We start from the raw sequence: 219,773 nt of genomic DNA, 5'->3' as shown, positions 1-219,773 counted from the left end.
AAGAATGTTTGGGGCAGAACCTGAAAGAATATAGCTTTTTAACCATCTTTGCCACAATTGAACCTCAGTTATCCTCTGCTGAAAATAATTTAGAACTAGATACGGTAGGCATTTGTAATTATCTTGTTTGATATATAAGATAATTTTAAAATATTTTTTCCAATTATAAAGTACAATACATGGATAGTCCTCAATTTATGACCAAAGTTAAAACCAAAGTTATGGTCATAAGGCATTGTGGTTGTAAGTTGAAGCAATATGTGACTGGGCCTGATTTATTTTACATTTTTATGGCAGTCATTTAGCAAAAACTGGTTGTTAAACAAATCTATTTTACCCAATGAGCATTTTTTTTGCTGGAAACTGGAAGTTAATGCCAGAAAGCTCACAAAAAATATTGAGCTGCTTCAAATGGCTGTAAAGTTAGCCAAGCACCCAAAATTTAATCATGTGACTGTGAGGGTACGTATGGCCATTGTAACTTTGAAATGAGGTTGTAGGGAGGGTTCATCATAACTTCAAATGGTTGTTAAGTGGTTGTAAATTGAGACTTAATTCTGAATATGTCTTTAGTTTGCAGATCATGAAGCAGAAACACTATTGCAAAGAGCATATATTTTTAAGCAAACATGGAAAGCAGTGTTTCCAAGGAGAAGAATAATGACCTCAGTTTTTAACAATCAGGGAAGGAATATTTTAGTAACGAAGTACATTAGCCCTTTGAATCCACCACAACTATTGCTAGATATGTATCCAAAAGATCCCAATTCAACTTCTGTGAGTATGATTTATTATTAAATAAAAACTTTCTGATTTCATTAAATATGACTTTGAGGCATTTCAAATTATTATTTCTCTCTAGATTTTTCTGGTGTGCCAATTAGAACTTTTTTTATATATTTCTTAACAAATGTAAAAAGTATAATACAATGAATAAATAAATAATTGATGGATATTGTAATTCCAAATAAAACAAATCAGTTGGATTTGCTGATTTGATTTCCTGCTGACTAGATTTCATCTTATTTATTTTCTAGGACCTTATATCACGATTTGTATCTTTAATTCCTTGTATAGCAGATGCAGTGGATGAAAATAATGATGTTGATGTGTGGATGACATCAGAGGTACTGCCAAATTTTGTAGTAATACTGCTCTGCTGATTTTTAAAAATTGGTTTTATTTTTATGTAATTTGCATTGATAGCCTCTGAAGTAGTTATATGGAAGTGAGATATAAATGCGTGGTTCTTATACTTTTTCCCCTTAGGACCTCTTCCCACTTTTAAAAATTGTGGAGGACCCCAAAAGAGTTTTTCTTTATATAGATTATATTTATAAATATTTATCATATTAAAAATTAAAACTGATGCATTTGCTGCCACTACCTCATCTCATAATTGTTTGATGAGATTTTAATAATGTGTTATTTTTTATATAGACTGGCAAATAATTTTGATTTTGTTGATTGTTAATTTTGTTAATTGTAGCATTGTTTGTTCTATTCTGAATTTAACTCTAAATTTGAGTAATCTGCTGAATTATTTAAAAAAACAGTTTGAGCCTAGAGTGGACCTAGGAAAAGAAAAAAATTATTTAGTGATGTGGTACTTGTGATCTAGTGAAAGCCTTAAATGTCATGCTGCTTTATCAGTTTACAAAAAATAGTTGAATTATAAAATACTGGGAATGTGTTTTCCTGCAGAGGGGAGGATATTCTTATAAATTGTTCTCACTTACTCTGATACACAATAATATAAAAAGTAGTAGAAACTGACTCCCTAATAGAGAGCATTCTGTTTCCAGATTTGTTTCTGTCTTACTCTGAGATAGGATATATTACCCATAGCTCACTAGCTTTTCCTCTTATGTTTCATACAGTTACCACCTACCTCTATCTTGTTAGTCTGCTTTTTATCCTTAAACCCATTTTTCTTGTTTGATAAAGAACAAGTTCTTTAAAGCTTTGTGTGCACTATATCTAGTGCTGAGGAGCAAGAAAGCCCAGAAGGTTCTCAGATGAGGAAGAATCCATCCAAACCCAGAAGAGCGGAAAAAAATAATTGGCTATGGAATCAAGTTCTCCCAGCGTCAGGGTATTTTTCCCATCTGACATTAAAATATTATTTCTTTCTTTTCTCTGCTTAATAGCAGAGAGCCGACATCCCTCCCCAGAGAGGGTAGAAGTTTCTGGAAATTTAGCAAAGATAACCATCTGGACTTCACACCTCATTATAGGAAGCATATTAAAGTTCCTCTATGCCAAACCTTATTTGATTAGAAAAATTATAATTAAAAACAAGGCTTCAAATTACTTCCTCACAGATCACAAAATACTATATTTCTAGTAATTGCTTTGTCATTCTCTGCATAGCTTTCTTCCCAGCACAAAATTCCTATCAAGTATTTATTTTAGAAAGGAGATGGAATTTTAATCAATTGCTTGAAGTAATTCTTCCATCCATCTATTCCTGTTTTTTCTTGTTTTTCAGTAAATACATCCAAATATTTCAATATGTCCAACGTGGTTTTAACATTATCTTTCAACTGTCTTCTAGGTAAAAACTCACATTGATCCTCATAAATAAAATCTTGCAAAATTATTTTCAATCCTCAACTTAAATCATCCTAAAAAAACATAGTCATTATTCAATAAAGATCGATTTGTAATTTCTTACTGAAGTCAAATCTTGTCCCTTTTTAGGTATAACTGTTATATTAGCTCTTTCCAAGTCTCTGGCATCTTTCTTCTCTTCCCTTCCTGTAGAGTGGTTCTCCTCCTATCTCTCCGACCGGTCGCAGTCTGTGTTGGCTGGAGGGCAGAGGTCGACCTCAAGGCACTTGGTTTGTGGGGTGCCACAAGGGTCGGTCCTCTCGCCTCTCCTGCTCAACATTTATGTGAAGCCGCTGGGCGAGATCATCCGTGGTTTTGGGGTGCAGTGCCATCTGTACGCTGATGACACCCAGCTGTACATCTCCACCCCAGACCACCCCAACGATGCCCTTGAAGTGATGTCCTGGTGACTGGAGGCCATACGGGTCTGGATGGGGAGGAACAGGCTCCGACTCAATCCCTCCAAGACTGAGTGGCTGTGGCTGCCGGCATCCCGATATAGTCAGCTGGTGCCATCGCTGACTATTGGGGGTGAGACATTGGCCCCCACGGAGAGGGCGCGTAACTTGGGTGTCCTCCTGGACGCATGGCTGTCTTTAGAAGAGCATATGACGGCCGTGGCAAGGGGGGCTTTCTATCAGGTTCGCCTGATACGCCAGTTGTGCCCCTTTCTGGATCGGGACTCCCTATGCACGGTCACTCATGCCCTCGTCACTTCCCGCCTCAACTACTGCAACGCTCTCTACATGGGGCTCCCCTTGAGGAGCACTCGGAGGCTCCAACTGGTGCAGAATGCGACTGCGCGGGTACTTATGGGGGCGATATGGCGCTCCCACGTGACACCTCTCCTGCGCGAGCTGCATTGGCTTCCGGTGGTCTTCCGAGTGCGCTTCAAGGTGTTGGTTCTCATCTTCAAAGCGCTCCATGGCTTAGGACCCGGTTACTTATGAGACCACCTTCTGCCTCCGATAACCTCCCACCGGCCAACACGCTCCCACAGAGAGGGCCTCCTCAGGGTGCCGTCTGTCAGGCAATGTTGGCTGGTGACCCCCCGGGGAAGAGCCTTCTCTGTGGGGGCACCCGCCCTCTGGAACGAGCTACCCCCAGGGATACGACTAATCCCGGTCCTCCAGACCTTCCGCCGGGCCCTGAAGACTTTTTTATTTCAGCAAGCCGGGCTGGGTTAAAATTTTTTTTTAATTGGGGAATTTTATGGGTAAGGGGTTTTAAATTGGAGAAGCCAAAGATAATTTAATTTCGTTTTAATGTATTTTAATATTTGTATTGTGTGTTTTTAATTCTGGCTGTTCACCGCCCCGAGTCCTTCGGGAGAGGGGGCGGTATAAAAAATTTAATAAATAAATAAATAAATAAAATAAATAGAATAAAAATTATCATATTTTGTAAACGTCGTAAAAATTCATTCTCAAAGAACTTATAATACAAACTTGATAGACCATCTGATCCAAGCAGCTTTCAAGGTTTACTCTTTTTAATTGCTTTTGAAAAATTCGTTATCATTATAATGGATTCATCATTTGCCTTTGTTCTTCAGGGATCCAGGGTAAATTTTATTTTCAAAGATATTCATATATTTTCTCCATTGGAATATCATGTCCTGAATAACAGTTAGAATAATATTATTATATAATATCTGTAAAAAAACAAATATTTATAGAATATTATTATAAATATTTGTATTTATACAGATATTATATAATAATATTATTCTATAAATATTTGTATGGAAACATTATCTGTTAATATGGTATCTCTCTCTTGTAGTTTCAATATTCTTTTCGCTTTTTCTTCACGATTTATAAACCAGCCGACTCCCTGGTTTATTTTGTGTAAACTACTTTGTGTAGTTTAATTCTATTTCCATTTCTCTTATTGTTAACATCAACAATCCTTAATTATTATTTTCTTTTTCTGTCATACAAAATATTTTGCACTCTTGCCTCTTCTTAAATTCAGAATTATATTTATCAAATAAGCTCTAATAAAGATTTTACTTGCATCCCAAGTGAATTCTCAAATCCGTACCTTTATTTAATTTTTTTAAAATTAATTTGTTTTTGCAGTCCTCAGCAATCTTTCTGCAAAAACATTTAATTTTTGTATATTCATTTATATTTCACATTTCTGTACTGTCCATCTCCTTCTATATGAAAGAAAAAGAATTTTCTTTTATAAATCAGAGTTATGATCTGAAAAACTCTTTGATAAGATCTATTAAGGTTTATGAAATTTTAACAGTCAAATCACCTGAGGGGTAAATCATATCTGTTCTTGAAAAACATTTGTGTCTTTCTAAAAAATAACTGTACTTTGTAAAACTATGTTTCTTTCTTCTCCATACATCAACCAACCACAATTGTCCATCAAATTCTTAAAAATATGGTAATTTATCCTCAATAATTTAATATTTTTTTAGAAGTCTTATCCTGTTGGAGGAAAACCACTCCATTAATCTATGAATGAAGATAAGTTATATATCTTTATTTGGGGCATAAATCCCAGTATTATTATTTTAATGTTATATAAGTTCTACTTCAACAAACCTGCCATGTTAATCAGTTAATACAAATTGTTTGTTTAGTTGAGGATTAATGGACAAAGCAACTCCATTTCTCTTTTTAATATCTGCTGAAATAAATTCTTCATCCAAAGTTTTATAGGTCAAATATTTTATATCCTTTTTATTGTTACGATTCTCTTCTGGGCAAATTGCTTTAATTTTTCCAAGTAATATTTTTTTTCTTTTCTGAGGAGCATTTGCTTCATTTATATTCCGTGTAAAACAATTGTAATCCATAATTAGTTAAAAAAGTTAGAAAACTCCAAATCTGTAGTACCTATTTCAGTATCATCTTTTTCCAATTCCCATTGTTTGTTTGTTTTTGTTTTGTTTGTTTTTATTAAATTTATATACCGCCCTACTCCCGAAGGACTCAGGGCGGTGAACAGGCACAAAATAAAATACATAGATACATTGCATCTGTTGTGACTGAAATTCTATGATTTCTATTTCTGTTTCCTCAAATTCTTCTTTATATCTTTCTGAAAACATCCCTTGCCTTTTGAACAGCCAAATCTGATTCTTTGCTGTTTGAAAGTAAAAATTTATCCCATTGAAAGGGAGTTTTTTTCTGTTTTAATTTTTCAACCAAAAGGGAATATTATTTCTTCTTACACAAAATTCAGTTGGGAATCTCTTTCCCATAATTGTTGGGAAACAATTATATCAGTATTACCCATTTTCAATATTGTATCCAAAAATAAGGTTGTCATAAAAGAATTTGGGGATCTTGAAAGAGAGGCAGTTATTAGAATGGTATATGAGGCTTCTGTTGTGGTTATAAGGATTTTCTCAATATCCCAAAGGTGCTTTTTCAAAAGGCAAGTTTTTCCTTGAAGACTTTTCACTTCTCATCCAAGGTTTTCTCAATAGTGCTTTGTTAATCTTGACCCTAGATCTAAGCAAAGAAAAGGCCTTTGATCACCCTTAGTTTTGACAATGGATAATAAATGAGCCAAGATTCAGCTTTTGTGGCTGATGCTAGTTCAAATATATCCAGTTTATTCTGAATATGACTTTTAGTTCAAAATCTTCATTTCTTTCTTTGTTAGAATTTTTAAAGACATCCTTTGTAAATGGCCAGGATATAGAACTTTCAAAAATAAAGCATTTGCAGTTTTGCAAAGGAGACAATTTAAGCAGCAGTAAAATGGAAGTTTTCAATAAAGACACAGTGCCTTACTCACTAAAAATATTGTGTAATATGAAAAACAATAGGCATAATGCCAGCCACCTACCAATATAGATTTATAAATAATTGATGCATCAGTGAGGGTGCTCAGTAATAGATCAGGAAGTGCTTTGCAACCAAAAGGATAGTTATACTCTAGATTTGTTCTCTCCAAAGTGTTTCCAACGTTTCTTCAAGATATCTCTGGAAAGTCGCACAAACATTGTATACTTGTTGCAGGCCACCAACGAGTTCTTTTGTATCAAGTATATGTAGGATCCTGTTCAATATTTTTCATTATTCCTAAGAATAGAGATTGGAGATCAGTACTGCATTTGGGGAAAAAAATGGAATCAATTTATCAGCTAAAGATAGTTTAGGATTAAGGACTCCATATCTTCCTGGCAGCCTACAGACCAAAGATTTCTTTACTTTTGACAGTCCTCCAGATGAATTCACACATGCCAATCTAACTACTTCATTATCATGTTTTTTTTTTTTTTTGCATATTAGATGCAATTCAAAGCTTTCTCCCTTGAGTTCTTTCCTCCGTGCTTAAATTATTCACCAGCGTTTTAGTAATGTTCATAAATAATGAATTTGGGTAAATATTGGAAAGAGTAATCTCCATCTAATACCAGATTGGGGGAAGTACTCAATATGCAATTTGTTGAACAACAAGATAAAGTCAGATCCAATTCTAGAAAAAGCCTAGAATTTAAACATGAAGTGTTCACATATATTGATATTTTATATCAGTATTTCGCAGTAGTCCTGTCTTCTGTGCATATATTATTTATTGTTTGTCTGCAAGCAAGCAAGCAACAGAGGCAAGCTGCTCAGTCACTCACTTCATGAATTGAACTGCATAAACAGCGTAAATTTAACAAATGATTTTGTAAATTCTGTTTTAGTAACTTCCAGGTAAATGCCTGAATTTTGATCACGTGACCGCAAGAACATTGTTTGTTATAGTCATGGTCATAAGTGTGAAGACCAGTTGTAAATAATTATTTTCACACTTTAACACCAAGGTCGATACCTGTATGATATCATTGCTTGACCTTATTTTATAGCAACTTCTTTACCAGATTGCTAAGAAGGTGCTAGAATAATTAATGGAGGGAGATTCATTCATTACCGATACTTGATTAAACAACTTCAGCTCCTCCTGATGTGATCTCAACAAATGCTTATTATATACCTATTTTAAACTCCTTTCAGCTTCTGAATCTCGAAATATAGAAGAAACAATTAACTTACGGAACTGAGGCGGTATAATTTTTTAAAACTTTTTCAATAATGTATGGCTACCTGAAATATCTTGCTGCTTCTAAACTTTTTCATAATAATAACACTCTGCTATTCATAGTGACATTATATTGTTATTATGTATTAAGATGAACTTACCTTTTTAAAGAAAAGTAACATCTGTTTTTTTTTCTAGCATTGCATCGAATTGGGTGTTGGCAATAAAGAAGAACATGCAGTGCTTCTGTGTAATTATCTTCTGTACCTTGGGAAAAAAGCCTGGGTGTTGTTAGGAACATCTGTGTTAGAAGTAAGAGCAAAATAATTTTTGAATTAGCAAAATAATTAAAACTATGCTTCCCGGATATTCTAAACTACACAATGAGTGAAATTGTAAAGCAGATTGAGATTCTTATATGAAGAAAAGCATTAGCACATATGTTAAATCAAGCAACTTAAGCCATGGATGGTTTTAAAGATGCTTTCATGAGTTTCTTTTCAAACAAAACGATCTGATCTGAAAACTGAATTGGTCTTGATGTCACAGTATTTATTAGTATTCACTAGCGTATGTGACTATGCAGTGCTTCTTGCTCAGGGGTAGTGCACAAAGCCAAAATGGAAATTAATTAATTAATTAACTTCCACAATGGAAGAATGATTAGAGAAACTGATGGAACTAGTGGAGTTCGCCAAATTAACCGCTTTAATCAAAGAGAAGAATACATCCAACTTTGTTTCTATCTGGAAATCGCTTAAGGATTTTATGCTTGAGATGCAGGAAAATGAAACTTTGACTTTGGGATTTACTTTTTACTTTATTTGTGTCAGAAGTATCTTCAAATTATAGATATAGTGCTGCACGATGGGGTGAGCCTCCGTCACTTGCCCCAGCTCCTGCCCACCTAACAGTTCAAAAGAAGGCAAATGCAACAGTGGTGGGTTTCAAATTTTTTTACTACCGGTTCTGTGGGTGTGGCTGTATGGCCATGGCATGGCTTGGTGGGCGTGGCTTGGTAGGCATGGCAGGGAAAGGATACTGTAAAATCCATTCCCTCCCCACTCCAGGGAAAGGTTACTGCAAAATCCCCATTTCATCCCAATCAGCTGGGACTCGGGAGGAAGAGAATAGATGGGGGCAGAGCCAGTCAGAATTTTTACTACTGGTTCTCCAAAATACTCAAAATTTCTGCTACCGGTTCTCCAGAACTGGTCAGAACCTGCTGAAACCCACCTCTGAAATGCAAGTAGATTAATAGGTAACACTTTGGTGGGAAAGTAACAGCGTTCTGTATGCCTCGGCATATAGTCGTGTTGGCCATATATACACGGAAATATAGTCAGACAATGCTGTCTCCCTTGGCTAAGAAATGGAGATGAGCACTGTCTCCTAGAGTCAAACATGGCTGGACAGGGGAAACCTCTACCTTTCTTTAACATTCAACACTGAGCAAGTAAAATGGGTATAAAATAACTCAAAGAAATATAGCACCTGTAAAAAGTATGTATAATGAATAGAATTAAAACTAAATGACATTCATCCAGTATTGGGCCATGTCAACATCATTTTCTGTCACTAGCACGATTGGGATTTACTGATTAGACAAATTTTCTTCCTTATAGAAATGGCTAGTAGTATATACTGAGTATGCAAAGTAAAAAATTGAGATGAATGTTACTATGTTCATTCTACTGTGCTGAAAAGTTAATGCTTTTTTCTTTTTGCCTATTTATCCTACACCTCTTTATTTCTCTTTTTCGTCCTTCCCATTTTCCCATTATTTTCATTTGTATTTTATACTCTAATGTTTAATAATATTACACTATAATAAAAAGAAATAGTGCACAGAAGTGTTGTACTGGAAACAGTTGCATAGAAAAAAAGAATACATTTGGGAAGTTGAATAACAATTATATATTTGCTGCAGTTTTAAAAAATAATTTGCCCAAAATAGTTGATGGAACAATTACTTGCATGCATATTGTACCAACACGATTTCAGTTTACACTGATTTACACATTCAGTTGATTCTTTTTATTTAATTTCAGATTTAAGAAAAGTCCATCATAGATATTAAGGCTTATTTCAGATCACGTTATTTCATATGCCTCCTGTTTCAATAGCAAAGAGAAATAATTTCATACAATAATCTTGAACTAGAATGGCCAAAGATGGGAAACCAGAAATGAAACTGCACCATAATAGTTTGTTGTGTGTTGGAATTAATATTTGGAGAGCTATAAGTGTTTCTCTTTCTACCTTACATATGTCAGTGTTCTCATTCTAAAACTTAAATCAAATATTTATATTAATGTATGTAAGGATTTTTTGTCAGAATAATGCTACATGAATAATTTATTAATTAGAAAATATAATTAAGTATAAAATTATTTATTTTGGATTTGGAATGAATAAACATTTTGCTAATAGGGGAAAGTAGCTTATGCTGCAACACAAGAAAATGGAGAATATTTTCTGTGGAATCCTCTGAGCGGTCACTGCTATAAGCAGTTTGATGCATTTTGCCCCCTACAGAGTGTTGATTGCTTAATCAGTTGGGAAAATGTAAGTATAATAAAATGGGTTGATAATGTATATATAATCCTAATGTATCCAAGTAGTTGGACATTCCATGATTATAGTATTATAATTAATGTGATGGGGGGGGATAGATGAGTTATATTGAACATTTCTGATACCTTTGTAATTTTAAAAAATCTAATGTAAGCAGACTGCTATCCCATTGTTTCTAATTAAAAATTTCTTGGATAGCTCTCTCCATTCAACCTCCAAACATGTTCAGCTGTTTCTATGCTCTCTTGCTTTAGCTGGAAGAGTTTCATTTCTCTAAGCTTTTGTCAAGTGTGAAGATTTGTAGCTCAAGTACTTGTTTGTTGTCACCAAAAATAATTAAATTTAGAAAATGGCAGATATAAGATAAAAGCTTTCTGTATTTTGCAATCTTAAAAACTTTGTTATTGCTCTATGATGGAATGTGTATATAAAGTACAACATGGAATGTACAGTACATAATGAAAATCTGAGAATCAGAAAACCATTTTTGCATCACACCATTGGCTAAGGAGATCTAGCCTTCTATTGTTAGAAGTCAGTCTTGGTTACATTGAACAAATATTATAAAGTAAATTCTTCCAAAACATGACAAACTTGTACATTTTCTTTTAGAAGGTCCCAGTTGGAAGAATTTTCCCCCAGCATTATTCTCTAATGCCAAACCTCTTGAATTGATATTACTACAAACAAAAATTTCTGAAACAAATTTTAAATGAGAAAATAGGGAGAAAAGGATTAATCACTTTCTTGTATGTCGTATAAAATTAGGGTTTTATAGTTACTTTTATTCAGAAGAAAGATTGAACAAGAAGCACACATTTTAATTATCTATTTTATACGACATGTGTTTTAATGTCTCAACATAAGAAACTCACAGAGGACTCAAAAATAAACAATACTTGTGTACATGGGAAGAATTAGCAATACTCTTGAGCAAATAAAAACTATTTTCTAATATAGCTAAAATTTGAAAGTTACTATTCTTTTTTTAAAATATGTAAGTTACTCTTTCTGAATATGATGCCGTTAAACTGAAATAATTTTTTCCTATTTTATTTCTATATATATTGCTGATATTAGTAAAATGTATAGATTTAAATTATAAATTACAACTGCATTTATGTGCAAGGAAAACTATTGAATGAGATAACACCAAGAGGTTTGTACCTTGTGAAGGAATAAATTCACTCTATAAGTGAAACAGAGTATAATGAATATAAATTAATATAGGAAGAATAAGAAATCTATGTTTTTAGACCTCTTATAAAGATATGAACTCAAATTACAACTTTCTTGATAATTTCTTACAAATTAAAAATGTGGCAAATCAAAAATGTTCTATTATTTTAAAATCATGATTTAACATATTAAGCTTATGTTTTTAGACAGAGTTAGTTTTATAAAAATATAAAAATAAATATATTTTGTAAGTCATTTTTAAAATAACATTTTATAGGTCTGGTTTAACATCCAACAAAACAATTCACCAATGTGCACCAGTTTTGACATTTCAAAGGAAAGTTTTTGGAAACAATTACTTCCATACAATTTCCAGAATTCAAAAACACAAACTGTGCAAGTAAGAAACATTTCAGTATCTACAAATTATAATTCACAATTGAATTTTTACATTTGAGGTATGTGTGGGGGAATACTTTCCTTAAAAAAAAGAATGTCTGTGGAAAGAGATAGATGTAAGGAATGTAGACTAAGAAATTAGTATTATGATATTGCTAGCCACTCCAATTCAGGGTAAGAGAGATAAATTTGTTTACCATTTAATGAAATATTCCATCTTTATCTATCCTAATGGTAATGTTCTCTCTATAACTTTGTGCATCATACTGCTGCTTCTAGAAATGCAAATGACAGGTATGGCCAGCTACAGTATGTCATTTTTTAGCACCTTTAGAAACACATTTAGCACAGATTTTGGACAATATGCATTTTTGACAAGAAGAACTTAGCTATAGTAAAACAAGTGCTGGCCACCTAAAGTCTGGGACAAGAACAGATTTTCTGATTTGGGAAAGCACATAGTATATCTAATCACATCCAAGGTTTTCTTATCAGTTTTACTGCCTTTGTTGCTTATTTATCTATATTTTAGCCAAATGTGGAACAGTTCTGCTGTTTATCTTCTTGAATACAGTAAAACCAGAATACAGTAAAACAAGAGCATGAAGTTTGGAGAAAGCCTGTGAGATGCCTATACCTACACAGTGCTCTAATATTAAAATAGGGTTTATTTATTTGTTAGTGAAAGGTGTAAGATTACAGGCTGAAAATGGGAAAATGTCAAGTTACCTAGGAACAAAATACAAAATCAATACAGTGTGAAATAAACTCTTATTATTTCTTACCAGTTCCATTGGAGAAAAAGTATACGACTGAGATAAGTTAAGGGGCATTTCCATTAGATGCTATTTATGTGAGCTGCAAACAAGCTTGGGAAACCATCTTGCTCTCCAACTCATGCTAATTCTCAGCATGAGAACGGGAGACCTGTTTCTACCCTCCTTCTTTCATTCTGCTTGAGGAGAGGCCTTGCTCCTAGCAGCAGCAACTCCTCAAACTGCAACTGCAAGAGTATTATGTTACATTATTAACTCAAATAACCTCAGGCTGATAGGAGGGTTTAATAGCAGCAGCCTAGAAAATCTATTTTTCTTTTTTTTTTTTTTTTTTTATTTTTTTTATAAATTTTTATTATAATCCAACATACACAGACAAACACAGACATTTAAACAAACTATACATAAACTAACTATACAATAAAATCAAGTCCTGGGACTTGAGCTTTGAAGTAGAGTTACCTCGGTAATTATATATCAATATATCTGTACATATTATACTTCATCATATATCAGTATTTATATAATGATATTTCATTTTATTTCTGTATTTGGATATAGTTGGATGGTATTTCCTTAATTCGTGTCCTTTTTTCCTAACCAGTTATACCATTTTTGCCAAATTAGGTAATAGTCTGAGTCTTCTTTTCCCTGAATTTCTTTGGTCAGTTTATCCATTTCCGCACATTCCATTGTTTTTTGTATTACTTTTTCCTCTGTTGGCGTATTTTCCAATTTCCACATCTGTGCAAAGGCGATTCTGGCAGCGGTTAGGATGTGTATGATTAGGTATTGTATCTCTTTTTTATAATCTTTTGTGAGTATTCCTAATAAGTATGTTTCCGGTCTGAGGGGTACTTTTTGGGTGGTGATTTCTTCCAACTGACTTTGAATTGTTTTCCAAAATTTTTTAACTTTTGGACATGACCACCACATGTGGTAGTAAGTCCCCTTCTGTGTTTTGCATTTCCAGCAGTTCTGATTAGTGTTGGGGAACATCTTTGCCAGCCGTGCAGGGGGGAGATGCCATCTGTAAAACATCTTATATGTATTTTCCTTATAGGGCACGGACATTGTCAGTTTAGTATTGACTTTCCACATTTTTTCCCATTTTTCTAGATTAATATTATATCCAAAATTTTTAGCCCAAATAATCATATTTTCCTTCACCACCTCTTCTTCCAGTTTGTATTTAAGCAAATAATTGTATATTTTAGTTATTAGTTTATCATCTGATTGCATTATGATTTTGTCTAATTCATTTCTTTCTTTTTGGATTCCAAATTTTTTCATATCGCTTTTATATCTTGATTTTATCTGTAAATACGTCCACCAATCAATGTCCGTGCCCTGTTGTCTCAATTCCTCTGTTGTTTTTATATCTCCCTCTGTGTTCAGCAATTCGTCGTAGGTCTTCATTTTATTCATATCCATTGTGTTCGGGTAGATTTGTGCTTCCATGGTTGATATCCATCTTGGAATTTTATCATAATGTTTCCTTCTTATTTCAATCCAGATTTTTGCCAGTGCTCCTCTAATGTAGTGTCTCCTAAAGTGCTCATGCTGTCTGGGCTTTTCCTCCCATAGGAATGCGTGCCAACCTTTGAACAGATCGAATCCTTCTAGAGCTAATATTCGTTTGTCTTTGAGTGTCATCCAATCCTTGATCCAAGTTAGGGCTGTTGCAATGTAATAGGTTTGCCAATCTGGCAATCCCAGGCCGCCTCTTTCTTTGGTATCTTGCAGGTGTTTCAATTTAATCCTGGCTCTCTTCCCCTGCCATATATATTTGGATATCATTTTATCGAGATCTTTAAAATATGTTTTCCCCGGATTTATCGGTATTGTTCTGAATAAATATAACATTTTTGGTAAAATAGTCATTTTAATTGAAGCAATTTTGCCTAATAATGATAATTTTAATTTACTCCATGTCTCTAAGTCCTTCTGTATCTGTTTAAGCAATTTAATGTAGTTATCTTCTTTTAATGATGATACTTTATTGGTGAGCCAAATTCCTAAATATTTTATTTTGGTTGTTGTTTGTATTCCTAACGCCTCTTCCAGCTCTTCCTCCTGGGGTTTTGTCAAATTTTTAGTTAGTAATTTAGTTTTTTGTCTATTAATTTTCAAACCTGCCACTTCGCCATATTGTTCTATCTTCCTTAATAAATTCAATCCTGAATGTATCGGTTGCTCTAATATAAATACTACGTCATCCGCGAATGCTTGTAGTTTATATTCCTGGTTTTTGGTTCTTAATCCTTTTATTTCATTGTCATTCCTAATTTCGTTCAATAGGGGCTCTAGTGCTAATATGTATAGTATAGGAGAGAGGGGGCATCCTTGTCTCACTCCTTTGGATATTTTAAATTGGTCTGTTGTCTCTCCATTTATCCATATTCTTGCAATTTGATCTGAATATATTGTTTTGATCATATTAAGAAATTTCTCGCCAGTTCCCATTTTTTCTAGTTGCAATATTAAGAACCCCCAGTTAAGATTGTCGAAGGCTTTCTGTGCGTCGAGGAAGAGTAAGGCCATCTTTTCATCTGATTTTTGCTCATAATATTCCAGTATATTAATTATTGTTCTTGTGTTCTTGTTAATTTGCCTATTTGGAATAAAACCATTTTGGTCTGGATGGATATAGTTCACAATAATTCTCTTCATTCTCTGAGCCATGATCGATGTAAATAATTTATAGTCTGCGTTTAGAAGTGATATGGGTCTGTAATTTTTAGTTTGAGTTAGGTCTGAGTCTTCTTTAGGTATCAGTGTAATGATTGTCTCTATCCATGATTTAGGAATTTTAGCTTCTAAAATCGCTTCGTTCAGGACTTGTAATAGAATGTCATCCATTGGCTGATTCTCGATTTTGTAGAATTCTGCCGGGATACCATCTGGGCCTGGTGTTTTATTGTTGTTCTGCTTCTTCTTCGCTTCGATTAATTCTAACATCGATATTGGTCTGTTCAAGAGTTCTCTTTGAGTTTCTTTTATTTCTTGGATATTGGCTTTGTTTATATATTCTTTTACTTTCTCCAATTGGATTTCTTCCTGCGTATATAGTTCCTGATAGAAATTCCTTACAATTCGCTTTTTTGCCTCATTCATATGCTGTAGTTGCCCTTGTTCGTCTTGTAGTTGGTGTATTAGTCTTTTCTCCTTTTCTTTCTTTAATTTATATGCCAACCAACGTCCTGTTTTATTAGCGAATTCAAATTGGTTTTGCTTTGCCATTCTGATCTTCCTAGCTATTTCTGTTGTTGTTATTAAATTTATTTCATGTTTGATATGGTTTATTTTTTCCTTAATCTCTTTCCCATCTGGTCTATTCTGTAATTCTGCTTCTTGTTTCCCGAGCTCAGTCATTAGGTTATTCCTTCTTTGCTGTTTCTCTCTGTTTTTCTTCACCTTGAATGAAATTGTTAATCCTCTTATATATGCTTTTGTGGCATCCCATAGAATTTGTAATGATGTATGTTCCTTTTTGTTTATTTGGAAAAATATCTCCATCTCTTTCTTTATCATCTCTATGTATTCTTTGTCTTGGATAATTTCTCTATCCATCATCCATCTTCCTCTCTTTAGCCGGCCTTTCCAGACTATTGTTATAGGACTGTGGTCCGCCCATATGTTCGGTGTGATTTCAATTTCTTTTATGCTTTCTCTTAGTTCTGCCGTCATCCAGGCCATGTCTAGTCTGGACCAAGACTGATGGGGATTTGAATAATATGTATACTGTTTTTTGGTTTTATTCAATTCTCTCCAGGCATCTTTCAATTGTAACTCTTGAGTCATGTCCCTAAAAGTGTCCGGTAGTGTCTTTTTCTTAGATTTGTTATTTTTGTTACTTTGGTAGTCATAGTCCATATCTACAATTGCGTTATAGTCCCCTATTATACATATGTGTTCGTAGTCTAATTCTTTAATTTTGTCGTGTAGCCTTTTGAAGTATTCTTTTTGGTTCCCGTTTGGAGCGTATATTGATACTAGTAGCATATTTCGGGCCTCCGTCTTGATGTTGACCATTAATATCCTACCATCTCCGTCTGTGTAAATTTGTTTTGCCTGAATATGGTTTTTAATGTATATTGCAATGCCTCTTTTTTTTTGGTCTGATAGTGAGGTAAATAATGATCCAAGTTTTCTGTTTTCTAATAATTGTTTGTGTTGTTTTTTAATATGTACTTCTTGTAAATTGATAATGTCTGTATCTAATTTTTGAAGTTTTTTAAAGGTATGTGTTCTTTTGGTTGGTAAATTAAGGCCATTTATGTTAATTGAAATTAATTTCAACTCTTGTCCCATTTCCTTTAGTTTCCCTTTGTTAGTTTGAGTTTACTTGTGTTTCTTGTTACCATTTGTGTTTTCCCCCTAGCCCCTTCTCTTTCAATCTTCTCCCTTTCCCTAGACTCCTTTTCTTCCTTTCCTTTTTTTGTTTCCCCCGTGGGGTGGTCCTGATTTGTATTATCTGAGTCACACCTAGTTTCCTGTTCTTCTTCTATTATGAAATGTGTGTCCAAAAATTCTTGTGCCTTCTCTATCGTATCAATTTTATATTTTTTGTCATCCCAGGATATTAGAATTCCCTCTGGCACTAGCCAGCGGAACATTATTTTATGTTGGTTCAGTAGGGTTGTCAAAAAATTGTAGTTTTTCCTATATTCTCTTATTCTTCTTGGAACTTGTTTTAAAGTTATTATTTCTTTCCCTTTGTAGCATGGTTTCTCCTCTCTCATTAGTGTATAAATCTCTTCTTTTACAGTTTTACGTGCAAATCTGACATGTATTTCTCCAGGTAGTTTGTGCCTACGGGCATAATTCGTATGCACTCTATAAATTTCGTCGATTTCCCTACTAATATCGTTTTTTTCCTTTCGGGAAGCCTCAACTAATATCTCTGTCATCAGGTCTCTTAGATCTTCTCCCTTTGTTTCTGCAATATTTTGAAACCGTAAAAAGAAAGATGCCTTTTCTAATTCTAAATGGGTAATTGATTCTTCAAGTTCTCTGTTTACCTCCATTTGATTTTGTTCGATGTTATCCATCTTCTTCTCCGATTGGACCATTTTGGCTTCCATATTTTGAATTCGTTCTTCGTTTTTAACTATGTTTTGTTGTATTCTTTCAATCTTATCGTCCATTTTTTTTATATTGTCGTTTATTTGTCCTACTTCTAATTTCAGTTCCTCATGATTCTTTTTTGTTTCTTCATGGTTATTCGCAATTGTTTCTTGGGTCTTATTCATCCCCTCCTGAATCATAGCCAATATAGATTGTATATTCTGTATGTTGTGTGCAGTAGCAGCTTTATCCTTGTCTGTAGTTAACATCGTGTCTATGGTTTTTTGTTGTGCAGGTGAAGATTGTGTGGGTGCTGGTTTTTTCCCTTGTTTAGTTATTGTTATTGAGGATGTTGCCATCGTTTTTTGTATTATTTTTTTCCAAATTTTCATACACTGATTGGGGGTATTTGAAATATCGTTATATAGAAGTCAAATTGATTAATTCAGTGGGGTTAAGGGGAAATACAATGTTTTAGCAATTCATTTTCCTATTCTTATTCCTAAGCAGTATAATATCGTCAATATTTAAATGCCAATTTATATTAATACTGAATCACATTAATGATCATACTTATTCCCAATACTTAAATTCACTTCAAGCCTAAACAATTCATATATACCTTTATGTAATAAGCCTATGTAGTCTAAGATTCCCTATAAATCATATAAAATATTCTATTAGATTCTATATATATTTAAGTTATATCACAGTTGCCAATATGTAGTACTTATATTAATCATCACAGTTATTATTCCTTATTATTCCTTAATATTATCTATAACAGTCTCTTTACAATGTCTATGTTAATATCTAAATTTCCAATCAATACCCAATATAATTCTCTTAACCAATGTATTACTATAAAATCTATTATCTTATTTCAGTGGGGTGGGGAACCATAGAATAATAAAGAAGGGAAAGAAAAAAAAAAAAAGATTAATCTTAAATCAATTGATATATATTATATTAACTTCAAAGTTGGTGTTAGTATTCTTTAGACAAAGTTAATTAAACTATAGTTGGATTTTATGATATAAATAAAATAACTATCTTTGATAATTAATGATAAAAGTTCTCCATTAAATCACTTTCAGACCAATTAGAATTACTTCCTTTCCTTCTTCCCTTGTTCTTCAGTTCGCCTTCAGTTCGCCCAGCTTTCACAGTTCTGTTACAATAACTTCCGTTGAAACAGTAAGGTAATTGTTCCGATTTGTAGCAAGTTATAACTCCTCTGCCAACAGCATCAATGTGTCCAATGTCTTATTACAAGTCCTTTATCTGTGGTTTGGATTTATTATTACTGCTGGATACCAAGTAAAAAAAAAAAAAAGAAGAAAAGAAAACCTCCTTCACCAAGTCCTCGATCCTCAGTCCACCTTCCACTCCGTTCAACTGATTTCCTTTTGCCCGCAACAGTCTTAAAGAGTCTTAATTCTTAAGATTCACTTTCTACTATCACTTTCTCAAATAGTCTTTGTTCTTGTTGAATCAAAACAAGTTATTAATAAAATTATAATCCACCGCTTGCTTGTAGTCCTTTCCTTCCGTCTCTCGTCCTTTCGCCAGTCAAATCTGCGCTGTCACTGTGAGTGTTAGTTCCGCTCCGATCACTGTCTCTCGCCGCTTGCCTGGCGATCTTACCGCCGCTTTTAGGAGTCCTCTTTTCGCCAATGTTTTAAGTCTTTAAATCTTTATAAATATACCTTCACTTTTCAGATGATTTAGTCCAATTACCGATGTTTCTCTCTGCAATCTTCGCTTCCACGCTTATCGGTTGACAGCGCTCCGGCCAGCCAAAATGGCTGGTTTTTTCCCGGTTGGAATTAGGAGGTTTTTCTCTGAACCTTCGGGGTGATTGCTGTCACTCCGAGGTCCTAGAGAGTCCTCCTTTTTCTATCGACCTCTCCGTGGTCGATAGTGCCAAAAACGGCTTCCAATTCAAGAAATTTGGAACTTCGGGGACGGAGCCTCGTTCCCCTCGTTCCTTGCACGCTGACGTCACCGCCGGAAGTCAGAAAATCTATTTTTCATATCCCTCAAATACTGTCTAATCAGTGGAGAAGATACAACTGATTATAACTTCTGAGAGAGAGACTGGAATGAAATGAATGGAATGTTAGGATTTAACATGTTTGTGCCTAAATCACAGCATCAGAATATTTTAATAGTCATTTTTTTTAATATTTTAATGTTTAAATACTTTATATTACTTTGACATTGTAAGCAGCCCAGAGTTACTTGACTGTGAGTTGGGCAACAGTTAAATTTAACAAATATATCCTGCACATAAATTGTTTCAACTCCTAACCTCAAAATGATGCTATAGAGCACTGCACACCAAGACAACAAGACACAACCAATGGTGGGTTGCTCCCAGTTTGGACCGGTTCGCAAGAACCGGTAGTAAAACTGGTGAGAGGCTCTGCCCACCACCCTGGATGTTGTCAATGGCGATCTGCGCATGCACGCGTGTGATCCCGTTGCGAACCAGTAGTAAAGGCAAGTAGAACCCCCCCCCGGACACAGTTTTTTCCTGAACACCATCACTCTGCTAAACAAATAATTCTCTCAACACTGTCAATTTAGTGAAATGTTCACTAAGGCTGCATTACTAGTACTATTAGTCTTCTCATCGTTCCTATCACCCATCTCCTCCCACTTATGATTGCATGACTGTAACTTTGTTGCTTGTATCCTTACGATTTATATTGATTGTTTCCTGATTGCTTATTTGTACCCTATGACTATCATTAAGTGCTGTACCTTATGATTCTTGACAAATGTATCTTGTCTTTTTATGTACACTGAGAGCATATGCACCAAAGACAAATTCCTTATGTGTCTAATCACACTTGGCCAATAAAGAATTCTATTCTATTCTATTCTATTCTATTCTATTCTATTCTATTCTATTCTATTCTATTCTATTCTATTCTATTCTATTCTATTCTATTCTATTCTATAAATAAATCAGCCTGTTGGGAACCTAAACCTTGGCAGCGAAGAACTGAATTAAATTAGAATTTCCTTTGTATATGTGAGGGAAGAGATATTAAGGTAAAAGGAATATGAAGACTTAGCAGTATTCAGTTGTGAAAGTTTTAGGTAATGGGACAAGTGTGTATCTGTGATGTTACCAAATACTAAGTAAGAAAAGAATCTTCGAAACATACATTTTTCAGAATTGAGAAGTCACGTCTTTAGTATATCTGTCAAAATCCTGGTTATCTTGCATTTGAATATTCCATGGTTGTGCAATTGCTTTTTTGTTCTGTTTCAGCCAGAAAAAATATTTTACGTTGCAACAGATGGAAGTTTGGTAGATGAATTACAAAATAGGTAATTACTTTAATTAATAACATTTTATAAAGTTGAGGGACTCTGCCAAACTACATATTATTTTGATCATTTTAAAAAATGTTTTGGAACCAATTGCTACTGGGGTTGGATATCTGTTATTATACTTTAGGAAAAGTGTCAAATTATGTATTTATTCTTGCAAATAATGTCAACCATAGTGACACTCTTTCATTATTTACATAAAAAATTAATCTTAGAATCATCCAAAACAGCCTCTAATATAATAATGATCTGGGAGTTTTTTATGCTGCTAATGCACCAAATTATGTGATATATGTTTTAATCAAACGTTAAAAATAATCAAATTTAAAAATGTAAAAACTTGGTTGGCAATAAGTTGATTTAATACTTTAATAAACTCCTTGATTTCCTCTCTAAATGTCTACCTGAAATTTTAAAGCTGACATTATCCCAATGGTGTTTTTAAAATAATTGTGCCATTTTCAGATGAGGTAATATATATACATACTTCAATTAATTGAATAACCTCATAAATTATCAAATTGTGTAAAATCAATATATTTTATATAAAAATATATAATCATTCAGATACAAAAATATAAAAACCATTTGTAATTAGTTTCACCCTACTTTGTTTAAATGTCTTATTTTAACTCAGACCTTCTCCACGGTTACATAAGAAATACTTGCACCTGTTCTTTTGTCATTGGTTCTAACATCACATCTATCAATGGACTTTTTTTGCAAATGTCTTTCCTGTTGATAAAGTGAAGAATCCTTTTGTGACTTTGCATGTTTCAGTCCACTAGAGTCAGGCAGCCAATAAATTTATAGATAAATAAATATTTTAAAATCCATTATACTCTGACTCTCACATTTTCAATTCATTTGCCAATTCTGCTCAGGTGTGTGTGAGCTAAAGAATTCTGGGAATTGAAGTCCACAAGTCTTAAAGTTGCCAAGGTTGGACATTCTTGCAGGGTTTTCTGGATCTGTTTGTCATGTGGGAACATTTATGCTTGCCACAGAATTAGAGGAAGATGGACAGCCATCATGCTGCTACAAAAGTTTTTAAAAAGTTAGGTGACCTTCCATTGCAAATTCCAAAAGGAATCCATACTCTTTCTTAGATTGCACTTTCCATCCCCAACATTCCTCAAGCTTCATGAACAAGATTGTTAACAAAAAAAGTGAAGGCACTTAAAAATAATAATCAGTTTTTAAAGGCACTTCCCATAGCATTATATCTACTTCTCTGAAATCGTGAAGAAATGAGTGAAGACTCATCAAGCAGAACATTTTATTGCATTACAGTTGCTTACCATCTTCCAATACTTATTTCTTTCTGCTTTCTATCTGCTGATCATAAAAAACGTAGAATAAGTTGAATTTTCATCATGTTATCTTTATTCATTGCAGCAGCAACAGTGCTATTTTAGAAACAAAGATACAGTATTAGCCACATTTCCTTTTCAGTATTTTTTCCCATTCAGTGTGTTTCACTATCCCAGTTTGTTCTCTAGCTGTTTTAGCTCTGTAATTTTTCTTAACAAAATTAACATCCTTCCCAAGTTGTATACTGTGTTCAAAACATGATTACATCAGGAAATGGACATAGAATAGTTTAAAAATTTCATGAACAAAAGAGTCTTCACACAAAACAATATTTAAGGTTTTTTTAACTAATGGGTAAATTAACAGTATAGTAACTATACTGATAATAAACATCCTCTTGGTTTGTTTTTGGGTTTTTTTTTTTGAAAAACAGAATTGAAAGAACATTAAAAAATAAAATAATGGAGTGGCGATCTCATCTTCCAACTCGATGGCATCGACAGTGTACTAGCGTTTTAAGACAAATTCTTCCTAAGCTTGAGCTTAGAAATGGACATATAACCAAAGAAAAAGAAGAAAGTTATTTGGACGCTTTTCAAGAGCATTACTGGGTTAGTGTTTTGTTACTGTTATTGAACTACTCATTTGGGGAGAGGGCATCTGCCAAACAACCTTTCACAAGATATGAAGGGCTACCCTTGGAAAAAAAATATTATTTGCTTTATACACATGGAAGTATATTTTGCTTGCACAATACAAGTAAAATTTGGATCCTGGTTGTTAGTGGTGAGTCATTAACAAAAATTGATTATTAACTGAGCTCAGAGATTCTAAGTTGGGAGAATGAAGCCGAAGAAACAGAAGATGTAAGAGGTAAAGCCAAATTACTGCATAAGGTAAACCAGAACAGTAAGACAAGGATAAGACAGAGCCATAAAAATTATAATTATCCATATAAAATCCTTGGGTAGATGCCTTCATAACTTTTTTTTTTATTGAGAAAGCCAAGGATAAGCTTCAGGCTATTCCTTAGAGAATTTTGTTACCCAAAGAGTAGCAATATGAACACTGGTTAATCACTTTTCTTTTTTTAATTTGATTTATATGCCGCCCTTCTCCGGAGACTCAGGGCGGCTTACAATGCGTTAAGCAATAGCCTTCATACTTTTGTATATTTATACAAAGTCAGCTTATTGCCCCCACAAACTGGGTCCTCATTTAACCTACCTTAGAAAGGATGGACGGCTGAGTCAACCTTGAGCCTGGTAAGATTCGAACCTGCAGAAATTGCAGGCAGCTGTGTTAATTACAGGGTGCATTAAACCACTGTACTACCAAGGCTTCAAGACATGGCACAAGTTAACATAAAAGTATGGTTCCTGTGTTTGACAGTATTCTCTATCTATCCTTGTATGAATAGTAGTGATAGAAAGCATGGACTTACAGACTTAAAATAGATATGCTGGTTTAATTCTAAGCAATTTTCGAATTCACCCCCTTCCAGGCCATTAGAAGAACAACTTAATGTAGATGATTGTCACTATCTGTTCTTTTCTTCTATCATCAATTCCCTCACTATTTTCTTTGACCCTGGAGAATTTGCCCTGGGTACGATATCAATCCTTTTAGAAAAAATGTGGCATAAAATTACTCTTCTCTAATGGTTTCATTTATATGAAAGAGGTAGATTTCCACTTAGGTGGAAATTTGCCTATGCTGCTAGTGTTTGATAAAAGAATCATGAAAAAATAATTTGTTCCACTCTAGTTTTGTAAGAAGCTACTTTCTTTTCAACTATGTCTTAGTTATTTAATATTATTTCAGGTGATTCCAGTTGTCTCAAGTTCAGCTGCTTGAAAACAACTGTTACTTTCCACAGTCTTTAAATCATAAGAGGTTGGTATGGCAGCATTCTTATTAAGCCATCCCACTCTCTTCCAGATACTCCCAGTAACATAAAGGAAATCAATTATCATTTCTTTGAAACACTCATAAAGGAAGACGTTTCCCCAAAAGAGAGAACAATATCATTTTGCATTAATAACTAGATTCCTCTTACTCCATAGGAAGTAGGATCCCTTTTCATTCTATTGGCATCATAATCAATTCTTGAATCCAATGAACTGATATCTCCTTCACCCAACTAGTTATACTATACCTGTGATGACGAACCTATGGCACGCGTGCCAGAGATGGCACGTAAAGCCCTCTCTGCTGGCACGTACACTGTTGCCCCAGGTCAGATCTCCGTGGCATTTCTTTCATGAGCTTCTGCTTCCCTGCAAACGATGAAACAGAAGCCAGCCTTCTACTGCATCCAACTACCCTATTGGGGGAGACAGGTGCTATGATGATTAGTCTCAGAGGCCTTCTTGCTCCATGGGTATAACATTTTATTACTCCTTGCAAAAAAGTATTACACTGTGAAATGACATTATATATATGATCAGTATCATACCATTTTTTTCCCATGAGGCTTAACTACATTAAACATTCTACTTTCACATATCTGCTGTGATAATAAGCAGTCTCTGCCATAATACCAAGAATTTCAGATTCATCTGCAGTTTCAGAGTGTGAGCTGGTACAATGAATGCTATTATTTAGTTCTAGTAGCAAAGTGTCCATTTAAAAATTGTGAGTTCCTCAATTACTCTGTTCAGCACAAAGTACTATTTGCAAATAGTCATCTCAAAGCTGCTTTTTCAAAAGGCAACTGGACTGTTTTTTTCCTTGAGGAAAAAGAAAATGTTTTGCTTCTCATCCAAGAATCTTCATCAGTTCTGATAGGGAAGGGGCATCAGAACTGATGAAGCTTCTTGGATGAGAAGCGAAATGTTTTCTTTTTCTTCCTCAAAGAAAAAAACAATCCAGTTGCCTTTTGAAAAAAACATCTGAGACCATAATGACCTGGATGACTGAAAATCTCCACAGATAATTTGCAAATAGCTTCTGAGTATTTTTTTAATATATTGATCAAATGATAGCACATCCCACACATCTTATTATCTAGTTCTAGAATTAGTGCATGCATCCACCATCCCTAAATGGCTATGGGCATTTGTTTCTCAGACACAGGTGAGGTAATTGCTCTCAGCAATTCAATCATGAATGGTAAACCCCATAATTGCTCATAATCTTTACAAAATGGAATAATACTATCAACCTATTTGATGCAAAAATGTAAACATTGCAAATTAAGCTGAATTTGGGAAGCCTAAGAGGATCTATTTCTTCTACTCTGGATCACTTGCTTCTCAGGAATTTTCTGCTCACCTAGTGATTCCTCAATTCCTCAAGGCCCTCAATATTTTTTCATGCATTCTAATCATCCCATATGCAGACAACTCTGGTTCTTGGCCATTGTTTGGGTTTCCAACTCTTGTACCAGGAAACATTCTTGTCCAACATCATCTTCTATTTCATTGACCGATTCCTGTCTTTGGAATCAGGAATTAAAAGATATCCTGAAACCAGCAAAAAAACAATTGACTTGGCAACTCTTGCAAAGCCAAACGGTCTACTTACTCCAGATTTATTTCCAGTTGGGACTGCACTTGGTTATTTGAACCCTTCCAACAATCTTTTGTGCGTGATAATATTCTTTCTTTTAATATACTGTTCTTTTACAACTTTTGAACAAGACAGACAAATTAACAGATTTTAAACAAGATATACAAGTTAAACACTCATGGTATTTCATTGTTCCAAAGAAAGACAGTGAATAATGTTCTGTCCTCAGTCTCTAGGACTTTGATGCCTTTACACCTTTCTGTCATTTTTGGACCAGTTTGCTATATCTTTCATCCCTTTCTAATTCTTACATGATTTATAGCCAAAGTTCATTAAGACCTGTCAGAGCTCATTCTTATAACCCTCTGCTATCCAGGATAAATATGATTCTCAGCTTCTATAGCTTACTTTCAAGCATTATTGGAGGGTTCTGACTTTACCAGGCCTCATCACAAAGAGACGATGCTTTCACCAGTTCTTTGATTTCTTTCAAATATGGAGTTAAAAAGGATCCCAAACAGCTGGTGACAGGTGTGGCAGAGGGTTCTGTGAACCCTCTTTTTTGCTCTTCATCCTGCATTCATCGAGTGTTGTTTGAGCTTTTTAACAGCTGGCAGGCATTTCATGCAGTGGGAAAGACGACTCTCTCAAAAACTCCAGGTCTCTGATCCTACAAAGTAGCTGATCTCTAAGATTAGAGCTTCCTTCCTTCCTCCCTTCACCTGATCCTTCACACAGCCCATGTGATTGATCTACAGCTTGGAAGCGGTAGAAAGTGAAAGGGGCTTAAAAAGTTATAAGAAACATTTGCAAAATACTGCAAATGCTGTATTAGAATACTTACTGCAAAAGTGTCCAAATTTGCATCTCCTATATTAGCTATTATTTTGAACCTGAAACAAATGTTTACTGGCTTGACTGTGTTTCAAATTATACTTTATTGCAACAAGATTATTTTTAAACTCAATTAGTATATTGAAAATGGTAATCTGTCATTTAAAAATTATATCTAGAATAATTGTTTTATATGTCATTTTGGTTTGTACTATTTGGATTTAAAGTACAGTTTTATGCAGATGTGTAATATTTAGATTTGATGCTATGTTTATTTTAAACATGTATTTAAAATTCTTTTTTTTTTTTTTTTTTTTGGTAGGTTACAGGATTTCCTTTACAGATGCCATACCTAGATATCCCGTCAATAACTGAGGCGGTTTATCAGACAGGAATTCATTCTTCAGAAATTCCCTACACAGAATTTGCTCTTGCTGTGTATATTCATCCTTATCCAAATAAGATTTTATCTGTTTGGATCTACTTAGTATCTTTGGTTTGTCATCAGTAAGTAGCAGTAATTGACAAACCTCTTCAGGAATTACTCAGTGCATCTGTGAAATTGGTATTTGTGGTTTCTGAATTGTTGTTGTAGATAAGAAACTTGTCAAAAATCTTGTTTTTTAAAAACCCTATTTGCTGTTTGATTCTTTCATTCTTCTAAAGTAATAGATTTATTTTATTTTTGCTTTGTGAATAAAAAAAATTCTAACAAAATTTATTTGGAATTTAAACATCTAAAGGTTTTGTGTGTTTTTGTAAATTCTTTTTGTAAAATATCCATGTAGTGATTTGGGCAACAGTCTATAAAAATTTGCCGTTACTGTATTCTAGGATAATTCTTTAATTCCCATTCTATAGCCTTGAATTTCCTCCTGGCCTGTCACCCAACTATTGACTGGGCCCAACAATGCTTAACTTCTGGATCCAAACAAACTCAGAATTTTTTCATTATAGGAGATTACAAATGCCTTCACAAACTTTCATTCATTGATTTAAACTGGCTGCTCACTTGTTATACAATTCTGGGCAACAAAGAACAATTCAAAAACAGTAATACAGACTATAAAACTATAAAAACTGAAAAACACAACATGTGTGGCATCACACGTATCCACATAAATAATCTCCTATATATGGGCTCAGCCAGCCGTAGGGGCCATTGCTTGGAATAAAAGCCTTTTTAAAAAATGCTTTATGAAAGGTCACCAGGGTTGGGATCATCAGAACCTTGGCTACGAAATATGATGTAACCTAAGGTTTATCTTTGTAAGAATAAAATGAAATCTGCTATACCTTCATATTTAATTTTGTAAGGTAAACATTCATATACATATTGCCTTCTTATAATAGGCTGTACAAAAAAATGGTTAAAGGATACCTCAGGAATGTCCCAACATTTGATATTATCTTTTGTTTGTGGCTCTTTAATCACCATTTGAGGCTTACCATGCAGTGGTGGGATTCTACTGGTTCTCCCCAGTTCGGGTGAACCGGTAATGGCGGTGGCGGGAGGCTCTGCCCACCTGGACATTATCACGGACGCTCTGCGCATGCGCAGAAGGCTGCACATGCGCAGAGGTGATGCGCGCACTTCCATTGGTGAACCAGTAGCAAAGGTAAGTGAATACCACTACTGTTACCATGCCATCTGGATGCTAAATGGCAATTTTAGATTTCTGAAAGCCAAACATTTTTAATCAATGACAAAATTTCTTTACAAGTCCGAGTTTCAGGAATGTGATTTTAGGTTTGATTGACACAGTAAGTCATAAAGTATAGAGCATACTATATTGGCTCTGGGAACACAGTATGGCTCTGTAAAATGCTCGATAACATTTTTTTCAGCGTAAGCTTTATAATATTAAAATAGATACATCGTATAAAAGGGATATCACATTCATGAAGTATGCATAACACAGACAATTGATAGTGTATGTCAAGGTGTTCTTATTTTATTAGTGGAGATCAGAGCGCAAATGGAAGGAGTTGCTAGCTGGATGTATTTTCATTAAATATTTCCCCTAGCATTGTAGTATAGTTCATGTAACAGTAATTTCAGCACCCATAATCTTATTCAAATGCAGTGCTAAGCGCGTTTCATATTTAATAAATAACATATTAAATTATAAATGATCACTAAGTTCATGAGCATGCCTTTTCCTTATTTATTTTTAATCTATTTATTAAATTTATTTGTTGCCCATCTCATATTGAAAGAGATCTGGACAGTTTATGTTTAAATTTAAAGTCAATTTATTGGATACATTCACACCATGGGCAAGCTATGGGTAATCTAAACTTAGTTTTATAATGAAATTTGGTTCATTTTCCCAAATTATAGTATTATTACAGTTAAGGTCAAAGACATAACATTAAATCCTTTCAACTAAAAATGGAAAAAGTTTTTGAACACTTCCTCTGAGTAGCACTAAGGAAGTGAAAGCTCAGAATTTACACACAATGTATCCAAACTAGATTAATACCATGAATGCTGAACATTGCTGATACAAGCAAGAGCCACTTGCTTGAGATAGGTGGTTTAGAAATTAGAAAGATATTTCTGTTTAGATGCATGTTTTTATAATACTGCAGACTTATTTAATGCCAAGGAATTTTGAAATATAAAAATTAGTTAACTAATAATTGTTCGTTGATCATTTTTCATTCTAGAAAAAAGCAGCTAACTATCACTTTCAAGATGATTCAAAAATTTCTGAATCCTTCCCAAAGTTTATAAATGATATAAAATTTATAAGTCACTATAATTTTTGCATCAACCAACAATATTTTGATTATGGTTTCTTAAGAATTTCAAGAATGCTTCATGATAGTGCTTGGACCATCCATTCAAAGCATGATTTATTTCTTAGTGTTAAATGTGTCAGGATTGATTTTTCTGTCTGATGACAATCCAGAAAATTCTCTTAGATCCAATACTGGATATGTCATTGGCCACTGCAAAAAAGTGTCTTTTTTGGTAAAGGGCATATTGGTACTTCTAAGAAGCATAATTATAATTATTGTAATGAATTGTAATTCATAAAAAAAAAAAATCAGATATGGCCATCTAGTAGCATATAGAACCAAGAAGTTCAGTTCACATAAATGGAGCATTTAATATAGGGCTAGAAGGTACCTTGAGGGTCTTCCAGTCAATCCCCTGCCCAATTGAGATATTTTAAAAATACAAGTTATGTAGTTTTTAAACGGAGTGGTGCAGTGCCCTAGAGGTGGAGCTCTCGCCTCACAATCAGGAGGCTGAGAGTTCAATTCTAGATAGAGGCAGGTATTTCTCTCTCTCGGCACAATGAGAATATATCTGCTGAACAAAACTCCGCATTGGCGACAAGGGCATCCGGCCATTATACACTCTGCTAGCTCCATTCAGTTGCCCAGACTCCACTCTTGCAAGGGATTATCGGGTCATTAAAAGATGATTTATGTAGTTTTTAAACCAACCAAACTAAATGGAAGTTGCCAAATTAACTGTAAAATGTTAGTAGCACTCTCCTTTGATTGGCTGGCCAATAATAGTTGGTGGTTAACATATCTTCCTTGTATCTATATTTTTAATCTCAAATGATCCAATGCCAACATTACTGAACATACTTCTCAGAGCTATGCAAATCCTTTGAAAGTGGTGCCTTGAATATTGCTGGAGCAAAGATGAAGCACATAATTTTCATACCGGAATGATACCTTTTCAGATACGTACTATTCTGTGCTTGCATTTATCTATAGTAGATTTAATCTAGAATTAAATTAAATTTTAAGGCAGAATGCACCAACTAGGGAACTGATACTTGAAGACGAGGAGTCATACTGTTTTCTGTTGTGTAATGTTATCTGTGCACAACGCGATATGGACTTTGCTCAAAAAGAGGGATGGGTTTTCTGCGATTTCTTGCATGTTACTGTGCAAATAGTATTGCCTGATATAATTAAAACAAAACATTTTCCCATATTCTAGCAGAATAATATATATATATATATATATATATATATATATATATATATATATATATATATATATATATATATATATATATATATATACACACACACACACACACACACACACACACACACACATATATATATATATACAGAGAGAGAGAGAGAGAGAGAGAGAGAGAGAGAGAGAGAGAGAGAGAGAGAGAGATTGATTCAATATTGTTCACAATTGTAATTGTTTTCCATTCTTTCTTTCTGTTATCTTTTCCAGAAAAGGTTAGTAATGAAGTGAGAGAGTCCAGATTTTTAATAAATAATTAAAAAAAAATACTTTTCCTGTTTTCTTTCATGTCTGTTCTATTACAGTCAAAAATAAACTTGGAATGCATTGCAATATCACTATCATTATGAATGTAACTTTATTCAAAGCACACACACAAGTTACGCAAAACTAACTTTATTTTTTAAAAGAGTGCATGGCACTCGTTTTTCCCCCAATGTGTAGTTCTTTCTTGATGACACACATTTTAATTCCTGCAGTAGCAATTTCAGCAGTGTGTCGATTCAGTGGAGGTTGACCAAATATGTATAAGAAAATAGGAAATGTCGCACAGTGCATATTCTATTGCCAATATTAATCTATAACAACAAACTCAAAAGGCTAAATAATAAATTAAAAAAGTAGTGAGCCACAAATCTAGGAACTTGTAGAGGATCCATTTTTAGCAAGAAGTCTAATTACTTAAATATCTTAAATAAGATCATTTGTTTTAGGTGAGTTTTGCTGGCTTGACTAGAAAAATTAACTCTCCCACTGCAATTCCAGTGTTAATTATTAACTAACGTTTTGAGTGTAAAGGGCCTGAAAGATAATTTTCAGATGTATTAGATGTCTGCTCTGCTGTCTCATTTATGGAGGACTGACACTGAAGGATACGTAAGAATTTTAGGAACAATATGCTTGTTATTTCAAGTCATGGATCTCCACAAAATTGTACATTCAACATAGTATTGAGGTAGTTAAAAGTATGGAGAGTTGTATGAGCAGTATTGCAATTTGAGATAAGTCAATCATTCCTTTTCTGATGTATTTTGCAGTCCTTCATCCCCACATAAAGTGAAATTGTGAGAAATGACATCATGTAAGAAGATACCTCAGACACTCAATTCTGTTACCTAATCAAATTTTCCCCGCTCAGAGATGCAAACACAGTAATAATAAAATATGCTTAGGAAAGAAGTAGTATTTCCCCAGAATCTAAAATGTTTTCAGAAAGCTTTACTTCTTTCCCTCAAAATTCCCCATTTTTATAAGTTGACACACACACACAAAACACATTATGGCATAAAATAATTATTACTATGGAGGATAGCTTCTCCTCCAAATTAAAGAATATTTTCTCATAGCACGGTCAGCTCACAGAGAACAATTAAGGCCATTTTTCCTTTAAATGAGAACTATTTAGGATGATCTCTTTTTCACTAGGGAAGGTCTGTCTATCTTCAGGTTCTCCACCCATTTGTCACCTCCATTCTCAGTCATCTCTAAATACTTGGATCGCACATCACTGGAGACAAGTATATCAAATTAAGTCACTGCTTAATCTTGAATGCTGGCAAGAAGATTCTTAAAATTCTTTACTGCCTATTAATTCAAATAATTCTGGTTTGGGTAAGGATAGAATCTAAGGACTTAAAGACACTTCTGATGATCGTATGTAGCACCCTTATTACGACTGCTTAGCTCACATTATAAAAATACCTGAATTGCAGCTGATGTGGCCAAAGAAATAGAAATATGGAAATACAGTTGTGCTGTAAGAGTCTGAGAACTTCCATTTCTCATTCTGCTCTCTGGCCAACATAAATAAGGCTTTATTTCTTGTAAGCATTTCAATTGTACCTGGAAGCCAGAAATCAATACAATGAAGAAAAAAAAAAAACACCAAAACTTTTTGGACACAAATAGTTGGTTGCATAAAGTAGGGTAAATTGCAAACAAAACTCCATTTTTTTTATGGTATAGTACTGGCTTCATTTAAATACAACCTGCCTATTTTTCTCTGTCTCATTGCAAAGCACATTTAGGTGAAGGGAGTACTTGAATGAACATCTCAACTCCCTTTGGTATTTACTAATACAATTACCCTGAGGAACAGAACCCGAGGTAACCATTTAAATGATGTATATGTCCTGTATCACAGTAACTTTTGATTATTCCCTGAGATGGTATGATAATTTATCTCTACATAGCTTCAGTGAAGACAAGAATACTTGAAGTAGAAGACTGAAGAACATTAATCCAAGGCCACTGAAATACAAGTTCTCATCCACGGGCAAATCAAAGAATTGAGCTGCTCACTAGATGAAGAAGGCCTCTTCTCTCACTGGCCTCTCCATCTTCTGGAAAGCAATGGCACTTAGTGGTTCAGTATCTTACTCAATACTGCACAGAGCTAAGTAGAAGCAGCAGTGTCGTCAACGTCACATATAATCTTTCATCTTTTCAGGAAGACAAGACCTGCAGACAGGGCAGGTGTCTCTCAACACGCTTTTAAGGATGTGTTTTAAGTTCAGCCTGTAGAACTACAGTGTGGCAGAAATATTTTTTTTCATCTTTCTCCATTATTCTGCAAGTAGGCACATTCTTGTACTTACACCTTCTGCAACCGAGCTACCTTTGGGAGAAAAATATGTTCTCTTCCAGCCTTTTCCCAGGTTTCAGAAGGACCCCAAATTGTCCTCTTATTATTTATTGAACACTGGTCACACAGAGAGTTCTGCTGTAGTCGTCACCTCTCAAAGCATGGAGTAATACAAGGGTAACGTCCAGCAATCTGATAGGTTCGATTGTAGGAGACGTTTAAACATGGCTTCACCTCTATAGGGACGGCTAGTGACATTCCAGAAGTCTGCATATGACTTTGAGCCTGAATAGCACCTTGTAAACCAGCTGGGCAAGTCTGCATCGGGTAGGCTGAGGTATGACTGCTTGACATAATCGGCTGACAGTTTTGTTGCGGTGCTGTTTGAAGATACGGTAGAGGAGTCTGATGCGCTTGAATATAATGGGGTATCTGCTGCTGGGTGGGTTGAATGGTTGTTTGAAATAAAGTGTTATGGGGTGGTTGAGAGCTATGTTGTCCTTTTTGCTTGTTGGCTTCTTTTACGTCATTATCGTGGGCCCTAGAATATTAAAATGAAAAGGATTATTTTCTGTTTGACTACATTGGATAAAATCTACAGTTCATCCAAACCCATGTACAAGGAGAGGATTATTTTTTCATTCATGCTTGATGGGAATGGGCCAATAGTTCTTCTTGATTCAATGTCAGCATTTCTGCTACAAGAAATAAAACCTCATCCATCCATCCATCCATCCATCCATCCATCCATCCATCCATCCATCCATCCATCGAAATAAAACCTATATAAAACCTTAGTAAGACCACACCTAGAATACCGCATCCAGTTTTGGTCACCACATTACAAAAATATGTTGAGACTTTGGAAAAACTGCAGAGAAGAGCAACTAAGATGATTAAAGGCCTGGAGACTATAACATATGAAGAATTGTTGCAATATTTGGGTATGGCTATTCTAAAGAAAAGAAGGACTGGGGTGACATGATAGCAATATTCCAGTATTTGAGCGGCTGCTGCAAAAAGAGGGGGTCAACTAATTCTCCAAAGCACCAGAAGGCAAGACAAGAAACAATAGATGGAAACTAATCGAAGAGAGAAGCAACCTGGAATTAAGGAAAAACTTCCTAACAATGAGAACAATTAACCAATGGAACAGCTTGCCTTCAGCTGTGGGTGTTGCATCACTGGAGGCTTTTAAGAAGAGGCTGGACAACCATTTGTCTGAAATGGGTATGGGGTCTCCTGCTTGAGCAGGCAGTTGGACTAGAAGATCTCCAAAGTTCTATGCTGTTCTGTTCTACTCTACTCATCTAGGGAAAACATACACAACACTATTTGCTGATTGGAGTATTGTGGGAATTGAACTTCATACATCTTAAAATGGGTATGGCTAGGAAACACTGAAACAAGGAAAAAAAATAACACAACCCCAAAGGAAAAAGAAGGAAGGTCTCTTTAGATCCTACAAATCTATTAAATCTATTAGGTAAACAGTTCTTCCTAAGTAAGAGCTGATCTTCAAAGGTTTCCATACTTGGCAGTTATCAGCTCAGGCAGGCCTCTGAACTTTTTGCCCACTCCTTTGTTTTCAACAGCATCTTTTATTTTCGTCCCCATACGTAAGAGGAACTTCATCACAGGTAATTGTGATGTGTTAAAAAACCTATAACTTTCTTATGGATTTAAATATTACGTTATGCAAGCATTTGATTTTATTTGGGACTAAAGCAGTAGTGTCTTCAGGGTATGCTTTTTTAAAAAAAATAAAGCCAAAATGGCAGACCCAACACTGATTGTAGCTCTGCCCATTTTTTAATGGGCAATTATCCAGTTGGGCCTGCTCTCTTGGCTTTCTTTTTGCATACCTGCAGAATTCCCTGGATAAAAGAGAGGGGCAGTTGGAGAAATGTGTCTTAACTGGTAGATATAGGCATTAAGAATGCATTCAAGCTTGAAACGCAACAGTGTCGAGAGCTTGTCATCAGCTTTCCAACTTGAAAGCTTAACAGCAATTTCTGCACACAAAACCTTACTCGCAGCCATCAGACTGCACTTCATTAAAATAATAGTCGTCAACGTACGACTACAATTGAGCCCCAAATTTCCATTGCTAAAGCCAGACAATTATGCCTCATTTTACACCTTCCTTGCCATGGTTCTTAAGTGGATCGTTGTTAAATTCGTAACACGAATTTAATAAATTCGGTATTAAGTAAATCTAGCTTCCCCATTGACTTTGTTGGTCAGAAGGTCACACAAAGAGGATATCACGATCCCGGGACACTGCAACTATCATAACTACATGCCAGTGGCCAAGCATCTAATTTAGACCATGTGACCCATGGGGATGCTGCAACGGTTGTAAGGGGGAAAAACGGGTGCAAGTCACTTTCAGTGCTGTTTTAACTTTCAATAGCTGTGGCAGATTAACAAAGTTGGAGACCTTGTAGGTCATATAGTCCAACCCTCTGCTCAAGCAGGAGACCCTACACCAGTGATGGCGAACCTTTTCGGCACCAAGTGCCAAAAAAGGAGCACGCATACATGCTCGCCTGCCCCACAACTCGGAAGAGGAGCTTCCCAGGGGGCTTGCGCGTGCTGGAAAATGAACTTCCGGTTTATTGTTTAGTCTTCCAGTTACTGGCGCACATGCACGCACGACAATCAGCATGCTCATGCTGCAAAACAGAAGACCAGCTCTTCCAGTTTCCAGCACTGCTGCATGCACAAAGCCCAACTGATCATTGCGTGCACATGCGCGCCAGAAACCCAGAAGAGGAACAGGCAACGCTGTGCGTCCCAGGCAACATGGCTCCACGTGCCACTTTGGGCACACGTGCCATAGGTTCGCCATCGCGACCCTACACCATTTCTGACAAATGGCAGTCCAGTCTCTTCTTGAAAGCTTCCAAAGATGAAGCTCCCACAAACTTCTGAAAGCAATAGCACTTAGACTTATATACCGCTTCATAGTGCTTTTACAGACCCTCTCTTAAGTGGTTTACAGAGTCAGCATATTGCTGCCAACAATCTGGGTCCTCATTTTACCCACCTCAGAAGGATGGAAGATTGAGTCAACTTTGAGCCGGTGAGACTCAAATTGTTGAATTGCTGGCAGTCAGCAGGAGCATCCTGCAGTACTGCATTCTAATCACTGCTCCACCACGGCTCTTTAATGGTCATTAACCGTAGCTTCCCCATTGTAAACCGAGGACTGTCTGTACTACCCTATTAAGTGAGGAAAAATCATTCCAAACACTTACACCAATAGTCGCTCAATACACGGCAACAGAAAATCCCAGGAATATGCTGTCAGGCGATGGAGTCGCACTGGCCACGTTGGAGAAAGACGCAAGATAATCCTTGAGGAAGCAACACACGCAGCAGCCACTAGCGAAGGGGCATAATTTAAAAAGGCATGATCTGGAGAGACAGAGGATAATGGTTAAATCACGCAAAGGCACCCCCCCCTCGCAGCTAAGTAACCATGGGGAGTTTGAACAAAGCCAAAAAAAATGCACCTTGTAGGGATACTTCCAGAAAGTAGTCGGCATATTTGGCCATGTACAATTTGGTTTTTTCCAAGCAAACCATCGGCCATCCGTCATGGAGGTCTGATTCGTGAACGGCGATCGAGAGATAGTAGTCTATGAAGTGAGCAGCAGTGGGCAGGCAGAGGTTCCACTGGAAAGTTTCTAGCAAGAGCAGCTCCATGTGCAGCAAATTCTGTTTGGTTAGGACCAGGCTCATGTTGGTCATACACCCCAAGCTGTTCAGCTGTTCAAGCTTAGGCACGCTGTCTTCCTTGTCTTCAAATTTACCTGAGGGACATGAAAGGGGTGAAATACCATTAAGAACACAAGAAAGGATTTTTAAAAATTCTGTGTTGTCAAAGGAGATTTGTCTCCCCAAAGAAGGTTCAGTTACTATAGTCAGTCCCAACTTACCACCATTTGTTTAGGGACCGGTAAAATTTACAATGGCCCTGAAAAAAGTGATTTATGACTGTTCCTCATACTTATGACCACTGCAATATCCCCCATGTCACAGGATCAAAATTCGGGTATCTGGTACCTGGCATGTATTTACAACGGTTTGCTGCATCTCGGGGCATATGACCTCCCCAGCCAGCTTCAAAGAAGAAAAGTTAAGGGGAAAAGCCAGAGCTGCTTAACCAAAAAAAGGCTCATAAAATTGGACACGACTCCCTTAACAGCCCTTGGCTAAGCAATGGAAATCTTCGTCCTCGTTGTGGTAGGACGTTGACAACTAACTCTAATTAGTTGTTAAACCCAACATTGCTTTTGGTTAAAAAGTACACTATGATTGCACAGATGGTTAGTAAGCACAGCTGGGCTCATTTCGCTCTAATGCACTGTTATCATCTCTAATGACAGATCTAGAATGCCAGATTGGCAGCAACCTTTCAAATTATTTTCTCATTCAAGGCTTGGCAACAGGAATCTTTAAAGGATCAGATCTGGTTTGTCAGAGCTCCTCATTAAGGGGAAGCAATCCCTTTTTTTAAAAAAAAACTTAGGCTAAATTGATATATTTTTTTAAAATGGGTTTGATCTCCATATTTTCAAGCCTAAAGCAAGAGTTCTCAGATTTATTCTGTTATTTGGGACAGGCGTGAATTTTGGAAAACGTCAACTGTTTACAAGGGCGACTGGACTTATTGTGAAATCAATTCGCCCAATGTTTGATCCAGGCAGTTTGGTCTATAGTTGGTGGTTCAGAAACAGCTGCAGAACGTAAGAACCACACTGTCATGGTGCTAATCGATTGGATCCACTTAACAAGCCAAGATATGGCTTAATTAATCTTAGGTTTGTTGATTGCCCACAATTGGCTGAGTTCATACGTAAAGCTAAGCTGTAGGGCATGCTCTTTAAAGAACAATAAACTAAGTTAAGTAAAAAAAAGTACACACCAGTCAAAGTGGCTGCAATTTCCATCACTTTCCAAGTCAATCCACTTTTCTGTGATATCTAAAACTGCATTCCAAAAGTGGGTGATGGCTGGGCCCATTATTTTGAGGGATGTGTGTCAGGAGTTTTAAGAGCTAAAATGGGCACCTGAACAGTCCTTAAGCCTCTGGGACTCAAAAATACAAAGAGTGCCCTTTATTTTTGATGGCAATGATTTTGAGGGACACAAAAGAAATGCTGGAGTGAGAGCCGTCTGCAACCCATGAGTTGCAAGATTTGCTCCCTTAGCTTAGCTTCCCCCCCCACCCCCTTCTCTCCAATCCTTCAATATCCTGAACCTTTCTGTGGATTTCAGAAACGAAACCCTTTAAATTGATCATATCAAGGGATATAATAGCCGTTACAAAATATCATAAAGTTGTTGTAATGGATTGGAAGAGTAGAAGATACCATTCATGTGTGAAAAAAAAGAACTTCCCAATTCGGGCAATTTGTGCTCTTCCCAAAAGCACAAATATAGAGTTTGTTGTGACATAACCTTATGATTCTTGACGAAGGTATCTTTTCTTTTATGTACACTGAGAGCATATGCACCAAGACAAATTCCTTGTGTGTCCAATCACACTTGGCCAATAAAAAATTCTATTCTATTCTATTCTATTCTATTCTATTCTATTCTATTCTATTCTATTCTATTCTATTCTATTCTATTCTATTCTATTCTATTCTATTCTATTCCTATTCCTATTCCTATTCCATTTGCCATGCAAATGTTGCCCCTAAAATGACACAATCCATTTCTTTTTTCCCCCCAGAAACTGCTGCAGCTTAGCAAATAAAAAAACTCAGATTTCTGCGATCCGTGATGGGTCTCAGGACGGCTGGTTTAGTATTAAATTGCCAACCATTTTTGAAATTCAACGATTTGGTTTCTAGTCTGGGTAAAGCAATTTCTACCTGTTGAGCTTCTTGCTTTGAACTTACTTGCTAAAAGCAAGCAGGAAAGAGCAACCACGTGTAGCTGTTGAATGGAGATGTCATAACGGTCCATAAAGAGGTCCAACAGGTAAACGGCAAGGTGTCGGGCAGCAGGACAGAGACGAAACCGGTTGCTCACAATGGCAATCAGGTCTGCAAAATACCTTCTCAGATTTAACTGGGGAGACTGGCCTTTGTAAGAGGGCAGCTTCAGCTCCTAAGGAGAGAGTAACAACGTTTAAAACAGCCGCTGCTGTAGAGAAATTGGCACCGAGAATAATTACATCCAAATTGCATTTCTTCATTCTTCATTCAGTTTGCATAGTTGCCCGTCTTACATAAGTGACACTGGGAGTCTCGCGTCCATTAAAAACTTCAAAAGAAACAGCGCAATACAAAAACAGAGAAACAAAACATATACAACCATGTCGAAAACCATAAAATATATTCCGCAACTACGCTATAAAAACAGACACAGTGTTCAGGATAACCGACAAACAGGCTCTACACCACAACAGATCCCCAAGCAGATTTAAGATCATTTTGGAATTTGGGTTCCTAAGAATGGTTGTTTAATCTCCCTTATATTTTAAAAAGGGACACAAAGAGTTTTATAGCTCTCATTCCCAGAATTTGCACTGCAGTCCCTCCTTCAATCTTATGAATAATAGGTGAAGTCCAGACATTAAATCCACAAAACATTTGAAAAAAAAGTTGCAGGAAGATAAGGATTTTGGCATTCATCTTTGAGCATAGTTGTTATTATTGCTTACGGTTGAGTTTCCCTTAACTATTGTTATTATCACACAGGCAATAACCATGTGTGATAGGCAACTGAAATGGTTGTTGTTGGCATCAGCACTTCCATCTTGGGGCAGAGAAGGGGATGGAGACACTAAGTACAAGGTAAATGTCAGGGTTCCAAGTAACACCCCTAACCAAGCACTGAAGATCCAAAGAAAAAGATGGCCTCCAGGGCTGAGAGTAATCATATCAACATATCTCAGTTACCCACTGAGCTACAGCAAAATGGTGAAATGTAAAATGGCACTGAATCATTCTATATGATCTGAATCAAGACATTCTAACCCAGGGGTGTCAAACTCAAGGCCCATGGGCCGCATTCAGCCTGCGGGGTGCTTAGATCTGGCCGCAGGGCCGCCCTGGAAACAGCGAAGGACCATCCCACTGCCTCTGCCAGTGAAGACAGAGCTTGGGAGGGCCGCATGTGGCCCTCCCGGGCTCCATTTTCACTGGCAGAGGGCTGCAAGATGCCAAGCTGGCCATGCCCACCCCAGCCATGCCCACTCGGCCCCCCTGAGGTCAAATATAACCCTGATATGGCCCTCAATGAAATCAAGTTTGACACCCCTGTTGTAACCCAAGGGGAAAATTCCTTGAATAAAGCATACAATTAAATAGAAGACACTGCTAGCCTTTACTAAATCTGAAATATTGTCTGAGCAATAAATGGCCAATAGTTGTATTGAGGATAAGAGAGGCAATCTTGACAGTTTTGCTTTTTGGCATTTTACATTTTTCTGAAATTTAATAAAGTTTTGGAAGTTCCAGTCCTTGTGGAAAAAAAATTACAAAAAATGTATTATCCTGGGAATGAGAACTAAAACATTCGTTGAGTCCCGGGAAGCAAGATAATATTCAAAGAGAGCCAAACAAACATGCTGATTAACTGGGATACAAGGAGGAAGGGAGTTGTAGGACAATCAGTTTTGCAAGATGTCATTGTTATAGTGTATCTCAATAAACTATAGTTTCAGTCTTGCTGTGGAGTTGATATTCTGGTTTGGTCTACCTAGTGGGGCTGACAATCATCAGTTGTCTTTGATGTCTCTCGTTTGCTGTATAAATTTGGTTTTACTTGCATAAAGGACATTCATTTCTTTTTCTATCAATGCTAAACCTGTGAGCTTGGATGATACAACCTCATTGCTAATACTGATGGTGAATATACTAAGAAACACATTTTCCAACATTTTTAAAAAAAAATTCTCAAAAGAAAAAAACACGAGCAAATTCTTTAAAATATCTTCCTGTGCCCGGCTATTTATCCAACTGGGGAAGATAATATCAATTACCAGCCCTTCCCCTCCCGAAAGCCAATCAGAGTTAACAGGAAATGGAAGAAGTCTGCTATGACAACTTTAAGATGTGTGGACTTTAAAATATGTGACATGGCTGGCTGGGGAATTATGGGAGCTGAAGTCCGCACATCTTAAAGTTGCCACAGTTGGGAAACATTGCTACAGAAAAAAAAGACAGAAGGCAGATTAATCTTCTGATACCTGATTTTCCATTCCATAATCCTAAATTCACCCATTGCACCAAGTCATACTATTACAACGGTCAGATTCACAAAGAATGCTAGCAAGAAATCTATTGAAAAATCACAGTAGCTGAACTCACCCATCTCACTAACTCAAAATGAAAGAAACCGCAGTTTAATACAACACATCAATTTTAATTTAATCATTTTAATGTATGCCGATTAGTGTATAATCAAAGTGACAATAAAGTTATTCTAAGTCTAAATCTAATATTCGTAAAATTGGTCATAGTAAACATTTCCAGCTTTCTCCGTCACGATCATCACAAATGACCTTAAAGTTCAGTTTTATTCTTTACTGTAGTACTTGGGTATATGACAACTTACATCTTCTGTTAATGATTCTAGAACATAAGCAATTTATTAGATATAGAAATGAGTAGATGGATCTAGTTTATTCTACGTTGTTAGACAGTCTATCAAGGGCCTTTCTATTATATTTATTCACACTATTTCTCTGCAATGAAAGAAGTCACATACTTAAATTCCACTTTACAGTTGGTAAAACAGGATGGAGCAGTTTAACATGAATCACAGTAGCAGTAATTGAAACAGTGAACCTTCTCTGAGTTTTGCTTGACTTGAAAGCAATTCATACTTCAGAGGCATCTACTTCTGTTAGACGGAAAGTATATTGGAACTATTAATAACCAATGCCATCAGGTATCACATATCAGTGGATAATTAATCCAGAAAAGACCCAAGGTGGACACTTTGGGTATAGCTACAATTGCAATAAGCCAAAGGAAAATTCTGGGTGCTTCAGTATATTTAGCTGCCGATGACATTAATAATAAGATATTTTGGACTATTTTGTGTCTTATTTTTGTTGTTCTTCTATGACAGACAGAAAAAATGTTGAGCAAAGAAGATATAGTTGGAAAAGGAGAATAACATTGTGGTGTCCTTGGTGCTTTCTGACTTTGATTTTTTGCAAATATTTCATTACCAAACTAGGTAATATCATCAATGTACTAAGGACCCCACAGTTCAATCCTGAGGTACAAATATTCTCTTCTGACATTTTCTGAACTCCTGGTACAATTCCATGAAAGAAGCTTAATGAAAACCCCTTGTAACTCCACTTCATTGGGAATCACCTGATATGCACATCAATGGTGGGTTCCTCCTGGTTCGGCCGAGCCGGTAGCGATGACGATATGACGTCACCGAACGGTTCTCTTTGTTCGGGAGCTGGGCTCCCTCGCCTCCCCTGCGTTATTCTTACCTTTTATTTGGCCCCACCCCCAATCTATTGCTGCCTCCCAAGTCCCAGCTGATTGGCTAGAAGGAAAAAAACTGTTTAAACTCTTGCCGCGGGGCTTCAAAGGGCCGCCCTACAGTTGATCAGTGTTAAAAGGCAGTGTGGTGGTAGACCAGTGCCTCCAAAAACAAATGAGTAGACCGGTGGCTCCAAAAACAAATGGGTAGACCGGTGCCTCTGCAAGCAGTTAAAAGGCTAGTAGACCAGTACCTCTGCTAAAACCTAAATAATTGTCACATGACCATCAAGCCATGCCCACAAAATAAGCCATGCCCACAGAACTGGTAGTAAAATATTTTAGAACCCACCCCTGATGCACATCAAGCTGAAAGCATTCATGGTTCAGGCAACATTCATTTGAAAACCAAGGACAGCTTTTGGATTTGTTAGGCATGTTTGTACCAAAACCCATCCATTATAGTTTGCAAATCATATGGCTTAATATTTTATATGAACCTCAGCAACAGCCACAGTTTATTCAACCAACTGAAATAAAAGCTGCTCCGGTGACTGATTCAAAATGGTCAACTAGTGTCATGGATCCAAAGGAAAAAATAATAATAAGAGATAAGAAAATGAACAAAAGATAACTCTACAAATAAAGAAATCAGGACATTCTACCTGATCAAATAATCCTATCAATTTAACAAACAACAATATACAATGATGGAACTAAATTTCTCAGGTCAGAGTTGTACATTATGTTACTTAGAGGCATCTTGTTTGAGGTATGTCGAGATCAATCAAACCATCCAATTGATGGAATAGCAGAAAAGTGTAATACTTATGGACAGGTCACAAACAACTTTTGCTAAACATTTCAGGAATATACATTGACATTTACATTGTCTATTTCTGTACCATGATTTAATTGGTAAAGGAATTAACTTGTTTTTCTGGATTCAATAACCTACTGAACTTTAAAGCCACTACATGTTTGAACATGGGGGGGTAATTAGATTTGTGATTCAAACACAGCCAAGGAGGTGGAGTGGTCTAAAAGCAAAAACTTGGTTTTTTTTTTTATTAACTACTGCCTTCATACAGTAAATTAAATCATGATTTGTTAAGTCATGGTTCTTGGGGTTAACTAATGTCTCTGCCTGTTAAGCCACAAATCATGCTTTACAAGCCACGCAATCTCCAAGCTAACATATTAAACATCACCGAATAAAAACCATGTTATAGCTAAGCACTAACTCACGGATTCTGAAAATATGATCTTAAATAAAAAGATTATAAAGAGGTTAAAAGTTACAGGTTTAAGTTTACTGACAACTTTCTTCCACTGAGTTTGGGAAGATTTCATTCTGAGTTATAATCAAGATAAAACCTGAGTATGTTCCCTTCCTTGATGGGAACTAAAATCACATGAATGAAAAGTCTTTTTATACTAGAGAGATAATTACTGCAGCATATTAATGATCAGAGACAACCACATTTCAAAGAATTATCAAAGTCTCGAGCATTTACATGAGTAACAGAACTGAATCAGTACATTATACCCAGTGGCTCTATCATGCTTCCTCTAAAAAAAGTTATGTTAAAAGAAGGAACCTAACTAATGCACCTTTATTATTACAGTATAATGACAAGAAGCTGCACCTGGTGAATATCCACTAGGAGCCTTTTAAAAAATCCCAAAGTCTCTTCAGAAACTGATAATCAAACATTTATAACAGGGATCCACAGCATGCCAGAAACTGGGCCACACAAAACAAGCAAAGCCCCATCCGTGGGATGCAAACAGCCCACGTAACCACATCCCACTCCAGCTTGCAGAAAAACCTCTTCAGGGAACTGGTCATTGGTGCCCAAAAGGTTGGGGGCCACTGATTTATAAGGCAAGACATGGCTGCCTGGTAAACACATTGCTGTAAATCACTTGATCATGATTCATTGAATAGACCCTAATAAATTGGATCAATCCAATACAGAAAGACACAAGCTATGGTAACTTGATACAGTGTTTGCTCCCGAGCCTAGTATTTCCTAAAGGAAAAAAAAACCCTATGTATAACTTCCATAGATTCTTCAGGGCTGGGTAAACCTGAGCATTCTTACAGACATCTGCAAAGTAATAAATGTTATTTCAGCTGATCTTTTGAATCTAACTCCGCACGTTCACTGCAGTCTGCCTGCAGGGAGAGAGACCTAAATAAGAGCAGCAATTTCCAACTAAGATGCAAAGCAGCAATCAGCTGCCGAGGTCCCTTCAACTGTTCTCCGACAGTTGTTCCTGTAACCCAACATCTCTGACATTGTCATCATTTTTTTAGGTTGCTAAGCCATGGCCCCAGGAAACTATGTTCAGCAACCCAATCTGGGGCTGTCAGTCAACCTAGAAAACTTCAGGGATACTGACCAGAAATTTTTCCAGCCTGACCAAATGTTTCAAATAAAGAAGAAATGGGTTTAGGTTAGGTTGTGGTTTTATGGTGTTGGTATTATTATAAGTATCTTGAACTTGCATTGGCAGTATTATGACAGCTTCTGATAAATGTTGATTTATTGTAATGCATTCTGCATTATGCTGTAAGCCATTTAAGAGTCAGGTGACTGAAGTGGCAGAGAAGCATTTGCAATAGACAAACGGGAGACACAGCAGGATTTGGAAATAAGCTACCTTCTCTCACAAACACCTAGATGGGTTACTCGGTGATTAAGGTTACTTGTTGACTGCCCTTAGATTAGAAAAAAAAAATCAGATGAGAGCAGAATGAACTTTTAAAATCTGACATATCCCCTTTCTTTTTCTTCTACAGGTTTTGGAAAAGCCGTTTCAGTAATAATTTATTAAATTTACATGCCATCCGACTCCCAGCCACAAACACCCTGCACTTTGGGAGGACCATTTCATTTTATTATGCTGCCCTGAACAAACCCCAGAGCAGAAGGGGATCTTTATTTCAGTTCCCACTGAAAATTAAAACTTTAGTAGGCCCAAAGCAGAATCTGCTAACTGTTCTTCTCATAAAGGAACAATGCTGTCACACCAATCTCCGTATCTGCACTTTAAGGCAGGGAGCAGGACTGGATTAGAGGAAAGAAAGGAAATTGGCACCAACAAAACTACACATCTCCGCGGTTGAAATCAGTGGGTTTGGCTGCTGACTGAGAAGATCTATTAACTTCAGGGCACTGTCTGGCCAGATCCTACACAAACGCTACAGGATCACAGCCAGTTTTCTTCTCCTGACTGAAACCCACAAGCAATCTCAATGCCCTGAAGTCCTGGGAAGTTTCAGTAGCATCACTTCCAGGGCCTGGAAAAAGCTCCCGAAGCAAATCCTACTGAAGAATAATGACTTGGAATCTAGAGCTTCTGCCTCAGTTTCCCCACTTGTGAGTGCAAAGACTGATTATATGACTCAGAAGGGGGGGGGCTGAAGAAATTCAAGAGGTGGGGGTGTTTAAAGGCCAGAGAATTGGGGGGGGGCTTTCTTTCCACAGCTGATCAAGACCCCAGACCTTCTTGGCTTCGAAGTGGGAGGGCAGAGAAAGCAAAACTTGAACCCGGAGCCCTCGATCTGCCTCTTCCGTCCGTCCGCGGACTCCAAAGATCGGGCGGGGCGGTCCGTCCGACTTACCTTGTAGCGAAGAGCTTGGTGGATGTCGGCAGCCAGCTGTCCTTTCCACCACTGCCCCTCCAGCTCCATGGGACGGGATGGGGCGGCCGGGGATCAGAGCGGGGAGCCTGCGGGGCAAAAAAAAAAAAAAAATAGGGAAGCCGCAGCCGGTTGTGAACTCATCGATGGGCCGCAACTCTCGGGCAAAGCCGCTCAGTTATGCCGCCGGCAGGAACTCCTCCCCGCCCCAGCCGGAGTCTCAGACCTTCCCCTCGAAGGAGGAGGAGGAGGAGGCCGGCCGGGGTTGCGCCCCAGCTGATTCCACTCCTTGCTTCTCTCCAAGAAGCGGCATCGGGAAGCAGAGCGATCCCCCGAAGGTCTCCCCGGGGACAGCAGGAGCCCGGCTGACTCGGGATCTTCCCAAGCCTGGGAAGCCGGGCCACTGGAGTGGAAGGAGCGGTTCTCGTCCAGGGCTCCCCGATCGAGCAGTCGAGCCTGTCCCGCAACAACTTCCAACTTCTCCCGGCGGAGAAGGGAACCCGGGCTAGAAGCGGCGGCGGCGGCGACGCCAAGACAACAAAGGGCTAGACACGCTTTCCCTCCCCTCCCGGCCCGGCCTCGGCTACCCCGGACGGACGCTTCTCTCTCTTCCCCTTACGCCGTTCCGGCCGTCGTCGGGCTTACCGGAGAGGTCGCAGCTCCGCTTCTGCTCTTTACAGCGGCCGGGACGGGAGAACCGCCTCCAGCATCTCCCCGGACATGTCGGTTAAAGGCAGCAGAGCCGCGGCATCCTCCCCCACCCCGGGAGGGGAGCTTTCGCCTTACCAGCCCCGTCCGGTGGAGCGGCCCCTTCGGCCCATTGTTAAAAGAGCTCGGCGAGCGAGTCTGTATATACAAAGACGGGGAGCCAGGCACATGCGGCAGCGCCTCCGCCAATCCCCATTCGCCTTACAACTCCGCTCCAGCCACCCTGTCCAATCAGCGCGCGGCTGATCCACAGGGCCCGCCCCGCCGCTTTCGTCTTTACACCCCCCACCACCACCACCTTTCTTGCTACACGCGAGGAAGTTTTGGACCCGTTGAATTGCCGTAGCCGCTCCGACTTCTGAAAAAAAAGAGACACACAGGGACGGCCGAGGTGGCGTCACGTGGTCGGGTTTTGTGCAAGGGGGGCTTTGGTGGGGGAGTTGTGTGTGTCGCGAAAGGCGGCTGCCTTAAAAAACAACAACAACGCGGTGTAACTTTGGCGGCCCCTGAGTGGGCAGGGTAGACGGGCGAATGAGTTTTGAGGAAGTTATCTTTCGCCTTAAAAAGTTTTAGGAAAGTTTCCAAAGTAACTTTCTCTTGCACCCTGCTCGTGGAAAGAGGCGGGGAACGGGAATCCGAGAGACACGGGGATCGTGTGGCTCGTTAAAAATAGCCGGGAGAGATCGCTCGCCTGGTTCTTTCAACGCCAAAAACATCGTGATAATGTTTCTTTCCCCCCCCCCCTTAAACCCCCCCCCTCCAAAGATGGGCTTCATTGTGGAGCATTTAATCTTTCACTTGGGTACTCCATGGTTTGACCGAGTTGCTCTCTAGACTAGACATAAACTCTGCAAGACGTATTTATTTTGCGGTATTTAATTACAGACGGAAAACAGGGTGCATTGCCCAATAAAAACTGCTTTTAAAGATTGCGCGGTGCAATAAGGATAATTGGGTTTCCATTTGATGCATATCTATTGAGAGTGAATCCGGTGGAATGGAATGGAACTTTCTCCTGTAGATAAGCATCTGTCTGTTTTCCCTATAGCATAATTCTGGGCCTATATATAGCATCGTTTTCTGAAGGTTACAAAATCTGTCTTAATGGGCTTTACTCTAAAGGTAACTGTCCATGCTACTAGGATAAGCCTTATTTACTCCAGTGGGATTTCTCAGTTAAAATGTGACTTGGGCACATCGTCTCTTAATACAGTCTTTGGCAATTCAGGCCATAAGCAAGCGATGAATAAAATGGGAATTAGGGTGGAAATAATTGGTTTGCACATTTTTTTTTCAGATGAGGCAAGCAGATGGATCTTTCATGTTTGTTTGTTTGTTTGTTTATTATTTATTTATTTATTTATTTATTTATTTATTTATTTAGTTTGTTCAACTTGTATGCCGCCTTTCTCCGAAGACTCAAGGCGGCTTACAATGCATTTAAAAACCATATATAAAACATTAAAAGTTAAATCATTAAAAACCATTAAAACCCATTCACACCATTCATGGCCGGATCTTGCCAGATCGCAACAGTGAGATCAACGGCCCCCAGGCCTGCTGGAAGAGCCAGGTCTTCACCGCTTTTCAGAAGGCCAATAGGGTGGGGATGGTCCAGACTCAGGAGGTAACTGGTTCCAGAGAGCTGGGACAGCCATAGAGAAGACCCTCCCCCATGGGCCCGCCAGCCGGCATTGTTTAGCTGATGGGACCCTGAGGAGACCAACTCTGTGGGATCTTACCGGTTGCTGGAAGCTATGCAGTAGAAGGTGGTCTTGAAGATACCCTGGTCCTGAGCCATGTAGGGCTTTAAAGGTAATAACCAACACCTTGAATTGTGACCGGAGACCAATAGGGAGCCAATGCAGCTCGCAGAGAATTGGTGTAATGTGAGTGTACCTAGGTGCACCCATGACAGCTCTCGCGGCTGCGTTCTGGACCAACTGTAGTCTCCGAACACTTTTCAAGGGTAGCCCCATGTTTTGCTTATAGGGATGGGCGAGGAGACTTTTAGCATAGGTTAGTAGGTACAGGGTCATGATTCTTCCCATCCTGGCCTGTTCAAATAGACGTATGTGGTAGTCTGATCCATTCATTCAGTTTTGTAAAGTTGAAGTTTTGTATATACATATTTTCTTATATAGCATATAAATTCCAATGAATAAGATCTGTGTATGCAGGATGAGCCTTTTCTGATGTTTTTCCATGGGAGTCCAAGAATCTTCAGGAACGTGTCACATCATTGGAAAATTCTAGGGCTACTTTATCTGGGCTGCAAAAATATACATAACCAACAAATGGCAGCAGGCAGATATAATAAATCCTATCTCTTTGCTACCAGCTAATGCTTATATAGAGTGCTGTAGCTCATATGTGGTAGCTCTGTCTTTCAGATTTCAGAAAACAAAGCTAAGAAATAAGTCATGTTATTTTAAGCAAGTTGTTTAAGGTTTTGTATTTGTTTAAAACAGCCAACAGCTGTGGTTGGGAGGGGCTGATTTTCAGTGGAATGGAGGTGCCTAGGAAAGGAATATACTACAGCACTTATCAAAATTATTCATCCTGCTTTTAGCCCTGAAATTAATGTTCCTGTCAGCAATTATTTTGACAGTATGATCCAATTTCTCTGAGTTTCTTGCAGGTCAGTCTTCATTTTGCAAATCAAACTAGCCATGTAACTGCATTGATTTAGCCTTAGTCTTTTAACAAGGCCAAACTGCTTGAGAATAATTTTCTTTAATGCTAGAAGTTTGAAACTAAAGGCAGCTGAGGCCACTTAAGCTATCTTTAAAAATGTTGTCAAACCCTGCTTATTTTACGATCCTCCAAATTAATAGAATGTATTTTAAGAAGAAGAGACAGCTAATAAAGTTCTTAAAGCTAAATTGGACCAAGGATGAGAGATCTGAGTAGCTGCAATACTATCTGTGCTACAGCTTTTAAAAATCTCGGTATATTTTCACATTACAGAAAAAGGGATATCTTGTCAGCATGCTGTCTCAAAGTTTGTGTATTCACAGAGGATATAAAAACATCTATGGGTGTGAATGGGCGGAACATATTTTCTTTAAAGTGATGTCTGTGGAAGCATTGCTTATAGCAGTTGCTTACATGCTGGCTGGGGAATTTTTGGAGTTGAAATCCACATGTCTTACGGTTGCCAAGGTTGAGAAACACTAACTTACAGAAACGGGAGGTTTTCTTAAGGCCGTCCTAGCAAATGGTCTAAGGAAGTCACAGATGGGAAGGAATGCCTATCTTGCAAAAATTCACTCAGGGCTCAATCAAAGGCAGGTGACAACTGAGAATTAGAGGAAATTGATAGGGTGATGTAGCTTTTTTACATTTACTTTTTAGACATTGTTGAAGTATACTTCTTTTTTGGGAAAACTATTAGTTTTGTATTTGCATGAATCTAAGGCTAATTCCATGTCATATTCAGTTTGAGTTGGGATGCCTGCATATTCTGCTCATGCTGGTTAGACATCTTATTCTCACTATGTGCACCAAGGGAGGAAAATTAAAATTCATTCAGCTTTGGATTCTGTGAAATAAACCTTTCTACCCTTGCTAAAGCTACTGATTCTTACTTTCCTGGAGTAGGCTTTAATAAAAATTGCATTGGGGAGATTAATTTAAAACGGGAGTGCCCTGAACCATGTGGGATTCTAAAGTAGGCGATCTAACATTGTTTTTATCTCTTTTCACTTTTCAGGTTTGAGACTGACAAAGGAAATGTCTTGGGGGATTCTTTGCTGTGTTGTGAATCACATTATACAGTATTTTATTCTCTGCAATGACTGCTAACCTTTTGTAGGCCCAGTTCAGAGTGTGAAGTTTAATTTTCAAAATGCTAAATAACTAGGACCCAGGTTTCCTGAAGAAACATCTATTCCAGGGCTGTCAAACTAGCGGCCCATGGGCCAGATGTGTCTCGTGCTGGCCACGCCCACCCGTTTTAGCGAAGGGGAGAAAAGTCGTGATATGTCATGTGATGACATCTATTCCTTTATTTATCTACATCACAGATGTCAAATTCGCCATGTCACGTTGCCATCACATGATATTTTGCAACTTTCTCCCATTTGCGGAGTTGGGGTGTGTGTGGCCTGCGCGTGACACATCCGGCCTGTGGGCCGCAGGTTTGACACGTCTGATCTACATGAATCCTAAGATTTTCCTCTTGAGTTTTTTTCCCTTCAAATGAAAGAGGATGAACATCCAAATAGAGGGAATCTTTTCAGTGGTGTCAACTCATAACTGAATTTTTTCCCCATTAGCATCTACATTATGGACCTGAAAAGTAGGAATAGGCATTTAAAATATATTTCAGTGTTTCTATACATTTCCTGATTTTGTAAAATTTATGTATTACAATTATTGCTGATGAACTTATATAAAACCACAGAAAATACAAAATATGTTATTTTTCACATCTTCAATTTGATTTTCACCTAGGCAAAAGAATTGGAATTACTGTGCAGTCCAGAAATATAGTAGCTTTATTATGATCCAAATATATAGTAACAGGATAGTAACAGTTTTTTGGTCTTTTGCCATAAATATGTTCCCCATGCCAAAGAAATTTGTTTATTGGCTAGGTTTAACTATATCTGTTGGGATTCTTTTTGAGTACAAAAAATGCTAGTGGCCTGATGCTTCGTTCTTGAAAATTATATCTTTTCTTGTACAGGTTTGCCACATAAGATTTGATCCTGAAAGGACCATTTCAACAGATTCTGTAGAGCTTGCAAAAGGAAAAACTGAACATTTGATTGTACCTTAATATTAATATTGCAAAATATGATGTTTTTGTTAACTCTATATTGCTATTTTGAATGCAAGAAATCCTATTTATTAACAATTGACAACCTCAGATAATTACTTTTTAGTAAATCATTATTATAGAGATGATTTCTTTCCCAGCCTATCATATCTTGAGGTTGGGATATTCCCCTGGATATAGGTATAAGTCATCACATCCAAAATGATGGGTATGTCTATTTGTCCCACTTAAACACAATAGGAGCAAGATGTAATTTACTGATCCAGTTTTCTCAATTTTCATGACACACTGAGCCATAATCTAACCATGTCGTTTGGAGCTCATCACATATTACACTAAGATAATTGGCTAGTGTGTCGTTCCATGTGTCATATGAATCTAGCCAATGAATTGCTATGTAATGTGGAATGGTTCACATCTGACCTAGAGATTGGTATAAGGCAGATTTTGGATGAAATGAACTCTTTAATAGTTCTTTGAGTATGCATGCTATCAAGGTCCTTCTGAGCTCCCCCTTTCAGTACAACTCAATCTGGTTCTGCAGGTTTATTTAAATGATCTGGGTACCCTTTGCACAAGAAGATTGTGCTGTGTCTCTGTCTAGTAGTTGAACAGTTTTTGACCTACATTGGAAGAGAAGGGTGGAGATTAAGCCTAATGATGCAGAAAGTCACTAGAAAACAAGGCAGTAGCAATTGCCTTTTCTATTCAAGCTGTTTTGCAGAAATAGACTTCTCTTCACTAAGCCTCCAATGTGTAGATTCAGATGGCAAATTAGTAGAGGTATCTGTAATGTCTTTTTTTTTTCATGACTTCATGGATCTCTTGACTCCAGATCTTCCACAAGAACCTAGCAGAGTTGCTGCTTGGTGAAGAAGTTAGAGATCTTGGTGAAAACTGCTGCTAGCTATAGACCTATCAAAAGCATCATCTGAAGTAATCTTCTCATTGTTGCCATGAGAATATGAACACTGTTACCACACTTAGGCACTGGCAGAGGCCCATGAACTTTAAGAAGAGTACCCAGGGGCATTGGAAGAGCATCACAACATTTTTTAGGAGCTGGCGCCCATCTGAAAACAAAGACAAACATGCCATAGAATCAAATTATTCTTAAGTTCTCTCTCTCATAGCTTTATAGTCTTCCTCCTCAAATTTTTCAGATGGAGGCTTCTTATGCTAAACATGGGACTCTTTTTCCAGTAGAGTGATGTTTCAAAAGAAATAAGACAGTTTTGTCCCCCCAATACATTCTGAAAATTATTATACCATGTTTGTAGAAGAAGTCAAACAATTCATAAGTCACGAATCCCTGTGTATCTGCAAGAGATCTAAATTCACTCACTTCTTATTCCTGCTCATTTCCCTTGACCGTTAGTAGCTCAGATTTTTGTAGATAGCTTAAGATTGCAATAAATCTTTATGCTGATTTAAACTGCCTGAATCTCCTGATTTCCCTGGTGCTTGACATGTTTTGGTCATGAATTATGACTTAAAGCAATTAAGAAAAATGAACAAATATATAGTGATGAATACTACAAATACACACTTAGCACTGCAGCATTATCCCCAAACTTGTTTTTAAAAATTTTTGTAGACATTCAGCTTGTCATGTTAATCTGTTTCTGGACAACCATTTGCTGTGTGGCACATTAAAGAGCTTAAAAATGCATACCCTTCTGTGGGTGCAGAGAATTTGCAGAAGTGGGGTATTTCATTTCAATGCTTACAGCTTATTTCTCATTCTTTCAATAAGAGTAGAAAAGAGTAGAAAAACATCCCGTACTATCAAATTTGGTAGCAAAATGGCTAATGTTTTACAATATAATTTCCCCCTGATTTGGGGTTTGTTCTTTGAGGGGTGAGTAGATGGTGGGGGTGGAATGTTTTAAGGTTGAATGAGAGCACTGCTTCCATGAAGCAAAATATACCAAACCCCCAAATTAACAAGCTTTCAAAATTGTGTCATGGGATCAATTAAGACATATTTTTATTTGTATTCTGTTCTTTGCTTATGGGATAATAAGTTGTTGAATGTTTCTTGAAGACTCTATTTCTGATAACTGAAAGAATGCCACTATTCTCTTATCCAAAGGAAATGCAGCAAGAGAGAAGGAGAAAAAATATGACTTTGTTAACTGGATCTAAGGAGGTGTTTCACAGAATTGTAATTAAAAGTTTACTATTCAGTAATCTTTTAATTTGTGGTGTCTCTTTGGTTGTTTAATATATTGTGGATAAATATATCAGGAATGTTTATGGTGGTGCTGGTTGGAGATCTGAATGTGCGTGCACTTTGTATGTGGCAATGCCATGTTGTTGATGGAAAACACAAATGATTTGCAGTTATTATAAAATAGATTGTATGATGCAACAAGAAGTACAGATCGGAAAATTCATGCATCAAAACCCAAGACAGTTGTACATGACAGGAAAAATTGAGTGAATGATTGTAAATTATACATAAATGACGGGGGAAAAAAACCAAGACCAAATGAGATGAATTTATATATTATGGTAGAATATTTACTGTACTGAGTGGATAATATTTAAAATGTCCAAGTGCTGGAAAGAAGGCAGCATGTAGTAAACGTGCTTTTGTGAAGAATTAACATTTGTTGAAAGACTTAAAACTGGCTATGTATAGGCCTGCTTCTGTCCATTATGTTATTGGGAAATAACTTGTGGATATGTTAGAAAAATATAAAAATAAGTTGAATGTAAGGGCTACATAAGAAATATATCTGGCAAAACAAGTAGATGGCTCAAGTTTGAATGAGTGCTGAATGAATGAACGAAAGAACGAATTGACCAGCATAAAAGTAGTACATTGAGGTAAGTTAGTACCAGGGGTGAAATCCAGCAGATTCTGACAGGTCCTGGAGAACCAGTAGTGTAAATTTTGAGTAGTTCGGAGAACTGGTAGCGGAAATTTTGAGTAGTTCGGAGAATCAGCAAATGCCACCTCTAGCTGGCCCAAGAGTGGGGTGGGAATGAAGATTTTGCAATATCCTTCCCCCAGGAGTGGGGAGGAAATGGGGATTTTGCAGTATCCTTCCCCTGGAGTGGGGAGGTAATAGGGATTTTGCAATATCCTTCCCCTGCCACACACACCAAGCCACACCATGCCCACCAAGCCACACCAACAGAACCTATGGAATGAATGAATAACAATTCAGTTACATGAAGAAAGAGTGAATGGTTAGAAAGAAAAAGAAGAAAGTTATGATTGGATGGACTTGAGATCCTGGAAGAAAGCAAGGAGAACCTTAAAGAATAAAGGACAATGTAGGAAGTGGCATATGGGTATAGTGGAAGCAAAGATGGTTTGCAAACATAGAAAGGCATGGAGAAATGTAGTGAACGGTGTTGCATAAAGCTGTATCTCTTTTATTATCTCACCATCAATCCCTTTGGTTTGCTCTTTCTTACTCCTTTTCTGTGCTTTGGCTCACACAGGTCCCCTCAAGAGGATCTGTATCTGTTATTTTTATTTTATTTTATTACTGTTAGCTGTCTGGAAACCTTTGTGGAGGGAAAAACAGAATATGAATCTGGTGGACATTTTCTCCTGGCTTTCTTCAGTATTTCAGTATTTTCATTCAGCTGGCAGCATAACCTGAGGCACTGCTTTCTAAGAAGCATTCAAGGGACCGTCTCCTCAGCAGAGCTCTTCAGCACTACAGTACAGATAAAAATTGCTCTCTGAACAAGCACACGCCGTATTATCTCAACTGATTCTATTGTACATGCCACAAACTCCTCTAGCAATTAATACATTACATTGTTCGTACAATCAACTTCAACTCTCCCCTTTGGATACATTTCTCACTGAATTCACTTTTCATTTGCTAGTTGAAGACACAAAAGAGCAGGAGGGGCTTCTACTTACCTTTACCACCAGTTTGCAGGATCGTGCGCACAGATCACCGATGATGACATCCGGGGCAGGGGGGGGCCTCCCGCCGGTTTTACTACCGGATCTTGCGAACTGGTCTGAACCAGGGGCAACCCACCACTGGGGTGGGGGAAATCCCTAGAAAAGAAGTGGACAAATATTCTCTTCAGCTTCTAGAGGTATCAGACACTTGCTTTCAAAATGAAAGCCAGGATTCCTAGAGATCTGGCTCATCTGAAGGATGTCTCTCTTGTAGACATCCTTAGTAACTTTCTAAAAGCCAGAACAATTTCCTATCTTTTTGAATGCCATGTAGAAATGAGCAGTGTAATGGCTTACCCAGGAGCTTCTGAATTTTAACTCCATGGCTCTTCAATGAATGGAGGGAAGGGATTCAATCTAATATCTTGTGTTAGGTGCTAGTCCCTCTGCTATTCAGAATGGGGCAACCGAGATGACCTTGTGCTGTTGCTTTACAGGTCACTGTTGCCCAAAACGTCTTAAGGATACCAATGGGGCAGTCAGTTAAATTACAATGCATCTTATTTGTCAAATTTATAACTAACTTATCCCAACTCTAGGTGGCATATAAGTTAAAGACAACATTCAATTCAATAAAAAAGAAATTCCTAGGAGTTAAACATTAAAGACATGATAAAATCCCCCCCCCACGGGCATAAACTATCTACCCCTAAATGAGACTTCAGGCCTCATTTAAAAGATGGATACTGTTGTAAGAAAGGTGCCTAGGTCCACCAGAAACTATGCTGGACAGTTTTTCAAATGGGCAGGCCCTGTGCCAGTTATCCAAGGCAAAGTGAAGATGGTTACAGTACTTAAAACATTAGAAGTATTTTTATTTATTTATTTATTGTAATTTATATAACTACCTACTCACAATGACTCTAGGGGTTTACAGATAATAAAAACACAATGTAGAAAAAAACCCAGAGAATCAAGTAACTTTCTTAGTATTACACTGTGGAAGTTTATCTAGAATTTACTGAGCTACTCAAGCTGGCATTTTGATTGTGGTAAACACAGCCAGCGATTCACTACAGAATCTGTGCTGTAAAGGAGGCCCCTTTAATGAAAGTTGGCAATTTGGGACAGTAGTGGGTTGCCCCTGGTTCAGACCGGTTCGCAAGAACCGCTAGTAAAAACCAGCGGGAGGCTCCACCCACTGATCTAGACGTCATCAAAGTTGATCTGCGCATGTGCACAAAAGTGCGCGCGTGGGCGCGATGCGAATCGGTAGTAAAGGTAAGTAGAACTCACCCCTTATTTGGAGGTAGTGGAGAGATCCCAAGGACAGCAACAAACAGGGTCATGTCACAAACTGGACAGAACTGGGCTATTCTGTTTTCTCAGGAGTTTCTGAGAGAGTTGGTTTATTGTTCTTTAATGAGGGGTCCTTGCTGCTCTCTGAGCTTGGTTGTTTCCTTGCAGACTTTTCATTACCCAAACTAGGTAACATCATTATTCAAATATTCATTTAGCATTCATTCATTTATTATTCAAATAACAAATATTTTCTTTTATTGTTTTTTTGATTTTTAAAATTGTGTTAAGGTTATTAGAGAGGGGATGCCAAGTTTCATATCCTTCCCACCCAAAATGGCAGGGCATCACATGGACAATTTTTCTGCAACTGTAGTACTTACAAGCACTCTTACAAACACAATTGGAGAAGACTGCAGGGGCCTTTAAATTGCAGCAAACAGCCCTGGGGTTGTGTGTGTGTGTGTGTGTGTGTGTGTGTGTGTGAGAGAGAGAGAGAGAGAGAGAGACTGGTAGTGTAACAGGAGGATTGGAATTCCTTGACTTCTCCATGGATATACTTGTGTAAATCCTATGAGTGGAATAAGTGCATGCCTTGTTAGCCTTAATAGCTGCCATTTTGGTTTGTCTCAGTAGAGTGTTTGCAGCAGTTATCAAGCAGGATGAACTATTTCGAGCTGATATATTTTTTTTCCAGAGAATCTGCATCCTGCTTTTTAAAAGTTATATATATAGATTGAAAAGCTGAAACCTTTTCCCACCTCTAGAGGGACCACCAGGATCAATGATTAGATAGCTTGGTTGGCTTTGGGAAAGTCATGCGGTTTTGTTAAAGTTTCATTAGCAATTTTGTTGGGCAACAAAATACTTCCTGTATTCCCCAGAACAATGATGAAAGACTTTAAAAATTAGATGTGCAAACACAGCCAAGATTGTTTAGCCCCCTTAAATTTTGTTTTTGGCAGGTTCTTAGAGGGTGTTGTGGAAAAGGAAAAATAAATGCATGAGGGCAAAATATCTGTTTACATGCATGAAATAAATCAGAAAATACTGTTTCCTTTACCCAATAAGATTATAGCATATTTTAAGCCATCATGTATTATATTGCATTTTGCAATCATTATAGGATAAATCATAGTGGCAGAGTTCATGTTGAACTATAAACCATGATTTATAAACTGTGGAGGTTAAAATCAGGCATTAAGTAATAAGGAAGCAAACATTTTGACTTAATATGCTATGCAAATCCTGCCTTAAATGTGTTACTTGAATCAAGTGAAGGATGTTCACTTGAAGCCAGCACTGGAAGTGGAGGAATATTACATTGATAATAATGGCTTACAATCAGCTCTCTTGTGTTTGGAGGGCTGCAGAATATTGACGCTGAAAGAAAATATTAGCTTATTGCCTCTATTCATTCATTGAATTATTTGGGGCAAATATGTCTCTCTCCTGTGTGGATATGCTAGAGCTGTGATGGCGAACCTATGGCACGCGTGCCAAAGGTGGCAAGCAGAGCCATATCTGTGGGCATGCGAGCATTGTCCTAGCTCAGCTCCAGCATGCATGTGCGTGCTGGTCAGCTGATTTTCGGGCCTTCTGGGTCCACTGGAAGTTGGGAAATGGGCCATTTCCAGCCTCCGGAGGGCCTCTGGGGGGGTGGGGAAGGCCGTTTTTTGCCCTCCCCAGGCTCCAAGAAAGCCTCTGGAGCCTGGGGAGGGCAAAAAAAACAGACCTACTGGGCCCACTGGTAACCTTTATGCCATCACATGCCAAAAGCAGGGGGAGTGCGGAGGGGGGGTTGCGCGTGCATGCGTGGGGGGGCAGGGCACAGGGGGGGCATTGAATTACAGGTGTGGGCACGCACTCCCCCCAGTTTTGGCACATGATGGCAAAAAGGTTAGCCATCACTGTGCTAGAGTTTCAATTTAGTGTAAATGAACAGAAATTAATTGTAATTGCAACAGTGCTAGTTGTTCTAGTCATCACACTACATATGACAAATTCGCAAGTAGAATCACTGAAATTTGTAATTCTCTGTATCTCTCAAAATACCATTTTATTGTAATTTTGGGGCATAGAACTTTCACATGGATGTAACCTTTTACCCCTCTCCAATTCTTGGAGATTTCCTGGACTACAAGTGTCAAGCTCTATTGCGTCACATGACGTATTGGGACATATCACAATGTTTTTTGCCTTTGTGGAGTCAGAGTGGGTGTGGCCTACATGTGACGCATCTGGCCTGCGGGCCGCCAGTTTGACAGGCCTGGCACCAGAAGTTTTCTTGGCAAGGTTTTTCACAAGTGGTTTGCCACTGTCTCCTTCCTAAAACTGAAAGTGACTGGCCCAAGTCACTCAGATGGCTTTGTACCTAAGAATTGTAAAACCTAAAGGAGGATGTAAACTTAATCCTAGTTAAATGCTATTATTTACATAGCATTTAACTAGGATTAAGTTTATATTCTGCTTTAGGTTTTATACAGTTCTGTCTTAGGTACAAAGCCAGCTGAGTGACATGGGCCAGTCACCTTGGGCATTTGTATTTCCTCTAGGGAAAGTGTACACAATCTATGGCCTCCAAATAATACTCACCCATTACTTAAAAGTCTGCAAAAATTCTTGCCAGATGCAATTTTTAATATAACAGAGTTAAAAAAAATAGACACCCTCTAGATAAACTTGAGGGACTGCATTCAGTCAGGTTTTTTTGTGGGATTTGTGCAACAATACCGAAGTGGTTTACCACTGCTGCCTTCTAGGATGTTTAATCAAGCTTCCCAATCCACCTAACAATCATGGTCAATCATTGTAAGTCAAAACTAGGATTGATCCTCAGCTTCTAAGATCAGACCTGCTGAAGTCAGATGTACAGAGAAACATATAAATTGGAATGTTCCCAAACATCATGGAATTTAATTTTAGATACTTTTACAATCAAATCAAATGTCATTTTTGTCCTGACTCACATTGCAATAGGCTAAGGAAAGCCAAATACAATTCTCAACTGTGCTGCAAATTAAGCCTGAAGCCCAATGGAGAGAGTGTCTTTAGGGTGTGGTCATGGCTGACATCTTGACCTTTTAAACTACACTCTGCCTAATGGGATGCAAATTTTAATTTTTCTTTAATTGAGAAAGGGGCTAAGTTTTGTCTGCGGCTTATGTTGAGCCTGCAAAAAAACTGGCTTGCTATTTAAAATGATTTGGTTAAATACTGCAACATCTCATAGGATACATTCATTGCAGAGGTGGGTTCTACTTACCTTTACTACCGGTTCGCAGTGGGGCTGCACGCGTGCGCTTGCTTCGCTCACATGCACACTCTTCTGCGCATGCGCAGAAGCGTTTTGATGACGTCGGGGTCGGTGGGCGCAACCTCCGTTGGTTTTACTACCAGTTCTATAGAACCGGTACGAACTGGGGCAACTCACCACTAACTCATTGGCTTAATTAAAGTCAGAATCCAGAAATAAACTCTATTTGGGAAATAGTATATTGTTTGAACAATATGAAAACTTGCTATAACATGGAAACTATGTACACATGTGTAACATGACATATTACAGATATTAGACAAAGTTATAGTCTGATGAATCGTATCTATACAGAGAGACAATGTTTGCAAATTGAGAAGAATTAGGAATATATCGTATTCATTTATAAGATTTATAAGGCCACCCAAGTCATCCATTGTATCTGGAATAAAAATTATTCTGTGAGCCCAAAACTGTGGCAGGAAAAAAGGAAGCTTCAAGATTATGCTAAGATGGGCAACTTAGGTATAGGAATCAAACATTCCAGGGAATAGGTGTGAATACAAATATTGATAGAACCAAATCTAAGGCTTGTTTGGAAGCAATGTATATGAGCCCTGCAACGCTGCTCAAAATAACAATTTTATAAAAATAGTGCTTGCTTCATGTTAAAATGTTGTCATTTAAATTGGAAATGAACTAACTATGTATGCTGAGCTATCTAGCTCACTGGGAATTTCTTTATTGTAGGGGTTAATTAATCAGTCAATCATTAAATAATTTAACTGTATGACTCCCATCTCTCTCCCCTCCCTTCCTATATACATAGCTGCAAGGGAACCAACTGCTTTGTATTTTTCCACAAATGTGAACAACCTATGATTAGCATAAATGCTGGCTTGCCAAGGCAACTAAGTTTTTTAAAAATCAAAAGCTTTAACAGATCTAAGCATAGCAGATCTCTTTATAGCAAAAAAATAAATAAATAAATCTTACCAATTCTTGCTGATAGTCATTTGATTTGGGGTGACGGGAGCTTCTACTTCAACTGTCTGGAGCCACCAGTGAATTGCTTTGTGGTAAAAATTTTGCCATTAAGCTTTTGTTTTTTCTGGTTACATTGCTTCAGCAGATAGAGAGAAACAGATTTTGGAAATAAATGCCTTCTTCTCCATGTGTAATAATATATACATAATACATACCGTGTTTCCCTGAAAATAAGACCCTGTCTTATATTTTTTTGAACCCTGAAATAAATGCTTGGTCTTATTATTTTGGGGCACGTGGAGCAAGATGGGGCTCCTCTTGCCATCTTACCTGATTTCCAGGTCTGCGTTTAAATATTTTCGGGGAGGGCTTATTTTCAGGGGGAGGCTTATTTTAACGCATGCGCTCAAAAGCCCAATTGGGTTTATTATCAGGGGATGTCTTATTTTCGGGGAAACAGGGTACTAATCAGTGGTGGATTTCAAATTTTTTTACTACTGGTTCTGTGGGTGTGGCTTGATGGGCATGGCATGGCTTGATGGGCGTGGCAGGGGAAGGATACTGTAAAATCTCCATTCCATCCCCACTTCAGGGGAAGGGTACTGCAAAATCCCCATTTCCTCCTGATCAGCTGGGATTTGGGAGGCAGAGAATAGATGGGGATGAGGCCAGTCAAAATTTTTACTACCGGTTCTCTGAACTACTCAAAATTTCCTCTATCGGTTCTCCAGAACTGGTCAGAACCTGCTGAAACCCACCTCTGATACTAATCTATGACTACCAATGCATGTGCCTTGGTTTCTTTAGCAACAGAAATGCATGATAGTCTGAATTTTCTGCTACTGCTTAATTTATCTGGTTTAGGAGTTCTTAGGCTTAGATCTAAGGATTTCAGTCTTTGACTGAACTCTAGAAAAGAGAGGAACCTCCTATCCAAAGTTGAAAAACCTTTAAACATCCTGAAAATCTAAAAGGGGTAACTGTGTAACCATGTCATCAAATCTCTAAATATACAAAGGAGTTTATGGTGGAAAGTAGGATAAAGGAAAATTAAGGGGAAGCAATATGAACATGCACAGAATCACAAGCAAAATCTGTAAAGCTTGATAAAGTAAGTTAACGAGTAGATGTTTGAGTAAGAACTTGGATTTCAAAGCATGCTTAGAGTTCATGGCAAAGAGGATGACTTGAGAAAGATCATTTGGGAATTTTGCTTCTTTTAACACCACTCTGTCTTCTTTTCTTCATGCTCTCTATGAAGTTACTTTGTTTAAAATTTGTTTAAACTATTGTATTCTCCTGATTGGAAAGTTGCTTCTTTTAGGGAAATTTAATCATAAAGACAAGATGAAACATTTGGTTTAAATTAATAGATACCTTAATATTTAAATCTCCTAAACTTAATAGGGACATTTATAGTACATAATTTGGGTCTTTGGGTTAATATGCTGCTGAGTGGGGATATTTCAGATTTATGTATTATATGTCCCTTATTTTTATGTGCTATTTAAAAGTAAGTCAGTTATCAAAAATTTACTATGAAAGTATTCCATCAGCTTCAGCATATTCTCAATTTTTAAGATCACAATGCAATTGTTTTTCTGTGTTCCTAATAATAGGTTCTAGTCCTTCTAGTCTAGACCATGAGTTCTAGATCAGCTGGTGACCTTGGGGAGTCACTCTTTTAGACCCCTAGGAAGGAGGCAAGGAGGAACGCTTTTTGAAACCAAAACTATAGGACAATCCCCAGGAGTCAATACCAACTCAAAGATGCTCTTTTGTCTGTCTGACTGTCTCTTGGGTCATACAAACTATTTACAGAAAAAGCTGCTGTGCTAAGGATGCAAGGTTTAAACTTCATTGCTGCCATGCTTATGGTTGAAACAAATTTAGTCCTTGATCTCCAACTTGATAGATTATGGTTGTCAAGATAGGACTTCTTACGAATCAGGAGCTAGGTTCCAGCAGTTTCCACAACCACATCTAGAAAAAATAGGGGGCACCTACATGCATCTGCAGGGAATTGACCAAGAGAAGAAATACGATGAAAACATGTAGAAAAGGGATGAGGTTTGTATCATTTTGAAAATCATCAGATCCTGTGGAGGACTCTGCACATTGTACAGGATTATATCAGAGTTTCTTGCAAAAATAAAATCCAGAAGCACACACAGATAACTGATTCAGCTGGATTCATTTACTTCTTTATATACATAATAACAAATGAAGTATTTACAATACCAATAGTTGATTCTTCCAGTGTGGTAGAAGTTACAGAGAGAACACAAGGCAAGAAAGTTAGTTTCATTTCAGCAGAGCAGACAAGTTCTAGTCAAGTTTCATTTTAGATCTGAGCACACAGCAGGCAAGCACGCCCAGACTTCTTCCTTAAATTTCTATTTCCAAAACAAACCCCATTGGCTGACCTTGTTACTATGTCTCCATTCAGTCCCCATTGGCTGATCTATTCCAGTCTATGAATATTCATACTCTGACAGATTAGTAACCCCATCCTGGTATATTTCAGAAATGGAAAGTTATGATTTGTCCAGGCTAGTTCTGAGACCACCAGTTTGGAGATGAATTATTTGCCTAACTGGATGTAAGATTTTTTAAAAAATACATGTGTGCATGAGATCCTCCCAAAAGCTAACAGGACATTTAAACTGTCTCTCCCCAACGCTGGAAAATTTGTAAAATGGAATTGTAAAATGAATCTAAATACTGCTAAATCAGGTTTCTAACCAAGACTGGCAAAGGGAGGGTTGAAGGAGAGAAGAATGAAATTGGTTTTTGAACACAAGCACACTCATAGAAAAAAGAAATGCTTACAGGCACACAAAGTGCGGCGAGATTTATGTTGTCTTTGCCTCTGGATGAACTATGGCAATAGAATTAATAAAATACCACCTTTTTCAAGTAGTTGCAAATAGGCGAGACAGAAATTAATGTGGCTTTTGTTTTCTTTTTTAATCATCAGAAAGATTTTGCCCACCAGGGATTCTATGTACCAATCAATTACATTGGCTTATTCAAGTGTCTTGTGATTTTCCAAAAAAGGGTTAAATTTTGGGTTATTAACAATAGTTCAAAGCTGCCTCTACAATTTATACACCTATGTCATAATCATTATAAGGATATTGCATATAAATGATTATGCCCATGGCAGGGGAAAAGTTTTTGGGTCTGAGATTTTTAACACCAGGAGCAGGCAAAAAAAAAAGGAACATTTTTTTAACCTGATGATTTCCAGGCATGTTAGAACTACAAATTTTGCAAAGGTTAACTCATACCCTGAAATTTGGAAGTTGAAAACCCAGCATGGATGGAGGGCACATAGTTGGGGAAGATGATTCTACGAAGAAGCATATTAATGCTTTTTTCTAATTATCCTTAAAAAATGTCTCCAGAATGGTAATGACTTTGAAGTAAACTTTTGGAAAGTGTACAAAGAACATATATTACTAAAAAGATTCAGGAGTAAATTGGATGATTACGTAGGATATTTTTTAAAGGTCGATTTTTTTCCCATTCTGATAGGTAAAAGGAGTTACTTTTACAGTAATTAAATAATTAAATGATAAACATTGTTTATTATTTAATTACCAGCACTTCATGTTCATACCTGTGTATCCTTTTAATGTACATTAATGAGTGCTTTATCTCTGCTTACATTCAAAATACCTTGTTCTTTCTTAAATTATAAGAGAGTTTTTTACTGTTAAATTAACTGGAATATGGCAAAGCAATCTGCACAGGGCTGAGCAAGAATGTAATGTATGGTGTACTGCCAGTATAATTTATATCTGTACCAATGATATTTTATCACATTTCTACCACATTATTTTATTTAGAATGGCAACATTTACTTAGTTTTCTGAGGATCAGTCAAAAGCAGGCATATTTTTAAAAGAGAGATGTTTTTGTCACACATGTATAACTGTTACTAAAGATGAGGAACTGCAGCCGTAGTTGAAATGAAGTTTTAGTAGTGAAGGATTTAAATTCTGCAGGGATCAAATTTTTATGGTATCGAAGATTTGCTTTTTGCTTTTAATTTTTATGAGAGCTGGCAGTAGGACAAACATCAGAGTTGATCTTTTGTGTTAGAAAGATTCTTTTCAATGTTTCATGTCTGAGGTTAAGTAGTTTTGGAGGCAATATCTTTAAATGTCCTGATTTCCCATTTCCGATTGCAGCCAAAAATGGTTATTATAAAGTGTTTTCTTTCCTTTCGTAACTTGAAGAATATAAGATTTATGCCTTAAGATAGTACAGGTAGTCCTCGACTTACGACAGTTTATTTAGTGATCATTCAAAGTTACAATGGCATTGAAAAAAGTGACTTATGACCGTTTTTCATACTTATAACCATTGCAGCATCCCCACGGTCACATGATAAAAAACCCAACCCTTGACAACTGACTTATATTTATGACGGTTGCAAGGACTGTGGGGTTTGCTTTCTGACAAGCAAAGTCAATGGGGAAGTCAGATTCATTCACCAACTGTGTTACTAACTTACCAATTGCAGTGATTCACTTAACAACTGCGGCAAAAAAAATCGTAAAATGGGGCAAAACTCACATAACAACTGTCTTGCTTAGCAACAGAAATTTTGGAGTCAATTGTGGTTGTAAGTTGAGGACTACCTGTAGTTTGGAAAACTTGTGAAGTTGGTGTTTTATATTCCAATATTTTTTTAAAAAAAACTACCACTACTATTCCTCACATGAATAAATGAATGAATAAATGAATAAATGGATGGATGGATGGATGCTAAGAGAAGAGCACTCTTTAGGCATCACTAATAGATTTAGATTCTGCTCATTGGTAATCTGTTTTTCCTTCTTCTGAAAAGCTACTATATCTGGGCTGCAAAAATCCAGGCGGCCACTAAATAGTAGCAAGGAGATACAGGCAATTCTAAATTTTGGATGGCATCTGGAGGTAATCTAGATTCTGCAGCCCAATCTCCTCCAATTTTCTTCTCGGCCATTGTTGTTCAGTCATTCAGTTGCATCTAATTCTTTGACCTGATGGCCATAATTTTGCCAGGATTGTCTGTCAGTAATTGTTTTTTTCATTTCTTGTAAGAGCAAGCTTTTCTCATTATTGACGGTATCCAACCAATTTGTCTTCTGTAGGCCACTTTTTCAATAGCCTTTTTTCCAATATTCTCCTCTGCCTCTGCATGATGTGTTCTCTTTTTACTCTTACCTGCAAGGAAAAAAATTACAAAAGCTTGGAACTGGCCCAATATCATAGTGCATATCCACATGTCTTCATTGCAATGTTAGTTCAGAGGGCATCCTTTGTATTATCAGTGACCTATCCAATTTTCATTACTGTAGGTTCACTGAACAACAATGGCAAAGTTAGTTCTACATGAGTTTTAGTGCTCTTTGGTTTGGAATTCAAATTCTCAGCATTCCTGATCCATTAACTCACTTAATAGTAGCTTACTTCTTATGAACAATTTCCTAAAACACGATTACTTCATTTCTGAGAGATGTTAAGTAGAATTTTGCACAAATGTTCTTTTCCCTTCCTATCCCCAAAGCTGTAAAAAAGGAAGAAGGATATCTTTTGTATTGTATGTCACCTTAATTCCAATATCACAATTTATCTTATCACATTTGCATGAATCCAAACTATAATTCTTGACCAATGGCTGAGTAGCCTTTAGCTGATCATACACAGCAAAAGGGAGCATCTCCTATATATATAGAGAGAAGTGAGTCAGATGATTTTTGCATGGATACATTTTAATTGCACAAGGAAATATAGTAAATCCTCAGTTCATTATTCCTATATCATCACCCAGAGTAGCTAGCCCAAAGTAAGAGTAATAAACGTTGGAGAAAATAGGTCAGAATTTTTTCTGCCTTGGTTAGCAGCTTCTGATATATAGGTCTTTATTAACTTATTATCTGGAAAAATAGTATTATTTTATGGAAAAGCCTAAAATGCTTGAAATGGTGGAAGGGAAGAGAAGAAGAGAATTGCCAGAAGGAAGGTGGATGGACTCGGTTACAGTGTCCTTGTCTGTTCCAGATAATTCCAGCTTCTCATAACAGTTTGGGAATCCATTTAGCTCAAGTTTCATTCACATATCTTTCTCAGCCCTGGCGTTTACTTGGCTTCTGCATAGACTAGGAGTTGGTTTTGGCATTTATAGTGGCTTTTCAAGGTCTTCATGATAAGATACTCTTGTCCTTGTTTCAGCTATTTCAAAAATTCCACTCATCTTTTTATTTACATATATTAGTCTCATTGTTTGGTATATACAACAAATGTCTGTTAGTCTAGGGAGCCTGAATTCGCAGCAAATCCTTTTGAAGAGATGGCTTTTTTCATAAGAAACTAGGAGGTATAGCTGTTAACTTTCCTTATGTTGACTAGGCTTGCACAGAGTCTTTTACATGTGCTACATTGTCAGCCCCAAAAGGAAGTGAGGAGAGCATTTAAATTTGTGATTGTATTCCTGTACACAATTATATATAATCATTGAAAAAACTGCTGCTCGTACAACTCCATGCAGCTTGACACCTAGTATGAATGTCAAGATGTCTAATTTTGTCCTCAGAAAATTCTATATCCAAAATTTTCCAACAAACCTAACAATTGCCAAGAGTGGCGAATATCTGTAAACCTGTAAACCTAACAATCCTGATGCACACACATGTACACAGATACACACTTGCCTGAGACACATTGAATGCAGAAGCTGTGGAATAGCACCTTAAAAAGCCACGCAAGAAAAAGATCTAACATAACAGCCCCCTCCCCCCCACCCAGCCTGATTAATATGTTTGGCAGAATAACCCAGAAAATAACTTTATTTAGCCTGTTTTGAAATTACAGCTGCATAGAAGTAATTGATCTACTGTCATTAGGCAGGAAAATCTGAAAGCCTGGGGGCACAATTAACCAGCACACAACCACCTGCCCCCTCAGCGCTATCTTTTGTAATCGAGAAGAGGGGCTGTGGTGTTTTTTGACAAAGGAGCAACAATGGGATTCTAAAGTTTCGTTCCTGTAGGATCTTACTTTAAATTAGCAAAGAGGTTGAGGAGTGATGTCACTTCTGCTCTACCTTGGCCAAAACAAGTATTCAATGGGGCAGTTGCTTGTTTTAGTCATGGTTCCTGTTGGTGAGGATTATTTGCATCAGGATCCTTCGAAAGGAAGATAAACACTTGATTTAATGGTTGTGCACAAGCATAGGAAGATCCACCTACGTAAAACTGAGGAAGCTAGGCCTTATTTTTATTTATTTATCAGATTTTGGAATGGTCCATCTCCCTTAGAGAGGTATACAAATCAGGGGTGGGTTCTACTTACCTTTACTACCGGTTCGCAACGGGATCGCACGCATGCACAGATTGCCGATGATGACATCTGGGCAGTGGGGCCCCCTGCCGGTTTTACTACTGGTTCTTGCAAACCGGTCCAAACTGGGGGCAACCCACCACTGATGCAAATACAGAATTAAAGCATCAAAAACAGTATATGAAATTTATCGCATCACAATCTTTATTACTCACATAACTATTTTTAGAATTGCTGCTCCAAATCTTACAAAAATCAAAGGATTTCATAGGTTCTTGGAATCCAAGGGATGGAAGGGAGGCCTGCTTTCTTGTTGTAACTCTTCAGTGTTTCATTCCTGAGTTGTAACTGCTTTTTAAATTTTTTATTTATATTCTGTTTTTATTATACAAATAACTCAAGGCCGCAAACATACTTAATACTTCTTTCCCTTCCTATTTTCCCTACAGCAATCCTGTGAGTTGATTTGAGCTGAGAAAATAACTAGTCCAAAAGTCACCCAGCCATCTTCTGTGCCTAAGGAAAGACTAGAACTCACATCTCCTGGTTTCTAGCCTGGTACCATGACTGTTAGCCAAACTGGCTCTATTTGATAATGTATCACCTAAATCAGGGGTGTCAAACTCGCATTGTCACGTTGTCGTCAACTGACGTATCATGACTTTTTCCCTTTTGCTAAAATGGAGGTGGGCATGGCCAGCACGTGATGCATCCAGCCTGCAGGCCGTGAGTTTGATACCCCTGATCATGTTCTTTTTAGAAGTAGGATTTAAAAGTAAGAATTCATCAAAAACTTTTGCTTCCAGAATTTAAAAAAACCATACCACCCCCTGTACTCTCAATTCACAATTCAAGAAGAATAATTCAAATGTTCCAATTATTTATCAACTCCGCTTCCATATGAAAAGGTTTCCCCTGTCCAGTCGTGTCCGACTCTAGGGGGTATTGCTCATCTTCGTTTCTTAGCTGAGGGTGTCTTAAAACACCTCTGTGGTCATGAGACCAGCAGGATTATATGCCTAGGAGCACAGAATGCTGCTAGCTTTCCACTCTAGTGGTACCTATTTATCTATTTGCATTTGCATGCTTTCAGGAACTGGGGCAAGTAATGGGAGTTCACCCCATCGCACAGGTCTTGAACCCAGACTGTCAGCTTTCCAACTGATAAGTTCAGTGTCTTTAACCACTGAGCCATTGTGCCTCCTTTCCATATGAATCTATTTATAATGATTGAATTTGATATATTAGAGCTGAATTTTTTAAAAAGTCATTTTAAGCTTGGCAACTTAAGTGATTGAGGATTTAAGCTTAATATGGAGGTACCAGGGATAGTATTGGGTATCAAATAAAACAATTTGTTAGCATGAAAATTAAGGAACAGCATACATTTTCCTTTCTAGTTAAGTCTCACTTGTTTATGCTAAATGCTGACATTTAACATCTTTGCATTTGGATTAAATTTACCTTTCTCTAATTTATAATTTGATTTGTTGAATAATCCATTGGAAATTGGGTTTACACAGCATGCTAAGCCATAAAACAGGGTCCTCCCGGCTATATTTAGCTTCAATTCCCCTAACCCCCAACCAGTGTTAGGGAAGGCTGTTGTGAACCCTGAAAGATTCTCCCTTAGGAGCAGCTTAATATTTTCCTCCTATTTTGATGTAAGCTATGTTTTACCATTGCACTCAAACATAGTCAGCCTTAGCTAGAGGAAGGCATAATCAACCTGCAAACGATGTTATATTCTGCCCCAAACTCAGGACTGAATGAATTTTCCAGATGGATTGGAGGATTATACAAATGCAACAATTTTTATCAATTTCTTCCTGTTTTTAAAATAACTACAAAATGGAAACGCAAATCTCACTTTTTAAACAAAGACTGAATCTGTTTACCAGAGTTTCTTTAACCATAGTTTTTGAATAAACCATAATTGGCTAGCCACACAGACTCTAGACTATTTCCTAGAGAATCTATCCTCAAACTTTTTGGCCACCAGGGACTGGTTTCGTGGAAAATTATAAATAATAATAATATGCAACTTAGATCCCTCGCATGCACAGTTTTCAGTAGGGTTCATGCTCCTATGAGAATCAAATGCTTGATGATCTGAGGTGGAGCTGAGGTGGTGACACTAGCGCTGGGGAGCGGCTCTAAATGATGCCCTCGAGGTGATGTCCCGGTGCCTGCAGGCCGTACGGATCTGGATGGGGAGGAACAAACTCAGACTCAACCCATCCAAGACCGAGTGGCTGTGGCTTCCGTCGTCCCGATATAGTCAGTTGGCGCCATCTCTGACTATTGGGGGCGAGTCGTTGGCCCCCACAGATTTGGTTCGCAACTTAGGCATCCTCCTGGACTCACGGCTGTCTTTTGAAGAGCATATGACGGCCGTAGCCAGGAGGACTTTTTATCAGGTTCGCCTGATTCGCCAGTTGCATCCCTTTCTGGATCGGGACTCGTTACGCACGGTCACTCACGCCCTTGTCACCTCACGCCTGGATTATTGTAATGCTCTCTACATGGGGCTCCCCTTGAGAAGCACCCGAAGGCTCCAACTGGTCCAGAATGCGGCCGCGCGGGTGGTAATGGGAGCAATGTGGCGCTCTCATGTAACTCCCCTCCTGTGCGAGCTGCACTGGCTCCCAGTGGTCTTCCGGGTGCGCTTCAAGGTTTTGGTTACTATCTTTAGAGCGCTCCATGGCTCAGGACCAGGGTACTTACGAGACCGCCTCCTGCCACCAATAGCCTCTCACCGACCAGTTCGCTCCCATAGAGAGGGACTCCTCAGGGTGCCGTCGGCCAAACAATGTCGACTGACGGCCCCCAGGGGGAGAGCCTTTTCTGTGGGGGCACCTACCATCTGGAACGGGCTTCCCCCAGAGTTACGAAACATCCAAGACTTACGCATATTCCGCCGAGCCCTGAAAACATTTCTATTCCAACAAGCTGGTCTGGCCTAACTCTCCCTTTTTAATTGGCTTTTAAACTGTCTTTTAAATTGGGTTTTAAACCTCTTTAGATAAATTTGGATGTTTTTTAATCTTTGAGCCTAAATTACTTAATCTGTTTCTTAATAGTTTTTAACTTCTATATGTATTTGTATTTATTATGGCTGTTCACCGCCCTGAGTCCTTCGGGAGTAGGGCGGTATACAAATATGAAAAATAAATAAAATAAATAAATAAATACAGAAGAAGCTTCACTCTCTTCCAGTTGTGTGGTCTGGTTCCTAACATGAAGTTAGGAGCTTAGTGTGAATCCAGCCAAACATTATTACTATTATTTATTAGGTTTTTACCCTGCCTTCATTACTTTATAAGTAACTCATATGTTACTCAAACATATGTTATTCAATTAATCACGGTTAGGAAATGTTTGATTAAATAAATAACAATTGTGGGAACCTCATAACCAGAGGTGCCTTAGATCAGGACTAAAGTGCCAAATTTACTATCACGTATTAAATCCAAAGTGATTTTCAGAGGCATTGATAAATAATGGATGTCCATCATGTCTCTAGTTTGGCACTAATATAAAACAGCTTCTAGAATAAAGTATTCTTAATATTATTCTTTTTTTTTTGAGAAATTCTCAAATATATATTAATTTTTCCTCTGCTTTAACTCCCCACAATAACAACAAGCCCAGTTTGGTAAATTGGGCTGAGAGAGAGTGCTTTGCTCCCAAATTTGTCCCCAAATTATCCATGGTTAATACAGTTAATGGGTGGACTTGAACCAGCATTATTTCTGTCATAGTCCAACATGTTAACTGATTTGTTAATGTGGTATTTTGCCCTGGTGTTCATTGTCATAGGTAGAATATAATACATGCATCTTAAACAATGCATATTTTATTTTGCAATAAATTGTATATTATTAATTGAGGCTTACAAAAAAGCATTTAGAATTAGATTAACCATGTTTGGAGTTTGCTGTTTTTAAAACCAGGTACCTTCATGGGCTTAACTTACTATTAGGGAAAAAATGGTAAGTTCCACCTCCTGAAATCACTTTGATAATAACACAAATAATGTACTGTGGGTAGACTAAAACAGAAATGTTTTTCTGTATGTAATTTTGAATTGCACTGAATTTAAAAGAATGGCAAAACACTGAAGACTCTTGTACAAGACATAGTGTTTTTCTCCCCATCATTGATTCTAAATTTGCTCTTTGTATTGTCATCCAGTGCAAAAAAATAAATAAATAACTGCATAGGAAAAAAGAAGAGCAAGAGCCTAATCCAGATTAGAAACCGAATGGCTATAAAACGGGGGTGTCAAACTCTATTTCGTTGAGGGCCACATCAGGGTTGTGTTTGACTTGGGGGGGCCAGGGGGGGCGTGGCATCATTTGTGTCAGGGGTGTCTATAGGTGGGCAAGATGGAAGTGATGTTAACTGTTCATCACAATGACATCATGGTGCACATGACATTATCATGCCTTGTTCTGGATGTTTATGATCGGGAAACATTTTATGTTTAATCAAAAACAGAATGAGGAACCTGCAATTCTTTTATTAGTTGTCGGATTCTAGTCCTAGCAACCTCAGACATCATGGTCATTAGGTAATTGAAGCTGTAGTGCAAGATCACAAGTCTCTGAATTAAACTCCCACTATATTTTGGTAAAAATGCTTTCTTTGAGAGCTCTAATATCAGCAAACACAATCTATCAGACAACACTATCTAACACCAACTGTTCTTAAAAATAAAGAATAATTAATAGTATGGAACCCAACCTTTCCCAATGTGATGTGCTCCCTACAAGTTAGGATAATTCACAGAATATCCAAGATGACAGAGAGATAGTAGAACTGCAACAATTGAAGAACAATACAGGTGATATAACCTCCACAAAGGCTATAGCAAGCTAATGCACTCATCTAAATACTCACTAAAATTCTATACTGAAATTACATTTAACTAAGACATAGAAAAATAATGTAAAAGCATGAAGTTTTAAGCTATGTATCTTTCCAATGACTGGGCATAACTCCTGAATATCTGTATATCTATGTTCAGTAGCCTCTCACTGACCAGTATGCTCCCATAGAGAGGGACTCCTCAGGGTGCCGTTGGCCAAACAGTGTCGACTGGCCAACAGTCGGGGGGAGAACTTTCTCTGTGGGGGCACCTGCCATCTGGAATGAGCTCCCCCGGAGATACGGAGGATCCTAGATTTACGCAGGTTCCGCCGCGCCCTCAAAACATTTTTATTCCAGCAGGGTGGTCTGGCTTGACTCTCCCTTTTAATTTGCTTTTAAATTTTAGACAGATTGGGTGTTTTTAAATTCGTTTTTTGGGCCAAAATTATTTAATATACTTTTAAATGGTTTTTAACTTTTGTATGATGTACTTTTATCTTGTGCCCTGAGTCCTTCGGGAGTAGGGCGGTATATAAATTTTATCTATCTATCTATCTATCTATCTATCTATCTATCTATCTATCTATCTTTCTATCTATCTATCTTTTAATTTTTTGCATATACATACATACATACATACATACATACATACATACATACATATATATATATATAAGAATTATTTATACTTATTGTACAAGCAAAACAATCAATTACTAGTATAGTAACAGTTCTAAAACATCAAGGATAACATAAGTCCTTAAGTTAACCTGAACAAGATAGGAATTGCATTATCTGTCTGAACATAAGCAAAATTCTTCAATACAAGTCACCTTGAAGCCTAATGGGTGGCATATAACTTTGCTAAATAAATACTGAAGTTGACATCTACCCGTGTTTTCACGAAAATAAGACCGAGTCTTATTTCCTTTTGGGCCCCAAAATAAGCATGGGTTTATTTTTGGGGCTGTCTTATTTTTTTCCATGTACAGGAGGCCCACTTTTTCTGCTTGCTTGGGGGAGGCGCAGGAAGCCGCATGGCACGCTAGTGCCGACGCCACCAGGCAGGGGGTGGAGCTGCCTCACCCACCCCGCACCAGCTTACCTCAGGGACCCTGCAGCCAGGCCAACCAGGCCCCATCACCTGCCTTGTCTTGCAGAAGCGGCTCCAGAAGCCCCATCCAGCTAGGCCCTGAGTGGTCATTGGCCCACTTCTTCTGTTTGCTCGTGGCCAGAACGGAGGAGGCCAAGCAACACACTGTTGGCATGACCACAGGAGGGTGGAGCTGCTCCACACGCCATGCACTGGCTTACTCAGGGCCCCTGCAGCCAGGCCATCCGTGCCCTGACACATGCCTCACCTTGTGGCCACGGCACCAACACCAGCACACCACTCTGTCTCCTGCTCCATTGAGGCTGTGAGCAAGCAGAAGGGGCCTGTGGCCAAGTGGGTCCCTGCTGCACATGGCTGTTGGTGGTGCCACTGTGCAGCAGGTGTTGAAGCATGGATGGTCTGGCTGCGGAGGCCCTGAGGTAAGCCGGTACAAGGTGTGTGAGGTGGCTCCACCCCTACCCCCCGCCTTGTGGTTACAGCACTGCGAGCAACCAGATGGAATGGGTGGCCGGCTGGCCGCATAGGCTCTTAAGTAGGGCTTATTTTGGGGGTAGGGCTTATATTATGTGCACACGTTAAAACATACTAGGTCTTGTTTTTGAGATACATCTTATTTTCAGGGAAACAGAGTATATGACAATATCATTTGTTTAAAAAGTCAGTAGGAATATTTAATTGAATATTGCTATGTTACAGTTGGGGTAACCATGGTATATTGTTATTTATTATGGTTTGATGTCAGTCAGATGTCAGTCTGATGTTCAGACTGTATTTGGTATTTTGTCTACCTATAAGTCCTTTCCAAGGACCTGGGATAGAAAGATGTAGATGTTTAGTAGTGTTACAGTGTTGCAGAGTGTAAGCTGTTCTGAGTCAACCACCTTTTGCAATTAACTGATGAAGAATTTGTGTTCAAGTAATCTTCAGTTGTTTTGGGATTGTACCCCCTATTACTCTCGGCACTACCTTTCTTTTCTTTTGCCACAGTCCAGGAGTGAAATCTAAATTTTTTGCTACCAGTTCTGTGGGCGTGGCTTAATTTGTGGGCAGGGCTTGGTGGTAAGTTGACTGGGTGGGCGTGGCTTGTTGGTCAGGTGGGTGTGGCCAAGTCAATGTCACTTCTTTGCCCTTTTTTAACCTACAAAACACAACACAACACAACTGGCTCACCCACAATGTAAAAGCAGCTGTGCTAGACCCAAAATGGCCCCTGCAACAAGCAGGAACCTCACACAGCCACAAAAAACCCAAAAAAACAACTTTCACACTTTACACACACACAACACAACACAACACAACACAACTGGCTTACCCATAATGTAAAAGCAGCTGTGCTAAACCCAAAATGGCCCTTGCAACAAGCAGGAACCTCACACAACTACAAAAAGCCCCAAAACCCAACTTTCACACTTTACACACACAAAATTCCACATACAGCTTTGTGAGATTTTGTGTGTTTGTGTAGTTAGAGTGAAACACTACAGAAACACACTAAATGTCAGAAAGCTGCACAAATATTATTTTATTTTATTTTTACATAAAAGCAGCTAAATTTAAAACTTCCTAAACTTTAAATGGCTAGGTCTAAAAAAAAGAACAACTAAAAAAAACCCCAATTAACTATTTTTTTAAAGCTCCCAAAGGGGGGGAAAACTTATCCAATAGAACAGGGGTCTCCAACCTTGGCAACTTTAAGACTTGTGGACTTCAACTCCCAGAATTCTTCAGCCAGCCATGCTCACCAATGAGCTTGATTGCAGGCAGGGAAATTCAGTTGCTTGCTGATGCAATGGATTGCAGGGATTACAGCAAGGCGTTGCGACCAGCAACTAAGGTAAGCAAGATGGAGGCTGGAGGCTGGAAGCGGGAAGCGGGAGGGAGGGATTTTTGCTACCGGTTAGCAGGCAACTCAGCTGGGATCGTCAGAGCTCGTCAGAGCCATTTAAAAGAAAAAAAAGACTCTGATGATCTGTTCATCTTATCAAGTTGTATCAAAAAAGCTTCTTAGATGTGCTATAGAACCATGAGACTAGGAAGCAACAATGATCTTCACTTACTGATATAAGCTACTGATACTAGCAGTGGTATTTTGACATGGTGTTTTGTTAGGAATACCCCATTTTTAAGTAAAGAAAACATTTATAAAGCACAATAAAATTAGTAACGTGAGAATAATGTAGCAACACTACAGAACCCTATAAAATGTTTTCAGTGAATTTGAAATTTCTGAACTGACTTGTGATAAATAATGCTTAATAAACAGTTGTTGTAAAATATTTTTTTCCTTTTCTCATATATTACTGTGTTAACAAAAATTAATCTGTTTTATTCTCTGTTTTATCAGGTTTAGAAAACTGACATAAGGAATTTTCAGTTTAAATTCCCCACAGTATTTTTTTTAAAAAAATCTACATACATCTTCATTTATCTCTGTTGACAATACCTTTTATTTAATAGTTTGCTTTCCTTCACTTGAAGTACAGAGTATCGTGATCAGTACAGAAATTCACACATGCTGCTATTTATATTTCATGGACATTATAATCTACATCATCTTTAATCAAGCCTTTAATCAAATATTTCACGTAAATTGTAGTAAATTCCTTGTGAATTTTAAATATAAATGCTGAGTTCACTACAATGTGGCTTGTTTGGGTTTGTCTACACAGACCTTGGTTTATTCAATAAACCATTTTAATCATAGTTTAGAGAGATGGCTGTCTTCTTGATGGCATTAAGAAACTGCTATAGTATTACTGAGGCATGCTGATTTAAATTGGAGTATTACAGCTACTATTGATTATGGAAGGAAGACTATAGACCAGAGCAAAGAATTACTTCCACAGGAAGATTAAAACTGCACTTTAGTGAAACAGATTATGCTCTAATAACAGAATCTTGTAAACCTTACTATGCTCTACTCCCTTCCTTATACCTCAGTGTATATTATCTTGCTCCCCAAGACTTAAAAAATGTTTCAGTCCTGTTTGCCTGGGTAACTATTCCATATTTCTATCAAAGGCATTTTCTTTATTGTCTACATAAAAGGAAGGATTTAACTCATTTGAGCTTTACCTCTTCAAACTCCTATCAAAGTAGAAAAGGCAATGTAATGTAGCGCTTAAGATAATGGACTAAGAATGGAAAGACCTACGTCAGCCATAGAAGCTCCCTGGATGACTTTGGGTTAGTCAATTCTTCCCAGTCTAACCTACCTGGCAGGGTTGCTGTTCTGGGGAAAAAAATAGCTGGAGGGAGCAATATGTAATTGCCCTGAGCTTCTGTACAAAAGGCAGGATATAAATAGCCAATAGACAAAATAAGTTCATAAATGCAGTAGATCACTTTACAGTACACTGTACAGATACAATTACATATATACATTTTATGCTCTATCAAATTACGTAGTACAGATGTTTAGCTGACAGACCTGTCATTCCTGTTCTTTTGGGAAGGCAGACTATGGAATGAAAACAATTTTCAATTTGTATTGCACAATTTTACTATTTTAAATATTGTGGCAGATTTTGAACAGGTTTCAATTCACTTTAACCTTATCTGTCGTTACATATTGTATTTTTGCATTGTATATTATGTTGACTTACATCCTTTTCCCCAGCCCAAGGCAGTTTACATGGGAATCTCAGTTTATTCATAGACATTTGATGAAACAGAATGGCTGGCCCAAAGTCACATATGAGTTTCAGAGGCTGAAAGAATTCAAACTGGGTTTCTCTGATCCTACTTTTACACTTTAACCAAATCTGGTGGTTTTTTAAAAATCCTACACTGGACATTTCCAGATAAGAATTCTGTATTAGTTCAAACCAGTCTGGTTCTGAGCCCATTATACTATTCAATAATGGAATAGTATTATTCCCAGGGATTTGAAGCCACATCAAAACTAGCATATCAAAATTAGCATTCTCCTTGGAAATACTGAGCTTGGAGACACCTTTCTCAACTCTTGTCTCGTCCAACCTTTCTATCCTGACGCAGTTGGCCCTTTCCAGTGAATGGGGGAAATAAACAGAACTCTTTGTGAATTTCAGCCCTGTTTCAGTTGTCTCTGTTGCAATAATGCTGACATTTTAGCCATTCAGTTTCAGAGTTCACGCTGACTTTTAAAACAGAAACGAAAGGAATGGCCTATTTGCAGCTGTGTAGTTCCCTTTGTAGCTATTTTGTAATTAGGACTGTAATTCCTGATGCTGTTGAAGTAGTCAAATATCATACAGGTGAAGATGATTGACAATCGGCTTCAAAGATTTTGAGGGACTATAGATTGAAATGGTTGTGATGCAGAGTAAGGCTATGCAATTTTGAAAATAATTTGGAAGGAATGCTTCAAAACATGCATGAACCTTATTTGTTATAATTTAGGCTTAGAACATTTTTCCAGTTTCCATGTGGTTTAATGAACTGACTCATAGTAGATTTTTTTCAAGCTCAGCCTTTTTCTAGCCTGGATTAAGATGTCACTGCTTTAATGAATAGTAGAGTTGTACTTGTGTGAGATCCAAACTTTCTTCTTAATCATTTCCCTAAATTTCTCATCTGGAATGTTCTTTGCCAGTATAATGTAGTAGCAGATATAGAAGACTATGTGATGTACTGATTATAACATAAGCATCTTCTGTTATTTGTAACAGCAGTACCTCTTAAGTTTATTTCTGATTGTTGGTGTCTTCTAGAAAATGATTACTTGGTAGAGTCTGTTGTATTGAGACTTTATTAATGGAACTTACTTTTTTAAAAAAAATCACATTTCAGTGGACTTTTAAAAAATTATTTCTTTGATTAAACTTATCATGCAGTTAAGCGCTAAGATATCGGCCCATATATGAAAACTCAGAAGATGTGTGATACATTCATTCATCCATCCATTCATTCATTCATTCATTCATTCATTCATTTATTTATTTTAGCAAATTTATATGCCGCCCTTCTCCCATAGGACTCGGGGCGGCTCACAGAATAAAAACAGCACAATAAAATAATGCTAAAAAACAAGCCAAATTAAAATCCCCAAACAATTAAAACCCTCACGGCAGATCAGGGAATTTGCTGAAAAAGCCATGTCTTCAGGTCGGCGCGGAAAGTGCGGAGGTCGGGGGCTGTCCAGAGCCCAGTGGGTAACCCATTCCAGAGGGTCGGTACGGCCACAGAGAACGCTCTCATCCTGGGGGCCGCCAGCCGACATTGTCTGGCCGACAGCACCCGGAGGAGCGCAGTCCTATGTGAGTGCACTGGGTGGTGGGAGGCTGGTAGGAGGTGGTCCATGAAGGACTTTATAGGTAAGGACTTTATAGGTAAGTACCAGCACCTTGAAGCGGATCCGAAGGGCTACCGGCAGCCAGTGCAGCTCGCGCAGGAGAGGTGTTACACGGGAGTAACGGGAAGCTCCCATAACAACCCGCGTGGCCGCATTCTGGACCAGCTGGAGCCTCCGGGTGCACCCCAAGGGCCGCCCCATGTAGAGGGCATTGCAGTAATCCAACCGAGAAATAATGAGAACATGAGTGACTGTACGGAGGGCATCCTTGTCTAGGAAAGGGCGCAACTGGTGCACCAGACGAACCTGTGCAAAAGCCCCTCTTGTCACGGCCGCCAGATGATCCACCAAGGACAGCCGTGAGTCAAGGAGGATGCCAAGATTACAAACCCTTTCAGAGGGAGTAAGCAACTCCCTCCCCATCCGAAGTGATGGGGATACTAGATCATGAGATGCCGGTATCCACAGCCAGTCTTGGAGGGGTTGAGTCTGAGCCTGTTCCTACCCATCCAGACCCGTACCTCCTCCAGGCACTTAGACATCATGGAAAGGTCATCCCTGGGTTGATCCGGGGTGGAGATGTACAGTTGGGTATCATCAGCATACTGATGAAACTGCGAATAATCTCACCCAGAGGCTTCATGTAGATGTTAAAGAGCAGGGGGGAGAGAATTGACCTCTGCGGCACACCACAAGTGATGGGTCTTGGGGAGGATCTCTGACCCCCTGCCCAAACAAACTGCGTACAGCCCGAGAGGTAGGAGAACCACTGTAAAACAGTGCCCCCCACCCCCAACCCCCGGAGCCTTCACAGTAGGATACCATGGTCGATGGTATCCTACTGAGAGATGAAGTAGCACCAGAATGGAGGAATAACCCCCATCCCGGGCCCGCCAGAGATCATTCACCAGGGCGACCAATGCCGTTTCTGTGCTGTGTCTGCACCTGAAACCCGATTGGTACGGGTCTAGCTAATCCGTTTCCTCCAGGAATTGTGGAAGTTGATATGCCACCACAAACTCAACAACCTTCGCTGTAAAGCGGAGGTTGGAGACGGGACGAAAGTTGTTCAGGGAGTCTGGATCCAGAGCAGGCTTCTTGAGAAGAGGACGGACCACCGCCTCCTTAAGTACAGCGGGGAAGACCCCATCCCTCAATGAAGCATTGATAATCGCCTGGTTCCATTCTCCAGTCACCTCTCTGGTTGCCGCAACAAGCCAGGAAGAACATAGGTCCAACAAACATGTGGAGGCCCCCAATCTACCCACAATCCTGTCCACTTCATCTATGGAAACAGGGTCAAAGTCAACCCAGATGTTACCATCAAGACTTGCTCCCACCTCCTTGTCAGATCCTGCCCAGTCAGAGTCTAAGCCCGTCCGGATCTGAGTGACTTTGTCTTGTAGAAATTGTGCAAAGTCCTCAGCACTTCCTTGTACGGGGTCCTCCCTCGCTCCCTGATTGAGAAGGGAGTGGGTCACACAGAACAAGGCCGCTGGGCGATTTTCTGCAGATGCAACGAGAGCAGTGAAATAGTCATGTTTCACCACTTCCATCGCCACAAGGTAAGACCTAATATGGGTTCTTAACTGTGTTCGGTCAGATTCGGAATGGGAAGATCTCCAAGAGCCCTCTAGGCATCTCTTCCGACGCTTCATCTCCCGCAGCTCCACGGAAAACCATGGAGCTACTCAGGATCCCCGTCGGAGAAGAGGCTGCAATGGGGCGATTCGATTCAGAGCCCTGGTGGCAGCCTGTTCCCAGGCATCCACCAGGGCCTCTGGCGAATCGCGGGATAGGTCAGTGGGAAATGTCCCAAGCTCCGTCAGGAACCTGTCAGGGTCCATCAGGCGCCTGGGGCGGAACCAACGAGTCGGTTCTGCCTCCCAGCGGTGGGGGTTGAAGGATGGAAAGTCTAGCTTAAGGAGGGAATGGTCGGTCCATTACAGGGGCTGAATGGAAAGTTCACCCCTACCCTGAGCCCAGATCCACTGCCCAGAGATAAAAATCAGGTCGAGTGTGTGCCCACCACTGTGAGTTGGGCCCTGTACAACTTGAGTCAGGTCCATGGCTGTCATGGAGGCCATGAACTCCCGAACCAACTCAGATGTCTCACCGGCTGACGGGAGATTAAAATCTCCCACAACCATCAGGTTGGGGAGCTCAACCATCAGTTTGGCTAAGACTTCGAGCAGTGCGGGCAGGACTGAAGACACGCAGCTGGGAGACAAGTACGTAATCAACAAAGCCCACTGCACTCCAGGGTCCCACTTCAACAGAAGTGATTCATACCCGCCTATCTGAGGGACAGTGACCTCCCTAGGTCTAAGACCTTCCCTAATAATAACCGCCACCCCTCCCGTGTAGTCGCGGCTGATGTAGTACATGGAAACCTGGTGGACATTCTTTGTCTTTTAGTGTCATTATTTCATCCCTGCTGCTAGTAATATTAGGCCTATATGCCATAGTTGCTTCTTTTCACACATTGAGCACAGCTAAGTTTTGATTAACCATTTTTTTTTTAAAAAACCAACTGCTATAGCTTGAATTGACACAACTTGCTAAGCATAAACTGGGGTTTGCAAACCATAAATATTGGATTCACACAAATCATAAACATTTAGTTGTCAGAACTGTCAAGTAACAATATGTCTTCTTGTTATATATGAATCTTGTGTATTCCTCAAAGCAAACTAAATGACTACAAATATTGTATGTTGCTTGCCAGGTTATGCATAAGAGGTAATGAAAACAGTTGGCTGCTCGGAAGTATAGTAAGCCTGAGTTTAACTGAGATTACTCCAAAGTAAAGATGTACCCTAGAATCTATGGAACAGGGGTTCTCAACCGGGGGTGCGAGACGATATTCCAGGGAGTGCAAAAACTTGGGTTTAGAAGTTTCCAAAGTATAGTGTATATGCATAATTATATGCATATAATTATTTACTTTTGTAAGGGGTGTGAGAATATATCAGAAGCATTCTAGGGGTGTGGGGTATATAAAAGGTTGGGAACCCCTGACCTAGAAATGCTTACATCGATGGAGGTCCCTGTGCAGTTAATGAGTCTTAATGCAGAGCAAACATCCATAGAAGTCATGGGGAATTCTGAGAGTTGAAGTCCACACATCTTAAAGTTGCCAAGTCTGAGAAACATTGATCCATACGCTGATAAGAACTACCTTCCACCCGCCATGCTGTAAGAAGTGAAAATTTGTGTTTTGTTTTTTAATGTTGAAAAGAATCATTAAAAATTTATTAAAAAAAAAAAAAGAACTACCTTTTTTACATCAGAATCCTGAGCCCAGCAAGTTGAAGGAGTAGGAAAACTGTCATGAACAAGGTTATTGAAGAATTACCAACTGCATACAAATACTTTTCTCCCTGATCTGCAAATCCAAATTTGCAGGAAAATGTAATAGTAAGAACATAGTGACAAAGATGAAGGTTACAGTACTCTGTCTGAACATCATTGGAGTTGAAATGATAAATACAACCTCAGGGAAAAAATAAAATGTTGAAATTATGTAACAGTTTCTGCAATAAAATCATGAATACTTTGTGCTGTGGTTATATCTAACAAATTAGTATGGCATTCGGGTTTTTTTGGACTGTATTCTACTTTATCAGATTTGTAAAATCAGATTAGTTATTCCACAAATTTTCTTAATTTGATCAACTTAATTAAAGAAATATATTACCTGCTTTAATACACTTAACTTCTAAATGTATTCTGATTCAATGCATGATCATTTGTGGACATCTTTCTATCTTATACTAGCTTGGCCTATAACCAGGTTACAGCATGATGCTGTCATATTAATCGTTACGTCCATAATTTTATTTTTGTTATTATGTATAAAACTAGAAATGAAATAGATATGTTGATACATTTTAGAAAGTATCAATTCAATGAAGGTACAAGCAAATTAAATATTTTAAATTTCTGTATCCTGCTTTATTCTGTTTTTTGTTTTATATGATTTATAGAAAAACAAGACTAGTGATCATAAATCATGCAGGACAAGTCAATAATCCCATTCTATATAAATGTTCAGTAAAATGATTGAATGTGGAAGCAGAGAAAACAATTGATTTCATAATTACCAAACTATAACATTTGGAGGTATGTGGTACAATGAATATTTTAGTGTTACATAGATTATAAACCATTTTCAAAGAGGTTTCAAAAGTTATGGTGGTACAAATGTAGCATTGGTGTGCAACTCTGTAGAACCACCAGGGTGTGGATGTGTGTTAGCTTAGTGATTAAAGACACTGAGCTTGTCAGCTGGAAAGCTGACAGTTCAGGTTTAAGACCTGAGTGCTGTACAATGAAGTGAACTCATGTTATTTGCCCTAGCTCTTGTCCACCTAGCAGTTCGAAAACATGCAAATGCGAGTAGATAAATAGGTACCACTTCAGTGGGAAGGTAACAGCATTGTTTGCCTTGGTGTATAGTCATGCTGGCCACATGACCATGGAAATGTCTTTAGACAATGCTAGCTAAGAAATGGAAATGAGCTCCACCCTCTAGAGTTGGAAACAACTGGACTGGGGAAACCTTTACCTTTATCTTTAGAACCACTGCAGTTTTTAAAGATAATAATTACTATATATCCCAGGGGAAGAAACAGTTGCTTTAAAAAACTGCAGATGTGTGTTGCATTTGTGCTTGAAGCATAGGTTGAAACATCTTGGAAATAAATAAAATGCTGTAGAGCTCCATTGGGAAAAGCAGGGAAAAATACTCTTCTTTCACATTATTTCTTTCATATAGTAAACTGTGAAATCTGCTACCACAAAATGGAGTGGACTACCAGCTTGGAAATAAAAGGGGATTAGACAGATGCATGGAGAATAGGGTTATGAATAATTACTAATTACACTTTCTCTATTTCATTTCTAGTATCTGAGTAAGTCTGCTTTGGAATACTAAACAAGTCTTTGGTCTGATTCAGCACCGCTCTTCTTAAGTTTTTATTCCTCCTACAAGGATGAATAAGCAAGGTGTTGAAAACTGTTGATGGATGATGTGGAAGGTTTAATCAACTATTCCACTAATTCTTACAAAGTCAAAAAGATTAGATGGTAGTTATTCAGAATTAATATGGAATAAAAAAGTTTTGTGTATGCAACATTAGCATATTTTTTAATAAGCATGCAGTTTAAAAAAAACGAAGAGGAAGGAAGGCATAAATAAGCATAAAGATACATTCAACTCTGGTTGACATATAGACTTTGGTTCTGTGTTTTTGCAGCAGTTTCCTCTCTTATGGGGGTCTGACAAAAGGCTTGCAAATGGGCAAATTGCAAAATTGGTTTATGATATATATCAAAGTCTTTTGCTTCTACAAAAGAAAGGATTAAACAGTTTTATTATTTGTGCACAAGACTTTGGACTAGAGTTTGAAATCTAGTCATGAAATAGCAATAAAACTTATGATTTTAAACTAACATAAACCATGAAAGAAAAACAAACTGGGGCTGAATTACTGAAATTTTGGTAAGCACTCAAAATCTGAATTGCAAGGAAGATGCCCTTTCTAGTGCAATACAAACTAATATATTTCCTTTTATGTTTGAAAGCTAGTAATTCAATATTAGAGATGGGACAAAATCCCTCACTCCCGAGTGAAGAAGAAAAAGTAGGTGATGTAGCACATGTGTTCTAGGTTCTAAAGGATGAATCTATGGGACACAGGAAAGGAAGTCAAGTATGGTTTAAAAGATGTAATAGAGACTAAGTGGATTGATTCCAATGACTAGAATACTGCAACAGAGTGATACAATTTGTTTACAGAAAAAAGTGAAAAATATTCACTCATCCAGGATAAAATACGCAGAGGCATGGACAGAGGTAATACTTCCATTGGTATCTCTAATGCTAGGGAGAACTTGAGAATTATAGTTTTCAAAACAATCCTTCAAAGAAGTTACTAAGTTGCAGTGATTTAATGGCCTTGGCATCTTGTAAGCACTGTTCTTCTAGGAAATTTCTAAAATGTCCTGTTCAGAACTTTCTCTGTCATAAAATGGTGGGAAGTCCAATAGTATTAGCTATGCTTGATGTGATACTAATCTATAAAGAAAAAAAAAAGGGGGGATGCGGTGGCTCAGTGGCTAAGACGCTGAGCTTTTCGATCAGAAAGTCGGCAGTTCAGCGGTTCGAATCTCTAGCGCCGCATAATGGAGTGAGCTCATTACTTGTCCCAGCTTCTGCCAACCTAGCAGTTCGAAAGCACATAAAAATGCAAGTAGAAAAATAGGGACAACTTTGGTGGGAAGGTAACAGTGCTCTGTGCGCTTTCAACGTTTAGTCATGCTGGACATATGACCACGGAGACGTCTTTAGACAGCGCTGGCTCCTCGGTTTATAAACAGAGATGAGCACCATCCCTAGAGTCGGAAACGACTAGCATGCATGTGCGGGGAAACCTTTACTATAAAGAAAAATTAGTTGAGAAAGAATATATTGAGTGAAAATGACCACCCAACTCCAGACCTCTTAACTGAAGGTAAAGTTGAGAATTAAATGAGTATCTGAGATATAAAAATGGATTTTATTAAATCCCTAAGGAATAATATGTAGGAGAATGGCAAGAAAATTGAAAAGGAGCTTCAGATGGGAATTTCTAAAAATGGAATACCAAATTACATTCCCATAAGGAAATAAAATGGAAGATAGATGAAGATTTGCAGAGGAAATATCTGAAAACAATAAAGTTTAGGTTCAAATTCAAGTTTATTATTATCACAACCAACGTTTTATATAAATCTAATATTATAAAATATAAACAAATGAGAAGCAAAGGAAGAGTATCAAAAGTGTTTTAAGTGCAGTCTTTAACATACTAAAAAGAGAATGAAATATCAGGAAATGTTAACAGTAGCATATTAATAACATAATGTATTGAGTATTAAGAGGTAAATTAAGAACCTTCTCAAATAAAAGTCTATAAAACATAACATCCCAGAATCTGACGTAACAGTGAACTCCTATAAAACAAAAATATTTTTTTAAAAAATCAGTTTTTGATAGGGGGAACTTAAGTATGTATTAATTAAAATTTGAAAGGAATTGGTCTCTATTTCCTTTAATCAAGAAAACAAAATGGCAACAGTAAAAAAGAAAAAAGCGAGGTAGCCCACTGTTGTTTTTTCTAAAAAGAATATGTTTTCCCTCAGAAAATGGTGAGAATGAATGCAAAGACAGAATTGACATAAATTTGATAGAAACTTGGTCAGGGAATGTTTACTTCAAATATACTTACATTTTTTGGATGAAATGAATAGCATTGCAGGATTCTGAAGGAATTGATTGCTTGGCTATACTCTTGTGTTTTATTTGTAAGAAATTCTAAAGCACTTGTGTAGTATCTTGTCATTGGGGATAACAAATGTCTCTATTAAAAAAATAAAGAAAGAGGGATCTAAGGAACTACTCTACAAATGGATCAATCTCACACTGAACCTGGTAAAATTCTGGAGCAGAGCATAAAAAAATCAGTATGGAAGCACATTGAAAACATTATTACCAGAAATCAGGAAAGGTTATTGTTAATGTCCCTTCATAGATCAAGGGAACGTTGGAAATATAACTTGACTTCAGCAAAATATCTGATATTCTCCTTGACATTTTGATTAATAAGCCACGAGATGGTTGACGTGATAATTAAGTGGCTACATAGCTGGGTCAAAAATTGTATTGAAAGAGCACTCAATAATTATTCCTCATTTACCAGGATGAATTATTGAATAGAGTGTTTCAAGGTTCTGTCCCGAGGCCTTTGTTCTTCAATACTTATATTAAAATGATTTGGACAAATGTGTGAGGGGAATTCTTGTTAAGCCTGCAGAAGATACAAAACTGAGCTGATGTGTCTGCAAAGGAAAATAAAATTTCAAGTTGTATCAATAGATGTTTGATCAATGGAATACACTGGGCTGGTCAGATCCTAACTCAAGGATTATATCCAATTCTGGACACCACCAGATAAATTGAAACAGGTTCGGAGAAAAGTAAAAAGGATAATAGGAGAGTAGAGAATAATTCCTATGAATAGAGTTGGAGGAACGAGGTATGCTTAGCCTGGAAAAAGAATACAGGGTAGGTAGATATAATTTAAAGTATTTCAAAGGGTGTCACCCAGAAAATTAAACTCTGTTCTCTAGGGCTCCTGAGTTTGGCCATGAAACAGTGGATTTAAGTTACAGGAAATTTTAACTGGACAACCAATTACAGAGAGAAAGTAATGGTCTCCCCTTTGCAAGGACCTTCATGTAGAAGGCACAGAGTCAGGGATATTTAATTTGGGTTCCTGCTTTGAGCAGGGGATTGGACCTAATGGCCAGACTTTACAGCTGTATGAATTTCTAACTCCTCATTCTCAGAGATGTGTTACCCCTGATTTGTCTACCCAGCTTTCCTAATGATAGGGCTGGTCATGAAAGACATTTTATTGGGTTAAATTCAGAGTTGCTTCATACATGGTGATTTTATATATCTTGATGACACACATAAAGGATCAAGAATTTCTTTAATCTGTTCAGATAGTGAAATAAAAACTAATGCAAAATTTGTATCCAATGCCAATCTAGATAAAAAAAAAAAGCATATTGGTAGATCACTTCTTGCCAATCAATACTAGCAAAACAATGCAAGGTGAAAATGTTTCAAAGACTTTATTGCATTTACTGTTTCTTTTGCTAGTTCCAAATGTACTTAAAATATATTTTCTTTGTACTGTATTTTCTTAAATACTTGGAATGATGGAAATTAAGGAGAAAGTTCAAATATATATATAATTTTTTAAAAAATAATCAACTCATCAAATAAAATATATATGGTATGCCAATTCAAAACAATCTTCCTGAAAGGTTATATTTAATATATTGACATACTATGCTTTAGCATATTTAGCTATATTTTAAATGTTAGAAAACCTTAAAATAATTTACTTTCTAAATTTATTAAACATGTATAGCAATATTTAAGGCAAATACTAATATTCTACTTTATATTCGTAAAAGATCTTTATGATCCGAATTGTTGGAAGAAACATCCTTCTGGGTTCTGCTCCAAGTGGGGAAACAGACACTGGAAACATGGAGACTGCTTGGAAAGATGGTTTAATGGTGGACAGGATCACATAGCTTGAGTTCCTGAACAGAAAAGGGCAGATACAGTAAATCCTCGGGTTTTTATGCTCTCTGGCTCTGCATTTCTTGGGGCCCCGAAAGAGTATCCTGATTGGTTGTCAGACTCCCAGGGGGTGGGGGCCTTGCTGGCTGATGGTCACATGTGCTTCCCAGGTCACATGTGGTGAGTTTCTGCTGCTATTGTGTAGAGGGCTAATCCTATCTTTGGCAATTCCTACTATGGCTCTGCCTGAAGGAGGCAGATCTTTGTTATGTAGAATAGACTGGCCCAGGCCTTAATGGCCCATTGACAAAGGGTGGGGGGCAGGAAGGTGGGAGCTGCTTTGTCTGTAAAACATGCTTCTCATATTTCTCATCCAGGGAAATATAATATTCTGCCTTTTTCATATTTCCTAAAATATTTCACTCTTCCAGGAAAGGGGTGGGTGCTAAGTTCCTACAGAATCTAAAGCAGACGATTAGCATTTGCATTAAATGTTACTTCATGGCCAATTCCAAGCCATATATTTAAATTTGTAGGTGTCATTAAATCTAACAGAATTCCTGTAAAAATCATATACCATAAGCATTATTTATATATACCATGAAGAGATTACAGATTTTATAATGCATATTATAAAATTTTTAAAAATGCGGTTCCTGAAAGGAATTTGGTAAACATGATTGTAGATTATTGAACTTTCAAATGAGTTCTAATAGTCTTCTTCCTTGACTATTAAGGTAAGACATGGTTTAAAAAATTAGAACACAGAACCAGGATGAAAAAGAAAGTGGAATAGCTGAATGTTGATGTCAGCCCTAATTAATTGGAAAATCTGTTCTTGCAGTGAACTAGAACAGCATTTTCCAACTTTTAAGATGGCTGGAGAATTGAAGCTCAGACATCTTAAAATTGCCAAGGTTGGGAAACAATGAGCTAGAATAGGAAGTTGATTTCACCATTTTGTCTGAAACTCCTGACTTTGCTTTGTTTTTTAAGCTACCACATGTACCCCTAAGACTTCCTCTCATAGTTTCCTTCCTTCTAATTCTCCCCAGCTTTATGGATTTGTCTTCCAATGAAGATATTGAAGGCTACACTGATGTTAAGGTGGACTACAAAACTCTGAACTTTCAACATCCTTTTGCACTTCCTAATGTTGATCCCCGACAACTTCTCTCCTTCCTATTTGAATCCCCCCCCCCGCGCTTTGTAATCAGCATTGAAACAAAAGCGCTCTACCTGCGATGCATTCTGCCATTGTTTCAAGCCCTCCTTCCTCTCCCCAAGACTAGACACCGAGTCATAAACGGAGGCCCCGGCCATTTTCTTCCCTCCTTTGCTTTGCAGGTAAAAAAAAAAAAAAAGGCTGCGGACTATGAAATTTCCCAGCAAGGAAAAAACTTGCAGATTTGACCTGTCTCCCGATCAGAGGAGAGGGGGCTTTGGAAGAGCCCAACAGGGCCTACTTTCTTCGCACGAAAAGACGACGCTGCTCTTCGCAGGAAGAAGGAAGGACCAGTCTATACGGCCGGCGCTCAGGAAAGAGCAGCTTTGAGACAATGGCCACGGGTTGCTGAGCCAAAGGAAAGATGGCGTTGTTCCTTGATGGAGGGGAAAGACAAGGCGAAGGGCGCCTTGTTTGCTTCCTCTTGGAGGGTCTTGTCTTTTGTGTGTCGGCCTCCTAGGGGACATAGAGAGCCTCAGGCCGTTTCCCCGAGAGGGAAAGGCTTGTCAGGGCGAAAGGTACTTTTGTGCTTTAGTTACACCGTGCATTGTGCTCCGGCCATCCCCGGAGCTTGGCGCGCCCGCTCTCCCTCACGCAAACCAACACCAGCTGGGGGGAGGGGAGAGGGAGGAGGGACTCGGTGGGGAAGGCAATGAGCGCCAACTGCCTTCTTGACTTTCGTAGAAACTCTCCGCGCAGTGGCCGCGCGACACCATTCCCCACCCCTCCAAGCGGCTTTCCCGACGCGGGAAAACAGCAGAAGGCCCCGCCGCCGCCGCCGCCGCGCCACGGAGGAAAAAAAAAAGAGAAAGGCGAAAGGGCGGCAGGCCGCGGCCCCGCACACTCGTCGGGGCCTCGGTTCCTTCCGTGCCATGCGCGGCGCAGATCCCTCCGCCGCTCTCACCCCACCCCTTCCCTCCATTGCTGAGCTCGGCAATTCCCGCAGTGCCCGGATGGAAAGTGTAATGGCCGCCAATAGTGACTCGTCGGAGTATGGAGACGGGCGAGGTAATCGAGGCGCCCAGCGAGCGGAGCGGTTGGCGGGCGCGGGGGTGGCGGGTGTCCCTGGGCGCCCCCACGGGGAGGGGGTCCACCCAACCACCCGCCGCCGCCGCCGCCGGTTGGAGCGAGAGAAGGGGCTCTTCGCAAAGACGGGCGACCCCGGTACCCGCCCTCTCGCTGTGGGCTGAGGCATCAAATAGTCCCCAACGCTCCGCCATCCCCTCCCGCGGCCGCCGTTGGGAAAGTTGGTGGCGCGCCCCCGTTTCTCACCCCGGGAAGCGGGGACGGCTCGGGAAGGGCTTTGGCGGCGCGTGGTGGGAGTTTTAGGAAGGCGGCGGGGCTCTGTGACAGCCATGGCCGCGCGGAAGACCCGGCATCAACAACGGCCGATGAACTTTAGTGTGCGCGAGGGCGGCCACCCCTCAGTTGGAGGGCGAAACCCCAGGACTAGGTTGTCCTCCAGAGAGAGAAAGAGAGAGATAGATGTGGGCATCCAACTCATGCCTAGGCTCACCTGCCTCTTGGCGTGTGGCATGGAAATGCTTTGAAATGCCCTCCTTTCTTCACATGGGTATCATCCGGACATCTTTGTAGCAACTTGGGGTAGGGTTTTGCTTGGCGTCCTTGTGCTCACCCCATTATCCTGAAAGGTGCGCTTTACCTGCTGCATCTTTGACCCCCACCTCTACTTTTAAAGTATCTTGAGTGGGAACTAAACACTTCAATTGCAAGACACATTCATACAGTTGTTTCACAGTAGTTCAAAAGGAACCTCCCCAGCAGGTGAAGTGGTTGACTATGTACAATATGGCACTTTTAAGGTGCAGGGATGCACCTTAAATTTTTTAAAATTTAAAATGCCCCTTTTCCCAATTCTTAAAGGACCAAGTTGGAACTAACTTGACCACTGTTCTTGCAATTGGCCATTCAGAAATAGAAGCGCTATTCACTGGCAAGTAAAAGTAAACTTTTCTATTAAATACATACACCCATCATTTCTCTCCTCCATCTTTCAGGCTAGTGAAAGGAACAAGATGTAGAGGCAGTCTTACTGATGTCTAATTAGAAGTGTATCCCTTGGTGTGGGGTTGTACTTTATTGCAGAATAATGTCGTCCTCTTATTCTCACTCACCTAAGGAACAAAGAAAGAGGTGTGGAGAGAAAAATGAGCAAGGACAAATAGGCATCTGCTTTTGTCCAGTAATCAGAGCAGAGAGAGAAAGGAGCAAAGAGATGGAGAGGGGGAATGTGCAGGTGACAAAACCACAGGAAAATTGAAAAGACCTCCCAAAAAATCCCTTAAAACTTTGCCACCTGGTGAGTTTTGCATTATGGTGGAGATTATTGTTGACCCTCTGTCAAAAGGAATAATGCTGTTCTTCTGACGAGAAGGAAAATTTAAAAAATCAATGGTGCTGGTATGAAGCTGTTGGATGAATGTTCCTGGATTCCTGATCACTGAGAATTGCTAGGGATGAAAGAAGCAAATAAAAGCTATTTGATGATGAATTTTCACTAGAAGTTTAATTTATCTAGAAAATTAAATTTGAAATACATTATCCAAGCCTTCGTTAATTGCTCTTTTGTCTTCACCATGTAAACTTACAATGGTAGATGGCTTGAGACTGAATACCAGACTTTTGTTTCAGTGATTGATATGTTCCTGTAAAACCACTGGGTTTGCAGAGTAGTATAAATGTAATAAATAAATAGCATGTGTTTTCTGAATCAAAGGATCTTCAATTTATATTGGAGCTTTTCAGCATTGCTCTTAATTGTTTGTTTAAAAAAAACAAGTCAAAAATATTGAAAAGACATTAATATTGTCTTATTTTGTTTGGATTAGTTTTTTACACAAACTCCATAATTATTTGTTGCTCAGAAATAGTAATGGCTATTAGCGTCATTTCAAAAGCAAGCAGGATGATGTTAATGACTACATCATTACAGGGTAGAATGATGTATAGTAGTGCATCTTGAAAGACATCATTGAATAAATAGACCAATGAAGTGATGCTTATGATTGATTTAATGCTTTTATAGCAAAATAGAGTGATGATGATTTCTGATGGCATTGGGCCATTTTATTAAATAACTGAGGTTCCAGATGTTCAGTCTTGATAATTTATAAGATGTAAGTTTTATAGATTACTTGTATTATACTGTAACTCTGCCATTTCAAGCTAGTGTTATAGGCTTAACCTAATACATAGGCTGTTGTTTAAAATAATAATAAAAACATCCAAAATGGCATTATTATAAGTAAACTCATTATAGGGAAGATGTAGATGGCACAAATAATATTTTGCTATGTTTCAAAGTTGTAAACTGTTTCTCCTTGCTGAATTTTGAATAGTATCAAAATACAGGATATTTCACACTGATAATTCATTGTTGCCATTGTTGTCTTGAGCACTTCTTTTTCACAATGTTACATATAACATTGAAGTCTTGGGTTTTTCTTGCAAAATTAAATATTTTCTTTCTATTAATTAGCATTTAGATTCTACTTTCTAAAAGGATGTCAAGATCATTCTATTTTTGAAAATTGTTTTAAAGGATACTTTAAAAGTTATTCTTGCAGGGTGATCCAGTCTTTGCAGTTAATTCTTTGGTTCAGATAATATTTTTTGTTGTTCATTCTGACACATGTGTTCATTGTGACACACCTTGTTATGTACCTAAATGCACCATTTAAAATATTCTGATTTTAAATAAAATGTTAATTGTACTAAAAGTTTTGACTTTTTAAAGAATCAATATTGTTAGTCATATGCAGACCAAAAAGACTAATTAATGTAACTATTTTATTCAGCACTAAAAAGACTAGTTAGCGTAACTATTTTCAGCATTATTGTATCTGTTTTTTTCACCATAGAGAATGATAACTTTTATCATTGATATCAAAATTTATTCCAATTTATTGAGGAGAGGCACATCTGAAATATCAATGACTGAAATTCTAGCTTTTGGTACTTTTGTGTCTTAAAAATAATGTTTTCTTTATTTTAGGATGTGTTATACATTGAATGCAACGTCTTTTGAATCTTGATTTCCAAATTCACCTTGAGCAAGCTATTGGAAATGGCATCATAGTTTTTCTTAAAGAGTAAGTTTTATAACTTGGTTACACTTTAAAAGGTTAAAATGGGATTTGAGAAATTTAGCTTAAAACGTTGGATGTCCAACCTTCTGGCTTCAGTGGGCCACATTGAGTAAAGAGGAATTGTCTTTGGCCACATGTAAAACATATAGATTATGTATAGAAATCACATCATCATGTTAAAAATTTAAAATCTTGTGGGCCTGCATTACTAACTGTCCAGGGCCACATGTGGCTCGTGGACCACAGATTGACCACCCCTAGCTTTTAAGTGTTATGTTTTAATTTTTTATATATGAATTCTGACTTATAAATCATAACTTGTGTGCCTGCTCATAGTAGGTGACAATACTAGGCAATAAAGCTGTAGCATATGCTACCTTTTCAGTTCATAAATATTTTTATTAATTTACTAGACCTACTGGCATTATTGTTATTTACCACATTAAAAAAGGTGATATTTAATAGCTCCTGCCACAAATTATTTACAGAATAAAACTAAAGAAGATATGAGGCTCTAAGGGTACATGAGGCTCCTAGAGGCTCCAATAGTTGCTACTAAATTGTGTTTTTGAATGTGATAGAGGAAGTTATTAAAATAACTAAAGATAATATATGTATACTTCTGTTCTAAGATTTCCACAATACAAGTTTTGAGAGAGCAGTTCTTGAATTTGGCAGCATTGATGAAAAGCAACACTAGACACAATGAATGGCAAGAGAGCAAGAGAGGAATAGAATAGGAATAGAATAGTTTATTTGTCCAGGATGTGAGGGGTCTGTAGCTATTTTCTCAGCCCTCCTTCTGACCCACACAATCTACAGGTCTTCTATGGAAGGCAGGCTGTTTGCAGTTGTTTTTTCTGCAGTGCTAACTATCATTTGGAGTCTTTACCTGTCCTGTTTAGTTGCTGTACCAAACCAGATAATTATAGAAGTAGAAATGTAAACTCCTCCTTCAGCAGTCTGAACTTCTGAGTTGACTTAGGAAGAAAATTCTTTGTTGTGCTTTTTTAATGATGGTTCTAATGTTAGGTGTCTATTTCAAATCCTGGGAGATTATAGAACCCCAAAACTTGAAGGACTCTACTATTGATACTGTGCTATCAAATTTAGTAAGAGGTGGTGCTATAGGAGGGTTCATCCTAAAATCCACTATCATCTCTAAAGTTTTAAGCATGTTTAAGCATGTTTGGCTCCAGATTGTTCTGGCTGCATAGGGCCAGTTGTTCAACTGCCTGCCTATATGCCGACTCCTGACCATCATGAATGAGACCAATGATAGTTGTATCATCTGAAAACTTTAATACTTTAACAGAAAGATCCTTAGAGATGCAGTCATTGGTATAGAGAGAAGTGTAATGGAGATAGCACACAGCCCTGAGAAATGTCTGTGTAATTGTCTTATTATTGACCATTAAATAATGGTTTTAATAAGCAAAAAATTTGGTAAAGGTAGTGAAGTCAGTGAATGAAAGTTAGAGGATGGAAGCCAGAACAGTAAGAGGAACAAAATACGGATTACTTTTCTGTATCTTCGAACAATGTAACAAACCATATCGTGTATTTGTTACATTACATTATGAAATAAAGTGACATTGTGATTATCTGGTTATCTGGTTAATCAGTTATTTGATTTTAGGTTTTTTTTTAAAAATTAAAATTAAAGGGAAAAGGTCAGGACATTAGATGAAAAAGATTGTCAGACTTGAACTAGTTTGGAAAGTATGAGAGTAGTGATTGGACAATGACTTTTTGATGTAATTTATCAAAAGAAGATATACAATGAAAATAGCTGATAAGCATGAAGAACAGTAATCTAAAAAAGAATCAATGAATGACTCAGCAAGTGTAGGATGATGACCAAGTAGATCATCAGTAAAATTATTTTTGGTGTCCTGAAACATAGCAATAAAGAATGAAGCCAGAGAATTTGGAACATATTAATAACAACACAAGTCTGGTTTTTTTAAAAAAAAAGAAACAAGTTTTATAGCCATATCCTTTTGGCACCTGTATTGTACTGTACTGCCAGTACTATATGCTGTTTAAAATGGGACTCTGGACATCTGCTTTCCTTTTGAAGTTTTACAAATTAACTTGATATTTTTATTTCAGATATGCCAAGTTAAGAAAATTGTGGAACTCTGGTGATAATTCAGCTCAGAGTCTTTTAAAAGAAGATTGCAATAATAGTACATTACAAAAAATGCCATCTGAGCAAGAACAATTTTTTTGCATTCAGAAGACCAACTTGTTACAAGATGATGAGTCAGATAGACTGTGTGTTTCTACATCTGATATTACTGTTGAAAAGTCTACATTTGAACCTACAATTTCAGATATTGTTGCCTATGGCCTAAAAAAGGTGAAAATAGAATTGCCCAGGGTAAACATACCAAATGAAATAATTTTTAAACATGAAATCGACAAATATATGAAATTATTTCACTGTAAAGAAAAAGCATCTTTCATTCAAATGGATGTGAATGGGAACAGTGTAAATTATTCTGAGATTTATATTCCACATAACAAATCAGGATTACATTATGAGGAAGGCTTGAAAACAGCAAAAATACTGAATTTCAGTTGTACAAAATGCCAAAACAACATCAGATATAGCCCAAATGATCTACAGAAGCATTTTCAGTTGTTGCACCAGGGAGAATTGCCATCGTACCCCTGTGAAATGTGTAATTTTTCAGCTAATGACTTTCAGTCATTCAACCAACATCGCCGAACGCATCGTAGCACCTTAGTAAAATGTGAAATCTGTAATGATGATCACCGATATACTCTATTGGACTTAACAAAACATTTCACATCTCAACATTGTGTAAATGGTAATTTTCACTGTGAAAGATGTAGATTTTCAACTCAAGATGTAGGCACCTTTGTTCAACATATACATAGGCATAATGAAATGCAGTATAATTGTGAGAAATGCCATCATGTAAGCTTTTCAGAAGAAGAGTTTCAAAAGCATGTTGTTTCACACACTGGCATGTTTCCTTTCAGTTGTCAGTATTGCAACTACATGGCATCACGGAAAAACTATCTTTTAAAACATATTATTACCTTACACAAAGACCATCTCTATGCAAAAGATAAAATGAATACAGATGATAAAGAAAAAAGGGTGAAGAATTCAGCAGGACTAAAACTTATCTTGAAAAGGTATAAAACTGGTGCATCAAGGAAAGCGTTGTGGAGACGTAAAAAAATTACCACTGATGGCTGTAGAACTGAAGAAGAGGATGGACATGTTTTCAAAGTCTTAAAAGAGAGTCTGCCTAAATCTGAAGAAGTAGGTCAGTCTGTAAAAGAACTACATGACATTCTTTTAAATGAAAAGCTTGTTTATAGTGGAACAAAATCATCTCCTGCAGTTCAGTACAACAGAGCAGAAGGTGGACTAGGTTCCACAAGAGGATTGATGAAAAAAGCAGTTCATGGTCCTACAGTGTTGGTGGTTAAAAATAATAAAATATCTGTTCCTGCAAACTACAGTGCTAAATTTTTGGGATTCAAAACGGTGGATGGAAAACAACATATAGTAATAAAATTGCTACCTACAGAAAAACAGAATTTGCCAGGAGGAAATAAATTTGATGGGATTAAAGATGGTGCAATTGAATGCCAAGAAGAGACAGCTGACAACTGTAATTTACCTTTAGTTGCTAGATCTCATGAAATTAATAATCAGATGCCTAGGAATAATTCTGTTCACTTGTCAACATCTTCATCATCTAACCAGTTTCCAGGAAAAATAAAGCAAGAAGGTAAGAATACATTATGCTGCAGTGCATCACAGAACATTGCACCATCTATTGTAATGGTAGGAAAGTGTGCAACCCGTTTGCCGGTGAAATCTGAAGCATCTTCATTTCCTTGTGATTTGATGGTCAAGACTAGAAGTCCAGTTTCATGGAAAAATTGTATACCTCAGGACCATTCCCAGGTTTTATCCCCTTCTGGTTCACGCATGCTTCATTATGATCCCATGAAAAAACCTTTTCATCCAGAATTCAGAGTAGCAAATGGTGAAGTAAACAACAATAATAAACACCATAATCTCTATTGTTCATCGCCAGATTTTTCCAGTCAGGCACCATTGCCTTTCCATAATTATTCTAAAATAGGCATTTTGGAAAAATCAAAAGAATTTACTTCCAACAAAATGTATCCTCTGCAAAGCAAGTCTACGAATGAATCTATGCCTTGTTTTTCACAATCGGTAACAGAATTAAATTTAGACAAAAAATCACTGCTGCCTCTTTATGGTTTTGTAAATGGTAACAATGCTCAAGTATTTTCAGCCAGCCCACCCACTCACAGTATTGACAAACAGTGTTGGTTAGAAAACTATGATGGACAATTGTATTTGAATTCTAAGGTAAATCAAGTGTTGGAACATGTATCTGAAAAATCCAAGCAAGAAAATGATTCTAATTCTGTACGTTCATCTCTTATGCCCAAAATAACATCAGTTTTTTCCCTTCAAAGTAAGCAGGCATCCACCTATTTGTCACCTGAAATAAACCAGTCATTACAAGATGTCTTAAAAAGACCAACCATCGCTCAGTCAAATAACTATGTTAAAACTAATTATGACAGATCTTTTTCAAACAAATATACAAATTGTAGGACATTTACACGTAATGATTCATCATCTTGTTGCAATTTAACTGGTTCCCCTGATAAATTTAAGAGAGAACTGAATACGAACAACACGGCAACAAATGAAAGTGTATACCTGAATGGAAGACAGATCCCTTTGCCTCTTAAAACAGAAGCAATAAATTCAGTGTCAGGGAAAACCAGTGTTGGTGCACTGCTTAAGACTCAGACAGATTCAATCATAACACAACAATTGGCGAAAGACAAGGTGCGCTATAATATCCACGGCCCTAGTAAAATTTGTCCATTTTTTCCTGAACAGAAAAAAACAGTACTACAGTCAACTCCATCAAGATTTTTTGTACCTTTGCAGCTTGCTCACAAGCAAGGATTACAAGTTATTTCAGGAAGGCCTTCTCCAAAAGTGAGTTCATCAGATGCTCAGGCAACCAGAACTGCATCTTTGCTTTTAAATAAAGGACCTGGAATGATTTTGACATTTGGTAGGGGGTCCCTTGGAACAGTTACAAATGCCACTGAAAATAATTCTCAGGTTTTAGAGAAAATTGCATCTATGAAGGCAGTCTCCTCAGACAAGGACCTACAAACAAATGATTCTAGAAGTGTAAGAAATTCTAGTATTAATACTTGTAGTGATGTTTCGTCCATTGCCATTCCACAAAATGATCAGCACAACATTACAAATCCAGAGAGCAGACTTTCTTCCATGAAAATACTTGCTGGATTTCAAGGCAGTAAGGCTGCTTGTGCAAAGTCAGTAAAACAGCCAGAGGTTGGACAGGAACAACCTGTGTATGCACTTTTGCCCAATGGCAGACAAGCAGTTTTTCTTAAGTGTATGTCATCGAACAAATCTCTTGTACAAAACCATAATATTTTTCAAAGTCCTACTTATAGTCAAAGTTCCGAACCAAAGAAACATGGAGCAATGCAACAAAAACTTTTTTTGAAAATTAAGACTTTTCCTGCTGCAGACAAATGCCAACCAGCTAGCAACATTTTCTCACCTTCGCAATTGAAAAATATGAAGTGTTGCAATAGTCCTGCACTAAATCAGAAAAATACAGCTCAACCTTCTAGCAATGCCTTATCCTTATCAGGTAGATTGATGCCAGCAAATGCTTGTTCAGCAAGTGAGAAATCAAAAGATTCTTGCTCCTCTGTAGAACTAGTACATTCCTCTAGAGTTGGAAAGACATGGTCACAAAAGATCCCATCTGATTTAACTCAAAAAGAAACTACTAACAAAGGAAGCGGGTTTGAAAATCAAAGAGCAACACAGAATATGTCAACACAAATGTCAAAGATTAAGCGTCATTCAAAGCAAAATGATGCTAAAGTTTCTAATGCTACAGTTTCACAGAAGAATAAGAACTTGAAACGGAAAGCTAACGATGACTTTCAGGGACCTCCTAGAAAGAAAACATTGCATCGAAAGTGCAAAGAAAAAAATCAAGTAGACGTGAATGAATTTGAATCCTTGTTTCAAACCCCATATAGACCAAGAGCATCAAAAGATACTATAAGGATTTTAAATTTACTTCCTTTTCATTCTAAGCAACTTGTCAAATGCCCTCGGAGAAATCAGCCTGTCGTTGTACTAAACCACCCTGATGCCGATGTTCCTGAAGTTGTAAATGTTATGAAAACGATTGCAAAGTTTAAAGGACATGTTCTAAAGGTCGCTTTATCGAAGAGAACAATAGATGCTCTTTTGGAGCCAGCATATAGCAACAGTTTGTACTTAATTACTAATGAACTGACTCAAAGAAAACACAAAATGCTAAAACCTGTAAGTCCTGTAAAAGAAAGATTTGTTTTAAAATTAACACTGAAGAAGACTAGCAAAAATAATTATCAGATTGTGAAAACTACCTCTGATAATACGCTGAAAACTAAATTTAGCTGCTGGTTTTGTGGGAGGATATTTGACAATCAGGACAATTGGGTAGGGCATGGACAGCGCCATCTAATGGAAGCCACTAGAGACTGGAATTCATTAGAATAACTTATTAAAGAATACAAAATCATGTTCCTCTGACTGCAAATTATTTTGGTTTATAGCATCCAGGAACACATTCAAATTATGTTTTTTAAATCAAGTTTCATGTTAGCACCTAAAATGGATCTGTATAAATTTTAATTAAGTAGTTGCTATTGCAGTTTAATTTGTGTTTGTTACTACTATCATGGCATATATTTGTAATTGGAGAATGAAATTCAGGGCTTTTCTGTCTTGTATATATTTAAACATGAAAGCGTGTACATATTTTTATACTTTGGTTATTTGCTACAAAATCTTGCACAGGAATTGTATTTTCCAGCTCTGTGCATGCACTACTAAAAGGGTTTTCAGCTATCCACAGCTATTGCCGTATTTTTCCTTGATCTTTTGAAGATTTTTTTTTCCAGGGATTGATCACTGTTGTTAGCAAGTGCCTAAAAGATGTGAAGCAGTTTACTTTCTGTCAACTGTATAACCATAGGTCTGTATAGGACCAGGTTTCCTAACAGTTTCTTTTAAAACAAAGCCATATGTGAATGCTTTAAGCTATATTGCTATGCACATGACACTTGTACTATTTCTGTGCAGTTTGTCTACTTTCTTAGTGAAGTATTTTTTCATACAAATCAATAAACTTATTACTGTGTTTATGCCTGATGAAGATAACTGTTGAAAAAAATGTATTCCCTGTTTGTATAACAGTACTGCTGAATTCCAAGTGAACAAATTTGTCATCCCTACAATATTGGTATTAAATTTTATTAAGAATCTGATTTCATAATTTAGCAACCAAATACATGTAAAAGACAGTCTTATAATTGTGATCATGGTCATTCTAGAAAGCAGAATGTGATTTTCTCTGTTATTATATTTTGGAAAGAGTTCCTTTTAACAGAACACCATCAGTTAGGATATGAAACATTGATGTTTCGTAAACTTCTGTTAAAGAGTATTTGAATTTCATTGAAAAATCTCTTGCTTGGACCATAGTTTATTATTTAGACAAAATATTTGTCTCAGGTTGATTGAAGATTTTGTTAGGCAGTTTTTTCCCCTTTGTACTGAAAGTATACATAGATGATTTCATAAATCATCTTAGGTTTCTCCTGACCCTTTACCTCTACTTAATCTACTGGCTTTTGGAAGGCCTACAGATGGCAAACATTTTTGTGGGGTGGGGGATGCCATTGCATAATTCTGGTCTGTTTAGGTACTTTTACCTAGAAACATAATCTTTTTCTCACTAAGGAATAACAAAAAATATCTGCTGTAGTGCAGATCTGCCAAATTAAAAATTTTCAACTTTGTATTATATACACACAGTTTTCAAGTGAGAAGAATACACTGAACAATAATGTAGATGGTTCCTTCTTTCTCATGTAAAATGGATAAGGGAATAGATATTTCTTAAAATTTTCTACTAACTTGAGATTTAAGTCAGGTCCAAACAGGTGCTGGGTACTGTTAACCTGTATGTTGATAGAAATAATATATTAACCCCTCTTAAGAAAGTGAATAATTTGATATTAAAGTGATGTGTTTTGAAATGAATTACAATTCAGGATTACCTCTTAAAATTTTCCCTGCACATATTTCTTGTTAATAAATTTGTTATATAGATATATTACCCTATAATTGTATTGAATAATTTAAACATTAAATAAAGCACAGGTGTTTATTAATGTCAAGGAATTAACTTGCTGGTAAAAAGTCTTGGTTGTTTTGTTACTTGAGCTGACTTTCCTGGTACTAAACAACTTAAATATTATTTTAAATAGGAGCAATTGTATCAAGATAATTAAACACCTGCATATCTAGACATTTCACTTATATTCTCTATTTATAAAAAGAAAACATTAAGACAGAAGGTTCAGCCATGTATTTAGATCAAGTTTCAACTTGTTTGCAAAATTAAATTTTCAGACTGCTGCCAAGCATGTAAACGTGCACATATGTATGCTTCTAACATGGCTTAAGTACTTATGCGGGGCCTAGCCTTTGCTACAGTACTGCTGCATGTCATACTGCTTGAATATGTAAGATCAGAGTAATTTTGCCCCTCATTTTCTTGTAATACTGATATTTTTAATCCTGCTATATGGCACAAAAATAAATTTTATTTTTTTCTTAACATTTTGGGTAAAATAGATTCTTCCAAGTGTTGGTGCAATTAAGTAGCATTCTTTTTTAAGATTATGTTGTGTTCAGATGGAATAATCTAAAAATGTGTACTGAGACTGGAAACAAACCCATTTCTTTACTAATTCTTTAAACAAGGTGACAAATGAGTGCTGGATAAATATGTATGGCTAATTTAAATATATTTGGATGTTAGCTGCAAACCTATGACAAAAATCAGACAAAGTTAAGTGGGTGATATTGTTGAAATGATGATATCCTTTCAATCATGTCCAGCTCTTGGCAATTGTATGGGCCAGGTCTCTCCACCTCTTCTGATCTTGTGCTACTTTGAGTTGTTCTGTCCTCTGGCTGGTGTCAGCTTTCATAGTGTCCAGTTGTTCTATGGCTGCCTAGTTTCCTTTTACCGCTAAATTTACCACTAAATTATTGAAGCATATCAAACTAATTGGAGGGACACCCATCTTCGCCATCTTTAAAAAGAAATTGGGTTTATTTATCATTTTACTGTGTTCTAATTAAATCAGAATCCCAATGCAACATTTTGTAATGTATTATTTGGAAAGAAAAAAAATTGTAAAACATAATGAAAACTTAAGTGAAACTGGATGTAGATTTCCCACGAGTGAACAGTAAAACATTGCTTATTTGGGAACAAAAATGTAAAATTCTATCTTAATGTTTACACGTAGTATGCCCAGTACTAGTATTGTTATTAAATAAGTATTCAATGCAAGTAGTCCTCAACTTACAATTGTTTAACTACAGTTTGAAGTTATGATGGCCTTGGAAAAAGTTATTTATGAGCATCCTTGAAGTTATAAACTTTGCACCATCTCCCATGGTCATGTGATTGTAATTTGGGCACTTGGCCATTGATTTGCATTAGTTACATCGTCCTGTGATCACATGATTGTGATTGCAACCTTCCCAGGTGGCTTCCAGACAAACTAAGTAAATTGGGGTAGTCAGATTTTCTTAATGACTGATGTACTTAAAAGCTAGGGTCATAAGATCAGGTCTAGTCATGTAATAACTCGCTTAACGATCACATTCAATTATTGACTGAAATTTCTGGTCCCAATTGCAGTCATAAAAATTGAAGACTATTATTTGACTGAGATACTAGTTAGTATTATTTGATTGAGATACTAAACCAGTTAATCTGTTGCAGTTCTAAACAAATGGTAGAATTTGGAATGCAGCAAGTACCCTTATTAAAATTAATGGGATACCAAGCTGATACATGCACCTAAGTTTTATAGCTTAACTGTCCAGTTTAAATTTCCCAGGAGTCATAAAATTCAGGTTCCCATTTCTTGTTTTGAAAAGCTTCAAAAATAACATCTTGCTGGATGCAAATCACAAATGTGCATAATGAGTCTTCTAGTGGAAAAAAAAAATCTTGCCCCCCCATCCACCAAGAAACATTGAATACTTGTTTGATACGTTCATGTGGCTGGAGTATTTAACAGTCCTGAAACATTTTGCAGAAGCATGCAACAGCTGAGAAATAGTTAAGTATTTACTGTGCAAGAATTATAAATTCTTAACAGATCATGACTGCATCTTGATAAATTATACATAATTATTTTCATATATGTACACTTAAATCAAAATTGGACAATAGCTTCAACAAATACAGGTAAAACACATACCAGTCCATTACACTAAATAAACATTCTGGTTATTTTAGATGGCTGTCAGAGGAATAAAAATCCTGCTTTTAGCTGGTTGCATGGAATATAGACACCCTAGCTTTAAAAAATACAAAGTTTAGCAGGACAATTAAACGCTAGCAGGTATAATTTTAAATATAGCTTGTCTGTCACTGAGATTTTTTTTTGCCTTGTAATGTCTTTTATATATAAAAAGGCTTTGGACACTTTCTGACTGGAGCAGCACTTCACAAATGAATCCACTAGCTTTGTCACAGCCTGGTGCTTGCTGGAAAATGTGAAGAAAATTCTTCTAGCAATAGTTGTGCATGTTTGTTCAGATGCTCAAATCCTTGGAAAATAAGGGCTAGAAGATACTCCATGATGCTCCTTGGTGCAGTTACAAAACTCTAGCAATATATTTTAGCCTGGTGGAGTCTTTTGTATTGTTTTGACTGTCAATGAGAACGAGAGAAGTCCGCTGATGATTCTCTATTATTTCTGCCACACTGTCAAAGTGCTGGATTGGAAAAACAAAAATAGTTTATTTGACACAAATCCTGCTGAATGGGTCAACAATCATAATTTAAATTTAAATGCTCTTTTCCACTCTGGTAGCTCTAAACAAAACAATTCTGTTTGAGAAGTCAGCATTTACATCTTCTAATTTCAATACTTTCTAGCACTTTTGTATGTGAATTATTCCCAATGGAAAGTAGTAGAGTAAGCTAAACTGCAAGTAGTACTTCTCTCAAGGCTGGCCTCATTTTTTTTTAGACAAAATCCTAGTACTAAATATGGTTTTATTTTGTCATTACCATTAAAATGGAATGGTTAAATAGTTTTAATGTCAGCATCCTAAAGTAACTTAAGTACATCTCTTTAACATAATTGACAACAAATTCTAAATAATTCTAAATAATGAGACATGTAGGGTTTTCTGCTCTCTTGTGAAATAATGGGACATGTAGGTGTTAAGGCAATATAACCCATATCCTGTTTCAGGTAACCCTGGCAGAAGATAATAGGGAAATACTCCATGTTCAAGTGTTCTATAGGATTTTCTTTTTCTGCACATCTTTTTCTGCATACGACTTAATTCTCCCATATGATTTTTTTTACACTCTCTTGCCCTCTACTCATTGTTTTGTATAAGAATGGAGTTACTGCAATCAATAGAACCAAATTTAGCAATTACTGAAATTTCACTGATATAAGTGGAGGGCACTTTAAATGCAAGTGAATACAGATTAATCTGAAGTAAATATTCCAAAAGCAGGCTAAAAATTTCTTAACAGTAATTGTAACTTTCGAATTAACACTTAATGATCAACATTAATGTGAACAATTACGATACAAAATCTGCTTTATAGAACAGCAGCTGAATTTATGTAATTGTTAAAAGGCAAGATCTGTACCATTTTTATCCCTTTGGATAAAAGCACTCTTCCAAAATTTTGTCCCAGGTGTGTTAAAACTTTAGTGCATTCTGGAGTTATGAAAGCTATGGTTCTAATATATTTTGGAAATTACCACAGATTAGCAAAGACTATGGTAAGAGTTTGCAAAGAAAATGGCTTTCCAAAATAGAAAAAGTCCAAAATAGAAACTATATTTTGTTACAAGGTCCCACTGTTTAAAAGCACGCAATCATAATTTGAAGTTTTAGGGTTGTTGTTTTTTTAATTAAGTCATGATTTGTTTCCCTATCAGAAACTTTCCCCTTTGGAATTGAACAACATCCCTTCATATAGGTCAGAGGTGTCAAACTTGTGGCCTGCATGCCAGATGCATCACACACAGGCCATGCCCACCCTGGCTCCGCAAAAGCAAATAATGTCATGATATGTCACGTGACGCGATCGAGTTTGACACCCTTGGTATAGGTAGTCTGGTGCTGATTAAATTCTGCTCCCTTTAAGAATATCTACCGCTAAAAGCTCCTAGTGAGAAATCTTTAATAAAGAAATCAGAGATTTATAATTAAAGAGAATGGTACACTGTATTCACATTTTAATTTAAGACTCGCTTGAACTACAATCTCTCTACCTGTAAAGAACAATTACAGAGTTGGAAGGGACCTTGGAGGTCATCTAGTCCAACCCCCTGCTCACGCAGAAGACCGGCGTACTAGGGATTCGAACCACCGAACTGCCGATTTTTCTGATTGACAAGCTCAGCGGCTTAGCCACTGAGCCACCAGAAGCTACTGTTCATTTTTATGATCAACATATTTCTAAGCAGTGTAAACCAACTTTCCATGCATGTATTTAGAATAAAAATCCAAAATAAATCACCCACCTCCTCACCAGTCTTTTCTCTACCCAGAGCGTATTGTCTTTCAGATTCAATAAATCGGATTGGAATGTTATATACTCTTTTGTTATAAAATACAACCAGTGTATATGGTTGCTTAGAATCTTGTCCAGAACTCTTCCTTACTAAGAAAGACCCATCCTGAAAAAAAAAGTGAAAAATATGAATTTCAAGGAATAATGAGAAGAAATAGAGTTACTTCAATTTTCTGAATCTTCCCCCCCCCCTTCTGACATCTTAATCAAGAAAAAGAAAAGCCCTCCAGCATTGGGCTGGAGTTTTTGGCTTTTACAATCTCACGGCCTACTCCTGTGTCCACAAATGATCCATATATCTTTTTAGATGTACATAGAAGATTATCTAGGAATATGAACTGTATTCCTTCTGCATTGATTTCAGGGATTCTACTGCTACTAAGCTTATTTCTACCTGGGAGAAGAAACAATTCTTTACATTAAAGCTTTAAATCAAGAAATGGTTTTTAGAGTAAAGCAGACGTTCTCAAAATTGGATTTTTCTTGATTCACAGTGACCTTCGTTTCAAGTATTTTTTTAATGGAGCCCTTGGGTCTAAAGAAATACCTAATATTAAGTATGTAAGCAGTCCAAATTTGAAATATTCCACAGCGTACCTGTTCTAGCAGCCTGGATGCTAGGATAATTTCTGTGGACCCCAGCTTTATAATTACTAAAACAGTCCAGTTTACAATGAACATCTGCCTGTTCCTTAAAGGATATGTCGACCCAAATATTTTATTAAGCAGCCCACCAATTTAATTGCATTCCCATTCTCTATTTAATTTAGCCAGTCACCTCCTTTAGTCTACCATTTTTTTTCTTCTGTAAACTTAGCTGTATCTTATGCAACTATTCTTTTCTGGTCCCCTCACATTTATACTAATAATATTTCAGTGATTTTTTTGCCTCCTTGTCATTATTAAGAACTGCGTAAAGTTGTTTTTTAACGCTCAGAAATAAAGGTCTAGCGTTATTCAAATTATATAGTATGAGGAAAATGGAATTCATATCTTTCTGCCTGTTTGATAATCTTGTTTCAGATTCTCTCCTATGCTTCTGAAGAATTGTTAGAAGCTGTGACTTTCAAGGAAATACTTTTTACCTTGTTTGATCTATATAATGCCTCCTCAGCTATTTTCCGATCACTAGAAGCCATGTACCACGCTTGACCAAGAACACCAGCATCCTGTTAAAAAAAAAGGGCATTCCTATCTATATATCCCTAAAACCAAAGATTTCCTATGCTCTTTTTTAAATTAAAAAAATAATAATAAATTGTATATTAATCAGGAAGAGTTTCACAGGATGTGAATAATTTATGAACGATGTATAGATATGTAAATATTAAATTAGCCTTTGGATAGATTTAATCACAAAATCTGTAATGTAAATATGTGATTTTTATAAACATTCTTTTGATAGAAAAATATTAAAATGAGCATTTATTATTTATGAAGAACTTGTGAATTACCCAAAGGATAGCTCATTAAATTTTGATCAAAATTTGGTGACATCTAGTCCCCTCTCCCATATTTTAAAAAAACCTTATACCACATTTATACCTGTTCTGCTTGAAGGCTATTACTTCGAGTGCGTATAGTGTGGCTTGCAGGTTCTGGAGATCCTAAGAAAGAGAATATTATTTGTAGGCTACCATGAATATAGTGTCTATCTATATAGACTACTAATGAAAGAGTCAGTGCTGCAACATTGCCATTCTACTCTTCAGTTGTATTTCTTTTCTATTGAATATGTTTGCTGAGGATAAGTTATTTCCTTCTAGATCAGTGATAAGGACTGAATACGGAAAATTCCAACTGCCAGCAAGGTTTCTACCCTGATCAAAATGAATTAACTGGAAAACCAAAATTAAATCAAATTTAAGAATACTTACTTGACAAGATTGGTGGCTTCTGAGGTAATGGCCTGAGGTAATGGGGTTGGAGATTAAAGAAACAAAGAATGGCATTAGATATCATAATGCATTTGCCCGGAATTCAGTGATGTATGAAAAAAATACAAAAAGTATCTAACATTTATTGTTAAGAGTCTGACAATTTGTAAAAATCTCCTTACCTGTTGACTCTTAGAAAGATATATTTAGGGTCCACATAGCTTGCAAATAGATGTATCTTTTGTTAGATTTCTTAACAACATGTGATTGTTTGTTTGATTTAATTTAGGAATGTACATTCAGTAGCAAAGTGATTGGAAAGATGCTTTAGATCTGGTGCAGGCATGCTTGCTATATTTCAGTGATTCCTTAAAGAAATTATGCTTTTTGTTGACTTACATGGTATTTGTGCTATTATAAGAAATACATATTTGTATGCCAAGGGGATGCCTTGGCTCAGTGGTTAAAGGCACTGAGCCTGTCAGCTGGAAAACTGATATCCCGGGTTCAAGACCCAAATGCCACATGACGGGGATGAGCTCTCTTTACTCACCCCAGCTCCTGCCCCACCTAGCAGTTCAAAAGCAAGCAAATGTGAGTAGATAAATAAGTACCACTTCGGTAGGAAGGAAACAGCTTTCTGTGAGCCTTGATTTATACTCATGTTGGTCACATGACCACATAAACATCTCTGAGATAAGTTTGGCTCCCTTGGCTAAGAAACAGAGATGCCTCCTAGAGTCAGATATGAAGAGGCAGTAACATAGGTCTTCTTCCAGTTTTTATTCCTAGTTTTAGTATGTTGTATAACCCCAACCTACATTGGCTTGTAATCCATGCTTAAACAATCGTTTTGCTTGGTTGATGACCCCAATGTGAATTATCCAAAGGGATTTGAAGATGAGCAGAAGATAATCTTCCCCAAACAGCCAGCTGCTCCGCTCTTTAACAATAGTTGATACTAAAGACTAACAGAATCTTTGGTTGGGATGTTATGTTATTTCCATCTTCCTATGATAATTTCATAGAAGAAACAAATTGCGATACTCTACATGAGGCATAAAAGCCTACATAACCAAGTCCCATTTTTGATTGCAACCATACATTTCCTATAAAGTTGAACTTGCTCATTAATGTTGTCTAAAAGCAATATGGAAGGCTTGTTAGTGTCACATACCACTGCATCACCTCTTTATCAATGTTTATATATATATATATATATATATATATATATATATATATATATATATATATATATATATATATATATATATATATATTGTATTCTTGTGGATGCTTTAATTGTATTAATCGTTCAGTGTAGCTAGGAACCAGGCAACATATACATTTAATTAATTAATTAAACAAACAAACTGTTCTTTTTGTACCTCATAACTAATCCTGGATTCCATTCAAGCCAGTTCACTTTATTATACACACATGGACTAAAATTTCTTTCTTTATCCATTCAGTGATCTGCTGAAGAATCAATCTGAACTCTGGGTATTTCCTACCTTGCAGATCAAAAATCTACACTGTATTTACATTCTTTTGAGACTTCCCACTTTACAGTTAGAACCACCAGATCAGGATCTGTAATAATAAAGCTGTTTTAAAAGCCAATGGCAGATGTTTACTTTTGAATGCTGGAAGGGATGGGTGGAAGAGGCATGTCGTGACTGGAACCTCGGCGGCGTTCAGCAGGTATAGGTTTATCTGAGTTTGAAAAAGGATAGAGAAGTCTGATTAGTTAGGTTCACAAATGAATCCAGCTTTGGTGGAACTACTCCAACTTGTACTAGAGCAATGATTCTAAGCTCAGATGTTGATCTTGCATTGGCTGATATACAATAGCACTTTGTATATCAGCACTTAGACTTATACTCCACTTCATAGTGCTTTACAGGCCTCTCTAAGCAGTTTACAGAGTCAGCATATTGCTCCCAACAATCTGGGTCCTCATTTTACCGACCTCGGAAGGATGGAAGCTGAGTCAACCTTGAGCCTGAGATCTGGCAGCCGGTGATCAGCAGAAGTAGCCTGCAGTACTGCACTCTAACCACTGCGCCATCATGGCTACAAGGTTGCTTGCTGATCTATTCTATCCTTAACTGACTAAATATCTTGCTATATAAATAATACATGTACGTTAATCATAGGATTCCCCTGAAAAAGCAGGGCTAGAAAAGAGATTAAAAGATTAAAAGAGATTATGAGCCACGGTGGTGCAGTGGTTAGAGTGCAGTACTGCAGGCTACTTCTGATGACTGCCGGCAGTTCAAATCTCACCAGGCTCAGAGTTCACTCAACCTTCCAAGGTTATTAAAACGAGGACCCAAATTGTTGAGGACAAGATGCTGGCTCTGTAAACTGCTTAGAGAGGGCTGTAAAGCACTGTAAAGCAGTATTTAAGTCTAAGTGCTATTGCTATTATGCCAAATTTAAGTAAACTGCAGACACCTCTGGATTAAAATACTATGCAAATTTTTCCTATAATTGCTAAAACAGCAAGGGCAAGTTACTAAAAAAAAAAACCAACCCAACCTATTTCTGTTCAATGGGTAGATAGTGACCTGATCCATACATTATAATTAGTCATTATACTATCTAAATAGAGCCAACTGAATAAATCATAACTGGCTGGATTATGGTGAATCCATTCATAATATCACTTGGTCTGTGAAATAAAGACTGGTATACCAATTTTAGTAGGCTTATCTTATTTATTTATTTACTATTTATTAATCAAATTTCTATACCGCCCTACTCCCGAAGGACTCAGGGCGGTGAACAGCCAAGATATCTGAACTGTTCCATACATTACAATTTGTTCATTAATTGTCAGAACACATGTACATGTGTTATCTTTAGAAAACAATCATGCATATACAGTACAAAGATTGTAATCTTATTTAAGCAGACTTTTAGTGTTTCGCAAGCACTGTAGTTCACCAGAAATTGGACCGTAATACACGAACAGGTTGGAGTCCAAATCCCACAATCTGTGCTCTCTGGGGCTATCTGAAGTTTGTCAAAGACATAAGCCTACTCTTAAATTAATTGTTTATTGATTAATCTAGTCTCCTTTTCTATACTGTAAAGGTGAATTCAACAATTCCAGCAATATACAGGTCCTCAATTTACATCATTTAATTTAATGATTGTTCAAAGTTACAACATCCCTGGAAAAAAGTGATTTATGACTGTTTTTCACAGTTACAACCATTACAGCATCACATAGTCATGTGATCAAACTTCAGACGCTTTTCTTTGTTCTTAACTTGAGAACATGAGGATAGTCCTGTGAATCAGGCCCAGGTCTGTCTAGCCAGCATTCGATCTCATAGAGTGACTCTGTCCAATAGAAGTGCTGGCTGGTTGCTTGGTTACTCCACTCCTCCTCTCCCCAGCCACCTGTTGGAATGTCCTTAGTTCCCACAGGAAAACCTTTTGTTTTGACTATAAAACCCCAGCTATCTATTTCCCCCCTCCCTGTCTCTTCTTCTTCCTTGTGGCAAACCTGAAGCCTCCAAGATGGCCTTAGCCAGGCTCACTTCAGGGTTGACAGGCTCATTAGATGCGTCTAATGAGGCCACAAATACGATCCTTTGCCCACACTATTGGAATTAATATTTTTTCTGTAGAAAGATAGTGAGCCTACTTGTCTTGCTATTTTAGCTAATACAGTACTTGCAACATCTGTCCGCACTCTCAATATATCTGTCTTTCAACTCACAGCTTGTCCCTATTATTTATTGGAAAAGCAAGTTACTGGTAAGATAATTCATATGCTCCACCGCTGCTACAATATTATTCTCCATAGAAATAGTGGCAATCACCAATAAAATTAAAAGTTTTAAAAAGGAAAAAAAAAGCAATTTACCTTCAGCAATATTTAAGTGGTCTCTATCAGGTAAGCTTGGTTTCTATAATATTGAATTAAAGCAAATAAATGTAAATAAGTTTTATTTATACACTTTTTTTCTCAGACTTATGACCAACAGAAAGAATGTCTGATAAAACATACCACAATATTAAGCATTTCCAAATACATAAATTGCATAAATTTCTGTTGCATTCAGTAGTGTGCTGAGTACTTGCTCTTCTGCAGAAGCAGTTAATTTTACAGATAATCTCATTTGCATTTAGTAATGGGATATCGAAGATGATCATTTGGTAGGCAATCATGTTGAAAAATTAGAATAACCTCTCTCAATCTGATGGCTCCAGATGCGGTAGATCAGGAGTGTCAAACTCTATTTCATTGAGGGCTGCATCAGGGTTGTGCTTGACCTTGGGGGACTGGGATGGGTGTGGCCAGCTCGATGTCACTCCTGTCGGGGGCGCCTGTGGTGGCCTGAGTGCTCTGTCAGCGAAAATGGACTCCCGAGCTCCGTTTTCGGCTGCCACAGCTTCCTGCAACCCTCTGCCAGTGAACATGGAGTTCAGGAGGGTCGCATGTGGCAGCCGGAAATAGAGCAGAAGCTCATTTTCGCTGGCTGAAGCACCGCGAGCTGGTCCTTTGTTGTTTCCAGCATGGCCCCATGGGCCAGATCTAAGTACCCCATGGGCTGGATCTGGCCCCCGGGCCTTGAGTTTGATACGCCATTGTAGATCATCAATATCCATAAATCCCTAGTCAGTATAGTCAGTATCCAGTTGAGCAACTCAAATGGAACCCATCCAGAGAGCATTGGGGTGGGCTAGATTGGTTTAAAATACTAATTAATTTTGTGGATAGAAGGAATGTACAAGTCATTGGAATTGTTCATTTGGTTTGAAATATTGACTCGTTTTCATTTGAGACATTCTGATTTGTATTTCAAAACACTTAAGATTCAGTTTCAAGCTGTCACTCTAAATCAATTTGATTTAACCACACAAATAGGGGTGGGGTTTCATTCATTTGGTCAGGGCTAGTATCTTGTTTGGATCACCCCCTTGATTTCCCTGACAAAAGCAATTGAAGCATCAAATCAATTTCTAAATTTGAGTTTTTTTCTTGAATAAATTCAATCTGTATATTTTATGTAGCTATCTTTGAATCACATCTGGAAATTAAAACTCTGCATAACTCTAGTAGGCTAATGCATTTAGAATTATTGTTTTTGCTTGACAATAAAGTTTACTGAGTTTTATGTTCACTGTAGCAAATTATAGCTTGGGCATTGAGCAATTGTCTTATTAGCCATTGCATATTCATTATGTTAGCAGTGGACTCAATTCTGAATCATAATGTGTGTCTTTCAAAAGAGAAAATAAACAGAAAACAATGTAAATGTTTGGCAATTGCCAATATCAAAATTATAATTGATTCTTCAATATGAACAGAAGTTAAATATATTGAAAAAGGCTTTTGTCCTGGTCACAGGAAAGAAAACAAATGCCAAAATCCATATTAAGGAAATATCTTTAACAGGCCAACACAGAAATATAAATGTGCTAGGTAGTGTAGTATCAAAAAAATGCTCCAATTAAATCAGTAAATTTAACAATATGTAATCCTGAATATTGATCACAGAAATGGAGACCAACTATTGGAAACAAGTATTGCAACCAGTGCTTGTTTCTTCTATCCAACATCTGTTGGGATAGTCCTGCTGCAACTAATCCAAGTTTACACTAACTGCCCACAATTAACAGATATCACTGGTCTGTCACTCCCAGATTTCAAAATAGAACTGTTCAAAATAGAACTGTGCCATTGCTTGCCAATTCTTTTTGCTCTGTCTAATTTCTTATCCACTTTGTTTCAAGTTGATAATGACTGCATCTATTAAAAGTGATGTTTATATATATAGATTTTGGGTACATTATGACATCTTCGCTATGTCTGCTCATTTCCTATGCTTGAATCAGTGTTTATTATATAAAACTTCCTATGATTCAGCACTTCAATTTTGCCAGAAGCTACGTCCAAATATTTTAGATACCATTGAAAATTTCAGATCATTTTGTAATGATTGATGCATTTCCAATAATACAAAAAAAAAAAAGCATAATACGATCAATTTAATCCAACAGAATGCAAAATAAATACATGTATATATGCATATATGTACTGTATATAAATACCCTGTTTCCCCCAGAATAAGACACCCTCTGATAATAAGCCCAATCGGGCTTTTGAGCACATGGCAATAAGGCCAAATGCTTATTTCAGGGTTCAAAAAAATATAAGACAGGGTCTTATTTTTGGGAAAACACGGTAGATACATAGTTTGAACAAGGTGGTGATTATATAATGAATTATTTTTGGTTGCTTTTAGAATTGCTCTTCAGTGTGACAATTTTAAAAACACAAAACTCACCGGCGGTATTGCAGGAGTCATTTGCTTTTTTCTGCAGAAAAAAAAAGTACAGATGCAAGAGTATTATTAAACTTCCCTTTGCTTTGCAGCCTTCTTTTTCACGATCCAATTTATGAGCACCCAAGTTTGGATATATTTCTTTACGCAAGTCCTTCTCCTGCATGTCTCTAAACCAGGGGTCTCCAACCTTGGCAACATTAAGACTTATGGACTTCAACTCCCAGAATTCCTTTGCTGGTTGAGGAATTCTGGGAGCTGAAGTCCACAAATCTTAAAGTTGCCAAGGTTGGAGACCCCTGCTCTAAACGGAAGTCTCTCATACTGCCTCCATACTGATACAATTCATGATAAAGTGAAGCTAGCTAGCTCTGACAACCACACAATTTATAAACACAGGGTATCTCGTTCTCATTGGTGCAATCTGCGGGGAAAGCATTAGGCTTGGATTCGAAAGTCCTTCTGCAGGGAGTCCTTGACTTAAAACCAGCCATTTAGCAAATACAACGATACTGGAAAAAAGTGACCCACAACTGGTCCTCAAAGTTATGATTGCTGCAAGTGTGCTCACGGTCACATTATCAAAATATGGGCTCTTGGCAACCTGCATATATTCGCAGTGTCCCAGGGTCAGTAATTGCCATTTGTGATCTTCCCAGCTGGCTTCCAACAAAAGCAAAGTCAATAAGGGAATCCAGGTTTGCTTAATGACTGCACGATTCACTTAATAACTGTAATGATTAGTAGTTAACCAGAACAGCAAAAAAGGTGGTAAAACCGGGTGCAACTCTCTTGACAACTCTCTTGCTTACTAATGGAAACCCTGGTCCTAATTATGTAAGTCAAGGATTGCCTTATACAGTACATAGCACCATAGTAGCCGTGGTGGCGCAGTGGTTAGAATGCAGTATTGCAGGATAACTCTGCTCACTGCTAGGATTTCGATTCCTTCGATCCTGACCAGCTCAAGGTTGACTCAGCCATCCATCCTTCCGAGGTCGGTAAAAAGGAGGACCCAGATTGTTGGGGGCAATATATTGACTCTGTAAACCACTTAAGAGAAGGGCTGTAAAACACTGTGAAGAGGTATATAAGTCTAAGTGCTGTTGCCATTTCCATTTCTGGATCTCTCTAAACCATTTTCAAGTTGGTTCTGTCACTGTCTTTTATTCGGGCAACCCCAGAATCCAGGAAAGAAGCCAGGAATGCTAGTGTCCCTTCCTGGAAGCAAGTAGCAGCCTACAATAATCAACTGAGCTGCCATCAGAGCAAAAATGGCAGCTCTTAGAGTAAGGAAGTCTCTTGCCTCTATTTACACAGAAGAGGAATGACATGTGTGTCTAGAGGTCTATCGGGCTAATTCTATCGCAGTGTTTGCCTGTTTTCCAAACAATCCAACTTGTTCTGGAATTTGGGCAATGCTTCTATTAGACTGCCCCACCTCCCAAAGGATGACATTGTACTGTGAGGTGGCCCTGATATCAGATCAGACCAAGGAGTCCACAGACTCGTACCAGAAAGGTCTGGAATTATTGATATTGAACAATGTTAGAATATGATGAAACTTGCTTGAACTAAGCGCAGCTGAAAAGGGGTGAACGAATGCCAGGAATGGGTGATGGGTCAAAAAAGTCAAGATGGCAACTGTGATCATGTGATCAAAGCCCTATCCCTTTTTTTAAATGTACATCACAGACTTTGCACACTGCCTTCTCAGAAGCGCTTAAAATATACAAAACCTTTCTTTACATCTAGCCAATCTATCAGAGCAGTTAACTACTTCAATAACATGGTGTATAAAATGATTACAAACCATTACATTGCTTCTGGTAAATAATGCATTTAAGGATTACAAAAACTGGAACAGTTTCTGTAGTGAGAAGGAATGATTTTTTAAAAAACACTTACGTGATCCTGGGAAATGGCGATGGAACATTAACAGAAGGAAGTTTAAATTCTGTAGCACCATTGCTGCTATTATCTAAAAATCCAAAGACAGTAATTAGTTCAATGTAACTGTTGGTTAACAAAATGTTACGTTTCTAAAGTTTAGACTACTGCTACTACTGCTTTGAGTATAAGAAAGCCACTGAAAATCAGAACTGTGCAAATCCACTGACCAAACTGTATTGGAAAAATCAGGAATATGTATGAATCTCCTTTTTCATAGGATTTACCCAGTCCAGTTCAAAATACCTAACACTCAAAATTTTGAAAGCATCTTGATAACATAACATACAATAAAAATTTGATTTTATAGACAAAGTGGGGAAAAGCTGTGTCTATTAAAGCCAAATGTCAATTAAATTCCAGTTTACATAGACAGCACAAACATTGCTTTGTGATACAGTTCAAATGCAATTTTTAATTGTTGTATCCAAAGTCCATTGAACGGAGGCTCATAAAAATCAAAGTTTTATCATATACCATCATATAGCATTTGCCAGAAACAATTGGTATATTATCGATATACAGTTACAATTATGGATCAAAAATACAGAAACTTTCAAGCATTTCGTATTATTTCATCATTTGTGCAATGGCTCAACTGCAGTACGTTAATATTATTATTCCCTTAACATGGTAGGGAGAGGCAAAGGGAGAAAATGATTAGTTTAAGCAGTGTTTCTCAACTTTGGCAACTTCAAGATATATGGACTTCAACACACAAAATTACCCAGCCAGCATGTACTAGGGAATTTTGGGAGTTGAAAACTACACATCTTCAAATTACCAAGGTTGAGAAAGGTTATATATGTGGAAAAGGTGAAATTCAAGGCTAAGATTCCACAACTGACATATTCTTATCTGCTACATTAAACCAGCTTTTGAAGCTAACATGGAACTACGGTTCTCCTGATGTTGTTGAGTACAATTTTCATATGGTAATTTCTCACCGCTGATCATGTTCGTCAGGGTAGCTGAGAATTGTAGTTCAACAACATCAGATGGCCACAGGTTCCTCACCTGTTAAAAAACATTCTAGCAAAAATGAAAAGCTCAAACGATTCTTAGAGAAACTCAGAAAGACCTGTCATCAAAATCAATGCGCTTTGATATGGTGCAACAGTTTTGTTCCTACACAGTCACAGGATCACATGAAATGATAAAGTCAACATGAAACATTGATAATTTGGAAGCAGCTTTTGTGCTCCTAGTCATCTTACAAGTCCCTGCACATTTGGCTTTAAGGCAGAATATTCTTACTTCCATCAGTTTGAGCTCCAATGACCTCTGGATCCTGAAATTAAAACAGTTTTCAGATTATTTAACAGCTCTGAGCAAATGGTAATCTAGGTATTGTGATAACATGTGTTGCAAAGATACTTATTTATTTTTATTATATGACTTAATGAAGATGTCATCGTCAAATTAATTAATTATAGTTCTACACAAAATCAATAAAAACATCAATAAACAGCAAAGGTGCTTTTTTCAAGAGTAACTGGACCTCTTCAGCTCTGACTGAATGGTGGGGAATGGAAGGATTTCTTCAGAGCTGAATAAGCTTCTTGGATGTGAAGCGAAACGTTTCCAAAAAACCCCCAGAAAGTCCAGCTGCTCCTTGAAAAAAAGTACCTTTGGGACAACCATGATCTGGATGATTGAGAATCTCCAAAGTCATCAATAAACAGCACCATCAATATTCATTTATTTGTATCCTGCCATTTATTATTTTTACAAATAACTCAAGGTGGTGAACATATCCAACAAACCCTCCTCCTATTTTCCCCACAACCACCACCTTGTGAGGTGAATTGGGCTGAAGACACACCCAGCTGGCTTTCATGACTAAGGCAGAACTAGAACTCCTCACAGTCTCCTGATTTACAGAACATAGAATAGAGTTGGAAGGGACCTTGGAGGTCTTCTAGTCCAACCCCCTCTTTGAGCAGGAGACCCTATACCATTTCAGACAAATGGTTTGTCCAGTCTTTTTTTTTGAAAGCCTGTAGTGATGAACCACCCATCAGCAAATTCTGAAGGCAAATTATTCCATTGGTTGATTGCTCTCACCGTTAAGAAATTTCTCCTTAGTTCTAGGTTGCTTCTCTTCTGTAGCCTGGTGCCTCAACCCCTAGACCAAACTGGCTCTCATATTAAAACTAATGTGTACACAGGCTTAACTTTCAGAAATGCTTGCACATTTATGGACATTCTGTATGAGCAGATTGTGTGGCTTTGCCCCATTTTTCGTAATCCTTCCATGCCTTTGGGATTGACCTGCTTACAAATCTCTAGCATCCTAGTGAGTTCAATGAATTAGTCTTCTCTTGCCAAACTTGTTCCTTTCATTTTAATGTTGTGAGAAGCTTCTGCTGCTTCCCATTATGATTCATTAGCTCATTTCCTGTCCTGGTCAGAGTCAACACATTACTCCTCAGTTTTTCAACTACCTTGGCAGATTCCTTCTCAGTCATATATAAGTCCATCCACAGTCCATAGATTTATATATGGCTGAGAAGGAATCTGCCAAGGTAGTTGAAAAATTGATGAGTATGTTGGAGGAAAGTTCAAGACAGGGAATCCTCTGAAATGTCTGATTCTAAGGTGGCTGGGGAATTCTGGGAATTGAAGTCCGCTCATCTTAAGATCATCAAGGTTGGGAAACCTTGTGATATACCTTCAGTGAGATATGATCAGAAGACCCACAGCATTAATCCAAAGCAAGATAAAATCTGGAGCCAATAAAAATAGCTTTACATGCTACAGAAAAAACAATGGCCAGCTTGAAAAACATTGGTATTATTAAGCACTGTGTTCAAATGGCACCAAAATAAAAAGGCCCAATTAATGAGCTTGGCCATACTGCCATCCAATCCCTATTTCAGAAGCATTTAAAATAGGATTTCAGATTTTTATTCTGTTTAATCCAGAATAAACACTGTAATGGCTTTGCGAAAATCAGATTTTGAAGCATGGTTTGTTGTAGGTTTGAATTTCAGTTTCTATAAATCCCAAATGGCAGCCATTCCAGATCGGGACATAGAACATAAGAGTCTGAGGGAGATGGGGGATTAAGAAATATGAAGTATAAATAAATAAAAATAAATAAGACTCTGATAAAGAAGGTTTGTATACATATATTTAGGCATGAGCAAGACAGGTTACTTTAATTATCCTGGAGTTTGGGCTAAATATGTCATGGCTCTAAATATAAGCATGGACTAGAACAGGGCTCTCAAACTCGCGGCCTGCAGGCCAGATATGTCACCCGCTGGCCACATCCATGCCTGGTTTAGCGAAGGGGAAGTCGTGATACGTCATATATCTTCTCTTTCTCCTCTGCCCTCCCCTCCCCTACCTGTGGAATCTCACTGTGTCTTTATAACTTATTTTTTAAGCAACTTTATATGGCTACCCAACTCCCACACAGGTGGCTTACAATATTAAAACTCTACAACATAAAAACCATACTTGTCCCCTGGGTATAGCCACACAATCAAATCAACCCCTCGATCATCTCCATCTCTATTCATGGTTCCAAGGCCTGCTAGCAAACCACATTTTCAGTGCCTTTCAGAAAAGCAACAAGTCAGGATCCAATCCTACCTCTGGAGGAATCATTTCCATAGAGAAGGGGCCACCACCTGGAAAACTTTTTTTCATGGTTCTACCAGATATGCATTCCTACCAGATGGGACCTGCGGCATACTCTGCCTTCCTGTCCTGATGGGCTAAGTGGATACAATGGAAGAGAGGTGGTCCTTCAAGCAGCCTGGCCCCAAGCCATATAGGGCTCTAAAGGTGATAACCAGGATCTTGAAATGTACCCAGAAGTAGATTACAGCTCCTGCAAAACTGGTGTTACATGAGTATGCAAAATTGTGTGGGCTGCTACATTCCAAAACAAATGAAGCTTCTGGGTATTTTTCAAGGGCAGCCCCCATCTAGAGCACATTACAATAGTCCAGACTGTTCATACTGCATTATGAACTTGTATGTGAAATACTTACAGCTTTCGGTGAAGGGCGGTGCCTTGGAAGTGGTAAAATGTTTCTGGAAAGAACAGAAAATGTTTTAGTCTTTATATTTCTCCTTTAAATAAAACTGCAATAAACTGCTTTCCAATGGTTGCTTTTAGGGGTATTTATCTACTGCGAACTGAGCTGGGTTACCTAAAAAGGGGATATATTAAATTCAGTTCCTAAACCTGATGCCCTCCAAGATGGATAGTATGTATTCCATCTCCTACAATAAAGCTCTCATCATCATCAGCTTCTACAGCACATTTCTATCTAGGGCTGATGAGAACTATAATCAATAGATCAGCTCCAGAAAGCCGTACTACTTTTACAAACGTGCTTTTAGCTCTAATAATCCCCTATATTGAGGAAGTACATGGACTTTAATTGGATTGGTCTCCCAGTTGGATAAAGACCAATGCCAGATCAGCACAGCTTGCAAAGCCTAGAGAGTTTTGATTCCTTATAGTAAATGTGGCAGTTTCTTATGGTAAATAATTTATTTAAATTGGCTTCACGGGATCTAGTCTTTTTTTTTTAAAGTCCTATCTGTTCTTGAATGAGGCTAAATTTAAACTTGGATTCAAACTTCCTTAGGTACACAGGTGGCTGTATAACTGTATACAAACCTGACTCTTTCTGGTCAAAGTAGAATGCTACTCCCAAACCACATTAAATGCTCAACATGAATTCTATTCATTAGCAACTTAGAGAAACGTCTTTAAAACTAAAAACTAACCTGTCTGATTTAAATGTATCGGATGTGAAGGATTCTTTAGGTATGCTGCGTTCATGAGAAAGTCCTCCAGATGGCCTCAAAGCTGGCTTGGGAGGAAGAGGCTTGGATATCCTTAGGGACAAAAAATACAAATAGACTTTCCACACAGGATGACTACATTTCCAAGTCATGTTCCCCACAGATGTTTAAAAGTTCTGTATAGATGGAGGAGTGACAGAGCCAGGGGCAGAGTCAGAAGAGGAATCAGCCTAGAGTCACTACATAGCCACAAATGAACTAAGTCCAGCCCCTCTTGAATTCCATTAACCCTTATCTAGCGCTGAAATAGTGCTAAACATTAGTTGACTAGATTAATGTGAGGCACAAAAATCCAAGGCCACACATTAAGTTCCAATTACACTAATGTATTGCTCATGCCTATGCACAGGATTTTAGTCAACTAACAGTAAGCAATATTCTGGTGCTATGTAAGGGTTAACACAATTTAAGAGAAGTTGTATTTAGTTTATTTGTGCCCATTTAGTGACTCCAGGCTGATTCTTTTTTTGACTCCACCCCTAGTCTTTGCTACTCTTTCGTCTACATTCTGCCACCGCCTCATAAAGTTCTCCAAATATCAGTTGCTAGGGGATTATGTAGAATTAAAGTACCTAATTTCAGTGTGAAACTGTTGAATCAGGTATTCAATATGATATGCACAACGTGCAGATGGAGACATAGAAGCAGCACATAGGAAAAGCTGGGTTTATCAAAGAAGGTTATAGTCATATTTGAATTCTAGCATAAATTGTCTCTTGCCTGACCTCACATCAGCTATTTTGCGATACATCATTGCACTAAAATTCCTCTGTGTTGTAAAATTACAATTATATACCTTAGATTAAGACTTTTTTTAGGAGAAAATAAATTGGGGAAATAACCTCTACTATGTAGCAACATTTACTTATAATTTCAGAGTGAACAATAAGTTACCTGAGTAATGGAGGTGATGATTTCTGCTGGAGAAAATGAATTAGATTAGTATTTACAATTGCATTAGGTTTTTAATTTTCTTAAGGAACATTTCCTCTAAAATGCCAGTTTTTGTCAATTTGTAGGAGATGCTGCGACAACTACTTCATATGACTGAAATATGATGTTCCTTCTGTAGTGAATTTCAAAAGCAGATCAAATAAACATGTCAAATTTGCTGATCCAAGCTTTTGTTACTAGTATTTTATCTTAGAAAACTAATATATATTGTTAACATATTATTCTTTAAATTATCATTGCAAAACGAGTAAGATTTAAACTTGGTTGATATTCTCATCTTTCCCTAGAAATGGATTTCATTGGTACCATTTTGAGAAAGGAGATGAAAATTGCATTTGGCGTCCTTAAACGCTATATATAAAATGCAATTTTGAACATATGCATGATATTCCTCTTTCCTTTGTACACTCATATATCACAAAGAGTTATTTCCCTCTTTCTGCTCTGAATATTTCTTCTCTTCCTGCAAAGTAAGTCTTTTTTTTTTTTTAAAAAAAAATATATCTACAACATCCTACCTCTTCCTCAGGAACTTCATATACATCTGCAGACAAGAGGATAGAAACAGAAATAAACCATTTCTGTGCAAAACTAGGGACATGAATGACACAAAGATTTCATTTAAATAAAGTCTTAAATAAAGTCTCCAAGTTTTCTGGTGATTTTGTGGATGTGAATATAGATATGCTTTGCCCATACCTTCTTCCAGTTATGTTTTTGATTTCCCAGTCTAACCCTGAGATTTTCTAGTGATCTGCTAGGAAGCTAAAACCTGCTTAGTTTTCTGAATCGGCCAAATTCTGGGGCAATGAAAGAACACCCCAGAAGAAGACAAGGGCTGACCACTTTTGCAATGCTACCAAGAAAACATCTTCAATGCAATAATCAAGAGTTGACTCAAGGGTAGTCTTTACTTTATTTCTTAATGGATTGCTAGGAATTAACATATTTTCCATTCACTTTAGCCTTAAGAGATGGCTTTGAAGAAAATATTAGATATTTTCAAGTCATGCTAAATATATAATTAACATGAAATGCAACCTTTGGCTACATTGCGTTCATCTCTGTATCATTTAGCTAAAGACAGGATTTCGTGCCTGAAATACATATTAAAAGGGGAAGAGTTCTCTAGTCTGGTGCCTTATATACAGCAAATGTCTGAAGTACTTATGGGGAAACATTCTTAAAACATGTAACTCATTTCCCTTTTGAATCCTACTTTTCTTTAAGGGAATGTAACCAATCTGGTTGCCTAGAATTAAAGCTGAACTCATTTCACAACCCACTGATTGCGTTTTTGCATGATTTGGGGAAGATAAAACGCAAAATTTTCCTACCTAGTGTGGAAGGTGATGGCACAGAACAGGGAGGCTTGGTTGATCTGTTCACCACGGGTGCTAAAAATGATCAAAGCAAAGTATTAGAGATTTCTGAGAAAGTCAAAATCCAGAAACACAGTTTAGCCCCCCACGCTGATCAATTACCTAAGGTTTTACTATTGCTCATGCCACTGAAAATTTAGATTGCTTTTTCAAAAGGGTGAGTGATATGCATATTTTTGTAAATTCAGGTTGCTTTTTCAAAAGGGTGAATGAAATGCATGTTTTTCTAATTTTGGAGGTCATTTTTCTTTCCAAATATATAAGGACACAGTTGGAAAAATTCATGTTTCCAAAAAAAGTGAAGGCTCATACAATATACTGGATGTAAAGGTGAAGGTACTTTCAGGAGTGCAAGAGATAGAAACGTGACACTGAAAGCAGCTGCACCTGTACGATCCCAAGTACTGATGCATTTTGAAGGATGTATAGGTAGGTGCTATGAATTTCTCTTTGTGCTCCAAGCACTTTTTAAATCTCTGAATCAGAAGCACCGTAAAATCTAGAGCAGTATTTTTCAAACTTGGCAACATTAGGATCCGTGAAACTCAACTCCCAGAATTCCTCACCAGCATGGGGAATTCTGGGATTTGAAGTCTACACGTTTTAAAGTTCATAGTTTGAAAAACACTACCCTAAAGTGTAATATATTATATACAGTACAATGAAAGTAACATGTCTTCCAAATCCCAAGAAATATCTTTTAAAAAGCTGCCAAGATTCTAGTCCTCACTGTTTTTATTTCTCATAGCAGCTATTTTTTTTAAACTTGGCCCTAATTCTTTACCCAATCTTCCACTCTTCCTTTTAAAGTCCTTACCTTCTCATAAGAAAAGGAAAACTTAATATGAATTCAAAACTCTTGATAACAGGTGTTTTTTTAAAATAGCCTCCTGCGTATATTTCACATATTTCAGTCAATGCCTTAGTCACATCCCTGTCTTTCTGAAGTTGCAAAGAAAATAATCCAAACCTTACGTTTTACAGGTTGTGAAGTGCTTTCTTCTGTGGGTTCTATATAATTATCTTCATCATCTTCATCATCAACTGGTACAACATAATCTGCCTAAAAGAAAATGCAGCAAGGATTTAATATTTGCATGTTTAATATAAGGCAAGCAAATGCTTTCCTCTCAATGTTCAGTAAAGTTTTATGCATGTCCAAATGAGCCATGATGGTGCAATGGTGAGAATGCAGTATTTCAGGCTAACTCTGCTCACCACCAGAAGTTTGATTCCTTTGATCCTGACTGGCTCAAGGCTGACTCAGCCTTCCATCTTTCTGAGATCAGTAAAACGAGGACACAGATTGTTGGGGACAATACGTTGACTCTGTAAAGTGCTTAGAGAAGGCTCTAAAGCACTGTGAAGTGGTATATAAATCTAAGTGCTATTGCTAATGTTTCAACTTTAAAATAAATGGAACTTAATAGTGTCCATTTTCTGACTGATCCAGGTAACCAAGTTTTGTCTATCTTGTCAAAAGCATTACAAGTTAATCTCAAATGGAAAGGATCTATTTCCTGAATAAGAGATTGCTCTTCAATCTGAAATCTCATAGTGTGAAATGCTTCTATCAGTGAATTCTGGTCAGCATATGGCTGTGCGAAATGCAGCTTTTGAATGAACTTAAAAGCAGTCCCACGTACAACATGTTGCAGTAGTCTAAGCAGGCGATGACAAGGGCATGAGTTGTTGTGACAAGATCCCCCTACCCCAGGTAAGGCTGCAAAATATGGGCACAAGATGTTCCCTTCCAAGAAGACAACTTCGTCTCAGAATGTTCTCTACTGCTCTAGTAGGATCTCTTTGGGATCCAAAGCAGTGCTGGGTTGCCCCCAGTTCGGACCGGTTCACAAGAACCGGTAGTAAAACCAGCGGGAGGCTCCGCCCACTGACCCAGACGTCATCAGAAGTGATCTGCTCATGCGCAGAAGCTTCTGCACATCACTGAAGAGCGTGTGCGCGCACGAGCAAAGCGAGTATGCACGGGCACAATGCTAATCAGTAGTAAAGGTAAGAAGAACCCAGACCTGATCCAAAGCCATTTCTGCTGATAAATAGAATGTTTAGAAATGGATGCTTTCTATTTATAGCATGTTAATGTCTTGGTTTTGTATCATTTTGTTTTATTAAACTTTTTCAAAAGTCAGGTGGAACAAAAGCAAGCAGATCCAGGCTGCCTACTCTCGCCTTAGTTAAGCTGGTTGACTCAAGTAATTTGTCTTACTATCTTCCAAGTTCTAAGTTAGGTATAATTTAGTAGCTTTGCAACTGAAATCTTTATTGACAGACTTTTGATTCTCCGTGTCTGGCTTCCTCTTTCTTTGTCAGTCTGCTTTGTCTCTTATCAGTGGCTTTAAGTACGATTAAATTTGCCATGCAACCTCCTATTACAAGAAGGAATGGAAAAAGGAAAATAAATGTCTCATGCAAAAACAGCAAGAGCAGATTTCTTCTGCCTGGTTGTTCCATCCCTCACGGAAAATGGAGTCAGTGTAATCAAAATGGGAAGTGTCACCTCATCATCCATTCGCTTGGGTGGGAGTTTAGGCTTCTGAACAGCAGGTGGCGGTAGCGGTAAAGTGGCTGGTTTCTTTGATAGAGATGCAGATTGGTTTGGCAGAATAGGTGAGGGCCACGTCTTCGGTTTGCTAGATCGTTTGTCATCTGTGGACGGCAGAAGAAAAAATTACGTATAATTTTAAAAAATAATATTAAGGGGATTCCCTTCCATTTTCATGCAGTTGTATTTCCTTGGAATGGAATCTGTCTGCCCCAGCTACGGACTCCAAAGAACGCAGCACACACTAAGTCTGTACAAACCTTAGTTTACTAAATTAAATCAGTCTTTTTCAAATAAAAGCTGTTAATTAACTTTCTTAACAGCCTACAAGAATCCAAAGAATAAATAATCGTAATCTTACTATAGTTGGCAGAAAGCCCAGAAGCAATTTGCAGGAAACTGATAAGAAAACTAAGGAGAGTGAATGAAGTTGTTCCCTGGAAATTGCCTCAGTTGTCGTCCTTCCTTAAATAGGCTAAGGGAGTGGCCAATTAGCCACTCTCGAGGTGACCTTCTCCTGAGGAACCACTCCTGCCTTTTGGCAGCTCTGTGCGCCCATGCATCGAGAAGAGGTTCCTCCTCTTCTTCCTCTTCACTTATGGGAGCTTCTGGAGGTTCTGAAGGCCCTGGCTGAATCCCCGCCTTTGGCATCACATCTTCTCCAGCCTCCTCATTGTCTGACTCGAGTGCCAGCTGCACAGACTGCTGGTGCAGCACCACACCAGCCTCCTCGCTGTCGGAATCAGCTACTAGCTGCACAGGCCGCTGATGGGCCACAACAGGAATCCTACTAAACTGTAGCAAGTTCTATAGCACCAACAACCACATGAATCTGTTTTGGACTGCAAGAGAAAGTCTATATCACATGAAATGATTATACGCAAGAACAGAGCAAGTTTATTTCTTCACAGGACTTGTGACTAGATCCTCTAGTCTAGAGGATCTAGACTAGACTAGACTAGATCTAGTCTAGTCTAGTCGTATTAAAAACAGTTCGTTTTCGATTGTAAAAGTCAGTGTGTTTGTGGGTGGTTTATTCTTCCATTTGCCAGAATGCCTATCTTACTGTATATTGCCGGAGCTTTCTGGCTCCTGGACTTCAGCTCTGCCAACAGGAAGGTTGGTTCAACAGCTGGGACTTTTGTTTATTTGGTACATGACATGCAAGAGAAGGCAAGGACACAGATGTTCGTTGGGTGAAGTGAAATCAAAAGTTTTTACTTCCCTTTTGTATGGAATGGAGACAATAGGATTTTTCATGCTGTATGATCTATGGTGATTTGGAGAAGTAATTTGGCTCCTTGTTTTTAAGCACATTGATGTTGGTGGCTTTGAAGATGATTAAGCTGGTTTTTTTTCAGGTCTGGGAAGTGGAAACTGTGGTCTCTGTCTCTATACTAAATGAGATTAGTTTCCTTAAAGATGTTAAATATATTGAGTTTCCTACTCGTTTGCATCTGCAATTTGATTTAAGAACATTGGATTATTCAAGACTATATCTAATTATCACAGCAAACCACCATCAAATACCACTTATATTGCTTGACTTAGACAATGGGTAACACACTTTATCAAAGCTGTCCAAAAAGTTTTACAAGGATATCTGAAGTTATCCTTGTGATGCTATTGTATAACAAAAACACAAGTTACTTTGCTGGAACTATGATATACTATTAGCTCCAGTCATTGTTTGATATTGGATGTTGTAATGACTCTTCCAAATAATGAGATGTGATTTATAAATATCTGACTCAGAGCAGTCAATTTTAATTAAACCATGCTGGCTGAAAGAATCATTTTTTTTCAAGTATATTGCATTAAATATGTGGAATATATTAAATATATATCAGAAAATATCTTAGTTTTTAAATATGATTAAATTTATGTTTCATCCTTTAATAGTAAGTACCGGTCCAATACTCAATGACCACCTTAAATCTATTCGTGTCATTAAAAAAGCAGTCATATTATCAGCCTGAATCATTGATAGCTTGGAATCAGAAAAAAAAGCTGAAAAATATTGTTAGTTTCCATTTTGTTGTTTAAAGACAAGGTGGCCAAAAAGGGGCCAAAAAGGATTCCTACTCAGTTTATTTTGCACTGGGATTTTCCCAGGCAACCAATCACCAAAGCTGACCTGAACCCATAATTCAAAACTAAGCTTCAGTCAGAACTGAAGGAGCTTCTTGAATGAGAAGAGAAATGTCTTCAAGGAAAAGCAAAGGAAGTCCAGTTGCCTGTTGAAAAAGCACCTTTAAGACAACCATGACCTGGATGACTGAGAATCTCCATAGCCATAATTCAATATTTAATATAGCAATTTGGATAAAATGAATTCAGTCATTTAGTTTTGGTCGCCACAATGTAAAAAAGACATTGAGACTCTAGAAAGAGTGAAGAGAAGAGCAACAAAGATGATTAGGGAGGCTAAAACATATAAAGAACAGTTGCTGGAATTGAGTATATCTAGTTTAATGAAAAGAAGGACTAGGGATGACTTGATAGCAGTGTTCCAATATCTCAGGGGTTGCCACAAGGAAGAGGGAGTCAAGCAATGGATGGAAGCTAATCAAGGAGAGAAGCAACCTAAAACTAAGAAGAAATTTCCTGACAGAACAATTTGCTTCCAGAAGTTGTGAATGCTCCAACATTGGAAGTTTTAAAGAAGAGATTGGACAACCATTTGTCTGACATGGTATAGGGTTTCCTGCCTGAACAGGGAGTTGGACTAGAAGATCTCCAAGGTCCCTTCCAACTCTGTTATTCTACTTTTAGATAAAAACAGTTTCATTAACAATATTGGAGGCTCATCAGTGCACCATCCAAAACCATCTTAAGCATTTCAGAAAAAAAGCATAAATTATGATTAGTTTTATTTTAAGAAATAAAACTAAGGGTAATTGTATCTTTGGGATCACTGTATTTGGTTTGAGACTAGATCTATTTGGCTAGGGCAAAACTAAAGCTTAGCATTGAAGTGTTCAATTTTTTCCAAGGTCTTTTTATTGACTGGTCATCGATCAAAAGAAAATGTAAGCTCTTGCATAGTTGTTATAACAAAGGGACATTATAGGAGATCTCATGGGATTAGTTAAAATGTTCATAAATAATCTAAAATTGGTATAATCCACAAAAAAGATTCCTTTGCGGGTAATGTAGCAAAATGAAATTCTAATAGAATGAGAAGAGATTCAAGCTTGATAGGATTTGTTTTTAAACATGAGAACTTGAAGAAGAACAGGTATGAATGTTTCAAGTGGGGGTGGATTGTCCTGGGGTCATCCACATGGAAAGAACCCCATCCAAAGGACAACTTAAAATTATCAGCATGTCATTCTATGCCAGTGTTTCTCAACCTTGGAAGCTTGAAGATGAGTGGACTCCTGGGATTCTGGGAGTTGAAGTCCACCCATCTTCAAGCTTCCAAGGTTGAGAAACACTGTTCTAGGCAGTGGAATTCATTTAAATATATAGGTCAAGAATTATTTTTGCATTGTAGGTTTCTCCACTTGCTCTTGATTATTCTGTTATTGGCTATAATGTATCAAAAACCATGATTTTTTTTTTAATGTACGTGAAAGTGTGTCTGAGTGTGAGTGTGTATGTGTGCTCAAATGGATGATCTGCCCTTAGACCTCCCAGAATCTTAAAAAGCTTCTCCCTCAATTTGAAACTCTTCTGTTTCTTTGAATTCCATATCATTGACTTTGATCTTGAGAAACAGGAGTGTGGACATAATGGACATACCTGCATAGACACCCTGAGCACATGTGAATGGTATTGGGACCGTCTTTGGCTCATGTTCACTTGGAGGAGGCTCATAGCTGTCGTCACAGTTCTCTTCTGTGGGAACCACATACATCTCAGAATCCGAGTGGTGATCTGGATTTTCATAATCGCTGTCCTGGAAGAAGAAGATTGTGAATTTCTTAGGAAACTATGAAATGCGACTTTTAAAAACGGTTCAATATATTATGAGCTATGAGTTTCAACAGCTAAAAAAATCCCTTATTTTAATGACAACCAAAGTCCCATAATTTTGTGCCCTACACACAGATTGTAATCATTGTTTTCAGATGTGAATGGTCAATCATAGTCTAATTGGGTGACAGGTCATTGCAACCATTTCTAGACGGTGGGATGCTAGCAGAAGTATTTTGGCTTACAACAGAGATCATGGCTTGCATAATAGCATGAACCTGTTAGGGATAAAACTAGGCTTTGGTTGTCCTTGCAGCATGTTGGCCAAAAAGATCTTTGGGACAGCTGCTCTCTTGGTTTTGATGGCCCCTGCTGATGCCCTGGAGATATGCGAGTGGCGAAGAAACTTACAAAGTCATCTGACCACTGTTCCTCTTCTTCTGAACGGTCTAAAATAAAAATTAGAATTAATTTGTTCGTCAAAATATGTAAGCAGTCATCTGAGCAAAATATCAAAGACAAATGTTCTCATCTCTACTCCAGTTCTATAATAAAGTTAGGATTACATGAATATTAATTCATTATTTATATCACTATATTTGGCAAAACCAGATAGACTGGGCCGAGTGACATTTAAGGCCCCTCTCTAAAACATGATTAAATGGAGGCATGTGAATTTTAACTGATTTATCCTTAGAAAGATTAATCTTGGATGGCACCCACTGAAATTAATGAAAATAAATTGTACAGTTAAATGGTTGGCAATAAACTCTTCCAGCATTCTTCTTGATTGTCTTTTTTTTTTTTAATATGAGTATAGCAAAAATCAGTCAATATATTATATAAATTGCATTTAAATGTTTGAATTGGCTGCCATTTTCTTCCAAACACTTTTTTATTTGTTTGACGCTTGGTCTTTGAACATTTTAAAGTACAAGAGCAATCATACAAAATTAAACTTCCAATTAGGATGAACAAATCAAATATGTAAAATTATTTTGAAATTTGGGATAATCTGTGTGAGAGTGGGATTTGATAATCAGGCTTTATTGTATCTACAATCTTTGCATTTTGTGAGAAAATAGTTAGTTTTCATATGCCTAATGAGATCTTTGAAGGGCTGAAAGAATTCCTGCAGATACATTTAATGCTAGTAATTGATGTTTTGCTTTGTTGGATGCTAGTCTCTTACTTAACTGTTTAACATTAAAAAAAAAGTCATTTAACAAATCAGGAGCCAAGAGGCGAATTGCACTTTCCCATCTCCAGGGCAGTCCATATGGAGAATTTAAAAAAAAAAATCAAGATGGTGACAAGGAGAAAGGGGGGGAGGGGTTTAAATCATGGCTGCCATTTGAAGGTTTTTTTACTTGCCTTACAGAGTTCCTACTTGTCCCTATTATATACACAACCACAACCATGAAGTGGTTACATCAATGGGTGTTGTACTCCTTGTTGGTTTTTAATCACTGTTAAATGCCCAAGAATCACTTCGACATATAAATAAAATAAAATAAATACAAATGAAATAAAATAAAAAACAAGATAAATAAAAAAAAATAAAAAAAAATAAAATACTGAGTTGGGGTATGAGTAAAATAACTTCCTTTGATTTTAGGAGTGTTTGTTCAAAAGTGGGAATAAAATGAGCCTTGGTCACAATGGCTGTGGGCTGCTTGATTGGCAGCTACTAACTTCCTGAATTTAGGTTGCACAAATAATATCAACACAACTGTTCTTACAAGCACAAGTGACAAGTAGATATGTTCTTTGGGCAAATATTACTGTTACCTGCAAAGTTCTCCATAAGAAAAATGAGAACTCAGAGAGGCCTATAAAAGCTAGGACTGAGACAGAGCTTGATTATAAAGGATCTTCAAAGTGGATCTCCTGTAAATCATGCCTAGGTAGAGTATGAAGCTGCTGAGCTTCATAAATGACACTCTGGAGTATTCGTCCAAAATATAGTTAAACAACAGTTGCAGATAGTTTTCTGCTTGTTAGGACATGACCTACAAGCTGATGCAACTTTCTGTGGTTTATTTTAGTTTCTAAAAACAGAGAAAATTATCCTGGATTTTTTGTGGGTGCTGAAGGATAAGGATGATCCATAGGACATTTTGTGGCAAGTATAATATGCACTGAAGGCACTCTTACTATGTAGTGTATTCTGCTTTTGCTGAGAGACATTACTTTAGCAAGTGGGAAAGATTTATTCGGTGTAATATCCATATCACTGAGGAAACACTTATACATTAGTCCTTAACCTATGACCATAATGGAGCCTATCATGGTTGTAAGTCATAATAGTCATAATGACTGACTCGATTTTACAATCTTATTGACGGTGGTCATTAAGTAAACACTGCAGTTGTTAAGTGAACCAAGCCTGTCATAAGACGAGGACTACCAGCACACATTTCAGTCATATAAATCACCTGACAGACACAACTCAGGAAAAACTAGGGACTGTCTTCCACCCTAATTGATGTGATGCTTGCATGTACACATGCCACCATCTTGAATCCCAAACCTCTGATTTACATGCCTGCATCAATCCTAAAATCTAATAACGGTGTTAATAAAGTCAAGTACATACCTGGAACATAATCAACAGGTGGTATGCTTGGTGGTGGTTTACTAGTTAACCTATGGGGGAAAACAGAGTCATTTTTCATTTTCTGTATAATAATGGGATGGCAACAGTTGGCACCAGAGCAAAGACTACAGCAACTACAGAAGCCAGTAAGAAAAGACTCATGCAGCTGACAAGAATTCCAAAGAGACTAAGCAAGACAAACACAGTAACGGAAAAGAATCTTGGCTTTCAGTCAGTCAGACATGGCTACTTCTGTGGAAAAGACAATTAACAGACAGTTGCAGGTATAAGATATGCAGGTTGCTGGTTAGTCATTAAGCTATAGAATGCAGTCTATGCAATGCAAAATAGAACATGGACCTTGTATTTTTAACAGGATGTGATAGAATTGGCTTCAGAATTTCTTGGTATTTTAAAACAGGAATGGATCCTTCATTTCCATCGGTATTTTGTAGTTGATAAACGGCGTATGGCTTTGTTTTCTAATTCTATTGAGCTTCACAAAGACTTGAGGGCCACTTCTGATTCCTTCCATCACAAAACCCCCGCTATTGATTTATGCAAATCTAATCAGAGTAGGACCTCAGGTCGTAAGTTATTTTGATTGAAATATTCTGCTTAAATGAATGCTTTTCCTTCAAGACAAGTACTGAATATATCACTGAGAATATTAGATCCCACAACTTAGATACACACAGCATCCAAAACTTGGAAACTTGGTGTTGTCTTTGGGCCAAGAGACAAATGTCTGGTGAGATCATGGCTTCCTAGTCAAGATTGCTCTATCTCCCCAAAAATCTCATTCATGATTCTTAAATTCTATTTTCAACAGTTACCACTGTAACCTTGGCTGGTCTTGAAAAGGCTAACTAGGTTGTGTAGGAGCTTTTGAGACTATGAGGGACATCCAGGGTAGGTAACGCTGAGCAATTATTTCAAAGGCTAAAAAATACTAATAGAATTTAATGCTTGTATATTAATTTTTAAGAACAATTGCCAGAGCTGGTGGTAGCACTTAGCTGACTTTAAAGAAAACTGAACAGGGTCAGACCTAGTCAATATTTAGATGGGAGAGTAAGAGACTTCCACCAAGAAGTCCCATAGAAGATCAAGAGGAATGGCTGGGTTGGGAAACTGAAATAAAGCGTGCCAAGAGGAGACAGTGGCCACTCTTTTCTTATTGTTGCCAAGAAAAAAAAAAAAAAACTCAAACCCAAACAAAGAAAGAACGTATCCACGGAGTCACCGAAATTCGATCTTCCCTCAGGGAAGCTTTTACCTTGATTTCATGTAAGCATCTTTTTTTCCACTGACGTTATTCACTACCTTGAGGACGTCAGATAGGGAAAAAAAGGAAACTGTTTCTGAAATAAGGTTTACAAAGCACTTTTCAAGGTCTCCTCGGCAAGAACGAATGAGAATGATGCCAAGAGCTTAAAGCACTAGGAAACCAACAATAAAAAAAAAAACCCTTCTCATTTTGCCCTCCTGCAAACTCTGGGAGTTTTATTCTCCCAGAGTTAAACAGAAGTTCATTGTAAAGAACATAAGAAAGACAATTACTGGAGCAACAAAGTGTTTTTGACATTGTCCGCATCTACCAAACTCAAGAAAGTACTGCAGCATCTAAAGTCAAAGCCAAGTAAGGATGAACATTTGCCGATGAGAAAATTAATACTTAAATTAACTAATTAATTTAGAGTACTAAAACTGCAAGAATTTGAATCCAAACAATGACATGAAAGTCCCCAAAACCTGTTTTTTAAAATAGGGATCTCAACTGGAAGGTTCTTCTAAGATTGGGGTGGGGCAAAGGAGGTCAGATTTAATAATAATAATAATAATAATAATAATAATAATAATAATAATAATAATAATAATAATACCTTAACAGTTCCTAGATCCTTGGTTAGGACTCGAACTGTTGAGCTATTAACCAGCCTCAAAAGCTGTGAATCTCACTAAAGATTAACTAATAATAATAATAATAATAATAATTTTGCAGTCGGGGAGGACTGATCTTTCTGACTTTTTCTTTTTAGCCTCCAACAACTACTGTACAAAGATTGTGACTGGTGGGAAAAGTGGGAAAAACAGGGTCACAAAAAATCAGCATTTTTGCTCCACTACTATATTTCAGCAGTGAAATCTGTGTGTTGTTTGCAGGCAACAAAAATCTGTTTGTGAGGAACATCCTGTGCATTGCTTGCCTCTTTCCTACACTATGTTAAGCTACTCAGCAATATTGAGCATCTCTTATCTGGGAGGAAACCCTATCAAGCTCCATGAGGTTTACTTCGGTATAGACAAAAAGCCCTGCCTTTGAGCTGTTAACCATGTTCAGGGAAGACAAACTTCCCAATTCTTCTTCCCCCTTGAAGTCCTCTCTCCCTCTGAAACATTCCTGTAGGTTTAAGAGTTAGGGTTGGATATTCCGTGCAAATTGCAGGGAGAAATTTGATGGACGTTCAGTCAATTCTTGCCCTATCCAACTACATAAAGGGAGTCCTTGACAATCTTGAATGTATCATTGGTTAGATTTTGTATGCTATCATTTACACCTTGAGAGACCTAATATTTTACCTATGCATCTTAGCATATAGTGGAAGAATTCCTTGATCACCCTATTGGATTTCTACATTAATCTGAGGCTGGTCAATTACTTCTAGAAATGGGGTTGGCTTTTACAAAGCATTTAATATATTTTGAGCTATTTGCTAATTTTAGAAAATATTTGCAGGTTCCCAAATTTCCCCATGTGCGGTGGGAAGATGTGCTTAACTGGAGGTTTTTTTTTGCAGCATGTGGTAAATCAGATCTGCTTATGAATATGTGTCCCAGGCATATATCATATAATAAGTGCAACATGACATGGTTCTTTGCTGAAATTAATATTCTACAGTAGACATGTCCAACCTGAGGCCCATGGACCAAACGCAGCCCCGGACAGCTAGTTAACGTGGCCCCACAAGAACATAAACTTTTAACTTAATTATGTGATTTGTATACATTAACTATTTTATGTATTTTATATCTGGCCCAAGACAATTCTTCTTCACTCAATGCAGCCCAGGCAAGCCAAAAATGTTGGACCCCATGTTCTAGACCCATGATGGTGAACCTATGGCATATGTGCCACAGGTGGCACGCGGAGCCATATCTGTGGGCACGCAAGCGTTGCCCTAGCTCAGCTAATTTTTGGGCCTTCTGGGCCCACCGGAAATCAGGAAACGGGCTTTTTCCGGCCTCCGGAGGGCCTCGGGGAGGTGGAGCCATTTTTGCCCTCCCCAGGCTCCAAGAAAGCCTCTGGAGCATGGGGAGAGTGAAAAATGGGCCTTCCGGGCCCATCAGTAATCTTTTTGCTGTCATGTGCCAAAAGCGGGGCAAGCAAGGGGGGGGGGTGTCGTGCACACATGTGCGGGGGGGTTATGTCGTGGGGGGGCATTGAATTATGGGTGTGAGCACGCGCGCACGTGACCCCACCTCGCTCCTCCCACTTTTGGCACACGACGGCAAAAAGGTTAGTCATCACTGTTCTAGATCCTGGTTCTGTACCCATAAAGAAATGACCTGGAAAGCTAGAGCAACACCCTCTGGATGGAGCTGATGAAAGGGAAGGAAGAGAGAAAGTTATGCCTCAAATCCTTGCTCAATAAGAGTGGGTTGAAGCCTACACAGCAAACGCAAACAACATCACACTGAAAGCAGGAAACAGGACATCATGCTACACAATCAGCGCTTGTGCGATGCTAAATTGTCATACCGATCCCATGTATTTTTTCCAGTTTTGCATATTAAGGCCACTTGTTCATTTTGGAACCTATACGTTGACAGGAGAAAAGGAATAAACCAAACAATGTTTCTGAAGTAGGTTAGATTTGTTTGCTCATGAAGGCTTTTAGCAATAATTTCTATTGTTTTAATAAATGGAATTGCCTAAGACATGCACACCACTAATATTGTTGTATTATCTCAAAAAACAAACAACAGTTTAATGTTTAGCTCAGGCAGCCACATTCATTTGCAGGATGCATCCATTCTAGATGGGACCTGCAAAAGATTCCATTCAAACACCGTTTTAAAAACTCAAGTGAAGTTCGACAATTGCATGAAATAAGTGTTGCCCTCATATATATGAACTTCAAGATTGCAGCCATGAGTGCTTGGTCATGTACTCTTGTGACAAGCATCTACAAGTAGTCTACAACCACAATTGGGACTCACGTCAAATTTTATGACCTCTCTGTCATGGTTGCTAAGTGAATCACCAGTTAGTAGACGAGGCATACAATCTTTAAGTGAATCCAGCTTCCTCTATTGATTTTGTTTATTGGAAGTCAGTTTGGAAGGTCACAAATAACAATCATTATAAATCCCTGCCAGTTGCCAAAAGATTGAATTTTGATCAGATGACTGCAGAGACAATGTGATAATCATTGTCCAGTGGTAAGTCACTTTTTTCAGCGGCCATCATAACTTTGAACACTTTGTTAAATGGATAATTGTAAGTCAAGGACTACCTGAACATTCATGACCTTTGCCATTAAGGACAACATTGCTATCTGATTAGGAAAAATAAAGTTGGTTTCGATTTGGTCTTCAACGGTTGCTTGCTCTTAAGAACTCAACAGATAAGTAAAAGAGTCATTGATATCAATGCCAATGGATAAAGCAGCAGGAAGAGATTATATATACAGAATAACACCCATCTGGTTAAGTCTTATTATAAAGCTCTCATTGTACGTCGGATGATTTCCAGCTCCCTGAGAGAGACTCTTAGCCTTCAGTTAGAGAAGGGGTGTCCAACCTTGGCAACTTTAAGAATTCTGGGATTTGAAGTCCACAAGGACGTGTGCAACTGGAGTTAGATTTTCAGTATTCTCAGGAACTCTCTAGACACAGATAACAACCAATTTCATTCTATACATGATGTGCAAAGAGAATAAAGGCTATTAATATTATTATTATTATTATTATTATTATTATTATTATTATTATTATTATTATTATTATTATTATTATATTCCATTTTATGTCACCAGTTCCCTTTTTGTGTTCAACTCTGTTACAATTTATGGCCTTCCTTTTGATGCCGCTTCCTCTCTCTTTACACGCTTCACCCCATTTCTCTGTCTTAGCTCGGCAAAGGAAACTATCTGGGCCTTTTCAAAGCCTGACAGGCTGCTAGAGTCACAAAATGTGTGAAGAAATGACGATTCATTCTTAGGATTTAAGGGGCACTTGGTTGCCACAGCAAAACTCTATCTTCCTTCTTCTCTCTTCTTCCTTTTCTTTCAAAAGTCAAAATATTTAGACCGGCCATTGAATTGTGGTTTGTTTTGATACATTGCCTGAAGGCTCAATATCTTATCTCTGCCAGTTGCTGTTCTTTGAGATATTATTCTGTTGAGAGAAGGCTGGTCATACAGCTTCTTTCTTTCTTCCTTTCTTCCTTCCTTTCTTTCTTTCTTTCTTTTTCAATATAGCTGCCCATCTCACCAAAGGCGGTCTGGGAGGTACACACAATAATAACGTGTTCATTAACCAGCCAAACTTCTAAAGTCTGAGAATATTGCCATATTATCAATAAGATTTTGATGTCCTTACATTTTGCCTAGGCGGGAAAATACACATCAAGTACAGCTTCGTGCAATAGGAAAGCTACTACATCTTGTCCTTGGCTGCAGAAAGCAAAATATAGTGGTTTAAACTTGTCAACTTCTCCCCAACCCACCCTTTTCTCCCAAGAATAATCCCATTAGCAAAAGACCTGTCCTGATGTGACTGGGCCTTCTTGTTTCCAATATTAAATCAGGCATTCTTTTCTCTGTTTTGAGTCAATACAGACTCTCTTTTTCTGTTTACAAATGACAGGCACCTGTTTAGCCGCCACCTGAACTAGTAACCTGAGAATAACTTATGCATCAAAGCCACAACAAAACAGAGAATTGCAGAACTTCAGCAAAACTCAGGATAATTCAACGGAGCCTCCCTTGAAGAATTCATATGCTGTTGCATGTCAGCTGTTGAAACAAAAAATAGGTTTCAACAACCATCTGTGAGGTTGAGGGGACCTTTGACATCTTCCCACAAGGCAACGATACCTTGAATGCCCAACTTTATTGGGGTAGTGATGGTTTATATCTGTTGTTCAAGGTCATAATATGTGAGGTGGTGAATCTTTTTTTTCTGTCAAGCACAATCTTTTCTCAGAAATAATCCCACTGAGTCTCACATGATATATCTAGTCAAATGTAAGGATATCTTCCCTATCTCTGGCTCCTCTTTGATGTCCTTTGTTTGCTACCTCAGAAAAATAGGGGAACCTTTATCAAAAGGCTGAACTGATTTCTCTTCTTTGAGAATCGGAGGTTAGGTTGAGAGTTGCAGATTTTCCTGCAATAGTGTGCCTTTTCTCTCTCAAACAACTGCGTGTTACAGATGGGCAAGAGAGATAGCACATCGCTCACACACAAACATTTCACAACAAGTCCTAATCAACTGCCAGGAAAAACCATTTTGGGGGGGTGGGTGGGCTGAGTAACACTATCTTCAGATAGATAGAAACATTCCTGCTTGGCAACTGGATTTAGAAAAAAACTTCACTTGAATTGCAAGAGACACAATAGGATTGTGCAGCATTTCATTTCTCAAATGTTCTTTAGAGTGTGCAAAACACAACGTTGCAGGCCTCTTTCCCAGGAATGCACCTTGAAGCAGCCTTTTGGGTGAAATTCAAAGCGCCACAAAATCGTAAGAAGCATTTCTTAAAAGTCCAATTGCTGCAGAAGGCAGGAGAGAGTTCTTACGATCCCATGGATTGAAGAGGAAGGTCTGCAGAATGCATGGAACACAGGACCCCCCCCCCCCCTTTGTCCCCTAATTAGAGCCTAGGAGAAGCAGAGGCCTTCAAAGGTGAGGGAGGCAGGTTTGGGTTTTGCAAAGGAAATTTCTGGAGAGAAATACAAATTAATCAGGAAAGATTCTTGTTCTGGAGTATTTTTCTGTAGATAATCTATATTTAGGCAACTGTTCCAAGGATAAATATAGACTTAAAAGTATACACAGCAGATGTGGGTGTGGAAAATGGCTGCTAGAAAAACTGCTGTAAGATCTCTGAAGGAGGAAAAGCAATTGTTTGTTTTGTTTTATCATGCTGGTTGCAACAGAAGGAGACAAGTTGACTGTTGTGCTACCAGACGAGGTAGGCAGCAATTTTAATGCAGGTGTTGAAACTTTATCCATTCAGAGAACGTTGTGCAATAATTGAGACAGAAACGCAGATTCTGGATATCGTAACATTATAAAATGGACTAATCACTGGTCTGAAATGCTCCCCTCGATATAGGTTGCCTTGTAGAGATGGGCTGGATTCGTGTTCAATCCTAGTTTGTTTAACCACGAATGACTAAATAAGGTAGAACTAAATTGGTTCAAACAATTTGCTGATTCCACATAAACAGACGGCTTTATGGCTTAACGGGTGAATGAAGGTCTCTGCAAGTTGCAGCTTGTATCCCTGGTGATTTCCTGGTTTGCATAGGTCACTAATGGTACACCCATAGTAGGTGCACTTTGTTATTTTCCACATTGCCCTTTAAAGCAGGCGGAGGGGAAGGATTTGCTGTGAATAGCAGCCATTCTTATTGAGGGAAAAAGAGAGGAACGCGTTTAGAGATATCATCTGAAAAGATGGTCACGTTTTGCTTGTTGTTTCTTGTCACTCAGAATGTGAGCATCTATAGCAGTGTTTCTCAACCTTGGTAGCTTGAAGATGAGTGGATTTCAACTCCCAGAATCCCCCAGCCAGCAGCGCTGGCTGGGGGATTCTGGGAGTTGAAGTCCACTCATCTTCAAGCTTCCAAGGTTGAGAAACACTGATCTATAGGGAGGCGATGAAATGTACACAGTGAAGCTACAGCTATACACTTTCCAGCAATGTCATGACACACACAAAAAAGGTCAGTATTTATATTTCATCATTCTAGTCACATTATAGCTAGCTGCAGACCCTCGTGACTCACTCTGATGACTCAGACTTAACATTGTCCCACTGTTCACACTGGAAGCCACTGAAGATGGAAGCAGCTATTTTCTGTATAGCACAGCCTTTTTATCCATCCGAACTAGGGGGTACGAATTTATTCATTCATTTAGTGCATAGACTAGCAATATATGTTCACATTTCATCTAGATTACTAGAATAAACAACCAATAAAATATAAATGTTAAACAAAATCTATGTTCAAATATTAAGTGTCTAGGCCAGAGGTGTCAAACTCAATTTCATTGAGGGACGCATCAGGATTGCGTTTGACCTCATGGGGCCGGGATAGGCGTGGCCAGGATGGGCATGGCCAGTTTGACGTCACTCGTGTTGGGGGCACCTGTGGTGGCCAGAGCACTCTGCCAGCGAAAATGGGCTCCCGAGCTCCATTTTTGGCTGCCACGTCCTCCTGCAACCCTCTGCCAGTGAAAAAGGAGTTCCCGAGTTCAGTTTTCACTGGCAGAGGTTGCAGGAGGCCGTGGCAGCCAAAAACGGAGCTTGGAAGCCCGTTCTCACTGGCAGAAGCACTGCAGGCCGGTCCTTCGCTGTTTCCAGGGCGGCCCCATGCGCCAGATCTAAGTATCCTGCGGGCCGGATTCGTCCCCCAGGCCTTGAGTTTGACACCCCTGGTCTAGGCCATCTAACCATTAAAACACAGCATCGTTTGTATTAAAAAATCAGATACTGGACCAGTATATGCCCACAGTTTACAGCTTGTCATGATATGATTTACACTTTGACATGGGACCCCACAATCACAGTGAGGGGAGGATACTATGCTCCATTTATACAGAGTGTCTCAGCAGATGTTGATGAGGTGAGAGTCCTATTCAGGATTGTTCAATGCTGATGTGGTAGTTTAAAGCCTGGCACCTTTTTTGTGGGGTTTTTTATATATCTTCAGCATTCAGCAACCCATTTGGCTCTCCATTGGGAATCAATGTTAAAATTGTTGGGCAGAAGTTGTGCAATGCCAGTGGGGGCTTTCTGGATTTGAGTCTTTCTGCTGATAAATGAGGAAGCTCAGCATGCACCGGTAGGAATGAGTTATTCATAATGTTTCTGCATTCTCTCACTATCTTGCCTTCGTAAAGCTGGCAGTGCTATGTGGCTCAGAACAGGAAGCCAGCAAGTTTGAATAGTTTTAATACATCCGCTTATAATCCTCACGGTGTTCTTGAATCTGGCATCTAACTACTATGGCAGCTGTTTCATTCCAGGGGGTATGAAATCTGAATATGACAAGATCAGAAAGGAATAGTCACAGAAATTAACTGGTTAAAATGTTTTTGGTTGCGTCAATGGAGATTCTCAGTCATCCTCGTCATGGTTGTCCCAAAGGTGCTTTTTCAAGAGGCAACTAGACTTTCTGTTTTTTCTTTGACGCTTCTCATCCAAGAAGCTTCTTCAGCTCTAGGTTTTCAAAAGATGGCTTCCAGGTCTGACAGGTTTCTAGGTTACGGTTTTTCAGTTAGAGGTGAGAGAACATTTGCCTTTACCCCATTCTCTGTCATTCCCATGGAGGCTATATATTAAACCTATGGTGTAGATTTATGTCCTCCAGATGTTTACTGAATTACAATTGCCAGCTTCACCCACCATAAGGGATGCTAGCAATGTGTGAAAGTTCCACCACCTAGCTGAGATTTCTCTAACAAGGGTGATGACCTTATATATGCATACCTTTTTCTATATTAAAAAATGGCTTCCTAATTCTTGGTGACAATACAGCTGATTAAGATGTTGTAAGCTTATATACATTTTATTAAGACAGATTCTAAACAGTTGGTTGGATAAGACAAGAACATCAAGAAAAATCTTTTGCATTTGATGTACAGATTACACTAACCAGAAATGTTCTGGAGGTAAGCCCAATTGAACATAAAAAGAATAACCAGGTATATAGATACATTTGACATAATTATGGAAAATAAGCATCAAAATCAAAGAGTAATAATTCCATTCTGTGGATTGCTCATTTACATAACTTACTTTTTGAACTTGCTCATTATTCCACTATCATTTTTCTTGATATCATGCACTATTTTTTGAAGTTGCCTGTTTGAAAGAAAATGGTAAGAATTACTACCAGATTACACCATTTATTACATTAGAATACATACTACAACATGCTGAAATAAGGCAATTTCACTTTCATACTATTACCAAGAAAGGCCATAAATTGAACTGGCAAAAAGCTGAGCATGACTTTTGACATCTTTATCTTTTTACCCCCAACATCATCAACAACTAAAATGTTAACATTTGCCATTGTATTTTAATGTCTTTAAAGTACTTATCTTCCTAGTGAATCTACTTATTGGGAAATGTTTATAACTCAGTGTCATGAAAGCATAGCACAAAATCTGCCATCTGAAAGAAGACATTGAGGAACTTCCTAGAAAGGGAATGTACAATTATATTAGTAAATTATTATACGAGCTGTGGTGGCACAGTGTTAGAATGCAGTACTGCAGGGCTAACTCGGTGCTCACCGCCAGAAGTTCGATTTCTTCTATCCTGACTGGCTCAAGGCTGACTCAAGGAGGACCCAGATAGTTGGGGGTGATAAACTGATTCTGTAAACTGCTTAGAGAGGGCTGTAAAGCACTATGAAGCGGTGTTTAAGTGCTATTGCTATTATCATGATGGTTATACGGGTAGTGCTCAACTTATGATTGGTCGCTTAGTGACTGTTCAAAATTATAATGGATCCGCAAAAAGATACTTATGACTGAGTTCTGAAGTTCTGATATCATTCCCCCCCCCAACGATGTCACTGCATTTTGGGTGCTCGGCAACAAGCCTGCATTCATGACTGTTTGCAGCACCCTGCTATCATGTGATTCTGATTTCTGCCAGTTTTGCCAGAAACCAGTGTTTACTTCCAATTTCCAGCAAAAACTGACCCACAGTGAACAACAAATATGCTTTCTAGGTACTGTGTTTAATTAATGACCTCCACAAAAAGATAATAAAATCAGGTTCAATCACATGGTGACCCACTTTATGAACATCATGACTTACAACTGCAATTGCTAGGCTAAATTATGGTCATAAGTCAAAATCTACCAGGACAGTGTCTTAGTTATCATCTTCCTCCTCCTCCTCCTCCACCTTTAATATCCTGCCTTCTAGCCAGTGGTGAAATCTAAAATTTGTTACTACCGGTTCTGTGGGCGTGGCTTAGTGGGGTGGTCGTGGTAATGTGACTGGGTGGGCATGGCCATTTTTTTTTAAAGTTTTATAACCATTTTTTCTACAACCTCTTCGGCGAAGAGATTGTAAAAAAATGCTTTCAAAAGGCTCTGACCATTTTTTTCTTTTAAAAGCCTCTGCCAATCAGGCAACTCAGCTGGGATTGTCAGAGGCTTTTAAAAGAAAAAAAAGTCTCTGCCGATCAGGCAACTCAGCTTGGATCGTCAGAGGCTCTTAAAAGCATTTTTTCTACAACGTCTGAAGAGGTTGTAGAAAAAATGCTTTTAAAAGCCTTTGACGATCCCAGCTGAGCCACGCGATCATCAGAGGCTTTTTTTTTTTACTTTAAAAAAAAAGGGGGGGCCACAAATTTTTGCTATCAGTTCTCCGAACCACCCACCTCCATCGCTACTGGATCGGGTGATCCGGTCCAAACCGGGAGCATTTCACCCTTGCTTCTAGCCTACAGAATACATTCTAATTTATAAGTGTACATAAAAGACTATTTTAGCAATCTGCAAACAATAACTGCTTAAATCGATGTGTTAAATATTCTAAAGTCTTACATTACTATGTACTCATACATACATACTCACTGAAGACATGAACTGTATTGTTGTCAAGACATTAAATATTTTCCTTAATTAAATACTTTCCTTAACGTGCAAAATGCACCACATTCTTTCTTTTGTATTTTATAACAAGCACAGGATGTGGACATCCTTTTAAACACATGAAAACACATATCAGGATTCAGAGACAGAATGTATAAGCCAAAAATGGATCTTTATAAAGGACTGGTAACTTTCCAAAACAGGTAATTCTAAACGACCTACTTTCATACTGGAGGTCAGTAAAGGTCAAAACAGCAGACAGGATATGCACTGCATAAAAATAGAGAAATTTCGTCCCCCACTTGAGACATAGGGGAAGTGGAAGTCATGTAAAACTTTGTAAAAGAAATGTGTGACATAACATCTTCTTATGGACAGGTGGAATACATTCAGTGTGATCAGTCTTCAGCAACTTACTATTTTCTGCATGCCATGGAATACATTTAACTAACAGACACACACCTGAATGGTGTCAGGATGGGAAAGGAAAAATTACATATAATTTAATGATTTGAACTGCTGGTATTAGCAGACCCATTTTAGTTCCATCCATGAAAACTTTGTGTCTGCCCAATTTCAATCTGGGGTCAACAGCACAAATTGTTCTCACTCTTCTTTTGTGGATGACTGTTGTTAGGAATAACAGTTGCAGTCAAACACATTTTGAAGGACTTCAAACAAAACAAAAAAAAATCTGACTGAAATTCTGGGAAATCAAAAAAAAAAAAATCTATGGTTCTCACTAGATCACATAAGGTGTGTGAAATATCTACCAGCTTCAACATTTGCCCCATTACTGTGAAAAGGAATAAATTTGTTGTATTCAGTGAAAGAGAAACTGCTATGCAGCTGGTATTTATTTTGGTTGGCATGTCTTTTAGTTTTGTATAAATAGGTACTCAGGTGAAACTTTTAAAAAAGGATTATAGTTTATGAATAGTGGATGGCCCTTGCAGGTTCCAAATGCCCTAAAAGAGTATTGTGTTTTGTTATTACTGATTTTATTTAATTACTCCAAGATACTTGTAGAATCATAGAATGCATTAACTAGAAGGGACCTGTTAGGGCAGGAGTGTCAAACCAGGGGTGAAATCCAGCAGGATCTAACAGATTCTGGAGAACTGGTAGCGGAAATTTTGAGTAGTTCGGAGAACCAGCAAATACCACTTCTGGCTGGCCCCAGAGTGAGGTAGGAATGGAGATTTTGCAATATCCTTCCCCCAGGAGGGAAGGGAATGGATATTTTGCAGTATCCTTCCCCTGGAGTGAGGTGGGAATGGAGATTTTGCAATATCCTTCCCCTGCCACGCCCACAGAACTGGTAGGGAAAAAATTTGGATTTCACCCGTGTCAAACTCATGGCGTCATGTTGTCGTCATGTGATCACAACTTTTCCTCCTTTCGCTAAACCGGGGGTGGGCTTGTGTGACGCATCCAGCCCGCTGGCCGCGAGTTTGACACCCCTGTTTTAGGGAACCTACTTATTGTCTTAAATTAAACCATCCATGCAGGTGGCCATTCAACTCTTCTCTCAAAAGCTTCAGTAAAGAGACTCCATCATTCTTCTAGGCAAACTCTTCCATGTATCAGCTCTTGTCACCAAGAAATGCCTGCTCATCTTCAATCTGATTCTCCTTTGTTTATGTGACAGTTTATCAGCCCATGACTTGCCTTGCCTTCTAAAGAGAACAGAACAGCTTTTTAGATATTTGTAGACCACGACTGTAATTCTCCTCTTCTAGAAGTTTATGTTATCTGACTCCTTTCACCACTCCTGAGAATAACTTCCAGAATTTATCATACCGATAATTCTTTATTAGGTTTTCTTTTCCCCTCAAAAACCTGTTTAGTAGAAACTGGAAGATGAAAAGTTGATAACAGTCATTTTCACTCAGCTTTAAGAAGACGGCAGTGGCAAACCACTTCTGAAATGTTGCCAAGAAAACTACAGGATCTAGTTCAGGCAGGTGCCAGGAGTTAAAAAAAAATAACTCAAAGACATACACACAAGATATTTTGGTCCTTAGGTCCTGATAGCTGATTTTTTATGTTCAACATAAGTAATTTTGCAATTCTCAAATAATATAAATTTGTAAAACCTGTGATGGCCAGGTGGTTATGACTGCAACTTTGATAATATCACCCATCAGTTTAAAGGGACCAGAGCACCAAATTCAATATCTTTTCCCACAGAAACAGTGGAACTAGTTTTTCAAGTTGACATAACTTCACCATAAAATACTTTGAATAGTTGTGTGAAGGGATGTTAGTGGCTGATCACTGACAAATGGTTTAATATACATTATCATGGTCAGAAAATGTTATAGAGCATTATACCGGATTTCCCCAAATGATCACATGTTGGAACTGCAATTTCACAATATACATTTCCTTGATTTTCTTATGAAAAAAAACCCCAGGATATTAAAAAAGAAATAAATAGAAAATTGTTGCCGTTAGGCATTTGAGGTATTGATGGTATTTACCTACAATCCTTTTTATCTGAAGGGAAGAATTCTGGGTGTTTTTTTACAAATCTAAAAAGGTTGGGTAGTCCCAACAGAAAGTTATAGAAAGCTCCCTGCTGATTCCAGGAAATCTCTACATTTCATGAGTTGAAGCCTTCCTTACAAGGTGTTGACAGATACTTTGTACATCTAAAGAGGGCTTTTCTTCATAAAGGATGTACTTTTATGAATCTTCAGTTTCTTTCGAGTGTTACCTTTCAACATTAATCTCATGGACTAATTTCACACATCACAGTAAGCCATTAATCACTGTTTACAAACCATAATTGCAGGCTTTGAACTGTACTAAGTTATAACAAAAGAAATCACATTTTGTGGCCTGTTATACTCGTAATCCTGCTTTGATTTGGTTTGATCCCACCCCATTCCCAAGCAGGTACTTCCATGATGGGTAATAACATTCCCAAAAAGGCAGATGTGTCCAGATAATCCAAGGTCCACTCCTTTTATGAGTGTGCAATACACATGAGATATGTTAAAAAAGGACCAGATTTTAGATTGTCAGGACCAGGTTTTGAAGTGGTTGACCCACCACTATGTTCAACTTTTTCTCTGTACTAAGATTCCTAAGTATCTCAGGGGTCTCCAAGCTTGGCAACTTTAAGACTTGTGGACTTCAACTCCCAGGTATGCCAGCTGAGGAATTCTGGGAGTTGAAATTCACAAACCAGGTTTGGAGACCCCTGGTTTAAAATTATCTAAAACCTATCTAAAGGAACCATAACTGTCTAAAATTAAATTGGCAAGAGTATAAAAGGATGAACAATGGAAGCAATTATGATAACATGTATGTTTGTGTGAAATATTAATCTATTGCAAAATTAGCTATGATTTATTAAGTCCGATTATCTGAGATTGCATGATACAATGAATATTATTAAGACCAGCTGCCTGCAATTACTGCAGGGTTCGAATCTCGCCAAGGCTCAAGGTTGACTCAGCCTTCCATCCTTTCTAAGGTAGGTGAAATGAGGACCCAGTTTGTGGGGGCAATAAGCTGACTTTGTATAAATATACAAAAGGATGAAGGCTATTGCTGAGCACATTGTAAGCCGCCCTGAGTCTTCGGAGAAGGGCGGCATATAAATCAAATTAAAATAAATAAATAAATAAATAAATTAAATACATTCTCACAATAGAGCAGGCTAAAATGAGTTGGCCTTGGTGTGTCTCAGGTTTATAAACCCAGCCATTATAAAATAAATGTATCAGAAAAAGGAGAAAAAGCAAAGAAGAAAAGAAGATAGGGTATAGTTCAGAAGAAAAAAAAATCCCTAGTGTTATCCTGGATTTTCTGTTTAATTGAACATTTTGATCAACTAGATGTCATTATGTCGATGTCCACTCGGAATGACCACATTTTTCCCCCCCCAGGAGTAATTGCATATACTTTGGGTTATTATTGAGACAAATTGAGCCAATTAAAACTTTTTTCTAATTATAAGTGTTTAGAAACTGAACGTTCAAATTACTTTAAATAACCTTCTTAATCATGTATTTTTCGAAGAGAAAGAAGTCTTGTCAAAAAGGAGTAACAGAAATTCTGCCAACTTTAACCTCTGATTGAAAACTGACGTTTCAAGTAATTAATTGCTTAGCTTAATTGGCGAAGTTGACAGAGCTGTCAATCTGTATTTTTAGTGATATGCTTTCTTTGATCTGCTAAATCAGTAGAAAAAGACATTTAAAGAATTTTTAAAAAGCAATGGGCTTCTGTACAATTATTCAAGAGAGAAAAGGACAAAGTAATAGTCTTAGTGGGATTCTAAGAAATTAGAATTTCTTTTGCTTATTGAGTGCATGAGGACCTACCACTCCTAAAGAATCACCTATTGTCTTGCAGCCTAAATAGAACCACCACAAAAATATTCAATACGTTGACTATATTCTTTCAAACATCTATAAAATGTGTAGACTGTATCAAATTATGACATTATAAATAATTATAGAGTCAAATTATACAACATCAAAAAGACAGCTTTAGTAATAGCTCTTAGGCTTATATACCGCTTCATATTACAGCCCTCTCTAAGCAGGTTACAGAGTCAGCATATTGCCCCCAACAATCCGGGTCCTCATTTCACCGACCTCAGAAGGATGGAAGGCTGAACCAATTTTGAGCTGATCAGAATCAAACTTCTGACAGTGAAAGTGAGTTATCGTGCAATACTGCATTCTAACCACTGCGCCACTACGGTTCTAAAGAAGTTTGATGTCACCAAAATCCCTTCTCCCTATACAATTGATGTGAAAAATATGTTTGAATTGCAGGACACTATTGAGAAAATGCCCAAGTTACTGTTGCAAGAAATTCAATTAACTATGATTAAAACCGTAGTTGAACATACGCCAAATTCAAGAAGCCAAAGAAAAATCAGAAGTGGCTCTCAGATGAAACCATCAGAATAGCCAAGTGAAGAAAAGCAGTCAAAACAGCAGGCAAATGGGAGGAAGCAAGGAGACTGAATGTAGATTACCAAAGAGCAGCAAGGAAAGATATCAATGTTTACTGAGACCAGCATTTCAAGCAGTTAGAAGAGGAATGCATGAAGGGCCACACCAGGAATGCATCTGTACAGTTCAAAATACAGTAATTTGAACACTGTTTACTGGTCATAAAAGCTTCGTCAAAACGAGGGAAAGAACTGTCTGACCAACAAGGTGTCACCAATGGATGACGTGCGTATACGGAAGAACTGTATGGCAACAAACAAAGAGGCCCAGCAACCCAAGGATAATGAGCAAAGGGAAACCATCCGTCAGGAAAAAGTCTTGTGAGCAATGAGCCAACTGTCAAACAAGGCCCCAAGTGCTGATATCATCTCTGTAGAATTGGTGAGGCCTGTACTACCTATCACCAATCACAGCCTTTTTGTGCCAAAAAATTTGGGAAACAAACACGTCACAGGATTGGAAACAGCCAGTATTCATTCCATTCCCCAAAAAAGAACTGTAAGGATTATTCCAATTACTGCCAACTGCCCTCATCCGTCATGCTAGCAAGATTCTCCTTTAGATCGTACAGCAAGGTCTGGCATGAGTATCTAAAGTTTCATTCAACCTCTATGCTGAAGTGACCATGAGGAATGAAATTTGAAGAATTAAAAAAAATGGGAGTAAAGCTCAGAAGAAGGAACAGCAATAATTTTTATTTTATCTTAGCGGCTGAGTTTTAACAAACTTGTGTAAGAATAGGAACTACCCTTGATTTGAGGAGAGTTTGTTCAAGAGAATAACCCGTAGAGAGCATTTATTTATTATTAAATTTATACGCTGCCCATCTCAGTATCCAAATTTCTGCTTCTTACTTTCTCTTAGTATACATGGGACCTTCAGCAACCATTCTTGGGTGGAGGTGGGGCAGAGTAGAGTCTATCTGGGAAAGGTTGTTTTCTGGATACTTAGGCCTTGACCTATAATGTCATTTATTGATGATAATAAATATCTCAAAGTGCTTTCAGAAGCACATTGGTGGTCAATACAGATCATATAATAGTGGTGTTACATGACCGTAATAAGACTATCCCGTAAACACTTGGTTGCTTGCATTTTATAACCCACTCAAGATTCTGAAAATACATCTATAATTTTATTACAATTGAATTATTGTAACACAGACAAGAGAAAAGAAGGGCAGACATGAGCTTCGGAAACTCCTGTTCTACATAAAGTCTCTACTGATCTGCCAGCTGAAGCCGATACCCCTCCTGGCCACAGCTTCCACCTATTTTACCTAGGAGGACCTTTAAATTGTAAGCTTGCTCTCCCATGGAGACACGTCGACGGTCCAGAATCATTCCAGAATCAGTAGGTTTTTGAATTAATTGCCATTACATCTTCCTTGAGTTTGAATCTGTTCTTCCCAATTAAGATTCCGATAGTTTCCACATATCAGTTTGCTGCTATAACATCCTCAATTCAGCCTGGAGTAAAAATGCACAGTTGAATATAATCATACCAAATCAGCAGATGACCTTTCCCTGTAGTTTCATGTATAGTAAAAAGTTTGCAATTAAAAAAAAGTAATTTATCAGTTAAAATGTAATTGATGAACTAATCATACATTTAGTAATCCTATATAAAGATATTTAATGAGGTAAAAAAAAATAAAAAGAGGAGAAAGCATAGAGGAGAAACAAATAAAACTGTTGTTGATGCTTTTGCAGTTCTTTGCACATGGTCAAAATCTGCTCTGGTAGATTGGGCCTGTTTCTAATCAAATACCTTGGAAGCACTTGAAGGATGGGACAAAAGAGAAGAAACCTCCATTGCCTGAAATCTTGTCTCTGCAATCAGGAGCTTCACCTGATTATATATGTGATTCAGAGGGAAAAAAAATCTCACAAATTGTGCAATTCTTAACATAACTAACTAAAGTTTTGTGATTCTGCTATAATCAATTCCAACTGTTATTTTATATATTGTGTACATAACAAGAAATTGTTGTCACTGGCACTGGTGTATGTATTTTATGTAGGAACCCATGATCTAAGCTTTTTTTCCTTCAGAAAAAATGAACAACGTAAAGTCTAATAAAAGTTGATATAAATTTTTTAAGAGTACTGGACGGGATACCTTCCTTCCCTTTTCTCTCTATACTTTCTGAGAAACAAAAAAAGGACATTTGGGAAAAAGTGTTCATCTGTTTTAAATGTCCTTCTTCTTTAAAGACTTAATAAACAATCTATCTTTTTTGATAAACTGTACAATTAGTGCATACCATTTGCTATTTAATTAGATAATAAAAGTATAAATGCCTTAGTCTTATTCAAACAAGCATTATAGACAGATGTAACATGAGATGTGGAACAGAAAGCAGCAGGGAAAAACATCTGAGTACAGGTGGTAGGAAATGTTCCTCACATCTTTTAAAGATACAATAAATAGACAATTGGAGACACTCTGCTGTGGCAGTCCATACTAAAAGGAGAAGCAATACTTTTGTGCACCATCTGCAGATTTGTTCATCTCATCTGACCAAAGTTGTGGGAGAATTGACATCTGTTTTTCAATCTCTACACTTCAAATTGCAACCTTCTGAATTTGATGCTTTTAACAAGTTTCTTAGAACTGAGATGACCTTGATACACTATTTTAGATTTCAAGTCAAGAGAAGGCCCAGGTATTCTTCCTCTGATTAAACTAGATCAATTTCAATCAATAATTCTGATGATGTGAATGGTTGTTTTGGGGCAATATTTGTCCAACATGGCTTATGCCCACCTGCCAGGAAGCTCTGGAACTAGTTGCTAAGAATTATCACTGTCTTTTTCACATGGGAAATTGCCTTGTTTAATATAAGGTAAAGGTAAAGGTTCCCCTCACACATATGTGCTAGTTGTTCAGTTTCTAACTGTCCATGGTTGGGCAAAGTAATTGAGAAGGAGATAACTTCTCACCTGCAGACAGTCTTAAATGAAATGGATTCTAGATATATTTCAAATAGGCTTTTGAGTCTAATGGATGATCTTCATTTAGAGTATAACAGAAGGCAAATTTTGATTGTCCTAGATCGCTTAGCTAATTTTGATATTATTGACCATGTTTTCCTTCTGGACTGGGCAGTTCTGGGAATTGGGGCGGGGTCTTTTCTACAATGGTTCTTGAGGTCCCTCAAGACTTCATTTTGTCCCTGATAAGTCTAGACATAAACTGAAACCATTGAAAAAAATCAGGAGCTTTAGAGTGAACTGTGATTTACGTAATAGCTACATTTCAAATCCACTTCTCTGTGTCAACATCATAAGGCAATGGGGTTTAAATGTCCACCCAAAGATAATTATGTGATGGATGATGGAAAATCAGTTGTAACTGGATCCAAATAAAATGGAGATACGGGTGTGGGATCATAATTCTAGCATGGTGCTAAATCTGATTGCTTTAGATCAGGGATGTCAAACTCAAGGCTGGCGGGCTGAATCTGGCCAACAATGTGGCTGGATCCAACCTATGGGGTTGTCCTGGAAAATGTAAGGGGCCGGCTCCTGTTGCTTTGGCCCAGTCTTCCCGTGTCACTTTGGCTCAGTCTACCCAGTGCAAAGAGGGAACATTGGGCCAGCGTGGCTTTGGCCCAGTCTACCTAGTCCTGGTGGGCCCAGTCTATCCAGTGCAAAGAGAAAACAGCACTGAGCTGAGAGGCCCAGAGAACTGAAGAGGCTGTGCTTGCGCAGGCCAGGCAAATAGGCTGGGCGGGTCTAGACAGTGTGCCCAGCAACATCTGGCCAGTGCCCAGCAACAGGCAGCCAGACTGGCCAGCTGCAGCTTGTTGGCCTAGTCCCGCCCAGCCTGTTCATCTGACCTGCGCAAACACAGCCTCTTCATCTCTTCGCTGGGCCTCTCAGCTCAGTGCCTGGCCTGGTGCCACGCCCAGTGAGCAGCATCAAGCTGGCCACACCCATTCAGTCAGCCCCCCCACCTGCCCCCCCCCGGCCAACCAACCCTGATGGAGCCAATGAAATTGAGTTTGACACCTCTGCTTTAGATGAAATGCTTTAGATGAAATCTCCAAAAGCAGAAACAGAGCTTTCTTAATATCTTAAAAAATGTGCCTAGACATCCTTTTTAATCAGATTTGGCTTCTAATGATAAAAAACAAAAGTGTCTTTCCTGATAATCTCCAAGTTGATTTCACTCCGCAGACCCCTGGGGGGGGGGCCGCAATGTCATCACAGGGGTCTGTGAAGTCTTGAAGAAATGTTATGATTTAAATCTTGAGTTAACCCTGGGGGGGGGGTGTCCGTGGCCATAGTCCATGGCCACAAAAGATATTTAAAGGGGGTCCATGGTGAAGAAAAGGTTGAGAACCATGTGCATTTCATGTACATCTATCCTCTGATGCATCATTCATCAAAATGCTGCAATCAAATTGATCTTTATTCCACTGCTTCAAATCTTTACACTAATAAAGAGTATAATCTTTATACTGTTACTATTTTTAAAAACTTGAACTATTTAAGCTGAGGACACCCAAGGTAAGACTTCCTCTTCCAAGGCAGAGATAAACTTGGGAGGTTTAATTTCGTAGCAGTCACTCATTTGGTTGCCAATTGAAGTCAACATTTCTCTGTGGTTGCGCCATATCTGGGGAACTTCCCAATACAGTACTGGGATAGTCATCTGCTCTTGCTTTAAGCCAGCTTTAACATGTATCTGTAATAGTCAAATGGCTTATTTTTTTTAAAACTTTTCCAAATTGAGAATTAATTTAAATAGGTTTTAAAACTATTTATATGTCTTGCATGTTATCATTATTATTAGATTTTTTTGCAGTTTGTGAAAAATCCAAGGACTATGTACTAATAGGTAGTGTTCTGACCCAGCTCCCCAAACATGACAAACCCTCTGACGTGCACTCAAAAGATTCCTTTATTAGGAATGCCGGAAGCCCTGGTAAAGTTTATCTCGCAGGTTAACAAGTCCGTCCATCCGGAAGATGAATAGTTATCTGTTACACTTATTCATCTCCTCCCCTTGCCTTTTATCCCTAGAGCTAGGGTGGGGCCTCGTTAGCAGCGTTGGTTCTTCCTTCCCCAGGATCAGCCCACAGATTTCTACTGCTCTCCTCTCCTCTGCCTTCTGTGCATCCGCACGTCAGGCACTGGACCCAGCTGTTCCTCTTCTTCTTCATCAACCACCTCTAGACCTGGGGGCTGTTGACTCTCCATCTGAGTGCTGACGGACGGCTCAGGCTCCACACACACACACACACACACACACACACACACACACACACACCCTCTCTCTGACAGCTCCATTCCCTCTTCCCCCTCGGACTCTCAAGTTGCCTTGATGTTGACCCTGACTCCCATGGTTCCTCCTCCTCTGATTTGGCTGCTGGAGGGGCCGGTGGGCGACAGGCCACAACAGGTGCCGCCCCTCCAAATATTCAAACAAAAAATAAAGCAATATTTTTGAGTTGTTGCTATCAGTTCTGAACTCTAAACCTACCCTTACCCCATCCCACATTTGAAAAAGAAATCTAAAATTCAACCTTTTATATAAAGAAATATTTGTTTATTTTAATAGTAAGTTTAAAATTTAATGAAACTACTTATGCTAAAGAGAAATTACTTTTGCTCATCTTTCAAGACATGGAGATAAGCCTATTCACAGAGAAGGAAGCTGCCATGTAATTAATGGGAGTAATTTCTGATTAAACATCATAACTTGGCAACAAATATTTTAAACTATGTAGATGGTATACCTAGGTAGAAGTATGTGTAGGAGTCTTAGATACGTTGGATTGTCAGTTTCCAAAATGTTCTGCCAGTTTGGCTAGTGCTGGCTAGAAATTCTAGCAGCTAGAATTTCAACATATCTGAAGATTACCACTTTGGGAAAAGCTAGATTAAACCATATCCAATTATTGCCAGAGGACAGGTGCCGAATGAATATATATGCATAACCAGTTTTTAAAATAGTAATTTTATTAAAATTTACAATTGCAAGGTAAAAACTAAGACATACTAAAAAAGAATTATTTTCTTTTTACAACCCTGTGGGGTGGAGTTGGGATGATTGAAATGGAGCTGAGTGTTTACTGGCTGGATGCCCTTCCTGACGACTATGTGGAGTTCACAGCAGATATTTTCTCTTTGCGCCCTGATAGAGAAACTGCCTAGGATTGAACTCTGAATTTTCCAAGGGGAAGCAAGGGTCTTTATCTCTAGGCCACATGCCACTCCAAAAAAAGAAAGAAAGAAGGAAGGAAGGAAGGAAGGAAGGAAGGAAGGAAAGAACAAAAAAGAAAAAATAGGAAAAATAAAAGAAAAAAATAAGAATAAAAGAAAAGAAATATATAAAGATATGACTTCCTACTTCATTACAAAGCATAAACAATTTTAATAACTTAACCACCTTCTCTTAAAATACAACTATCGCTTCTTCCCATATCCCACCTCTTATCTATAAATAAATCCTTAAAACCATGCCATTTCAGTCCTGATATCATCAAAAGACCATTAAGGGTTACCAGAGATAACATATCTATTTTAATTTTGATCAAATAAGCCAACTACATATTCCTTCCTTTTACTTTTAACAATCTTGATTTTTAATTTCTTCAAATAATATCCTAGAAATTGATTTCTTTTGTTCCTTTTCACAAAATTCTTCAACACTTAAACAAGTCTTTTTTGTAAATTCAATACAAGAAAATTATCTAGCTTACTCTCTTGATTTGTTAGTTGTAATATTTCTTTTAATTATTAAAAAGAAGTGTGCCGATTCAGTGGCTTAATGATGCTGGAGATGGTCTCTGCCCCAGTGGTTCGAGTCTAGTACTTCGTGACAGGGTGAGCTTCTGTCACTTGCCTCAGTTCTCTCCACCTAATAGTTCAAAGGCATGTTCTATGTGAGTAGATAAATAGGTACCACTTTGGTGAGGAAATGAGTTAGTGCTCTGTGCAGGCAGGCAGATTCCTACCGCCTCTGAACCTTCCTGGTTGCAGTGCCTGTTTGCGAGGCAGCTCTGGGAAAGAGAAGGGGCTGTTGCAGGAAGAGCAGCTTGTCTTTCTTTCTGGGGCAAAGCCAGCTTGCTCTCCTGTGACGCACCTTGGGAAATGCCCAAGCATGTTGTACAACAGAGCAGGTAAATTGGCAGCCAAACTAATACTATGCCATAGCCCTATGGTCTCCTGGCTAATGTAACTATGCCACACAATACTAATACTAATACTAATACTAATACTAATACTAATACTAATACTAATACTAATACTAATACTAATACTAATACTAATACTAATACTAATATTAAAGACACCAACCAGTTTCTTTTGTATGATCAGTGAAAGATCTTTTCCCACATGACTCTTATAGCCTGTCATTTTTAAATCTACATTTAGATCAGTCTGAATCTTGTTCTGTAAAACTTCTTCTTCTTTAAGATCCATAACATGGATTTTAAAAGTATCCTTAGCACCAACAGAAAGATTTTATTTAGCAATGATCAAAACTAGACAAACCATTTTTTCGTCTATTGCCTCCTGACTGTAGAGAAGGAACATATTTTGTGGTTATACTCCTGCCGAGGGATTAATGTGGGACAAAATTTACTAATAGTAAAAATTGCTTACACTTTATAGAAAACACTTGTAGTCTGCTGTCCAGAAAGATTCTCACCAAGGCAAAAATGACATGATTAAAATTTTAAAAAGTTATCCTTGAAAACAATGACAACCAGACATTAAGAAAATGGCAGCAATTAAAAAATATATAGACAAAATAGATCAGTAAAATAATGATTTAAAACCCAAAGAAAGGTTTTCTGAGTTCAAATGATGCAAACTGAGCAAGATCTCAGAGACTGCACAACCCAGGAAATGGAAATGCTCTCCTAACCAAGCCACACAATTAACTGTGACCTAACCACTTTCTTCAGCGGCAAGCAATCCTTAAGGTTCACAATGTCGTAAACCTTGAAAGAAGGAAATATAGTCATGGCTAGCCTTGATTCCTTCTTGTGAGATTCTGGCCTAGCAAGACTTCAGATAAGCCTAGACTTAAAAACTTACTCTTTTCTATATTGAGATATGATTACTCAAGAGAACTTGAGAATTTTCTTTCTAGATGACCTGCCATCAAGATCCTCTAAACAGATATATGTATATGCATAATGGTTATCTTCTGAGAGCTGAATGCAATGAAATTTCATTTTAATGTATGCTGATTAGTTTTCATTTAAAGTGACACTAAAGTTTCTATTCTTCTATTCTATTCTATTCTATTCTATTCTATTCTATTCTATTCTATTCTATTCTATTCTATTCTATTCTACTCTACTCTACTCTACTCTACTCTACTCTACTCTACTCTACTCTACTCTACTCTACTCTACTCTACTCTATCCTTAGTTCTACTTCACTCCACTCCACTCCACTCTGGATTCTCTGACAGTGATCTGATACTTTTCCTTAGACATCCAATGGACCTAATGAGAACCCTAACCATTAATTATATCTAAATAACAATGTAACCTACAAAGATTTCCAGTTGTTTACATCTGTAAATAGATGAACAACATTAAAACACAAGTTTATCATTAAAAAGTAGTACTGTAACAGAAGATGCATATGGCAGCTGTTCATCAACCCAAGTGTCCTCCAGAACCATTCAAATTTTACTAACTTCTGTTAAGGTCACTAGGGACTGTGACAGATAACAACTATCTGTGAATCCATACCCACTTCACGCTTTAGTACTGGAAGAATACTGCTAGAAATTGGTAAGGGATACTATGCATTGCACAGAATGTTTCTATGTAAAGAGTCAGTCTTCAGTTTATTTAGAAGCCAAGCCTTATCAAGTATTATTACACCTTAAAACCAGCAATTTGAATTGCACTGGAAACCCAGTGCTCATAACACCAGTTGCGTATGACTGTGATAACTTAATCAGCAACAAATGAGATGCTGCATTTTGAAACAGTTGCAGTTTCTGAATAGTCTTCAAGGGAGAGTGCCATGTGACGAACACTGTGGCAATCCAAGCACGTGGTGATAGAAGCATGAATCACAGTTGACTTTTTGCTCAAAAGGTTCCTGAACTTACAGTTTAGAATGGCAGTTTTAAATAGTTTTCAACAATTCCAATTTCAGTTTCGATTTTATGTGTTATTATAAACTGCCAAGAAATCTCAGTCAGTGGTATCATAAGTTATCATATAAATAAATGAATAAAATACACCTTTGCTTGTGAGTGATGGGTAGTGCAATTTACTCAGTTTCAATCCGGGTTTTTTTTGCGCGTTTAAAGGAATAATTGGATGAATTGGTTTTCCATAATCACCTGCAAAAAATGTTAACTCTCTGCACCATATTCATATAATCTTCATCTTTCTGGTATGAAGACTTCTTCAGACTTCTCCCAAGCATTTTTATTTTCTTCTATTAGGTCTGATTTAGAGAAGTTATTTTTATTTTTGTAAAATTATAGAATGGTAAGAGTTGGAATGGGCCACTGCAATGATCTAATTCAACCATCTGAAAAGTGCAGGAAAACCATATTTAACCTTTTATAGGCAAACTTTCTCTCTGTTCAGTTGGACTATAGTGGACCTGTGCAAACAAATTGTTGACCGAAGCCCAGAGTGAATTTTGAGGATGGGTCTAGTTATCTGCCAAAACCATCTAACAATCACTGCGGGGTTGTTCTTGGCAAACCATCATTAAACAATTGGTCATATACTGAGGAGTACCTGTAACGAGCCACCCCGAGGCTTATTTTGAAATCCACAGATTAGTATGCCTCCCTTTTCTGTCAACCAGGTGCATGCAAATTTTCTCCGTTCACAGATTCATGAAATGACTTAGATTCATTTTTTTAAATTTTAACCAGGGTTCACACTTTCTCTGTTTCTCTTGGCTTCTGATCCTGTTTGTATTTTGTTGGGTCAACTGGACTTTTAATGACTTCATATTTATTTTCAGAGTTCTCAGCAATGCTCTCTCACCCACAGTTAAACGGAGATTAAAAAGTCCTCAGATGTACAGAAATAGGTACTGAAAGCTGCTTGCAGTGCACCAAAATTTGATATATTTACTTCATTACTGGAATACATATGTGCATTGCTGAGATTTGCAATGTAAAGAATGAAATTATTTCCAGTCTCTTAGCTTTTGCACATTATTCTTTGGTTTCATTCCTGCAGTCTAAAGCATCTAACTTTTTATGCACAGACATGAAAGCATTTATAGATTCCTACAATGGAAGAATGGATGACGAAGTTAATGGAACTGGAGGGGATAGAAAATCTAACTCTAACTTTTTTTCTACATGGAGACCACTTCTGAGCTTTTTGCTTGAATCTGAAATGAAATTTTAATTTTGGAATTTGATAATTAGAATTGTTTATGATTATAGAAATACTGTGAACTATTGAATTTTAGAGCTAAACGTTAATGTATTTTATATTTGTAACTGTACTGAATTAATTTGGAAATTACACCCTTTCCTTTCCTCCTTGCATTTCTACCATTTTTTCTTTTTTTAAAAGAAAAAGAATTTATTCTTTATTCTGTGTCTTTATATTCTATCTTTATAGAAATCTAATAAAGTCTGTATACTCACAAGCACACACACTTAACTTTTAGCAATGCATATCTGAAAGTTGCTACAAACTTCCTTGAAGCGTCTAACTGGCAAATTGCACAAACCTTACAAGTCCTACAAGCTGCATTGCATCAATATCAAATAGGGACTGGTGAAATGACGGTTCCCAAGGCAGCAGAAGATTATCAAGTCAAAAGTAGTATCGTGTCACACACAAAGGAGTCCCTAGTCTAATGTATGACATGCGGGACAGTTCAAATTCTGTTACTAGCAGGTAGAGCATGGAATCTGCAGATCCTTTGCTAATCACAACCAGGCTTGATCAATCAATTGTCTGACTGTCCCAAAGGTTCAAGAGGTAAATGGACTTTCCAGAAAGTCCAGTTGCCTCTTGAACAAGCACCTTTGGGACAATCATGACCTGGATGACTGAGAATCTCCATAGACATTTGTCTGACTCTATGTAGTACAAGCAGCGCCCTGTGTTGTTATGTCACACAACCGCGTATTACAGAAGAAGGGTTCCTCCATCCAGGGAAAAATCAAGGAGTTGAGGAAGTACAGTTAGCCTACTTAAACAAACACCTGACAGCCAAAGGTAATGAATTCAGGCCATGCTTCCTCAGAGAGAGGTGTATATAAACATGTAATCGGTTTGTCGGATATATAACTAGTGTGGCTTTATGGCCAGTTGCTATTCAAGACAAAACACCTCCTTGTGTTGAGAAAAGATCCACCAGGTTTAAACTCTAGAAGCCTTACCTGAGAGGGGAAAGGGAGTGATCATCCTACCTGCCGCACAGAACCCATTCATATACAATTTACCATCTATATACCATTTGGAAAAGATTCCTGTACGATCCCAAAGCCTCCCTTCCCATTCACCGTTCCGGATTCTCTGTGGATTTCTGGGCTGCTTAATTATTGTCTACTCACTAGCTCATGCCTCCGCCTCCTCCTCCTCCTTCTGCCGCCCAGACTTCTACTAAGAGACGGAGAAGGCAAGAACTTCTGAATCATACTCTCGGCGTAAGGAGGAAGAGGAAAAAGCCAAGCGGGCTGGTGGTGGTAGTGGTGGGATCGAGATGGAGAGGTGTGGAAAGCAAGCCGTACCTGAGTTTTTGTCCCGCCGGCACGGTGAGTTTATTGAGTTTCTCCATTCTCCCGTCCAAGTGGCCCACATGAAGTGACAAGCCGGTCAGAAGGACATCTGCGAGCTTCCTAGTTCTTGGAGATCGGGATTCAGGGAGGGGTCGAAAGAGACCCAAGCGATGAAAGATCCTCCTCAGGGGATCTCCTGCGTCCGGGAGAAGCGACTCCGCGCGCCTTTCGCAGAAGCAACAAACTTGCTCGACGGCCGGCCGGATTTCACGTTTCGCCTCCGTCATGTGACCGAGCCAGCTTGGCTACTAATAGGGTGTTTGTACAAACATGAAGGAAGATCCACACCTATTGGGCGTGTTGGGCTGCGATTGATCTCTGCGCCTTTGGCATTTCAAGTCGAACGGAGTCATGATTTCGGGGAGGTTCCCGTCTCCTTCCTGGACTGGAAGGGAAGGCGATACCTTGATCCTGGAAGAAGAGGTGGCGATTTAACCCTCTAGCCAGGGTTCAGAAGAGCTCATTTCTCCAGGAAGGTCCCCATATTCAATATATTTTTTTTTTATATATTCCAGGGATTGGCAATAAGCAACTGGAAAATTCCACTGGGATCTTCATGCTGAGAGAACGTTGTAGATAAGAAGATGCCAACCTTGCTGGTGGATGAGCCTCAGGTGCTTCCCAGCCTTTCCCAATCTGAGGCTTCCCAACCATTGCTTGGATTCCCAGGATTTCCAGCTTTGCTCCAGCGACCTTACTAGGAAGTGTAATCCGAAATTCGAACCCATTTGGAAATTACTGGATTGGGGAAAGACACTGCTGTGTCCTTATATCCTTTCCAAGGATAGTCAGTTCTAAGGACTAGTCAAGAACACAAATTAAATCCTATGGATTTTCAGCATTGGGAAAGGATAGCTGTGCAAAATGTTTGCGGGTTTTACAGCATTTCCTTGTTGTTACAGCAGTGTTTCTTGATTTTGGCCACTTGGAAATGTGTGGACTTCAACTCCCAGAATTCCCCAGCCAGCAATGCTATGCTATACTTTTTTGACATATAAACATCTACCGTATGAACCCTGCAGAGATATGGAGATACGTGTCACTCAGTTGGAGAGAAACCATTTGCCAAGAAGGAGCCCTGCAGGTTTTGGCAGATAGCTAAACTGATGATCAGAGCTCAAGCTTTGCTCAATATTTTGTCTGCACAGGTGTACTGTAGCCTTGTGCAAGTGAATAGGAAGCAAGTTTGCCTATAAAATATTTAATTGGTTTTCTTGCATTTTGCAAGCAGCTGAGCTAGTTGACCACTGTACTTTACAGTTGCTTAACGCATTGTAAGCCACCCTGAGTCTCCGGAGAAGGGCGGCATATAAATCAAATTAAAAAAAAAAAAAAAACAGTTCTGGATTTTACACATTTTTTTAAAATAAAAAATAAAAATAAATGCTTGGTGAAAAACCAGGAAAGATAATAATATAAGGTCCAGAGGGTCATCATCATTTGCAGGCAATTATGGAAAACTATTCTTGGCTGTGCACCGCCCTGAGTCCAATAGGAGAAGGGTGGTATATAAATTGAATAAATAATAATAATAATAAATAAAACCAATTCAACCAGTAATTCCTGTAGATCGTAATTTCCCTACTGTTAGAAGTCCAATTGGAACGAGTTGATCGTGGTATAACTTGCCATATCAGGTAAAATATGAAGAAACAGAAAAAAGGAATTAGAAAAAAGTGGGATGGAGTGGGGAGAAATGCAAGAAGAGAAACAAACAAACAAATGCTGGCTGGGGAATTCTGGGAGTTGAAGTCCGCACATCTTCAAGTGGCTGAGGTTGAGAACCACTGTATTACAGTAATTCTTATCTCTTCAGTGCACCACAATGCATTCGTATAAATGATGTCTTTCCCCCATGGGTGATGGAGCAGCTAAGCTTTGAAACACAAAGCTTTGTTCCTCTTTAATGAGCAAGAATAGCTTTTGCACAGGAACTAGGAAAGTGACATGTGACAGTGTGACAGAATACACTAGCTAGGAGTTGTGATAGCAGAAGCAGTAAAGGGACATGCAGCCTGATTTGTATGGATGCTGAATGTCTTTCCCTCAGTGGTGCCATACTTGAAATGGGTGCACATGCCTTGTCTTGGGTGTTGTTATTTCAATAACAAATCTGGAGCAAAGGCCACATAAATTAGAGTTTTGGAGAACCGTGCTTTTGGTTTGTTGGACTTCTGCTGGGGAGAGAGGATTCAAGTCCATGACCTTCATTTTCTCCAATCACACAGTTTCTCTTTTCATTTTGAATGGTGTGCACGTGGTTTTTTTTTAAAAAAATATTTCACCAGATGTGCTGGAGTCTTCAGTACAATAAAGCATCCAGCTAAGTACTGAATTGATAGGGAATGGATTATGCTATTGCAGATGACAGGAAAACAATTATATAATTTGAATACTCTCCAGCCTTGAATTTTGGAGCCAGTTTGGTGCAGTGCTTAAGGCACCAGGCTAAAAACTGAGAGACTGTGAGTTCTAGTCCCATCTTGAGTACAAAGCCAGATGGGGACCCTTCAGCTAATCAGTGTCTGTCAGCCCTAGGAAGGAGAGAATGGCAAAAAAAAAAAATTGTCAAGAAAACTACGGGGACTTGTCCGGGGAGATTCCAGGAGTCAACACTAGCTCAAAACCACAAAAAGAAGAAATCTTGAATTTGCTCGCAAAGAATATAGCTGTAAATAATCACGTATGACATATTTTCCCTTTTTTATTTTGCATATTTATTTATTATTTGCAGGAAGTTTGAGGATTAGTTTGTTTTAGTATAAAAGGGAATTTAGAACTGGAATTAACCAGCCACAGTCTGAAATGGTGAAATCTTTACGGTTAACTATTTGTGTAGTAGATATGTATATAGTCAATGCATATAGCCTAGACCTGGATTAAGACTTAGGTTTACTTAATGATTATTAATTGACTGAAAAAAATTCTTCCACTTTCAAATGTGGCTTTGATTTAAAGGGGACATTATATCTAGAAAACATCAGATTGTGGTAAACTAGTTTAGGAAATTAGTAACCTAAATTTATCCTAGATTTCAAACTACAATGCATTTGTTTTCATCTTACCTCAAATAAATACTGGTCTCTTAAATTTGGTTAATAATCAATGAAACTCATGGGCATCACCTCTTCACTGAATTAATCTTTTTCCTGGCGCTCCACAATTCACTGAACCATAAGCTAACTACATGAACTGGGTTGGCTAAAAATATTCCAGGCCATTAAAAAGTTAATTTTGACAAGACTTACTTTTGACCTATAAATGGGTACTATATTTTATATAGCCATCCATAATAAACTGTATTAAGCACCTACTCTGAAATTACTTAAATGTTCTGGAAAATTGATTGCTTTTGCTGTTGACCTCTGCTTCTACATACTCGCAAACACTCTTGCACATATTTTTTTTCTTCAATATACTTGCTTACAGCATACCTTTAAGATCAACAATGTTGTTGAAAAATGTAAAGTAAGAATGTTGGTTTCATATTCAGTTCAATGCATGCGATCTTGTAATCCTAACCCTTAAAAGAATGGTAAGCAGCCGGATGATAAATTCAAGGCTTTTTGATTTTTTCAGATAACTACTCTTTGTTTCTTAACTGGGGTGCAAAAGTGCACTATGTACAAAAATTACAAGCTGTAAACCATTTACCTTATAATGATAGTGAGGTTTTTTTGGAGGATGCCACTCATACTGTTTCTCATGCATCAAAAACAAAACACCTCGATACCAGACCTGGCATAAACACCAAATAGATGGAAATTGTCTCTCTCCCACAAAAGCTAGTTGCTTGCTTCTAATCCCTTACACAGAATGCTTAGGAGAAAGATTCACAAACACCTTGAAGTAGTCCTCAACTCATGACTGGTTGTTTAGTGACTGTTCAAAGTTACAACCATCCCCAACCTCAAATTTACAACCAAGGTACCAACAGCTCCTACTCTTATAGTCACATGATTGCATTTTGGGCATTCTGCAGCCAGCTCGCAATTTCAGCCATTTGCAGCATCCTGCAGTCATGTGAATGTGATTTATGAGTTTTTTTTCCAAAAGCTGGTGTTTTACTTTTCAGCAAAAAATGATCTATGGTAAATAATGGGTTTGCTTAACAAGTGTCACATTTTCTTAGTGACTGTGGATTTGCTTAATGACTGCTGTAAAGAAAAAGTAGTAAAATTGGGTTGGTCATATGGGTGACCCATTTAATGACCACTGTAACTTATGACTAATGGGCATGCTCCAGTACGGTTGTAAATCAAGGACTGTATAAATAAAAATTGCATTTGATACCCAAAACTTGCTGGAATTTGGGGTGGGTGGCTGGGTGAATGGCTTCTAGCTATTTTAGAATAAACCATAAATTCTTGTATGCTTGTGTGCCTATTTATCTGTTTCTAGTCCAGGCTGCTGAGAGGAAACCTGCCACTTGCCACTGTAAATCAAATTAACTAATCTCAGCCTAGAATTACGATACCTTGAAAACTTTTACTTAATTAAGAAGCACAGATGAAAACAGTACCTTCACATGTCCTGTCTTTCCATCTTCATGATTCACTTAGCAACTGTTAAAATAACAGTTAATTTCCCCTGAGAACAAAACCTCCAAATGAAGGCACAACTTCTGCTTTTGGGTTGGTTTTGTTTTACTATTATCTGTTTCTTGATACCAAAGGTAGCTTTTATTGTTGCCTTGCTATCTGATATGAAAGTAGGCCACATGATGCTGGGGTAATCAGCCTGCCTCAATCTGGCATCCTCCAATATGCTAGGACCCCACATTCGATAACTTCCAACCAGTTCTAAACATTTATGGTATTCTGACTGGGGCTGAATGAAACGCATCTGGAAGATATTTGGTTGAGGAAAGTTGTTCTAGATCAAAAGGATGGTCGCAGCTGGACTACAAGTAGTTCTTGAAAGTTGTTCTTATTTAACCCAGATCAGAATTAGGGTAACATTTTTAAGTCATTTCTGTTATGCTTGTGTCACAGAGATCATGCAAAGTAGAATAGATATCTAAACCTTTTACATTATGTCATTCTAAATTACTTTTGTAAAAGGCTTACAAGGTCTGTTGATTGATTTGTGAATATAAGTTATAAAATCAGCTGGCAGATAATTCAGCCTTCAGTTCTGTATAGAATTTATTGATTGATTGATTGATTGATTGATTGATTGATTCGATTTATATGCCGCCCTTCTCCGGAGACTCAGGGTGGCTTACAATGTGTTAAGCAATAGCCTTCATACTTTTTTGTATATACCTGCTTAGTAGGGCTTTCGCCCCCCCCAAGTGGTGTTCTTTTTTATACAAAGTCAGCTTATTGCCCCCACAATCCGGATCCTCATTTTACCTACCTCGAAAGGATGGAAGGCTGAGTCAACCTTGAGCCTGGTGAGATTTGAACTTGCAGTAATTGCAGGCAGCTGGTGCTATTTAAAAGCACTTTAGTCTGCTGCGCCACCAAGGCTCTTGATTCAAGGTTGTCTGCATGTAAAAAAGGTTATTCTGTCATATTTTATTTCTATTGCAATACTCTTGAAAGGGGTTAATCTTCCAATACTCTTGGAAGGGGTTAATCTGTCTGCTAGCTGCACAGAAACAAAGGAATAATTAATAAATAAATGCATTTTATCATGGTGAATTCTCAGAATGGTCCAGAATTAAATTGATAATCAGACCTTCTGTGGTAGCTGATGTGCGTTTTCCTGTCGATTCCCAAGTGTAAATTATGAAGGCACAGATCACGAAGGAAGGCGAATGGTGAAGAAATGTTAGCTTTCAAAATATATTTTAATACCTGTAGATGCCTACTCATGTCTGGACAATTTAGGATCTGACTAGACAGATATTAAGTGGCTTGGAGTCAGTTAGAATTAGCATAACTAATTACATCTCCATATTGAAGAAGCAGTTGGATATTGAGTGGGAAGTCCATTCTTTGTTTGGTGTTATTACAGCCATGTTTCCCTTTTTTAATTGCTTGTTTGCTTACAGGATTTTTTTTTTCTTTTGGTCAATGAATAATGAAGTCATTCTTGTAAAATTGTAGAACTTCACTCAGATGATCGTTCACTTCTCTGTAATCATCCGCCCATTTCTGGTACTTCTTATCTGCTATTGCAAGATAAGTTTATTTATACCATTGTTCTTGTCACTTCCTACTCCATATTGCTAACTGTTGCTATGATGTAGAACCATCTAATTCTAAGACAATTACAGGGTAGGCCTTTCTGGTGGCTTGAATGATGTATATTTTGTCTTCGCTCTGTTGTTTGGCACTGAGAGGTAGAACTGGAGAAAGAAAAGCAGAGGACGAGCTTTTCTCATCTCACTTCTGTTGAAAAAGTTAAGGGTCTTGTAACATAACTTGCATGATAGGGAGCAAGTGGAGGAAAAGTTTGGTTACTTGTTCCAGGGATAGGACTGGTGCATTGTCATAATAGAACATACATAAATAACTTGAATGCTGAACGTGAAAGTGATAAATCTATAGAATAGTTGAAGCATCTGTTTACTGTTTCCTGTCCATGTGTCGGAACAGATACAGCTACAGCATTTGAGATTATAAATGTACAGCTTTTCACGCTTGAGTGGGAGACAAATTTCTTCTCACTTTTGAGACCCAGGTGCAGCATTTTACAATGCAAACATTACGTGTATCATTTTGAGTGTTCTCTTTCGAGTTACCATGTTGGGCAAGGCTAAGTATATTTACTTATATTAACTAATCCAAGAGGCAAATATATTCTTCTATTGCATGACTTGAAACAGGAATGTCCCTTTTGAAGAATGCGAGTTTCTTTGGTTTGAAACTGTCATTGCCTCAAGGCAATCGATTTCTCTCTCTTGTTGCTATGTTAATGCAGCTCAGCATACATATTGAGGCTACTGCACAAGGAATTAAAAATATCTATAAGCGCAGGCATTGGGCACATGCATCAGATGACATGAAGAATAGAGATCAGCTAAACAGTCTGATCCAAAGTTTCACATCTGATCACTTTCACGTTCAGCATTTAAGTTATTTATGTACGTTCTATTACAGGGGTGTCAAACTCTGGCTCTCAGAGTGCTTAGATCTGGCCTGCAGGGTCACCCTGGAAACAGTGAAGGACCAGCCCGTGGTGCTTCTGCCAGAAAAAAGAGAACTCGGAATGGCCTCCCTGACTGTTTTTGGCCGCAATGGCATCCTGCAGCCCTCTGCCAGTGAAAACGGAGCCTGGGGGGGTTGCACATGCCCCCCCCGCTCCATTTTCGCTGGCAGAGGGCTGCAGGAGGCCATAGCGGCCGAAAACAGAGTTCTGGGCCTGTTTTCACTGGCAGAGCACTTGGGCCTCCACAGGCACCCCCATCACGAGTCACGTCAAGCTGGCTACGCCCACCCTGGCCATGCCCACCCCAGCCCCCCGAGGTCAAACACAAACCTGATGTGGCCCTCAATGAAATTGAGTTTGACACCCCTGCTCTATTATGACAATGCACCAGTCCTATCCCTGGAACTGACCATTTACATCTTCATTGGAGTTGGAGTGCTCTTCAGCCTGTGCTATTCATGAATACAACAGTGAGGCCAATAGCAAGACCCAAAGATCTCTGCCTTTAAAAAAAACACCTTGTTATTATTTCCAGCTGCTCAGCAGCTGCTTCCTGAAGTGCCCCCTCCCTCCCTCTGCCTAATATAAGAAGCAATCTTGATTACTTATAACTAAATATTTACAAGATTGGTTTGTAAAAGATCTTAGAATATTTTATGGAGTATTTTTCTACCTCCAGAATCAGAATGCTTTGCAGTTTTAATTTTCTTTTAAAAAAACAACATTTTTTTTTTCTTTTAGTGACTGAGAAAATATGGGCTTATTGTATGTTTTTATTACATTTTGAATCAGAACTTCATGTTTTCTTTCCTAAGTAGGTACTTTTCATCCCCTCCAGGATGAAAGATATAAAAGAATTTCTTTAAATATTCTGGGGTCTAATAGATTTATCCCCCAGAGCAATGGATGTCACTGAAAATGAACAATGTGATGTACCACAGTGATTAGGACAGAAACTAGCAGCTTTTCCATAAGATGTTGATGAACTCACCCTCAAGATCACCCTTGTCTTCACAAAGTAATCACAAATCAGCTCCCGCCCAAATTTATCATAATTCGCAGTAAGTGGGTTTATAGAGATGACTAATTACAAAAATATTTCAACTTTAAAAAGTTCTGGACCTTTGACTTAAAACTCAGTTTTCAAAAAAAGAAGAAGAAGATGCAACATAACTTGATACCATGATCCAGTTTTTGGATTACTTTAATTTAAAATGAGGAAACCCTCACATAATATGCTCAAAACTTTTATACCCCTTCTCTACTGCCCACCTCTAGAAGAAATGCTGTACGTGAAAAATGTTCAGCTTTGCTCAATCGTAAAGATTTCTGACAAATGCTGGACATAAAATCAGTATCTGTATTGCATGGCAGGATATTGATTATGGTCTTAGACCAGCTTTTATACATAAAAATAAAATACATTACCAGTATTTGAAATTCTGTTTGGTCTTAGTAGGATTGAAAGCATACATTATTTATTAACATATTCAGTTCAGGACTTTCAGTTGCCTTACAAAGCCACCGGCATACAAATTTAACCAATTATTACTAGAATCAATGGCTTGGTTAAATGGATTCAATTTGTTATATACAGTATATTTGCTTAGTGCAGACTTAATATGTATGAATTGTATTGACTGTGGCTTAAATGAGTGCTTGTCAAACCTGTCAATTTTAAGATGCATGGACTTCAACTCCCCAAATTCCACAATCAACTGGAGAATTCTGGGAGTTGAAGTCCACACATCTTGAAGTTGACAAGTTTGAGAAACATTGGTTTAAACCAGGAGTGTCAAACTCGTGGCCCGCGGGCCGGATACGTCATGTGCTGGCTCCGCCCCCGCCCGGTTTAATGGAAGTCCCAATACATCACGTGACGACATGAGTTTGACACCCCTGGTTAAAAATCAATCTAAAAATCATGGCATAATGTGATATGTGAAACCAACCAATATAGTGAAGATAACAACATACCATAAAAATAATAATAAGTCCAAACTTGATAAAGGGTTTATCTTGGTTAATAATAACAATATTATTATAATTATTATATATTATAATTATTATTAGAATATTGTTATTATAATACAGAATTTCAGATATTGATACCTGTATTTTATTGTATGTAGAAAGACTGGTCTTAAGACCATAATAAAGATTGCTATTCTAGTAATGATATCACAGTGAAGTTAACAAATATTTCTTTTCAGCTTGATATGCATTTCAGAAAATAGCACAATTAAAATAATTAGAAGTTTAGGATGCTGAAATAGAGCATTTGTGTTAAAACAGCATTCTTGGTCACTGTCTGCATTTCTCAACAATCTGGATAAATCTCCAAAATTTGGATGGGTAAAATTTATGGCAAAGAATCTAAGAAGCCATTAAAAAAAATTCCAGCAATGATAGCACATCAAACGCAACTGTTACCCTGTTTCCCCCAAAATAAGACATCCCCTTATAAAAAGCCCAATCGGGCTTTTGAGCGCATGGCAATAAGGCCAAGCTCTTATTTAAAGTTTCAAAAAAGATAAGACAAGGTCTTATTTTCAGGGAAACACGGTATTTATTTATTTATTTATGTTATTTATTTGCTGAGCCGTGGTGTCGAAGTGGTTAAATTACAGTACTGCCAGCTAACTCACTGCTCACTCCAGGAGTTTGATTCTGAGTGGCTCAAGGTTGACTCAGCCTTCCATCCTTCCAAGGTTGGTAAAATGAGGACCCAGATTGTTGGGGCCAATGTGCTGACTCTGTAAACTGCTTAGAGAGGGCTGTAAAGCATTATGAAGTGGTACATAAGTCTACGTGCAATTGCTATTGCTATTTATACAATTTATATAAGTCCTTGAATTACGACCACAATTGAGCCCAAAATTTCTGTTGCTAAGTGAAACTTTCCTTAAATGGGTTTGCCCCATTTTACAACCTTTCTTGCCACAGTTTCTTAAGTGAATCACTGCAGTGGTTAAATTAGTAACACGGTTGTTAAGTGAATTTGGTTTCCCTATTGACTTCGTTTGTCAGAAAGTTACGAAAGGTGATCATATGTCCCCAGGACATTGCAACTGTCATAAATATGAGTCAGTTGCCAAGTATCTGGATTTTGATCATGTGACCACGAGGATGCTGTAATAGTTGTAAGTGTCTAAAATGGCCATAAGTCACTTTTTTCAGTGCCGTTGTAATTTTCAATAGTCACTAAATGAACTGTTGTAAGTCAAGGGCTACCTGTAATTGGTCATCTCACCAAAATGACTCTTCATGATATTATAATGAAACATCATTCAGATTCTTATATTCCTTTCTCTAGACAGTTTTTTTCTTCTGGCCGATTTTCGTAAGACCATATAAAAACTCTCACAGAATGCATTTTATCTTAGCTTAAGAACATTTTGAACAGAATACTAAGAAGACAAATCAGTTTAAATAGATTAAAATCAGGTTCGGAAACTCTCTTATAAATAATCCTGGCTTTATTTAGAGGTCTAGATATTTTCTCTGGTCAGCTGCAATATAGGCAAATGATCTAGTCAAAACTGAATACCAGTGCACAGGAATAGCTTCAGAATCATTTTGCTACTTCCAGAAGGCAATGAATCCACTACATCTTACTCCCCTTCCTAACTCTTATCTCATTTCTAAATTTGAAACTGCCTCAGTGTAGAAAGTATCAACTTTGCAATCTATCAGAGAGGAGAAAAATCCAGTTTCAAATATTTTTGTCACAGGAATCTCTGTGGCAATGGGAAACTTCAGCACAGCAAAAGAAAAAAAAATATACAATGGCCTATGCATCATAATTATTTCCAGACAGACAGAAAGGCAGACAGACAGACAGACAGACGCACAGACAGAAAGAAGGAAAGAGAAAGAAAGAAGGGAAGGAAGGAAGACAGACAGACAGAAAAATAACTAAAAGAAAGATGGAAAGTCAGGAGGGAGGGAAAGAAGGAAGGAAGGAAGGAAGGAAAGAAGGAAGGAAAGAAATGTTTGAACTCAAATTAGGAAGGGTCAAAGGAGATCCTAAACAAATTCTTACCATATCAACCAAAAACTTCTTACCAAACCGATTTGTGCTATCATTTATGTCCATAGTTTTTTTAAAAAAAGTAGTTTAACATAGATTCAAAACATTTAGAAGACCGAGATGTGTTATCCCATACAAAAAAACCCTGAAATATTCAGAACATTTTGGCCCCAAACTGTTTTTTCTCCCTCTTGAGATAAAATACGTGGGTAGCATTTCATGCTAACTACAACTGCTACTCAACTATAGAAAAGTGGCTGAAATGTAGTTCAAAAGTAATTCTCTTGGTTTATTTTTCTACAGGTAGGATTGTAGTTAGAAGTCAGCACTGAATATTGTGTATAGGAGTGATGGAGCTGTTGCCTCACAATTAGGAGGCTGTGAGTTCGATCCTAGGTAGAGGCAGATATTTCTGTCTCTGAGCACACTGAGAATTTATCTGCTGAACAAAGCTCTGCATTGGCGACAGGAAGGGCATCCGGTCATTAAAACACTTCATTCAGTTGCCCAGACTCCAAGGGAATATGGGATTATGGGGTCGCTAAATGAAGATGATTGAATATTGTGCTACCAATTTAAGAAATTTAAGCTATGCTATCTTTACGTTTTCACTATTAATTCATTACTGTCTTTCTGAAAGACAACAAACCAGCAAAGTGCTCTTGTTTTTTTGCTAGATCACCTGGAAAACTGCCCTTGCTGCTTAACTTTGTATTTATAACTAATATTACACTTACTATTTCTGCAAGTAGTGGCTTTAATAATAAGAGAAATTTCCAGAGACCCCAACACTCATGCACAGAAACACGCAGAAATCCCAAGCAAAACCATTTTTTAGCACATTATGAAATGTATCACGATGACAAAAATATACAAGAGTATTTTTCAGAATAGGAAACATTACAAACTGGAAACGTTTTGAATGTCCTATGTGCATATCTAAAAACAACAGGCAAATAACTTTTTTTAAAAAGAGCATTCTTCTACATCTTCATAAATTGTCTTGGTTTTCAGCTTTTCTGTTCAGCTTGCCTAATTTTAATTGCCTTGCATTACCTTTTATTATATTGTAAGCCACTCAGAATCACTATATCAATGAGAGGGGTGCCATAAAAAATTAGTAAGTAAATAAATAAATGAAAGAGTATATACATCTTCAAATTCATATCCATCGCTTTATGACATTAGACAGCAACATTCTATAGAGGAGACTAAGAAAGGAAGAGAATCCAAATTGGAAACAAGACTGATCAAATCTGGATATCCAAATAATGGGAACTTTGTGAGGTTTTCATGTATTTTCAACCTTTCAAACATATGGGTGTGAAATATGAAACACTAGTACTCATTCCAATTATTCCAGACACAATTCAGCTGTTCCTACTAAGCATTGTAAATGCGTCTAAATTCTAGTACTTTGTGTGCTGCAAAGAACTGGCATCACTCTTCGAGATAATTGAATGGCTTCTGCCTGTAATTTAGAACACATCTCCAAAAGGTGATATAATTATGGGGCACTTGCTGTGTCAAAGATAGACAGTTCTTACCTTGTAAATTAGATGTTTACAAAGAAATGTTATTTTCCAGTACTTTTTACTTACTCATGGTTATGTTCTGAGGCCTATAGAACTTTAGATGTTTTCTGAATAGAACATTTCTTGATCACCAAGCTCTTAATTGTACCAGTAATGGTGGCTTAACTATACAGTAAATTTGAGTTGACAGACTAATGGGAGAAGGAATTTTCCAACCTAATGTCTATTAACCAGCATATGAGTGGATTTTCCCCAAATATTCCTGTATACAAAAAAGCCCACTTTATTAGTAACAATTGTGGCCAATTTTGAGAGGTAGCCACAAAAATTGCTTGGCTTCATTAAAACAAAGAACTTTTATTTTGCATTTATTAAGAAAAAGAGTGAGAGCTGCAGCTTCTTTGAAGTGAAAGGAAAGTGCAATAAAAAGTCTATAAAGCAATGTCAATGTGGAGCAATGGATTTTGAATAGTATTTTGAAGTTACTCTTGGCCTGATGAGATTTCTATAAATCCATCAATGAGAATAAGATTAGTGCAGTGAGGTGTCTATACCTTTATCGAGAAGTATAGAGTTGCCCTATATTGCTCCCCACTGCTAAATATATTCCAGATAATTCTTTCATGGAAGTTCTTATTTGCCTCCTGATCCCTAATCCTAATTCCTTCCATACCTTATCTTAGTCTATATTGGAATCTTCACCACTTAGGTCAGATACAGTGCACAGATATTGTAGAATATAATTCACAGACATTTAATATACGCAGATAAAATACACAGATATTTCCCCATGGTTCAAAGGGAAACAGACAATGAATTGATATGGGGTCATCAGTCAAAGTAGAATGAATGAGTGAACTATAATGGCAGTATTAGATTGAATTTAACTTCTTTCAACCAGCTGCAGCAGGATTGTAGTTCTGAGCCAGAGGTCGTGCTGTTTGGAATTACTAGACTGAGGGGTCCTTGGTGCTCTCTGAGTTTGATTATTTTTTTTGCAGATGTTTCATTACTCAACTGGGTAGCATCATCAGTGCTAGTAGGGAATGGGGTTTATTCTATGTTTATATATACTTGTCCTTCAGTGTTGGTGGGATTGGATTTGGAGATTCCTTGATTAGTTGTTTACTGTTTGATTGTTTGTCTGAGTTAGTAGTTCCTTGACTGGGAATTGGAAGTCCCACCAACACTGACAGGGCAAGCTCCTTGTATGTAAACAGAGTGTAAATTCCACTTCCTTCTAGCACTTATGATGTTACCTAATCAAGTAATGAATTGTCTGGGGAAAAAAAAAACAAGCTCAGAGAATATCAAGAACTCAGCAGTTCAACCGTGAGCTACAGATATTCTCTTCTATTAATTACTAGGATACATAATCCTGACACAAAATCCAGACATTTTTGGAGATGGTCAGACTAGAGAATATCAGTCCTATTTTGTCCTATTGAAATCACCATCTTCTGAGATTTAATTTTTAAAATAAGATTCCGCTGACATTTTCTTATACAGATGCTTAATAATTACACTTCTGTTATGGAAGCAGTCTTATCTAAGTAAGTGTACCCAGATGTTATAAACATAATGACAGGAAAGAGAAATTTTAAATATTTGTATTCATATCCAAAGTAGAAATGTATACACGTATGACATTATAGATACAATTTATTTATTTTTCTTTACTTTAGAGCAGGACTGTCAAACTCGCAGCCCACGGGCTGGATGTGTCATGCGCTGGCCATGCCCACGCACACTTTAGCGAAGGGGAAAAAAGTCGCGATACATCACATGACAACATTTGTTTGACACTTTTGCTTTAGAGAGAAAACAATAATATGCTGATATAGAGTTTATGCTAAATCATAGCTTATAAAAGTAGTTTAGTTTCACAAAAAGGCACTGATTTGTAGGCAATGTACTATGGATTCTCATATCAGACTGTGATGCTGTCACATATGTTTTTCTTTTGCTATAGGCTGGGCCTGGTTAGTACTTGAATGGGAAAAAATTCCAGGAAATCTACCTGAAGACTATACTGGGAATTTTAAGAAACCTTTTGGGAAAAAAGAAGTTGTAGAAAATCTTAATGATGAACTTGAATTGAAGGAAGCATTTGCTTTATAAATATTCATAAACAACCATAATATCTCAGTGAACCAAATGTAGTCGGCAGTTTTAAAAATTTAATGCAGGAGGTTTAAAGTTTATATATATATTTGGGTTCTTTAAAAAAGTTGTGCAGCAGCAGAACTAAACTGATATCTCTATGATGGGAACTAGTCTAGATAAAGATTCTGTCCTGGAAATGGAAGGTTCTAGAGAATTCCAGTTTGCTCTGGCTCTTAGCCATTTTGGGACCAAAACAATGACTGGAATGCTACAAACTACTTCTTGTTAGAGAAGGTTTATTTCCAGACCACCACAAGACTGAAATGGTCCCGAAGAAGATAGAATGTTCCAGAGTTTCCATAATGTTCTAGATCCACAATAGAACATTTTGATTATGTGCTTTGAATATTAATCTGAAAAGATGATTCTGGATATATTATATAAAAAAACCCCCCACAGTTCAAACTAAACCCAGAAATAGATACACATCAAGGATTTTTTTTCTATACAACATTCAAAGTATCTCTGTGTGAGAGTGTTTGTGTGAAAAAAAAACTTACGGCTGGTCCATTATACTGAATCTGTGTCTCTCGTATTCTGATAAATGCTGAAAGAGAGAGAAAAAGAATAAAAACAGTGCTTATGATGAAAAAAAAAAGCTAAATCAAATGAAGAGTTAACTTAAATCAACATTAACTTTAGCCGGAGCGTAGTATGCTTACTATACAGCATTAAGCAGACATATTCTTTTAATACCACCTTAGGTTTATGATATATTACAAGACAATTAAATCCAGGTTACTTATTAACTTTTTATTACTAAAATACCCAGTAATTATCATGGAAGACAAGTGGCACAAAGTGTACAGTGCAAAAACTTCCCAGGAATATTACTTGAGAAATACAGTGGTTAATGAATAGTTACACAAATGATCAGCAAAGGAGTTACATTTTGTGTGTTTGCAGGCTGTGATTCTTTTTCATATGGGCAGCGACATCGTTTAAACTAAAGGGACGCATTTTTAATCGTAACACTGTGTCAGCCATCTTGCAGTTTTTGACCTTCTCTGTATGTTAGCTACCTTGAGTGGCTGTGAGCAGGGTACAATATAATCTTCACATCAATGGTAAAAAAACAATTGTTTGAGGGCTTAAATATCAGATCTTTTTTAAAACTTAAAACTTTTTTTTGCTTTTATTGATTAAATATAACAAAAAGGAATAATGGCTTAATGACTTGAGTATCAAGTGTTATTTTTCATGTGTGAATCAACTATAACTCACCAAAGACCACAGAAAAGAATTACATTGGCTGTTTGGTAGCTTGACCATTTTCACTGCATTCCAAAATGAAATAAACATTTCTGTCTTGTTGCTAACAAAATATAAGAGACTAATGTGCCTCAGCATAATTGCAGACTATTTTCCTATTCCAGCATATCTACTTTTTGTTATGATTCTGCTGTAAATTGGGAAAATATGGCATTTCAGACACCAGAAAACCATCTATATTTAATACTAATCCTCTAATTATACAGTATCATAAAACAGAAACCCAGTTTTACACACTATATGCCATAATTAGGAGATGCATTACTCAGATGGAAATCAGCAAGTTCTAGTGCAACTTTAAAATATAAAAGCAAAACCTAATCATTCTGTTATTGATGTCATGGTTTTCACCTTTGGTCTCTCTTACAGTGAATATCAATATGCAGCAGTTTTTCATATTTTGTTGTATTTTACATATGCTCATACAGAAAAGGAAGGAGGGAATAGAGCATCAAGCTTTTAATGGTAAAAGTCAGATGTGATGAAGATCAGAAATAAATCTGTCAGCCTCAAGTAATCAGGAACAGGAGTTGAGTTCAAAGCACTAAAAGTTTATTGTATGCTACCTATACACAAGCATCCGATTTACTAATGGACAAGGCAAATTAGTGATAGATAAGAGCAGCGGTGAAATCCAACAGGTTCTGAGAACTGGTAGCAGAAATTTTGAATAGTTTGAGTAGCAAATACCACCTCTGGCTGGCCCCAGCGTAGGGAGGTAATGGGGATTTTGCAGTATCCTTCCCCTGGAGGCAGGTGGGAATGGAGATTTTGCAGTATCCTTCCCCTGCCATGCCCACCAAGCCACACCCACAGAACCGGTAGTAAAAAAATTTGGATTTCACCACTGGATAAGCGTCAACGGAATTCACTGGGGCACTTGTGACTGTGTAAGGATTCCAAACTGATGACCTCAGTTGACCTCACCTTTGTGCTCCACCTGGTCATATCCTACAAAATCAAGTCAAACATTTCTGAATTTCTTAAATCTTAGAACAAAACAGCTATATAAAGAAGAGGCAGCCCTATTTATTTCCAGAAGGAGGAATCAACATATTATTTCATTATTATGAGTAGGATTGTAAAACTTTATTAATCCCCAAACCTGGATTTAAACAATCTACAGTACTATAAAACTCTTGTTTGTCTAACGTTCAGTTAGCCCAAATGGTGCATTATAGTACAAAACATTTTGAATCAATGCACTTCAAATTTACTAATTTAAAGAATGTGTACAAAATCCAGAACCCAATAATCCCATGTAATTGAAGTTTTAAGGTGTTGCGTAATCAGTCATGGTCACACGATTGTGATTTCTGACACTCCCTATCAATTTCCCACAAGCAAAGTCAATGAAGAAGCTGGCAGGAAATCAGAAGTTGCTCCTACTCCCTCTGCCTTTTTGCCTGCCGGTGGTCATGCTGTTTCCCTACTTAGGTAAGAGAATATCTCTAAAATAAAAAATAGAAAAATAAAATAATAAAAAATAAAATAAAGACTCTTATTTCAGAGTTCCTCTCCTTCCATGATAGGATTGCTCTATTTATCAGGTGCAAAAGAGGTAGTCCACAGGTGAATTAAATTTATTGCTACTTATGCCTCTGCACAGGAATATTCTCAAGTAACAATTAGTATCTGCTTGGAGTTAGATAAAAGTCAACGGAATTCAAGGGATGGTGGTTTGGACCAGTTGTGAAATGTAAAATTTGTTACTACCGGTTCTGTGGGCGTGGCTTGGTGGATGGGTGGGGGGTTAATGTGACTATGTGGGTGTGGCCATTTTTTTTACTTTTAAAAGCATTTTTTCTACAACCTTAAGAGATTGCAGAAAAAAATGCTTTTAAAAGCCTCTGACGATCAGGAAACTCAGCTGGGATCATCAGAGGCTTTTAAAGGCATTTTTCCCCCCTACAACCTCTTTGGCCAAAGAGGTTGTAGAAAAAATGCTTTTAAAAGCCTCTGACGATCCCAGCTGAGCCACGTGATCATCAGAGGCTTTTTTTTTTACTTTTAAAAGCATTTTTTCCGCTGAAGAGGTGGTAGAAAAAATGCTTTTAAAAGTAAAAAAAAAGGCCTCTGATGATCGCGCGGCTCAGCTGGGCATGGGGGGGGGGCAGGGATTTTTGCTACCAGTTCTCCGAACCACCCACTGCCATCGCTATCGGATCGGGTGATCCGGTCTGAACCGGGAGCATTTCACCCCTGGTTTGGACTTAGCTCACTTGTGATTACTTAGAGATTCTAAACAAAACCCTTTTTAAACTCCGTCCCCAGGTTCTGCCCCTCATTTCCCTACATGTTAGCTACTTGAAAATCTGAAACAATTTTTTTTCCAGACGTTATTGATAATTTTAGAGGGAATTTTGATTCAGGGGGAGGGCCTTCTCTGTGGGAGCCCCAGCCCTGTGGAATGAACTGCCCCCGGAAATACGTAAAATCTCTGACCTCCGGGTGTTTCGCTGCGCACTGAAGACCCTGTTGTTCCGCCAGGCTGGCCTATCAACATAATAATTTTAAATTGGGGTATTTTAAATTTCTGGGGTTTTAAATTGAGCCAAATCTATTTAATCATTTTAATTTTTAACTGCTGTTTTGTCTTGTGTTTTTAAATTGGCTGTACACCGCCCTGAGTCCTTCGAGAGAATGGCGGTATAGAAATAAAATAATAATAATAATAATAATAATAATAATAATAATAATAATAATAATAATTATTATTATTATTATTATTATTATCTCACCATACTTGATTAAGGTTTCACAGATAGCCCTATGGATTGGGCATATTATTGGATCTTACAATTTGTAAAAAGAGAAGGAATTATTATAAACTGTATATTTCAGTATCTCTCACCCCAACATACACATAATGCTTGGCCATAAACAATGCTTCCTAGGGCTACCCATTTATGGGCTATGAAATCTGTCGAAATATCAGCAATATGTTGGCAGATTCTGGATCTATTTGCTGCAATCTTGCAGTCACCCAGATTTTTGTAGCCAGAGACGGCAGCTTTTTACATTCCTTAAAAGAGTGACTCTTCCCTCCCCCTCGCTTTTTCTTATAACTAGGCCTGCTACTTATGAGGTGATACCTCAATGATAAAAGAAAAACAAATGATCTTTTGTCTCAAAGGAAACAGACTGTGAACTTCCTTAAAATAAACACTTTTCTCTTTAATATCTATTAAAGTATCATTTCCTAAAGCAAAAATACCTTAGTAAGCATGCAAAAGCCTTTATTTGGTCAAGGGACTATATTGAAGATTTCATAAATTTACAAATGATATCCATTGTTTGATAACATAACATTTAATTGTGTACTGGGGTTTAGTTTGTAACCTACAATCTACATAATCCTCAGAGATATCTTTTTTTTTTTAATAGAATAGAATAGAATTCTTTATTGGCCAAGTGTGATTGGACACATAAGGAATTTGTCTTAGGTGTATATGCTCTCAGTGTACATAAGGAGATTAAAATACATTCATCAAGAATAAAAAGATACAACACTTAGTGATAGTCAAGGTTACTAATAAGCTATCAAATCGTACTAGTATATGTATGTATGTGTGTATATACACACACACACATACTATATATATATATATATATATATATATATATATATATATATATATATATATATACACACACACACTATATATATATATATAAATATATATGTACATATAAATGTACAATTTTGTTTGTACATTTATATGTACAAAAATTTGTACATATAAATTTAAAAACAAATATTTTAGTACTTGCAATCCAGCAGGTGCTTCTATAAAGTTTAGCAATTAGTTTGGACAGCCCTGACAGTAAAGTAATACTTATATTATCTCTTTTCTGTGCCTTTGGTTGCAATCAACTGAAAGGCCTGGAGCTATTTTTCAGCATATGATATCGCCAGAAACAAAAAGCAGAGGAAATATGGAACTAATAACATATTGGACCATCATAACTGAAAAGGGTTTAGAAAATATGCAGTAGTGCATAAGCTAATTCTAGAGTTTGTGCCTTTATTCAAAACCATTTAAAGATTTTGTAAAGTATATTTATATTATTTAATTATTATCATTTAATTATTTAATTAAAGGAGACCCAGTTTGGTCTAGTGGTTAAGGCACCAGGTTAGAAATTCCAAAGACTATGAGTTGGAAATTTCCTGTTTTTTTCAAATGAAAAAAAAAACCCATGACACATATTTTGGCCACTTTCTAAGGAATGGGTACATTATATCTTATTTGCACAGAAAGAGGAAGTTTCTATGTGTGCTGAAGTTCACTTGGTGATAGGAGAAGAGAGACTTCACATTGTTTCTTGGAACTGGGAGAAAGAAAATTTCCAAGTGACTATGGTAGGGAGAAGAGCACGGGTACAGAAATAAAAAGTGCGGATATAATTCACTTATAAATCCTATATGCGGTATATACTACATAAGCGCACCCCACAAATAGGGATATATGAAAAATCTTGTTGAAGAAAAAGGAAAGGAAGGAGGAGGAAGAGGAGAAGCAATAAATCCATTGCAGAATTCCCATATCCATAGACACACTTGGATATGTATATGCATAAATGTGAGCAGTGAAAATAAAATGAACAATTGCAAGGATTGCCAGAGGGAGATAATCTGGGCCGAAGAAAGAACTAATAAAATTCTGACATCTAGTGGCCTTAATAAAAATAGCAATTCCTCAAAAAATTTGATCTGGATTCCATTCAAATCAGAGCACAAGTATTTTGAACAGAAAAGTGATGTATGGTTATGTATGTGTGTGTGTGAAAAAGAAATCAAATAATTGTTTAGCTGTAATTATATAAAGGAGTGAACATTAGTTACTATTATTTAATTCACTGTCTGTGAACTCAAATACATTGATCAACTTGAGGTGTTTTTAAAAGTGATAGTTGAAGGTGATTATGTATATGTCTAATTTGCTTTGGCATTTTCTGTGAGATTCCATTTCTTATATGTGGTTCAGAAACTCAGAGGCAATGAATGAATCCCCTGCTCCCAAAACAAAAACATGAATATTTTTAAAACTACAGGAAAAAAAAAAACATTTATTATTTATTAGATTTCTATTCTGTCTTTATTACTTTACAAATAACTGAAGGTGGCGAATATGCACAATATTCCTTCCTTCTCCTGTTTTTCCCTTAACAACAACCCTGTGAGGTAGTTTAGGCTGAGATAGAGCAACTGGCACAAAGTCACCCAGCTGGCTTTCATCTCTAAAGCAGGACTAGAACTCACAATTTCCTGGTTTAATATAAATTATCACACACTAAATTAAACTAAATTAAATCAGCGCCTAGTTCCCTCATCTGAAATATTTTAGATGCAACTGATGTATTCGTTATCCTGACAAAAATGTTCTTTGTTGCATTTGAAGTCTGCTAAATAAGGGATTCGTTAATTCAAAGTTTTACTATGTTATTGATGGTGCTTCCTAATATCTAAAATCTAGTTGGAAAGACAGAGAGGAGGAGGACTGTGCTCAGTGACTGACAGATCTGCCCTCCACTCAGAGGGAACCTTATGATCAGAGGATTGTGTGAACTTGAGACAGAAGAGCCCTTGAGATAGTTAGAGTAACCATTGGCTTAACCTTAATACTTCCTATTCCCCACCTTCACACCAGGGGTGGGTTCCACTTACTTTTATTACTGGTCCGCAGAGGGAACGTGCGCGCTTCTGCGCATGCACAGATCATCCATGGCGGGTGGGCAGAGCCTCCCGCCGGTTTTACTACCGGTTCTATAGAACCGGACCGAACCGGGAGCAATCCACCACTGCTTCACACATTAAGAATTTTTTCATGGTTGCCTTATAGCGCCTGGTTTAAGAATTTTGCTTCTTTTCTATGAATGAGTTAATCTCTTGTATTTCACCTCTTTGTTTATTCCTGTTTATTTTTCTTCTGTTCAATCGTGTCCAATTCCTGGAGACAGCCTGGACAAGTCTCTGCCATTTTCTTGGCAACATTTTTCAGATGTTTGCCCTTGTCTGCTTCTTAGCACTGTGAGAGAGTGACTGGCCAAGGTCACCCAGAGCAGGGGTCCCCAACCCCTGGGCCACAGACCACTATCGGGCCGTGGCCCATTCAGAACCATGCCATGGAAGTATGAGTGTGTGTGTGTGCATGCAGCTCCATTTGTGTGAATGGCAGGCGTCTGTGCCCGCCGCTTGTGCAAATTGAGCTGTGTGCACAATCACGCTTACCCACTGCTCACGCTGAACCATCCCCTCTCCCCGCCCTGTCCCCAAAGCTGGAAAGGTTGGAGACCACTGACCCAAAGGGCTTTGTGCTTCAGGTGCGACTAGAACTCATGGGATATGAGTTTCTAGCCTGGTGCCTTAACCACTGCACCAAAGTCATTGTTATTATTCTTATAATATTAATCTTAATAGTAATTACATTATAATAATCAGTTACAGTAATCTTATTCCTAGTAGTAATCTCTAATCTCTTCATTAAAACGTCTACCCTCAAAACGACGCTACAGGGCATTGCACGTCAGAACAACTGGACCTAAGGACAGGTTTTTCCCCTATGCCATCACTCTGCTGAACAACTAATTCCCACAACACTGTCAAACTAACTAGAAAGGCAATATTACCATCATTATTCTCATCTTCCCTATTACCTATCACCTTCTTATGACTATAACTTGTTGCTTGTATCTTACGATTTAGATTGTTTTATTTAGTATCCTAGTATGATTTATGTTGATTGCTTATTTAGTATCCATGACTACAGTGGTGGGATTCAAAAATTTTTACTTCTGGTTCTGTGGGCATGACTTTGTGGGCATGGGGGGGATACAGGGGGAGGATACTGTAAAATCTCCATTCCCACCCCACTCCAGGAGAAGGTTACTGCAAAATCCCCATTTCCACCCAATCAGCTGGGACTCGGGAGGCAGAGAATAGATGGGGGCGGGGCCAGTCAGAGGTGGTATTTACTGGTTCTCCAAACTACTGAAAATGTTTGCTACTGGTTCTCCAGAACTGGTCAGAACCTGCTGACTACCATCTCTACATGACTATCACTAAGTGTTGTATCTAATGTTTTATGATGAATGTATTTTTACAATGACTATGTTAATGATCTATCACTATTATTGTATGTACACTGAGAGCTTATGCACCAGAGACAAATTCCTTGTGTGTCTAATCACAGTTGGCCAATAAAGTATAAAAGACAGTCTTCCTAGTATGATTTGATTGCATATTTGTACCCTATGACTATCACTAAGTGTTGTACTTTATGATTCTTGACAAATGTGTATTTTCTTTTTATGTACACTGAGAGCATATGCACCAAAGACAAATTCCTTGTGTGTCCAATCACACTTGGCCAATAAAGAATTCTATCTATCTTCTATCTAGCTATCTAGTCACTTGTTCTGATTTGTTTCATTTCAAGATGTTATTATCAGATTGGTTTTATTTCCTTGACCAAAGTCAAGTACCCTTCTATAATCTGCACAGTATGCCATAATAGCAATAGCAATAGCACTTAGACTTATATACTGCTTCACAGTGCTTTCCAGCCGTTTCTAAGCGGTTTACACAGTCAGCATATTGCCCCCAACAATCTGGGTCCTCATTTTACCCATCTCAGAAGGATGGAAGGATGGAACCTTGAGCCTGATGAGATTTGAACTGCCAAATTGCAGGTAGCTGGCAGACAGCAGAAGTAGCCTGCAGTACTGCATTCTAACCACTGCGTCATTGCGGCTCTTAATATTAATAATAATATTGACTCTAATCCTTTTCAGATATTTTAGAATACAGTAAATATATTTTCCCTTTTATTTTAATTAATTTGAGTTTTATTTGCTGCTCTATGAATAAGATTGAATAAAGATTGTTTTGATTTGACATTGTCACTCATACCAACCTTTCCCTTTGTACCATAGCACTCAACATATCTGCTTGAAATTTATCCTGGATATACTTTATTGTAGGTTGCAGTGTCACTATAAAAATGACGTCAATAGCAGGCAAGCACAGAAATCAAACATTTATCGACACTTTCAAAAGATACTTAAAAGATCTCTAACACAAAAACTCTTGTGCTAATTTCTATAAAACTTGGTGAAGTTTTCCTACTTATTTCAAATTTCCTGCAGAAAAGCACCCAGAGAGAAAGAGAAATTGTAATCATTTATTCATGCTTTCCCCAGGCTAGTTTAAGGAAGAATGGAATCCTAAATAAAGCTTGAAAATTTAGAGGTGATAACTGGAGGATAAACTATTTCCCTCAGGTGAAAGAAAGCTGACTGCACTACATTTGCTATTTACCAAGCTGTCAGCCTGGCACAGTCTGAATGTCTACTCAGTAAGTTCTCAATAGCACGGTTAAAAAAACAACAACAGTAGTTTTTGTCTAATTACAGGTAGCATTCAGAATGGAAATGCCTCTTGGTTGTGCTGAGGCATTTTATTTTTGAGTTGTTCACTGGGGAAAAGTGAGTTGCATTTCAGGATTAAGAAGAGCTAATGCATCCTGCTGATATGCCAGCAGGAGGGGTCAGGAAGTTGGTTAGCTGTTTATCTCATCATGTTTACTTCTTATAAAAGCAAACTAGCTTTATATAACCATATCCACAATGAAGGAGAAAGATACAAGAGAATGGGCATCTTACCAAATAGTTTCACTAGTACCGTTCTTCTCAAACTTGCGTAAATTACCCCAAATTGAGTAAAAGTAGTTTTTTTTTCTTTGGGTAATGACACAGGAATCCATTAGCCAGTCACAACAGGGACATTTAAATTGACTTAAAGTGTTTTACCTACATTGGGTAAAAAGGACTTTTCAGTGACCAGTTTTGGATAATGAAGGAACAAGTTTGTGAAGCTCTCTGCTAATATCTCATCTAAGTTTTGCTTAATATCTTGCAACCATATATAGAAAGAGAAATGCCAAATAAACAGGCAGATATTTTTTTTTTAAAAAAAAGACAGAAAATAAAACAAAACAGATTAATAAGTTTGGGAAACTGAATGATTCAGAATAGAAATAGGAGCATGGTGAAGATACATATTGTTCTCATACCTGGTTAATGTCTTATTAGGGCAAATATCTTACAAGGATGACATGCTGTAAGCTGAAGGAGAAGCTGAAACACAACTTGAGAAATGCAAACAACACTCTGTTTGCTTTGTAATATTTTGTTAGCTTACAGGAGCTCCTTCCAAAAGTAAAAATGGAAAAGAAAACATTGGAGTTAATGTTAGATATTAAAAAAAATAATAGATCATAAAGTTCATAAAGATAATACTAATCTTGTTGAGTGAACTTACAATTAATGCCAAAAATTGGCAACATTTGGTAGATTTTTTGTTTTTTGTTTAGGGGAGAAATAAAGATGATCAGTCCACTGAAGAAGTAAAAAGGGTGATGAATCCTAGGAAAGAAGCAATATCACAAACCTGAATAAGATAATAGGGCTTGTGGTTTTCAGTAACATCCTCTTACTGCCTGCATCCAGGGTAGACTGTCCCCTAGCTACTGATAAAGAGAAGTAAAAGATATGAAAAACATTATATTACTTGGATTAAAGGTTTGAGGAAAACTGAATGTGCTTGGAGGTTCTATAGAACTGTGGATGATAGTTGGTATCAGGTTCAGATAGTGGGCTTTCAGTCATGCAGTGATAGAGAAGGGGTGGATAGGGCTGTCTTGATGGCAAAGGTGCTGTTTCAAGAGACAATTGGACAATTTCTTTGTACCTTTGGGATAATCATGACCTGGAAGACTGAGAATCTCCATAGACATGTCTTGATGGCACTTAACTAATTTCCTATGTGCTTTCTTTTGTGGTCTTCAGCCTAAATTACCGTATTTTTCGGCATATAAGACGACTGGGCATATAAGACGACCCCCGAATTTTCCTGTTAAAATATAGGGTTTGGGCTATACTCGCAGTATAAGACTACCCCTTTTCCAACGCACACCAAATAAAAATTAAAAAACATCAACTGGCTCACCCACAATGTAAAAGCAGCTGTGCTAGACCCAAAATGGCCCCTGCAACAAGCAGGAACCTCACACAGCCACAAAAAGCCCAAAAACCCAACTTTCACACTTTACACACACAAAATTCCACATACAGCTTTGTGAGATTTTGTGTGTTTGTGTAGTTAGAGTGAAACACTACAGAAACACACTAAATCTCAGAAAGCTGCACAAATATTATTTTATTTTATTTTTATTTTTATATGAAAGCTAAATTTAAAACTTCCTAAACTTTAAATGGCTAGGTTTAAAAAAGAACAACTAAAAAAACCCCCAATTAACTATTTTTTTAAAGCTCCCAAAGGAGAGCTTACTCAATAGTACCGGGGTCTCCAACCTTGGCAACTTTAAGACTTGTAGATTTCAACTCCCAGAATTCCTCAGCCAGCTTTGTTTTGCTGGCTGAGGAATTCTGGGAGTTGAAGTCCACAACTCTCTGCCTGCTTGATTGCAGGCAGGGAGTTGCTTGCTGATGGAATGGATTCAGGCAAGCGAAGCAAGGCAAGCGAAGCAAGGCAAGCAGCTAAGGTAAGCAAGCTGGAGGGGGAAAACTTTTTCCCTTCTCCATGGCTCTGGCGATCCCAACGGAGTTGCCTGATTAGCTGATCATCAGGGCTTGGATCATCAGAGCCATGTGAAAGGAGAAAAGTTTTTCCCTTCTCCATGGCTCTGGCGATCCCAACTGAGTTGCCTGATTAGCAGATCGTCAGGGCTTGGATCGTCAGAGCCATTTAAGGCTCGTCAGAACCTTAAATGGCTGGTCTGCCTGGTTACAGGAGAATGACACCCGGCGTATAAGACGACCCCCAACTTTTGAGAAGATTTTCATGTGTTAAAAAGTCGTCTTATACGCCGGAAAATACGGTACTTGATTTTACTAGAACATTGTGAGTTAGAATTGTGAATTGTCACTCTATCTTTTTTTAAATACATCTTAGTGCAAACAGAGTTGCAATGTGACATATTTATTTTTATTTATTTATTAAATTTATATGGATCCTGTCTCACTAGCCAAAGTTAATAACTGTGTAAAGAGATAAAACTTTTGACGTCAGCAAACCAGTTTCACCTTTGTCAGAAAGAAAAGTGGATAAATGTAATAAAGTAGATATAAATGGACAATATTATTCAGAGAGGAATTAACAAAAAAATTGGCAGCTAGAATGCCTCAGGTTTCAACATTTTCAAATTAAGATAAATGGATGTATCAGGCCTTTGTTTTTCATTAAAAAAACAATACGTGCAAGTTATTTTATCACAGTGAGGTATTATTATGTAATATTATATAAGAAATATTTGTAATTTCTATACAAAAAAGGCAGACATTTATTTTGATTCCTTAATGAAAAAGAGAGAAAAAGGAACCCTACAAAATGGAAATATAAAATAAACTCTAAGAAGATTTTTTTTTTACGAAGGTAATGCAATGGGGGTGGGGGTGGGGGGAAGAATTGTAAAATTATATTATGCAATCTGACCTAGAATAGTCTAAAACTGGAACATTTACATAGTGAATCTTATATTTGCATGCACTTACTGGATTGCATCTGGTAGAAACCGGGCAGTAGTAAATTAAAAGATCAAAAAGTGTATATATATTTGCATCTGTACAACCAGAGATCTTTGTGGTACACTCAACAGGAAATGGCTGAAAAAGCAGCTGTTCATGGCAAAATAGAAGTGTTGGCAATATTCAGCTCATATCTTCTTTAGAATGAAACAGATACGCTAACACATTATATAAAAGTGATGTACAACTTTTATTCGCTTTTGCAACAGATCTTTGCCTGGTTTTAACAAATAGTGATTATTCCCACTTTACAGCTAGAAGGATGAAGATTGGTACAGAGATGATAACTACGGAACTTAATGTTCAAACCTGCTTCTACCCTGAAATGTGATATGCTTGCCTCTTTTGAGTGGTGGTGGGTGCCTCCCCTCCCTGGAACCCCTGGAACTGTTTTTTCAATTTTGTTCTACATGACTGGTGGAGAGGAGGAGGAAGAGGAGGCAGAGAAGAAGGAGGAGGAGGAGGAGGAGGAGGAGGAGGAGGAGGAGGAGGAGGAGGAGGAGGAGGAGGAGGAGGAGGAGAAAAGTTGATTTTTTATTGAATATGTTTAATTGTTGAAATGTATTATTTGGAATAGTTGATAAAGGAATCATTGGTGATTGGAATAAGAGAATTTAAGGTAATAATTGGGGATTGTATTGTATTATTTGAAGTCAAATTTAGGGGTTCAAATTTTAAGGAGGGAAAAGAAAAAATGAACTATATTAGGATGAGAAGTTAAGACGAAGGGTAATATTGGTTTCTTAGAATTAGAGCGAATAAAGGATATGAGAAAAATTATATATAAAATTGTGTTAAAGATGAACAAAAATCTGTATAAATTTAAAACCGGGCCAATATTCTGTTCAGAAAAGATGCATTGTATGTTTGTTTGTGTGTTTAAAAAATAAAAAAAAACTTTACTAAAAAAAAAAAGGAGAAGAAGAAGAGGAAGAGGAGGCGGCGGTTGTGGAGCAGGAGGTGGTGGAAGAGATAGATTACCCAGAAGTTACTACATTTTCAAAGAAAGGTTTAGCATCTGTCCTTCATTGCTCTTTAGGACATTACCAGACATGGCTCCAGATCATGTGGGGGGACTTTCCCAACTATGCAATAATTTTTCTTCAGGCTCTGTTTTCCACACTAGAACTTCCATCAATAACCTTCTTCAGTCACATACTTGTCACTTTTCCAGGTACTGTACATAAACTCTTCCTCTCATGCACTCCCTTAGCAATCAAATTGAGGTGAGCTTTTCAAAGCAAAGTTTAATATCCCACACTGGGAGTGAAGGGCAAATTTGAGCCAAGTCACTCCCTTGTTTACATCTGGAAGTCCTGTCATCTTATGCTGACCTTTCCTTAGACATCATTAACAAACATGTGAACAAACTGAAGAGCTGAGGCAGAAAGAGCCGGCACATCTCTATGTTTTAATTCAAATGATCTTCTAGCCAAGGGCCTGGGAACTGTGCAGAAATGCTCCCTTGCTGGCCCAAGCAGCTGTTTCCCTTTATTCTTCTGAATTTGTATAAAAATAAGAAGGAAATTAGTGTGATAAATGGCTCAATAAAATGATATTCCACACAAAAGAGCGGTATAAAACCACAGAATCTCAGTCTACATTAATACAATGGATCGAGAAAGTCAAACAGGTCCTATTTATCTATTTGGTAAGTATGCTTGCTTCAAGGAGTTCAAGGTGATATTTGGAGTCTTCCCAACTCCATTTTTCTCCCACAACAGTAATCTATGATTTAAGTTAAACTTCGTGATACAAGTAGTCCTCAAATTACAATAGTTTGCTTAATGACCATTCAAAGTTACAACGGCATTGAAAACAGTGACTGATGACCGTTTTTCACACTTAATGACCATTGAAGCATCCCCATGATCATCTGATCAAAATTCAGACCCTTGGCAACTGATTCATATTTATGATGGCTGCAGTGTTCTAGGGTTGTGGGATCACCTTTTGTGACCTTCGGACAAGCAAAGTCAATGGGGAAGCCCGATTCAATTAACGACTGTGTTACTAACTTTTAACAACTGCAGTGATTCACTTAAGAAATGTGACAAGGACGTAAAATGGAGCAAAATTCACTTAACAAATGTCTCACTTAGCAACAGAAATTTTGAGCTCAATTGTAGTCTTAAATCAATGATTACCTGTAGTTGGTTATCTAGTAAGCTGCATCTATTAAGAATTGAACCTGCATCTTCTGCGTTCTAGTCCAATACTTTAACCACTAGGCTTTCAAGGCCTCTGAAATTCCCCTTTTTTAATACTGAATCCCATATTAATATCTCCTCATTGATATCATTTGTTCAATAAGAAATGTGCAGATAATCCCAGTGATAGAAAAACACTTTTGGGATTATATTTTAATTGACAAGATTCCCCCCCCCCCCCCCGAGAATAAAGTATCAAGCCAAGATCATTCAATTGTAAACCCTCTGGCTGTTATTTAAAGCCCAGCGTTATTGTGAGGTAAAATGGGTGTCCTATAAATTTTATAAATAGATAAATAATGAAATAAATATACCTTTAATTTTCCCTGAGCTTAATGCAGTTCCTTCAATTTAAACATTTCTTCTCCATAGTAAAAGGATAATCTAATTTAACTGTACTGTCATTTTTGTTTTTAGCAGAATAACAGACTTGGAAATTGGAGGTCTTCTACTCCAACCTGCTGCTCAGATAGGAAACTCTATGTCATTTCAGACAATTTTTTAGACAAGTTTTCCCCAGATGTTGCTGGCTATCATTGCTTCTACAGCAAGATTCCAGGGTTCCATTTTCAGAGCACATGGTTCTACTGTACACAAAGTTTTTTTAAATTTTTTTTTTGTGTCATCTAAATTGCCAGGAAACAAATGGTAAATATGATGGAGCCTGGTGGCGCATTGGACTAAACTACTGTTAAAGTAGTATTTAGTTGCCAGCTGCCTGCAATTACTGCAAGTTCAATTCTCACCAGGCTCAAGGTTGACTCAGCCTTCCATCCTTCCAAGGCAGGTAAAATGAGGACCCAGTTTGTGGGGGCAATAAGCTGACTTTGTATAAAAAAGAACACCATTTGGGGGGAGGGCAAAACCCTACTAAGCAGGTATATACAAAAGTATGAAGGCTATTGCTTAAAAGCATTGTAAGCCGCCCTGAGTCTCCGGAAAAGGGCAGCATATGAATCTAATAAATAAATAAATAAATGAATGATTCAGCAGTATCTCTGTTAAAGAATGAAAGAGTTGGAAGGCATATCAATTTAATAAGTAAATAAATAAAAGCATTGAGTTTAATGGGCTTTTGATTTTAGCTCAAATGAATGCACAGATATTTTAATGGTAAAAGAGACGGAGAGTTAAAATGATTGGCACTGCAATTCTAAACATATCTACTCAGACATACAGTAAATAATACCAAGTTTAGTATGGCTTACTCCTTAATGCAGGGCTTTCAAACCCGCAGCCCATGGGCTGGATGCGTCACGCGCTGGCCACGCACACACCTAGTTTAGCGAAGGGGAAAAAAGTCACGATACGTCACATGACGCTGTGACACACCTACCTTAGTGTGTTTACTGGAGCAGCTTAATTGATGTCATAACATTCCCAATTAATCAAAAACATCTGAATTCCAGTTGGAGTAAGATAAAACCAGTAAACGTAGAAGATAAAACATTCAAGTAAATAACATTAAACTCATTAATTTATAATTGAATAAGAGTTATTTAAGGCTTTCAGCATTGTATCATTATGATTACAATTTTCCCAAACTATCATTGTTGTTACAGAAACTGAAAAATCCAAATGCATTACTGATTAAAAAAAAAACACCTGATATCATTATAATTTATAAACAATAAGTCATTCTGAGTCATCATTTGATTGAGGAATAAATTTGGATTAAAGCTCTAGTAAAGCATGACTGAATTAATGAAAGATAAGCAATATTGTATACACACTGGAGGATCTGTTCTAATGCTCTTTGATTATCTTGGCAACATTTATTTGACTTTTTAAATGTGATTGCAACGATGGACTCATTCCAAACAGGAACAATTGGACAATCCATGAATAATGAAAGCAATGTAGGGATATTAAAACATGGCCTACTTGACAGGATTAAAGTAAGGATGACTGAGATAGGGACCTCATTCAAGCATAACATAAGTCATACAATAGGTGCTTTGTTCCTGATATGGAATGTCAAGATAGCCATTGTTGCATACTATTACAGCAGGCATGAATCAGGCTTCCACAGTTGGTTCAACAAACCATTATTTAAATTCCTCTCATTAGGTATGAACCTAGCCATATGTGTGGGGTATTTTCAGCATGTGAATTATGCAGTGGAAAAACTAAATAATGACACCCCCCCTCCCAATAGACTCTGTAATCTAGGATTATCCTTTGCAATTGTGCCCTCCCAAAATTGTTATTTTTTTCTTCTGTTCAATTGTGTCTGATTTTCAGAGACTGCCTTAAAAAGTCTCTGTATTTCCTTGGCAAGATTTTCAGAAATGGTTTGCCATTGCCTCCTTCCTAGGCCGGAGAGAAAGTGACTGGCCCAAGATTACCACTTGGCTCCATTCCAAAATGAGACTAGAACTCCTAGTTTCCTAATTTCTAGCCTGATGCTTTAACCACTATCTCAAATTGGCTATTTAGAAGTTACAGAACATATTAATAAAAATATGAAAAATCCAGTTTAAGAATATTTTACTATTTTTTTCCTAATCCTCCCAAAATATGGTGCTGAAAAATAGAAATGGCGATAAAATATATTCTTTAACTTTCTACACGATGTTGAAAACAAACAACTTTAGAGAGTAGCTCTTGAAAAGTATAGATACTGATATAGAAATAGATTCTACACACACACACACACACCAGTGGTAGGTTTCAATTTTTTTTTACTACCGGTTCTGTGGGTGTGGCTTGGTGGGCATGGCATGGATTGGTGGGTGTGGCTTGGTGGGCATGGCAGGAGAAGGATACTGTAAAATCTCCATTCCCACCCACTCCAGGGGAAGATTACTACAAAATCCCCATTTCCTCCCGATCAGCGGGAAACTTGGGAGGCAGAGAATAGATGGGGGCAAAGCCAGTCAGAATTTTTACTACCTGTTCTCCGAACTACTCAAAATTTCCGTTACCGGTTCTCCAGAACTGCTGAAACCCACCTCTGACACACACACACACACTTATCATCTGTATCTATATATTTTCTTTTGTTTTTCCAGTTGCAATCTTAGATGGAATAGGATAGAACAGAGGTCATCAAACTTGGCAGCTTTAAGACTTGTGGCTTCAACTTCCAGAATTCTCCAGCCAGCATAGCTTAAAGCTGCCAAGTTTGAAGACCTCTGGGGTAGAAGATAACATATATGGAGCAGAGCGTGAACTGATTTATATAATGAATTTCCCAAAGAGCTGGGAAGGCACAAGCTTTCCCATAAGATAAGAAAATCTTATTTAAATAATATATTATTTAAACTTTTCATTCAACTTTTTCTCTTAATCATAGCAGGAAGAGAAAGAATGGATTTAATTGAATGAGTCCCAGCTGATATTACATAGGCTATTATCAATGACCACATTGATTACTAAGATGATGTATTTTCAACCCAATATATGTTGCTTTTATTTCGGGATATTGGGGAATGTGTGTGATCTGCAATGCAGATGGTCTGTTGCAGGGGTGGGTTCTATTTACCTTTACTACCGGTTCGTAATGGGATCGCTCGTGTATGCGCCTTGCTTCTGCGCAAGCGCAGATTGTTTCTGGTGACGCCAGGGTCAGTGGGTGGAGCTTCCTGCTGGTTTTACTACTGGTTCTATAGAACCGGTCCAAACTGGGGGCAACCCACCACTGGTCTGTTGGTCTTATTTTCTTTTTGCTGAGATTAGAAAACCTAGCTTGAATTTTCAAGCTAGATGACTATTTCTCAACCTTGCTATTTGAAGATGTGTGGACTTCATCTTCCACAATTCCCCAGCTAGCATTGCAGATCAATTCCCAGAATTCCTCAGTCAGCATTTCCTTCCTTCCTTCCTTCCTTCCTTCCTTCCTTCCTTCCTTCCTTCCTTCCTTCCTTCCTTCCTTCCGCCAAGGCTGAGAAACACAGAGCTATACTGTGACTATTTAGTTTTTTATTAGGAAATTTGTCAGTAGGGATCCAATCTCCTTTAAGCAAGAAGAATCCAAACACAACGTTAACTGGGGGTTTTCAATCAATTTTAATTAAAGCAATTCTGTTACCAAACTACTTAATGGCTTACTAAATATTACTAAGCATTACTTGCCAGAATAGTTTTTTTGGTTTTTCATTAGTGGCTTCTCGCCATCACGAATGATCTCATCCCTTCAGATATAGAGTTTCCTTCTCCTTAGAGCTTAACTACAAATGTCAGCTTTTCTTGTGCAATTAAATTGCTAACTCTCAGAAGAGCCGTAAAAAGACATACTTCTTTACTGGCAGAACTTCTCAAATCAGGAAGTAGAAGAACCAATTTTTGAAACAGCTCCAAATGAGCACAGGGGGCAGTTATAGGAAAATTACGTTAATGCAAATTTACTGTTCTTTTTTTTTTTTTTGAGTTTTTCTAAAGGACAACCCTCCCCTCCCCCAATTCTTGTTTCACAGATGCTGATTTGGGAAATTTAAAAAACAGAAATCTGTTCAGATGCTTCCCTGCAAAGTTCAAGGAATGGCTTCCTTTTCTGTTTCAGACAGATAACGACCGTAATTTTGGTAAGAAAAATTTGACTTGTGGACCAGCAGTGGGTTTCACGTATTCTTATCACCAGTTCGCCACACGCGCTCATGCTCGCTTTGTGCATGCGCCTTCTGTGCATGCACCTGGCCTTCCATGCATGTACTTTGCTCACATGTGCACCTTCCGTGCATGCGCCCGGCCTTCTGTGCATGCGCCTTGCTCACGTGGTCACCTTCCATGCATGCGCCTGGTCTCAAAAACATGGCTAAATAGGATAGCATTATGGCACGGTGGGTGAGCGGGCGTGGGCCCGTCCATAGTTGCCACTACCGGTTTGCCCGAATTGGCCGAACCGGCTGAATATCACCTCTGTTGTGGACTCTTTGCACAAAGAACATTCACAAATGCATCTCTTTTCTGAGGTCACATTGTTAAGGCTCAGTAAACTGACATTCCACAAATTTACTTGGAGTTGTTTATTTCTATTTATAACTTGTCTTTCCAAGGGAATTTTCAGGTGAGTGCAAGAAAATCAAGATGGTGACTGCAGTGGTGAAATCAATTTTTTTTTACTACCGGTTCTGTGGGCGTGGCTTGGTAGGCGTGGTGTGGATTGGTGGGCATAGCTTGATGGGTGTGGCAGGGGAAGGATACTGCAAAATCCCCATTCCCTCCCCACTCCTGGGGGAAGGATATTGCAAAATCTCCATTCCTACCCCACTCTGGGGCCAGCCAGAGGTGGTATTTGCCGGTTCTTTATACTACTCAAAATTTCTGCTACCGGTTCTCCGAACTGCTCAAAATTTACGCTACTGGTTCTCCAGAACCTGTCAGAACCTGCTGGATTTCACCCCTGGGTGACTGTGATTGATGGATGCACTGAGGCTTTTGGGAAGGTGCAATGGAAACACGGCCCCACTTCTTAATGTGACACATGTAAAGGTTCTGATTATTGACTCTTCTGCCCATGATCTTGATTTTTCTGACCTCTCTTGTATGTTTCTATCCTGTCAAAGGAGGCAGGGTCTAAGGGATGATATAAATTATATCACAATATATTTCTTCCCCTCCAGCAGTTTAAAATCAATGAAAGTTTAAAGTTTTCTGCCATGGCCTGCACTCAAAATTTTGATTTTTTTAAAATAAATGTTTACTCCTGTTTGTAGCATTTTTTTTATTTTTTATTTACCCACAAAATACTATTTGCCTTAGAATTATGTGATGTTAAGTTAAATTTTGATAGCCCAACCAGGCTAGCAGGTAAAAGAAGAAACATTTGCATATTGTCTTTGGTTTCCTTTGAGTGCCTTCATGATGAGCTTTTAAAATATGGAACAGCTGATGAATACTTCAGGAGCCTCCTCCAGTTCATTCAGAATTCTAGCTAGCTTTTATTCCTCTGTAGGGAATGCTGACAATGGACAGATTGCTAGAGTTTAAAAGTTCCTAGTGCCAACCCATGAGAGCTGCTGTGCCTTTAAGGACTTCCTGTGGATAAAAAAAAGTTTTGTGGAATATTTAGAAATGGTTCTCAAATTAGCCCCTTAAAGGAATACTGGTCCCCTTTTGGAGGCTGTAGATAACAATCTCAACCATTTCAATGCTTTCCCTTTTAAGTTCACGACAATTGAAGGTTGATGCTAATTGGGAATGAGAGTTTGTGCAGATTTCTCACATATTTCTGGCTGCTGTGTAAATGTGCGTCTGCTTGTTTGGCTTCAATCTTATTCACAGCAGATGGTGTAATTTAGGAGATGACAGAACACATTCATTTTGATGGAGGTAAATCTCAAATGTTCTGTGGTTAGTATTTCTCTGTGAGGCATACTGAATAACTTTCCTTTCCCCTTATGGCTGGGAAGAATTTTTAATGGCATTTGGATGGATCAAACATGTTTTGTGTGGTTCTAAGAATGTGATAAACTGTCAATTAAATATATAGATCTTCAAGCCATTTGTGTATCTTGGTATGCGTGGGCTGGGGAACTAACATTTGGAATGAATGCGGTAACAACAGACTTTAATTGACTTCTATCTCCTGGTCTGGGCCAAGTGAACCTACATACCCATTTGCTTTCTTTTGTGCTTGCAAAAACAAAACCTTTCTTACCCTTGTTTGCTAATGTCTTAGTGCCTAACAGAATGACTTTGTTCACATAGAGTGCTGAACCAAAATGGGTTCAACCATACGTTATTGAGTAAACCACCATTGATAGAACTCACACATTCAAAGCCACTCAATACAATTTTCAAAGCAGAATGGCTGGGTTTGAGCAGTATAATGAGCAAGTCAGAATTGTGAATGTGCAGTTTACAATAAAAAATATATATAATGGCTTAGCCCAATGGTGAATCCAATCATTATGCTTGCTTTTTGCAGGCAGGTGATTTTACCATGTATTCCTATGCCAGAAAGAAATCTCCTGGCATTCGATGAGACCTAACGGCAGCTGTAGTATTTTTAATTTTTGTTGCATTGAGTCAGTCTTAACTTCTGTGACTGCCCGAACTAGTCCTTGCAATTTTCTTGGCAAGATTTCAAAAGTGGTTGCTCTGACCTCTTTCTAGGATTGATAGAGACTTGCCCAAGTCACCCAGCTGGCTACATATATCTAACAAAACTTTTGGGAACTTTTCTTAGGGAGGTTAATACATGAATAAAATTCTCAGTATTGCCTCTTCATCTACCCAAAGGAAAGTTCACTGTGGAACTTTCCTTTGGGATGAAACTGGACTGTGCAAAAAATACAGTATAGAGCTCTATCACCATCACTACAGTATAGAGCTCTACGCATACGTCATTATCCACATCAGTGGTGGGTTGCTCCCGGTTCGCACCGGTTCTATAGAACCGGTAGTAAAACCGGCAGGGGGGTCCGCCCACTGACCCTGACGTCATAAGAATGCTTCTGTGCATTTGCAGAAGACCTCGCATGCGCATGTCACTTGCACACGTGCGTGAGGCCCCGTTGCGAACCGGTAGTAAAGGTAAGTAGAACCCACCCCTGATCCACATGATAGTTTTCTGTTTTCCAGCTGCTTCAGTTGTAGCTGGAGCCTCCATCTGGATAAAGAGATGCTCTCGTGACCTGTCCTTTACATACTATGAATCAGATGCTTTCACAGGTTTTATGGATGTATTTCCTTGTTTCAGTGGCCAATATTTGATTAAACTATCCCTGATCCCACTGAAATCAATGCTTGGGAGATTTACTGTTTAAATATGTGAGAAAAAATGTTTTATATAAGCAGTAAAAAAAAAAAAAAAAAACCCACTCCAGCCTCTGTTAAAAATCTTTGATTAAGTTTGACTCACTGTTGTTCAGTTGCATTTGATTTTTCCTGACCCAATGGATGTTATTTTGCCAGGCCTGTCTGTCAATAACTCTTCCTCTTTCTTGTCTATCACACTGCTGATGTTTCAATCTATTACTGATAGCATCTAGCCAGTTTGCCTTTTGTCTGCCTCTTTCTAGCTGCCTTCAAGTTTTCTAAGCATCAACATCTTCTCTAATGGCTCTGACCCTTTATATTTTATGTCCATAATATTTAAGATTTAATTTCTCTATTAGCACTTCCAGTGCGAGCAATCATTTACTTTCTGATGCAAAATATTCTGAACAATATTTTTCAGCATTAGAGTCCAAAGGGACTCACTTTTCTCCAGTCTTTATAGCCATATGTTACAGCTGAGAAAAACCACGATCTTGGCCATGTACACTATTTTGTGGAGATCTGTCAGAGTCTTTCTATTGGATGATGGCTTAATAGCAGATAATTGCTAAATAATAAAGAAAACTATGATAGCATGACTCAGTGTATTCCTCAGAGCCACATAAAAGCCTGTTCTATCTCCCCAGAATTCATAGCTATAAACTTTCAGAATAAAAGAATGAGACATCAAAGGCTGCAGCTCTTTTAATCCATATTTAATGTTAAATGGGAGTTGCTTATATTTTTTGTGTTTGTTTTGAAACTTACATCTTATTCTATGATAAATCAGAACTTGGTTCTGAAATGTTTAATTTCAGTTGAAGTGTCAGGAACATTTTAGCAGTAGGAATGCAAATAACCTTATAGTTTTGGTCCCTTGCAGAAACAGGGCAGGTCTAAATCAGGGGTGTCAAATTCGTGTTGTCACGTCATCACATGACGTATTGCGACTCTCCCCTGCTAAAATGGGGTGGGCGTGGCCAGTACATGACACATCCGGCCCATGGGCCGTGACTTTGGCACCTCTGGTCTAAGTCATATGACGACAGCAAGCATGAAACCTCTGACTGCTTGGGCTGTTGTAATGCCCTTAAGGTCAACTGTGCCATCCCAATAGATGCATTACCCTACTTTTAATGGTGGCATAATAGGTATAAGGAGAAACTGTATCTGTATGGGACAGCATGTTTAGAACTTTTTGTAGTGGAGCAGAACCTGGTTGTGCTTCAGGCAGCAACATTCAACGGGTTTATTAGTTTGAGGTCATTGTAAAAATCCATTTAATTTTATTTTTTACTAAAATTTTCCCCCAAAATTAAGGGATTTTCTGTTTTTGGGTACTATGCATCTTAGCTTGAATGACAAAATAGCTATGAGCATCAAAACAGGAAATGTAGACCAAAGTAACTAAATATCAATAATTTTTAGGCTTATATACCACTTTGTAGTGTTTTATAGCCCTCTCTAAGCGGTTTACAGAGTCAGCATATTGCCCCCAACAATCTGGGTCCTCATTTTATCCAGCTCGGAAGGATGGAAGGCTGAGTCAAATGAGGAGAAAATACTATCATTCAATATATACTAATGTGATTTGGGGTGATTGTGATTGACCAGGAAGGAGACCTTGGACTTGAAACTTACTTACTTACTTACTTACTTACTTACTTACTTACTTATTTAAATTATATGTCTATTTTACTCTGAAAAGCAAATCTGGGATAGAGGGTATTAAGAAAATGTTGACCTGTTCTGTGCAATAAACCTGGGAAACAATGAATCTCATGTACGGGAGACCTACTTGGATGCGACAGTTTGAACCAAACAGTGGCTAAATGCTTTAGAGCTTCACTAGTTTTCCCTGTGATCACAGATGATATCCATTGTTAACATTTCATGCCCATATTGGAAAGATACTGAGAGGGAAGTTGAAAAGTATGGTGGGCTCTAATGCCTACTGACATGAGCAGACAATGAACATAAACACAATTCATTAAACTCTGGGTGCCTGTCAGAACTCTTTTGGGAAGGTAAAACTGGCACCGCTTTGAGCTTCAATCGCTTCATCAGCTCTCAGTTTCTCTAACTTGGCAAGCTACTGGTCTGCATGTTGCTCTCTCTTGTGCTAATGGAACATTACATTTCTGTGCTGGTCCTGTTACTGCAAATGGGTCTTTCAACTCTTAGCGTTCCAAAATATGGGCTCAAGACAGCACTCTGAAGCTAACTGTTAGTCTTAAATTCTTCATGATTGGGAAAGGATGACATCTTTCAACAAAGATTGCATGTCTGCCCGGATAACACTAACTAGTGTTGGCCTATTTTAAGAAGAGGTGGTAGAAACCTGTTCTGTAAAGGTTAGAATTTCTTTGTGCCAACATCTTTCTCTGTCTTTTCCTATCCTTGCTGCACCATATCTCAATGGGCAGGCCTGATTTCAGACCTAAGCAAGTTGAATATGCCTCTCCCCATATTCCTTCTGTATTAAAATTTATATTGCCCTATTATCTAATCGATTATCTTAAGAGTACTACCAGCAAGCCACAACTTTGAGGCAATCATGTGCTTCCCCAAAAGGCCAAGCTTTGCTAATGTGACCTATCTAGCATGAGAATGAAGGGAGAGGTACCTTCCTAAGAGTGAGGGAAGAGATCAAACCTGTCAGCCAGTTATTGTCAAGACCCTCTGGTGTCTTAAAATCATAAAAACAAAGTTCTCGCAGAACCTGACTAGACAGGTTTATAGCAGAAGCTGGGTTCTCCTTTGCCAATGATTACATGTAGGGCAAGGCCTACCTATCACCCTTCATCCCTTTTCTAGTTGCATCTTGGTTTAATGGGGAAGCTGACAATTATTTCTTTGATACTACAAAATTTTATGTCTATTCTGCAATATTTTGGCAATGTCCACTATCTTTTCCAGGTTCAGAGACCAGCATCACAACTGTATCAACAATTGATATCCCAGAAAAAGTAGCATTCCAAGACAGCAAATGTTCATTAATTCAACTCATTGGTCAGCTTTGTATATAAACAGTCACTTTTCCAAGTCCACTTCAAACAAGGGTTCAGAACCAGGCAGCCTTGCTAAGGTTAATAGCCTTTGGTTTGAGCTTTTCCTAGGTTCTCTTACTTATTTTGTTATTTTTTAATTGGAATAATGGTGAATGACTAGCAAGATAAAACACAGAAGCTGCAACCAAATAAAACAGAGCAGTAGACTAGCCATATCAGAAATATGTAAGCAAGTTGAATATGCCTCTCCTCATATTCCTTCTGTATTAAAATTTATATTGCCAAGCCTTCTGGTTATATTTCTATTTAGAGCAATATGCATAGTATGTGTGTATACCTACTGTATATCAATATATTTCCATCTTCTCCTTTAAATCTGTATCTATATAAAAACTACATCATCTACTGCTACTACATCAAATGTTGGAAAGAGAACTGGCAAAGATCAATCCCTTACAACTTGTAAACTATATTTTGCTGAAAGATTTATAGACATCTGTCAATAGTTGGGTTTAGGGAATCTGGTGACTCCTAGGTATCTTGCATTTCAGTTCCCTTTAACTTCAGAAAATGGTAAAGGATTGTGGGAGTTCAAAACGCCTGGCTACCTGATTGGTTATGCTGGTATATTGGTTGACATATTACTCAACCAATATCTTTTCTTGAGGGATCCTTGGTCTCTCTGAGCTCAGAATGGGATAATTTGGTGTGGCCAGCTCAGCATAGCCAGCTCACCCCTGCCAAGTCATCTCTGCCAATTCACCGCCTCCAAGTTGTCATAGGACAACTCAACAATGCCAATTTGCTGCAAAAACTTATTGTGGGCAGATGGAGGGAGAGCCGGGTGGGCAAGGGCAGATAAATAAGTGAGCTGGCAGCAGTGACCTGGCTCTACTGAGCTGGCAGTGCTGAGTTGTCCTAGACCAGGGGTGTCAAACTCAATGCCTGTGGGCTGGATCTAGCCTGTGGAGTGCTTAGATTTGACCCATGGGGCCGGCCTGGAAACAGCAAAAGACCGGCCCGTGGTGTATCTGCTAGTGAAAATGGAGCTCAGGCCTCATTTTCGGCCGTGACGGCCTCCTACAACCCTCTGCCAGCGAAAACAGCTCAGTTTTTGCTGGCAGAGGGCTAGCAAAACAAACTAATGTTTCCCCTTTTGCATTTGAGCATGCAGGAAGGGACAGGAAAGGAGAAAGGGAAAGAAGAAAGACAAAGAAAAAGAAGAAAAGATGGAAAGAGTCCAAGGAAGGAAAAATAAGGAAAGAGGGGAAGGAAGAAGAAAGGAGAATGAAGAGGGAAGGAAAAAGAAGAAAAGGAAGGAAGGAAGGAGATTATAATGAGAGTGAGGGAGGTCTCAGAAAGTCCTGCCTTAGCCCTTGGCTACCACAGGTGCTGCCGACACGAGTCCCATGTCACACCCACCATGGCCTCTTGGTCATGCGCCAGCACCCCCGGCCCTCCGAGGTCAAACACAACCCTGATGAAGCCCTCAATGAAATTGAGTTTGACACCCCTGTCCTAGATCCCTCTGAGCTTGGCTGTTTTTTTGCAGAGGTTTCATTATCCAAACTAGGTAACACATCACTGCCTTTCTTCCTTGCCCTGATTACTACAGTTTAGCAATCGCTTTAGTCACAGAGGATGCATGCATGCATATCAGTGACTCACCCTCTTTGTCTACCAATTAGTAATAAATAACCATTCTATTTTTATCCTTTTGCACTCTATACTGTCGTGTCTTTAACTAGTGATTGCCGAGGAGCGCAAATATCTTCAGCTATGAAAGAAAGTTCATCCCAGCTTTATAATATGTCTTTTTGTGCTCTCTTCTTTCAAAAGCTTGCTGAAGCACTTGTTACTGACTTTGCTTGTTAGTGTCCTCTATGACTTTCTTAGGAAAAAAAAGAAAAAAGAAAAAAGAAAAAAAAGGGGAGGGGAGGAAGGATTTGTGAGAGATGACATTTTTTTGCCTGAATGCTTTGTAAAAAAAATTCCATAATGGATAATAATGCTTCAAGTAATCTGGAAAGCTTTCAGATAAAAGAATGTTAGCCATTCACCAATCATCTCTAAGCTTGTATTGAAACAACTTGGAATCAGACAGAATTGCTTTTCTCTTCAGCAGCAACTGCCTTGTTCAGACTTCATTAATGAGGCCACAGTTGACACTGTTAACATCCAGCAAGTATTAACAGCGTAGCTTCCTTCTAGGGTAGAAGTATTATTGATGCTGAATATATTTTTTTTTAGAAGGAGCACTGAAGGAACAGCTTGACAACTCATATATATCCATTATATCCTTACTGGCAGTAAGGCAATAATTAAACATAGGGCTTCTTTATGTTTTGTATTTCCTTCTTTTTATTGCAGAAGATAGGGTGGTGGGAATCCCTCGATTCAACAAATGTTTTAACCCCATTTGCCAATATAAGTCAGAAGACAGAAAAAATGTCATCTTGACTTTTTCTCCCCTTTCCAAACTTAATTCTAGAAGCTACTAAGAATAATTCAGCTTTTCTTTCTTTCTTTCTTTCTTTCTTTCTTTCTTTCTTTCTTTCTTTCTTTCTTTCTTTCTTTCTTTCTTTCTTTCTTTCTTTCCTTTCTCTCTCTCTCTCTCACTTTCCTTCTTTCCGTCTTTCTTTCTTCCTCTGTCTCCTTCCTTCCTTCCTTCCTTCCTTCCTTCCTTCCTTCCTTCCTTCCTTCCTTCCTCCCTCCCTCCCTCCCTCCCTCTTTCCCTCCCTCCCTCCTTCTCCTTTATTTAAACAGAACAAAGAAAGGAAAAAAATCAATAAAAATAAGAAAATAAGAAAAAGAGCAAAGCAGCAACACAAATAAGGGCTTCTCATACATTTATGTATATTTCTAAAGTTTTTGACAAGTGTTTCAATAAAGAATGTAATCAGCCTTGGATAATTTATGATCATACATTCTTGATTTACATTAGAATAATCTCTAATTTGTTTTGTACACCTGAGAATGGATAGTGTCCTGTCAGCTATACATTTCTCCTGATACCCTCTTTCTCTGTTTTCTCTTTCCAAAAATCCTTTACTGTAATATTTTACACCTCACTGATCATAATTGGTCTGCATTGCTTTCATGGGTGCCTTCATTTTCCTCCCTGTTCTGAGAGGAATTTTTCTTTTCTTTTTTGTGACTATCACCTCAGCAACGGGCCAGAGTGTATAAGGGTTTCCCCTCATCTCTTCAGTCACCTTGAAATTTCCTTCCCTGATGGAGGCGAGGAGAAACAGGAGATAGCATAGCAATGTTGCTACTAAGTTAAGCAATGGCTAATTTGGGAGCAGTAGCAGGAAAGGAAGTGGTGTAGCCGCCACAGTGGCTTCTCTATCACTCACGGCCTTAGTAGTTGTGTGTTTATGATTTCAGATTCATGTCTTGACTACCTGCAGATTCCTGACCTATCCAAGGTCAGGAATTCCTCAAGGTTCACGGAGAAGTTGTTAGTTAAAAATGAAAACAGTCTCTGCTTTAACAAGCTAAGAGATAACTTTGCTACTTAAAATGAAAGGAATCCAGTTTTTGAGATTTCTTCAACCTTATTCCATTCCTTTTCAATAAATCTTGTTAAAGAAAACTCTGAAAAATCTTTGTTTGAAATTGGCCACCATGAACTTGATACCCTTCTTTCCTTCTTTAAGAATGAATCCTCCGGTATAGGGTGATTATGTTGTTGTTATTTTACCATAAAAGCATGGGTCAGGAGGGAATCCAGGACCCCCAGTTCCTGCAGACCCTGATGCATCTAACTTTACTGCCTTCACTATTTCCTGGTTTTGTTTCAGTCCCACACTCGATGAGTAAGCTCATTACAGAATTTTGAAAACAACTCTGTTTTCGCATCTTGATTCTTGTTGCCTTTGGGAATCATTTTAGATTCACATAAGAGCATTCTCTAGTTTTTTTCCTATTCAAAAAGAGAGTAAGCTTGACAGCCTGTCAAATTAGCTCCAGGCTGTAAAATAAGAAAGATCTGGTTGTTGTGCAAAACTCTCTCGGAACTGATTTTAAGAGAGGCTTTAATAAATGGGGGTGGAAAATTAAAACTACTAGAAGGAAGATAAAAAAAAATAATCTAAATGAGCCTTCTCCAATTAGGGTCAGCATTATGGATGCGCAGATTGATGTAAATCAGATTCATTTTATGTTCCACTTCAAATGGCAGATTTCTGCTTCAGAAGATAGAATGTTTAATAAAAAAAAACCCCTCCGCTAGAGAAAAATTTGCTTGTCTGTTTAAGGATACAGTGAAGATTCTTGCTATGGACTTTCTACGAGGAAAGAAAAAAAAAATCCAAATAGCACAATTTTGAGAGCTTTTCCTGTGAAAATTAAGAAGCCAACAACTTCCACTGGCTTTTTAAAGCAGTCAAGATTTATTTATTTTTTTTAATGGTGGGGAAATGAAGGAGAAATAAAAATGTTAACTAGATTTTGTTGCCAAATCCCAGCCATGGATCTGCTGGGAACAAAATAATAATAAAAAATCCAAATATATTCCTAACAGAATCCTTGATAAAAATATTTTTCAAGTTGGAGAAGACTGTTCTTAAACAGTTTCATTCGCCAGATGGTGTGTTTTTGAAGTTTGAATGCTGCAGTGATTGTTCTATGGATGGTGGTTATGTTGTCATGCACAAACATTGGTAAATTGTGTATCATGGGAGCCCCTAACTTCTGCAATTTAACAAGTAGCTTTCATTCTCCACCACAAAAATTGTCACCACAAAATTTGATGGAGAGATGGAATTACCATCTTTTCAATCACATAACCCAGCTCGCCAAGAACATCTGCAAGGAGAGATCAAAAAGTCAGGAGACCAGTCGGCATCACACAATTGAAGCTCTGCCTCTTTTCACTCCGTCATATATTTGAAGTGTGCAAAAAGGGGTGGGGCTTCAATCATGCCGTCATGATTGCCATCTTGGCAGTCTCTTTTTAACTCCCCCTTCCAGATTCCCCTTATGGTAGCATATAACCAGCCAAATAAAGGTAATAGTATGTGAAAATTTAAACTCAGTAATAAAACCATATTAATTCATGAAATGTAGGAAGAGAGGTGGCAGAATCTGGGGGCGGAGTTAAAAGAAGGATCAGTTTAGAATCCCTATATAGCCTTTGTCGGACCATATCTGCCCCCTCCCAAATAATGTTGACCTAACATTATTCTAACTCCTAGCATATGCTGTTAGCTGACAATATTCCTGTGCATAGACATGAGTTTAATCAGTATAGTTCAGATTCATGTGTGAACTGAGTCTTTGGTGCCTGATATTAAAGCAATAATTTAAGAAGTTCAGAAAATAAACCCACTGATTCTACTTCACAGCTTTCCAGTTCTAGACATGTCAGAGGAGATATTAGAACCTACATTTTTTATCTTTCCCCTTGTGATTGTGGCTGGTCCAATTCACACAAAATGCTAAGGAAATTTTAGAGCAAGCTTGATTTTTAAACAAGCCATACATTACACATAAAACTTAGCATGCATATTAACTTGTTATACAATATTTATCTACATTTGTATACTGCTTAATCCTAGGAATCTAAACACAAGACACTTAGTGACAAAGTTGTGTAAACAGTCCTTTTTCTTATTGTCTCTCTCAGGTACAACTTCTTTCTTTCATGTGGACGTTTCCTGCAGGTAAGAATGATGTAATCTAGGAATATTTGTTTAACTGTTCACACAAGGCATCAAATCACAGTTTAATTGTTTATTGACAATGTCAATGGATTGAATTTTCTTAAATAATAGGTTATAAATGATTTATAAAGCAGAGCAGCTAGGTTCACAAACATATATATAAAACCAAACCACCATACTATGATTTGGGGTGATAAATGATGCTGTTGGTCTTTCCATGCATAGAGTATATTTTCTGTGTTTGTTTTTGTCCAGTTCAAAATCTTAGAAGCACAAATGTATTCTGTACATGTCTATTCAGAAGTATCATTGAATTCTGCTAGCTTAAACAGATCAAGAATTGTAGACTTAAAGAAGATTGTCCAGCTATTAACTCCAATGGCTACCAAGAATATTCTGGGTTTTGATAAAACTTCTCTATCAAATCTGAAAACCAGGCTAACCAGAAATTGCTTTAAACAACTTCCATATCCTTATATTATTCTGGCTGCAGATCCCATTTCACATGGATATTGTTTTATCTTACTGGCAATTGATCAGAAAGTAATTATGCTGGTGTGAGATGCAAATGGAAGAGAAAAGGGGAGAAGAAGATCAATTCTATCCTTGATGGGCAGCTGGGTTGTTGTGGACAGATATAAAGACAACAATCCCTTTGGCCCAGCATAATATATAGGTGCTGGGGACTACAAGAGCTGAAGTGGCACAGTGGTTAGAGTGCAATACTGCAGGCTACTTCAGCTGCAGTTCAGCAGTTCAAATCTCACCAGGCTCAAGGTTGACTCGGCCTTCCATCCTTCCGAGTTGGATAAAATGAGGACCCAGATTGTTGGGAGCAATATGCTGACTCTGTAAACCACTTAGAGAGGGCTGTAAAAGCACTATGAAGTGGTATATAAGTCTAAGTGCTATTGCTACAACCCAGGGGGCAATAATTGGAGACAAAGAGAAGCAGAAGAGAAAAAGATTATAATATAGAGAAATATAGAGTGGCTGGAGAGAAAAGTTGGAAAGTAAAGTTATGTGAGAATGCAGAGCGGTTGTTGATTCCTGGTCGGTCAGAGGAGGGCTGAAGAAAGGTCCAGGTCTGGCTTCCCTGGAAGAAGACAAGTGAAGTCTTAGAGAGACAACATCTTCATACAAGAGAAGATGGGAAGGAGGAAGGCAGCAGCGAAGCCCTGGTATCTGGGGAAGGACTGGGCAGAGAATCCTGAGAGAGGTTCTTCCCCAACAGAGAAGATGCAGATGGTAATTGGCCAACAGATCCAAGAAAATGAGATGAGCAATGCAGAGGTCATGGTTGTAAATCCAGCATATTCCTTTCATTTCATCTCTACAATAGGCCCAGAAATGGAGGGAGGAGATGGAGCGAAGGGGAAGGAAATAAAATCCCATTGGCAGGAGAGCTGGAAGGGAGTAGATTCTGGGAGAGAAACGAAACTGATATTGGGTAAAAGCCAAGATAATGTTTTATATACCTGTTGTAAAAAGTTTCAATGTATATAGTAGAAAAGTCTTGGTTTCTGTATGTCAATTGCCATATGTGAAAACCAGACTATGCCCCCACTGCTAAAACCTATGACAAAGACTGTGAGTGTCAGCAGGATGATTTAATTATTTCTGAAGCCTGGAATCCTAAAGATATTTTGATCTGTTTTAAGGCACGTTATGTGTCTTCTATGGTTTATACATTATATAATCAAAAGTCCCTGGCTCATTTTTAGTTGACATCCAGAGTTTGGCACAAGAATCTCAACCACCACAATTGTTTGTAATATCATTGTTCAGTTATTGAGTGTTCTTCCTTCAACAGTGATGGCTTAGTATAGCATTTTCAAATTCTGCGCGCTCCAAGAAAAAAAATAATAACTTGGCATTCCCAATCATTGCAGTCTAACTTGGAACGTGCTTTCGGAGATCTTCCTAATATAGATTATGTTTTTTAAATTTAAATGTTCATGGCAGATAGTTTGCAGTCACATTTCACATCATGAGAAACACAATACACCATGGCACAATTTCTTAGTCTGCAAAATTGTTTTTTAAGTCTAGTCAATAGATGTAAAGGGACTACATCTATTGAATACTTCTCATTGAGGGAGACTCAGGATCATTGGGGTGCAGATCATCAAACTCTGTTCAGGAGAGCAGTTGGAATCAAATATTGCTGTACCTCTTCCTATAGGGTGGGCTTGGAAGAGTGGTGAAAGGTGGAGAAATATTTACCAGGACAATTTGAGCCTTATTCAGTCTATAGTAGAGTAGAGAAAGTGGTGCAGTAGAAAGCCAGTGAATTAATTATATGTCATGGAATCTAACATATTGATAGTATACTTACTATGGTGAGGATCTCTCTACTCTGCCATGTCACTATGTTATCAATAGCTACTCCTGGTCCAGTGAAAGTGAGAACAGTCCCTATGGTAGCACACTGGTAGCACACACATAGGCCTCAACTTACAACAGGTCATTTAGTGACTGTTCAAAGTTACAACAGCACTGAAAAAAGTGAGTTATGACCATTTTTCACACTTATGACTGTTGCAGCACATGATTATGTGATTTACATTCGAATGCTTGACAAGTGGTTCATATTTATGATGGTTGCAGTGCCCCGGGGTTACGTGATTCCCTTTTGCGACCTTCTGACAAGCAGTCAATGGGGAAACTAGATTCAGTTAACACTAATTTAAGAAGTGCAGAGTCAGTTAACAAAAGTGGGGAGAAAAGTCATAAAATGGGGCAAAACTCACTTAACAAATTTCTCACTTAACAACATAAATTTTGGGCTCAATTGTGGTCATAAGGTTAGATCTACCTGTAATCATCAGATATCTAATCTCTAGCAACAATCTGCTGCTCAATTTAAGATCAACATACATTAATCTAGCCATATAAAAAATTAATATGAGTATGGATAACTATATCAAAGTTGACTCTATCTCCACAGGATTGAAGTTAAGAGTCAAAGACTTCAGAAATCTGTAGCTTCCAGATGTTGGCTGGTGCCTCCCATGATAACTCCCAGCTGTTCTCGCACCTGGAAATGCTGTTGAAAGTTGTATCAGCAATTTCTAGATGACACCTTCCTGGATTAATCTTTAAAAAGTTATTTGATAACTTTGGTTTATATTGCTCTGATATGAATATTTTGACTGTGTCATATTGTCTTATTAGATGCCATCAGTGCAGAAACATTGCACATTTTATACATATTTGTAAACTAGTGTACATATGCATGATCTATATTCATTTAAATGGAAACATTTAAAATAACTTACCAAAAATCGAACTCCATCTATATTTAATTTTTCCACTATTCTGGCACAGTCATGCATCCCAGACTGGAAAAAAAGGAAGAAGAGAAGGTGATACTACATTCTGTAATTTACATTTTTTAAATGAAGCACTTGGGACAAGAGTATTGCCTTCCTTCCATGGACATACAGAGTGGGGATGGAAGTAACCAACCAACAGGTCCAATGATGAAAATTGTGTCATGAAGTTATCTTGTTGATGTTGATGCAAAACTAAGATGGGGCATTTGCATTGACAATCTATTCATAGCTTGAACTTTTAGAAGTCTCTGTATAATAGCTCTGTGTATCTTCTATCTATCTGTGTGGTTGCTAGGAGTAAAAAATAACTTGATGGCACAGAATGAATGAATGAATGAATGAATGAATGAATGAACGAACAAATGAATGAATGAATGAATGAACCAACGAACCAATGAACCACCCAACCAACCTTCTAAACTTAACCTTTTGCACTTGTTGAGGTAACACATTTAGCAATTATTGGCTTAACCATGGCTTGTGGACTAAATCCAAGTGGACTGGAGTCACATATAAGACACCACATATACCACGTTTGAGCTTTGAGATTGCAATGGGAACAAGAATGTTCACAAACACTTCCTTTGGGGCCTGCCAGTCATTTATGACTCACCAAATTTAAACAAAATAAATCTTTTTTTAAAAGGCCAGGAAACAAGGATGGGTAGCATAATGCAAAGTGGCAGTTGTAACGTCTTTTGTACTGAAAGATATAGCCCCTGTTATTTTCAGTACATACAAAGGCCCCTTGGCTGCAGTCAAGTGTGTTTTTTTTGGAAGTGCCCCATCCTTGTCTAAAAAAGACTAGGGTGAAAGGAATGATAGTATTTTGGAGTGAAAGAGGCAGAGGGAAAGGGAGGTAGCAACCTTAATAGTTTACCTTCTGGCCAATGGATTTGTTATGGTAGCCTTTTTTTCAACATGCCCATGAGGTATTCACCACATCCATGTTGTGACTATTGGTCAAAAGATTTGGAGACCACTGCCTTAAGGAGGAGTCTAAGTCCTTGTCTCATTCACATTTCTGGGCAGGTCATCCAACCTACAACTATCTCCTATTCACACGGGTACAGAAGCTGGGCTTCAGGTTCTTCTATGGCAGTGTTTTTCAAACCTGGGTAAATTACCAAAAAATGAGTAAAAGTGGTTTTTCTTTGGGTAACAACTCAAAAATGCATTGCCCAACCACAACAAGGGCAATTATCTTGACTTAAACTGTTTTAGCTGGGTAAAAAGGACTTTCTGATAAGCAGTTTTGGTTAATGAAGGAAAAAAATTGGAAAGCCCTGTCCTATGGACATCCTACTGCACCCAAAGATGCTATGGCTTGCATTGCACGGCTAAACAGATTAGAGGAGGTACACCTGCACAGAGAATATAAATTTAACACAAGGTTCTTTGTGTGGTGGCAGGGCAGTTGAGGGTTTATTTCAAAGGTTTATAACATATTAGTGTTTTTTCTACATAACTCTCTGGTGCGTGGACATTTCCCCTGCAAACAGCCCCCCCCCCCGCTTTGCATGTCTAGTTCTTAAAGAGGAAGTTAGTACTCATGGAAAATTCAGTAGTGCAAACATTCAACAAATTGGACAAAAGGCAAACTTAGAATAAATGTATCAGGACTGTAAAGGTTATTTTTTAAATGAAGAAATGCAATGGATTATACAGAGGGAGAAACAAATCCCATCTTCTACACATAGACACACTCTGAAGATTACTCACACATCTTTAAACGTGCAGCTGTATTTCAGATTACTTTTACACGCATTGTCAAAATAGCAAATGATGCTGAATGGGGAGTAGCAATGGTCCTGAGCAGCTAACTAACAGGACAATCTATTGGCTTTGTATTTTCTTTCTCTCTTTCACCTATTTAATTCATTCTCTATTTCATATTACACCACTTAGTTAATTGATTTTAATTGTATTTTTTGGGGGGAAAAGTTTTTCAGTTTTATTTCTTATACACATAACATAAAATGTACATTTTCTTATACATAATTAATCCTACATATACATGTTTTCCTTAAAGAAAGCATTAAAATAAGGCATTTTAATTACATTCGGAGTTGCTTTTCTACCCTTTCTTCCCTCATTTCGCAACAACCCTTCTTCTTCGTCTTCTCTTTCCTTTCCCTCCCTCCTCTCCTCTCCTACTTTCTCTTCCATTCTCTCCTACCTCATCCTACTTCCCCTTCCTTTCCCCCACTCCTTTCTTCTTTTCCCCCTACTCACCTTCTCTCCTACTCCTATCCCCTACCCTTCCTTCCTCTCCTTTCCCCTTTCTCCCATTCTTCTCCCTCCCTCTCCTCTTCCTACCCTCTACTCCTCTCTCCTTTCTGTTTTCTTTGCTGTGGAATATTCTCCTTGTTTGGTATCCGAACAACTCCTGTATTCTAATAGTATATACTTTCTTTCAATTTCTTTTCAGATTTATTCTATCAGTATTATCATCATAATTGTACACTTATTCTTATTATCTTCTTTCTTTTCCCCCCTCCCATCCCCCTTTTTCATTTACTCTGGTGTCATCTGGATTTCTATTTCTTTTTTATCCTCTCCCTCGTTTAACTTTCTATTATCTAAATCATTTATCTATCCTCTTATCTTCATATTTCTTTTCTAACCATATATAAAATCTTCCCCATGTCTTGAAATACACTGATTTCTCTTTATCTCTTATTCTTAGAGTTAATCTATTCATTTCCACACAATCTAAAATCTTTTTTATTACTTCACCTTCTGATGGAATTTTTTCTGTCTTCCAATTTTGTGCAAACACAATTCTTGCTGCTGTTATTATATGTATAGTTAAATACACATCTTCTTTACTATATTTCTCTGGAGAATACCCAATAAAAAAAACTCTGGTTTTAATTCTATAGATTTTAATTGTATTTATTGAATGAGTCAGGATGTGGCCGTTTTAGAACAAGCACGTTTGGATGATTGCAACATTCTTAGAAGAAGAGAACTTACATGATTGTGGTCAATTTATTAATACTACACACTTCTGATGTAACTAGTTCAGATCAACCTACTACAGAGTGCTGTAGAGTATAAAAACAAATGCTAATGAGTATAATATTACACTACAGAACAAACAGAAGAGAACATTTATTGATAGGTCTAGAAGAAGGATTGGCCTTCTTCTAGACATATGTCTAGAAGTGTCTTTAGTCCTAGGACACTCTGTTGGCATAGGAAAACTTGGCTAAATTGCCTTGATCCCATCCTGCAATATATCTTTAATTCTCACCCAAATATATATGCTTGTTGTGAGGATGGCCCATGGAACTTGTTCAGTTCAGGTCTTAAAGAAGCCCAGGACCAAATCCATTTCAGATTAGATAGTTCTTATCTCCTCCCTCCCATCTTCTTAATCTTGATCTATCAACATTATAAAGTATTTATGGAAATCTAGGGTGTGACTGCTCTTAAAAAATGGGGCTGTCTGATTGCCACACTTCAAAAAGGAAATTGCAAAACTGATGAGAATACAGGATAGAAGCCTTTTTTTTTTTCTAAACAGAAAAACATGAGGTAAAGGAGATGTAATTGAGTCATATAAACTTGGTAGGGGAAAATATCACATTCCAATAATGGAAGAGTCTTCACAGTCAATCAATCAATCAATCAATCAATCAATCAATCAATCAATGTTCATTTAGATCAGGGTGGAGAACTATGGCCACTCCCCATGGACTTCAATCCCTGTGGACTTCAACACATCTGGACTTCAACTTCTAGAATTCCTGAGCGAAATATATATGCTTGTTGTGAGGATGGCCAATGGAACTTGTTCAGTTCAGGTCTTAAAGAAGCCAACATGTCTGGCTCAGGAATACTAAGAGTTGAAGCCCACAGGTCATAAGGGGTTCCACACCTCTGATTTAGATTATAATCTATGTAATTCAGATCACAAGTTTTAAGAGTAGTCACAAGCAATTTACGGAGGATACAGCTATCAATTTTTACTTTCAGTGAAAGCTATTATCTCCAGCATCAAAGGGAGTCTGCATCTCAATGCTAGTTGCTAGGCAATGAACTGGATTTCTTTGTATCCTGCTTAAGGGTTTTCCCTTTAACTTCTGGTTTTCAATGCTAAGACAGAATTAGATGGACGTTATGTAAGAGAGTGCATAATTTTTCAATTTCAAGTTTTGAAACTTCTGAGACAATTATTTTGAAACTGAAGTTATTGTTTTGAGCTTAGACTATTTTGAACTCAAAATACTTTGAATTCCTGGTGTTATACATATCCTTAAACTTTTGTTTGATCCAATTTGATCTTCTGCTCAAACCTCATTTAAATCTACTAAGAAATAGTAGTGTCGGTACAGCTGTGAAGCTGTTGTTCTAAGTAAGTTTTTGCAAAGACAGATCTGTTGTTTTCCACATGAAGAGCATATTAAAACAACAGTACAGAGAAATATCTGCTGTACAGCACATGTGAAAATATAACAATATTCCATGGACATGTATTATTGGATATCATACTAAAATATTAATTATGCTAGTCTTTGACTAACAAGGTTAGTATTTTAGAAGACTACTAAATAAAATGATGATGTGTGCACAAAGATGGCTTTAATTCATGTTTGGAACAGATCACTAGATCATACCCTGTATATAGGCTTAGTCATATTTAATAGCTTTGAATTAAAGAAAGCTTAATTTTATTTAGTCATGACTGAATTAGTCCCATTGATTTTAATGGCCTTTCTGTTGTGTGACTGTATTCCGTTCAATATAGTTGCAAATGTTTCTGCTACAGGCAGTAAAATAACATGCACCCTGTGGATTTTTAATTGCTTGTATATATTTAATTTTTATTGATGATGGATGTTTATTAGTTTAGAGACTTCCCCAAACAGGTTCTAGTAGCTGCCTATTAACCTTCAGACAACTTCCACTAGTGGTTAAATACATGTCTTCTTGTCTTTGTATTGATTTGTTTTACTTTGCTCTTGATTTTAATAAATCGAATATCACTTTACATTTTAACATATGATAAAATGTAACATAATTTTGAGGAAACAATGCATTTTGAAGCATGGTTACCACTCTTTTACTAATAGCATTTCTCAAATCCTGATAAATCCTTACCAAAGATTGATTAATCCAACAGTTAACTTTATGGATTTAATTGAATTTACAGACTGTCCAATTGAATTTACAAACTGTCCAAACTGTCCAATTCCAATACTTAGTTGGAAAATTGAAACTGCTTTGTTTCCATAGAGATCCCACACTGAAAAGTACATTTGATTTATTCCTTGACCCATCCTGGTATTTCAGATGCTTTGAGTTAAGCTTGTCCAGTATTCCCCAGCATTCCTCAGTTCTCAATGACTATAGACATCGGCTGTGCTATTTTGGAATTTAGGGAACTGGAGACCCAATTTATTTGAGGAATGCTTGGCTCAGGAAAGCTGAACTAGTGTTCCCCAAATTCAAGGAGCTAGGCTTGAATGACAAGGAGGTTTCTAGGATTGTGTGATTATGGGATTTAGGATGTCTGTGGAGATTCTCAGTCATCCAGGTCATGTTTGTCCCAAAGGGGCTTTTTCAAAAGGTAACTGGACTTTGTTTTTCCTTGAAGACACTTCGCTTCTCATCCAAGAAGCTTCTTCAGTTCTAATGAAACTTATCAACTAAAGAAGCTTCTTGGATGAGAAGCGAAACGTCTTCAAGGAATAACAAAGTCCAGTTGCCTTTTGAAAGAAGCACCCTTGGAATAACTTTCAGGAATTCACAAGAGTCCCTAGATGTTTCAACTTCTCAGACCCATTCAGCTCTGACCTCTTTCCCCCCCTTCCTCATTTCTGCCCTCTATCTCTCCCTCTAGGCCATCTCTTTCCCCAGAACCAGGACTGTCATCCTTTCTTTCTTAATTTTGAAAAGTTTAACTCTGGTGCAGAGAAGACCTTTCTTGAATGAACAGAAAGAAACATTTAGTTGAATCAATCCTAACTAACTGAATCAATGTTCCTTTCGTTTCAGTGGGTTTCTACTAAACACAGTTAAATCTGGATACAATATATACCCTTATGCCTGGTAGTGAATTCTTGGAAGATGACCAACTTTCCAACTCTAATAAAGAGATTATAAATTTATTAACCAATTAATACAAAAAGAATGCTGCTGGCATTTTCTGCTCTCAGTTGCATCTAAAAGTTTGCCTCTTATTGCTTCTTGGAGTGAAACCAGCAATAGAAAGCAAGAAATACAGAAACTTGATCTATTCTGCACCATCAATCGAGTAGAGTCTTAGAGCATCTCAGTACCTGTCTTAGAAGATCAGCCACCTGTAGAGAGGTCCAGGTCTCAAATTCTTCTCGCACGGGCAGCTTCGTAGTCATTGTGGGCCCTTGCCAGGAAGAATTGAGATGCTTCTGGTAATGCTACAACTTGTTCAGTTCACTAAACATAAATGACTGAATTCTGGAAGTCATTAGAGGAAGTTCCTCTGCAATTCCCCCGCCCCCCCCTTGTGGTCATTGCTTAAAGTCATACTGCTCTTTAAAGTAACTTGGGGACAATCAGCATGTCATGTTAGAATTTTGAATGAGATGAACTGACCGTCATTACATTCGCAAATTGAGAGGAATTTTCATTTCCTTAACACAGCCTGCCGAATAGACAAAGTTCCCACTATTAATCTGAAATTTAAAACAGTTTGAGGAATATCTCTAACCAACCGTTTGCCAAGTTTCTTTTTCAGTAATGTAAGACTGGGCAGTGATTTGAGGCCAAGACTCACGTTGTGCGATGTATGAAGTTCAACATACATACCGATGCTGATTGGTACCAAAGGGGAAAATGAGCAGAGTTAGAGATTAAAAAAAAAAGACAATGAAATAAAAAATGCTTTTTCACTCCTCCAATCAATTATGATAATCTTTCAAATCCAATAGAAAAGAATATATGTAGCTCAGGGTCCAACTGTGGAGCCCACAGTCTTTCAAATATACTTCCTTATTATTCATGTCTTAATACAGTTTTTAATTTAATTGATTTATTTGTTTTGCTTGCTTCGACATAGTTCAGCTATATTAATTATTATATTGTTTCTTAACAAGCTTGAGCAAAATTTTCTGGCCTTCAAATGTTCTGAGCTTAGAATAGCTGGTTTTGAATATTCAGAGCTCTCCCCAAGTTCCAGAATGTGATGCCAAAAATGCTCTTTTGTTACATATACTTTGAGTCTTCCAACATCCTGCAAATTAGGGTTTTGCTTTTTTCCCCAAGTCCTTCAAGCCATGGAGACTGCATTAGCCAAAAAAACAGCAGGCATGCATTCAGTCTTTGTTGCCATATGCTGATGCTAATTGAAGGGATGAGAAGGGATGCAGAACTACAGAGTCAATTAAAGCGCAGCTTCGGTGCTGAGAATTATTCTGGATTGTTGCTTTTCAAAGTAAAACACAAGTATAGAGAACATAGAAAGACCGAGAGTCTGAGCTGCAAGCCAACAGTTGCCTAATCCGGTGGCCTCCTCTGCCAGCCCACTCTGTAGAATTAGTCCTGTAAAATGACTAACGTTTTAAACTAGCTACAGTACTTAAACTAGTGTGGAGTCTACAGATGACGGGTTCAAATGTAACACTGTGGGATTGTAGTTTGTTGTATTTGGTTTTTCGAGCAGATTAGCAAATGCAAAAATATGCCTGGTATATAAACAACACTTGCTTGCCGTAGAGAATCAGTATATATTTTGATTAAGGTGTTAGATTAGGACTGGGAAGGTAGGATGATGAACCTGAGTTTTTGAACCACAGAAATTCAGAAGTGAATTTGAACTAGACACTCCCTCTCTCAGCCCAATCCATCTCACTGTATCCTTGATTTATAACAGCTCATTTAGTGACTGTTCAAAGTTACAACAGCACTGAAAAAAGTGACATGACCATTTTTTCACAGTTATGACCTTCGAAGCATCCCCGTGATCATGTGATCAAAATTCAGATGCTTGGCAACTGGTTCCCACACTTATG

At 37.8% G+C, this 219,773-nt stretch overlaps 4 protein-coding genes across 4 annotated transcripts in view; 2 read left to right on the top strand and 2 right to left on the bottom strand.

Moving 5' to 3' along the window:
* The window catches only part of CC2D2B (coiled-coil and C2 domain containing 2B), a 47,936-nt gene extending 20,801 nt beyond the window's left edge, over positions 1-27,135 (top strand). The window contains exons 15-23 of the mRNA XM_070945500.1: positions 1-104; positions 574-777; positions 1,038-1,127; positions 7,813-7,926; positions 10,048-10,182; positions 11,648-11,770; positions 20,902-20,960; positions 22,711-22,888; positions 26,947-27,135. The exon at positions 1-104 is cut by the window's left edge and continues 79 nt beyond it. Coding sequence (XP_070801601.1) covers positions 1-104; positions 574-777; positions 1,038-1,127; positions 7,813-7,926; positions 10,048-10,182; positions 11,648-11,770; positions 20,902-20,960; positions 22,711-22,888; positions 26,947-27,135 — 1,196 coding nt within the window. The remainder of the gene's footprint in view (positions 105-573; positions 778-1,037; positions 1,128-7,812; positions 7,927-10,047; positions 10,183-11,647; positions 11,771-20,901; positions 20,961-22,710; positions 22,889-26,946) is intronic.
* A 5,446-nt stretch (positions 27,136-32,581) lies between these two features.
* On the bottom strand, positions 32,582-46,405 carry CCNJ (cyclin J). Its single transcript, XM_070945518.1, has 5 exons — positions 46,337-46,405; positions 39,145-39,355; positions 36,748-37,047; positions 36,490-36,649; positions 32,582-33,767 (listed from the first exon to the last, which is right to left on the bottom strand). The coding sequence occupies exons 1-5, from the start codon at positions 46,403-46,405 to the stop codon at positions 33,374-33,376; spliced, it is 1,134 nt and encodes a 377-aa protein (XP_070801619.1). The 3' UTR covers positions 32,582-33,373.
* Positions 46,406-91,201: 44,796 nt separating this feature from the next.
* Positions 91,202-101,641, top strand: LOC139317982 (zinc finger protein 518A-like). Its single transcript, XM_070945206.1, has 3 exons — positions 91,202-91,247; positions 94,255-94,351; positions 96,464-101,641. The coding sequence occupies exons 2-3, from the start codon at positions 94,272-94,274 to the stop codon at positions 100,992-100,994; spliced, it is 4,611 nt and encodes a 1,536-aa protein (XP_070801307.1). The 5' UTR covers positions 91,202-91,247; positions 94,255-94,271; the 3' UTR covers positions 100,995-101,641.
* Positions 101,642-104,781: 3,140 nt separating this feature from the next.
* Positions 104,782-218,138, bottom strand: LOC139318290 (B-cell linker protein-like). Its single transcript, XM_070945684.1, has 25 exons — positions 218,064-218,138; positions 211,717-211,779; positions 177,460-177,506; positions 143,566-143,631; positions 137,290-137,346; positions 133,527-133,576; positions 131,339-131,376; positions 130,754-130,910; positions 126,962-127,110; positions 125,419-125,506; positions 124,399-124,458; positions 123,580-123,605; positions 123,002-123,027; positions 122,030-122,140; positions 121,282-121,324; positions 118,532-118,565; positions 117,233-117,305; positions 115,328-115,358; positions 112,900-112,942; positions 110,654-110,732; positions 109,017-109,048; positions 108,685-108,746; positions 108,225-108,308; positions 107,090-107,245; positions 104,782-105,308 (listed from the first exon to the last, which is right to left on the bottom strand). The coding sequence occupies exons 1-25, from the start codon at positions 218,136-218,138 to the stop codon at positions 105,189-105,191; spliced, it is 1,770 nt and encodes a 589-aa protein (XP_070801785.1). The 3' UTR covers positions 104,782-105,188.
* Positions 218,139-219,773: the final 1,635 nt, after the last annotated feature.

The sequence above is a fragment of the Pituophis catenifer genome, unplaced genomic scaffold, assembly GCF_029215685.1.
Source record: "Pituophis catenifer annectens isolate HBS135680 unplaced genomic scaffold, rPitCat1.0.hap2 SCAF_6, whole genome shotgun sequence".
Lineage (NCBI taxonomy): Eukaryota > Metazoa > Chordata > Lepidosauria > Squamata > Colubridae > Pituophis > Pituophis catenifer.
The sequence above is the reverse complement of the archived record's forward strand: the minus strand, read 5'-3'. Positions and strand labels throughout refer to the sequence as shown.

What these genes read in the sequence shown, in the direction of transcription:
- CCNJ (XM_070945518.1), bottom strand. Translation starts at nt 46,405, where the DNA reads ATGGAGCTGGAGGGGCAGTGGTGGAAAGGACAGCTGGCTGCCGACATC. An exon ending in ACCAAGCTCTTCGCTACAAG is followed by an intron (nt 39,356 to 46,336) that starts GTAAGTCGGACG and finishes CTCTCTCCTTAG; the next exon opens with GAGCTGAAGCTGCCCTCTTA. An exon ending in TCTGGAAGTATCCCTACAAG is followed by an intron (nt 36,650 to 36,747) that starts GTGCATTTTTTT and finishes CTGTCTCTCCAG; the next exon opens with ATCATGCCTTTTTAAATTAT.
- LOC139317982 (XM_070945206.1), top strand. Translation starts at nt 94,272, where the DNA reads ATGCAACGTCTTTTGAATCTTGATTTCCAAATTCACCTTGAGCAAGCT. An exon ending in ATCATAGTTTTTCTTAAAGA is followed by an intron (nt 94,352 to 96,463) that starts GTAAGTTTTATA and finishes TTTTTATTTCAG; the next exon opens with ATATGCCAAGTTAAGAAAAT.
- LOC139318290 (XM_070945684.1), bottom strand. Translation starts at nt 218,138, where the DNA reads ATGACTACGAAGCTGCCCGTGCGAGAAGAATTTGAGACCTGGACCTCT. An exon ending in GATACATTTAAATCAGACAG is followed by an intron (nt 121,325 to 122,029) that starts GTTAGTTTTTAG and finishes TGTTCTTTCCAG; the next exon opens with AAACATTTTACCACTTCCAA. An exon ending in CCACTTAAATATTGCTGAAG is followed by an intron (nt 110,733 to 112,899) that starts GTAAATTGCTTT and finishes TTTCAAACTCAG; the next exon opens with ATAAACCTATACCTGCTGAA.